The following is a 288,358-nucleotide window of genomic DNA, read 5'->3' as shown; positions in this document are numbered from 1 at the left end:
ATATTTAAAGAGAAAAAAAAAACTTAGAGTAAGACAAAATTGGCTAGGGTAGAGTATATATAATGTAAGAGCTTTAGAAATTTAAACACAAGAAAGGAAAGGTCACACAAATGGTTAGAAAATTCTCTGGGAAAGTAAAGAAAATTCAAATTTCTAAAATTGCTATTGATTCTACTTTCAGTTTTCACCCATACTTTTGCTGATGTAGGCATAATCTGCAAATAGGTTTTTTTTTTGTATATTTTTATAACTCATTGATATATTCAGCATCATAACATCTCTCCAGTGGCATCTTTTTTTATGTCAAGGGAAAAGTGCTATAAACGATATGACTGTGATCACTGACTGGCAGTAAAGCATTTGAAATTGCACATTTATACTGCTGAGAAGTGTCACCTGTTAACTTGGGCCTGACGCTGATTTTCTTGGGATGGTTTCTTGCAGCTTGTTCTACACTGTCTTTCAGTGTTACTCACATGACAAATAATTGCCCCAATTAAAAGGCACTTTTAGGCAATATCTTTTTTGTATAATAATTTTATGCTGATTGAAAAGCAGTTGGTTTTGCTCAGGTTGAATGATTTTATTTATATCTCAACTAAAAAGATTAATGCTTAAATAGCCCCTGGAATAGCTGTTTACATGCAGTTTCTAGATGACATTCTAAACAAAAAGTTGGAACTTTTGGTCCATCAGTAATGCTGCTAACCCTGTGGATGGGATATATGACATCGTGGAAAGCGCTGGATAGAACAACCCTCAAATCCTTTCACCAGCTTTTAAGTTTTATGTCTTGGATAAGTCAGGTAAGTGTGCTGAGCCTCAGTTTCGTCATGAGAAAAATTTGGTGATAAGCAACATTCCAAGGGAATTATTGTGTTGAGAAATGGTGGAATGCTTGGACTTAAATGCTTCAGGAACCACAGGGACTCACTAAGGAGTTGCTCTTATTATCAAACCAGGAAAATTCTATAAATGGCTTTATGACTCTGAAGCTCCCAAACGTCAACATTATGATGATTGGGGATATGACTGTCCCTCAGTATCTAGGGGATTGGTTCCTGGACACCTGTGGATACCAAAATCTGCGGATGCTAAAATCTGTTATAAATTACATAGTACAGTGGGCCCTGCCTATCTACGGGTTCTGTACCCACAGATACAGAGGTACAACTATAATTAAAAGAAGTTACAGGGACTGGGGGAAGAAAGGTAAGCAGTTAAATGGCTGGCAGAGCAGGAATAGATGTTTCCTTTAGCAGCTAGAGGAGATGCACATGCATCTGATACTGGGTCTGCTAGGACCTTGGCCATGGTCTTTCTGTATTTCTTTGGGAGGAAGAGGAGGTCAGCTCAACCAAGTGTCGTTCTGGTCCCTGACACTAATTGATCTTTGACAGATGCAAGAGACTGAAGAACTATACCTGGATTCTTAATTTTACTTGGCTTCCGTGTCATGCTTGACATTATGGGGGTATTTTCAGGAGTTAGCGACCCTGGCGGTGATCATTAGAATTGTGGAGTAGGAACAATTTTTCCTGAGAGTGAAAGTTTTGCTTAAAAGATTGAATGTTCAGTTTTTCAATACTAGGTGTCAATGTCCATGGGATTTCTCTTCTACCTGCATGTAGTCTGCAGCCCTTTCCTTCCTCGATAGCTGGTAAGGGCGTGTCTGCTGTGTATCCCTTCTTCAGATTGCAAGGAAATGTCCCATCTCTCTTTCTTGTATCTCAAAACCCTTCCCTTTCTTGATCAGGCCACCTAGAATAACCTCTTTACTGAGCTTAGACTCCTTTCAGAGCAGGAGATTTTAGATGCTTCTGCTCCCTGCTTGGCAAAATCTAAGTCAGGGAGTTGCAGTAGGCCTGGAAAGCTGCTTAGAACATGGGTGTTGGAGTGTGTGAGGAGTGTGTGTGTGTGTGGTGTGTATCATAGGCTGGTAAAGAAGAGACGAAATATAGATAGAATAGACTCAAATTAATATCTCAAATTATCATGCTACTACTGGGTGAACAGTTTTTAAATTAAAAAAAAAATTCACTGTGTCCCAATCTTGAATTTCAAGTAAATCACTGAGATGGATTAAAAATTGTATTTAAATTATATCATGATTCATTTTATTATCATTAATGAAGACATCTGTGGACCCCTTGGTCTTTTTATCTAAGATTACAGTATTTAGTGACAGAGGCCTGGTACCATTTAGACTTTTATTTATAAAGGAGGAAAATAAGTTTGGACTCTAGTATCCTTAAGCAAAGGGACGTTTCAGTGTTAACAAAAATCTTGTGAAAGTAATACTTTACAGGTATCAAACAGCAGGTATAAATAACTTCATTTACAACAGCAATCACATTTTCTCCAATAAAAGCACTTAAGAGGCAGCAGGTTATACCCATATAGGTGGTCTGGGTTTTGCACATTAGCTGAAAGTTTGGGTTGCTATGATTTCACAAGCCAAACAAAAGAGAACAGTGCCAATAGATGTGCTTCTTAGTGTTTAGACCATTCTGTTGCCACTGTATTCTGTACTTACCAGGGTCCTCTTTCATTTCATTTATTTATTTAAAAACATACTGTGATTTTCGCTCATGGGGATTCAATTGCCTGATTTCCAAAGAGCAGAGTAAGGACTGTGATTATAAACAAGACTGCAGGGTGGAATGGGCACGGGTTAGGTTATAAAAGAAGATCCCAGTATTTGGTCTCAGAAAAATTTTATGTTTCTAATTGAGGGGAAATAGAGTTGAGCTGATTGGAACAAACATTTGGCTACCAAGGTAGATGGAAATTAGTAAGAGTATATTCTTTGCCTTATCCTTGGTCTGTTTCAGAAGTCACAAGCTATGCGTTTCTAATCTGCCACCTTAGATCAGGCAATGCTTCTCATAAGATGTCTTGAATATTATCAGTGTCTTAGAGAACAGCACCATAACCAGCTAAGGGCAAGAGTACAAGCAAAACCATGTGGATACAGAGGTGTTGGGTGATCAACTGGCTGCAGAAAGCTGAAAAAAGGTGTTCAGAATGCAATCTGTTCCAGACTCTGTGTTCTTGGAGCATCGATTCAGCTCGGCTCAGCTTCCACATGGGCTGCAAGCAACACAGACCAGTCATTCCAAATGCTCAGCCTTTCATGCAGGCTGATACTACTGTGACAGCAAGAACTGATTTCTTAAGAACATCTGCCTCTGCAAGGTCCTCAGCCACCAGGTCAGGAAAAGCAGGCTGTTCGAATCTCGATCTCACTTTTCAGTTTTGTGGAATGAACCAGAAGTCAAAACATGAGAATTTGCAAAGTAGTAAATTAAGCTTCCACAATAATGTCTAGCAGAACCTAAAAACTAGACTATTACCTAGGCTGTATATGTGATCTCATCCCCTTGTCTCTGAATGTGTTTCTCACTCCTCTTTGCTAATGCATTCTTATGAAATTGCACACAAATTAGAAACCCAAACAAAAATGGGTAGTTCAATTATCCCAAAATAAAGCCAGGGTAATAGTCACCTAAGTCAAGAAACTACGATTTAATAACCCTAGAAGGCTCTCTTGTGCCCCAGTGCAGTTTGTTCTTTGTCTCTCCTGTCACCAAATAACCATTACCTGTTATTAATTGTGACTACTTTCTTTGTTTGCTTATCAATTAACCAGCTAAAAACAGATCCCTAGACACTAAAACTTGGTTTTACTTGTTTTTGAACTTTGGTTAAATAGAACCATACCGTATTTGTGGTGTTGTATGTAGCTCTTTGGTTCGTTTTGTTTGTGAAGTTAATCCATATCTCACTAAACACATTTCATTTCCATTGATTCAGTATTCCACTGTATGACTCTAACTGTTTAGGTATCTTTTGTTAATAGACATCTATATAGTTGATCATCTCCAGTTTGGAGCTAGTGTTGGAGTCCTCCAGAGAAACAAGCAATAGGATGTGTGTGTGTTTATACACATTCACACACACACACATATATACATGCACGTACACTTGTACACATGTGTGTATGTATGTATGTATATGAGATTTTAAGAAATTAGCCCACATGACTTTGGGGGCTCCTAAATCCAAAATCTGCAGGGCAGACCCGTAGACTGGAGATTACAGGGAAAACCTGACATTGCCGTCTCGAGTCTGAACGTGGTCTGGAGGCAAAATTACTTCCTTTTTGAAGATCTCAGTATGTTCCTTAAGACCTTCAACTGACAAGATGAAGGGTACCCATATTATGGAGGGTAATCTGCTCTACTCGGTCTACTGATTTAAATGTTAATCACACCCGAAATACCTTCACAGCAACATTTAGACTGGTGTATGACCAAAGATCTCATACTTGGCCTAACCAAGTTGATGTACAAAATAAATCATCACAGGACTATTAGGAAAAGTGCTGGTGTGTATATTATTGTATGTGTGCTTTGATAAACATAGTTACATTTCACCCCCATGTACCTGTCATGGAAAAAGCTTTCCCAAAGTTTAATGCCAGTAAATATCCATCCGGCACTGCATGAGAAGTCTTAATGCTCTGTATTCTCTAAACTGTCTGTTCACATCCCTTGGCTATTTTTATATTAGCTGTTATCTCTGATTTGTCTTCAAAAATTTTGGATACAAATCCTATATTAGTTTATGTGTTGCAAGTAAGTTTCCTACCATACTTTGGTTTGCACTTTAAGTTTTTTAATGATATCCTTTGATGAATAAAACTTCTTAATTTCAATATAGACTTATCTATCTGCTCTGTAATACTTAATGCCTTTTTTGTTCTCATTAAGAATTTGTAACAATGCTTATTATATGTTGTATTATATATTGTGTATCTTGAATCATATGTTGAATATTGCGTGTATATTTATATCTTCTAGGAACGTATCATTTTGACTTTCACATTTAGGTTAGCATCTACTTTCAACTGACTTTTTGTATAATGTGAAATAGCAGTCAGTTTTCATCTTTCCCCCTGTAGGTGTTCATTAATTCCAGAACCATTATTATAACATTGTTCTTTCATCAACTATATTATGGAATGCCATGTTATTCTTAAATCAAATATTCATGTATGCATTGGTCTGTGTTGGGTTTTTATCCCATTGGTGTATTTCTCTCTTCTTCCACCAATAACATGCTATTACTATGCTTAATAATACTTCTGTAGTTGAGTTTTGTTTCAAATGTTAGGTAGGAATTTCATTTTTCCATGTGGCTAACCAAGTCTACTGTATTAGTTAAATGGTCCAAAACTTACACAGTAATCTGAAATATCAACTTTGTAATACAAGTGTTTATACAGGACATGTATCTATTTATATATTCCATATTCCATTTCACTGGTCTCTGTTTTTATCAGTGGATACAGTGGAAATTACTGTAGTTTAATAAGAATAGAGATTTGATATATATTACTGCAAGAGTGTGACTGTATTCTAATTTGTTAGTGTTTATTCTTAGCTTTTTTACTTCCACACAGATTTTAGTATAATTTGTTACATAGCCCCTCAAAAAAAAAATCTTAAGATTTTGTTTATAATTACATTAAATCTGTAGATAACTTGGAGACACTTGATATCTTTCCAGTATTGTGTCATACTAATTAAAATGCTATTTTACCTATTCACTTAGGGGTTATTTTGTGTTCTTCCAGTGTATGATGTATTCTTTCAGTGTATGGAGTATATTACTTTTTATTTAGTCATTGTGTTTTTCAAATAATTTCTCCATCAATATCATATATAACTTATCAGATTTATTCTTAGTGACCTTATATAATTTTGTTTCTTTTATTTTACCTTGGTGGTGGTGTTTTCTCTGTGTTGCTAATACATGAAATGCAACTGATTATTGATATTAATATTTTATGCGATTATCTTATTAATCTCTTATTAATTTCTCAATTTGTAGTCATTTGGGAGATTTTTTTGTCATCTACAAAGTTTTATTTTTTTCCTTTCTAATCCTTTTAAAATTTATATTTGACTTTCAGTTTTCTCCTTTTTGTGTTGAGGTATAGTTGCAGTACAATATTATATAAATTTCAGTTGTACAGCATGATGATCCATAATTTTTAATGGTTATATTCCATTTATAATTATTATAAAATATTTGCTAGATTTCTTGTGCTGTGCAATATATCCTTGTGGCTTACTTGTTTATACCTACTAAGTGGTACATCTTAATCCCCGATCTCTGTCTCGCCCCTTCTCCCTTCCCTCTCCCACTGGTAACCACTAGTTTGTTCTTTATATCTGAGAGTCCGTTTCTTTTTTGTTATATTCACTGGTTTGCTTTATTTTTTAGATCCCACATATAAGTGATATTTCAAATGCTGAATTATAGATATCTTTTTGTAAATGTGATAAAACTGATTTTTTTCCTATTCAATCTGATGTTTGCTATCTTTACTGGCCAAATTTGTCCATTTGTATTTATTGATATTAGGCTTTTGAGCTTAGGTTTTTTTTTTTTTTTTCCTTTTTTGTGCTATATTTCTATTTTCCAAGGTCAAAAAGTGAAAAAAATAAACTTAGGTCATCCGTCAAAAATTTTATATGTCTTATCCACTAGGCAGAAATCACTGGGGATGGAAAAGTGATTGTAGTAACCTTCATAGTACTTGACCCTCTTTTCCACTCCGCTAGTAATGAATTCTGCACATGCTTATAATTAATAAATATTTATTGACTTTAATTATATTTGGACATTTAATCTTACTCCTTGTAGTCTCCTTCCTTTCAGGACTAACTAGACTTTTGTTTTTTTTTTTCTTGCTTCTCTTGCTGAAATCTGCATAGTTCTAGTTATCTCAAAATCATGTTGCTGCTAACAATTACCTGAAATAATTATCTTCAGTTTTAAGACCCTCTTCCTGCTGATGTTGGGTTTCTGCTTATCTCGCAATGTTTTTCTTTCCAGAGGATTTTGTTTTTCTTGTTGCTTTGGCTCTTTTAATTTCTTCCCTCCTCACATATTCTTCCTTTATTTCTTTACTATCAAAAACATTTCAGCTTTTTTTTAAGTGTATCCTTTACATAGAAAATATGAAAACACGAAAAAGGTAAAATAAAAGTAGTAAGATATTGATTAGGCAAGGTGATGAATGATTGGTTAAAGGTTTTTGGATCACATAAATATATATATAAATTTTGTCATAGCCCAGGAGCCATCTACAATAGCCATAAAGTCTATTCTAACAGTTACACCCTATGAAAATGTGTGCTTCTAAGTCAACATCTGCATATGTGGATTGGTGGATCATGAGAACTAGGGATATAGCAAAGCAAAATCACAAATAATGGATGAACAAAATCTCGTCACTTTGAGACTGGGTTGGGATCTTGGTACATTCGTCTATGTAAATCATGAAATTTTGAGATCTTTGCCCTCTTGTTTCACAGTTGGCACAACCTTAACTATCCTTTTAAGTTCAAAAGATAACTCACATATTAATGATGCTGGAAAGAGTCATAAAATAGATGAACTCAATAAATTTCTTGATCAGAGAATAAAATAATAATACTAACACCTAGAGCACTAACTATGTGCTAGGTACTATTCTAAGTATTTGTGTATAGTAATTTACTTAAACTTCACTACTACTCCAAAAGATATGTCTACTATATTTTGAAAGAGATTAACTAATTTTCTTGAGGTCACACAAGTACTTACTTATTTGAATCCATATACTTTGGCTTCAAAATCTAGTATCTTAACTGTTGTTACCCTCTGCTTTTTCACAGTAAGTAGTAGTGGAGGTTCTAAGGAGTCAGTTAAAGTTCTGTTGTGTTGTCCAAAGAGCATTTCTGATGCTCTCTAAGAAATAGAGAGAATAGCAGATACTCACCACTAACCGGCATGTGTGTGTTGTGTGTATTTTATAAGACATTGCAATCATTTGAATGTTGACGTAGTGTATTCTTCTTGATTTCCTTCTGCACCAGTTGCAATTATTTAAAACAGGATTTGGCCTCAATTTTTTTTCAAATGTAAGATTCTTGCTAAAATCCCAAACTGTGTGTGTTTACTGTTTGCCAACATTACTTTATGGAGTTAGAGCTGGATCTTGCCTCAGATCCACTGAGATAAATGTATCATGACATTGTCTATTCCATTATGATTAGTTTAACCATATGGAGCTTTTAATTTTGGGGGGATTTTGATATTGTCATATCCAAACACATTTTGAGACGTGCAATGTAACAGGGATGGTATGGTACCTAAGTAGTGATGAGTATACTATATGGAATAGAATATTGTTTAAGGGCAGACTGCAAAGCCATAGCTACCTGAATTCAAGTTCAAGCTCTCTTTCAGGCATGTGACCTTAAACAATTTATATATATTTTATGTACCTCTGTTTTCCCATTGAAAAAATGTAAATGGTAATACTATCGGTTTTAAATACATCTTAGTTGTTACAAGAATTAAGTGAATTAGCATGTATAAAACTAATCCTGTCTTTTATAGCATTAATGTGTCATATAAGTGATAACTTGTGTTAATAGTCAACCATTTTCTTTTTTTTAATTTTATTTTGAGTTATAGTCAGTTTACAATATTGTGTCAATTTCCAGTGTAGAGCACAATTTTTCAGTTTTACGTGAACATACGTATATTCATTGTCACATTCTTTCTCACCGTGCGCTACCACAAGATTTGTATATATTTCCCTGTGCTATACAGTATAATCTTGTTTATGTATTCTGTATATACCTGTCATTATCTACAGATTTCCAACTCCCAGTCTGTCCCTTCCCACCCCTCTCCCCCCAGCAACCACAAGTTTGTATTCTATGTCTATCAGTCTGTTTCTGTTTTGTATTTATGTTCATTTGTCTTTTTCTTTTCTTTCCTTCTTTTTTTTTTTTTTTTGTTTTTTAGATTCTACATATGAGCGATCTCATATGGTATTTTTCTTTCTCTTTCTGGTTACTTCACTTAGAATGACATTCTCCAGGGACATCCATGTTGCTGCAAATGGCATTAAGTTGTCATTTCTTACGGTGGAATAGTATTCCATTGTATCAATATACCACATCTTCTTTATCCAGTCATCTGTCAATGGACATTTAGGCTGTCTCCATGTCTTGGCTATTGTAAATAGTGCTACTGTAAACACTGGGGTGCAGGTGTCTTTTTGAAGTAGAGTTCCTTCTGGATATATGCCATTTTCTTGAGTTAGCTCTCATTGAAATATATGCATACACATGTATAAACTTTAATAATTACTGTAAAAAAAAGTCATTGTGCTGTAGAAGATATACATCTAATGAGGTCAGGGGCACAAGTGAAAGTTCAAAGATGTGACATTCAAGATAAGAATGATGGATGAATTTAGATAGCAATTTTTCCCAGTGGCAGGAATGTTGCTATCAATGGTCCTATGAAGAAGAAAGCATGGCCTCTTCAGAGAATGAGAAGAAGCCCAGTGCAGCTTGAATTTAAGACAAAAGCAGAGATGCTAAGAGATAATTCCTGAGAGTTAGAGATTGTGCAGAGCCATGTAGACCATGCTATAATTGTGGTCTTTATTTTAATAACAGGGCATATCCATGAAGCAGGTGGCTGAATTCATCATAGAGAGATTGTTTTGTCCAGTAGTTTCTGATACTATTTCCCAGTCATGTTTGGCCAATTCCCACACATCAAAGCTCTGCATTTCCCTAATGGCTTAAGGTTTCTTTTTCTTTGTTTTCTTTCTTTCTTTCTTTCTTTCTTTCTTTCTTTCTTTCTTTCTTTCTTTCTTTCTTTCTTTCTTTCTTTCTTTTTTTATTTTAACTCTGTTACAGCTTGAGTTATGCCACCTCACAAATTTTTGTTGAAGCTGTGACTACCACTGACTTAGAATGTGGTGGTATTTGTAAGATAGGGACTTTAAAGAGATAATTGGCACCATTATAACCTAATCATTAGGGTGGGCCCTAATCCAATCTAACTGCTGCTTTTACAAGGGTAAAAGAAAGAGATCAGGACATACAAAGAGACAAGGATATAAGTTCACAGAGGAAACGCTGTTTGTAAGCCAAAGAGAGAGGCCTCAGGAGAAACCAAACCTGTCAACATCTTCATCTTGGACTCCCAGCCCCCAGACCAGGAGAAAGCAAATCTCTGTTACTAACTCTCCTAGTCTGTGGCATTTTGTTATGGCACTAGTAGACTAATGCTCTCCCCTCCCCTTTTTCTTTCCTATTTTTAAAATTTAAGTCTACAGTCTTACAACTGGCGATTATCGTGACAAACCATTTGATATTGGAGAGATGATGAATTGCTATTTTGAGAACACTCTCACCTGCCATTTCCTGGAGCCTGTAGATGATAGTTAACATCAATTCAGTTAGGGGAACATTGACTGTGGGATCCTGTTTTGTGGCTCTTGTTCTGACAAAGTTCCTATTGAAGCCATGGGAGTTACAGCCTGACTAATGGTTGTACCATACACATCCCTGCAGTTGGTATACTGGGATGGTTCTAATAATTTCTAGCATAGCTCCTTCAATAATTAATGCTTCAGTTGTTTTAAACGTCTTAATACAAAAAAGCTTCCATACAGTGTCAGATTTTCACATTGTAAGACAAAATAGTTATTTTGCAGTAATTTACATGGAATTAATTCCATCCTAGAGTTCTAGTAAAAGTTAGAAGCCGTTTAAAAGCTGAGCTCTTGTGGTTATATGTCACCAGACTCCCTCTGTGGAACCATTTCCTTGTAAATCTTTGTAGTCCATTTATATTCTGTACACATTTGGTCTCTTGATGGCTTTGATGGTTCTTAATTGCATTTCTCATAGGCAGTCCCAGTGGTAGGTTTCTTTCAACTAACAACTAGTAGTGATATGCCATCATGCAAAAAGTAGTCTCAATTTAATTATTAGTAACAGTGATGTCTTTCTAGCTTCTTCCAAGAAAACATGAGAGCACATTACTTGATTAACAGACCATTCCAGTAGATGAAATATAGCTTTATTTCGTCAAGTTTGTTGTCTCCAAAGTTTTCAGTTCTTATTTATGTATTCCTAACCTCAGGTGCCCAGGGTTGAGTTAATCACACTCTTCAGTTCTTGGAGTTCTAATATTGATCTGCCAAAGAACCTCCATAATTTAATTATTTATTTTATTTATTCTTCCCATTTGTCACTCTCATCCTACTTCCCTCTTGGGCAATCTTCCAAATGTAATTTAAATTTTAAAAAATTTTTTTCCAGATTTATTGAGTTATAATTGACACAACTTTTATAAGTTTAATGTATATAGTGTAGCAATTTTGTATATGCATTCATTACAAAATGATTACCACAGTAAGATTAATTAACATATCTGTCATCTCACATAATGATAATTTTTTGTGTATGGTAAAGATTTAATCTATTCTCTTAGAAACTTTCAAATATACATTATAGTATTATTAACTATAGTTACCATGTTGTACATTACATCCCCAGAACTTATTCATGTAATAATTGGAAATTTGTATCTTTTAAGAATCTTCACCTATTCCCTTCACAAGCCCCTGTCCTTGGCAACTACCAGTCTGTTCTGTTTGTAGATTATTTGTTTGGGTTCTCATAAAGCATGTAAATTCTTTTGCAGGTGTACATTGCTATATATTCTATGTAGTCTGTTTTTCCTAAGCACTTTCTTAGGATAGTTTCTTTTTTTAAATGGATAAAATCATTTGTAAGTTCTCATTTGAAAGCAAAACCTCAGTGGTATCGTTACCGAGTCCAAACTCATTCTGCTTGCCGCATGACAGGCCAATAAGTCGGGAGATGAGGTATTGGGGCAAAGAGTAATGATTTTATTAGGAAAGCCAGCAGATCAAGAAAATGGCAGACTAATGTCCTGGAGAACCATCTTCCCAAGTCAGAATTCAGGCTCCTTTTATACCAAAAGGGAGGGGGTGTGATTAGCTGTTGTAAAGTTCTTGGTATCGAAATCCTTTGTGCTTGCATCTGTCCATGTAGGTCAGGTCATGACGTTCCTGTAAACCTTCAACAAGAGAAGTGTTATTCTCTGTTCTGCAACTTTTTATCTCTCTATGAATGGGAAAGTGTTACATCCTTAAAGGTCAGAGCCTTGAGAATGGGCTATCTTATATATTTCAGGCTCTAGGCAACATTCTTTTACAAAAGGTGCAGCACCATTATGACTAGGCACAGAAAACAGAGCACAGGGTTAAAGGTAAAGGAACAGATCTAATATGGAGTCAGATTTGTTCTTCCTATTACAATATATCATGCTCACTCCTTAACTATTCTTGACTTCCAAGTAAGCAAATAATGCTACATACGTATGAATGGGGATATAATTTTGTATGTCAGTAGCTCAGAAATGCACTATATTTGGAACACTAGGCCTCCAGAGTCGACTACAATATTCATTTAAAACATATTTCTGAGTAAGAGTGAAAACATGACTTGAAAAAGGCAAAGAATGACATAGGCCAACCAAAAGAACTAAAATTGCCTCCCTTTTAAAGTAGTTGAATGAACTTGGCAGTGGATATGTTTCTAGTGCAGAGTAGCATTAAGCATTAGCTAAGATGCAGGCCATGTCTTCACAGAAGATAGTAAGCAGCAAAAGGGCAGCCAAAGTAACCTGAGAGGAGGGGTCCGTGTCTGCAGAAAAAGGCAAAATGGGTATTAGGTTAATGGAAATTAATACCTGGCTCTTTCTACTATTCAGAAGATGCAAGGAAATGGGAAGCTAAATACAGAAGGAATAAACTCAAATCTTTTCAATCTGCCTAGAAAAAGAAAGCAATGTTCAATGGTGCAGGTGAGGTGACTTGGCTTTAGAGGTTATAATTGTCCATATCTATATTTGTATGAAATCTGTTCACAAATGATATGAGCATTGTATATCCACATATTTTTCCTGTTACTTAAAGTTATTAATTTAATGATAATGTTACAGAGTCCAAACTCGTTCTGCTTGCTGCAAGACATGGCAATAAATGGGGAGACGAGGTGCTGGGGCAAGGAATAGCGGCTTTATTTGGAAAGCCGGCAGACGGAGAGAATGGCAGACTAATGTCTTGGAGAACCATCCTCCTCAATTCAGAATACAGACTCCCTTTATTCAAAAATAAATAAATAAATAAGTAAAACCAGGGTGAGGGGGTGTGGTTGGTTGTTGCAAACTTCTTGGTGTAGGAAATCTTTGTTCCTGCAGCTGTCCATGTGGGCCAGCTCATGGTGCTCCTGCAAAACCTCCAACAAAACAAATGTTATTCTCTGTTCTGCAACTTGTTATCTTTACGTGAGGGCAGAGCGAGCAAAACTAAGCCAAGGAAACAGGGCACAGTGATCAAAGCCAAAGGAACAGATCCAATATACAGTCAGATTTGTTCTCCTCTGTTACAATAAGGGCATTGTCCTAATTTCAGATATCCCAAGAAGAGCTGGAAAGAAAGAGTGGAGAGAAAGACAAATTGCAATCAGTCTTTAATTAAATGGATTATCTGGAGGAATTAATGCATAAATGTCCACATGCTTGACATATTCATAGAAAATTTGGTGAATCTGTTTGTGTGGTTCAGTGTGTTTCACTAGAGCAGGAGCCGCCAACTACAGGGTATAGGTCAAATTTGGCCTGCTGCCTATTTTTGTAAATTAAATTTCATTGGAATGCAGCAACATTCACTTGTTTATATATAATCTACAGCTGCTTTTGTGATGTAATTGCAGGGGTTGACTAGTATTTCAAAATATTTAACACAATGGTAGGTATTTTTATAAATTTGTTACAATAAAAAGGAGAAGAGAATGAATGAAATAGGGCTGGAGGGATGAGGGTCTCCTGTGTCTGCTTTTGACATTTGTACTGGGTGTAAAGAACGCTAGACACATACGAACTTAGGCATCATGGAATAAGAAAGCTTTTTTCAGTCATTATCGCTGTAGTTCAGTTCTCACTGGGAAAGCTGTGCTTAGCAGTAAGAGCTGGATTTACTAAATTTAAACTAATAAAACCTACGTCCAGTGCCACTCTCACTAGACTGGCCATATCCATTGGGATATCCATGCATCATCCATGTTTAGCACCGGTGGCAGCATAACTCAAGGACTAAATGCTGATGCTCTGACAACATTGGGAATATAGGATGCAGAAGCCACAGTCACATTGAGTTTCAGAAGTGGTTTGTTTGTTTGTTTGTTTGTTTTTAGGAAAAGCCATTTTTTAAATCCAGAAACAATACTGGTATGTGGTTGTGTTCAAGGATATCCTTTATTGCTTATTAAAACCCTGTGATTTTCAGTAACAGGCAACAGCGTTCAGCCATAACTGGATGTCTAGTTGTGTTCATTTATGTAGTGCTAACTCCTGTGCTCCTAGACCACATAGAGTTCCAGGGATTAGTAAAATAAACGTATCCTAGTGAATCTCCTTTTTTCCACTTTGTTTCCTTGTGCCTTCTTATAAGGCCGCTTCAGAAACATAAAGTCTCCCCCACCAAAAAATTTTTAAAGCAAGTTGATAGTGCTGTGAAATGAACAATCAGTATCTCTATCATTTTCAAGTTATCAAGGTCTGTTAGTAATTCATTCCTTTTTTTTTCCTTCTTTAAATAATCTACCTAGATAGGAAAAAATGCATTAAAGCTTTTCTGAAGAAAAGTTTAAAAGTTCATAATGAAACCTGTGATGATGGTTTGGGACTTACTTTCTTTGCATATGTGTACTTGACCCTCATGGTTTATGGAGTCAGACAAGGCAAAGTCATTTTCTGGCAAAGGTTTGTGCTGTCTTAGGCAACATATTGAACTTTTCTAGGTCAGTTTTCCCATTTACGAAATGAGGATAATGTGAAGCATAAATGAGATCATATACGTGCAACATGAACATGATAAGGATGCTTTCAGAAGCAGGTGCTAGAGGACCACTGAGGAAAACTTCCTTTCTGATTTTTGAAATCCAGGGAAGATTTCTCAGAAATGGTGTTAGAATAAAGACAAAAACCAGAAAGAAAAACTAAGCAGTGTTCTCTTTTTAGGACTAATACTATAAATATACATAGATGAATAATCCAATTTAGAGACGAACACAAAATTGAGCACCTGTTAAAGAAGAAGGAGCCAGGCATTGTGCCTGGAGGAGCTAGAAGGGAAAAAAGCAGCTCAGAATTGACCATAAACTGTTGGAATAGCTGAAGCAGGATATGTATTGGAAACTCAGTGAGTCTGGGATGGGGAGACTATCCACAGTGTTAAGGACAGGTACAAAATGAATGTTTAGTGTGATTCTGTTTCCATAGCAAATTGTCTTTTTAACATTGTATTGTTCTATATTTAATTAGATTCTATTTTGAAAGCAAGCTTGCAAAGTGGAAAAATGTTGTCTATCTACTCTGGCCTACTTCCCCTGTACATGTGAGTGACAGCTTGTAGTAATTAGGGCGTTGACTATGCGAGGATTTTAACAGTGCTGTATCATTATACACATGAACTCAGAGTTCTCCTAGAGTCTTGTAATCCTTTCCCAACTCTGGGCTGCATCCACGGGGAGCCTTTCACCCCCTGCAGTAGCACATGTGAAGTGCAAATTCCGGATGAGCTTGAACAAAACAAAACTCAAACCTACGCCTTCACTTAGTGTGGTTTCTCCCTGCTGCCACCATGTGTGTGCCCTCCACATCCTGATCTTTTGTTGCTGTTGCTGTTTTGTGACATGTAAAAAGCTGTTGCAGAACTTACCATAAATTCAATGGATCTAATCATTGGAGAAAACTCTGAGCCATCTAGCTCAATATTTCAGCCGAAGAAAAGATTACCGAGTTCTGAAGGATGCAAGAAAAAATATTTCTTTCTACCCTGTGTGCCTGAAGTTAACGCTATTTCATTCCCTCCTACTTTGATTTAATCTAATTGTTAGATGTTTCTCGGATAATGTAAAAGTCCAGATCTGTTTCTCTGTAGGTATTACCTTACTCCTCATTCTGTTTTCTGAAGCTACATAGCTAGATATGGTTGAATTATTATTTCAAAGATGTCCTTCCTATGCAGACTTGAAAAATTCTAAGAAATCCTACCTTGATTCTGTCTCTAAATCTATTATTTTCCTAGCTAAAAATATAGGATTCCTCCTAACTTTCTTCTAACATCTGTTCCTAGTGCTTGTTTTTTGAGTGAATAAATATGACATGATTTACATTCTCTGTCATCCTCTTTCCTTCCTTCTGGATTCCATACAATATTTTTATGTTTCTCTTCAAATACCATGCCCAGAATAAAGCATTATGCCCTAGACTTTTACTGAGCATCTTAGAGCAGAGCAGAGTATCTACTTCCTTGTTCTAGAATTCACACTCCTATTATTGTGACCTTAGATTTCATTAAGTTTGACCAGCACATGATCTTGTTGCTGCATACTGAACGTAAATCCAGCGGCTCTTATATATCCTTCTCACAATCTCCTGTTTAGTCACATCTTTCTCATCTTGCCCGTGAGTAATCAGAGTACTGTAGACAGTAATTTTTCCTAATTTAGTATTTGAGAAATATTCTGAAGTTGATTAAAACATTATAGACATATTCACTACTGAATGTAAAATTATTATATGATTAATTCTGTTACCATTCCTGTCTAAAAGGTGTCCTACAAAAAGCATAGCACCCGAAAAAAGAAAACAAAACCTGTTTACTTATAGTAACTGAAAGGCCTGTGGTGCCTTTCTTTAGAGAGGATTAATGTCATGTCTGACCAAAGGGGCTATTGAGCTAGAAATATCACCCTTGAGTTAAAGAACATTTAGACTAATTTGTCTTTTGTTAACCTGAAATTCATGGTCAGTGGGGATTAATAGTGCATTTTGCAATTCATTCTGCTTAATTCTTACCTGGTCTAGTATCACCTGCTGAGCTAGGCTGGAGAGACCTAGAGAAAGCACTACATTAAGCAATCCTGCTGAGATATTCTTGTGTTTAGAAGTGTAATGCATTTCTGCAACACAGATCCACAGGTGTCTTGTGAATATTTATTGATCTGTGGTAAGTTGGTCACAGAGTGAAATAGATTTCTACCAATGTATTACAGACTTGAATTATTTTTTTAATCACATCTTTTATCATTAGAACCATAACCTGCCACCATGGTGCTTCTTAGTTAATGGCCTAATTTTTATGAGATCCTTTCAATAATTATCTTTTTTTTTCTCCCTGTGTTTTTTATTACCTCACATAAAATTATATGAGCTAAGATAAGATTACAGAATTGTGGATGGAACAATGAAAAAACACCCACCAATCTAGGACTTGTGATGGTGGATAAATTGGATTAGGAACCTAGTAAACAATGAAGGGTACTTGTGCTATGTTTTGATAGGGCAAAATTTTATTACTAGAAGTCCTATACTTTTTCTTTCTTTAATATATTAGTCAAGAAATTATACTCAACATTCCCTTTACTCTTACAATGTAGCAGAGTAAGTCTGCCATGATGCACACAATTTCCACCAAGGCATTAGTAGAAAGGATGAATTAAAGAACAAAAAACATATGAGTGGGTTTTTTGAGGCAACATCAGTATCTTCTTCACACGATGATGATAGGACAAACGGACAGGAGCTAGGTCTGGCTGAATTATTATTTCAAAAAACATGTGCAGTACCTTCATTTGAGAAGATCATACTAGCCTCCAGTCTCCCATCCTCCTCACATACTCTGGCCCTACTGATGTCCAAATTGGCCATGCTTCATATTTTGGTTAATTAACTGAATGTGAGCAGAAGTGATCTGTGACACTTTAAAGGAGCAGCTGTTGAAGCCATTCTGAGTCTCTGTTCTACCACAAGATTGGTGTGTTCCTAATAGTGATTGCTCCTTTAGCTCTGGTCCCAGAATAAAGAGGATGTGGAAGGAGACTTTGTTGACCCTGTGTTGAATATGAATGTAATCTTAAAATATCTAGTTTTAAAGATATCTAAAATCATAAACTACCATGAACTTTGCTATTTCAAATCATGTCAGTGAGCATGGCGCATCTCATTCTTGTCTGGAAGGTCTCAGGTATTTGGGTCACTTTGATATGGAGAAGCAGCAGTGATTTTCAGCCAACTTTAGAGTCTCAGATAGAAAGCTTTTGGATGCAAAATTCTATACTTTCCTAACTTATAGTTTCCAAGTAAATGGTACATTGAGTCTTGTTTCTCAGCCTAAGTCTAAACCTTTACACACAAGGGCTGCTTTGATTTGTTCCAAACAAAGCACTGCATTATTTAAACTTTACCTAAACTCTCCCCTTTTAAAAACCCTGCCATATCTTTATGTCCTCGTTTTATTTGGTAGGGTGCTTTATGGTTTCTTTGTGGGTATCCTCCCTTTTTGCAGTAAATTAATAACATTAACTTTTTGGGACTCCAGATTGGTTCTTGTTGGTCTTTGGCTGATGGGATTTATCAACAGTTTGGGACATGCTGGAAAATAGTATAAGTTCTGAAGGAGATGTGATTCTTGTGGAATGGAGTAGTCTAATGAGGAATCATGGGAAAGGAATTTGAGCTGGATGCTAGTGAGTATGTTGGATTTATGTAGGCAGACAGTTTAGAAGCAGTGTTCAAGTCAGATCTTCAGTGTAAATAAAGATACAATGGTAAAATGCTCTGTTCTTTAGCAAGGTCTATAAACTCTGCCTTCAGATTTTACCACTCTCATCACATCTCCTGCTTCCTCACTTACCCCAGCCCTGTCTGGATTAATACAGTAATTTTCTAACTTGGTTTCTTACTTCTACCTGTTTCCATCTATGGGGCATAAATCACTCGGCAACTAAAATTACCATCCAAATATAAACGGTCTTATTTCCCTCTTTTGTAAAAGTCTGCACTGACTTTTGCTATGCTTAAAATCCAGTCTTTCCATGGATGGCAGTGATACTGCTGCTTTTCTATGACCCGAGTTCCCTTTATGTTTCCTTTCTCCTTTCCCACCTTCATTCAAGTTACCTCAAAATGGTGAAACCATCACCATCATTGTCATCTGAAGTTCAAGTTTTACTATGATAGTATGAATGTTGTATAATGATGATACTGATAAATACACATTCTTGTTTGTGCACAATTGTGTTCCTTCTACAAACGATGGATTAGACTTTTACTGCAAAACCCATTGAAAACCCATACATTTGCATGTATTTTTACTGATGTGACCTAATTAAAAAATGAGTTGAATTTTATTAAAATCTATGTTCCAGGGCCTCATTCTATTAAAATACTCTTAGCAAACTGCCTTTCATGTCTCGCTGAGGAGTTTGTTTCTACAAGCTGATACACTGCACATTTTGACTCTTCTGGCGGCTTTCAAATCCATCTGTATATTTTCTTCCCTTGCTTGTTGGTAGCATGTCTTACTATCATAGGCAATGGTATACCACCTCCACTACCACACCAGGCTTCCACACACATTACTGTATATTTAAATGACTGGTCCATTATACAATGATTTTATGGACTGACTAGTCTCCTTAAAATTCATATACTGAATCCCTAACCTACAACGTGATGGTATCTGGAGGTGGGGTCTTTGGTATATAATTAGGTTTAGGTAGCATCCTGAGGGTAGGGCCCCCATGATGAGATTAGTACCCTTAGAAGAAAACGAGAGACCAGAGGATGCTCTCTCTTCCCACCACGTGAGGACATAGCAAGAAAGTGGCTTTCTGCAAGCCAGGAAGAGAGCCCTCACTGGGGAAATGAATTAGCCAAAACCTTGATCTTAGATTTCCCAGCCTCCAGAACTATGATAAATTCCTATTGTTTAAGTCCCCTAGTCTCTGATATTTTGTTGCAGTAGTCTGGACTAAGACAGATGATCATGTTTGTATCAGTGGATGTGACTAAGTACATCATGTAGAAGTTCAAACTTTCATTGTAGAACTTTATAGATTCCTGTTCTCATGGGCTCCATTCTGATACATTAAGATTTAGAAAGTTCAGGTCTAGCAGTATTTATATTTTTAATTGCATTTCTAAATTTCTGAGGTTTATTCTAAAAAATGTGCTTGTTCATTTCTCTACTTTAATGTTTTTATTATTCTGATTATTAAAATTAAGCAAACTCTAACCCTACAGCTTCATGTTTACTTTTATACAGATACAGAGAATGAAAGATTATTATCTGACCCTAATAGTGAAAATGATTTATAGAAAAACCTCACACTGGCTTTAATGGAATATCTAATTCTCTCCCTTCCCCCACAGTACCAGCACATACTCTTAAAATTTTTAACTACATGTTGTGGTATAGATAGTTGATTCTATTGTTTTAAAAAAAATTATATACAGTTTGGATATAGTAAACTTAGTTTTTCCTAGTTTCATTGCCATTATGTTTATCATTGTAAATATAGATTAAGGAGCAGCAAGGAATAGCAATAACATTGGTGGTATTCTGGGGGTAATATTTTCTCATATATATAATCAACTCATATGTATCTTTACCTGAGATTTGTCTAAAATAATTGGTAGTTGAAGTATAATGTACAACACTAAAAGGAAATGAAGTCATACTTACTCCCAGAATTTACTCAGTTTGCAGTTCTGACAGACTAACACAAAACATGTTCATGACTAGTGTGAAAAGTAAAAATCATTCACTAAAAATAGATTGATTTTCGACTCAACAATATAGATCCATTTAAAAGTTGTACTTAGGTGAGTCACAGAGTTCTTGACCCTGAATTCCTTCTGTTTTCTGAATAATGATTTCTCTCTTTGAAGTACTTTTATCCTTTATCATTACATCATTGGACACCAGGGCCAAATGAGAATATGGAATTTGCTTCAAATACACTCTTGAATTAAAAAGCAAATTCCTTTGTAGTAGTCTCTAAGATATGTGAAGGAGTTCAAGGGTTTTATAGTCATAGGTTTATACATTAAAAAAATTCAATAAAATTCATTTTTGGGCATATAATTCTGTGGGTTTTGACAAATTCATAAATTTGTGTATCCACCACCACAGTTAAGATAGAGAACAATTTTGGCACCCAAGGAATTCCCCGTTGCCTTTTTGTAATCAACCCTATCCAGTGTGCCCGGTTCCTGGCAACCACTAATCTATACTCTGTTCCTACAGTTTTGCCTTTTCGGGAATATTGTATAAATAAAATTATATCCATTATGTAGTCTTTCACTTAACAAAATGCATTTGGGATTCATCCATATACGGTTAGGTGAACCGATGCTTTGTTCCTGTCTTTCCTGAATAGCAGTCCATAGTATGACTGTTTACTTATGTTTATCAGTTGAAAGACATCAAAGTTTCCTTCAGGTTCATTATTTGTGCTGTAAACATCTGTGGGTTTTAGCAGACACAGAGGGATCAATTTCCCAGTGTTGGGTCAACCTTGAATTTTTGGGATAAATCCCACTCAATAGTGACATATGATCCTTTTTAGATATTGTTGGATTTGATATGCTATTTCTTGGTTGAGGAATTTTTACACTGATATTCCTGAGGGGGGTGTTGATGAAAGAAAACTTTTTATGGTATTTCTGTTAGACTGTTTCTAGAGTTCTTCATATCTTTGTGTACACCGTTCCTGCCAGGTCCCATATTCCCTCTGCCTATAATTCTTCCCTTACCACTTCAGCAATCTTAGAGTGCATGTTTGCTGGCCATGAATGAGCTGTGTGTCGGTCTGAAAAAAGAAGTGTGTTTTCTTTATTTAAATAACATATATTTTTAAGTTAGAAATTTCTGGACTTAGTTTAACTTTTTTGCTTTCAGCATGATAAAGACGTTACTCTATTACCTTTTGGTTTACTGGGCTACATGGTGCCTGTTGAAGGGTTTGTTGCAATGCTTACCTGTTCTGTGTATAAAGTGTGTGTGTGATGGGGAGAGAGAGAGTGTGTGTGTATGTGTGTGTGTGTTTTCTTTTTCCTTTCTGCCTTGAATATGGGATTACTAGGTAGTGGTGGTGGTTTTTTCTTGGTATTTATCTTGCTTGGTTGGTGTTTCTTTTTTGTTTATTTTTTAATTTTAATTTTCAAAAAAATTTTTAACATTTTTTTAATTGAGTGATAGTTATTTTACAATGTTGTATCAAATTCCAGTGTGGAGCACAATTTTTCAGTTCTACATGAACACGTGTATATCCATTGTCACTTTTTTTTTCGCTGTGAGCTACCATAAGATCTTGTATATATTTCCCTGGTGTTTCTTGAATCTACTACTTGTCTGTCATGAATTTTGGAAAATTCCAAGCCAGTAACTCTATAAATTGTCTGCCTTATTTTTCTCTTCCTTTGGGATTTAAATTATACATATATTATGTTAGAATATTTGCTGTTGTCCCACATCTTCTGAATGTTCTGTTCGTCCCCTACACCCCCTTTCTAGGGACCTATCCTCAAGTTCACTAATCCTTTTCTCATCTGTGTCCAGGCTACTGATGAAACCCTTGAATGTGTTCTTCATCTGTGACTGTGTTCCTGCCTTGCCCCCAGCATTTCATTTGATTTTTTCTTACAGTTTATATTTTATTGAAATTTCTCATGTATCTTGCATATTTTGCACTTTTTGGTCTGGAGTCTTAATCTATTTTATAGTTATTTTCAGTACTCTGTGATACAGTCCCAACATCTGTGCTCTATTGGAATCCAGTCCTGTTGATTTCTTTGTCTATTGGCCACATGATTTTTTCTTGCTTTTTGATTTATTTATTTTATTGTTAATAAAAGCAGGTCATATTATTCAGATCAATAGAGTAAGGTAAAGGTATTTATGTATACATATATACATAATGTATATATGTATCAAATCTTTGTATTTTATACTTTATGTATTGTATTTATCAATTATCCTTTAATAAACTTATGAAGAAAGAATGAGGTAAATAGTTTTTTATTCTTAGGTATGAGCATGCCTTTTCTTCTACTTGGCCTTTAGTTTCAAGATTTGGGCTAATCTAGTCCAAAATTGTGCTGGCTTAAAGGTTGATTGGTGCTAATGTTACAGCAGAGTGTTACAGCAACCTGGGTCCTGGCGAGAGACCAAGTGACACTCGGAGGGTTGCAGAACTCAGGTTTATTATGCCAGCGGGCCCAGAGGAGTTAACACTCCAAGCTCTGGACCTGGTCTGTAGGTTTATATAGGCTTTTATAGGTTACTAGTGAAGATTTTGCAACATTGTATGCAAATAAGGTGTTACAAATGGACCAATCAGGAGTCAGCTTTGGGAACCAATAGAATCTTAGGGGTAAGTTCTGCTTTCCTAGAAGCAAGCTGTTTTACAGAAGCACAGAAAGTGAGATAATACCGCAGGGCCAGGGAACCGGATGGCGCCAGCAGGAAAGTAGTGGCCCTGCCTGTGGATCCTGCTGGTCTTTATCATGGGGACTTTCCACCTCACTAAGATTAAACTCTCAGTGTGTCATAGACTTTAAATTTCTCTAGGACACCTTGTGCTTAGGATGGGAGCTGGTTTGTCAGAGGGTTTCACTCGGTGGCTGCTACATCCTCTGCTGTGTGTCTTCTCTTTGTGCTTTACCTTGGAGCTAGAATGTTCCTGTGTGCCGATTCTTCCAGCAGCATTCCTCCTTTAGTTGATGTTTGTTAGCCAGATGCTGGGGGCTTGAGGTGAAATGTTTTGTATTATTCAGATTAAGCATCCATTTCAGGTAAGCACTGTGACCTTACGTCTCTGGGATACAAGCTTCTCGGAGATCCTGCCCCTCTTCCAGATTTCTGGACCATCCGGTGTTCTTGGCCATCCTCTACATTTTCACAGTTTCCTTTTCCTACCTGCAGTGTGTTTTCATTAGTGCCTTCAGGGTGACAATGTTGTTAATGCCCTGCCCTTCAGAGTAAGCCTTTTGCTCCACAGAGGAGAAGGGGAAGAAGGGTCCAGATCCGGTTTTTTGTCTCTCCTGAGATGCCTGCTGTTTTCCTTACTTTGGTTGCAAAACAAAAACTTTATCAGTATTCTTGCCAGAGATTTTGTGAGTGCCCTCCAAGAGGAAAACCTTAAGGAATATGCACATTCTCCCTATATCTAGGGGAGTTCCCACCTATTAACTATTCTAGCTGAATTCTTTCCAGAGCCAGGATGTGTTTGCCTCAGATAAGCAAATGTAGCACCCCTGGTCTCTTCTGGGCTAAATTTACTGTGTGTCTAGCTTATTTTCATACTAAGGGTGGGAGTGATTATTGCAGTTTTGCTTTGCTTATTTTTGTTTACTGAAATGTATTATACCTCTACATTTGCATGTTTTAATTTTATATTTCTGTGCAATGTATATTCAAACAGATGTATGTTATCAATGCCATGTTTTCTCCAGGCTACACTAACTTAGAGACCAGGGTAATGGGAACTATACAAATGAAAACAAGACCATATTCTGACATTAGATCCCAGAAGGAAACCTGGGCCTCTCATTGCCTTGCAAGATCTCTCGTGTTGGCCTGGAAATGCTCATCAATTTCTCTCATACTCCATGAGATAAAATGACTCGTTGGGGGGCACAGGTGACCATGTCCTCCCATTGTGTTAAACTTTGTTATATATTAGGCAACACAACAGAGTAATTTGTTCTCAGTTTCCTGCATTGTGTTGAGTAGTAGCATTTGTGTTTGATTCTCCTTTTTTTAATTCAATGGTGGCCTGCGCTAGAAACTTAGGAAAAACAAACAACAAGATTAGGAACAGGGGGAGGGAGGAATGGAGACGGGTAGTGTGGATGAGAGTAGAAAATAATTTACGCTGTATTCACCTCCTCCTCTTTGCTGCCACTTTCTCCTCCACTGAACTCAAGCTTGTTGGCATTGCTCCCTGAAATGTGTTACCTAACTTTCATGGATTACTTGGGAGATGGAATAGATGGAGAACAGGAGCTGGTATCATGGGGTTAGTTATTATTTCCTCCAAATAGCTAAGTTTGAGATCTCAGGAGCAGTAATCAGCTTTGCTGTGTCACTGTCATCTATTCATTCATTCATTCCAAAATATTTATTAAACTTTCTATATGCCAGACATTCTGCCAGTTGCTAAGAATAAAGTGCTGAACTCAAACCTTTAAGTGTTTACAGTGGAGTTTAACAGTAGATGTTATTTGAGTTCTTACAAGTGCCAGGTCTCTTACCATTATTATCGTATTTCTTTTAATCCTCAGAACAGTCCTACGAGGTAGATTAATACCTTTACCTTACAGTTAAGAAAACTGAAGACATTAATGATTAAGTAAAACAGTCACATAGCTACTAGAGATAAAGGGAAGAAGCTTCAACTTTAGGCTGGACAGGGTGACCTGATTCTATTAGCTGAACTCTCAGTTGTGCAAATTTTGGTCCCTCTTACCCTTGAGTCTGAATTAGAAGCAGACATCTCTCTATTTGGGCCTTTACTTTAGGGAGGGACATATTTTTCACCTACATCTATATTTTACTAGTCACATCTGTTTATGTTTTACATGCCTATGTATTAATATATTAATTTAAATATAAGGTCAAGCCCATTCTTGCTGTGGTGATTAGACTAATATAATTAATATCAGGAAAGTGACAGCCCCTACCAAATATGGGAAAAAAAAGTACATATATTCACAACAAACTGAAATGTCAACATCCGTTTAAAAATGGCCAAAACAAACTTACCTACACTTGAGATAAAAATGTCAAACAAAACAAGAAAATGTATTTGGAAACTTCCTTGTGGTTGGTGTTGATGAGTTAGAACGGTAAAGAAATGCCATGGGTTGTTTTCCAATTTGACAGGACTTTTTAATAACGCTTTCTGGTAGACAACCAGCGGCCTTAAAGGTTTTTAATGCCCATGTGTGTTTTCCCTTGTGCCTCTTTTGCAAATAGACCATTTCCCATATTTGGGTCATAATGAATACTTTTGGACATATACTTGTATTACTGTCTTTTTATTTGTGAAGATCTTTTGAAGGGCAAAAAATGTGTTTAATAACTTACACATTCAGTCAGAGTTCAGTGAAATTACGTTAAAATTCCATGTGCATCATGTTAGTTTTACAAGCTCTTAAGTGTCAGGTACTAGGGGTAAAACAGGGTTAGATAAGTAGATGTAGTGTTTGGTAGTAGAACGGGTGTAGATTTGGGGGCCAAGTACACTTAATATAACTTAGAATATTACTTCTTCTCCATAGAGCAGTCCTTTGATCTTAAAAACATCAAGTGGCTTACACATAATATATGTGACCGAAAAAAAATGTACTAATGTACTTACGCCAAAAGTAGGGCAGGACAAATGACAGGCATCCAAATCAATGGAACTAAATTTGTAAACTAAAAATAGATTATAAATGTATGTGCTCATTTGTAAAATAGGGATGATAGTATCTGTTTTGCAGGATAATGGTCAAAATATTAACACTTCATAGCAGAAAGGCCAGAACCTGGTTCCAAGCAGATACTCATACACAGATGATATTGTTTAATGTTAATTATTATAAAATTAGTCCCTGGTTTCAATGTGCTTATAGGTTAGTGTAATTATTTTCAATTTATTTTTAATCGTAGCCTTCAGTAAGAAATCCTTTAACATTATTGTCTAGTATGTGACATAGCACGTGAGCTCCCCCCACCCCTCTTCTGAGTGCTTGAGAGAATTTGTTAGGGCAGTATTATCTTTACTATATGTGATGGTCTGTCCTATTCTACCTTACCCTACCCTGTCATATACGTTCTTATCCTAAGTCACTAATGGGGTACAACTCGCGGAAGACATGATTGAATCTGTCTTGAAGTGTTAAGGAGAGCTTTACAGAAAATACCTTCCGTCATAATTTGGGGGAAAGAGTTTGCAGGGTAAATAATCATTGGAGACAGGGGAATTCTATTTGGGGTGTAGAATGTATGGAACTTTGGATAATTCCAAGCTGTTTAGTGTATCTTGAACATTAAGTACATGTATATCCTACAACTAGTGGTACCATAAAAGATGGGATAATATAGATAGGAGACAGAATCATGAAAGGCAATATTAAGTAATCTTGTGCTTATCTTATAGTTATTGAAAGCTATTAAGCACTTTTAAGCAAGGGGATGAAATGGTCATATTTATATTTTAGAAGAGCCCTGTGTTGGTAGCAGAGAGGGTCACCATGCAAATGTTGAGAACAGAAGCTTTGAGGAGGCAATTAAATGAAGCTGTGGAAAGATTATGAGGACCTAGAGGAAGACGATAATGGCAAGGATGGAGAGAATGGATTCAGTCCATATTTAAGAAGTAATTAAGTTTTTTTATGAATTTGGGCAAAGGAAAGGGAGGAATGTAAAGTGCCCCTACCTTTTTATTCCATATGGAGCTAGATACGGATGGCATCTTTTGTTGGGAATGAGAAGTCTACGTAGGTCATTAAAATGGGAAACCAGATAGATGTATAAGGAATAGAAGGGAGAAAAAAGCAAAAGGTTATGTTGTTATATTTTTAGAAAGTGTGTGTTAGGAAAAACTGAATTTCTCTGTTTATTGGTTTACAAAGAAAATTCCTCTTTACTGTAATGAATTTACAGGTCTTTTGACAATAAGCATGGAAATTACCTAAAATACAAGGGAAACATTTAAGAGCTGGGCATCTGAGACTCTCCTTTGCATAAGAGCTAGAGAAGGTACTTGTCCCATTAATTATGTCTGCCTAGTCTTCGTTTATGTAATGACAGGAATTCAAAAATTAAAAAAAAAAACATAAAAAGAGCAAGAAGTTTTGGGGGGAGTCCCTTGGTCTTGATGTAATAAAGAGTGATTTGCACATAATGTATATAAATGAAAACAATGTATTTATCAGAGAAATGGGTTAGAACCAGAAATGAAGTGCATTCAAATATGTGGAACTGAATTTTTGTAAACCAAAACCAACAGATAGTCTTTCTCTTCCTTCTTTTCTATTCAGTTTGTTTTATTTCTGCAATTTCCCCCATCCTTATATCATTCTTGAGTCCTTTGTAATTTGCTAGGAGATATACCTGTTGCTATGTAATGCATTACCCCCAAATTTAATAACTTAAAACAGCTATTTTATTTTGCTCACAATTTTGAGATATTTTATGTGGTTGCAATATGTCCTTCATTGCGGTAAGATTCATGTAGCAGGTCACTTAGATTTCAACTTTAACACTTAAACTACAACTTCTACTTTTAATCAATAATAAAGATAATATTTTGACCCTCTTATTTCAATACTTTTGTTTCATTTCTAGTTGTACCTAGAAGCCACGTGGAGAAAGTAGTACTATTTACTGCATTAACAATAAGCCTTCACTTTCATGATCATCTAGCTAATCCTTTTTCCATTTCTTTCTTTGTTCTAATTTTCACTGATAAATTCTGGAGGGATTTTTAAAATTATTGCATGAGGATATCTTCAAGTTGCCATATACTCTTACTCAGAATGGTTGACGACACTAAGAAAGCAAATCCCCTTAGCCACCGTGTTGATATCTTAGGTTTCTGTCATCAAAAGCTGGTAATTTAAATACACATGTGAAACATGCATATTTGTTCATTATTTAACAATTATGTGAATTAAATGGCCCTATAATCAGAGGATGAGAGTTACAGAGCAAGGAGATGAATCCCATCCGACTTACAGTTCTTCAGATGAAGATAGTATGTAAATTGCATACATTTCTATTTCTCCTACTTTGTTTCTTCCCCACGTCCTGAGGACTTGCATGTCTGGTGCATGTTGGGGTGGACCAGGGCTTTCTAGGAGGAAGGGGTCTTCATGCCCTGGAGAAGGTTTTGAAGCAGGGTACGTCTTTGAACTTGGCTTTGAGGAATATAAAACTAAAGGATATTGGTATATTCAGTGTCAAAGACTTAGCTAACAGAAAAGGGGAAGTCTTATGTAAACACACATATTGCTTTTAATCAGTTTACTAGGATAAGAGGTAAGGTGATTGGAAAGAAAACCCTCACAGCCTAGAAGTTGAGTTATTTTTTCTTATTTGAAAGAGAGGCATCAGAATGATCTGTACGGAGTGGGAGCAATACTAGGTGATGCAAAGATGTCTGAGGAATAGTTGGAGGTTTTAATGAAGTCTTGCTCTCAGCTCTGTATTTAGAGCTCCTCCCGACTTTCTTAAAGTGAGGTTCACGGTGCAGATTTGTTTTGGGCTGTTTTCTTTTCTCCTTAATGTTGCTCTGAGGCAAGTTTATTATTATTATCATTTAGTCTGCCTCACTAACTGATTAGCAGAGGTGCTCTAAAAACAAATCTTTTGTGTTGCTCTTCCGAGGAGTGGCGAGGAGAGGAGAAGCTGGGGAAACGGTGATCCCTCGGAAGCAGTATGGCAGAGGAGGAGGAGGCTGATGTGAAGTAATAAGCCCTAGGTAAAAAGGTGAATGGTGACAGATTGAAAGAGGGAAGGGAATAAATGAACCGCAGGAGGACCACTGGAGGAGAGAAATATGCTCGGCAATGGAGAATTGATGGTCTGAGTGTAACCAAAAATAAAGTTCTGTGGCTTAACCAGAGTGTGTGCAGCAGAATTGCAAGATACGTGTGCACCTTTTAGCCAAGGAGTATTCATTCTTCTTTCTCTTCTTCATTTGTTACTAAATTTCTTCATGCAGGGATGTGCTGCTACATTTGGGAGCAAAGTTTGGATTATTTTGTGTTTGAGATAAAACTGAAGAGAAGGATAGCAACGAGCATATACTCTGAAATAAGGGGCTGATTTAGTTTAACCTTATGGTTCTGGGAAACAGTCTAAGAGTACTGGATTCTTGCCTTTATTACTGCTCTACCTGACTATATGAATATGGTCTGAATATATGTCTACGTCCACCACTAAAATGAACTCTTTGAACATAGGAGCAGTTCACATACTGTCTGTGTCTAGCATGGTCTCGGGCACAGCAAAATAAATGTGTAATTAAAACTGTGCCCCGTCTCCTGACCCACGTAAAGAATAAAGGATGCTCAGTGATGTTCATTGTAGTTTTGCTTTTATTTTACATGGACAGTATATATCCTGGGGAGAAAAAAAATGATTTCCTGTTGGCCTCTACCTTCTTCAGCATCAAAGAGCTCTAGATGGATATAACTTCCGTAGAAATTCAGCTCTACCTGGATCCCAAGCCAATCTTGATCAGGTTAAGAAAGACAGCAGCTACATCTGCATCACTTGGAAGCATCTAGGGTTATATGTGTGGCTCTAGCATTGATACGCTTCGAGTGAGATTGAATTCTGTGCTTACCAGGAGCAAAGGGAAAGAGGGCTCTTTTTTTAAAACCTTAGATTTTTAAAATATAATTTTTCTTCACATTTCTGGGAATTTTCTGGTGTGACATCTTTTGCTTTCCAGATCATATCAGTATTTGGATTTCCTGTTGTTAGTGTATTTTTTAATTATAGTTTGAGAGTACTTTTCTGCCACATTGCCTTAATTCAGAGTTCGTTTTTTGAAACTTGAAATACATGGTAGATACTATATACTGGGGAGGTTGGGGGTGGGAAGGGACTTAAATTCCTACACTTACATCCCTCAGAACTAAGATGTCTGCCAGACACCTGACTTCTAAGTTGTCCATTGGGGAACCAAAACTGAAGTAGAAATTATTAAAAACTCACAATGTCCTTTAATAATAGCTTGGAGCACTCAACCTCAGATCAGTCATTAGCAGCTAATTATAGTGTCATTTACTTGTTATGTATTCTGTTAGTCTGTGGGTGGTAAACTTGAGCACGGTTTGGGACAGGACTTGAGTTAAGAGGTGGAGTGACTGCTAGCTTATTCAACTTCAGTGACACTTGCAAATGCTTTCTTTATGGTGACCTCTAGTTTAAATTTATGTGGCTCACTTAAATGTCAAACAAGCTAAGTGGTGCATTTCATTAATGAAAAATTAATGAAAACTTTGGGCTGGCACGTACTGCTTGTTTACAATATATATAATTCATTAGGAAGACATCCGTCAAGTGAGGGCCTTGGCACGGGTCTGGTGGCATTGTAAGCAGGCTCTTTTCTCTTCCTTCCAGTTAATGAAAGTGCAAGACTGGGAAAAATTCACATAAAACAGATTTAATGAGTCTTTAGGGGAAGTTTTGCAGAATAGGGTACATGAGTCATAAATATCACATGTAAAATCTATTTGGCCCAAGTTATTTAGGATTGGAAATGGCTATAATTTCATTTTATAATAAAAAAAAATGCCTAAGTGTTTAGATCAGGAACTTTAGTCCAGGCAGAAGTCCCACATTCTTTCTAGATCCTTGTCATTGACTAGGCTCCATATTGAACAAATCACTTTAGGATTTTAGAGAGCTAATTTATATCCACTAAATGGAGGTGAAACTGGGAACTACATCCCTAGATATGGGTCATAATCACTTATTGTCTAAAAATCTATAAAAAGTGAATATCATTTACATACCCATTTTTGCATGTAAAACTCCCCTGACCCTGATAATCTGGTTATAAAAGAAAAAAATTTTTTTTAAAAATTCACTTCAGAGGAGTGCATTATTTCTGCATAAGCAGTGGTCATTTAGATAGTCAAGTAGCTGACAATATCATTGGTCTCTTCTGTTTCTGTTCTTCTCACCTTCTTGCTCAAATATTTCCTTACTTTCACTATATTGAAGAGTTTACAGATCTTCTATTTTCAAGGCATGATAATAGGTACTAGAGGAAAGGTGAATAATTGGTCATGGAGGGTCCATGACAAGTACGTTATGTGCCACTGTTTTTTCATCACATGCAAAATGGCTTGATTTACATAGGTGGGACTCCAAAACATATTTAATAAATGGAAAAAGAATGGTCCTTGTCCTGAAGTAGTTTTTTCTAGTGGAGTGATGGAATATTCAACTACAAGCATAATTTGTAGATTGATTACTGTGATGATTAATTTTATGGGTCAAATCGACCGACCTAAGGGAGGCTCAAGAGTCAGTTATGTCTGGGTGGGTCTGTGGGGACGTTTCTGGCAGAAGTTAGCATTGATGCAGTAGACTGAGTAAAGAGAACCACCCTCTCCACTGTGGGTGGGCATCACCCAATCCTTTGAGGGCCCAAAGACAACAAAAAGAGAGAAGGAGGGGCAGATTTCCTCTCTCTTCTTGAGCTGGGATATCCATCTTCTCCTGCCCCCCGACATCAAAGCTCCTGATTCCCTGGCCATTGGAGTCTGGGACTTTTACACCAGGGACCTCCCGGTTCTCAGGCCTTTGACCTTGGACCGGGAGTTACACCATCAGCTTCTTAGTGGCCTCCACACTTGGACTAAATTATACCACCAGCTTTTCTGGTTCTCCAGTTTGCAGATGGCAGATTGTAGGGTTCTCAGCTTTGATAACCATCTGAGCCAATTTCTATGATAAATTGAGCTCTGTGTGTGTGCACATATGTGTGTGCACACATATGAGTGTGTATGGGTACATACTATTTCTCTGGAGAACACTAATAGTTAGCAGATTATAAGTCACCCTAGCTATGTGACATATATATTTGAGAAGGTGGAACCATCTCTTCTGGCCTGGGTTATAGGAGAGAGTGGATTTTTAGTTGATCCTTGGAGAGTAAGCATGTTTCATAATTGTTCTTTATCTTTGTGGCACAAACTCTCTGCAGTGCTGGACACATGAAATGTTCACAAATATCTAAGGAAGAAAATATGAAAAGAAAGAAGAGGAGGGAAAAGCAGAAGAGGGGAGAATTTACCACACCCATATTAGAACTTTAATATTTATGTAGGCAAGTGTGATTGAGAAGTATGGTGACAATGAGAAAGAAGAAGAGATGGGAGGAGAAGTTGAAGGATGGAATACAATCTCTGAGGCTGGACTTCCAACATTTAATTCAGCCACTATCACTGACCACTGACAACCTTCTTAACCCTGGGCGGCGCATTTCAGACCACTTTGCCTCCATTTCCTCATTTTTAAAATGAAGATAATAAAAATACCTCCCTCATAGTGTTGCCAAGGGGATTAAACTAATGTCATTAAGTGCTAAGGACAATATTTGCCACATAGCAAGCACTATATTCAGGTTTATTCAACATGATTAATCAGGTAATTTTGGAGAGCTCAGGGACCCTGGGAGATAATGAAGCCCTTCAAAGTCTGGAGCAGAGATGAAAAATGATAATGGTGGGGATGATGGCAAGATGAAGTCGGCAGGAGCATCTACACGAGAAAGACTGATGGACAGAAATTATGGACAGGAAGGCAGTTGGTGAAAACCTTCAATATTTGGCGAATGAATGAATGTTTGGAGGCTCATGTTGTGGTTAAAAGAGTAACTACAGTTTTGCTGAAAATTTAAAGGGGAGAATGTTTGAATAAAACAGGGCAGAGTGATGAACCTGCATGAGGGGTAAGGTTTGCAGTTGAGAATATTCTATCTACCTTCACTGTCTCCCCTCGCACTGGGTGTTGTAAATAACGGGTTTACAGCTCAGCAGCAGCCTGCATTTCAGAATCCCTGAGCAGTGCAGAAGCTCTGCTTAGGGATGTGTCTGTTCTCAGATGTGGCTGCCTGTGGGGCCACTGATGCCTGGCTTCTGGCACTAGAAATGGTCATTTCATTACTGTGGGGTATGGCCTGGGCAGCAGGAGCTTTAAAACCTTTCCAGGTAATTCTCGTATGTAGCAAATTTAAGAACCATTGATAATGAAGTGATTTGCTCTGCATTCCTTTTTCTTTGCTTTCCTTCGCAATGTTTATACCACTGCTGAGCACTCTGTGTTGGTGAATTATCAAACCAGGTGGCATCCTGAATCCTCCTTTTTCCCTAGAATTCCAACATCCTTTTACCAATTAGGGACATTAAAAGTTGACAGTTGTCATTGTTTATTTTTCCTTTGTTTCAAAGTTTTCATATAATTTTGATATTTGCCTTACATAGGATGTGTATCCCTGGATTCCAGAGAGATACTTTTGAGTTAAACTGTATCTACAATAGCTAACTAGATCTGTCTAGGATATTTTCCATTGTTCAGTGGGTTTTGGGGGCTGACACGTTTATCAGATGAAAACCTTAAACAAAACTACTTCCACAGTTGGGGTCAAAAAATAACTTTTTAGTTTCACTTTTCTGTCTTTTTTGATAATTGCTCTGTTTCAAATGAATTCTTGCCTTATTTTGGTGTTAGGAGGAGAAGGACTTTTATAAGTGAATATCATGAGATGGTACAGTTTGGAAGAGAACAAATCCTTTACTAGAAGGTCAAAAACCTGTGGCCAGAGGGCTGCATTTCACACACAAACATGTCCTGTTTCCCCTCCTAACATAAGCCTGCACAGGGGTTTAGATTTGAATTAGTTGAAAACATTAAAAGTTAGAGTAGGTTTCTCCTTTATATCAAATCTTGAATTTCAAATTTTTGTAAGATGAAAATATTTGGTTATTCCCATAACATAACAATAATCGGGCAAGTATAGAGTGCCTCTTTAGATGTGGATTTATTTATATCTTTCTGCCAAATAAATTGTAAGCACTCAAGGATGAATCTTCTTTTTCTTTCCATCACTTCCTCTCATGCCTTGCAATGTGCTTGGCTAAAGAAACTGATTTTATGTAAATATATGTGTATATATACACACATACATACATACATATATTTATGGAAAAAGGTGGTACAGGTTAGATAAAATTATTACCTTTTAGCCTATTGGTATTTCACAGATGATGAAGGTATTATCTCCTGCACTGCCTCCTGCCTGTCTTATTTTCCCAGGAGTCTGCTGGGAGTTAACGCAGTCTAGATGAAGGATTCCAGAGTTACTTCCTTGCTCAGTTGAAATCAACTCACACTGCTGCTCAAGAAAAGGTCTCGGCTGTCGGAGCTGTATCAGTGCAAACTAAGGACATTAGAATGGCAACTGCCAACCTACACACTGTCATTCTCAGGAAGCCGATAGTCATCCACAGATCCCTTGAAACAGCAGGACCTCAGGATATCACCAGACGGGGCAATCCGTCATGCTCAGGCTGTAGAGGACAGGATGAAGTTTCTTTATATGAAGTGAGGGTGCCAGGTGCCACGTGTCCTCAAAAGGGAGGCCAAGGCCTGCCAATCATGACAATCACTGTAATGCAAAAATGTCAGATAGTCTTGTCTTTATGTATCAGAAATGCCAACCTTCTCTCAACGATGAGGTCAAAACTCTGTACTAGATTAAAAGCATTTGTGCTGGGAACTCCACACTTCGGAAAGGTCAGTGTCAGTGCCAGTCAAAATTCATGTACAGAATGAAAGTTAACTTCTGCCTAAACTGAAATGAAATAGCTTCTTTGCTTTTATTTCCTCACTAAATAATCCAACCCTTTATGACTTTGTCATCAAACTGCTGGCAAATACTCCCAGTGCTGTATGTAAACAAGGTACAGATGTAGTAGCATTTTGTCTAACCCAGGAATTCCCAGACTTGAGGGAAAGTGTACTTCAGATTCACATGGAGGCCTCATTAGAACACAGATTGCAGGTCCCATCCCCAGAATTCACTGAATCTGGGATGAGGTTTAAGAATTTGCATTTCAAATAAATCCCCCGGGTGATACAAATGCTGCTGATGGGACCATGTATATGGCATATATGGTCATCAGCAAGTAAAAACACTAATGTTAAAGTGTTAAGCTCCTCACATGTAAATAATAAGAATGTATCACAATTGTCGACTTTTATTTTTATTTCAACTATTTCATTTTTCTTAAAATGTTTGGCTGTTCTGTTGTCATTCTTTGAGTAAACAACATTACCATATTTCTTTATAGCCAGATGGTTTCTAGTATTAAGCTAATCGAATTTCTAGATGGTTAATCTCTCTCTCTCTCTCTCACATAACACACACACACACACACCCCTAATTATAATAAAGGAAATGCTATTAATGTTGACACTGGTGATATTAATGATGAAATAATGATAATAGTGATAAAAAAAATTCCTGGCCCAAATGACAAAAGCAAAATAGTGTGTTTGGTAGCCTGTGTACGTCAGGGGCTTTCAAAATGCAGCCTTCCTTACTTTCTTAACACCTGAACAGGCCTCTCTGCCGAAGCTGTCTTCCTGATGTCTGGCATGAATAAACAGACATCTCAAACTTAACAGTTATGCAAGTAATAAACTATTTCTTCTTCAAATTGGTCCTGCTCCAGTGTCCCCACAATCTCATTCTATGGTATCTTCAACTACCTTGTTTTAATTCCTGGAAAATTGGTGTAATTCTAGCCATTTCTATTTGGTACGGCTATTCCATCTTTTTGCTCTATTGGTTGCTTCAGTTTCTAAAGTATATCTAAAATCTGTCCACTTCTGTCTCCTTCAGCATCAATACTGAATAACTATCATCTTTCCCCATGACTATTATGTAAGCCATCTTAAAATTCCAATAATTTAAATTTTGTCTGTTAATCTATGTTTGCTTAAATTTTCCATTGCTGTTTTTATTATTAACCAGCTAACATGAATGTATTTTTATCATAAATGCTTTAAAGGAGTAAATGCTATGAAATATGGGAGTCCTTTATTCTCCATTTCTGACTGCCCTTTCTCCCCAAAAGTACTTCAGTTAAAAATATGTGTCTTTTATGTACAGAGACATGTATTAGATTGTATGGGGACTTACATTGTTAACATTTGTGTGTTCATCAATCCATTGTTTTGATTTTGTCTTATCTGCCTCATTCTTCTTAAATTTTATTTATTTATCAAAGACTTATGATATTATATAGTTTCAAGTGTAAAACATGGTGATTTCTATATTTTTATACATTACAAAGTGATCACCATAAGAAGTCTGGTTACCATCTTTCATCATACAAAGTTATAGTGTTATTGACTGTATTTCCTGTACTTTACATTACATCCCCGTGACTTATAACTGGAAGTTTATACCTCTTAATCACCTTCACTGCTTCAACGCATCCCCTCCAGCCCCTCTCCTCTGGCAACTGCTAGTTCGTTCTATATATCTACGAGTATCTTTCTTTTGTTGTTTGTTCATTTGCTTTGTGTTTTAGATTCCATGTATAAGTGAAATCGCATAGTACTCATCTTTCTGTATCTGACTTCACTTGGCATAATACCTTCTAGATCTATCTGTATTTTCACTGTATTCATTCATCTATTGACAGACACTTAGGTTGCTTCTGTATCTTGGCTATTGTAAATAAGGCTGCAGTGAACATTGAGGTACATGTATCTTTTGAAATTAGTGTTTTTGTTTTTCTTGGATAAATACTCAGAAGTGGAATTGCTGGATCATATAGTAGTTTTACTTTTAATTTGGAGGGAAACCTCCAAACGGTTTTCCATAGTGGCTCCACTACTTTACAATCCCACCAATAGTGCAGGAGGGTTCCCTTTTCTCCACGTCCTTGCCAACACTTGTTATTTCTTGTCTTTTTGGTGATAACCATTCTGACAGGTATGAAGTAGTATTTCATTGTTTTGATTTGCATTTCCTCTGTGATATATTGAAGAACTTTTCATGTGTCTGTTGGCCATCTGTATGTCATCTTTGGAAAGATGTCTACTCAAGTAATTTGCCCATTTTTAAATCAAATTGTTTTTTTTTTGGTGTTGTACAGGTTTTTTCTATGTTTTGAATATTAATCCCTTATTTGACATATCATTTACAAATATCTTCTCCCAGTCCAGTAGGTTACCTTTTTGTTTTGTGATGGTTTCTTTTACTGTACAAAAGCTTTTTAGTGTCATTTAGTCCTACTTATTTTTATTTTTGTTGCCCTTGTCTGAGGAGACAAATCCCTCCAAAATATTGCTAATACTAAAGTAAAAAACTGTACTACCTATATTTTCTTCTAGGAGCTTTATGGTTTCAGGTCTTACATTTAAGTCTTTAATTAATTTTGAGTTTATTTTTTTATATGGTATAAGAAAGTAATCTAGTTTTTTTCTTTTACTTTTCTTTCCTTTTTTTTTTTTTTTTTTTTTTTTTTTGCATGTAGCTATCCGTTTTTCCAAAATGACTTATTGGAGAGACTGTCTTTTCTGCATTGTATATTTTTGCCTCCTTTGTCAGAGAGTAATTAAACATATAAGCATGAGTTTATTTCTGGGCTCTCTCTTCTGTTCCATTGATCTCTGTGTATGTTTTTGTGCCCATGCCATACTGTTTTGATTATTATATCTTGGTCATAACATTTAAAATCACAGAGATTTGTTCTTCTTTTTTAAGATTGCTTTGGCTATTCGGGTCTTTTGTGGTTCCATACAAATTTTAGGACTATTTATTCTAGTCCTGTGTTTTCATTTTCAATTTTCTCCATATATTTTTTAATTTTCTTGTTTTTTTCAGTGATCGATTGGTTACTTAGTAGCGTGTTGTTTAGTCTCACTGTGTTTGTGGTTTATCCAGTTTTTCTCCTTGTAATTGGTTTCTAGTTTCATACTATTGTGGTTGGAAACAATACTTGATATTATTTCAATCTTCTTAAATTTGTTTTGTGACCCAACCTGATCTATCCTGGGGAATGTTCCAGTGTTCCACGTGTACCTGAAAATAATGTGATTTCTGCAGTTTGGGGATGGAATGTTCTGTATATATTTATTAAGATCATCTGGTTTAATGAATCTTTTAAGGCCAATGTTCTTTATTGATTTTATGTTTAAGTGATCTATCCATTGATGTATGTGGGATATTAAAGATCTCTACTATTATATTACTGTTGATTTCTCCCTTTATGTTAATATTTGCTTTATATATTTAGATGCTCCTATGTTGGGTGCATAAATATTTCTGAATGTTATATCCTTTTCTCGAATTGACCCCTTTAACATTATGTAATGCCCTTTTTGCCATTTGTCACAGTCATTGTTTTAAAGTCTGTTCTGTTGTAGTAGTATTGCTACCTCAGCTTTCTTTTCTTTTTCATCTGCATGGAATATCTTTCTCTGTCCCTTCAGTTACAGTCTGTGTAGATCTTTAGATCTGAAGTGAGTCTCTTGTAGGGAACCTATACAGGGGTCTTGAGTTTTTATCCAGTCAGCCGTCCCTTGTCTTTTTATTGGAGCATTTAGTTAATTGACATTTAAAGTGATTATTGATAGATGTGTACTTGTTGCCATTTTGTTCATTGTTTTCTGGTTGTTTTTACAGTTCTTCTCTGTTCTTTTCTTGGTCTCTCCCTTTGTGGTCTGATGCTTTCCTTTACTGTTGTGTTTGGGGTCCTTTAATTTTTGTGTATCTCTTGTACACTTTTTGTTGTGGTTACCATGAGGCTTATATTCATGGACCTACATACAGCAGTTTATTTAAGCTTACAGTCACTAAGTTCAAACACATTTTAAAAGCACTACATTTTTACTATCCTCCCCAACATTTTGTGTTTTTGATGGCAGAGCTTACATCTTTTTTATTTTGTTGTATCTCTTAACTTCTCAATGCAGTTAAAGTTGATTCTACTACTTTTATCTTTTAACCTTTATACTAGCTTTTTAAATGGCTAGTCCATAGCCTTTACCATACATTTGCCTTTACCAGTGAGTTTTTTTCTCTCACATATTTTCTTATTCCTATTTATGGCCTTTTCTTTTCCACTTAAAGAAGACCCTTTAACATTTTTTTGTAAGGCAAGTTTAGTGGTGATAAAGTCCTTTAGTTTTTGCTTCTCTGGGAAACTCTTTATTTTTCCAGCTCTGAAGGATAACCTTATTGGGTAGCATATTCTTGGTTATAATCTTTTTTTATTTCAGCATTTTAAATGCATCATGCCATTTTCTTCTGGCTTGCAAAGTTTCTGATGAAGAATCAGCTAATAGCCTTATGGGGGTAGCCTTGTATGGGACTAATTGTTTTTTTCTTGCTGCCTTTAAAATTCCCTTATCTTTAACTTTTGCCATTTTAATTATGATATAATTTGGTGTGGATCTCTTTGGGTTCATCTTGTTTGGGACTCTCTGTGCTTACTGGATCTAGGTATCTATTTCCTTCCCAGAGTCAGGGAAAATTTCAGCCATGATTTCTTCAAATGTATTTCCTATCTCTTTCTCTCTTCTCCTTCTGGGACCCCTGTAATGCAAATGTTAGTGCACTTGATGTTATCCCAGGGACCCCTTAAACTATCCTTATTTTTTAAAATTCTTTTTTTCCCTTTTGCTCTTCTGATTGTGTGATTACCAGTATTCTGTCTTCCAGTTCACCAGTCTGTTCTTCTGTTTCATCTAATCTGCTGTTGATTCCCTCCAGTGTACTTTGCATTTCACTTATCGCATTCTTCAGCTCAGATTGGCTCTTTGTTATATTTTCCAGCACTTTATTGAAATTCTCACTGTTCTTCCATTCTTCTCCCAAGTTCAGTAAGCATCTTTATGACCAATATTTTGAACTCTTTATTCAAGTGGATAAGTAACTTAAGGTTCTTTTCCCTAGAGTTTTATCTTGTTCTTTCATTTGGAACATATTTCTCTGTCTTCTTATTTTGTTTGACCTTGTGTGCTTGTTTGTATAAGTTAGAAGCTCTCTCTCCCTGTCTTGAAGTTATGGCTTTGGTAGGAGCATCCCTTGTGTAAACTCTACGTGGCAGGTAACTTTGGCAGGTTGAGTGGAGTTAGAGTGGGTGCAGGCTGGGGGATCTTGGGGTGTTCTGCTCTGGGGCTGCCCTACCTAGTCAGCTGGAGTCAGCATGGCCTGTGGGGTGGTCTCAGGGAATGCTGTTCTTAGGTCTGTCCTAATGGTACAACTGGGGCTAGAGCAGGCACAGGTCAGGGGATCCCAAGGCATGCTGCAGTGGGGCCACCTTGGGGGGATAGTCAGAGCTGGTGTGGGCCAGGGGACTGGGCATGCTGGGCTGGCCTTGGCAGGCCAGCTAGAGTGCTTAGACTATGTTCTTGCCTGTGCTAAGGTGGGGGATAAATGGGAAAAGTGGTGCTCTGTGACCCTGGAGAGAGTTCTAGCAGTTCCCTGCCCATTTGGCAGATGCTGTAAGGTTAGTAAATGGATTTTCTTCACTTATAGTCTAGGTGCCCTTTAAACTGCTGTTTTGTTTTTGTTGTTTTTTCTCTTGCTGTGCCCCAGGGCAGATGAGTCTTTGCACAGGTTCCTCAGGGACTTTTCTCCCTACTGCAGGTCACCACATCAGGGGTGGAATTCCTCTTGATACTGTATCTCTGTCTCCTACTCATTTCTGTGTGGTCCCTCTGCAGCTTGTTGTACAGAAGCTTTTCAATCAGACTTCAGTTCTTCAGGAAGAATTGCTGTATATTTTGGTGTTGATTTGGTATGTCCATGAGAGGAGATGAGTTCAGGATCTATTTCTGTTTTCATCTTGGCTTCAAAATTTAAATAGTTTTCTTTAATACAGATGCATTCTGCTTTATCTGACTACTCTTCTATTAGTAAATGTTTGCATTTTATTTTCTATTTTCACTCTCTTACAAATATCACAGTGTAAATATTTTTATATAAGTCTCTAGGAACATGAGCAAGCAATCTTTTTAAAAGTTTAGAATAAAATCAAAATTAGATAAAAAGTGGTTTTGTTGCAGTTGAGAATACAATCCATGGTCTTTAACATGGATGACAAAGCTCAAACATCTAGTGTCTACCTCCTTTCCAAACCTGAGGCAATCTCTCTCTGGCTCACTCTGTTCCAACTAGACTGGCTGTTCATTAATTCTGCAAATATTTCACAGTTATTTTTTTTTCCCGCATGTCGTTCCCACTCCCTGGAAAGCTCTTTCCAATTTTTTTCCTGTTAACTCCTATTTTACCGTTGTCTCATTTATTTGCTCAATCCTCAGAAATGTGAACTGTATTCCAGTGACCCAACTTCCCTTAATGAAACTAGGCCTGCTTATTATAAATAAGTCGGTGAGGTTAGGTATCTTTATGTATACTTACTGACTCTAGGATTTCTTCTCCTGAGTTGTGGTTCATATCATTATCCCACTAATCCATTTGTTTTCTCCCATTTTCTATAAATTCTAGACATTAAACCTTTATTGATTTTGAGTGTTGCAAATATCTTCTCTCTGCCTGATACCTGCTTGATAACTTTGTTTATGATTTTCTTTATTGGACTGATATCTTACATTTTCATGAAGCTTAATCTATTCATTGTCCCCTTAATAATTAGTGTTCATGTGTCTGTTTTAAGAAATATTTTCAGTCCTGAGGTCGCAATATATTCACCTAAATTTTCTTCTAGGAGTTTTTATTTATTTTTTTCTTTCACATTTATCACTCAGGTCTAATTGGTCATAACTTTTTTTTATATGATTGTGGTAGGAGTCTTAATTTTTTGTTCTATATATTGAGCTAATTTTTCCAACACTATTTATTAAATAACTCATTCTTTTCAAATTGTCGTATACTAAGTTCCCATTAAAATGCTCCCATTTTTATATTCTCTGCTATGTCTCTTTGTTCTGCTGATATATTATTGTTCCAGAACTAGTCTGTTTTAAATTCTAAGGATTTGTTATATGACTTAACATGTGACAGAGAAAGTCTTTCCTTTTTGCTCATCTCTATTAAACTTTGTTCTTCCATGAAAATCTTAGAATCATTTTTTTCTCCTCTAGCCTATAAATGTAATTTAATTAGAATTGGATTTAATTTTATTAAATAATTTGGAGAGAATTTATGTCTTTGCAATATTAACTCATTCCCATTATGGAGAGGGTATAGCTGACCACTTATTTAGTTTTTCTTTTATCTTCCTCATCACTTTGAAATTTTTCTCCTTATAGTCCAAAGAAATCTTTATTTGGTTAATTTCTAGAAATGTTAGTTACATAGGCGGACAGAGATAAAGATATTGTAAATGGTATTTATTGTCTTATTGCATTTTCAACTGTTAATTACTGGGGTGTGTAAAATCTTAAGTTTGTATATTGCTATATTTTCCTGTAGGCATGCTAAATTCTACTAGTTTTATTTTAATTTTTTTTCTCTTGATATTTTTGCAATGGCAGTGGCAAATATTTATGCCTGTCTTTGGTTTTTCTGCCTGTTTTGCTTGACTATAACGTTTAATTCTGTGATAAGCAGGAGAAAGAAGAGAAGATGCCCATATCTTTTTGCCACCTTAAAGGGGATGCTTCTAAAACTTCTCTCTTTACCTATCATACATGCTGCACGTTAAGATAGATAGGCTTTATAAGGGTAAGACAGTTTTTTATACCTGGATGTTGATGTTTATCAAGTATGTTTCCTTAGCGATTGAAATAATGGATTTAGCAATGTGCTGTGTATGCTGAAGGATGAGGCAAAATGTATAAATAATAGTTCATAGGAAGAGCTAGTTTTTACCGATTGTGTTTATAACATAGTCATATGTAGAATGAAGTACTCCATTAATCAGTAGTGTCTTTACACACAGTAATCTGTTCTTCTATACCAACTATGTAGTTTAGTCTGCACATATTCTAGTATGTAACTTAAGTTAGTTTTAAAAGTTCAATCTTTTGAATAAGGTAAATTTGAAGATTCTTATAGAATTAATGGAACGCTTGTGATTCCAGTCTTCTATACAAGTCTTGGTTCTTTATTTTTCCTCTTGCATCCAACTTTTCATCTCATCCTTTCCTTTAATCAGCATGACTTTTCTACCAGTTCCCACCTTTTGAAATCTTACCTGTCAGTTCAGTAAAGTTAATTCTCTCTTCTTCCAGAAGGGTTCTCTAATATACACAGAACAATAAAACCTCTCTATTCACTGTAATCTTGGATTAGTTCTTGCTCCTATAACATTTTCTACCTTGTACTGGTTTAACAAGCATATATTGGGTAATCATGTGTGTTAGGTACTGGGGATACAAAGATGAAAAGAAAATGTGTTTCTTCCCACAAGTAGGTCAGAGTCTAGGAAGAGAATGAGACATACTTACAAACAAAACGTAATGTGATAAGTTCAATTCCAGGAACTGATGAGGCAGAGAAGAAGGAATGAGCAGTTCTCTGTGGAGATAAGGACGACCTTCACAGAGAAAATGATACTCAAAGAGCAGAAGTGGGAAGTCATTTCAGACAGGAGTTGCTATGTTTAACAAGGCACTGAGGCATGAAATGGTGTGTTTTTTGCAAAACTATGAATAAGCTGATAATTTGATTTTAAATAGAGCAAATGTGAGAGTAGGGGATAGGCAGAGAGGATGGTGAATGTGAGAATGGACAGTAATGCTACTCCTAGTTTTCATGAACAAGATTAAACAGGCAGCACTGTGAATGATTTATTAAAGAGCTAGGGAGGGGGAGATAAAAGAGGTCATTACCAAAGATAAACCAAATGTGTTAATGATCGTCTTGAGTGAGGCTCTGGCATCTGAGAGGGAAAAGGGACACAATTAGTTGATATTTTGAGCATATAGCCAGGAAGACTTTCTTTCTGACTAATTAAAAGAGAAGTATAAGAAAATGGGAGTTTTCTTCCTTACATACAATTTAAGGTGAGACTTCTAGGCAGAAAGATCAGTTTTATTGAAGTTGTTCAAGTTTGGAGATACCAGAATAAGAGCTGTAGGTCTTAAAGAAATCATTTTATTTATATGTATATGTATGTATATAAATAAATAAATTTGTTATGTAGATGGTAGTTGGAGTCCTAGATGGATGTGCTTAAGACTCCCCAGAGTGAGCATGTGCAGTGAGAAGATCTCTTAGGCCAAATCCTAAATGATACTAAAGTTAATGTGAGAACTGAGGAGGTGAATTCACAGATGTGGTAGATGAGGATAGTCACAAATATAGGTGGATAATAATGGGGTTTAGTGTTGACATAAAATCTTTTTTTCTGGAGGATTTTGCACTCTCTTCTGTCGTAACTTTTCACCTAGAAAAGAACTTTCCGTTTTCTGTTCTGTCAGTTCCGTGACCCTCGTCTCCCAACGATTGTCTTCCAGCCTACCTTGGCCACTCATTACCACAGTCAGAACATGCCAATGCTTTTCAAATGTGGCTTATCATCAGAGGATTGTTAAATGAATTTCATGGAATATATATTGGTTATAACATGTAGAAAAGGAAAGGAAAGGGTATAAGAGGATTAGATTAAAAAGAAATCAGTGTAACAGATGAAATGGATATCATGAGACCCCTGGTAATGAGGCTCTCTTGTCCGTCCGTATGCCAAGCAAGAATGAGCTCATCCTTTTCTGAATTCTTGAAGCACCTTCTTTGCGTCTCCCAAAGGGCATTTATAAATTCTATAATCCTCCTGCTATAATAGAAACTCCTTGAGAGCAGGGATCTTCTCTGTCTGATACTCCATTGTATCCTCAGCAACTAGAATAGCACTTAATACTAATTGGGCACAAAACCTATCATTTTGACTAAATAAATAGTAAAGTAAAATGAATTAACAAATTCTTCTGTGTATGGAGGTGTTAATAGAATCCACCTCTCACCATAGATACATCCTAAAATCTGGTTGAAATTGATTCAGTCATTTATGTACTCAGTGAAGTTCTCCTATCAAAAAAATCCACTGGTTTGATAAAAATAGGAGAGTCAAGCTTTATGCTTTTTGCAGTCACTAAAGGCTTTACTCATAGCCATTGTATAATTTCTCACAGATTAGCTGGGATCATACTTGTTGAAATCAGAATGAATAAAGAATACATAATGTACTTTGCTTAATTAGAATACATTTTCTAAGATGGAATTACCCTCCTCATTTGTGTTCAAATAATTTTACTGTTTTCTATATTTCTTTTTTTTTTTTTTGTAGAATACCTTTTTTCCCTGACTATAATGGGAGTATTCTTCCTACTTTTAAAATCTGAGACCAGATGGTCTTGTTACATGAGCAATAACCTATAAAAATGGTGTTTACATGACCATATGAGCAGTTTTTTGATGATATAATCAAATCAAATTTATATAAATTGAACCGACACATGTATAATTACATATCCAGTTATTTTCTGCATGGAAGTTATACAGAAATGAGAGCACTACACATAAAGTGTAACATTGCATTTATACAACCAAGACACGTTTTAAAATGGTTTATTTTTCTTTTGTTACTTCACGAATATCTAAAGTCACTGTCAAGAACACCTCTTTACCTTATTGGATACATGCACATGTGTACACACACACACACACACACACACACACACACACAGTCTCTGAGGGATACTTGACCAGCTCTGTAGAGCAGTAGGTCTTGGGGGAAAACCACTAAGAAGAGAATAAAACCAAGTTTGGCTTCAGATTCAATGACGTGTAGGCATTTGTGGCCAAAAGTAGTGTAAATAAAATCATAATCCTGCTCTACCCTGATACCTTACCCCATCCACCCAAAGCGATTTTAATTCAGTCTTATTCAAAATCAAAAGAAGACCTATTATTCACAGTAGTGTCTTAGGAGAACTCCTGAGAGGAAATAACTTTGTTGTGAATATACAGTGTTTGAAAATCTTATGCTTGTTATTTACTTTTCTTAGAAGAAGTAATGAAAACAAAATGTTAGTATTTACACTTGAATCTATGCAGACTCTTTTTAAAAAATCAAGAACTTTTGTTTGGTGTTAATTAAACTTTAAGGAGTAATTACCTAAGATGCGAAACTGTGAAAACATTTTAATTCAATTTCCCGGAAACTCCACCTTTAGTTCTGAAGCAGATCATAACCAGAGATTATAAAGCTTACATTTTACAGGAAACTGAATTTTCAAGTAATCTATACAACGTTTGTTTTTTTAAATAAGAAATTGAGGTTGTCCAGGTTGCCTGTAAGTGAAATCATGATCCTATAATGATGAAGACACCACTACGTAAATCATGTAAATGAATGCATGTCCTCGTATTAACCTGCGGGTGTGGTGTGACAGCACATGGTATTTGCCCTTGATGGGGGTACTCTTGTTGAACAGAAAGCACCAAATTCTTGTATTTGAATATATTAGAAACACCTTTTATTTCAAGAAATTCACAAAGAATAAAGTCTAGGTCCAAATATAAAGCAGAACGTATTATTTCACAGAAGGAAAAACTAAAATGAAAGTCCATAGCTAAGCTTTTATTTAGTCTATTCATTTTAATTGCAGATTATCTCTTTTTTCCAATTTATATCTAGAATAAAAAAAAAAGATACAAGCATTAACACAGAGTCTACTTTTAATTAATTTTCTTTTCTGGTTCTTATTTTTTTCTTCCTTTTACATTTTTCTCTTTTGTTTTCTCCTGTGTCAATAATATACTGTATCAGTGAGAGAGATTTTTTTTTTGCTATAAGTATAAAAAAATGGACAATAATTATGCATGTTCTTAGGTATAGCCCCAAATCCTGGTTCTACATTTTTCTCTTGGAACCTAGGATGAAGTTGGATTTTCTGTCTTCATATTTGTAGATTTTGTTAGTGTGAAAGAGTTTAGAGAGGTGAGGTCAACGGTTGGCTAGACAAGAAATCATAGATTTGGGCGTATTTTGTATCATTATGATATTGCAGGGACTTGCGTTAAATTTCTTAGTCTCCAAAGCCCATTTCAGGGTACCTAAGAGTTTATTAATATCTGTGGAACTGACTACTAAATTCACAAAAGGCTGATGTGAATAAAGTAAATTGCTATATTGTTAATTACAACTGTAAGAGGGAGCCAAATATTCTCTTCCTAAAAGGAAATGGTCACTGGCTGCCAAAATTTCTTTAGGAGTATACTTGATGCATTGCAGAAAAAAGAGATAGTCGGATAATCTGAGCAGCAGCTTAGTTGGACAGCTTGATGTATCCATCTCCTGGGTAAGGGTATACTTGCCAAATCGATATAAATTTTGCTATCAGATCAGAATACCCTCTTCTAATAAAAGCTAAAGACACATTAATAATTTTTCATTTGTAGATTTTCATTTGTCTAGACTTCTTGGAAGCTACACTCATTCTGTCAACACAAACTTTCCTTAAACCAAGAACATACATTTGTTTAAGTTTTGGAATAACTACAGTCATATTTCAAGACTGCTTTCAGAGTCCATATTCTTGTGAAATCAGTTGGGCTTTGGCATTCCCACATCTCCTTTATGCCTCCCACCTCTAATTGTTTATAGCGCCTTTTATAGTTTTTCCAGATCCATCTGCACGGATTTACTTCTATAGTTGTTGATGTCACCACTACTCCTATTATAATTCCTGCTATCACAATTTCTACCAGCCAGTAACTACTGAGTATAGTCTGTCAGGTTTTATTTCATCTTCACAGCACTCTTAGAGGGCAAGTGTTATTATTGTTGTTGTTGTTGTTGTTACACCCATTTTAAAGATGAGCAAACTAAGATTTACAGACACCTGAGGCCAAATAGAAAGTGGTTCAGCTGAGATTTGAATTCAGATACATCTGCCTCAAATCTGGATTTTAATTCAGAGTGATTTTACTCTTATGATGTATTATTCTTTCACATTCATAGATTATGGTACAAAGCCATTTCTTAGTTTTTTTTTTTCAAGCAAAGCTAGAAAAAATTGAGTGTATTTAGAAAGTCACTTTGGAACTTAGATTTTTCTAGATAAAATATTGCAAAGTAGGTTGCTACTATAATTTACGGAGCTTTAAATTTCCCAGGGTACAGTGACCATGGTAAAATTGCTTGCCATGTTAGACTTGTCATAAATATTCTGTGAGAATATTTATAGAGTATGGTAAGTGTGCATGGAGCTCAGCAAAGCATAAAGCAGCACAGACAAGGTGCTTGCCCCAAAGAGTTTGTGATCTAATTTAGATGTAGACAGAATACTAGATTCCTATAAAATATCCAAGTTGGTTGATTGACTCATAACCTCCTCACTCATGGTGTCATAAATCAGATGGTAACACCATAAACATCTATTGAGCAGCTGGATAGGTTGGCAAAAACATGTTCTAGCCACAATGACAGCAGCAGGTGGCTTTATTTTGGAAAAAAAAAAAGATGGGAAATGGCCAAGAAGGCGGGGGGTGAGGGGGAAATGTAAAATATGACTGTCCACATTATGCTTACACAACACGACATGCTGGAAGAACAGCTATGGAAAGTCATGTTCAAAGGAGACTGTATTTCTTTCTGAACAATAAGGCAATTTCATTTCCACACAAAAGAAGCATCATTTTTAAACCCTTAAATTAAACAGAATTTTTACCAGTTACCCATTTTTCACTTATGTGCTAACAGTCAGAGTACTCAAGCCAAAGAAGGTAGAGGAATATAGGTGGCAGTTACTAAAATTGCAGTGACTCTTAGAGTTGCTAGAGAAGATGGTTTCCTGAAATGAAGCATCACTAGACTGTGTGTCCCTTGAGCCACTGTTTACTCTGGCTCACCACTACTCCAACATGCACACACATATATACCCAGAGTTAAAATGCAAAAAGCCCATCCAGTCCAGTTATTTGTTTGCTGAGATTGGGAGAAAAACACATGTATGTGGCTCAGCCCCTTCTAGGCCTCCTCTTCTGGACCAGTCTTCCTGCAAAGTCCGTGCATTTCTTTATCTCTGCTCCTGCCTTCAGTGTGTAGATGTCAGCTTCCACGCCAGTGGGAAGTGGGCGTGGGCTGGCCAACTATTCTGAGTAGCCAAGTTTGAATCAGTGAAAGAATCAGAATGTCTGATTGTGGCCAGATATTTAATTTGTATCTGCTAGTCCAGTTTTATAAAACTATCATTTTCCTCTCCATCTGTCTAATTTTGTTTTACTCTCAGTTGGAAGGAAAGAGAAATGGTGTGATTAAACACCAATACACATAACAAGTGTTTATTGATTAAATGAGCCAGGCACATTAGCTATAAAGGAAAAAAGAAAAGCTGACTAGTTTAAATATGAGTTTGTTGATATCATTCATATATATGTGTGTATATATACACATCTATAATTCATATATGTATTTGAAGATACATATACATTTTATTTTTCTCTTAGATTTTGTTTTAGATGGTGGGTCTCTTAAAGACAGGGTCTGTACTTTATTCATATTTATTTTTTTTTTATTGCATTATAGTCAGTTTACAATGTTGTGTCAATTTCCAGTGTAGAGGACAATTTTTCAGTTATACGTGATCATACATATATTCATTGTCACATTCTTTTTCGCTGTGAGCTACCACAAGATCTTGTATATATTTCCCTGTGCTATACAGTATAATCTTGTTTATCTATTCTACATATGCCTGTCAGTATCTACAAATTTTGAACTCCCAGTCTGTCCCTTCCCACCCCTCTCCCCCTTAGCAACCACAAGTTTGCATTCTATGTCTATAAGTCTGTTTCTGTTTTGTATTTATGTTCATTATTTATGTTCATAGGAATAGACTTACCAAATGACCCAGTAATCCTGCTCCTGGGCATATATACAGAAGGAACCCTACTTCAAAAAGACACCTGCACCCCAGTATTCATAGCAGCACTATTTAAAATAGCCGATACATGGAAACAGCCTAGATGTCCATCGACAGATGACTGGATAAAGAAGATGTGGTATATTTATACAATGGAATACTATTCAGCCATAAAAATGACAACATAATGCCATTTGCAGCAACATGGATGTCCCTGAAGAATGTCATTCTAAGTGAAGTAAGCCAGAAAGAGAAAGAAAAATACCATATGAGATCACTCATATGTGGAATCTAAAAAAAAAAAGAACATAAATATTCATCTTTATAACAACCAGTACTAAATAGTTCCAGGGATATAGTAGACATCAGCTATATTTGGTATTGAATAGACATCCATTTTTGGTTCTAAATTATACATCTAATCATATGTAGAATTTACAGAGATTTTTAAAAGTTGGCCTTGTATATTGTATATTAGAATTTATTCTATTAAATGTGATCACTATTTAGCCTTTTTGTTATGAAGGAGTGCTGTAGATCTTCACCCCAACAAACAATCACTTAATTGAAAAAAATTTTTTGGAATTTACTCTCAGAGCATATAGCAAATGGAAAAATATTTATTCCAGAAAATCAACTAAATCTTGATAAGAACAGGGAATTTCAGATATCACTGCTCCCCAATTCCCAGCTCTGTCTTACTGATACTATTCTGGGAGTTTTAATTAGATGCTGGATGCTCTAATAAGACAAGGACTCCTTGTCTCCCCCACCCTCAGCTTTCAGACTAGGGCTGCTTCATCTCAGGAGGGGAAGGGCACAAGTACTTCTTTGACCTCCAGCCTCATGGTGTGTGTGGAAGCTGTGTGCCAGACGGGCAGGGTAGAGATGTCTGGCATTACCTTCCTCTCCCTAGACCTAACTTGTAGAGTAAATGCCTCATTCCAGGCTGACAGGCTGAGAATACTGGGCCCCGATCACCCGCTGTGGCAGGTGCTGTGGGTAGAAGTTCCTTTCCAACAGGGGCAAGTCAAATAGAATAGGACACGTCCTCTCCCAGCACCCATTTGTAAAGCAGGGTGTCATTCCGGGAGGAGCGTGCACTGTCAGTGCCTCCAGCTCTTGTGCAGTGATGCAGAGGAGAGGCAGGTCAGAAAGGCAACTCTTAAAATGAAGAGTTCTTCAGCTCTGCCTAAGGAAACTGACTTTATTTAGAACAGGGGATGTAAAATTCCATGCCAATGGATGATTTTTTAAAAATGAAATTCTTGCTGGAGAGCAATTAGGAGAGTACACTGGTAGCTCCATCATACAAGTAGCAAAAAGTAAAGCAGCAGAGCAATCAGAAGCTTAACATAAAACCGGGGAAACAGAGAAGCAAGCAGAGTCCTTCTGGGATCATTGTGAACCCCACTGTGAGCCCTGGGGGGTGGGAATGCTGTGGCTATGTACTAGGCTGCACCCACCCAGGAGCAACCAGAGTAGGACGTGGGACAGACATGAAAATTATCTCATATTCATACAGCCACCAGCAGAGTGTCTCTTGTGTTGTGCTGCACTGAGAAGAGCACAGCTTCACGTCTATGACATTCCTGCTGGGGATGCCCAGCCTGACTCTGCTCAACAAGAAGGAACAATGGACAGACCTGGACTGGAGGTCACTTAGACTCTGAATCTGTCAAAGACACGAGTGTGTTGGCAAGTCTGAGGAACAGCTCCCTATTGAAGAAAGGAGACTGACCAGAATGGAAAAAAGGGATGATTGGCCAGACTGTTGAGATATTTGGCCAAATTTAAAGGAGTCTATGGATTGAATTATAATGTTGAAACAATGTCAACTTCCTGATTTGGAGGTTACATGGAAGTTATATGTAATGTTCTTTTTCTGAGGGAATCTGGAATATTTTGTGTGACGAGGCAAATGTAGTGAAATATTGATGAGGGGACCTGATTGTAAGCATATGGGAGTTCTTTGTACAGCTATTGCAAGATTTTATGTTTGAAATTATTTAAAAATGCATTACTTTTTTGAATGATGAAAAAAATTTCTAAAAGTTAGTTCTTGGTTCTTGATCCAAATATGAAAACTAAATTTAATTTAGTTTAAGGAACAAACAAAGGAACAAAGCAGATTACAGACTTTCTAGTTTGTTTTAGCTTCAAAGCATTATTTGTTTTAAAAAGTAAAAATCTCTGCTGAGGGAATCAAGAATCGATACCAAGAAATTTCTACTTCAAAACCTAATATTCTAAGAAACTCAGGACTTCTCAGATAGTGTTTAAAGTGATAAACAAAGATCCTTATATGGAACTCAGCATTGAAAACATTCTGTAAACAAAGTTTTGCATAGCATAACAAAAAATGATTTGTAAATATTTCCTGAATCTTGGCTTAAACTTTTCCTTACATTATTTTCTATAATGAATTTCTTTTTGAATTATTTCAAGTGATTTCTTTTTCATACTGATAAACTTCAAGTTCAATATTTGGTGAGAGCTCTTATTCTTAGTCCTGGAAACTAATTATTTTTGGTCTTGATTTATTTTTATTTTTATTTTTTTTATGATTCCTGTATCTTGTGAGTCCAGTAATGGGTGAATCCAGTGTTTTTAAGAAGAAGCAAATGTTTACTTCTCTAATATCAACTCAATATTAAAATTGGCATATGCCTTAACATTTAATTTTATATTGTTGTTCCTTAGCACAGAATTAGCTTCTATTGTGGCTTTGGAAGACCTTCTGCATGAAAAATCAATATAATATGAAAAGGCTAATATGCTGTAAATTATATTGTTATGACCTGGCCAGAAAAGATACTCCATGACTTCATTCAGTTTCTGTTTTGAAAACAAGTCAGATTGACACACTGCCAAAAGCAATGCCATGTTTATTTACAAAATCATAAACCAAGGAAAATTGCAAATTGACTCACTAGTACATGATTCAATTTTTAAAAGAGAAAAAAAAAGCCTTCACATACTTTTAACCCTCTCTTTAAAAATAAAATGCCAATCTATGTTTGTCATAAATTTAAGGTGGTCCTAGAGTTCAACCATAGTACACTGTGTGGATAGTAAAATATTGTAGAAAGAGTAAATATTCTAGATTTAGATAGACATTTGTTCCAATCCTGTATCTGTATGTTAGTATATTTGATCATGAACAGATAAAGCTTATGTAGTCTTCCTCCTTACAATTTCCCAAAGGAAATTGTGGAAGAATTAAATAAGGATAGGTTTATAAAACATTGAACATGGTACCTTGTAACTAACAGCCATTCAAAAATGTCCAATTTTCTTTCCCACATATTTATTTTGGGGTAGTTCTCTTAAAAGTTTGTTTCTTCTGATTTCTCAAGGTAGTTTTTAATGTTGAAATTATATAGGATTTTACAAAAATTGCTCTTTGATTCAGTTAACAGTTTGGTTTTGGAAATTTGCTTGTCATTTCCCGTTTCATCAGGTCAAGAGGACAAGTTTCTTTAAAAAAGGATGAAAGGAAAAAGGAGACATGGCAAATAAAAACCATGAGAATCATAGGTAATCAACTGAAGCTGAACTCTGTCCTCTAAACATACCCTGTAGTTGAAACATATGTGTTGGAAAATATTGAACAGCTTGATGTCAGTCAGTGTTCTTAGAGTTCATATGTGAGGAAGAGTTCACCTTGTTTTCAAGCAAATGTAAAACTATCTTGCAAAGCAATGTTCTCAGGTCTGAGTGGTCTGTGTAATATATAAAATTTTTGTTGTGATGTTTCTTGCAATCTTAGCTTTATCAAGTCCTGAAGTCTTGACCTGATGAAGATTCTCCTCCTGTCCTCTCCATCAGTCATCAGTTAAAATTATCTGCCAAGGAATCCAGAGGAATCAATAACTGGCCCGAGTAAGTTAAAGATAGAAATGAGCAATGCTGAGGCAGGCCACTAGGGAAGAGATGGGCGAGTTTCTACCTGGTTTTGCTCCTTCAGAGCCCCAGAAATTTGATTTTGTGTCCCCTCCAGTCCAAGCATCTATGTCTTTTAGTGTTTCTAGAATCAAGACATAAAAGAACATTAAATACAAGTTTAAAATGACTAAAGTTATACTTAAATAAAGATCTCATGCTATGAAAAGTTGTATCTAACAAAATCACGTACAGTACATTTTGATGTCACCTTTCTGCTTCTCCAAGTAAGGAACTATTGAATTTCCTTTTCCAGTATGACTTAAACATGAGTTTATCTATTCTGTATTTTTTTTTTCTGCTGCTGCCATCGAGAGCTTCTCCATCTAGGAAGGACTGACCTGCTAACTCAGTTGTTTGTTCTTTACTTGTCCATATTCTTCTACTTACCCAGTCTCTCAAGCTTTCAATACCAATATCATCTGTTTTTATTCCTAAGTCAGGCAAACAGTTGACAAGCATTCAACATGTCCCAATTTCATAGTCCATCTTATAGCATCGCCTGATGCATACAAGAACTTCATGGAAAAGGTGTTGTCCACCTGATTTACAAAGGTGCTAATGAGGCCAGGAAGGCTAATTGATCCATTCCGGATTCTAATTATATAAGTCAGTCTGAATTTCAACTCAGCAATCTGATCAGAAAGCATTGGATCATTTTACTATATTGTATCCTCAGCATGATTATATAAATGACCACCATTTGTTTATTGGTGGCTGACCATTTGCTAGAAATTATGCTCATTTTAGGGGAAATAAGGAGCGTACAGTGTAATAAAGTGTAATATGGAAATATGTCAGATTCTAATTTGGAGAAAGATTTTCCTAAATTAATACAATAGTTCTGAGTAATATCAAAAGAGCTTTTTATGCACCAAGTTCACAGAGATGAACAGAAGGAGGCAACAACATATGTGAGAATATGTAGGAAAGAGCGCAAGAAGCATGCAATTGCTTTATAATCATTTATGTGTTTTGCACACTAATCTGTGGCTCTTTTATCCTGTGCAACAGGCTCTTGGTATGTACTCAATAAGCATTTGTTGAATTAATTAATGATAAGTGAATCCCAGGGTCAAATGTCAGCTTGATTTTGCAGAAAGGCTAGCAATTATTAGCTAGGTCCAAAAGAGCAGAAAGAAAGTTCCAAATAGAGTAGAATGTGCAAGGGCAAACAGGGAGCTTATAAAGGGTTTTGCAAAGATGAGCTGCAGAGAACAACTTCTTCCTCCATTCAACAAGCATTTAGTCTGTGCTTACTGTGTGCCAGAGTGGTTAAAGGTGCCAGTGGTGAGCAATGCACACATTTCAGTGTGTCCAAATGACAGTATCCATGGGAAAATGGTAGGAGGTCACGTCTAAGATATAGGTGATGGCCTTTCGTCTTGAACACCAGGCTATTGAGAACAAACAGGAAGTGAACTCATGTTTAAGAAAGTAAGTTGTCAAAATTAAAATAAATTAGGGCTGATTTTTATCTCTTTAATTGAATTTTAATTGACACAGTATATTTTGCCATGAGAAAAGTAAGTATACTCATCAGTAAAAATTTAAACTGAGGAGCAAAATATTTGATGTTTGAAAGATAACGCTGCTGGGTGGGAGAGAGATATGCTTGGTGAGAACCTCGAGTTAGTTAGACTGATGAGGGCTGGGCATCACCCGGCTAAGAAATGAGGAGAAGCTGACAAAGGCAATTATTCTCTGGTAGTGCTACGGAAACGACAGGCCAGTCAAGAAACAAGCACCACTCGGAGGGTTGGAGTACTCAGATGTATTACGCCGGCGGGCTCAGAGGGGCTTCTGCTCCGAAGCTCTGAGCACCTCCAAGACGTGCACATGAGGTTTTATAGGGTAAAGTACAAGCTTGGGGTATTCGGCCAATAGGCATGGAACAGCTTTAGCAGCATTATCATCACAAAGGTGGAGGCAGGGAGTCAGCAAACCAACATTCCAAAGCCACATATGTATCTTTGAAAACCCAGCTGGCTAGCAAAAAACATGAACAGCAAACCAACACTAATTAACTTAGATTTACAAGTTAGTCCAGCAGAACTCAGATCAGTATTCCAGTACTTAGATTTGTGAGTTATCTTGTTAGCCCAGCCCAGCCTCTCCTTCACATTCCTAGACTTGTGAGTTATCTTGTTAGACCATCCCGGTTTTTCCTTCACAGTAGGAACAGTTCTGGAGAAGGTCCTGAGTCAGGATGGAAGTGATCATCAGACTGACTGGCGGTGGGAGGGTGATGTGGAGTCAAGGAGGGACACGAGTCAGGGATGAACCTAAGGTTTTCATTTTATGCAGCATTGGCAATGCAGAGCAAGGAGACAGCACCCAGTGGGAGCGCTCGTGAAAACACAAATACGGGCTGGAGTCGGGAGGAACAGCGTGAGACACTTTCGGATCTGGTGCTTTGAGTTGCATTTAGTAGGCAGTGGGAAATACAGGTGTGGAGCTTCTGAAAAAGGCTGATGCTGAAAATGTATAATTAGAAGATATCATAGTAGAAATTTTAGCTGAAGCCAGAAAGGCAGATGTGCCCACCCAGGGAGAAAGTGAAAAATAAGAAAAGTAATCAAAAGGGTAGAAAGCTAACCCTTCATGGGAGAGTGGAAAGAGACTGGGAACGAGCAGGCAGAGAAAAAGGTGCCATCCTCACAGGGGCCTCCCCTTAAGGCTTCTGATTACATTTGTTTACAGGGCTGGCAGAACAGTAATTAATGCTGATGAGCTGAGTTGCTTGCAGATCAGATTCTGTTGTGCCCTTGACACTGGGAATTACAAGGCTCCCCCTGAAGATCTGAAAACAAAAAGCAGCCTTTGTGGAATTTGAAAGCCAACTTTATGAATAAAGCACTCAAGTTAGTCTAAATGGAGCCTGGGGACGTGCTTCAACTCTTTTCAGAGAGAAAACTCTTCCTCTAGTTGCTGCTGAGCATCCACTTTCTTTTCCATAATCTTTCTTACAAAAAAATTAATCTTTGCAGATTACAGTAGTTTAAGTATTAGATCCTGGCAGCCTAACCAGGGGTCATGGGGCCAGGTTCTACAGGACCAGGAATGGCTAAGTAAAAGGGATTCCCTCCAAAGTGAGAAGAGAAGAAATTCTCTTTTATATGTTTGATCATTAACTAGAGAAGGGAAGGAGAATTTATGTGTTCCAGAAAGATGCGTTTTATCATTATCCTTTCTGTCTTTTGTTGACTTGAAACAAATAGACTGCCAGATATTTCTCCAGCAAAGACTGGTTTGTTCTCCAACAAAGATGAAATCAGCAGAGAATTGCAATTAGGGGTCTGCCCTGTATGCAAGTCACTGCACAGCAAGAAAAGAAGACCCTTTGATGGTGAAGCGGGTCTGGGGAAGGAAGGTGGAAGGGCTTTAGCAGACAAAGAGCTCATGGGTTTTCATTGGCTAAGTTGTTGCCAGGGTAGAAGAGGAGTTTTTCTTCTTCCATTTGGGCTGTGCTGTTGTTTCAGGGCGTGGGGAATTCCCTCTTCTGGTTTCCTGACTCTGTTTCATTGAAGTTTCTGTTGATTTTTTTTTATACTTTCCTGCCTTCCTGTTTGCATTACAATGATGCTGGTTGGGTTAGTTCAGAATAATGCACATTTCAGTAAGAAAATTATGTTTGTTTACTATTACATAAAGATATTTATTCCAAATACCTAAATTCCCATGAATTTATCTTTCTGTTTGAGAAGGCATTCTACATCTAGAGTAAAACTCCAAAGAATGCACAGATGAAAAAACTCAGTGGCCTCTCATAAATCTACAAGTTAATGTTGCCAATTAGGGTCAGACTAGCTGTACACAGGATGGGGCAGTAATTTATGAGTATAGATGTGTTTTCTTCTCCAACCTTCCCCAGGTCAGCAATTGTATCTAAGTCATCAAACACATCTAGAGGTCAGGTCAGCATACCTACAAATGACATGGCCTGATGCTGCATTAAATCAAGAGACAGCTCCACGTGGTGGTGGGTTGTAGTAAATCTGGAGCCAGAAGGCCCAGGTTTTACCATCTATTATTATGCACGTGGCCAAGTTACCCCATCTCTTTGTGTTTCATTTTTTGTTGTTGCTTTGTTTGGATTTTTAACTTGTAGAATAGCAATGGTGACAAGATTATAGTGTGGAGGGTCAGAAGATTATCTATTCTAGGGTTGTCATAAGGATTAAATTAGGTAATATTTAAATACATTAAATGATTTGTCTGTGGCCTAGTACCACGCAGGCATTCCTGCATTAGTGATATCACTATGTGTTCTGCAGCCTTCTGCATTTAACCTCTTGGTGTTTATATAAAATCCTTTAAAATAATTTAATCTTAAAGTATTCAAAGTTATTTAGTAGAAGGCGGAATTCTAATGGTATTCCATAGCACTTACCTTCTGTTTTCTTAAACTCATTTTGGCTATTCATCTGCATACTGTGTTTGGCCAGGCTGGGCACTTAATCTTCTATTTTCTCTTCCATAGTTTCTGACACTTTAAAAAAAAAAAAGGCTCTTTACAATTTTTAAATTTCTTTTATATTTATACAACTATAGTGTTAGTGTTTTAAGAATAAGCTATCTGGAGCTAGACCACATGGAATTCATTCTGGACTGCTTTGTTTTCTTTGACATTAAACAAATAATGTAAATCTCTGTGCCTCAGTTTGTCATCTCCTTGTATTTTATATAGTTATGAGGATTAAATTACTCTGTATAGACAAGGTGTTTAGAAAAATGCCTGGTACATATGGGTTTGTTATTAAGTTACAGGACTTTTGTCATTATGAGCGATGGGTCTACCATTTCACGAACACTTTGGGAAGGAACACAAAGTCACTGTCGTGCTACGTTTAAATTAATGTAATTAGTAGATGTAAAGATTTGAAATACTTTGAAATGTCTTTCTCTCCATTTAAAACCTAATTTGAGAAACATACCTGAATGATAATCTTGGGCTACACATTTGGGTCCAAAGCCCTAGGTCTTGGGGTCATTTTGAGAAATGAAGTATTGGTACATTGATTTTTAGAGAATTGATCTGATTAAAAAAAAAATCTTTGGACCAATTGTTTTTTCAAATTCCCTTATTAATCTCAGAGTATGCTCAGATCATTTGCAGAGCTGACAATTTGAGGTGGGTGAGCTCTAAGTTTTTCTGGTTGTTCTTTAATTGACAGATACATCTTGTGTTTATTTTCTGTTTCTGACTTTATTTTCCTAGAATCTCTACCATTTTGCTAAAGAAAAAAGTAAAGCAATAAAGATCAATGATGTTGAATTTATTAGCATTAAGTACAAGACAGGAAACATGGAAAAAATTAGGTAAAAATCTTCTCTAATTTCACTGACTTATCATTATTAATTATTCCTGTGATCTAATTATTTTGCTAAATTATGACTTCATTTGCTCCCTTAACTTTTTTGTTGTTTGATTATCATATATCTTTGTCTCTCTTTCGTCCTCTGCTCTTGGAGTAAAATAGTAATCAATTTTGAGGTCTTAGAGTACCATTCAACACTGTCTAGTGTAGCCATTTTGTTTTAAAACTTAGAAAACTAGTCCAAAGTGATTTTTTGACTAACTCAAAATCACACTTATTGCTAGTTATAGAACAAATAGTACCATTTAGATCTTCTCAGATCTCTTTTTCCTCTGGTCACCCATGTTCTCAAGTTCATTGTTTCTTAAATCTATTTTATTTTTATCATTTTTTGTTGTCTTCAATGCTTTATTGTTTATTTTTTATTGTTTTTCTATCAACCAATCTCTATGAAAAAAATGATACCAAATTCAAACTTAGATAGAAAATGCAATTATGGAAAATTGAACAAAAATAGTGAAAATATAGACATTTTTTCTGTTTTCATGTTCAAACTTGCATTCACCATTGACTTATTCCTAGAACTCGTAGGAGGAATGGCTTAAACCCATCATTGTCTCAAAACAAGAATTTTCTTTAGTTTGGAAATCCTGTGAATATGTCTATTGCTACTTTTATCCATGAAAGATCAATGTAGAAAGGTGAATATTCAAATGTTCATTCATCAGTAAGAATTTCAAGCCATGCATCTAGTAAAATTGTATGAATGTATTTTTTTAAGAATTGAAAAAGTGAACATAATAAGCCAGATGATAGAGTTCAAACAGATACACACACACAACACAGTGAGCTTTCTGGATATAGTAGTGTTAAATCACAGGTCTATCTTATTATCAGAAACCTTAATCTGAGTAAGATATTGAGTTACTTCAAATTGAATATAGAGAATACTTAGATGGTTTAGTAATTTTAGGAAATATATAATAAAATGATGTATGAATTAGTTTACCAGGATAGAATTGTGAGCTTTCAAATGATCAGTTTTTAGTTTAGGGAAAAAAAAGTCATATTTAATTCTGATTTAGATTTAACAAAAGGACAATTTTGGGGGGACTTACAATTCCCTATTCGTATCCCCAGTTCTGATAAAAGCACATGATGCAACTATTCTGAAAGCTGGGGGGTCCTTTTTTTCACCTAGCTTAGTATTTCCAGCAGCACATCTTTATTAGTATTCCCTTGATATAGTGATTTGCATAAAGGATACATATAATCTACATTTATTAACTAATTAACATCAAGGTAATTTTGAACCATTTGGCCTGGGAAATTTTGAAAGAAAGCTCTTTGGTTCTTCTGGATAGAGTTCTTCTGGGTCTTTAACTTGCTTTTTAATGTTAACCATTGTATTGATTTTGTGGGAAATACCAGGTTATAAAATCTTAGTTACATAGTGAAACATTTATGGTTACAATTCATAATTTCTCCATATGACATGGAAATTGTAACAAACCACACAACAGATCACAAATAAAGGCAAGTGTTCAAATTTCAATGATTTAGTCATTTATATATTCATATTTTCACACTTAAGGTATTTGAAGGATAGTGATACTAAATTTGTTTTCCCCTTATGTACCCAAGGCTCAACAATGCACAAAACATCTCTGACATTCTGTTCTATGAAATAACAGTAATTTTATAACCATTTCAATCGATTGGTTAACTATCAGACTCACAGAAGCTAAAGAGTACTGTATTCTCAGACTGAAAGAATCAGGAAAGAATTTTAAAGTATAATATAATACATTAGCAGCTCTTGAAAATGATCTCATAATAGCATTATTCTCCAGATTCTCTGGCCCTCACTGAATCTTAACATTTCTTAATTTCAATGCAGTCCATTTTAGTGTGTTTTTGTCATCTAATTTTTGTTTTCACATATGCTACACTTCTTTTCCTCAGATTATAAGATGCTTAGAAGTAGGATCAATGGCTTACATAGTAGTTTTTTCCATCCTTCACAGCACTTAGACTAGTGCATGACTGACCTATGAATTGCTTAATAACTTCTTGAAAATATACTGGTAGCTGGGTAAAAGTTACCTTAGGGATCATGTACTCATTACTCATAAAACATTTGAGTGTTTATTGTATTCAGCATAGCATTAAGGAATTGGGCTCTGGAATTACAGATCATGACTCTGTCATCCTTAGTTGCATGAACTCGTACAACTTTCTGAAGGTTTCTGTATTTCCATATCACATGCTCTAAAATGAGCATAATTTACCAGCAGGAAAGGTTCCATTATTCATGTAATATATGTAAGGTTCATAGAACAATGAATATGTCTTACATGATAAAATACAATAAACACTACTCTTCCATGACCATGATGGTGATAAAGGTGATAATGATGATTCAGGGACTGAGTTGTCCTTCTTTAAAGAAATTTACTGCCTAGAAGTGAGACCAAAGTGGAGTCAACAGCAGGTGACGCAGTGTCATAAGCTATGGTACAAGACTTTGCAGAATACAGTGGAAGCCTGGAAAATGGGTCCCTGTGGTTACCTAGGGAAATCAGTAAATGTCTCTCAGGTGAGGGCACATTAAAACAATTCTTTAAAAAAAAAAAAAAATTAGCACTCTGGGTGAACAGACTGTTAGTCCTTGTAAAGTTGGGTCTGAGCATTCAACCAGAAAGAACTGTTGATGCCAAGTATCCAAATTGGGGAGAACACAGGACATTCCGAGATCTAATAAATTTAGTATCACAGGAACACATTTTGAGAAAGGATGTTTTATGAAATAGAGTGAGGTAGGTGACTGACAAGATGATGATGCTAGTGAAAATAACAAAAGACAGTAAGTTATCATCTGTTAAGTTACTATTGTTAAGCGCTATGCTAAGTACTAGGTGTTCATAAATTGTTTTATTCAATCCTAACAATAATCCAATGAGCGAAGTACTTGATCTTCATCTTACAGAAGGGGAAGCTGCTTATTGGACTGAGTGATGTGTTCAAATTCACACAGCTTTGTGATAAATAGTGATAAATGCATGTTTGAACCCAAACAATTTGTTTGGGATACAAAACAAGGATTCTCAAATAGAATAAAAAGCCTGTGTTACTCACTGTTAAATTACATAGTAAAAGACTATGGGAGGATTATGATGTACTGTTTCCCTAACCTTTTTCAATACAAAAGGCTTTTCAATTTTTTTTTTTTAATATCTCAGAATTAATAATCCTTAGAACAGACTTTGGGAAATTGAAGTTTCAATGGAATACGCTACATACATTTCTGTATCAATAGGTCCAATCAGAGAATGGGAGCCACCCCATCTAGTTAAGCAGGGAATTTAATGTAAAAATTAGGTATAATATTAACTACTAACTGAGAGGGTAAAATAAGAACACTGAAATACCATGAAGATAACAATTGTGGGAAGCAGTACTACTCCCCTCCAAAAAAATTCTATGCTACATAGCTTTTAAGTAAAATGTTTTGCTGAAAAGTCTATTAAAATATCAAGTAAATGTTAGAAGTCATTATTTGGGATCTTGAATTTGAGTCTTTGCTTAGCCTCTTAGATTAGCATCACATTATGCAATTACAAATCTTGAATATGTAATCATACCAATAAAAATAATAATAAAATATAATTGATGAAACTTGGGGATTTCAGGGAGCTTGAAGGTAGAAAGAATACTTTGTCTCATTTTTCATAGCAGAGAATCATGAAATACTAAATATAAAACTTGAGTTTAAAAATATAATGTAGCAAGAAAAACTTGTAATTTTCTTAATCTATTTTTTTATAATCTGAAGTATTAATAGTCACCAATTAATATCTATTTTTCTCCAGAAATACTGAGTCCAATGGTTCCTTCAGTTTCTCTTTAAATTTTTTCTTTCACAAGTGAAATTAAATTTAATAATTTTATAATAGCTTGATAAGTGTAATCACAATATTATGCAGTGTTTCCAATCAATATTTTTACTTGCATTTTTTACATGGAAATGCATCTGGAATAATCTCCAGACATAAAAGTTTTAAGACATTTATACATTATTGTCATTGGCATGCTTTTTTCCTTTGTCTTTGAAGATTTTGCATTGCTTATATAACTTGTATGCTGAATGTGCATAATTTAATACTCAGGACATTTATTTAAAAGACTTTATTTCCAAGATGGAGATTGGATACCAAAAAAGTCATCTCTATCACCTACTTTGAGACTCCATTTGCTAGTGAGAGTGGGCTTTTTCTGTTTGTCCAACGCCCAGAAAGGGGATCAACCCCCAGACCAGAGGCAGGGAGGCGGTCATTAGGAGTCATTTTTATTCATTCTTCTTTTAACTCCAAACCTGAAACAAAGCCTTGCATTGTCAACAATGTCACCTCCCAGTTCTTCCTCAGGACTCTATCTCTGCATTTGAAGCCTTCCTCCCTGCTCTTGGGGGATTACTAATCCTGAGTCAGTGCCGAGCTCTCCCACTGAGGGCTGCATTCTGTAAGGAGTTCCCATCTAACACTGACATTAGACTTTATCTCCATCTATTGTTTGCAGGTTGCTTCGGTGCTAAGATAACTACACACTGGGGACAGCTGAATGTTGCAGTTGTGTTAGTGGGTAGTAAGCCCACCAAATGAGGAGCCAGTCCTTGCAGCTGGCTGTGAAAGAATTCACAGCAGAGACAAAGGGACAGAGTAAAAAGGTGCTTATTGCTCTAAAAAGGAAAGAAAGTGTTAGAGTGGGGAGCCATCAGCCGAGATGGCTGGTCAAGACAGCTCCAGCTATGGGTTGGGCAATATGGACTTTTATTGGAAGCTTCTGCCATCATATCCTCATTCCAGGAGGAGCTAATTGCCTTTTTTATTTTTTTTTCCATCCTTGTATGGGTTTTTCCAGTTTTCATGGCAGTCGTCAACTGTCATGGTGCTGGAGGGTGTGTCAGTTAGCATGCTAATAATACATAATAATGTGCGTATAATGAGGCTCAAGATCCACTGGAAGTCAAATGCTCTGCCATCTCGGGTCTTTGTGGCTGCCTCCTGAGACTTACTTAAGAGTAATTGGTTTCTATTTTGAGGGAGGGGCTGGGGTATGATCCTGGGGACAACAGCCGTGGTAACAAAAGGGAAAGTTGCTCTTTATCAGAATGCTGGTAATCTGGTGGACTCAGTGCCCCCCTAAAACCATCCCCAAGGATTCTGCTCAGCCATGAAAGCTTTTAAGGGGAAATGGGGACGCAGTCTTAGTTAATCACTGAGACAGGTGGTCAGAGTCATTGCCATCCCCCACTGCATGCAGACTTGCTGTGCAGGCTTGTCTTAACTATCCGCTGCTTGAGCCTGCTCTTTTATGACTCAGGAAGGCCTGGGAGACCAGCTTTTCTGTAAACAAAAGGAAGGGTTTGAGGGGGGGAGCCCATAGGGTCCTACTTGTTATTAATTGGAAATAGTACACACAGACTTCAACAAGAAGGGTGGCTTTTGTTTTCATACCTGTTCACATCTATGTTTTCCTCGGATGTGCCTGCCTCATTGTGGTAAAATGATTAGGCCCATGGTTTCCTAATACTCACCACAAAGAAAGATGTTAGTTCCAGGACTTCTGAGGTTTACTCTTTTCTTCCTATCCCCAGCCCATATCTAGAAATATCTGAGTTTTACAGAGACAGTGACATGATGATTAAAAACAAAACCAGCATGGGTGCTATCCATTGTTTCTCTCCTCTGAATCTCTGGGTCACAGTTACACTTGGGGGTAGTGCGTTACCTGCGAGGCACTAGGGCTTTGGGAGAGAGTAAGAAATTCTCCAATCAGGATTGAGTTCAGTAAACTTGCAGCAATTAAAATTTTTTGCAGCATTGTTGAGATTGCCAGATTGACTCAACATGACTTCAAAGGCTTTAAGGGGCAAAATGAGGATGGAACTGACTTAACCACACCTGACTCCTCCCAGAATTCTATTGAAGGATAGAAATGTCCTTTTTTCCCCTTTAAATAAAATGTCTCCCTTAGCTAAACTGAATTAGATGCTAAGGCTACAAGGGATAAATTACATGGACACAAACTTGCCCTCAAGACCCCAATCCAATGGGGCAGACAATCCGAAAATTAAAATCCAGGGAGATAAGAGCAACAATGAAAGTAGTTCAGAAGCATTGAGAAGAGCATCCTAACAAAGACTGGGGGTCAGGGATTCCTCCCTGGAGCGGTGACATCTCAGCTGAGTCTTAAAGCTTCTGTGGGAATGAGCCCGGTAAAGTCTAATGAAATTCTCAGTGAGAGGATTCATGTTACAAACTTCCCGGAAGAATTGTTGAGAATGAAAGTGCTACCTCTTTGTCATTTGGAGCTTTTCTCCTCCCTGAGGCAATTATAGGAGCAAATTTTCCTGCATAAAAAATGTATCAACAGGGGCTGGTTTGCAACTTGCCTGGACCCTCAGAAAACTGGCAGCCAAACCTACAGAAAGAACAGGGAAGGAGAGATAACCTGGCCCTGGGCTGTCAGAAGATGCCTGTTTGATCCTTGACCAAAAAAAAAAAAAAAAAAGAAAGAGAGAGTGCTTAAAGCAAGGTCCAGTATCAAAGCATCTTTCCCCTGGAGCCGTGGCGATGCCAAGTGAAGTTGCTGGATTATCAGTGCTGCGAATGAATGGTGTCAGCCATGACATTTTCTTGCTGGCAGAGACAGAACACCCCTGAGGAAAAGACACTGATCTTGGTTTTGTTTATTCAATTGGGGGCGATGTCTTGCCAGGTTTTGAGAAATGTGTTTAGAAAATGAAAGGGATGTGGTTATCGTGTGGCTTCTGCTTATTGTGATGTTGGTGGTACCCGTCTGAATTTCAGAGCGGGTCCCAAGTGGTGCGTATTTAAAACACAAACCATCAGGTAATAATCACCGTAGCCAATGCCTATTAAGATATGCCTAGCAATGCCCTTCAAACCTTCTTCATCCATTAGCCAGGCCACGGGACATCTGTATAAGATTTTTTAAAAGACACCCTGTTCCCTGTAGTAGCTGGTCATTGATGTATGAAATTCCTTTAAGTGAGATCAACTTTTAATTCTGCAAGCTGCAGCTGAGGCTCAGATTGCAAACAGCCCTATGGAGATAAAGCTTTTGATTTTAATACTTTGCTGTGAGTGAGCTTAATGAAATCTTATCTTCTAAGAGCAAACTTTTAAATGTGTATAGGGACTGGGGGTACTTATGTGTCTGTGTGCAAAGAAAGGAAGAAAAAGGAGAGAGGGGTAAAGAGATTGAGAAACACACCAAGTTGCCACAGTAGAAAGGTGAAAGGTGAAAGGTGAAGAGGTCAACTGGGATAAAAGACCAAGACCTAATTACGGCTCCAGGATTTTGGGGTAGGCAGGTGTCTGGTGCCATTCTGCATTTAAAATGAGGCAGTATTTAAAAATAATAAGCAAATACATATGAAAATATACCAAAAAAAAAAAACCACCCCACTTACCCTTGAAGTTTCTTGGAGAGAAAGAAAGATTTTGTAGACAGATGAAGCTGTTGGCAGTGCATAGATTCAGGGCCACCACCCCACCAACCTAGGAAGCCTATGGGGACAGTCTTGATGCTAAACTGGAGTCAGTGAAGTTTACAAAAAGGGTGAGGTGAGATCAGACAGGTCCTTCCAAGAGGAGATAACAAGACGGCAACAAATGCCAAGAAGGGACATCTGGCTCACTTAAAAACGAGACTTCCCTGAAGCCTGCCCTGACATCTTTAAGTGGGTGGGCTGCTGAAGCAGGGAGGTGTCAATGAAAATTCTGTCGGCACTAGACTCAGGCAAACCTGGATTTAAATCTAGGTGCTGCTACTTATTATTTGTGTGACCTTGAACCTATTTATCTTTGCAATAGAGGTAATACTGTCTAGGTCACAAGATTTGTTGTGACATGTGTGAAGCACTTAGCACAGAAAGAAATGAGTTTTATTATTTTGATGTCACCACCATCATTATCGTCATACAAAGCTCATTAGAAAATGTCCACGCACTTCCAGCAAGGTAGAAGCATTGCAAAAGTACTAACTGATTATTTTCTTTGAAAAAGTGAGTGTTGAAGCACTCCTCTCCTGGGAGGCAGCAGAATTGAAGGCTGTAAAACCTTGTACTTTTGAGTCAGATGGGCTGGTTCAAGTCCTGATACCATCACCCTAAATTACTTAACTTTTCTATGCCTTTTTTTTACATAAAAGTGTTTAATAATAGTACCTACCTCATAGAATTGTTGTAAAGATGAAGTGAGGTGATACTTTGATTCTTGTATCTGGCATAGAACAAGCGCAATAAAGCTTCATTATTAGTACTACTGGGCTCTATGTTCTGTTGCTTCTTAAGAGTCAACTGCAAAAGAATTAAAAGATAAAGGGTCTGATAGCAAGGACTCCTTAGTCAGGAAGATCCTGTCTTCATAGGTGGTTGCTCACCATCTCTAATCTTCAGTTTCCTGATCTGTAAAATGGACATAGTAACATTTGCTTTTGGGTCTGTGGGGTGAAGGAACGTGTCAGAGTGCAAAGAAGTGAGATAAGTAGGGGAAGGGAAGGCAACTGATGAGTGGAGAATTATCAACTAGGTGCCACGGTGGGCAGCTCAAGCTCAGTATCGCTGGAGGCATTCTGGGGGTCTGTGTAAAACGGACTCCAGAGCTGGGCGAGGGAGCTGGGATACGTGTACATGCACTCCTGAGAGCCTTAGTTTGAGGGCTGTTCCTGGAGTCATTATTTGTCTGCTCTTACAGCCTTTCAAGCAGGTGGCAAAGCTGGCTCCAGAGGCCTGAGAAAGCCCTCAGGCACTGAAAGGCAGGTGAGGGTGATTGGAAGCCCAGCACAGTGCAGGGATGCTAGCAGACAGCGAATGTCGGCAGGCACCATCGGCCACATATAGTTTCCATTCATCTGTTCCCCCAAGATGGCAAACACATAGGGGATAAATCTGATCATACAATTTATTAGCCTGTTTGCAAATTCATTACAAACATTTGTCCAATTTTAAAGGACATATCATTTGTAAACATTGATTTTTTTCTAGTGATCCACCAGTACAATGGTGTCTATTTTCCTCACATTAAAGGAAGTGAGAGACAGAAATTTCAGGGTGTTAATTTCACGATAGTTAAGTAAGGCAGTGGATTCCAGTGCGATATACACCTATGGTTCTAGGGGGAAAAAGACTTTAAATGACTTTTCTAATCACTTTATACAATAATTAGGACAGAAGAACTCTCCTCACAGCTGATCATGTATTTACTTTCTTTCTGTTTCTCAGTGAGTTTGAAGACTATTTTCCAAGTCTTTCCAAGAATTTTCCTGATTTCAACTCTTATTAAAGACCAACCCTGATCCTTTCCAAAGAGCCCACTGAATTCTGTCCATAAAGTAATGTTACCTGGCTTTTTTTTTTTTTAAAAGGAGGCATAGAAAACCTCTGTCAGTTGATTTTTGTATAGTCTCTCAGTGAAACTCAAATAAACTTGAGTCAGAATGTGAATTTATTACAGTTTTGAATACCACAGTACATAGTTAAAAATTGGAAAATTTCATTTAAAAAAGTTTAAGCTAAATGAAATACCTATATCCCTTTTCCAAACTCTTTTGTTTCTTGTTTTATTCATTCAGTCATACTTTATATATATATGTATATATATAAAACATGGTATTTCTCATATCTAAGAATATAAAATAGTTAATAAATAAAGCAAATGCTTTCCAGCAACTAAGTGATTTTTCTTATTTAGAAAGAAAATAGTAGCTGAAATGCCTAATCATATTAAAAATAATTCTTAAACTTTATTATACTTATATAATGAGTACCTACATAATATTGAACGGTGGTAGAATATGCCACCCCAAATACAGTGTTTTAACATAAGGCTTATTTTGAGCTGAAGATACTTGAAAAAGAGCAGATACAAAAAGAACACTCTGCCATGCCTGGGTAGGAAGAAAAGAAACTTTCTGTTCACCTGAGATAGAATAAAAGCTGATAAAATCTGTACAAACAGACCTTGTTAAAATAATTCTTATCTTCCTTTAGCCTCCCCATGCATTTTAGTTGCTTGTCCACAATTGCCACTTTGTTCAACCTACTAGATAGGCATTTAGGCTTTGCCGCTTCCTTTGGTCTCCATTTGCCTATGGGGTCTCCTGTGGACATGTAAAACTCTGTATGCTTTTCTCCTGCTAAGCTATCTTACCTCGATTTAATTTTCAGACCTTAAGTGAGCAAAAGGTATAATTTTGCCTTCACCTGCAATGTTCTGTATTCTCCATGGTTGAAAAATAAAATTGTTAATTGATGCAAACGGATTAAAAAGTGAAAACTTGGACTTAGTACGTATCTCTTAATTTTCAAGTCCATGAAAGCATAGTGCAAGCAATTTAGAATAGATTTACACTTGACAGTTCTTTCAATAATTATCAAAATTACATAAACATTATTTTATGGTGAACAACTCCTTTCACCCGTAGGATATGAGGTCTAGGATTACACAAAAGTATTTGTAGTGACAAATGAGACATAGAAATTGATAAATGGTTTCCTACTATGGATACTATTATATATACATATTTAAGTTATGCTAAAAGGTTCTGATTAAGAAAGTGCAAAGTGCACTCAGTATAAGAAGGTGAATTTTCTGTTATAGAACTATATTCAAGTATGTGGCTGTCTCATGATAATTGACCCTTAAAGGCACAGTCGTGTTAAGAAAATAAAGGTCTATTATGGCTCCTGGCAACATTTTCCACTTTCTTAATGGTGGCAGAGCAGTTGGGAGACGATACAAATGTTACATCTGCGCTCATGTTACTGTGCTTGGAGGGTCACGGATACTTAACCACACAGGATGGAGCAGAAGAGGTTCTGTTAGCAAACTAACCAGCTGTAAAAGAATTGAGATTAGAGGTGTATGAAAATCTAGTTGCAAATAAATGGTCAGATAATTCATATCTTTACTTCCCTTTTTCCTTTTTTAACAAGGTAAAATTTACATTAGGAAAGAGCATAAAGTGCAGTAATTTCAAGTGTTTGGTTCCGTGAATGTTTAAATACATATACACATATTTTACTAGATGCAAGCTCAAGAATATACAGTTATTTCCAGCACCTGAAAAGGATTCTGGCTCTCCTTTCCATATCAATATTCTTTAAAGGTATCACTATTCTAGCTTCTATTGCCGTAAGTTTGTTATGCCCCTTCTTGAAATTTATATACAGTTGATTCTTAAACAACTGGGGGGTTAGGGGCACTGAATCCCCTGACTTAGCTGAAAATCTACATGTAACGTTTGACTCCCCCAAAACTTAACTTATTACTGATAGCTTACTGTTGACTGGAATCATTACCGCTAAGGTAAACAGTTGATTAACACATATTTTGTATGTTATATGTATTATGCACTATACTCTTATAATATGTAAGCTAGAGGAAAGAAAATATTAAGAAAAATCATAAAGAAGGCAAAATACATTTACAGTAATGTATTTATCGATACTCTAAGTTTACCTTGTCTGTTTACAAGATAAATTATTTGTTAGTAGTACCTGTATCAAAATTGTCTTATATAATACAAAACAGTGTAGATGTTATGTGTATTACCAACACAATACATCAAAAATGGAAAGATAATGTGAGAGAAAAATTTATATTTATACACAGGTATAACAATTCATACATTGATAATGAAGAAGCAGAAATGTGATTGATTTATGGTAGCTTCATGTAATCGCTGTGATGGACTGAGAGTGGCCTAGACAATACACTAATGAATGAAATGGATCATTATAAAATGTCTATGGCATACAGCATTACAGTCATATTTATCATACAATATTGGAAACATTGTTACTTTAAAAAAATTTTACTATGATGATAGGCCGATACAAAATTTCTCCAAGTATCAGAGAGCTACATGGTTAATCTGTGAATTTTTTTTTAAATTATTGCAAACATCCAAACCTTTACCCAATATATTTGTTAAGAAAAATCAGCATATAAGTGGACCTATGCGATTCAAACCCTTATTGTTTAAGGGTCAACCGTACATTAAAATCATGTTATAAGGAATCTTGTGTGTCTGGCTTATTTCGTTCAACATAATGCCTATAAGATGCAGCTATTACATCTATGTTCTTTTATGTTACAGTAATTTATTTTTTTTTAACGATTGTATAATATAAAATTTATATGTGCTTTAATGAATTCTACTATTTATGATTTTTTTTTACTGTTTCATTTTGGGTTAAATAAAGCTTCTGTGAAAATTAATGTGTGTGTCTTTCTGTAAGCAAATGCATTTGTTTTTCTTGGGTATATATCTAGGATTGAAATCACTTTAGTAAATATTTCCAGTTTTCTACAGTCGTTTTGCTACCTGACACTGCCACTAGAAATAAAGCCAAGTTCTGTAACTTTGACAATACTTTGTATTGTTGGTCTTTTTACATTTTAGTCGTTCCGGTGGGTGTGACTAGTTAATGTGTATTTCCCTGATGAGTAATGAAACTGAACTTCTTCTTCCTATAATATTAAGTATTTGAATATGTTCTTTTTAAAGGGATTTTCAAGTGTTCTTTCCATTTTTATTAGATTTTTATCCTTTTCTATTGGTTGCTTAAATTCAAAATACTTGGGGATCATCTGGTTACCGTTCTTTTTATAAATTTCCAGCTCAGTTTAATTCCTATTTGGTCAGAACACTTATGCTATAAATACTTTGATAATGTTTGCTTTATTACCCAGCATATGATGAGTTTGATTAAATGGTTTATATGCACTTTACATGCACTTGGGAAGAGTGTATAGTCTGTAGTTATTGAGTATTTTAAAAAGCAATTAAAAAGCAATCACATTGAATTGGTTAATAGTTTTGTTCAAATCTTCTCTACCTGTAGTGATTTGTATCTGCTTTTATCATTTACTAAGGGAGGTTTATTAAAATATACAATTATGGTTGTGGATTTGCCTACTTCTCCTTTTCTGTCAAATTATATTTTTTTTTGTATTTTGGGAATTACTATTGGTATGAATTTATGAGTTTTTAATCTTCCTATTGAATTTGCTATTTTCCTAAAATGAGATGTCTCTCTTGGAGTCTGATATTAATAAAGCTGCAACAGCTTTCTTTTGATTAGTATGTTTCTATTGTTTAACTTTCTACCATGTCTTTGTGTTTATATAGAATCTTTTATAAAAAGTACAGTGGTAGATTTGATTCTTTTCTTTACCAATCTGACACTGTTTTCTTTTAGACTTTTTAGTCTATTTTTATTTAATATAGTGACAGATACTTGGTTTTAAGTCTACTATCATGCCATTTGTTTTCCTTTGTCTCATCTTGTCCTCATTTCTTTCATCCTTTTCTGCTTTGAAAAAAATATCAACTATTTATATGGTCTATTTTATATCTTTTTAAATTATACCATACCTTTTTAAGTACCTTCTCAGCTACCTTGGATACTATGATATGCATCCTGAATGTATTGCATTCTACCTTAAATTAGTGATTTACTATTCCTGGTATAATAAAATAATTTCTATTTACTAATCTTCTGCCCTTTGTGTTACTGTTATTATATATTTTTCTCTATTTATAATCCTCACAAGACATAGTTATTGTTTCTCTTTAAATATTCTGTGGTATTTTTGTAGTATGTCAACTTAGCGAAGTTGGATCTACATTTCCTAAGATTCTACTTCCTACAGAGCTTGGCCATGAGAACATTTTGTGCAATACTAAAGACAAACAGGAAGCAGCAGCCATTGCTGAGGTTGGCTAGGGAACCCAGATGTTGCTGGAGTGCGCACATTTTGTTGCTGGCCTCTTGGGTCATGTCACTGGCATTCAGAGTTGAAATACAGAAGTATTCACCTTAGGAGTTTATCATTAGTAACTGATTCACAATATAAAAGTGACTTAAAGAATTAATTTTTCACACATGTTGAAACACAATTCAGCAAATAAGCAATCACTTACAGGCTATATGTGTTCCCAATATGTCTTCAGGTCAGTGATAAACATTTCTAAAGAATGTGTGAGCTTACCATATGATCCAGCAGCCCCACTCCTGAGCATCTATCTGGAGGGAACTCTAATTCAAAAAGATACGTGCACTCCAATATTCATAGTGGCACTACTTACAGTAGCCAAGACATGGAAGCAACCTAAATGCCCATTGACAGATGACTGGATAAAGAAGTTGTGGTATATTTATACAATGGAATACTACTCAGTCATAAAAAAGAATAAAATCATTCCATTTGCAGCAACATGGATGGACCTAGAGTTCATCATTCTAAGTGAAGTAAGCCAGAAAGAAAAAGAAAAATCCTATATGATATCACTCATGTGTGGAATTTAAAAAAAAAGAAAAAAGAAGACACTAATGAATTCATCTACAATACAGAAACAGACTCACAGACATAGTAAACAATCTTATAGTTACCATGGAAAAGAGGGTGGGAAGGGATAAATTTGGGAGTTTGAGATTTGCAAATGTCAGCCACTATATATAAAAATAGACTAAAAAAACCCAAATTTCTTCTGTATAGCACATGGAACTATATTCAATATCTTGTAATAACCTTTAATGAAACAGAATATGAAAACAAATATATGTATGTATATGCATGACTAGGACATTGTGTTGTACACCAGAAATGGACACAAAACTGACTATACTTCAATTAAAAAAATAGCCCCCAAAAATGTATGAACTTATGTGTACACAAATGCAGGTAAAATTTGAATCTGGACACTCTATGGACTATATAGTAACTGATTTAGAAAAGTAAGGTAATATTTTCCATTACTGAAAACATCATTTCTGTTTGATGTATGTCCCCATGTAATTATGGGCTCTGTTGTATATAGTGTATGATATTCCAGATCTGTAGTCACGTGAAAGTTTCTATTCAGAAGAAATAATATGGGAATCTGTTACAACAAATCTAATACCTATTTTAGTAGAAAAATTATCATCTCTTCACTTTTATAATCATCAGATATACATTACTTGTTTATTGTTTGATTTCGTCCACTAGAATGTAGGCTTCCTGAGAATCTGATTACTGCTAGATACCCAGTGCTTAGAATAATGCCTCATGCATATTAATGTGTTTGATAGCCTCTTAAATTTGAAGGTGTTTAGTAGACTTTACTAATAAAAGTTATTCTGGGACCTAAGCTGATTGTGCAACTACCATTTCAAATTTGACAGTTGCTGTAATAAGTGAAAATAAGAATTCTGTAAGGGTCTTAATTGGCAATTAAGTGTCAGAACTAGTTGAATGGCTCCACTCAACCACAAGAAAGCCAGAGATAACAATTCTATAATTGTCCCAGAAAGGGAGCCAACTGGCAATAACTGGCAAACAGCACTAGTGACACCCCTACTGCATATACTCTTTGTGGCCTTAATATTTAATTTTATATCATACTAATTTTTTATTGTATTAAATATTTTCCATTACTATTTTCAAATGGGAGCATATCTTATATCTTCCATGGTGTATTTAACCAATCCCCTCTTTCTTTTGTTTCAAAATTTTGGCATTATAAGTTACTACATTGAAATAAATATCTGTGTATAAATCTCTACCCATGTTTAACATTTATCACTAATAACAAGTTAATTAGGAATTTCCCTGTGAAAGAAACATTAGGTCATTTTTTGATGATGGTTTTTGAGTTCTGTTATATTATCTACATACTTCCACCTTTAACTCGATTGATTCACTTCTGCCATAGCACTGTCCAGAAAGATGATAGATTAGTTTTGGATTTATCTATGACTCTTTGGAAGTGAATTCTATAAATGTGATTTTTAAAAAGTAACTGGCGTTTTAAACTCCAAGTATCACTAAAGATACTGCTAATCTGTAACTTTATCTTTTGAAAACGTGTTATTTATCTCCTTAAATGGAATATATTGGGCATATATTTATATCCTCTTAACTGCATGGATCATCATGAAAATTAACAATCTTTCATGTGGTGTGGTTAAAAAAACACCTTCTTTGGAAGTAGCTAGTACTGTGAGAGCACAGTATATCTAGTGGCCATGTAATCTTGGATAAAATTAGCCTTTTGGGAATCTCAAGTTTTTATTTTCTGTAAAATGGAGACAATAATACCTGCCACAAAGAGCTGATGTGTAGATTGGAAATGAAATCTATAAAATGCTTAAAATTTTGGCAGACTTGTTGTAGATGATAGCAAATAACATCTATGATGAGGGAGATGATGCTGCACTTGAAAACTTCAAGGCACAGGGTGTTTTTCACTGCAGTGAATGTTTCTATTTTTTGTGACTTTAGATGGCATATTAGCATGTGCATGTGTAAGTATATATGTTTGTATCCATACCTCTCATTCTCTCTCTTCTCTGCCTCCCCTCCCCTCCCCTTTCTCTCTAGATAGATAGATAAAGATTGGTAGAGAGAGATTCTCACACTTTTTCCCCCTCCTCCACATTTGCTCTTGGTAATAATCTCTCCTGGATGCCAGTGCACCACGGCACTCTCGTCTGGTCTAACGTATTAAATTTAATCAACTGGAAGTTCAAAAACCAGAGCCCCCTTAGCAGTATCGTGTTCAGAAAGAGAATAGAAAGACCTCAGATGATGACATGAGGATAAGCCCTCTGAGCTGTGGGGCTCTGGTGGTTTTGTTTTCCTGCACTCACTTTAGTTGTCAGGGGTCATGGTCATCCTTCTTATGCTACTGATGGAATTTTGAATAAGTAAGGTTGTGAGATAGCTAGATTCCAAATAAGTAATACTGAGCTGTAAATGTCATGCATCTAAGAATGTGTTCACTTTATTTGGGTATATATTTTTCAGCTCACGGAACACCAGGGTTCTACTAAAAGCCATTTATCTCTAACTTGTGTCAGCCCTTTAGACCAAAATGAATAAATTAAGTATAAGAATTGATGAATCAGGCATCTAAAGATTTAGAAGTGTTTCTGGAACGATCTAACTCTTCACTTACTGACTTATTGCCTCCTTAAAGTTTGAAGCCAGATAGTGAGCATTTTCAGTTAAAATGAATATTTAACTCAGTTTACCCGCGATCTTAAATTAAGACTAAAGTTAAACTCAATAGAAAGCAATGGAACAATAAGAGCAGTGGAAGGAGAGGAAATGACTGGGAATTCTCCTCCTCTGCTTTAGAGTTTGCAGCTTGAGGTCCTTCTTTAGAGCAGTGTTTAGCCAGGCCCTTAACCTGCATGACCAGGACAGGAAGCATAAACTATGAATGTCCCGGGACTGGGGGAACAGGGTCAGCTCTGCAGCATGTGGGATCCTGTGAAAGAGGAAAACGATGGGCCCTTTGCTCAAAATGACTAAAGATTTCAAAGAGTGACCGTAGAGCATGAAATTAAGCGTGGCTGTCCCTAGAGCTGGCCTGCAAGGAAGCACTTCCCTAGAGCGGCCCTGGGTGGAGGGTGACTTTATACCAGCATATGTGGCTGGCTCTTTCCTCCCTTAGCTGCTTTCTCCCAAGTTATATCTTGTGCAAAGCAAAGGGGAGGAGACTACCCTTTACTGACCTTTAACGAAGTGTGAGAAGCTTTCCTTCATTTACTTAATTCTCACAGTAACTCTTCTGGTTAGACGTTGTCATCACACTTTACATACGTGAACTAGAGTCAGAATATTTGCATAATTTGTCAAGATCCTCAGACTTTGTCCCTCTGGATCTTTGGTTTCTTCTACCACAGCTCCTTTTCCTATTCTGGCATCTGCTGAGCTGCTCTTTCGTTTATACATACATATATGCATAAATATATATATGTATATAAGATGCATATATATATGTATATATCTTAGCACATGTGCTCAACTGTTGGGGTGCAGGATGAGGTTTGAATAACACTGTAAAGTTCTTTCCAACTCTGGCCTTAGTTGATACTCAAAACACAGTATTGGCAACAAGTTAGCTCAGGATCTGTGTTGCTCTGATGCTTTTCTGAAACTAGGCCACATATCTAATTAATTAGCAATGATCTACTTTGTGATTCACACCTGAAGCCCATTAGCTGCCCAGGCCGTGTGTCTATCAAAATGAAGTAGCATCAACTCAGGGTTGTTTTTTTTTTTTAAAGACCCCTGGGATTTCTCATTGCATGTCTCTAAAAGCAACCATTACCAGGGGAAAAAAATTTTATCAAATACTCTTAAAGCTACCTCAATAAATAAAGAAAACAATATTCACTTTTGAAATTATCTAGTAGGCTTCATGAAGCAAAGTCATTTTCTCTCTGGATGGATATGGTTTATGTAATTCTAAAGAATGCCCCCTGCACTCCACTTCTAAAAGGACTAAGTAAAACAAACCTCATTATTATGAAAAATTTAAGTGCAAATTAAAATAATTTTAAATAGAGAAGGAATTGAAACTATTTGATCATTTTCTATTTCTGGCCCAGAAATATGCTGGAACCAATAAATTGCTTAAGTGATCTTAAAAAGTTGAAGGGCATACACTAAATTACTTGGTAAGAGAAAAAAAAAATCCTGGAATGGAGAATGTAAATTTCTACAAAACAAAATCAAAAATTCACTTTCACAAAAGTTTTATACCCCAATAAGCAGTCTTTTTAATTATCTAAGCTTTTTAACACCAAACAGGCATACCTTGTTTGACTATGGATTACTTTATTGCAGATTTTACAAATTGAGAGTTTGTGAGAACCCTGTGTGGGGCAAGGCTATTAGTGCCATTTTATAAGCAATGTTTGTTCACTTCATATCTCTCTGTCATGTTTTGGTAATGCTCACAATATGTCAAGCTTTTTCATTATGTTATAGTGTGATCAGTGATCTGATGTTATTACCGTGATTGTTTTGGGTCGCCACATTGTGCACCCATATAACGGCAGACTTAATAAATGTTCTGATTGCTCCCCTGACCGGCTCTCCCCTCATCTCTCTCCCTCTCCTCGGGCCTCCCTATTCCCTGAGACACAACAGTATTGGAATTAAGCCAATTAATAATCCTGCAATGGCCTTTAAGTGTTCAAGTGAAAGGAAGAGTCTCATATCTCTTACTTGAAATCAAAAGCTTGAAACCATTAAGCTTAGTGAGGAAGGCAGGTTAAAATACAAGGTAGGCCAAGAGCTAGGCTTCTCATGCCAAACAGCCAAGTATGAGTGCAAAGGAGAAGTTCTTAAAGAAAATCAGAAGAGCTACTCCATTGAACACACAAATGATAAGAAAACGAAAGAGTCTCATTGGTGATATGGAGAGAGTTTTAGTGGCCTTGATAAGAAGATCAAAACAGCCACAGTATTCTCTTCAGCCAAAGCCTAATCAGAGGAAGGCCTGACTGTCTTCATTGCTGTGAAGGCTGAGAGAGGTGAGGAAGCTGTAGAAATTTGAGGTGAGCAGAGGTTGGTTCATAAAGTTTAAGGAAAGAGCAGTCACCATATTAAAAAAGTGCAAGATGAAGCAGCAAGTGCTGATATAGAAGCTGTAGCAGGTTATCCAGAAGATCTAGCTAATTAATGAAGGTGGCCACACCGAACAACAGATTTGCAATGTAGATAAAGCAGCCTTCTAGTGGAAGAAGATGCTACCTAGGACTTGCATACCTGGAGAGGAGAAGTCAATACCTGGCTTCAAAACTTAAAAGGACAGGCTGACTCTCTTGATAGGAACTAACGCAGTTGGTGACTTTAAGTTGAAGCTAGTACTCATTTACCATTCTAAAAACCCTAGGGCCCTTAAGAATTATGCTCAGTCTGCTCTGCCTGTTCTGTATAGATGGAAAAACAAAGCCTGGGTGACGGCACATCTACTTATAAACATGGTTGATGGAATATTTTAAGCCCAGTGTTGAGACCTACTACTCAGGGGGGAAAAAAAGATTTCTTTCAAAATATTACTGCTCATTGACAAAGCACCTGGTCACCCAAGAGCTCTGATGAAGATTAGTGTTTTCATGCCTGCTAACACAACGTCCATTCTATGGCCTATGGATCAAGGAGAAATTTTGACTTTCAAGTCTAATTATTTAAGAAATACATTTTGTAAGACTATAGCTGCCATAGATTGTGATTTCTCTGATAGATCATGAAAAACCCCTAGAAAGGATTTGCCATTCTAGATGCCATTAAGAACATTTGTGATTCATATAAAGAAGTCAAAATAATCAACAGTAAGAGGGGTTTGGAAGAAGTTGATTCCAAACATCATGGATGACTTTGGAGGAGTTCAGGAGTTCAGTAGAGGAAGTCACTGCATATGTGTTAGAAATAGCAAGAGAACTAGAATTAGAAGTGGAGCCTGAGGATGTGACTGAATTGTTCCAATCTCATGATAAAACTTGAATTTTGAATGAGTTACTTTTTATGGGTGAGCAAAGAAAATGTTCCCTTCAGATGGACTGTACTAATGAAAATGCTGTGAAGATTGTTGAAATGAGAACAAAGGATTTAGAATCTTACATAAACTTAGTTGATAAAGTAGTGGCAGAGTATGAGACGATTGACTCCAATTTTGAAAGTTTTATTGGGGCCAAAATACTATTTAACAACATTGCATGCTACAGAGAAATCATTTGTGAGATGATTCACAAGATTGACAAGAGTCAATCAATGTGGGAAACTTCATTGTTGTCTTATTTTAAGAAATTGTCAGCTCACGGAGAAAAAAATGTGACAATGAATATATATACGTTCATGTATAGCTGAAAAATTGTGCTCTACACTGGAATTTGACACAACATTGTAAAATGATTATAACTCAATAAAAAATGTTAAAAAAAAAAAAAGAAAAGAAATTGTCACGGTCACCCCAACCTTCAGCAACCACCACCCCAACCAGCAACCACCATCCTGATCAGCAGCCATCCACATTGAGGCAAGACCCTCCACCAGCAAAAATATTACAAATCACTAATGGCTCAGATGATGGCTAGCATTTTTTTTAACAATGAAGTATTTTTATAATTAAGGTATGCACATTGTTTTTTAGACGTAATGCCATTGAACATTTAAAATACCACAATATAGTGTAAAAATAACTTAGGAAAACAAAGGTCCATGCGACTCACTTTACTGCAATATTCACCTTACTGAGGTGGTCTGGAACCAAACTTGCAGAATCTCTGAGGTATGCTTGTACATTTGGCCCTTGAACAACAGGAGCTTCAACTGCATGGGTCCATTTCTACAGAGACTTTTTTCAATAAGTATGTACTGTAGTACTGCATGATTCTTGGTTGGTTGAATCCATAGATGTGGAACCATGGATACAGATGCCTGATTGTACACTTACATGTGGATTTTTCAACTGCACAGGGATAATCCCCATGTTGTTCAGAGGTCAGCTGCATTTTGAAAGAGTATTTGATTGTAAAGTGGTTATATAGTTACACTTAAACCTAAGTTTTTCTTGCTCAGGAAACCATGAATAAGATTAACTATAATAAGTTTTGTCATTGGGTGTTTTTATGTGGTAGAAATAATCTGCTTTATTTATTCATCTTTGATAAAAATTATAAAGGCCTTTTAAGTCCAGTTTAATTTTCTTTATGCCTTTGGAGAAATCTTCTCAGTGACTTCTTGATGGCAAATTCTTTCAGAACTTGTGGAAAAAAGAATAGGAACCTGGGATAAACTTTCAGAAAAAAATATACTAGGAGATACTCACCCTGATTTTCATGAAAGAGTGCCTGTCTCTGAATGAGGCAAGTCATAAAGCTAAGAAGAAAGTTCATTCTTCTAGATGCGAATGGGTTGTTTTGAAAATTGGTATTGTCTTTCTGTTTGTTTTTAACTCTTGTCAACTTGATCTTCGTTTCAATTGTGAAGGAAGTAGAGGCAGAGATAATAACAACCTAAATACCAAGATATGAAGAGATTACTTATGAATAGGCCCTTACATTCCTTCCCTTACTCCACAAATATTTATTGAGAGCCTAATTTTACTAAGCTTTGGGATAGGAAATGGGCAAACAGCAATGAACAAGACAGAGAAAGTTTCCATTTCCCTGAATTTTATGTTTCAATAGAATGAAACAGAAAGTAAATAATTAAGTCTATAAGGTGATTTTATATAATGATACTTTCCATGAAGATAAACAGAGTGATGTGCTGGCGGGGGGACTCTGAATGTGTGTGTGTGTATGTGTATGTGTGAAAGCCTCTTTCAGAAGGTGATAATTGAGCTAAGGCTTGAAAGATGAGAATGAGATATGTACACAGATAGCTGAGGAAATCACCTGATTTCTTTGCTTTCTTGGCTAAGTAACTGCCTTGCACCTAAAGACCTTTAGAATCTCTACATTTCCTAAAAAATGTATGCTCCCTCAATGTTCTCATGGAACTATTCAAGTTTAAAATAAGCACGGAAATCTAACTTCGGGGAATCTTTTCCTTAAACCAAGGAAGCGGAGCCACTGCCTCACTGTGTGCTGCCCACAAGCAAAGGAATTCACATCAGCCGCCTTCATCTTAATTTGTAGTGGGAGACACAGGGCATGGGATGGTTCACTTTAATCTACTCTCTGCCATGGTTCTGTAGGGAAGCAAAATTTGCCATCCCAAAATGTGTCTCTTTGGCATGAGGAAGAAACAGGAGACTCGGGAAGTTTTTCTTTTCACCCTTCTCCCTTAACTGCCTAAAAGAATTTAGATAGAGGGCCTGTTCCAGCAGAGAGAGCTATCACCAGAGATATCTACAGTATAATGTCAACTAGGTGTGTAGACAGGGAGAAACCTGGCAAAGTCTGTTTGTTAAAATTCCTATCTGTGTCTCACTGTTTCTACATGGCCCAGCAAACACTTGTTTACCAACCATTTGTTCTTTTTCATATTCCTGTAAACTGCCTTCCTTCTCTTTGAAGTCCCAGACACCTGCCCCCGCCCCCGCCTTAGTCCAGAATGGCATGCCTCACTTTACCTGTCTTTGGAATCTCTCACATTCACCTTCCCTGTATGTATGTAGTTAAATTCGACTTTTTTTTTTCTGTTAGTCTGTCTCGTGTCAGTTCCATTCACAGATCAGCCGGAACCTTAAAGGGTGAAGAAAACTTTTTTTCTTCCCAATAGTTCCAAACCCTAACCATAACTCTGTTTAATCAAGTTTTTTTTTTTCCACATGAGCCTTGAGAGAAGGTCTAAAAGGAGAAACAGGCAAAGAAATCAATTAATTGATCAATCATCAATCCATAAGCACTTGTGCATGTAGAGTTCCTGCTCTGTGCCAGACACAGTACCTGAGCTTGAGAAGTGAAGTCTTGTGAGGCTTTCAAACCAGGAACATTGATAATCCCTGGAGGCAGCCATGAATCTTCATGGACCCCTGTCCATTTGAAAAGGAGAAGTGTATATAAGAACACAGAAAATATGGAATTAATTTAGTGCTTTGCAATTGGATGTTCCCCTTCTCCCCCAGAATCAGCTACTTTTTCTTGAATTTCAATTTCTTAGCATAGATCTTAATCAGTGATGCACTGGAGAGGGCTCCTACCAGCATCTTATTACTACATTTTCAGGATTTTTCTAAGGAGTTTGACATCACATTAATAGCTTGAAATTGGCCATGGTGGGATTTATTTACACCACAGCAACCTACAGATGGTACAAGTCAGACTTGTCGCACAGAGAGCTGGTTGTTCATCTTTTACCAGCACACCACGAGACTTTAAGCATCAGGAAGAATTTCTCCTTCCTCTTCTCTCATCACCAGTGATACTTACAAAGCATGAAGTAGCACAAACAAGTAACAGCTAGAGAGTAATTACTTCCTGGTGTCAGAGTTCATCTTGGACAGAGAAATGAGTTTGGGGAAGGGGCTGACACTTTCTGCTTTGCATTAAGCTACCAGTTTCTTTAAGAACTCCCAAGCTAAGACAGACCCCTGAGAGTTCTTCCAGGGTAACGGGCCCTGCTGGGCTGGCCTCTGGCTCTTTTCCCAGGCTGTTGGCTGCTGCTTCAAGCCCCGAGCCTCCACCAGCATCTGAGGGAACAGAGGCAGCAGAACAGGTGCTGAATGCAGGGCAGAAGCCCGTGGGGTGCAGCACTGTACCACGGGTGCTGCTTCCTCACCCTGGAACCATCCTCACTCATTTTCCTGTACCAGGTGTATTAGGCGAGTGCTTTGTGCCTTAGTTTGGTGAGGTTTCTCAAGAAAAAAATAACCTGGTGGCTTCTCTACCTTCATTCTTTAAGGAATTTTACCTAGATAGAGTCACATTTTAATCCCCCCCCCCCAGAGTTCTGTCCTAAATCGCGTCTTGTACCCTAGGGTTCCTCATCCTGTTTGCTATAATAATTCTAATGTTTAATATCAGGTCTATTAATATACTTCCCAGTCCAATAACTAACTTGTGTTTCCATTACATTTCTATCCTCTTCTAACATGGATTGTTTTGGAGTTCAGGGAAACAGATTGTGTTCCCAACGTTAACACTTTTCTACAATCTGACTTTGGGGAAAGAATTGAGTCCTGCTGTCTGTGGGATGGGTGTCAACATTTCTCTCCCATAGACCTCTTGAGGAAGTTGTGTAAATAAATGAGACCATGTGAGATGCTTTGTACTTATTAAGGAACGGAATGCATATGGGGAACAGCAGGAACGTATTTCTGAGAGTCATACAAAGCTCTTTCTCCTTTGTAGCTCCGTTTGTCCTCGGATATCCATCTTGCTGCCTCTCTCGACCACTCCTGTATTAAGACATTTGCTGCTGTTATATTGAGATTCTTGTTCTGCTACTTAGTGTTGCTTTTTGTATCGATCCTTTTGAATCTATTGCCTTTATTACAGTATTGCATTGAAATTATTATATATTAATGAAACATAATTCAGCCTTGAAATAATCATCTCCTTGGAATGAGACACCGCAGGTTCCTAACATCCCTCTCTCTGTGTCTCTCTCTGGCATCCTGCCCTCACCACCCTTCTCTCCCCACCCAATGTGCTTCTAAACAGATCTTGTTCAAGCTCACACAGACTAAGCTATGTGTGCTCTGTATTTCCCTGCTGTATTAGCTTCTGATACCATCTGCTTCATTGCTTCAGCAAGAGAAACATGGATTGAACTCTTTTTGACATGTTGCCAATTACATTAAAGAGGGAGGGGGAGAAAAAGAAAAGACTGAGGAACAAAATGAAACAAGCAACACCTGAGGACAGTGTTGATGCGCTTACACCCCCTTTCCTGTTTGTTGACAAGTTTAAATGGAAATCTCGAGCTGCATTTCTGAGTAAATGTCTGTCATTATTTTCTAGTCTTAACGTGGCCTGTTTAATTTCTCTTGACTCTTCTTATTTTGTCTGTGACTCCTCTACACCTTACTTCCTCAAGTTTTCCTAAGCACAGAAAATGAACGACTTCAACCACCACAGACTGCACTACGGTGGACCCAATCCCAGTTCATTTGGTTACAAGGATCCAACCCCACCAGCCTTCTAACTACCACCTCCCTCCTCCCAAGCTCTCCCTTCTTTTCAGTTAGGTGGCTAAACCATGAAGCCTTCTTTCGGCCTCCTTCTCTAAGATTTTCACTTCCCCAACTTGAAGGATTTATTAGGGTGATCAACCATCCACGTTGGCCAGAGGCTTTCCTGGACTTAGCACTGCAAGTCTCATGTCCTGGAAACTGCTCAGTCCTGGTCACACTGACAGCTGCTCATCCTACTTCTGATGTATTAACTGAGGAACGTGAAATAGATGTTACAGCACATTGTTCTGCATTTAGTCTTTTGATTGAACTGAATTCTCTATTCCTCCCAGGTGGAAGAACCACAGCGCATTAGCCAGATTCAGCCTGGGGCCTGATTTTGTACAGCCCATGACTTCAGAATGTTTTTTACATTATTAAAGAGTTTTTAAAAGTGAATATATGACAGAGACCACATGTGTCCTACAAAGCCAAAAAATTTCCTCTCTGGCCCTTCGCAAAAAAACTGCTAACAGATTAAAGACTTCTTCCTTTGTTGTGCAGCAACAGGGTTTGGGATGCTCAAACAAAGCCCATTTTGCTAATGAGATGCAAGAAGAATATAGTGATCTTTGATTACTGAAAGCAGATTCTAGAAATGACTCTCACTCATATCATTCCTTTGTATTATTAAAATTTTGCTTATTCTGTGGAGAAGGGAAAGCAGTGTATATGTAACATAGATGACCCCAAATTTTATTTAAAAGAAAAAAAATGTTGCTTTTAATTAAAGTTAGCAATCGTGACCAAAATGTAGTTTGTGTATAAGTGGTTAATTGTTTTCTAGTACATGTCGGTGGTCTTCCCATCTCTACTGTAAATGACTTAATTTAAGCCAGTAAACCTTTCCTGGTCCAGGGATAGCATGTGTCCTAAATTGGCTCAATCTGGTGGAAGGAAAGGAAATGGACATTAACAAAAAGTATTATACCTGTAACTTGGACTTGTGTGCAAGTTTTAAAATTTGATAGAGAAAAAAACTTTCAACTTACAAAATAGGCTATCCTTTTTCTTTCTCTCTTTCTCTCTCTTTTCCTTCCTTCCTTCCTAATATAATCTAGAAAAATATCAAATACTATAGTGTACACCTGAAACTAATATAAATCAACTAGATCTCAATAAAAAAATCTGAAGCTGATTATAATAGTCATGAACAAGTTCATCACATTTTGCACGTCTAAATGTTGTTCCAATCCATAAGCTTTGGAAAAGGCCTAGGAATTGCTTGATGTAGTCACCTAGTGATTGCCTGAATCTAATTATGTTAGTGCTCTGGTCTCCTGGTTGTAATTCCAGAGACCTTCCAGGATTTTCCCAATTAGCAATTTTCCTCCAAAGCTGGGCCTGGCCTTCACTGACAAGACTATCAACTAGCTGGTATACATCAGAGAAACCAGACTTAACAGGTTTGAATGACTGTATTAGGTTCCTCAGCAAATCTGTGAAGATACTCAGTTACTTAATTTGAGAAAATTTTTGACGATGGCTTGCTATTCACTTTTAGTCCACGGAATACAAGAAACCAAGGGTTTAGCCTCTGGATCCTTGGACATCTTAATTTTAAAGGAGGGGGGTAGTTCTGACAAGTTCAGAGGGAAAGAGATGGGGTGAGTTTCAGAGAAAAGGAGATCAGTAAGAGAATTAGTATGGGGGGCCTGAGGGTAGAGTGGGGGTGTGGATGGCAGAGAAGGGAGAGAGGAAGATGATGCCAGATGTGGAGCCAGGGACAAGCCAAGGAGGAAGAGCCTGAGGCTTCGGGAGATACTTAATTTTTCTTTGCTTGCTTGCCTCAGTTAATCTTACGATCTTGGTTTCCAGAGATGGAATCTTAGACTTCTGATTACATTCAGAAGCCTCAAAATACCAACCAAGATAGGCATTTCATTTAGTTCTGGAAATTTTAGAGCTCTTGTAGTCCAATTCAGTTTTAAGAAAATTAAGTTTGGGGATTTGAAAAGTTCCCCATAACGGCCACTGAGACCCTAAACTGCCTTTGGTCTGGTCCGTCCAGTTAGTTAGACATGTATCTGAGGAGGGACCATGGCTTTTAAACACAAAATTGGCTGAAGTTTCTGTAGCGGGCCCCTCAAAATATTTATATAACTGGAATCCCATTTCTCAGTGATTTTTTTCTCTAGAGTAAAAGAACAATTTTTAAACAGTTTAAACAGCTTACAGCTCAAGCAGCTTGCAAGCTAATCTGAGCCCATTCTAAGGAAACAGATTGGTCCCAGGGGAGCCAGGCCAAAGGCTTTCCAGCCAGTTTCCAGAGAATAACCCATTTCAAAGGAACAGGCCAAAGGCTAAAAAAACTGGCACCGTTTCAGTGAAGCGGCCTCTCATGGGAGGAATGGGCTGAGCCTGTTTTAAGCCAGCTTAGGTAGAAATAGTCTAATCTTAAAATCAGACCAACCTGCCAAATGAATACTCACATACAGAACCAGGCCTTTACCAGAAAGACAAAACCTTTGAAGTAGTTTTTGAATAAAGACTGGAGAGTTTTAAATGCAGAGAGGACATGATCTTGCATACAGGAGGAAGACACACCTTCCAACTCCAAGGTCAGTAAGAAGGCAGTGAGTGACCAGGGGCTCAATGATGGTTACTCCACCTGTTTGCTCACCAGCCATGGAGCCTTCAGGGTCTCCTCTGGTCCCCACCAAAATACTGACCTGAATTAAGTAGATTACCAGATACTTCTCCAGCGAAAATGGGTTTGAGATTAGTAGAGAATTGAAATTCAGGGTCTGCAACCATTATGAGCCACATGCAGGTCCCCACATGGCAAGGGAAGGAGAGCTCTTTATAGAGATGAAAAGGAAGGTGGGAAGGCTATAGTAAACAGAGCTCACGGGTGTTCGTTGGTTGAGTTGTTGCCGGGAAAGAAGAGGAGTCTTACTGTTGGGCTCTGCTGTTATCTCAGAGTGGGAGACACTCCCCTTCTGGTCTTGTTTCTGTTTATTAATTTTTTACAGTTTTATTCTGAGGCTAATAGCATTCTTTCTATTCTGAAGGGAGTGATTTCAAACAATAGACTCGTGAAGGTTGGTTTTATTGCTCTTTGAAATAAAGATAGCTTATCTTCATCCCCGTTAGAGTGTCTTTGGCTGACACTTATATACATGCATTGTTCTTCACAATGGTCAGTAGCCAGGCTACTCATGGGTAGGAGGGATTTCCTTTCCTTTTTCTTCATTTTGTCTAGCCTAAACTTTTTTTTAGAATTGAAAATGGTATAGGAACTTGATTTAATACAGAGACTGTTAACCAGTAGTCAGGTAATTTCTAGTGAATTTATAAATAGGCTTTAAGGAATGTCCCACATATGTACTCATTGAATATGTTCATTTTGCTGGAAACATATCCAAGCTTTGACATTCTCAAAGGGTGCCTTGCAAACAGTAATACAAAATGATTCTAACAATTCATTGTACAGATGGGTAAATTGAGGCACCGGTGGTTATGGGACTGATTATGATCACCTAACTAATTAGAAGTGCTATGTTAGGATCAAAATGACTGACTTTAAGCTTCCAGTTCAGGGTGCTTGTCACTTAGGGAGAATGCATGGGAGAGGGAGTGTGACTGGGAGGGGAAGAAATTCTCAGGCATATTCTTCTCCCAACTAAATGTGAGTCTCTATGTAGGGTAGGTTTTTCAGAAATGTAATTGATTTTCACATGTGGCTTGGGAAACCTGCCTTGTTCTTCCATATGCCCAACCCTGATACGTGACAGAGTTGGACCCATTATCATAGTGAATACATTAGCAGAAGATGTTATAGCTTTAAACATTTAAGTTTAAATCTACAAAATTTTAAATTTAACTTAAAAATTAACTATCATTTAAGTTGCCATCTGTAGATAATTTAAAACCTGTGCCAGTCTAATTAGCAATCAGGAATATGGTAATTGCTTTTGGCATATGAATGTGGAGAACTTCCCTGGAGTAAACTAATGCCAAGTTGTGCATTTCTGAGTCTTTTTTTGTTTTAAATTGACAGTGGGACAGTGTAGTATTAATAGTCTAATAATCATTACTTGGCATTCTGAGTCTTTAAAATTTTTTTTTAAGCAAAAGAATATTATCTGTTTTTCATCATCTTCATCTACGTATTTCCTTAAGTCTAGAGCAGAATTTCTTAAGTGGGCACTGCTTTTAACATTTTGAAATGTTGATATGAACTGTCCTATACATTATAGGATGCTTTGTTGTGGAGGACTGTCCTAAAATTGTAGGACATTTAGCAGCATCTCTTGCCAATACCGACTAGATACTAGAACCTTTCCCTCCCATAAAAGTGACATCAAGAATGTCTTTAGATATTGTTCTTAAATGAGAATACAGGTATAGAGCATTTATTCTATAGTCCATAATTTCTTGAACATAATAGAACATGTGATTAATGCTTCTGGGAAAACAGCTTTCTAAAGTTAACAGGAAAAAAAAAGAAGCTAGGCCTCATGCTTAGTTCATCTACAGACCCACTGTAGACATCAAGTTGTTCCAAGAAATAACATTTTTCTTTGGTATTATACATGCATCGTTTCCCATTTGAAGGACCAATAATTACAGTTTATTAATTTATTAACTTACTTTAATACTGTAAGTATTCAACTTTTTTATGGCTCATATTTCTTCCACTGTATTTTTACAACTAAAATTCCTTTCACAAAGTAAAAGTGTATGTATTTTAAAGACTAACAGAATAAGCGTGACTGTGAAGTATTGCACAAGTGCACAGGGTGAGTCTTTACTGAAGTGGGAGCTATCTGTGGTTGGGTTGATGCCCTCGGCTATTAGAAAGGGCACCTTATGGGTAGCAATGAGATGTTTACCTGGGTGAGGCCCCTGGCTGCTGCAAAGATTCTTTTCTATATGCCAGGTTGCTAGGAAACAGGAAGGAATGGGTCCTCAGGAGGAATAAATAAGTATTTTGTTGCATGGAGAGGCAATCTTGGGAAAGAGGCTCCATTTCTGCCACCCATCCCCCTCTTAAATGTATATATCTATTTCGCCTTCAGACCCTTGCCTTTCAAGCGCACTTTCACGAACATGTTTTGTAGGAAAGTACAGGATTGTTTTGCTTTCTTTATATTCATTACACAGATTACTCAGCAGATGTAAATCTATTTTTTTCCCCTCTTTTTCTCAGCATCACTTTTTGTGTTGGCCAGGCTATGGTGGTATCTCAAATTTTATTTTGAATTCAGCCTTGGTATTATGATACCTAATCTGACAGTGACTTCCCGAGTAGCAGTTCACAGCTGTTTGACTGTGAACCGCCGCCCCACCACCCCCGTGCTTTGGAAAGCGCCTTCATCTTTCTTCATGTCACCTTGTTTGAGGAGCAATGAAATGCAATTATCCTTCACAGTGATTTGTGAACTAGCAAATGGAGTTGACATCTGTTCAGCAAATTCTGAAGACAGTCCATTTTTATTTTATCCCCTAAGGAACTAAAGTCATCACAGATTTTGTCCTTTGGCCTTCCTTCCATCCCCTGTTATAGCCTTGTGATAGTCTAAGCAAGGTTAATTTAAAAAAAAAAAAAAAGACAGAAACAGAGAATAAGAAAGAAATGATGTTTCATTATACAGTGGAAGAGGCAGTGTTTGGCCCCAAGCATTTAATTGAGAGGTCAGAATAATTAAGCAACATAAATCAACTTTATGGAAATTTATTATTTATATTTATTGAACCCCTAGAATGTGTCAAGGGTTTTTCTAAGTACAGAGGGTAGGGATGTGAACAAATCATACAATTTCTGTATTCTCACGGACAACAAAGAACTAAATCAGTGTATAAGCAAGATAATTGCTGATAGGACAAATTGCTATGAAGAAAGCAAGAGAGGCTACCATGGTAAAGAGGGAAGCAAGCGCTGTTTCTTTAAGGGGATCAAGAAATGACATTTAAATTAATTTCTGAATTGAAGGGAGTCAACCCGCAAATGCTGGGGCAGGTGAAGGGAACCAGAATATATCACTCTAAAATATGCCACTTTGGCATAAGGATTGTTTTGAGCTGAACTCAACTGAGAAACAGTAGACAAGAGAGAACTCTGTTTTTCTTTTTCTGTCTAAAAGCAGAACATAAATTTCCTTTTGTAAAGGTGATATCAATTTTCATTTGTTAAGTGGAAGAGGAGAAAGACTGTTAATCATTGGAGAGCAATCTTAGACTTATCAGTGGAGTCAGCACCGATCATTTCTGCATGACAAACTTTACTAGACAACCCTAACCTACCATACATTTTCTAGTCACCTTTTTTATAATTTAGCTCCCCTGGAAGGCCAAACTCTCCCTTTCCCTTGTCTATTCACTTCTTCGCAGTTTATTGCCCTTTGCTAAAATAATATATATGCCTCTAATTTTAACCACTTCTTAAAGTTTTTACTCTTTGGTGTATTCTACATGCATGTAAATTTAAAGATTATCAATTAAATTTCTGTTCTTTTTCTTCTGTTAACCTGTTGTTTATCAGATTAACTCATAGTTTTCAGACGAAGAATTTAATAGGGTAGAGGGAGATTTTTTTCCTCCCCTACAGCAGGAGGATATTTCCCAGAAGAAATAGTGAGGGAAGGGTCTCTGAATCAAGAGCTACCCGGATCTGTTTAAAAAGAAAGAAGTACAGTAAAGGGGAGGAGGATTTGAAATATGGGAGTGGTCAGATTTAGGATGGCTTTTTAATATATGAAAAGACATTTGAGTATGTATATATGTACATACGTATTTATCTAAATATGAGAAGAAACTGTTGGGAGAGCTAAGTAGGAGAATAACACATTTTATTTTTTAAAACACGGCACTGGCTATTCTGAGAAGATTGGGTGATAGGAGATGAAGAGTGGGAGGAGGGAAAGGAGAATTCTGGGAAAATGACAACAGCCATTTACAAAACGACTCAAAACCTCAGAAGAGGTTTTTTCAGTCTCACAAGATATCAAAACAAAAGAAAACAGGAAATATGGACAATATTTAAAACAAAATGAGACTGCAAGAATCTCCAAATAGGAGGCGAGTAAAGGCAACTGTCGTGCACACTAGTGGCATGGAGAAAATGTTAGGTGGTGGTGATGTAGAAGGTAATGTATGTGAGTTAAAAATAAATATAGTGGTTAAAGGAGTCTAGAGGCCAAATGCTTCTTTAAATAAATTCTGTCTAATACGTTAAGAAAAATACTTGATTTATTCACCTTAACTCCCAGTGAGCTGTGGTTAGGAGAAACTGCCTTACTGAGGGGGGAGCCTTTGTAACCAGTGTTTTATTTAACAGTAAATTCTTTCTTTAAAGAGAAGTCTGGAAGCTTACATAGCATTTGCATTCACCTTTCATTCAATTTCAGCAATTTACTTAACCAACAGAGTGTACATCATAGGAATCCTTGGCAGTGTAAGCTAAGGAAAGCAATGTTTGACTGTTTTAATGTTCATTGTGTTAGACTTTTGGATGTTTGTCAAGGCTGAAATGTCATGGTTTAGATACTGATTCCTACAGTAAATGATCATAATCTGAATATCTTTTCAGATGATTTTTGTCCCTTTCCGCCCAGCATGAACTGGCCAGTTGTGTTTTGTTTTCTGAGGTTTTTTTTAACATGCAGATTAACTTTGTATACAAATTTTCTGTTACAAAGCCTGTAACATGAGTTTTCCTCCAAAATATTCTACTGCACAGTAAATACTTTCTGAGCTACTGGGGCAAAAATGGAATGAGCAAATTTAAGAGAGAAAATAATTAGAAAGATATAAAAAGAAATTCTGGATGCTCTCTTACTTAATAATAACTAGTCTGGGAGCTTTTGACTTATGTTGACAAACTTATGTTGCCATTTATATGCTTTTAACAGATGTTCCCAAGTGTCTTTCAGTGACACTCCCATCACTGCTGTCAAGGGGCAATGGGAGCTACTGGAATGGTGCTGTCTGCCTAAGGAAGCCTATGGCTTTGAGGTCTGGGTACCAATACCTTAGGGGTTGCTCCTGCTGGGAGCCATAGGCATTATTTTCACCGTAGGGCCCAACCTTCATCAAACTCTAAAAGCACTTGTTAGGGGCTTTCGATTTACCAATCTCTCTCATTTTATAAGGAGTAGCCCCTGCTGCCTTTCCTCCCATTAGAGTCATCCTTCTCAATCTCACGCCCTATCCTGGCACCTCCTCCATTGTAAACAGAAACCACTGCATTTCAAATATTCTGTCCACTTGTCATGTCATGGAGAACACCACATGTCCTGCCTTTGATTCAGAAAATGTGCCTACTCCATCTCTGAAATCTAGTCAATATGGATGAAGGGGAAAGTCTGTTCATATTGTATAGAGCCTTTCTTGTTAGTGCAGGAGACATTAGGTACATGAGAATTATTTCTGACATCCTCTGTTGGAACCTGGGTTGCTTTTTCCCACAGAAATTATAATGTTGTTTTTAGTTAAATAGGGTTATAAGGCTTCCCCGATAAATGAATTTCCTCTATGCTATTATTTTTAGGCGTGAATAGGTTTCAAAGCTTAAGCAATAACTTATCAAACACCATTTGGAAGATAGTCTAATCATTGGCCATAGACTGCTTATAAGAATCCTGAAATCCTTCCTGTGCCTCTTCCTTGTGTTGATAATATATTCGCCCATATCATATATATACTCTGACTTTATACAGGGTGGAAGTCCAAAAAAACATTATTTAGTTAAATATTCTCAAAGACTAACTTTGTAACCATGCCAGAGATACATAGGTGAGTCAAGATTTTATTCTGTCCTCAGAAAGCTCATTTTGTGGGGGAGAAACTCACATCCACAGACAATAATAAAATCAAAGGAAAGTACCTCAACCAAAATAATAGTTTGCTGTGGGAACACACTGAAAGAGGGATTGGCTCTGCCTGCTGGGGCTGGGGAAAGCTTCATAGAGGAACTCATCATTTAAACGAGGTGTCCAAGTATAAATGTGAGTCCGCTAGAAGGAAGAAGGTGGCAGGATATCGTGTGCATAAATGAAGAGAGCACATAGATCCTCCTTTTGGAATGCTGCGTATGATTCGGCTTCTTCTGCTCATCTCCCATATTTTAGTCCTTTACTACAGCCCAAAAACTGGAGTTTAAAATTTCCCAGTTCCTCTGCATGCTTCAAATAGCCAAAGACAGCACGACACTGTGTCATAAATTCTTGATGTCTCTGACTTGTCATTTTCTGGAGATAACCGTGAGCATAAAAGGCAATGGGATCCTAGTCTGCTTCTCCCCACTGTTCCCTACCAAAGCTTTCCAGGAATATATTCATATAGGAGCCAGAAAGGCTATGCTCACTGTTTTCTTTCAACTCTATGTTTCATCCGTTGTGAATTCTTCTCAGGCCTCAGCATGCACCGTGCTTTCTTTTTCCCAAGATTTTTCACACACTGTGCCTTCTGCCTTAAGCGTTTTCCATCACCATTTAACTTAGCTTATTTCTGCTTACCATTCAAAATGTAATTTTGGAAGTATTTCATTTGGGTAGCCTCCCCTGAATTTCCAAGCCTAGCAGACCATTGCTTATTAGATGTCTCTGCTTTGCGCATCCCTTAAACCTCGTAATTTTCCCTATCAAATAACTCTGCCTTATAATTGCTTGTTTAGTTCTCTCTACTTACCACGAGACTGTAAATTCCTTCAGAGTAAAGACTGTTTGCCTCCTTTATTATAAAATTCTCAGCATCTACCTTAATGCCCATATAAAATAACTGTCCACCAAATATTTGAATAAATTAATAGAATTGTGAATTGTGTAAAATAGTACTACCAATAATACCTTCAATTTATTCACCATTTGTTATTTCCCAATACTTTAAATATATCATTTTCATTTAATTTTCAATAAAACAATTTGTGAGAGCCGTTATTATCCATATTTTTAGATAAAGAAACAGACTTGGAGAGGGAACTTGTCAGAGATTTCGCTGTTTAAAAATGGGGACACTTTGGGGGTTCTATAAAGGTTTTATTTATTTTTCCCTACTGTGCTTTTGTTTATAAATCGTTTAGCCTAATACCATTGCACTGCATTGCTATACTCTGTAAGAACTCTTTATACAATCCATCTTTTTTCTAGAGATAGAAAAGTGCATTTGCCAAAAGTCAATAAACAGGTCTCTCAAGTGGTTGAAAGGTAGACATCGGAAGCTTTGAGAAACGTTTAACCTTAACATTCTTCCATCCTAATTGACAAGCCTACAGTCAGTTATTTGCTGAGATAAGAGAGATTTTCAGTGTATATATGCAGGTCATTGGTTTTAAGTTAGGTCCATTGTAATTTACTGGTGTCCTGACAGTTCTAGGTGATATAAAGAAGAAAGATCGGTTTTATTAGGTGATTTCCCCATCTTCGGTAGTGCTACTTTAATAGATAGTAATGGTTAACAACTTGATGACATTTCCCTGATTTTATTTTAGCATTTGGAAGGTGATGAATTCTAGGACTTACTAATGTTAGAATGAGCTCATCGCCCAGAATAGTAAGCCTGGGAGTTGCAAAAAGTCCATTTCCCCTAAACTTTAGCCCTGTGGCTTTAGCTCTGTGCCTCTCCAAGTACAACCTGACATTTGTGTCTGATTGGTTGAGAGCTCTTAGGAGCAATTAAGAGTACACTCGGATACCCATCCAAATGCTCTAATTTAATATATTTCAATAGAGACAGAAAGCCTGAGTGGTTTGCCAAGTCTGGAAAGAAGGCTTTTGATACCAGTTCACCTTTAGTGCCAACCTTATATGTAAGCAGCGTGGTGACCGCCTCTTTTGGTTAAATCTCAGGGGCACAGGCAAGTACCCTGTCCCTCAATAGCTCCTCCTGTTTATTTCCAAGTCCCAGAATTGAAACATGAAAAGCTTTTCATGTTATGATAAGAAAGGCGGTTGCAAATAGCAGTAGAAATATGACTTGGCTTATATGTATTATTTGACATATGTAATTGTAATAGATCTTTCCCTGGGTCTTTGATAAGATAAGAGTAAAGGAACATTAGCACCCTGGTCAGATGGAAGCAGGAACGGGAAAGCTGGTGCACTAAAGACAAGATGGCCACTGTATATTTTTTTCTAGGCACTACCCATGGCCACTCCCATTCATCTCTCACTGTCCTCTTCCCCTCCATCTTTGGTCTTGGCCTCATCTTTCTTCAAACTCTCTCTGCAGCTTTTATAATAGGGCTTGTTCTTCATTCAAAAGGGCTAAAAGGGTAGGCAGAATTCTAAGAATGACTCCCCCAGTGACCTTCCCCTTTGAGTATAGGTGAAACCTGTGAATGTGATGACATGCATTATCTTGCGATTATCCTGTTTTTATTATTGCACATGGTAAAAGTTTGAGCCTAAACTAACCATGAGCGTGCTTTACATGTAGAATTTCCTCCAGCTTGTGGCAGACAGAAGGTGAAGTCAGAGATTTAAAGCATAAGGGGGACATAATGTGTTGTTGTGGGCTTTGGAGATGGAGTGGGGACATGATAAAGATGCTTGGTAGGCTTTTGGAGCAGAGAGTGGCTCAAGGCTGACGTCCAGAAAGGAAATGGGGTTGTCATTCCTACAACCGCAAGCAACTAGATTCTGCCAACAGTTGAACAAACTTGTAAGTGAATTCTTCCCAAATCCTTCAGGTAAGAACCCAGTACAGTCAATACCTTAATTCAGCCTTGTGAGACCCTTATCAGAGAACTCATTTGAACTCACATGGACTACTGACTGACAGAACTGTGAGGTAACAAATGGATATTATTTTAAGCTGCCACAATTACCAGATTTATGGTAATTACTTATGCAACAATAGAAAACTAATTTAAGTGGCAATTATTTCCTAATCTGTAGAAATATTTGCCAATTTGTACTGCAGTTCACAAATCCAAGTTCTCAGCTGTTAAAAGGCATTATATTGTCTATAATTTTGTGGTTGATGAAGTTTTACTGTGCTCTGCTCAGTTTTGATTATAGATAACTTTTTTCTGTATTTAAAAAATTGTGTTTTTTTTTCAAAGAGCACTTCTGTATATATGTTTGTACCAATAGAGATGGTAAGCGTGGAAAAGTGTGCTGATATTGAAATTATTACCATGTATCATCATAACCGTCATCATCACCCTCTGATACTAGGTTTCCTCAACATGCAGTAGTTATGGGATCTTAGTGTTGAGGGACTTTAAAAACATAATGTCCATTGACAGATGACTGGGTAAAGAAGTTGTGGTATATTATACAATGGAATAGTACTCAGCCATAAAAAAGAATAAAATAATGCCATTTGTGGCAACATGGATGGACCTGGAGATTGTCATTCTAAGTGAAGTAAGCCAGAAAGAGAAAGGAAGATACCATATGATATCATTTATATGTGGAATCTAAAAAAAAAAAAAAAAAAGACAGACAAACTTATTAGGAAGACAGAAACAGACTCACAGGCATAGAAAACAAATTTATAGTTACCAGGGGGAAAGGGGATGGAAAGGGATAAATTGGGAGTTCAAGATTTGTAGATACTAACTACTATATATAAAATAGATAAACAATAAATTTATACTGTATATCATACACAGGGAACTATATTCAATATCTTATAATAACCTATAATGAAAAAGAATATGAAAATGAATATATTTATGTATATGTGTGCCTGAACATGTTTGCTTTACACTAGAAATTGACACAACATTGTAAACTGACTATACTTCAGTAAAAGAAATCCAGTGCTGTTCAGCCTGGGTAAAAAAAGAGAACCACCCTTACAATGGAACATCAGTATCTTTGTGAAGAATTAGGCAGGAGGGGAATTTTAAACCCCAATCCAGTTTTGAAATTTATATCTTCTCTTGGTAAATACCAAGTATCAGTCTTTATTTATTGAAATGAAAACAAATCCAGGAAGGTAAAATAACCTGAACAAAATTGTACCATAGTTATAGGGGTAGAGCCAATTTTAAAGGTCAGAGTTTCTTCTACATTATGCTATCTTATCTCTGGTCTTTTTCAGGCCTCCCAGATTATAAACTCAGGGTGTCATATTCTCAATTCTTCCATGGTAAAGGGAATTCCCTAGGATTGAATACATCTAAGAGTTACTTATAAAAGCTGTTGGTGTCAGCTTCACTCTTTATCTTCGTAAAGTCAAGAGGTTTTGGTTTATTTAGAAAAGATCCTACCTGTGCCTTTCGAAGCAGAGAAATCACTCCCTTCTTCCCTCCTCCCAAGGGTCACCAAAGACTTCTAACATTCTAATGCACATTTGTCTTTGAATGAAAAACATATTTAAAGACCATAGGAGAAATAAATTATGTTTATCTAATAACAACAACAACAACAAAATCAATGGAAAAAGTGTTAAGACCAGGGTTAATGAAATCACAGGTTGATGACCAAAGTATAATCAGGTGTTTCCTTGCATCTTGCCAGCTGAGGAATTAAGTCAAGAATATGTGCTACAGTACTTGAACTTCAAGGTGCTTCAGTATCATGTGGAAGGCTTGTTAAACTACAACTTACTGGACCACACACCTAGTTCCTGATTCAGTAGACTTGGGGCAAGGCCAAGAATTGCTGCCATTGCTCCTGAGGACACTGCTGATCTGGGAATCACACTTTGAGTATTACTGGGGCAGTGAAACTGCTCAGCTATTTCATAAGGACTAGCATGACTTCAGTAGGATTTAGAGCCTCTCAAGGCATGATGAGAAGTCAGGTTGTAAAGACAAACATCCCTAGGAAAAGGGCAATAGCTTACTTATTTTCAAAACATTCACTGAGGATTTTATGTGCCTAAAATCCCTTTCTGGCATCATAGATAAAGTTAGTAAGTCATTATCTCAATCAGAGAAAGAGGAATACAAACAAAAAATATAGTGTGGTAACTCTAAAGATAGAAATGAGCACCTTGTAGTCTAGAACGACAAAGTTGGGGTACCCAATATATCAAGGAAAGGCTCGCTCATGAGTTGATTATTTACTTGCGGTAAATTTGCTGATACTTAGAGACGTGTGTTAAGATGCTATGCCAAGCACAGTTCTTTGCCTTATTTTATATAACATTTATACACACAGGTGTGGATATGCACACATATGACTTTAGAGTTAAATGTTATTAACCTTAGATTGTTCTAGATTTTATCCCTGCTTACCTACTCAGGGACAAGGCTCAAAGGTCCTTTCAGTCATTGTTCTATTATCAGATTTTCTTTGTCTATTAGACTACTTCCATCAGCAGAGCTAACTTACTATGAATCCTCCCATCTGAGAAAAGAAACCTCTCTTTTGGCCAAATTTTCTTCTCTAGTGAAGACTCATGTCTCTCTTTTGCTCTATAGCAGTTCTTCAAAAATCTGTACTTATTTGCCAATTTCTCTTTTGAACTTTTGCTAAAGATGGAAGGCTACCATTGCACCTAAATTGTTCTTATCAGTCATCAGTGATTTCTATCTCTATTGTGCTATATACCCAACAGTCAGCTCATAGTCACTAGCACTTGTCATAGTAGATCTCACTGTCTTCTGTGATCTACTCTGAATATAGATTTACCTTGAAACACTTTCTTCACTTGGTTCCTGGGCTATCACAATCTCCTGAATGTGATAATCTCCTACCTCACTGAGTCCTCCCTCTAAGTCTCTTTGATAATTCTTCATCTTTATAACTTTTAAAATGTGAAATATACTTTACTAACAATTTTTAGAAAATTTGTGTTGCATAAAAATTATAAGTGTACAGATGAATGATTTTTAGAATATATATATACCTTATAACTATCACCCAACAGAGATGTGTTTCCTTCCCCTTGGGAAGTTCCCACGTGCTGCAGAAGTAACCACTGTCCTGACTTCTATAATTATAGATAGTCTTGCCTGTTTTTGACCTTCATATAAATGGAAAATATGGAATATAATCTGACTTCATTTGCTCAACATATGCCTTTTTAAAATTGAGTTGTAGTCAGTTTACTGTGTCAATTTCTGGTGTAGAGCACAATTTTTCAGTCATACACGAATATACATATATTCACTTTCACATTCTAACATATGCTTTTGAGGTCTATCCATGTTGGCGCCTGTAACAGTAGTCCATTCTTATGGTTTAGTATTCCATTGCAAGCTCATCCTTCTTTGCACATGGATAGGCATTGAATTGTTTCCTGCATTTGACTCTTGTCAATGAAGCAGCTCTGAGCATTCTTGGGGAAGCCTTTGTACGGACATATGCTTTTATTTCCATTGGGTAAATATGTAGGAATGGGCTTGCTGACTTACTGGGTAGCTATATATTTAACTTTATAAGAGGTTTACAGTTTTCCACAGTGGGTGTACCATTTAGACTCCCGTGCACAAGTACAAGAGTTATCATTTCTTGTCTTGAGGACTCTTCTGATATTCATATAGCCACAACAGCTTTCTTTTGCTTATTTCTTTTAATCCTCTCTGAAATTTAAAGTTTCTCTCTTATAAACAACATTTTATTTTTATTCTTTTATTTTCATCTAGTCTGATAATCTGTCTTTTAATTGGAGCACTTAAGCTATTTATATTTTAATGTAATTATTAATTTGGTTAGCTTTTTAAGCTTATCATCTTGCTATTTTTATGTGTCCCATCTGTTTGTTTCTCCTTTTATGTACATGTTTGAATTAATTGAGTATTAGGATTCCATTTTATCTTCTCTGCTGTTCTTTAGCTATGTCTTTGTTTTATTTTCATTTTTTGTGGTTGCTCCAGGGAATAGAATATGCATCCTTAACTCATCATGGTTTGCTTTAACATAATACAGTAAACTTTTACAAGCAAGAAAAGAGTCTTGCAATGGTATAATTCCATGTAACCCTAGTTTCTTTGTCCCTTTCTCTACTGTTGTTCTATGCTTTATTTTTACCTGTGTTATAATTTCTTCTCTTCTAAATGTTGGAGGGGCCTTTTAATCTATACTCATTCTCTTAGTGGCCTGATGCAGATTCATGGTTTTAAATATGCTGATGACAACCACGTTATGCGTGTATCCTTAAACTCTCCCATGAATTCCAGACTCATGTATTGGACCTAATACTGGACGTATTAATTTTGATTTCTAATCAGAATCCAAATATTTCCTCCTAAAATTACTGTTCTCACAATGTTCACCATTTCATTTAATTATAACTTCATTCTTAAAGTTGCTCAGAACCAAAACCTGTTGAACTTGACCATTCTTCTCTCATATCTACATCTGCTCCTTCGATAAATCTGGTCTGTTTGATTTTCCACATGTATCCAGAATGTGACTACTTTTCATCACTTCCACTATTACTCCCCTGACTCAGGTCACCATCACCACACTCCTGATTATTGCATTGTCCTTCAAATGGTCATCTTTCTTCTGCCTTACCCTCCTTCAGTTTAGCAGTCATAAAAATCCTTTTAAAGTTTAAGTTGGATCAAAGGCTTCCCATAGTCTCATCTCACTCAGTGTGACATCCAAAGTCCTCACTGTGATCTGTCAGGTCCTAAACGATCTGCTCCTGTTCCCTCTCTATCCTTGTGTTGCTGTCCTGTGTTACCCACTCTGCTCCTCCTGCACTAGCTTTCTCCCTCACGGCTTGTGCATTTCTTCTTCTCTATGCCTGAAATACTTTCCCCAAATTATTAGATACATAATTTACATGACCACCTCCTTCACAAGTGATTCAAGACCTTTACTGGAGTGTGTAAATCAAGACATTCTCTGATGCCCCTCCCTCATACCTCTAGCTGCCTGAATTGTGCTATTTTTTTTCATATCGCTTATCACTCTCTGACCTATTTCTATGTTTTACTTGTTTTGCTGATTGTTTATATCTTCCACTAAGATGAAAACTCCATGAGGGCGAGGATGTTTGTCTGTTTTGTTCACAGCTATAGATCAACAAATACCTTTTAGATGCATGAATTAATAAAAGTATGGATCTTCAACTTGCATATGAGTAAAACAGGCTTATAGAGGTTAAGTAATTTTCCAAAGGTCATAGCATCAGTAGGTGATAGAATCCAAACAAGCAAAATAACTAAATAAAGGACAGTTGCCTGTCCTTTTTAGTTGCGGCAGCGTGAATAACTCCAAGGAAATTAGACAGTGGGTTGTTCATGGGAGATTATAAGCAACATGGTTATGATGAAGTGTAGAGGTGGACAGAACACCTGCTAGGGAGCTTGATGTAGACATGGCAGAGGGTGTTAAGAAGCGGAGAAAAATGGTCCTAGTTGTACTGAAGAAAGGAGGTGATGAGTTACGTTTTGAACATACTGAGTAAGATGTAACTTTTATGAGTCTCTTTAGTAGTTCTGGTTTTGGACAGGGTAGAGAATATTTGAAGAAGGGACACATAGAGGTGTATATATCTATTGTGCAATTGACTCTGTACTTTAAAAACACAATAGGCATTTGTCTTTGTTGTAATCACCTTGATTATAAGAAGCTCAGACATCCCAAAATGTCCTTATTCTTAACTTGTCTGCCAATACACTTTTCAAGAATTTCCCCTGGACCATGAAACCTGAGCTGCAGTCATCTTGCAGATGCCTCAAGGCTACAACCCAGGAATCTTCCCATGATACCCATACCATGCTTCAGGTTCTCTAGGATCCTCTTACCATTGCACTAGTACAGTTCTAGGTATGGGACATATTTTGTTGACATGGATGACAATTAGGGTGTGCATCTATGCTGCTTGGTTTTACTCTAGTGTTGTCCTGGATATAGCGTGTAGAGTCCCTGATTCTCCCCAGCCTTGAGCTAACTGTATCATAAAAGTTTTTTTTCAATTTTTATCGCAGAGGCTGAAAGAAACTAGGAAAGTCCTTCGCCCTCTTTCTCAAATCTCCATTCACCTTCTAGCTACCTGTTATCCCTTCTACCACCCAAACTCTCCAGACTCTCCATACTTTTCCTTGCTACTTCTGAACTCTCAGTCTAAGTTTTCCATTTAAGCCTGTGCAACCAAAGCTCAACTATCCAGATACACAGAGAACACTGAACTGTATCTGAGTGTTTTTTAACTTGGCTATTAACATCATCCAGATACTTAACCATTTCCACTCCCCCTACTTCACACCCTGAATCTGGTCCTTGGATGCCATCTAAACATTAATAAGGAAAACATTGATTTGATACTAGACACAAGTAAAAAGAAAGAAAAAAATGAAAACTTTGCTCTTCTTTTGAATGAGATAGTCTCCTTTTACCAATTGACATTTAAAATTTCTTTGTAGCTTACAAAGAATTTTCACATACATAATTTTATTTTCTTTTCCAAGGAGTGACAGGTGAAGCAGATAAGGCAACGATCATCTGATTATCCCTGTTTTACAAATAAGGAATCTGAATCTCAAGGCGGTGAAGGAGCTCTGCCAGAGTCACTCAGCTAATAAGCACAGAGCTGAGAAAGAAACCAGATTTTCCAAACCTGTGAAGGATATATCTTTTCTTATATGGCTTGGTCTCAGTCTTGGAACATGTGGAAAGGAAATAATAAAAGGTCTCCGTTGCAGAAAAAGTGTCGTGTAACAGGGTTAAATTTGATTTTTTGCAGAGGAGAGACAACAGCGCCCGCGGGAGCTGCGTTCAGGGGCTCGGATGAGAATGCAGCGCATCCCCTTGCTCCTGTTACCATCAGTGGGCGGCCTTGGCTGCCTGTGCCTGTGGTTTGGGTGGGGTTTTTATGGCAACGTTCATTCCATACCACGTGTGTAACATTTTGTGCGACTGAGTCATTTACTTGTGGTCTGGGATTCAGCGCTGCACACTGTAGATTACACACCTAAACTCTCTGCGGCCATTCGGAGAAAACTTTAGCATAATGAAGACCCTTCAGTTCCCAGTAGTTTCACCCCTAGACATAATGTCAGTAGATTGAAGCCTCATTCTGGGCTGTTTCCCGTTGTTACCTAACAGGGGAGCCATTCATTTTCCAGGCAGGAGACATGAATCTTCTGACAATATTCTATTATGATGTTATCCTGAATAAGATAATTTGATTTGATAAATGCAGATGTAGAAGATTGGCAGTTACTACATTTTCTCCCTCTTAAAAGGATTTGAATTTTTAAAGGGAATTCAGTTTAGGTGAATAATGTCAGATTTTTCAATCCTTTTAGCAGGAATGGTAACCTTGCAACATTCTTGTCATCCTGAATCCCAGGAACTAGTCTTTATCCCTCACTTAAAGAAGCCTTCTAAAAGCTCATGTGCATCTATATAACACCTCTCCACCCCCTGCCTTCAAGTCAATGAATAGAGAAAATAGAATGAGTAAAACAGGATATGTGATATTATTTAGAGTGAAAAAAGTAGCCGTGTGATCAGCTGTAGGTTTCACTGCAGCCTTACTAGCCAGTACTAATATTATGAAGAAAGAAAGAAACATTTACTATGTATTCCCACATCTTGGGTTTTAGATACCACAATGAAAAGGTTTTAGCTTGGAGACTAGGATGGGGAATTGCTAATGAAATAGATATATTTATTAATTTGTCTCTGCACTTACCCCAGTGCTTGGCAAAAGTATGCATTCAATGTGTTTGTTGCAATAATTCCTCCATATTTTCAATGACTAAAAAGTAAACCTATATTAATAACTACCAAATGATAACATCATTTTTAAGAAGAGGACTTGGATTATTTTATTTTGTCCCCTCATTATGCAGATGAGAGAGCTGCGGCCCAGAGACATCACATGATTTCTTCAAAGTCATATGGCTTCTAGAAAACTAAGATGGGATTAGAATCCAAGTACTCAGGCTGGTGGTCTGAGTGGCCTTAAGCCATTGAGGTAGAAAGTCATCTCTTTATTAAATAATCAGTGACAGGTTATTAACATGGCATTTCTATAAATTCTTATGTTGGGATATGTTAGCTGTGTCTGCTACCTTCTTAGTTCTTCTGAGGATTGAAAGTCATCAAAGATTGTACTGTTATGTCAACCAAATCTACACTTCTGGATTTATCACCAATCCTACACTATTGTATAGCTTTTTTTTCCCCCCAAGGTACATGATATTTGAGAGAACAAAGAGTTTAATTCATGGTTCCCATCTTTCTTTTCCCACTCAATTTCTAAAATTGTTTTGTTTTATTATTTCAACTTCTGTCCTTAGAGGATTTCTCTATTTTTTCACTAATAATGTCAACACAATTGAATGCTATTTATTCTATTTCCTTAAGGAAAGAAATCAAATCTTAAAGATATAAATTCTAAGAAGGAGGGTACTGTTTTCTTACTAGAAGTGGGAATAGAGTGTAGGCAGCCATTCTTTGGAGGGTGACCTGGGAGAAGAAAAAGGATGCAACTGTGAGTCAGAGTTAAAAGCATTAGTGAAGAAAAATGTCCCATTCCCCTCTCCCAAACTAATGGCATAAATGTGTTTGTGATTATGGGGATGGCCATTGCTCATGTGGCTAATAGCTGTGATGTGTCTCCAGAATGATTCACTACCATTCCTACTCATGCCAGATTACTCCTTCTAAGTGTTAAGTCTTAGATACTCCAATTTCCTGAATGTATAAACGTAGTCAGTTCTATTTGGTATAATATTGGGGAAAGTCAGTATTACCTGCCAGTAAGCCATCATCTTATAATGTTGCAGAAATAGCAACCTTCCTCTCCATATTTTTAAATAAAATGCTCATCCTCCCCTCTTCACGACACCCAGAGGAACTGGAAAATGTGACAAGTCAAGAAATCAGCTGTAAAGGAAGACCTGCCTTTGGCTGATGTATTGAGCCAATTTGTGTTCTGACTCAAGAACAATATGGCCACAAGTGCCAGTGCATAAATTAGTCCTGAATGTAGGTGGAAACACTTTCTTGCAAGCTGACAGAGTATCACCTCAAAATATCTCTGATAGCTTATAAATAAAGAAGTCTACATTTCTGAGCCAGCACAGGCATTTAAGTGTGACAGAAAGAACAGGCATTTCAGAGTCGTACAGTCCAAATTGGGGTTAAAACCCTGGTCTGCTATTTTTTGTATGAACTCTCATAAGTCACTTAACTTCTCTGAACCTCAATTTTTCTCATCTGAAATCTTAGAAGTTGGAAAAAATTAGTTACCGTACAGTATAATTGAGAAAAATGGGTAATGTCATCCAATGCTAGTTCCTCCCCCACCCTGGCCATGTTGAGTGTTGTTTCACGCAGAAGCCAGATTCTGGTTTGGTAAGAATGGATATAAGAGAGATTTAAGGATTCTTTCAAAGATGATGCTCTTGTAAGTGCTATTTACCAAGTGTGTATTTTATGCTGTGCAATAAGCAAAATTCGTAAGTTATATTAACCCTTCACAAAGCCTTATCACACAGCATCCCTACTTTGCAGTAAAGAAGGTACAGGTCTGAGTGGACACAGTCTGACTCATTGTCAATTACTAAACAATTAAAAGACTTATTCTACAGATATTTATGGAGCCTACTATGCACGAGGCAATCTGCTCCCTGTTGGAACACACTGGTGAAGAATCCAGGAAATGTCAGAGCCATGACAGTCCTATGGAGAAGAGACTATAAAGAAGTGAACAAACTGTGATAAAGCCTATGGAAGAAACACAGCAGGCTGGTATGGAAGTGCATAACAAATGCAGTAACGTGGAAGAGAAAACTGGTAGAAGCTGGGGTGGGGCCCAGGCGCTGTAACCACTGTGCGTTCCCCCAGGAGGAGCAAATGAAGAAGCAGGTGGCAGCGTGCCTGTGACCTGCAGGGGGCTCTTCTTCAAGGAATCCAACCACTAAGGCAAGGAGTTTCCTGGAGGATTTTGAAGTCTCTGGATTTAATTAAAGATTGAAGGAAAGAGTCAGCTAGAGATAAATGAAAAAGAATAAGCACCTTTGTTAAGTCAAAGGTCAGAATGGCCCAGGACTGCCACAATGGCACCTGGCTGAAGAGGAAAAGAGGAAGGGATTTCAAATCTGAATTGGGCCCTACCTGGCTGGGATTCATTGAAAGATACCTTAAATGTCTGGGCCCCCAGACTTTTAGGCATCAGCAAAATGTCTTTTCAATATTATGTGAAAGATATGATCATCGAAGAGACATACAGTCTTACTGACCTGATTCACTTCTCCTTTGGTGCCACTAAATCCCATTCAGCTCACAACCGATGGTTTTCGAAGAGAGGGTGGATCATGACTATTTCCTTGCAAAGCACTTTTCACACAATACATGGGAGTTTGCCTGGTAGCTCTACACATTCTGATCTTAGAACCTGCCCTCTGTTCTTGGACCTTGTCATTTATCTTTTGTCTGGGCTGCTAATCTTAAGAAAAAGTCGTTGGCCTTTTTGCAGACATGCTGAGCTGCCAGCAGATGCTGCCCTCCTGCACGAAACTGAGCAGGGCTGTTGGTCCTGCAGCCTGAGCTGCCATCAGTTCCCAGCTAAGCCAGCCGTGGAGCGTGACAAACACTCACGGGCACTTGAGGTTTTAAAGCGCAAAGTGCGACCAGAGAGTCTTTCACAGTCTCAGCTATATTTGGACTTAAATGGCAGTCTCTTGCTGGGAAATATTTAGAGCGAATCTCCTTAGTTTGTTAGAGAGTAGCAGGAGGAACACCAGATTCCCAGGCAGGAGGAGGCTGAGACGAAATATGAATAAAACGAGCATGACCAGGCAGAAGAAAACTCCGCGTGCACATCGTGTCAGGTGGTTCAGAACCCAGATTCAGGGAACAGAGAGACCTGGTTCTCGCGGAGCTGAGCTGTATGTGACTTTGGGCGAGTTACTGCGTATTAAGTAACTTCATTTTTCCTACTCCTTTGGAGAGTGAAACAAAATAATGCATGAAAAATTGTTAACATAGTGACAGGTCAGTAGTAATTACTCAATAATTTCAGTTCGTTCACATTGCCCTTAATATTAATTATAATGATTACTGTTATTAAAGTGTCAAGTGACAAGAAAAATGATGGTTTGAGAGCATCGTGTGGATTATCCATTTGGTAAGATTTTTGAGTATGTGTTTAATTTTTTAAATAAAGCACTAGAATTGATCTGGGAAAATGTCTGTTTACTGTGCTGTCAGTTCTCCTCTGACTCCTTAAGCTCCTTCCTGAAGTTAGTTTTTTTTTTTTTTAGCAGTATTTAGTGATTTTAGATTTGTAAATAAAGTACAGAGAAGTCAAGACCTGCATTCTGACAATAAGTTTCTTGCTAACCCTGAATAAACTAAGTGGTTGTGGTCTCATCTCATTCTTCCACTGTCCAGCAGGGTGGAAAATTGACCTCTTGGTTCCTCAATTTACAAATATGTATTTCAGAAATAATGCCTGCCTGTCTCCAAGATTTGGAGATAGATTAAAAATGGCAATGGATAGGAAGTTTTGTTCGACAAATATAGTTTTAATTTAGCCTAAGAATGAGCTTAGTTTCTTTATCAAAAAAATAAATGGTTTACCTTCCTCAGGGAGAAAAACAAAATATCTACAAAGATGGTTAACTCAGGACATAACTGGCATATAAAAAGGAAATAAACATATTACTTTGCCAATAGATGCTTTTACTTGGTGATGAGATCCCTGAAAATTGCTATTCTGGCATCTGTGGATTTTGGTGTTCAAAGTATGGGTAAAAGCACACGGACTTGTGAGAGGGTATGATTCATGTAGAGAAGAAAGCAGCCTGAATGTCCTACTAAGAAAGAAACCAAAATAGGCAAATGTGTGTGAGATATTTTATACATATGTATATGTATATGTATATATATATATATATTTATATATGTGTATATCTATAAAAGATGTAATTATATATAAAATTTATACATATTATATATCTATGCATATATGCATAAATGTAGTTTTACCTTAGAAAAATTTAAAGGCTGGCTCTCTGGCAAATGGCAAATCCCTTTTCCCAAAAGTGGTATTTTGAGATGATATCCATTTACATTTGAGTGTGAGTGAGTCTCAGATTCTTTTAAAACAGTAGATTCAGTTGTGCACTGATTTGAAGAAAAAAAAAAAAGAAAAGACAAAGAAAGGAAAACATCCCGAAAGACCTGTCTTTGAAATATTGGGAACAAACGTTTTAACTTTGCCCAATATTAGAGATATACCAGGTAACAGAAAATGTAATTTTGAATCAAAGGGAAAATGCCAGTTAAAAGGTAGCCAAGACAAGCCAGGTATTCAGAAATGAATTACATTGTTTGGAGCCACACAATTTGTCTACATAGGTTTCCACACTAATGTTTGAAAAGAAAAACCATCATTTAAAACATAGCACCTCGTAAATGCAATTTAAAACAAAATCTATCTCAACGTTAAAGCAATATTAAGTTTAATGAAACTGATTTATACCTAAAATCAGTAAGTATCAGTGCCAAACTTATGTAAATGGTCACTCACACATAATTATCTGAGTTAGAAATACATGGAGAAAAAATCATAAGTGTGCGCAAACCCACAGAAATTCTTTCCCCGAGTGAAATGAAAATAAATCTCTATTCAAACACTTCTCAAGCTCTGAAGGTTCCATCTCCAGTATCTGTGGGGCAGTGATGGGTTGGGTGACTGTGGCACTTTTCACATCCCATGAATAATTATCTCTGTCCCGAGTGCTTGCCAGCATGACGCATCTTCATTTCATTAAGGGAAAGAAGGACAGGCTGGAATTGGCAGTGGCAGAATTCATTTATCACATTTTAATGGAGAAGCAGCTCAGGAAAGGCGGGCCTAATGAGATATTTCTAAAGAAATTAGCCAGTTTTTATTAAAGGGCCATATCCTCGCTGTCCATGGTAGTGATGGATAGCAGGACCACAGCACAGAGACAGAGCACACTCTTCCCTCTGCTTTGCTTTGGTTTTCTGAGGCACATGGTTATTTTGGGATGGTCTATCTTTCAACTGCTTGAATGAATCATAATGGCAAATTTATATCAATTTTTAACATGGAGTAAAAGGGACCTGGCTTGATTTTCTGGATTTAATTTATGGAGAGAAACATACCTGTAGACCCAGGCTTGTCCCAACACTAATATTGCTAAAACCACTCACGTCTCAAGCCTGAAAAATACAGATAGAAAGTTTTCTCTCACTTTTGTTATTTTCTTGTCATTGTATCAATACTCTTACTTTGGTGTATATGCAACTGAGATTATTCTGACCTAATCTCCTTCCAAAATTTCTGAAGATGACCTAAAAAAAAAAAAAGCACTTTTAATTGCATTTTGGTTCAAACTCAATTTCCCGAGGCATAATATACATAGTGCTTGTATCAGATGGTATCCTAATTTTGCATTCTCTATTTCCCCTTATTGTTGCTCCTATGTGACTAGCAATAGGAAATTCTCGAGTGCATCCTGTAAATGTGAATGACTCATTGATTGTGTGCCTGATTCACCACTGTTCAACTTGTGAAAGGAGTTTAATGCTGCAATGCTTATGCAGTAACTTACGTTAAAATGCTGTTAAAGGGCAGAAAGTTAGTACAAATTCCTTTCATGAAGACTTAGGTAATATGATTGATTGTGGTCTGTGCTAAAAAGGAAAGGGCCAGGCCTTCGCTGATTTGTTTACCTCCCAAAATGTTCACTGAGCTTCTACTTTAGGCGAGAGACTATGCTGGACAGTGGGAAGATATTAGAGAGTAGACGAAGATTCTGCCCCTGAAAAACTTATATTCTCATGAAGAGCACACACGACAAAAAAATGAAAAAAATGAGCTGTGTGTTGGCTAATGTACACTACAGACTTCATTGGGTTGTTTACATATTAGACACAGGAGTGCTTTAAAAATCAAACATTTATGTTGGTACAAAATATTGTTAGTATGGTCAATACTGAATCAGAAGTTTGACATTAGTAGATTTTTTTTTTAGTACATGAACTTGAGAAAAAAACTGAAAAAGTATATGAATTTAAATGTATATCTCAAAGTCAAAAAAGACCCAATTCAGCACTAGGAATAGTTTCAAAGGCAAAGAAAAAAAGAAAGAAATGGAAGAGGGAAGGAAGGAAGGAAGAAAGAAAGAAAGAGAAGGAAGGAAGGAAGGAAAGGAAAGGGAAGAAAAAAAGAAGGAAAAAAGTACTATTTAACATTAAGGAAAAAAAATTATAAATAAGATTCCTGGGGCAAGAAATCAGAGAGGCAGACAAATTGGCAAGAAAGAGCAGTGATCTTGGCACAAATGTGATGGATAGATTCAAATAAAAAGTGAACAACACAGCTAGGAAACAGAAGGTTATAATAAGCGAAGCTGGAAATGTGTTGGGTATGAACTAAATGTTTGGCTTTCTGCCTTATCAGGTTTCCATCTGTTGTCCAAACTTTGCAGATTCTCAATAAACCTTATGTCTTGACATGTTTTCCTGCAAAAGTATGTATTTTTCTTGGGTCACCATAGAGTCTGCAGGGGCAGTCCATTATGGTAGTTCCCAGTCATGGGTGACTTTTAAAATTTCTTATATATGAATGAAAAGAGTGCCTTGGTCATGCTGATCACATTTCCAGTGCTCCGTGGCCTCAAGTGATGGTAAGCTGCAGAGTAGACTGGGCAGAAATTTTAGGCAGTTTCTACCATTAGAGAAAGTCCTTTCAGACAGCACTGCTCTGGAGGACTGGGGGATGATTTAAAGTCTCTCTCACAGAGGGGAGCTTAGTGGACCTGTGAAATGAATAAACAAAGTGCATACTGCTCAAACATCGTCTTCTTGGAAACCAGACTGGGAGCAGGTCCTATGCAGCACACTCCTTTGGCCTGCTGTATTTCTCTATATCATGACAGAGTGTCGTTAGTAATGTTGTCAACATGTAATATCTTCCTCCCCCAAATAATTGCATAAACCTTGACAACAAGAAGTCTGTCTCCTCCTTCTTGTACTCTTCCCTGCCTCATAACATTATGAACTGCAAGGTTGTGTTTTCTAATGAGTAAATTTTAAAAAGTGACATAGGACGGAATGGCATATTCTTACTAAATCAAGTATCACTGCAGTTTTGCGTGCATCTGATTTTGTGTCACAGAAACCCCTTAGCCAGATCAGGGACTAGCAGGACATGCAGACGTGCAGGTTTCCCCTCTCCCAGGGCTCTAAGCCTGTCTATTTGGCAAGACCAAGGTCTTGCTGATGCATGGAGTGCCTCGGTGGAGGAGGTGGGCCTGGCTGGGACCTGTTGTGGTATCCTGAACCCTGATGAAGGATGACTAGCCACTGAGTAGAAGCTGAATGCATGTTTTACAGATGCTGTCTTTGGGAGACAAGTCTGAGGGAAGGAAGTGCATCCCCTGGTCCGTGCAGTGACCACTGGAGACAGTGCATCCTGCAGAATGACTAATTATTCACGAAAACACCATGTCACAACCTAGTGCTCCATCAGGCAGGAAAGTTTTCAGCCACACTCGCCAGGGTCCTCTGAGTTATGACGTGTTACTACATGTGGTCACAGGGAGGGAGGCACCGAGGCCCTGGCTGGGAGGTGTCAGTACAGCCGGGTTCTCAGGCACTGCTTTGAAGAAGGGTGTAAATATTCCTGTCTGTCAGGAAAACCTTAGAGGAGCGTGATATTCAGTGAAAGCCTGACAGAGAAAGAAACTGCAGTAGATGGGAAAGTGTGGTCCTGTGCTGGTGGCAGGGGCGTCGCCTGGGAATTTGTCAGAAACACAAATCCTCATGGCTTGGAGGGTGTGGCCCAGCAATGCGTGTTTGAACAAGTCCCCAGGTGATTTTGAGAAGCTCTGAAGTTTGAGGACCACTGGGTGGTTGGAGGACAGTGAAATGCTGCCACATCCCCGCCCACACAGGGCTTGGGGGTCAGAGCCCAGTGATGGTGGCTGGGTCCACTGCTCCTGTTCCCACCACACGCTGAAGGGCTCATTTCTTAGTGTATCCTTGAGGAGAGAACATTCATTCCCTGGCATCAGTTCCGAGTGACTAGATCCTCAAGCCTTTACAAGACTGATCCTGCAGAGGAAGAGCTTCAGAGGATGAGGTTTTCCCCATACAGAGGCACGGGGTTGCCAGGGCCCAAGCTGGTGCCGGGAGCATTGGGTCTGGATTTATACCAGCGTCTGGTACATTGAAGACTGAGGGACATTACCTTTCCTGTCTCCACAATAATCCTTTCCTTTCTGAGATAGAAGAGCTCCTATTTTTCAAGTCCATAAACCCAAATATCTTGCAATACTGTCACTCTGTTTCTGAAAATCTTCTCTTCACTACTGTCAGGGATTTCAAAATGGCACTCTGTCCCTGTCAACCCTATACAGGTAATAAGCTAGTCCTCCTAGAGTGAAAGAAGATGAAAAACCAAAATCAAACACACAAAATATTAAACATTAATTTACTCTTGGGTATAGAATTATTTTCTTGTAAAAAAAAAAAATTGAGCTCAAAGGACTCAGTCTTTTCCTCCATCTTATTCTGGTGTACTTGAAGATCTGGCTACCACTTCCTCGTGACTGTATCCAGAAAATAATCATTTAGAGCTTGCCTTGGTTATACATCTCAGTCAGATAGTTAATCCAGTCTATCATAAAGTCCCGATCCTAACAATTTTTCCCTTTATCTTCATAGTCGGTACTTAGTGGAGAAAGGAAACAGCTGGCTAGCATCTTATATGCCAGTGCCCCCAGGCATTGACTTACTTTTGGCAAGAGGGTTGTTTGAATCATTGGCTGTGGGAGAGGATTTAGGGATGGGTACTATAAAAAATGACGCCAGATCTCAATCAAAAAAAAAAAAAAAATTCCTGGGAAATTTGTGATCAGTTCCCTGCTGGCAAAATGATTATAATCTTTTGAGAATGAGAATCAAATGGAAAGGTGATCATGACCACATTCTCAAAGTGAGCTCCATCTGGACATAAGCAATTCCTTTGAGAAAAACAAGTATGATAAACTCCTTTGAGAGAACCTTCCCCAATATGGCAGTTTCATTCAGGCTAAAATAAAACATGATATCAAAATATTTTGATTTTCAAATCATGATAACTTCTTACTGTAATGCAAAGAACAGAAGATGATAGTTTAGTTTTTCTTTTGATATGACTATGATGTCATTACTATTCTTGGCTATAATCCAACAGACTGTTTTTTGAAATCGTTGTTGGGTATGGGAAAGTGTCATTGTTTCAAAGCTCCTAAACACAAGATCTTTATAACAGAATCTCTTAAATTATCTACACTTTCTTCTTTGTTACTGTATTAGTGTTCAAAGAAAATTAATGTTCAAAAGATAACCCCAGAGTTTATGAGATCTTTTAGTATCAAAGAAAGATTAAATTACCCTCATTGAACAGTATCTGGAAAAGAAGAAAGAGGGGATTAGCAAAGTTTTAAGAAATTTATAAAAAAAGGTGGAAGTAAAAACAAAGTGAGGCAGTGGGATCATCAAAGGTTGCTAAAATTATTAGGTAAAATATTAGAAAATAGGGTGGTCACAGAGTGTCAAAATATTATCCTATAGCTGACTTGACAGTCGCAGAAGGAAAAACATACCAGAGATATCTGGTAGTGGCCACCTTAACAATGTCATCAAAGTTAGTATCACTGATAACAGAGCAACCTGCTAGTCTATGCCCTCCAGTGTGATGTAACTCAAAGTTCACAGCATCTTCTATGAATTATTTTTTTTGCCAAAAGTGTTTAGCCTAAATCTCATCAAGCCATAAGACCTAATATTTATTGTATAAGAGATATGGGACATAGATGAACAAGTTAAATAACACAATTAAGTAATAATTAGGCAAATCCAGAATGTGGGTCATTCTGTAAGAAAACTAGCCTGATCTTTCCAAAGAATCCGTATCACCACACTATTGGAGGCTGAAAAATGGCACACCAAGATCTCCAGAAATTAATATTAAGAAATCTTAATCCGCAGATCCTTATCTGAAAAAAGGTACTTTGCAGCCATGTTAAGAATTTTAAAAAATTTTATATTGCATATATATATTTTATTGAAATATAGTCAGTTTACAATGTTGTGTCAATTTCTGGTATACAGCATAATGCTTCAGTCATACATGAACATACATATATTCATTTTCATATTCTTTTCACCATAAGTTCATATAAGATACTGAATATAGTTCCCTGTGCTATACAGTATGAACTTGTTTATCTATTTTATATATATTAGTTACTATCTGCTATCTCAAACTCCCAATTTATCCCTTCTCACCCCTTTCCCCCCAGTAAGCATAAGTATGTTTTCTATGTCTGTGAGTCTGTTTCTGTTTTGTAAATAACTTTGTGGGTTTTTATTTTTTTGAGATTCCACATATAAGTGATATTGTATGGTATTTTTTTTTCTCCTTCTGGCTTACTCCACTTAGAATGACAATCTTCAGATCCATCCACATTGCTGCAAATGGCCTTATTTATTCTTTTTTATGGCTGAGTAGTATTCCATTGTATAAATATACCACAGCTTCTTTATCCAGTCATCTTTTGATGGATATGTAGGTGGTTTCCATGTCTTGTCTATTGTAAATAGTGCTGCTATGAACATTGGGGTGTATGTATCTTTTCAAATTAGAGTTCCCTTCAGATACATGCCCAGGAGTGGGATTGCTGGATCATATGGTAAGTCTATTTTTAGTCTTTTGAGGAATCTCCATACTGTTTTCCATATTGGCTTCACCAAGCTACATTCCCACCAACAGTGTAGGAGGGTTCCCTTTTCTCCACACCCTTTTCAGCATTTATCATTTGTAAACTTTTTAATGATGGCCATTCTGACTAGTGTGAGGTGATATCTCATTGTAGTTTTGATTTGCATTTCTCTCATAATTAGCAATTTTGAGCATTTTGTCATGTGCCTATTGCCCATTTGTATGTCTTCATGGAGAACTGCTTTTTGGGTCTTCTGCCCATTTTTGGATTGGGTTGTTTGTTTTTTTTTAATTATTAAGTTGTATGAGCTGTTTATATATTCTGGACATTAAGCCCTTGTCAGTCTCATCTTTTACAAATATTTTCTCCCACTCTTTAGGTTGTATTTTGTTTTGCTTATCGTTTCCTTTGTTGTGCAAAAGCTTATAAGTTTAATTAGGTCCCAGTTATTTATTTTTGCTTTTATTTCTATTGACTGGGTAGACTACCCTAGGAGAACATTGCTGAGATTTATGTCAGAGAATATTTTGCCAATGTTTTCTTCTAAGTGGTTTATAGTGTCTTGTCTTAATGGTTAAGCCTTTAAGCCATTTTGAGTTTATTTTTGTATATGGTGTAAGGATCTTGAGATGGGGAGATAATCTTGGTTTACCTGAGTAGGCTGTAAATGTTTCACAAGTGCCTTGTAAGAGGGATGCAGAGGGAGATTTTACTGCAGTAGAGAGAAAGTGATGTGTCAAGAGGAGCAGAACTCAGAGGGATGTGGCCAGGAGCCAAGGAATGCTGGTAGTCTCTAGAAGTGAATGATGCAGTGGATGGATTATCACATGGACTCTCTTAAGAAACCAGTCCTGACAAATACTTTGGCTTTAATCCTTAAGACTCATTTTGTATTTCTGAACTCCAGAACAGTTAAGAGAATAAATCTGTGTTTTTTTTTTAAGCCACTAAGTTTGTGGTGACTTGTTACAGTGGCAACTGGAAATACAGAAGGAAAAACAATAAGATGCTGGGGTAGATGGGGTTACTGAGTCCAAACTTGTTCTTCTCACTGCACCACAGGCCAATAAATTGGGAGATGAGGTGCTAGGGCAAGGAATAATGACTTTATTTGGAAAGCCGGCAGATTGAGAAGATGGCAGATTAATGTTCTGGAGAACCATCTTCCCCAAGTCAGAATTCAGGCTCCTTTTACACTAAAGAGGGGGAAGGGATGTGGTTGATTGTTGCAAACTTCTTGGTGTTGGAATCCTTTGTTCTTGCAGCTGTCCATGTAGGCCAGGTCATGATGTTCTGGCAAACCTCCAGGAAGACAAATGTTATTTTCTTTCTGCTACTTTTTATCTTCATATGAATGGGAAAGTGTTATACTCTTAAAGGTCAGAGTCTTGAGAAAAGGCTCTTCTATATATTTCAGGCTATAGGCAAGATTCTTTTACAAAACCAGCATGACTAAGCACAGGAAACAGCACAGGGTCAAAGTTAAAGGAACAGATCTAATATGGAGTCAGATTTGTTCTTCCCTATTACAGGGGTACGCTTCAGGTTTAAGAGGGTAAAGAGATATTAACAAATAAATGCAGTTCCTAAATCCTGACTGCAATCCTAATTTATCAAAGGTAGCTGTAAAATACAATTTTTGAAATACTTGAGAATTTGAGTGTGAACTAGATATTAGATGACTATATAAAATTATTGCCATTATTTTCCTATCTTAAGAGATACATTCTGAAATATTTTTGATTAAACATCATGATTTCGGTATCTTACATTTAAATTTTTAAAAATCATGTAAAATATATGCAGAGAGAAAACAATTAAAAAACAAATAGGATATAATGTTAATGATTGTTGAACCTAAGTGATGGTGTGTGGATTCATTACACAATCTTCTGTTTTTAATGTATATTTGAAGCTTATTCTTAATTTAAAAAATCTTTAATAAAAATATATACAGTAAATTCTTAAAAAGTTAATTAGTTAAAAAATATTCATTAAACTGAAAGCCATTGTATTAGTCAGGGTATGCTAAGTCAAAACCTGTACATTTCAATAGCTGAACAAAAAGAAATTTCATTTCTGAATCACGCAACAGTCCAAAGTGGGCTTCTGGTCAGAAAGATGTCCTGGGCAGTTTACCTGAAAGTGGTATTACAGAGTCTTTGATACCTTCCACCTTATGTGCCTGCCATCCCCTAGGATCTTTTATAGCTGGTAGCAGGGTACCGGGGAGATCAAGGATTGAGCAGGAAGTTGTCCATGGTCTGCCCTGGAGGCGTGGCTCAGCACTTCATCCTGTATTCCATTAGCTGTAACTTAGCTCTATCACCAACCACATCCAACTGCACAGAAATTCAATTTTGTCATCCACTTGTATCTTCAGGGGAAAACATTCTTGTTTATATCTAGCAGTCACTTCCCCAATCCCTCTTTTTGTATGACAGTGTAGCACCATAATTTCCTCCAAGGATGTATGTTAGAAAAATCTGAAGTGCCCACAGCATTTTACTGACCACAAATCTAAAGTAAAATTATTGAGAGAAGCCATTAAAATAATCCTACTGGAAATTCCTATTAATATTTATCCCCTATTTGTTTCCTGAGAATGCAAATGTTATTGAATTAGGTTAATATCATTGCATTATTTTACATACACATGTATGTGCACATACACACTCGAATGTTGCCAACAAAATGAATATGCATTTTTGGATATTGCCATTTTTTTTCCTGAAATCATGCAAGTATCACCACATTTGACTAATGATCTGTAGAATGTTTAATAACCTCGCTCTGTTCTATGCTTCCCTTAGTCACGTATTCTTCCTGGCTTCTATTTTGCAGCTTGATCTATAACCCCAGGCATTCATTCCATCCTCATTCTTTCAAATATTTGTTAAGAATCTGCAGTTGAGGACTATGGTAGGAGCCCTGTGAGAATATTGGCATTTACATGTTCATTTAAAACTTTGGAGGGAATATGGGCTGTAAAATTATTGGGACAAATATGTGATAAATTTTCAGACGCTCTCATAGATATAAATGCAGAATGAAAATAAGAGTTGTCAATTCTACAGGTATGAATTGAGGTCAAGAAACTTGCTAGAGGCAGTAATGCTGAAGAGGAGTTTTAAAAAAGAATATGATGTTTTCTAGGCTAATCGATGAAGAAGTCATTGGGGCAAATTTTTACCTGGCATGAAGTGTCTTCTATAGAGTGGTGCTAGTAACCCCTCTTCTGGAAGGTTTTTCTACACATCATTTCTTTTGGTAACTTTCTAAGCACTATGTGTATTTAGTATTACTGCTTTACAGTGAGAGAAACTAAGACACAAAGAGGTTAAGGAAATTACTCAAGGGCAGGGAGCTATTAAATATCAGAGATGAAATTTGGATCTAATCCTTCTCTTTGCAAAAACTTTGCCCTTTGTACATTGAGGCAGCTCCAAAATATGCAAGTTTATAATGTGGATAAAAAGAATAGATTATAGGCTCATTTGTTTAATAAATGACGGAGGTAAAAAGTTGTAATTTTACATGAGTTGATTTATATTGTCTTGCAATTTATCTTGTAAACATAATCCATCATCGCAAGCTGCTTCTTTGCTTTAGTGTTCCAACTTTGCAAAGCTGCAGGAATAGACTAATAAACCGAACAGAAAATTATGAGGACGTGGTGAAGGGGATCCAATTTATTGTGTTAAAAGAAAACCTTGGTTCACACAACATTTCCTGTTTTTTATAAAAGTGAGACATACAGGGTAAACACTTAGCAGCAGTCTCTGACTTGTCTGAGCCCCTGAAATAGGTCTGAAGTTATCATAAACATGCGTGAACACACACACATATTTCTAATAAACCTTCCTGTGATCCTTCTCTCAGAAATGTACCATAACTCATTAAACAGCCATCATGTTGTGGGTCAAACTTCATACCTTTGTCGGAGCATCACTAAGCTCTACCAGAGTTTACCACCATTGATAGTTTTATGGTTTATTATGTGGCATTTATAAATAAAAATGTCTATTTAATAATGAGATTTTCTATTTTAATGACGTTTATGGCAACAACTTTGTCTCTGACATTTTAGAAATTACAGCCTTGCTATAGAAACTTGTCCTAAAGGATGGCATGTCCAGATGAGGGTAATGAACCATAGTTAAAAATTTCCATACTTGACCGGAGTCACTCTCAGGTACACTGAAGACCATGAGGGATTCGGCTTGGCTAAAATCCAGTCATTTTCCTCCATGAAACCTCCCTTCCATGGTATGTCTTTTTCTGCATCATTTATGAGCTTTGTAATTTGCTCTTTAGATTTAACCAAAATTTAAATGTACTAAAGAAGTGAAGTCAACACAAGCTATGTGCAAAGTTCTCTTGATTGCAGAGGAGAGTTGGGTGAATTTGACAAGCACTGACACTTGTTTTTACATAGGTGATCACACCCACAAGGGCTGTTGGCCCAATTTCCAACCCAAAATAATAAACCAGGGACTCTTCAAACCTCAGATATTCAACCAATGAAAGTGATAAAGCGAATCACAATTATTGTGATGAAGGTAGCTTTCAAAATTATAAAAATTATGAATGGAAATTTTAGGAAACAACTAATAAAATATACAACAAATGTAGTAACTGAGCTCCTTTTTAAAATAATGAACTTTCATATATTTGATAATGTACAATCATAAATAAAAGTTTTTGATGAGTTCATTCCTTCTACAGAATTTTTTATTTCCATCTAGACATATTCTTTTAAAAGGCATGGGAACTTCTGTAAGAGTCTTAAAACCAACTTTTCTTCTTTTTATTCCTGGTTTGTGATCAGAGAAAGTGTCAGCGAGGATGTAATGTGAATAGAAAACTACCCTTAGATGTAATAATAAATGGCCACAAGTACAAAGCTGATAAAAAAGAAAAACGTCATTAGCAACTTTTTGTATTAAAAATGTATAAATCATCAAATGAGAAAGTGCAGAATCTAGAGAAACAACTATTAGGTGTCAAAACAATAAGCCAAGGTATGTATCACATATTTCCATAAAATCCACTTAAGGAATTTGTCACACCATTTAGAGCTATTTATGTATTGACAGCTATAGAGAAACAAACATTCCTCTCTCTTGCTTAATCTGAATCTTCAAATTTGAGGCAAGCTTACGTTTTGCCTTATTCTTATTTTTTTCTTGAATTATTCCCACCAACAAAGAAGTAAATTGGGCAAAGGAGTAGAAAATCCACTGCTTTCAGGCTATGTGGATCTCAGTTTGAAATGAATTGTTGAGAACTCTGTTTTGTGCTCGAGGAAGTTTATTTTTCTCTACAACTGATTAGCGTACTTTTCCTTATTTATTTTTCAAGGGTTACATGTTCCCCCAAAGTTTTGAAGTCATACTTGTTAGAGACTGGACTAGCAATACATGATTCTAGGAGTCAAGGGGAAATTTATTTTTCTGCCATCTTGACTGTGGTGAGCTGTGATTTAACAAACAAAATTTTTATAAGATTATGAAAAGCATAGCAATGATAATTTCTTAATAAATAGTTCTTAAATCTGGACATCTTTGACCTAAAAATCAATGCAAAGAAATCCCTGTGTTCAGCTCTTTGCCTGCCTACATACATAGGGCATTTGGTCCGTTACTGGAAATACTGATACCTCAAAGTAACTTTTGCAGGGAAGGAGAATGTTTTCTTCCTTAAAAATCATTTATTTGAGCTGTAGTAGATTTTTTACTACAAACATGTAATGAAAATTTATAAGCTGAAAATTATGAAAATGCACTGTCCCCTTTTTTTTATATGGTTACTTTTATTGTTCTTTGTAATATTGTTGAAAAACCTTACCCTTTGGCCAGAAAAAAAAAGTCTGCAAATGAGAAGATTTCTATAGTTTTAAAGAATAGCCCAACCTGAGAACTACCTTTATATCTATCTACCCAGTAGCAGAATGGAAAAACGAATTGTGTGTTCTAGTCTCACAATAAAATACTATACAGCAATGAAAGAAAACACTAAAACTATATCCCACGATATAGATAGATTCTTACAGAAATAACGTTGAACAAAAGAAGCAAGATATAAATAAGATACATATTTGACTCCAGCTGTGTAAAGCACAATAACTAAACTGTGCCTTTCGAAGTCAGGGTTGTGGTTATTCTTAAGGAGTCATTTATAACGTTAAAGGGGAAGAACAAAGTGGGGTTCTGCAGTGCTGTTAATGTTGTTTCCTAACCTGGGTTTGGATTACTCAGATGTATCCAATGGGTGAAGGTGTGTCAGTTTGTACATTCGTGTTATATACACTTTTTTCTATATATGAGATTAAAAATGAACACAAATGTGTTGTTACTTCTCTCATAGAAGGTCAGCATCTGCTTTCATTCCTCTTGAATGGGCTAATCTTAGTGACTTATTCAATCAACAGAAGGCAGAATACATGACATTCTGAGACATTTCATGCTGAGTCACCAAAAGCCTTGCAGCTTTTACCCAGGGCTGTTGGAAAACAATTTGTGGGAGTCTGGACCATCCCATACATCTGATTACCCTGAGGCTGCCGTGCTGTGGGGGAACCCAAGTCACTTGGAAAAGCCGCGGGTTGTCTATTTTCCAGTCATCACCAGCAAGGCAAAAACTTCACTGTGTGAGTGAAGCTGTTTTAGATCCTCCAGACTAGACCATCTGTCTGCTGATTATTACTGAGTGGCTGAGTTGATGTCATGTAAAAAAAGAATCACTTAGATGATTGCTAAGCAAAAATCTGACCCTCAAAATCATGATACATGATAAAATAGCTGTTGGTTTAAGCCAAGTTATAAAGTAGGAGGTAGTTTGACACACAGCAGTAGATAACTAAAACATACATTATACTTTTGATTAAAAGTTTTTTTTTAATCTTGAGAAAGTGATTTACAATCTTTTGAAAATGTAAATTGCTCTTTGACTGACAGAAGTCTGCTGGTTTATAGGCTGCTAAAAAAGCTTTTAACTGAAAGTACATACAATCCATTGAAATTACTTTGGGACTAGGGTTTAGGTCTAGAGATTGTTTTTCTACAATATCACATTGTCACCAACTGCAGAAATAAGTTATTTGATCAATATTTTGAAAATAATTATAACTAAATTCAATACATGTCCAATCACTGATGGCAAATTTCACCACTGATAATTAAATTACATTTTAACAATGGAGTTTTTATATCATCATTTCAAGACCACAGACTTTGGATAATTTAGCAAGATTGATATGATTTTCATCTTTGACACTGTGATTTTTTTATTACCTTAAAAAGGTTACGCATCACCTTATTTGGTCAAAATTATTCTGTCTATTTGAAAATGTTGATACAATCAGCCCTTTTTGTTTCCTAAATTTTCATTTTGAAAAACAGCAAACCTTAGAATTCTTTTTTTAGAGTAATAGCTTTTGAATTTTTTCCTACTTGTAAGTAAAATAAATGTTTTGGTCTTATCATTAGATAAAACCTCAATGATTGTATTTTAAAAGTGATTAGCTAAGAATAAGAAATCTCAAATTTAGCATGCTATTAAAAGGAAAAAAAGGAAGTAGACTTATTACAAACTCTCTATGCAAGTAATAATAGAGTATAAATGACTTTGAAGAGTTATATTAATGCCTTTGTGGACTCAGAGATAGAACAGAAAGTGACCTTAAGGGAAGATACTGCCTGCTGGCCATCACTTGGCTATGTGGTCTACACGTCCTACACTTTGAGGAGAGCTGGAATTGGTGTACTTGCTGCAGCATGGCAACAGAATGAAACTCCAGATGCTCACAGATGGTAAGCCTACAAACGTAATTAAAACTCAACGCTTTATTATCCCAAAACAGGAAAATTAAGAACGCCTTGCCCAAAGAAAATGTTTATGTTTTCTCTGTCTCATCTCTAACCATCCAGAAAACTTTAAGGGTCATGGAAATGGGGGAAAAAAAAAAGTCTTGTTGCCAGATAAGGGAGTACATTAGAGTTACAGGCCATTAACCTAAACTTTACTTCAAATTCGAGTTCAACAAACAATTATAAATTGTGAACTATGTATGGAGCACTGTATTATAGATTTAATCAGGGTTTAATGAGAATATTATAAAAGGAATTAAGTACAAGCTTCCATCACCAAATATGTGTTGAGTACTTATACTCTGGACGTTATATATATATATATATACACACACACACACACACACACAGTATATACATACATATATACTATGAATATATATGAGTATAAATTTTTCTTGTAATTGTTTGGACAATTTTACTTTCTCTTCAAAGATACTGAAATGAGATTAACTGACCATTCTGTGTGTATTTATATGCACTTTAGACTCTTAGAATTTTTTTTTCTTTATATTGCAAACCTCTAGTTATATTTTTACATAGGCTTGTTCTTAGGTAGATAATTTTGAAATTTAAATATTATATTTATTGGTCAATGCAGTTTCTTGTTTCTCTGGGTGCTCCCTGTGGACCTGATTGTACTGTAGCCAGAAGAGTAGAAATATAGAAGGAATGGTCTCTCATAGGTTGACTTGGAAGCGTTCTATTGCCTGCTAGATCTTTCTTTAGTCTTCATGGAAGAAGCGTGACAATTTAAAACAATATTACCTCTCTTGAAAATAAATACTGTCTCTCCCTTTCAAGCTGCATTAACTTTCTTCATAGAAATATGAAAATATCTAAATTGTTTTCCTCTTGTTGACAAGTTATGTATTATCTGTTATCTGTAAATTTATCTTTCCTGAAAGCTAACATCCATATTTGTAGGTATCCAGAGGACCAGAATTCAAATTACCTTATACCAATTATTCAATACTTTAAAAAGTAAAATAGTTATTTATCTGAATATCCAGATTCTATGCTATCAAATTATTTTACTATATTTAAATCTACTGATTTTTTTAGATTAATTTTGAAGACAGTCACATATTTAAACTATCTTATCTGCTCTAATCATTCCTTTTGGTTTGTCTTTGACAACTTTCCTGCTTTTTTATGGTCAACTGTATTTTTTTTTCTAAGACAGTTATATTTTCTAAGCAAATAGTTTATTTTAGCGGTTTGTACATTTACATTTTTCATTTTGTTTCAGCTAGAGAATCTAATTCCTCATAATGATCATGATTTTTGTCTTCACTTTCCCCACATTTCTGTACTTAATTTAGTTTTCTTGCCTTACTTCAAATGCTCACAATTTGCAATGCTCATTGGTAGGCATATAGTCACCAGTGGAGTGATCACAGATAGACTTTAATGAGACTGTGTTTGGTAGATTTATTCATAAGAGTCCAAGATTGGAAATAATCAAAATACCCATCAAGGATAAAGTGGATTTTAAAAAATTGTAATATGTTCATATAATGAAAACTACACATCATTAAAAATGACAACAAGCTACTGATACATGCAATTGTGTAGATAAATCCCAAAAAAGTTACATCAAGAAAGCAGACACAAAGGATATTTTATAATTCCATTTATATGAAATTCAAGAATAGACAACATTAATTATTAGAGATAAAGGTTGGAATAGTGGTTCCCTGTAGGATGGAGGATATTATTTGGACTTAAAGGGATCTCTTGAGACCTTCTGTGATGCAAGAAGTGTTCAACAGTTTAATATTTTGATCTCAGGGTGAGGGGTAGTTATAATACAAATACATACTTACAGAAAATGTATTTAGCTGTGTAGTTAAAATTTATGAATTTTATTGTACCTATTTTATCTCAAAAAATGAGTGAAACTAATTACTACAGCAGAAGGATAATGCAGAGAAACTTTGTCTTTTAGCGAAGTTGGAGTAGTTTGTGGTAGATAAGTGATCCCAGTTGAAAAAAGGGAGAAAAACAAAACAGATAGGCTATGTAAAATTAGAAAAACGATTTGTTTGAGGGTATCAGTGAGCTTCCAAGGCAACTAGAACTCACGGAGCCAAGACCTGTGCATCGTATGGCCACTTTTGCCTTCGTGGTGGTTGCAGTTCATGAACACAAGAGGTAGAGAAATCCAGGCAGAAGGCCATGGAGAAGAGGTAGAAAAACTGGCAGAACTTTGAGGGATGACATAAGTCTGAGGAAATCAAAATAGAAATTCAGTACAGCCAAGGCAGCTAGGACTTAAAGTGTCAAGATGATGGTGGGTCGATCCTAAACAATTCGGTTTTCTCTTTATGGTATTTGCAGATTGTATTTTTCAAGGCAGGAAACTAAAGAGCTAAGCAGAAAGCCATTAACAAGTAGAGCAACTTATCTGCAGTCTTACAGAGGTTGTTGCTGGACCAGAGTTGGGTCCACTCACCCAACGTGCAGCAAAGCCAATCTACTAACACTGGGTTATGATGAAGGAAAGGAGGGTGTTTACTGTACAGCCAAGCAAGGAAAACAGGCAGCTCTTGTTCAAAGAACCCAAATTCCCCAATGGCTTTCAGGGAAAGGTTTTTAAAGACAATGTGAAGGAGAGGATTGTGGGGTTCATGATCAGCTTGTACCCAGTTCTCTGAGTGGTTGATGGTGAGGTAACAGGTGATGTTTTGGGAATCTCAGTCATCAGCTTTTTGAATCTAACCTGTTTCGGGTCTACCTGCTTGTAGTCAGCTTGCAGTTAACTTGTTCTTCCTGGTGGGGGTTTTGGTAGCTGCAAAACAACTCAGAGTTACAGCTCAGGATATTATCTGTAGCTCTGGAGGAGGAACAAAAGTCCTTGACTTTGTCTTATGGCTAAACTATTCTTATTTTGTCTGGCTTGACTGTTTTCCTTTGTTTCTATATTTTCTTACTTCTCTGATTAAATTTGCTCTTTGGAACTGAGGGAAGGCCTGGGAGGCTAAAACTTTTTTTTTTTTTTTTACAAACAAGAGAGGCGGGGGATATGGGAGGGCCTGTCCCTGGGAAGGCCCCATAGGGTCCTCTTTGGTTTCAAGCTGAAGAGACAGAATAATGGAATTCACAGACAAATAAAAGAAGACCTAGTTATCACCAGAGATGTTCATATAGGATGCATGGAGAGCTACTCCGTAGCAGTGCGAGCGTTTAAGACATTGGCAAGACTGAGTGTCTAAGTCAGTCCAATCACTGGTTCAGTATAGTTTCCTCCAAGCTACCTATCAGATGATAGAATGAACCTTCTCTAGATAAAGAATACATCTCCCAGAACTTCCACAATTTATCAGACATGATGGCTGATATTAAAAAATAATACCAAATATACCAAGAAAAACAACCAAAAGAAAGATAAAACATCTAGAGGAACTGACTCATGGAAGACCTATTATTAAAGTTATGGGACATAGATGTTAAAGTAACTAAGATTAGTAGGTTGAAGAAAACAGATTACAAGGTGCATTACACCAGAGTCCCGGAAAATATAAAAGAAAATAGAGGAAAATTCTTGAATGAAAAATGGAATAATTAATGTATCAATCATAGTTCATTTGCTGTGGTAAATGTACCATATTAAGGTAAAATGTTAGCAACAGAGGAAGCTGGATGTAGATATAGGGAATTCTGTGCACTATTTTTGAAACTTTTTGGTAAGTATAGAACTACGCTAAAATTAAGTTTATTTAAAGTGGAATAATTGAAATTATGAGCTTAAATGCTAATTAAGAACAGATTTTATAGAGAAAAAGAAAGGATTTATCAAAGAATGACATAAGCAGAAACTAGCTGGCTTGAAGAATGAAGAACAAATGAAAAGAAAAATTCAGAAGAAAATAAGATAACTATGCAAAAAAGTGATAAATCCTCACTTTTGTCACTGAAGCCCCAGGAAAAGAGAATAAAGAAAAAGGCATATAAACAATATTGGAAGGGATAATGGACAAGACTTCTTCAAAACTGAAGATATCAAACCACATATTTAAAAAGCTCTACAAAACAATCAGGATAAATATATAGAACATGACACCTGAGCATATCGATGTGTCACTCTTGGAAGGCAAACACAAGAAGAAAATCTTAAAAGCATCTAGAAAATCAATAAAACTGATAGTAACTTCTCAACAAAAATGAAGAAAAGAACATAACAAAATAACATCTTTAAAATGCTAAAAAAAATCTATCTTAAAATTCTATACTCGATGGAAGTATCCTTCAAAAGTGAAAGCAAAAAAAGGACATTTCCAAACAAAGACTGTGAGAAATCATCATGGGCACCTTCCCTCGGAACATTTGCATGAAGTTCTTCAGGGAGAAGGAGAATCATTCTATTTGGAAACATGGAAATGAAGAAGACTGGAATATTGATGATATTAAATAATAATATGAACACTGATGGTATAAAGTAATGAGAAGTATAATACAGGGCTTACCAACACATACATACATACCATCCATACATAAATATGGATATATATATATATATATATATATATATATATATATATATATATATATATATCTGTGTGTATGATTTTATGCAGCAATAATATAAAAATTTGGACTAGGTTTGGAGATAAATGGAGTTAAAGTGTTCTAAAATCCATGCCTTGTCCACCAAGGGGTAAGAAACTAATTTGAAGTACACTGAAATTATATACATATATGTGTGTGTGTATGTATGTATACATCTGTTTTCATTTACCTTTTAATGTATATATACACACATATAAATTTTCTTTCTCAATCCCTCTCTCTCTCCTGTCTCTCATTTAACTTTTTTTTTTACTCCTTTAGATTTAGCTCATTCACAGATAAGCTGTTTGGTTTGCGGTGGGTTATTGGTACAGCATTTGGAATATCTGTGAAGAATCCTCCTCTGTTCACAGTCAGGATCTTTTATTAATAAACATTTATCAGGCAACACTGACATGTTTTCCTATTGCTACTGATACTGTACCTGTTCTACGACCTAAAGAATTTAAGTCTGTGCTGATAATTTGGCACCTTTCAGCTGCATCACATTCACTTGAAAGGAGAACAAGAATAAACAAATAGAAAGCAAGTTATATAAAAAAAGTGATAGCTCCGAGTTTAAATAGAATGAAATATCATTATGACAACTGGTGTTTTGTCCCCTAACTTAACTTGTGACACATATTTCTACACATATTTAGATATTTTTGCTAATTGGTATGTTTGAAGCTTGCAGTAGGGTTGTGACCATGAGAAAATCTGTAAGGACATATAAAACAAAAGTAATAAGGTGGCGGTGACAGAGCAAAGGTATATCACCATTCTAAGAGGATAGAATGATAAATTATCTGCGGGGATGGTTCTAGGGGGCCCAGTTCTTCAAGTTACCTGCTTCCCCTCTAGCACAGAGCTCTCATTGCCTTACAATGGAACTCTGATCTTGAAGAGAAAATTGGAGTCAGGAGAATTGAGTCCATTCTTATGCCCTACCTTTGCAATAATTTTAAAGGACATATGTCTTTCAAATAATTCTGTTGGGTTTGATGGTGGTGACAAGAGGTCAGTAAATATACTTATGATAGAAGGAAGAGATAGAAACATATTAAAGGGAAAACCCCAGATCACAGCAATAAACTCCTCTCACAGAGCTGAACATGAAAAGAAACACCTTCAAAGGAGCTTAAATCAGCAACCTTTGGAAATGTGTAAAGTTTCAGTTTGTGTAGTTCTTTTTTCTTTTTTAATCTAAAAGAAAGGTCTTTGAAACCTTGTCAGAAATCATTTATTAGTTTGCAAGTTTCCACTTAGAATTCAGTGCAATTCAAGGAGAGATCTGGAGAGGCATGTTTATCTGGTGCTTTTGGCATCCCCTGTGCTTAGGGTGACTCATGATCTGTGAGAATCAATGAATCTTTATTAAATATGTTCACAGCTTGCTGCCTCCAATGCCTCTCCTAGCACCTTATGCATACTTGGACCGTGGAACTGACAACACTGACTTCCACTGCACTCTGAGTTCCTTAAGGGCAAAGATTATTTCTTCATTCGGCTCTGTACCTCTATAGCATATGGCAGAGTACTGGCTGCAAGTGGAAATTAATAAAAAGCTTCCTAAATGCATAAATGATTAAAGAGAACTGAAATTTTAGGCTAACGGTGGGATGTGGCATGTTGTCCCATCTCTTCTAATGTGTCAAGGAATACCTGATTTTCAACATAGAATTTCATAAATTTGTTTGTTTGGAAGGTTAAGATCCAGAAAAATGAGACAATGAGACTGGGAGTCAGACATAAGAGGCAATGTTAGGAGATAATAAGGTGTTTCAAGGTCAACATCTATTAACTCAGACATTTATTCCTAATGAATATGTGCCACCAAATATTCTGGTCTTGGAAATTAGCTTAGTGAAAGATATTTGCACAGTAGGGACAGAGTAATGAGGAAGGCAGTCATTGCAAAACATACCTTCTGGAGGTGGAAGATAAACCATGAACCTCTTGTCAGTGCACACACAGGCAAGGAAATGAGACGCTGATAAATGGCATGAAGAAGATTAAAGAGGTGAAGTGGCTGGCATGGGGGCATCTCATCTAGTGTGACCTGAGAAGTGCTCTCTGAAGAGGTGACATTTGATTGGACAAAGAAGCAGCCATGTGAAGATATGCAGAAAGAAATAGCAAAAACAGCAAATGGAAGAGTCTGATATTAGAAGAAGCTATATATGTTCAAGAGACAGGAAAAATATGCCACTGTGGATGAGTATGTTGAATGAGCGGTAGAGTGGGTAGAGATTAAGGTGAAGATCAGGATATATAATATGTTTTAGGCGATTTCACACACAGGGCTACTGTTTACTGGTACATACTTGAGGGTGTCAGTTGTTAAAAGTGTTGAAATTCTTTATTACTTGATGAATAGTCACTGACCAACACCCTCAAAATGCCTACTTTGATGACTCCATCCCATACCTAGGTCCCTGTGGTCTTCTTCATGAGTCAGCAACTAAAGGGTAAATGTGATCCATAGCAGGCAGCCTCTGGGGCCTTGCTCAGCACTCTCACCTGGGCATGGTCTGATCCTTAGTGTTCATGCTGTGCCCAGAGATAAATATTTTGAATATCACTTCTGATTTGGGCAACAGAGGGAGATCTATGTAGATTTTACTCAAAGAGCAATGGGAAGCTATTGGAGACTTTCACACAAAGCAGAACAATGACCTGATTTAAACTTTAAAAAGATTACCCTGGGTATTGTATGGAGGGTGTACAGCCAGTAGGAGAAACTGGAAACAGGAGCCCCAACAAGGGCAGATTATTTATAGATGAGAAGTGATGGTGGCTTAGATTGGACTTGAAGCAATAGAGATAACAGTCAGATTCAGGGTATAATTTAGAGATAGAGCTATTTATTTTATTTTAATGAATGTTTGGGATAGGGGATTGGAAAGGCAGAGGGGGATCAAGAATGATTCTTAATTTATTAATCTGAGCAACTGGGTGTGCAGTGATGCATTTTACTGCATGCAACACAGACAAATCCCGAGCCCCCAATATGGCGCCATTGCTTCGGAACATGAACTGGTCACCTAATAGCAAATTGATTATGTAAGCATATTCCAAGAGTGGGCAGAGTCTCAACCAGCACCATATCCAAGGGCTTATGATGTGTTTGATCTGCTAGCATGAGATCCTGTAAAATATCACATAACGCTAAGTAACTGACTTCACAGCAAAAACAGTTCATGAAATGACCCATAACCATGGTATCAGTTGGTCATATCACATACTATACTCCAAAGAAGCTGGAGCTCCAGACTGGAGCAAAACTTTTCAGAAATAGGATGCCATCCTCCAGGACACAGTGTGCACCTTGACTTAAGGAGATTTATATGCTACTTTTTCCCCAGTAGGAAGACTACACGGGCTCAAAATACTCAAATTCCCACTGACTGTCACTTCCAATGGCTCACTTGAGGAATATATGCTTCCTGCCCCCATATCTCTGGATTTTGTAGAGTTAGAGGTCCTGGTTCCCCATGGGGAATACATGCTAGAGGACATGGCAGAAGTGTCATTGAATTGTAACCTTGACTTCTAGCAGGGCATCTTGGGTTCCTTGTGTTCAGGGACTGTCAAGCAAGAAGAGGCATCATCGTCTTGGATTACTAAGCACTGATCATCAAAAAGATGATGTTGTTACACAATAAAGATAGGGATCTACTGAGGCTCCAAGCTATCCACTTGACTAACTCTTTTTATTGCCTTGAACAATTGTGGTAAATGGTCTTGTGCAGTAATCACAGCCGGTTATGGGCTGGATTCTGTCCCTCCCATATGTCAAAGCACTAACTTTTTATGTGACTTTAAGAAAGGGCCTGTGAGGAAGTGATAAAAATTCAAGTAAAGTCATGGTCTGTAATCGGATTCCATTGGAATCCTTCTAAGAGGATGAGACACCAGAGAGCTTGCTCTCTTTCCACATGCGCACAGAGAAGAGGCCAGGGAAGGCCACAGGGAGAAAGTGGTCGTCTACAAGCCAGGAAAAGAAGCCTTATCAGAAACCAGCTCTGAAAGAAACTTTATCTTAGAACTGTGAGAAAATAAACCTCTCTTGTTTCAGCTGCTCCCTCTGTGATACTCTGTTACAGCAGCCTACATCACCTTAGAATGACATGATGACTCAAAGAGAGAGTCTGGGGAGTATCACCAGGGAAGCCACTGCAGCAAGCGGACTTGCCCCCTGAGCAGCAGGTCTGGCTCACTCATCAGACCAGCTGTCACGGTGGTGGCTGTATCTTGTCTCACGAAGCTTTCTCCTCTAAGTTTCCTCTAGTTGAGAGGCCCACCAGATACCTGGAGGAACCACGCACCAGGCACGTGTGAAGAAGTGGCTTTGACCCACAAGAGGTGGCCTGCGGTCAGCATGGGGAGGCACTGCACAGCTCTTGCTGCCCCAGCTGCTAGGAGTCTGGCCAATAAACTGTCTTCAGTTGTCACCTTGTTAGGAATGGCCCCAACTGCAGAGAGAATTGCCAATAGCAAGGACACAGCCTTCTGGCAGAAGCCCATCTTTCATGTGTGTTGGAGGCAGAACTAAAAGGACCTGGCCAGTGTGGCTCAATGTGGGACACATGTGAAGGACCAAGTTGGGTCCTGAGCTTCCCGTGGGGGTTGGGTGAGGTCACTGGGTTTCAGTGAAGACTCCACTTCTCTCTCTACCCAGTCCTATTCCCCTCCTTCCTCCATAGTGATGATTTCAAGGTCACTTCCTAATGAACTTTCTGAGCAACAACCTGTCTTGGAGTCTGCCTCCTGGAGAATCCACGCTGTGACATGCTGTGAATGAAATCAGTGATACCAGTTGTCATTTAGTCCAGACACTGGAATTATTTTTTTAGGATTCCATAAGTAATGCTTCATAGAAAATAACCAGGTCAAACATTTTTTTCTTAAAACTCAGAATAAGGACATTTTATATTTCTATTTTAAGGTTAGTACTAGAATTTGTAATATGTTATCAAAGTTTACATCCAATGATAAAATGATATGTTTCTAACTATTAGATGAAAAAACAAAAATTCACTCAAGTGGAAAAACATTATTACAAAAACAGATTTATTTTTCAAAAGAATTTACTTTTGGGGTTTTAAGCAATCTAATATGAAATGTATAAAACTTACATTTTTCACTTTTGAATCAATCTATTATCTTAGTGTTTTATTTAAAAAGGTAACATATTAAAATAGAAAAAATAAGCCACATTTTCATGTAAATTCAAAAGTAGGATTCAGTTTATGTATGGGCCAAAGATCATATGCATTCCTTCATCTCAAATCTTTACTTAATTGTTTCTGAATAGTTGTAGCAAAACAGCCCATATGACGGTAAGTGCCTAATATATTTGTGAAGTGGCAGTTTTCCACATATGAGATGTGTCAGTTTTCTAGAGAACTTTCTTCATTCCTATGGTTGCTCCTATTTGCTACTTTAGAAATTTCTTTCTCAGTTTAAATCTACTGCGACATAGTTTTTCCATGCCAGGCAAAAACTAACTCTCAACACGTATTTGCATATGTAAAGTAGAACTCATGTTTGCACGTCATGCTTTTTACCTTTAGCTTGGTAGTCTCATGCAGATCCATTCATAAGCAAGTTCTCATGTACATTTATGGAAATCGCAGGTACACGAGTAGAGTCTGTTTTTCTTTCGAGTATCTATCTGGAAAGATTTACAAGATCCTTGGCAAAAGTTACTATGCAGAAACAGTCCGTACAAACAAAATAAGGCATGTGCCACAGCTTTGTTAAGCTTCAACACGTAAATAGAATTGTCCCCCTTGGGATTTGCCTTACGTATCGTTTGATTTTTCTTTTTCTCCGTAACTAAGAATTAAATTCTCAGCAAGTTTGAACTTGTTTGAATGGGTCAAGTAGATGCTGTAGGTTCTGAACTCATTTATTTGGTTTCATATTCAGAAGTGTGGTGGTGCTGAAAGAAAAAAGGTCAGAATATTAACAATCTGAACACAGATAGAAATAATTTGAGCTCAAAGGGCACAAAGAGTGCACCTAGTCTAGGTCTCTACCAGCCAAATACCTCTAAGTCCAGACTCATGACAGTATCCAGGTGCTGGAAAATAAAGTATGGCTGGGCACTGTAGCAAGCTGAAGAGAGTCCACCGTCTCTAAAGGCAATCCAATACAATAAAAAAAAAAAAGACAAAAAAGACTAATACTTCAGCAAGTCATAGTAGGCTGACATTGATGACCCCCACTAGTCTATCCAAACTCTTATTTTTTAACTGATGAGATTTTTTGTTAACTGATAAGATTCCTGAGCACAGTGATGGCAGACTATAATATTAAAAACAAATCTTTTCGTAAGGAACCGGAAGGGAATGGTCTAGTGATGGATTAAAGTCTCCTGACACCCAATTCGGAGCTGTTTCCCTCAGAGGTTAATATCTTTGAGGCTGAATGAAGTTTGCTCTCTTCAACTGGACATTCCCGAATTCCATTCAATATTTAACAATTATTTCCAAATGCAACTGTGATGTATTAGATTGTATTATATTTTACTACCATCCAAGCTCCTTAGAACTACAAGAAGCTATTCTTTCCTGGAGTATCCAGATTGTGAGGCAACTCTGATACATGATGTTAAAAAGAAATTCTGTTTATATATTTCCATTGGTGAAAAATAATTTCTGTTTGAGCAGTTCTGTTAATTTTCCCAGGTGGTGGTATTTTTAGTTTCTAAGTCAGGCATGTCGATGCACAAGGAAAAAAAGAGAAAGCAATTTACAACTCTGCAAAGAAATACAGCCTCTTCCACTTCATTTGTGTTTCATCTTGATTATCCACACATTTGTCATCCCCCTGTAATTTATTCATTATTTTTACCAGAGGAATATGAAGGGAAAAAAGAAGATAAGTGCACTTGTCAAAATGTGAAACAGATGCTCTAACAATGATTGGAGACAATTAATGTTCTCAGGAAGAAGCAACAGGCTGGGTTTGTGTTTAGCTTCAGATTTTTACAGCAAACAGACTTGGGGAAAATGCAAATGTGAAATAAAGGTTTTATTTCCCAAGCAAAGGAAAACAGTACTCTCTGACTACATTGTTGTGCATTTCTGTTATGATCTGACAGTTTAGATCCTTTCTGAAAAATCGTTAAGAACAATGAGAGCAAAATGCAAATTGAGCAGCTTTGAAGAGTGATTCAATGACTCTTTCTTCTGAATCACCAAATTGAAAATGTCCTGCGATTGAAATGGCTGTGGGATGGTGGGCTGACAAGTAGAATGAAGATGAATATGTGTCTGAGCACACTTTAATTCCAATTGGGCACAACAAAGTAAGTGTGCCTCCAATCAACTTCGCAATGTTTCCGTTTGTTCTTTCTTTTATTGAAGTGAAGAGATTTCAGTTCCACCACCTTCTGAACTCTGACAGTATTTCCCTTCCCCACATCTCGCCCCTACTCCACTGATCTTACTCTAGACCTTGTAATCAGTAGTCTCATTCCCTGACCCTTACCTCCTTTCCTCTGCCACTCACTCCAGTGGTTTGATTCTAACAGTTTTCTAACCACGTGGAACTCATTATTGCTGTAACCAATATCCAGTTATCCTCAGCTTTGGGATTCTTGGGAGGATCATACTACCCCCAAATCAGGACTGGACTCTCTTCAACTTTATGACCACAAATACCAATGTGTCCTCAACACTGACAACCAATCTGATGTATGAGGATAGGTCGGACTGTGGGGAGGATACATATAATGGCTCAACAGAAGTTTCCTTCTCATTGACCTAACAGTCTAAGGTGAGTCTCTGATCAGATCATGAGATGACTCTCCTCCGCTGGTCACTTAGGGGCAGATATTTCTTCCATCTTCTGGATTTGCCTTACCTGAGACTTAGTTATTGACTGCATCGAGCTGGCAGGAAGAGGGGGCATAGGGAGGGCTTCTCTGCTTCTTAGATGTCTTGTTTGAAAGTAGCAAATGCCCTTTCTGCTTATACACTGTTAGATAGAGCTCATTTTATGGCCATAGTCTGAAAAATGTAGTCTAGTTCTGCGATCAGGAAGAAAAGAAGAAAAGGAAAAGTATTTTGATGAAGAGCTAACAATCTCCACCACATACGTTAATAATTTCCTGAAATTGTATTTTTCTACTCTCAAAGAAAACTATTACTTCTCTCTCTTCAAATCATAAACGTCCTAAAATGACCTGGCTCCACTGAGAACATAGATACAGTCAGATGAGAATCGCCATTTTCTTCCCACCTTCTGAGCTGCCTATGAGCCCACAGACGTGATTTTTTTTTTCCTTCCCTTATAACAGAGTAAACATTCTTGCATGATCTAAAGGCATAGCCTCTTTTTGTTCCCTGGGTAGAATTTCCTCTGTTTTCTCAAGGACCTTACCTCTGCCATCATCTTTATTTCTAACTCCATCATCAAGTTCTTACTTTGGATTAATACCAGTAGTATGAAAACATGCCTAATATCACTCAGATTTACACAAGTAAGCAAAAAAATATTTTACCCCACATCCCTCTCCATCCATTGCCTCATTTCTCTACAACCCTTACTGGAAAATTGATGAAGTACTTGATAACATCGTTTCTACCCTTTATACCTCCCATCTTGATCACCCTTCAACCAAGATTTTATTCACATCACTCCAATAAAATAGTACCTAACAAAGTCACCAATGATCCACATCTTGTTCATGTCAGTGCCAGTTATGTGCCCTGAGCCTACCTCTAGTTAACATCAGACACACATCACCTTGCAACAAATGTAAGATGGTCTGAAGTAAGGAACACATCTCTCTGCTTTCTAAACTCATTGAACATCTGAGCAGTATTCAACTGAGTTTAATCTAAAGATATTTTACTAACTTATATTCTGATAGGTAAACTTTATGATTTCCTAAAGGACAACCAATATTTTTTGGTAGGAAATGGCCGACTCAATACTAATACAATAATAATTTACAGACTAGAGACACTTCCTTTTTTTTTTTTTTTCTAGGCACCTTGTAGGGTCATTTTGTGCATAATACCAGATGATTCGGTTGCTTCAATCAGGACATCATTCAAGCTAATGGGGTGCAACATTCTTCCGTCCAGAACCATAAATTAACATACATCAGACTCATCACTGAACCAGATGCTTCAGATATCATGAAGATGATTCACTGAGCTCAAGGAAACTATAACCTAAAGGAGAAAATAAACATACATTCAGTCCTACAAAAACTGAGAGAGAACTTCTTTTGAGACTGGTTCCATGTAAGTTATTGCAGACTGTACTTCTTAGAGGCAGCTGCAAGTACGTTTCTCATCTTACGTGGTCTTCTACACATGTGGTGTCTATTTCTCTCCCACCTTGACCACTCAGTGGTCCCTGTGACCTCTTTAACCAATAGAATATTGATGCTTTGCAAAGTCTGGTTGTAGCTCTACCTACTTTGGCAGTTCCTGTTTCTCCCTCTTGAAATGTCACTGGTACTGAAGTCCCATTCTGTTAGACACTAAAGCCAAATGAAGCAACCATGTGGAGACTCTTTGATCTGGGCCTCAGATGAGACTCCAGCCACTGTCCAGCATCCGTGGTCAGTTAGATGAGTGGTTCGTCCTGAATGCGCACCTTTCAGATGATTCCAGCAACAGCATCCAAGTGAACTGAATGAAGGCCCAAGTGGGAAAATGCACAGACGACCCCAGTCAACCCACAGAATCATGAGGAAAAATAATAGCTTGTTCATTTAGTTTGGTTGGTTTGTTATGCAGGAATAGATAACCCAAAGGTTAGGTGACAGCCATAAAGATCATTTAGGTACATTCTCTATCCCTGGGACCCCACAGTCTAACGTAGGACTTTGAGGAATTCCTTAAAATGTGAATACAAAATTATGGTGAATAATCCACAAGATGTATGATTATATGTAAAGAGTACAGGAAAGATTTGTTTAGAAAAGTGCCATTTGAGTTAGAATTTGAAATGGGTGTCAAATTTTTCTAATTGCTGTTTGATAAGATTTAAACCGTTGGAGAAATCTACCAAGAGGAAACAGCTTGAGAGAAGAAATCTATGGTGGTCAGAAGCTGAGTAATATTAACTCACGTTAATTAAATTGCTGTCAAGATTTGGGAACTTCACATAAGCTACTTCTTATTTTTATCAAAACCATCTAGCAAGAAAGGAATTAAATCAGGATTCAAATGCAGCACTTGAAACTTAAGCTACTTCCAGTATGCTAGCATGCCTCCAGGGAGGGATAGGAAGAAAAATGAGAAGAAAGATTTAAACAGAAGGTTGGGGCACAACCATAGAGAAAGTTGAAGGCCCTACAAGAGCTTGTCTTCAATCAAAGTAGCAAAATGGACCCACTAAAGATTTGTCAGCAGAGAAACTCATGTTCTCATTCCTACTTAAAATAGTCACATGATTTCCTTTTTTAACATTATTTTCTTATTTGATTGTGCAGATTTTTATTTAGATGCAGTGTTTGGTTTCTTATTGGAGTAACGGAATTGTTATCTCTTAGTTATATTTTGGCTTTCATCAAAAGTTGGGTTAAGAGACTTTAAATTTATTAAATGGGAGAACTGACTAGTACAATGTGGATTTAAGTTAATAAAATGTAGCCTCTTTTCTAAGTGTTCATTTATTAATATAAACAACTAAAACAATTAAGCATTATTAAATTTGGAGGGATGGGAAATTCAAAGATTTTCTGCATAACAGATTTAAATCTTTACACACATTTGGTTGATTTTAGAACATTAACAAGTCTAAGAGTTTCTATTTTATTCTTTTCACTTTTTAGATAGAAATATTTAAACTCAAAATTGTTAAGTTTCACACAAATTAGCAACAACAACGATGGAGAAAACAATCAACAAACTAGGAAACAAATGTGCAGTCCAAGTAATCTGACTTCCACCTGAGGGTCTTGCGATCTTTAAAGACATCTTGAAGGAGTCATCTATTTGTCTCTCCTTGAATAAATACCATGTTAGGAACATAAGCACATCTTTATTTGATTTTCAGAATGAATTTCTAGAAGTCTGACAAAAGGCTTATTTACAGTTATTTAAGATTACAGATATACAAGCTGGAAAAACTTTAGTAAATCTGCACTGGCTTAAGGCAACATCTTGGAAGTAAATTTAGGTATTTATTTAAAAGATTCTCTCATATAATCTTTTTTTTTTTCTCTCTCTCCCATTCTTTACTGTAGTAGTTTAGATTTATAAAACTCTATTTGCATTTTTTGTAAGAAGAATATTACTATATTACTGACTATGAAAGTAGGCATGACTATAATAGACAACATGGAAAATATGGAAGAGTATAAAAATCACATCTAACCTGTCCGCCTGGGTATGACAGCTTCAAACAGTTTTATTTAGCTCTTACTATTGTCAACCGATGTGTCATATTTCTTGTGTATCCAGAGTTGTATCTTGTTGATTATTATGTCTCCAAACACTATCACAGTTTCAAGTGTATTGTAGGAGCTCAAAAACATATTTTGGGTAGACAATAATGCAATTCATTCCCTTGTTTCTTTCTGAACATTTTTTATAGTAGGGATTGTTCTGTATTAATGAACTTATGCTCACCTAACATCTTTTGCTCAACATATTGATATCTCATATCATAGCATATATCATACAATTTCCTCATATGAACACATCAAATATTATCCAAATAATCCCCTCATTTTAGTCATTAAATGAGTTCTAACAGTTTGCGAATGTAAATCATTTAGTTTTCAAAAACCATAGATGGAGACTACTTTTTATCCACCCAAATCCATTACCCCCTTCCTTTATTTCCCTTGTAATGGAGTTGTAATCTGTTGCTTGATCATTCAGGGACTATGATTCCCAGCCGCTCCTTTGCAGCAAGGTGTATCCATGTAACAAAGTTCCCACCAACAAAATATGAGTCAGAGTGTCCTGTTCTTCTTTCAGAATAAGCCCAAATCCATGAGAGATAAGTAGCTCGGGCATCTAGATCTCCATAAGATGGAACATTCATCTCTGATGATTACAAACAAGAGAATTCTTTGTTCTTGAATCAACATTATTGTTGGGTCTCTCGTGAGAGAAGCTGAGTCATTTGTAGCAACTAATCCAGTCACACGCTCCATCACTAAACAAGTTTCAGCTTGCACTAGGGACTAGCTCACGTGTGGTAATCTTGGCTCATAAGTGTCCCTGTCTAAAGTAGGAAAGTATGTTTCCACGAATCACTTCTGTGTTGTTTCACCCAATAAAGACAACACATCAGAGGCTGATTTCCAGCTGGAAATCTACAGGGTGAGAATGTGACTGACCATCTGCTTTGATGAGTCAGACATCCTCAAACAATGGCTTGTAAATTTTAGTGTGTTTCAGAATCACGTGGGGGGCTGTTAAAGCACAGATTGCTAAGTCTACCTCCAAGGTCTCTGGTTCTGTAGATATGGAGTGGGTTCTGACAGCACGTATTTTCAACATGTTCTCAAGTGATGTTGATGTTCATGGTCTTATGATGCACTTTAAGAAACTATTCTTGAAGAACTAGAGCCTAATACCTTCAGAATGGAAAAAAAAAGGGGGGGGGAAATAAAATAACACCTTCCCAAGTTTTTTTCTGAGTAGGTTCTAAAAATTTATGAAAGTCAGTATTTTCTCCTTGCAACAATTATTATTCAAGCTATTTCACTTGTCTTTGTATCTCTAAATAGGTGGCAAATACTTAGAACACAGTCTCATCGCTGCCTCTCTTTCTTCCCTGAGGCAGCTCTAGTGAATGTGTGGAAGAACTAACATTGCTGAAACCCAACAATCTACATATCTGCTGGATCACTGGTCTGTGACAGAGAATGCCTTTTTTCCCTACTGGCGTGTTCCAGTCATCAGATGGTTAGCTTGCCACTGGTGCTTAACACTTTAAGTGATCCACTTGTCAAGTAGGGCTATTAATCTTCATGATTTAACGGAGAATTCTAGACATCAACAAATGGGAGAGACATCTGACCACTGAAACCCAAGCGTGATACTTTTCCCTCCTGCACTTTGGCCATTCCTTTGGCATACAGAACGGAACTCCCCAGGTCAGCGGGTGGGAAGCTATAACTTGGAGACCTAATTCGTGCCCTCAAGGCAATCATTTACCAGAGCAGAAGCCTTTCAGGTAAGATGTGAGATAGATTCTCTGATGTTTTATATTGCAAGACTACTTACAAAACCTTTTTGAATCTTGTCCCTTCCCCATTAAGGGGACTACAATGTCACTCCTACTGTCCTCTGGGTTTTTTCTTTCATTGTTCTGCCAAAGCAAGATATGGTGACAGAGTGTCTCATCTCAGTCATCAGTACCAGCCATCTCTCCAAGAACTCATAACACTTGTAACACTTATTAATAAGACAAAACATATATCAGTGCTTAGTTTTAGTCTGCTCTTTATTCTCTGCAGAAGACAGGCCATAAAGAGAGCAAATGATCATTGTTATATACCACATGCTTCGGAAGATAAAGAGATATTTACTTATAGCAATGTATCAAAACTCTTTGCACTTTCTGATTAAAGCTCACCTGTGTTAAGTGTGACATTGCTCAGAGAAATATTTGCCCTTTACAATATTATATGTAAGTATGTGTTCCATGCTCTAAGAGGGCCAGTGCGTAAAAAAGAAAACAGTATTGGTACCTGTGAAACTTTTGTTGGGCAAAAACCCTCAGAGACGTGAATCACAGGTTTCTAATTCAGACCTTTTAATTACATAAATGTTACTTTCTGAACCTTCATACTCTATTTTTAGTGTAATTCCACATTAAGTACTTGCCCTAAAATTGAGGCAAAGAAAGTCACAGCCATCCTGTATTTTGAGGTCTAAAGAGAGTTATCACAAGTCACTATTATGTCCAAGATTGAAAATCATCCCATCTTTGCTTTTAAAAAAATTCAAACAAGTTACAGTAGTAGTGACAGTTACTGGCATTTGACATAGTCCCTGGAGGCATCAAAAGACTGTCTGAGTACAGATGTCCTAAGGCATGGCAGCTGAATGAGGAATCCATGAGGCCAGCCTCAGTGGTCCAGGAAACCTGTGTCTAGATCGCTGGGTAACAACAAGTCTCAGTGGGGGAGGTTCTCCAACAAGATACCAACCGTTATCATGTACTCATAGCTAAAATATGTAACTCACAGGGGAAGGACTAATCATGTGTTATATATTTTGTGCCAATTACTGGAGTATATTGGGAGTTTAGGTCTGCTGGCATTTATATCATATCCTTCTTAAAGTTTGAATTGATTCACTATTAGAATGTTTCAAGACACCATCTTAATAAGAAAAATGACCTTCCTAATATTATGTCTTATTATGCAAGCCTTTAATGTTGTCCCATCACAAGTCACCTACAGCTCTGGAGTCATTTATTTGGTAAGTTTATTACCACTTACTAGCTCCCTGGCCTTGGACAAATAACTTAAATCCCCTGATTTAATTGTACCTTAAGTACATGGTTTTTGGAGGATAAGATGAGATGATGAAGGAACAGCACATGGCATAGTGCCTAATGCAAATTAAGCGCTGTAGAAATGTATCCATTATTATTAGAACATGGCTAGTCTTTTTACCTAAATGTATGTAAGGCTTTTTGAGGGAGACTGGAGAAAGTGCCACGGATGAATATGTCTTTCTCATTGAGCAGTCATTTACACAGTAACGTTGCTTTGGTTAGTGGAAACACCTCTGATGAACACGTGGACGCAACCGAAGACATAAAACTTCAGTTGATATCAGTTATGCGTCTCTTTAAGATAATTTTTTGTCATATAGTTTCTGATAGAAGAGCCAAGGAAAAAATGTTATTAAAGGCAGAGAAGGATCTTGAAACTATGTCTACCAGATGATTTGTACATAGTTAAGCAAACCCTTTTTACTTTAGCCATTTATCCAATACATAACCGTTGAACAACTGTTAAGGGCTAGCCAAACAGGCAAAACATCTAGGTAAAACCATACACATGACACTGTTAGTGCCTGTCCTCATGGCATTTGTTTTCTGTTTCAGAACTTTTCCAAGGTGCTGTCCCCAATTGAATATGATACACTCATTCTCATTAAAGCTGTGAATTGTTCATTTTTTTTTGTTATAATTGTCAGAGTCTTCACTTGGAACTTTTTATTTTTTTTTAAGGAAATTGAATGAATGCTCATGTTTATTTGATAAATGCTCATGTTTATTTGATAAATGCTCATTATTGGTTACTCTCTGCTACTAAGTGGTAGTAACAATTTCCTACTTTATTAGGTAGGTATTATTATTATCCCTATTTTACAGACGGGAAACTGAAACACAGAAAGATTAAGTAACTAGCTGAAAGTCACACAGCTAGTACATGGTAGGGCCAAGTTTCAAATCCAGAGAAACTGATTCAGATGTTTGGGATTTGAACCATTAAACATGTTCAGGCAATATTATACTTGATTCTAGTGTGAACTAAAATTGTTGATCTCAGAAAGGTGAAAATTTGTACAATGTCATTAGGGATCTCACCTTTGTTTCTAGACTCTTGTTTTGACTAAATGTACCATTACTCTGTAGTAAAAGTGTTACTGACTGATACTGTACCTACTTCTGCATTTTCTTTTTCTTATTTCCCCCAAAATGTCTATAGGAATATATGAGATTTGCTTGAACGTTAACATGGATGTCACTTTTAACATTATTTTTTACCTCTGCTTCTTATAATTGTTCCCAACTGTTCTTGTTTTGCCTTCTTTCTTGTAGCCCAAATGTAGTTTGTTTCATCTGCACTAAATGGAGAGGTAGCTTGATATGGTGGAATATTAATAGCTAATACAAATGAGAATTTTTTTAAGTTTGTACCAGCACTGGGTTAAGTGCCTGATCTGTATTATCCTATTTAATTCTCACAATAATTCACTAAGTTTGGATTTGCTTTTATCTACGTTTTATAGGTTATAAACCTGAGACTTTCAAAACACAAATAAGTACATCAAAATAGTCTATAACAGCTTTAGCATAAAGGATGGAGAATGCACTTGTTGGAATTTGAGTACAAGTTCATGAGATGTCGAAACCTAAACTGTTAACCAATGGTGGTACTTGAAAAACAATGACCTGGCTTTATGTCTGGGTCCTAATTAGGCAGTGTGTTCTTCAGTAACTTACTGAGAGTATCTTCCTTTCAATTTAGCTAACTTTAGTTTAAGATACAAAAAATTCCTTCACTGATTATGCATTTATTCACTGTACTACCCTATGCCGAAACCTGCACTATGAATAGATGGTACAAGGACGAACAGAACTCTTTCATTAATGACCTTAGAAGATAATGATAATACAGTATTTACATCATAGAGTTAAGTAAAGATTGAATAAATCAACAGATAAGCTCTTCAGAATAAAATCCATATTACAGTGATACACACACATACATGCATTATTAATATATTGGTAAAGGTGAAGGGAGGTAAAAATATGTGTGTGTGTGTGTGTGTGTGTGTGTGTGTGTGTGTGTGTGTGTGAGTCTCACATAGACAATTGTCTCTGTGTGTTTGCTTGCCAAGTACATAGTAGAAACCCATGCCAAGGAGAACATTATGAATGATACAGGTCAGTTTTGAAAATGCTTTTCTCCAAAGAATCTGCCATAAAGTCATACATCTACAAAGAAATGAGGCTTGACACTCCCCACCCACATTTCAAGAAGGATGTAATAAGGTAGGTGAAAATGTATGCCAGGCTGCACGCAGTTTATCTTTATAGATGGTCACATTTATAGCCTATGCAGGTAACTAGGATTCTTAATTAAAAGACTTTAAAATTTTTTGATAATTTTTGCAGTATTAATAAGGATTGATGAATGATTAAGTATGTATTTAGGTAGCAATAATGTGTTTGGAGACATGTTAGCAACTCAGGACCACTTACTAGACATTATAGCATCATTAACAAAGAACACTAAACATTTGACAAAATAAAGATCTCTGTATCATCTCTTCAGAGGCTTGAAATGATTATCCTAAGAAGCATTGCAGAGAAATCTAAATAATTTCCAGGAATGATGAATGAAATTAAAGGCATTCTTGGCAGACAAACATTAATATAAATATCACTTTCCTCAAGAAACATTTCACATAATTACAACATTTCTGTTAAATTTAGGTATTTTTGACCTGTATTTGCTAGCTTTAAATTGGTATTTCAAAACAGTTCTTAAAAATAATACTTTTTACATTACCATGAGGCAGGGCCACATAAGCATTGCCAAAAAAGAAAGAATTGTTAACATATGAAAGAAATAGCTGTTGCTTTGATTTAAAAAAAAAGAAAAACAAAATAGGTGAATTTTCCTCTGTGATCGGGCTTGTTTTGTTTTGTTTGGTAGCTGATTCTACTTCCTGTCATGTACATGGTTTTAACCTTTGGACTTCATTCCCTTTGAGTTCATTGTTTAATTACTGGGTATGGAATCCTCTGGGTCTCATCTTCAGCCTCTGCGGTTCCCTTCTCACTTGACCTCCCTAGCAGACTCAGAGCTCTGCTTTCTAACCCTGACCTTGAGTTGGAGGGATTAACAACAGAAGCCCAACTCCTGTGGGCTGAGCATCTCTTCAGTTATGCTACTAGTCTGATCCTGCCTATGGCCACCTCCTTTCTAATCCTTCTGATTCTGGGTCCTGTCCAGTTGAATTTGTTTCTATATTATTTTCTCTGCATCTGAGTCCCTGCTTTAAGTGGCATCAGGCAAGGCAAAGCTTCTCAAACTCTATTTTGATGGTGCCATTCAAGTTCCACTTACAGAGTTATTTACAAATTACACTATTTTAAAATTAAACGAACTTACATTATTTTTTACTAACTTTAAAAAAAAATCACATTGGTTTGAAAGAAAAACCTCTGCTATATGGGAAAGGAATATTTCTCACCTTAAGCAGAGTAACTTCATAATGAAATAAAATGAAGGCAAAAATTACAAAATCAATATCTCTCCAGATATTATTGCAAGTCTGAGAATTATTATCTGTTTGATAATAATGGAGACTAGCAAGAGGTGGAGTGATGTTCTGAACATAGTGACAGTAAACTTGAGTTCTCTTCTTTCCATAATCAGAATGACTGATAAAATAACCAAGATTGATGAAGGTCACAGATTGAGACAGCAATGTAGAAATTCCCTACCCTCAAATTCCTAACTCAATTTTTAAAATCAGCAATAAACATAAAATGTAATAACTACTAGCAACTAAATAAGTAAAGGAACAAGAGAATGCAATCAATTTCCCAAACAAATGTCCTGGGTAGGTGTGGGGAGGGGCAGAAGATTCTGGAACAGGTTGGAGAGGTGCAGAAGAGTTTATTTAGCTCCTTACCCTAACCCTGGTCCCAGAAGCTGCAGCGATGAGATGATTCTACTTACTTCCTGGTATGAATAGAAATGAAAAAAATAGATACTAAAAGAATTGTTCCATTTTAAGGGATAGGTGATTCCTAGATTATGACTATATATGATATATTTTGTATAGGGTGTTCTGGTTAGCTTTCAGCATCTCTTTTTTTTTTTGCAATGATACTTCATAAAACACAAAATATGAAAATTATTAAGGTCAGTTCTGGTCATAAGGAACGTTATGTACCGACCATTTCCATGATTAATTGAAAAGTCTTCATGCTACAAAATGCTTGCCTATGTACTCTCTGAAGTTCATTTTAATTTATATACCCTAAACTATGCTCAGTTTCAGTTACAAAATCCTATTATAAAAAGAGTTGCCAAAACTTTACGCAATTCAAAAGGAAGTCCTTCCAAGTTGAAATTTTACAAAGCACATCTTATAGGTGATGATATATTAAATGAAAGGTTACTTTAATAATAATTTTTTTGCCAGCACAGCTTCAATGCCATATAAACGTTTCCTATTCAATTACCTGCTCACATTTTTCATCTTCACTGATTTTGCAGTGATCAGAATATTTCTCTTAAACCCCACTACATTAATCCATCAAAGTGCTTTTTTCATTAGGTGATGAAGTTTCCCACCCTGAGTATTACCAGCGAGGATGATGATATTTCCTATTGTTCTGCCTCTAGACTGTTACTTGTGAGGATACTTTTATTCCTCTAACCTCCCATTATTCAAGAAGCACAATGGGTTTACTCCGTAGAGTGGGTAATGGAAACCACCTAGAATTAGACCCCTCAAATCCTTCAAAGGAAACTTTTCTGTCTATCTTCAGCCCCTTGCAGATTTACTTAAATAATCACCTTTCCATTGATTAATTACTCAAAGCATTTTGTAACTGGAATGTGCATTTAGTGCAGTCAAGCTCGAAATAAAAAAGTAATAAAACAGTCCACATGGTAGTAGGCATCAGAACATCAAGCAAAAAAAAAAAAAAAAAAAAAAAAAAAAATCAAAAGCTCCTCTAAGAAAGCTGATGGCTAGAAAGGATAAACAAAATCTCTTCAAAGACTAAACTCAACAAGACCGCCCCTCCTCACACCAGAATGTGAGCAAAGAACACTCATTTCTTTTGATTTAACTTTCATGTCATTGGTTTCTTCTTTTGTTTAGTTAGTTACCCTAATAGTTTGATGACAGAGTTCACTGGTTTACCGGGAACATCCCCAAGTGTCCATCAAAAGAAGGAATTATAAACAAGTGCAACAAAGTGTTTTCTGGATTGGTATTGAGAGCAATGACCTTTGTATTGAATTGACAGGAAAGAAGATATATGTGCTTCCAAAAATCTTTTTTTTTTTTTTTTTTTTTTTGCCTCCTACAACTCCTATAGTCACATCATTGACTCTACTGTCTCATTGCAAGTTTACATATCTTGACCTTGTGACTTACTGTGACAGCACTAACCCTAACCCTAACCCTAACCCTGAATAGTATTAGAAAAGGGACACTGAAAACTGAGCCTCGCCCATAGTAGGAGCTCATTAAATGCAGAAGGGCTTTACTATGTCTAATTTCAAAAGGTGTGGAGTGCCTTACAATTGCCACTTGGTAATACCACTTGTTTGACTGTTCTGGCCCTAAAAAATATCATTAAAATGTCAGAATATAGTACTTCAAGATTTATTACAATCCCTTCCCTAATACAGAGAATTTACATCATCTTACTCTGGACACACACATACATGAAGGAACTTCACCAATCTCATTCATCATTGGTTTCACAAGTGCTTAGAAGATTATCTGACATATTGAAGGGCTCAGTATCGGTCAAATTAATTAAAACATTTGTTATTCAGACTGTACACTTTGGTAAATTCGGCCTTGGGAACAAACCTCCCAGTAGTTTAGGGAAAAGAGGAACCGCTAAATTAATTACATAATATTCTCTATACCCAAAGCTATGTGATTTAATTGTTTTTAAAACAGCATTATTATAATTGTAAGGGTAGATCTTGAGAGCATAATGAATTATGGAGTTAGTAAGTTTAGTAAATTAGATTTGACCCAACTTTTAATTATCTACCTGGAGACAAATGACTACCAGGTAAAAAACTCTTTGCTTAAACAGCTTTTGAGTGACTTGATTTTTTTAGGTTATTGTTATTTTTGTTTTCCTCATTTTCACAGCCAGTTTCAGTCTCTGGAGAAAAATCTCAAAATTTACAGCAGAAATTTTATAGAAGGCTTAATATTACAAGGTTTATCATTCAGTTTGTGAGCTTTAAGAGTTGTGGACACTTTGAATTAGGTTTTTGCTAGAAAACCAACAGTGAAAAAATAAAATGAAATAATTTTTTTTAAAGAAAAAGTGACTTTTCTCCTACCAATAAAACTTCCAAAAGTCAATACATATGACTTTGTTTTCAAAAACAGACATTAAAAGTGGCAGATATAAGGCTGTTCAGGCAAAGACTGAAAACAGAAGATAAAAGAATTTGGCTGAAAAAGGAACGTTTCTCCAGCAGAATTTGCAGTGAAAGTGTCATAGGGCAGGTCCAGGGAACTAGTCCGTGCATCTAAGATTTGTGTGCAGGGGGGTTTATTGGGAGGATCTCAGGAAACTCTAAAGAAAGGACTAAAGAAAGCAGAATTGTGCAGGGAAAAGTTGAAGTGCAAAGCTGTTGAAAAAGAGGCCGCTGACAATCCCGGGGGAATTCTGGACCTGGCCCCGCCCTTCAAGGTCAAGGGGCCAGGCTCTTATACTGCCACAGGAAGAGGTCATGAGATTAGGACTGCCCTTGTCAGGGGGCATGAAGGGGGGTCTGACTGAAGATAAGATCTGAAGAGGGACCCAGGTCTAAGAGCCGTCAGCCCACATCACCACCAGCTAAAGGGAAAAACAAGTCTGTTTCAGCAGAGAATCTGGGCTGCACATCAGAGCATCCAGGATGGAGGGTACTAGGTTACTGAAAGTAATAATATTTACAAAAATCCTTCTTTTGATTTTATTTGTGAAGCTCTACTACACACAGGCACACACACACAAAATTTTTAAGTTGCCTCCTTAAAGAAAATAAAAAATAGAGAGAAAAGAAAAAGCAGAGCACAGTGAGAAAGAATTGCCTCAGTGTAAGCTCCTTGAGCTCTGCCTGTCTGGTTTACCACGTAAGTGTTTGAAAATAGCCTGACACAGACAGGTGTTCAAAACTTAGTGTTTAACATAATAAATGTATTAATTATTCCTATTTTTCAAAGGACCCAAAACACTGTTCCATTAAAACAACAGGCAGACACTGTTCTTTAGTTGCTGGCTTGGAATTTTTGTAGCCTCCTTTCTGTAATGAACTCCTTTTTTCCCCCATTAAAAACAACCCCAGCTGGCCCAGCAGCCTTCTCAGAAGGGAAAGGGAAGAACCATCTAAAGAGATGATGTGGGTTCTCTCCATGCTCACGTCAACTTCCCCAGCGCCCTGAGTCAGAGTATGGTTTCAAACTGGGACTCAGTCACTTAATAGCTCTGTGACCAAAAGCAAGTGTCTCAACCTCTCTCAGTCTTGGTTTCCCAATTGCAAAAGCGGAATGTTAGTGGAAACCTCCCAGGCTTGTGGTGAACTTTAATTAAAATCATTTCCAGAGCTAAAAGTATAGTATACTGAAGTGGGAAATTTCTTTTTACACAAAGCACCGAATCTAGAAGTCATAAAGGAAAACTTTGTGTGTGGTATCTTTTTTTTGTTTTTTAACTTTGCAGAGAGCTTCCAGGAAGTACTTGCAACATTTAACAGAAGGCTGATATTTTAAATACATCAAAGCATTCTTTGAAATACTGAGAACAAGGCCGAGAACCCAATTAAAAATTGAGAAAAGGACGTACAGATGTAGTTCTAAGAAAACAAAATACAAATAATATATAAACATATAGCAAATATTAACTATAAGGCAAAATTAAAAAATAAAAATTGAAATAATAATGTGATCTGAGTTTTTACTTTTCAAAAAGCAAAATCTAAAAACAGGAAAAAGAAATTACAGGATACACTGTGTCAGTGAAGGTCCAGCAGTTCATGGTTCACAGAAGGGTAAATTAGTGAGATCTTGTTGGAGAATAATTTGGAAATAGGTATTAAATTAAAAGTAAACATATGTTTTGACCCAGCAATTTAATCTCTAGGACTGTATATTACTGATAAATTTATACCTATATAAATATTTGTTGCATCATTATTTGTAGCAGAAAAATACCAAAAACAACCTGTATTTTCCTTAGGAAGGTGTCCATTTAATAACTATATGTACACATACATATATATAAGAGAGATTAGTGTTCTGAAAACAATATGAAAGTTATTGTATGTTTTGCTATGGAAAGACTTCAAGATAAACTGTTAAATAAAAAATAAAAGCAAGATATGGAAGACTGTAAAATACGCTTCCCGTTATGTAGATAATTATATAAGAATATGCATATTTGTAGATAAATTATATTGGAAAGAAAAAATAGACACTTATCTGCAAGTATTTGTCTCTGAAAGAGGAGGTCGGGGGCTTGGGATGAGAAAGAGAGACACTTCTTCATTGTATACACTTGATACAGCTTGACTTGCGATGTTTATACGTGTATTATTTTTAAATGTAAAATACAGTTACTTAAACTGAAAATTTCAGAGAGCACTTGCCAGTCTGTCTCATTTAATGCTGTATCACTGTTACTTGGCACTCAGCATAGCACAGAGTAAACATTCAATATTGTTGAATTCATCCACATTTAAAAATTACATAGAAAATTTAGGATTCCCACTATATACCTCTAGCCCAGTTTCTTCTCTTGAGTTCTAGAAATGTGTTTCAACTGTGCATTTGGAAGCTCTACCCAAAGGTCTCACAGCTCCCTCATACACAGCACATTCAACACTTGGGTCGACAGTCACCTCTCCTCCAATAGTATCTCCTCTTTGTCTTCTAAACTGTATCTCCCTTAATGGTATTAACATCCATTAAAAACACGTGCCAGGATGTGCTCCTTTTCATGGTATCACTAATGTGACTGACATTGATTCAGCTCACTTGAGCCGTTGTGAGAGGCTCTTTCCTCTCTTCTTTGCTGTGTAGGTTTAGACAGCCAGAGGGGGACTTCTGAAGGGCGGTTATCATTATATAACTACTGAGTTTACAACTCTTTCATGACCTTCCACGACCTGCAGGGTGAAGTCCAAATGCTGCCTGGGGGCCTGCGTGGTGTTCTGAGTTTGACGTGTTTGATGTCCTTTCCGACTGTGCAGCCTTACCTGTGGGCACTCCTACAAACATGGAACTACACTGATTCTACCTGTGACACGTTAATTCATGCCTCTATACCTTTCGACACTCTTCCCTCTGGCTAAATTACCCTCTCCCCATTTGTAGCCTAGAAAATACTCTTTCAACCCTAATGTACAGCAAAGGTGTCACATCTTTGGAGAAGCCATTAGGCACACCAGCTATTCTCATATTTCCAAATGGGCTTCTATTACTACTCTTAGAAAACAGTGAGGTAGCTCTGTGCATATCTGGTTTTTCCCTAGACTGCCATTTACAGGGTTGATGCGTAATAGTGCTGAGTGGAAAGAAAATAGGGAGTTCACTCTAGGTAAACGTCAGGTGGGCAGAATTGGAGCTGATGGTAAGAGCATGATTTACAGAAAGGAACTGAAATTTATTATCTACTATAGGCAAGTCATTGTGATTTTCCTAAAACCTTCCCAAGTTTTTCCTAGTAGTACCTTTATTATACTCTCCTAAAATTACCCATTTTGATGGAGCCATCTGTTTCCTGTCAGCACCCTGACGGATATGCAGTCTCATTCCAAATCGATGATCGTGAGTTCATATTCATAGTAATTACTAAACGGTGCTAAATTACTAATGTGTTTTCCCCAATAATTCTTGTTAAAAATAAAGTAATTGAGCGTGTACCCTCAGTTACTTTGTTTTGTATAAGAGATTTTGTAAGAACTAGTTTATAAGAATATTCACACCTCTCTGAGGACAATTTTGTGAAAAGCCGTCCCTCATGTTTGGCATATAGGCTAAACCTTACGGGGAAATTACTGCATCTTTCCCCTCACTTCTTGCAGTCCCTGCCCTTTGTCTGTTCTCATCCTCTTCTCCCGCCCTCAAGAAACCTACATCTTCATGCATCTATAAGCATAGAATTAGTTATTCATCAGTTTATTCATTTAAAACTATTTCCCCCATCAGGTTTATATTATTGGCTATAAGGACTGAGAATCTTTATCAGAATTCAGAATCCCTTTTGCATAAGTCCAATATCAAGAAAATTCAGAAAAGAGACAATTCATTCAAATTCAACATTTCTGTTAATGACAAAAACCTGCTAACATTCAATGAGAACTATTGATGCAGAAATGAGAAATTTTTCATTCACAATGATTACTAGTCAAATTACAATTATACAACCAACTTTAACCAAAGAGCTTTTATCGTTCCTGTCAAGTTGTAGGTGAGAATACCTGTTTGATTTTGTGATTTATTTAGTTGATGATGTTGAAATATAGAAAAATAATGCTAAAATGATGACATTTTACGTTAGTAAAAATAGAATAAAATGGGGAAACAATTTATTCTATGTAATAAAAAGAACTAATTAGATTTGTTTCTTCAGTGGAAGAAAATTAATATCAGTTGAGCACATACTAGAGATGGTTTAGTATTTTCACGTAGTATCTAATCTCTACAACAATTTTCTGAGAAAGTATTACTGTTTTCCTTTTATTGTTGAAGAAATGATGACTCAGAGATATTTTGAATCTTGGCAACCACAGTAAGCAGGTCAGTTCTTGAATCTCAGACTCTATATGTATTTGCTACAATAACCTTACTATCTGCTGTAACAACTCCCAAATCTTGATTTTTTTTCTTTTCTTAAAGAATGAAATATTTCTCTTTATCAACCTGTCTAGCTAGCTATCCTTATGTTTGCATGTATGCATAGAAAAGGGTCTGAAATAGTATTTACCTATTGTTGATAATGGATAGTTTAGATAGTAGGATTCAAGTGACTATAAAAATACTCTTCTTTATTCTGGTCAGTACTGATTCTTAAAAAAAAATGAATGTGTATTACTTTTACAATTGCTGTTCCAGAATCAGTAAAGAACATACTGCCTCTATAAGTATTTAGAACGTCCTATTTTATGTCAAACCATGGATGTATTTGTCTTGTTGTGTTTTTTTTCCATTTTATTGAGGTATAATTGACATATAACCATGTATTGTCCAAGGTGCACGGCACAATGATTTGATATATGTTTATACTGCAAAATGATTACTGCATTAAGTTGGATTAACATCCACCACTACACAGTTATAAATTATTTTTCTTGTGGTAAGAACTTTTAATTGATTAGCAACTTTCAAATATGTGATACAATATTGTTAACTGTTAGTCACCATGCTCGACATTACACCCCCCAGAATGTATTTATCTTATAACTAGAAATTTTTACCTTTTGACCGCCTTCACCCATTTTCCTCAACCTCACTGTCCACCTCTGGGAACCATCAATCTGCTTTCTGTATCTCTGAGTTTGTGTTTTTTTGGTTTTTTTAGATTTCATATATAAATGAGACCATACATTCTTTGTCTTTCTCTGTCTGACTTACTTTACTACCATAGTGCCCTCAGGGTCCATCCATACTGTCACAAATGGCAGGATTTACTTCCTTTATGGCTGAATAATATTCCATCATTATTCACTTTTTTTTGGTCATTCATCCATCAATGGGCAATTCAGTTGTTTCCGTATCTTTGCTGTTGTAAATAATGCTGCAATAAACACGAGGGTGCATATATCTTTTTGAATTAGTGTTTTTGTTTTCTTTGGATAAACACCCAGAAGTGGAATTACTGGTCATATGGTAAGTTTTTTTTTTGTTGTGGGTTTTTGTTTTGTTTTGTTTTGTTTTGTTTTGTTTTGTTTTTGAGGAAGCTCCGTACTTTTTTCCATAGTGGCTCCACCAATTTACAATCCCACGAGCAGTGCAGAAGGGTTCTCTTTTCTCATGTCTCCTCACCAATACTGGTAATTTCTTTTTTTTTTTTTTTTTAATAAGAATCAGTCTAACAGTGTGGGGTGATACCTCATTGGGGTTCATATTTGTATTTCCCTGATGATTAGTGATGTTGAGCACCCTTGTATGTACATCTTTGGCCATCTTCTTGGAAAAATGTCTATTTAGATCCTCCATTCATTTTTTTGTCAGGTTTTTTTGTTTTGTTTTGTTTTGTTTTGTTGCTATTGAGTTGGATGTGTTCTTTATATATTTTGGATTTTTACCCTTATCAGACATATAATTTGCAAAAATTTCTCCCATTCTGTAGGTTGCCTTATCATTTTGTTGATGGTTTCCTTTGTTGTGCAGATCTTTAGCTTGATGTAATTCCACTTGTTTATTTTTGCTTTTGTTGTCTTTGCTTTTGGTGTCAAATTCAAAAACTGATTGCCAAGACTGAGGTCAAGGAGTTCTTTTCCTATGTTTTCATTTAGGAGTTTTCTGGGTTCAGTTCTTAACATTCAAGACTTTTAATCCATTTTGGGTTGATTTTTGTGATGGTGTAAGGTGGTGGTGCAGCTTCATTCTTCTGCATATGGCTGTCCAGTCCTGGTAGTTTGACTACATTTTTTTTTTGTCTTGTTCATACTGTAAGTACAGTTGGGGTGAAAAGCAGGCTCCCATCCATTCTACGCCATCATGCAAGATCCCAAAATGTGCTGTATTTAACATGTGGCTACAGGGTTACCTTGGACATCAACATCAGTTGGCCTAAAGGGGTGAGAGAGAGAGAGAAGGACTGCATGAGTGGCTACATGGGCCAGGCTTCGCAGTGGTGCATGTCAAGCCCACACACATTCTCCTGGCTGGAATTCAGTCATCTGATGATATTTAAATAAAATAAGGCCTAAGGAGTGAGTCTAGTGAAATATCTGGTCGGTTAACCCCAGAATTGAATTGGTTTCTTCTTATAGCCTTACTTTTTCCAGAGGAACATAATAATGAATCAACCATTAAGAAACTACCCATTGTGCTTAATTTTCTAATCCTCAGAAATCAACAATATAATTCATTTTACAATTTTCTTATCTTAAACACATTTTTGGGAAGTGTTGCTTTACATCAGCTTGCTGTGGTCCATGGACAGAGAAATACTTATTTCAAAGTCCATTTCAATCAAAATGAAATGTGAAAAGACCATGTTCAAATCTCTGTATCTAACCTCTGAAAATCTGCTTTAAAGAATGAAAAATACAGTAGGCAAGTTGCAACAACCACATGGATATCAGTGATCACACCGTTGAATGTATGTACAAATTTTACTTAGGTTACTTCAGCCTACAGAAGCAGAAAATGTTTCATCATGAACAGAAATTCCACAACAGAGCATTCATCAGTTATATAATACAAGCCTTTTCAGAGCCGACTGAGCACATTGTTATTGACAACTGAAAGGTGACTTTTGAAGGACTGAAACTGAAGGTCGTTTTCGCCTTTCTCATTTTCTAAGATTTCACAAAAGCATAGAGAAGTTCTAGGCATTATTTTTTTTGCTATTATATATGTAGAAATTAAGTCAGAAAGCTAATGATTTCATCTGTTGTATGAATTTCACAGTCTTTAATATTAATAAAATTATGGCATCCTCTCATTATGTTTTTTTTTTCAATAACCAACAAGTAATACAGGACTTGACTGATTCTTGAATGGACATGAGTTTTTATAACTATTGAAAATAGATATTAGCAAACTGTTGTCCAAAGGCCAAAGATAGTCATCTACCTGTTTTTGTATGTCCCATGAGCTGAGTGGGTTTTGCATTTTTATTATTTAAAAACATTAAAATAAGAATATATCATGATGCATAAGAATTACATGAAGTTCAAGTTCCAGTGACCGTAAATAAAGCTTTATTGTAATACAGCTGCACTCATTCATTTATATATCATCTGTGACTGCTTTTGCTCAAGAATGACAGAGTTGAGAAGTTGTGTCAGACTGGCCCACAAAGTTGAAAATATTTACTATTTGATCCTTTCTGACAAAATAAAAATGGTTTGCTGACTTCTCATCTAAAGCAAAATGGAATCACTTAAAAGCTTAAAAAAAGCCACGTCATATTTTGTCCTAAAGCATGACATCTTAGCCTTTTTCATTCAGGAAAAATAAAGGTTCAGTAGGATACGTGGAAATACGTGCTGTAAGACCAGCAGAATGTGCATGGCTCTGTGTGCCCTGGATGACATGATTATGAACAAGCCTGCATTTTACAGAACCGTTCCTTCATGAGTCTCAACACCACCCACGTGGTAATTAGTTTCTCACGTCTTCAGCTTCTGAATGCCTGAGGAAAAGTAAGGAGAGAGAGGACATAAAAGAAAGTCCCAAAGATTGCATCTGAAATGATTTATAGAAATAACACCAACATCATTATTATCTAATAATATAATAAAGTGAACACATTTCAGGGGGTTATATTTTGTGTTTACTTAACAAAAAAGTACTGATTTGGTACAAAGGATGTTTGTTTTATAACAGCAACAATCTGAAACCTTTTCTTAAGAAAATGTGTAGTATATGACTTTTCTAACAGTGACACAGGAAGATAGTGACACAGGAAGATAGCTAAGCAAAATCAAATGAGATAACACAAATATATAGGCTTCTGAACAAACTGCAAATCTCATTACTTCTGTGGTTCTGTGATATGGCTTAAATATGCTCATCCATCATTGAAACCTATAGAACTTCCAGTGTTAATTTAGACTTGCTGACAGTTGTGTGGGAGGAATGGTGTCAAAAATACAGCCATATACTCTGCACCCCTTAGTGAAATGTCACTCACAGTTTCCAACACGAGCCTTTTATTGACTAAGATTTCATCTCTGAGGTGAAGATTGGCAGCCCAGAATGCCTGCTTGTTTTGGATTGGTTATTTGTTTGATGCAGAGTCAAATAAATGCCCAAGTCAATCAACAGTTTCCAAATGCCTTTGAATTTTCAGGGCATAAATAAAGCTTTGCCTTTGAAAGGACAGCAAATTTAACTTCATGTTACAGGACCCCTTCTGTGTCATTAGAGGCACCATTTTTCAAATGGTTCCTGGGTAGAAGATTAAAAAAAAAAAAAAAAAGGTGAAACCTGGCCAACATTCTGACATCTTTTTTCCTCAGGGATTCCAAACAAATTTGTTGCCATTAGTTCACAATGTGAATTGATGCCTCTGGATATTTTTAGGGAAGAAAAACTTTAAAACAAGTGAGATATTATATCCATCTAAAAAAGCTGCAGGCAAAGGGTGTTATGCTTTGTGACAAACTATGATGTAGCTTTTAAATACGTGACTCCCAATTTTCAGCTCCAATTCTTCTTGCTTTTTTGTTCTGGGAATTATAGGTAAATTGTCTCTAAAGAACATTGCTTATCATATTAGTACCCATGGTGAATGCAAACAAGTGAGTCATCTTATCTTTACATTTTAAACATGAACTATCTAAAACTGTACACGTAAAAGTGTAAAAATAAAGTTCTGAAAAACTTGGCTTACATTTTAGCTTGTTACTATCAAAAAGTAGATGTGAATACAGTGGCTACCCATTGGAAAATGTCTTTTGAATAATACATTAAAATTGATATATTCAGAAATAAAATACAACATTATTCAATAACATGATACTAATGAGTTTGTTATTTTCTCTAGTTTGTTTTAATGAAGCTGCACTCACAGGCTTTTTTTTTTTAACAATTGGTAAATGATTCACCTCTGAATTCCGAAAACCCAAATTTAAGTTCTCTCTCTGTTCCTCAGCCAGGCTGAGTGATGTTGTGATGGTGATGATAACTATGACAAGGAAACTCCCATTAATAAAAGCATCAAATAACCCATTATTGAAGACTTGCTACGTGCTTGACCCTGTTTTATGTAAATACTATTAATATCCTTAATATAAGTACTAGAATAACCCCATTTTACAGATGATGTAGATATTTAGAAAAGCTGCAGAGTATTGCTAAGATTATACCCTAGAAAATGGTATAAATCTAAAGAATGACACAATCTGGTTAATTCAACATCTTGCATAATAGTTATCAATATACACTTTTCATGGATTTTAATACTCAGATGTTTTAGACGTACTGTAAAAGCACTCAACACCATAATTAGATTTGTAATTATATACTTATTGATAGAAGATCCATAAGAAAGAACGTCTCATATTTTTGATGCTTACTGGTCATTAATATTTTGAATTTCCACAATGTAACCGAGTTTGGATGTTGGAACCAGAGGAGGTTATGAGTCTCAACTGCACCTCTGTTAGCTTTGGAACATTAATTAATCTCTCTGAATAAGTTTCTCCTCTTTCAAGTAAGCATAATGCAAATACCCACATCTCATTCTTGTAAGAATTTAAAAAGAAATGTAATTAGAATGACCTTTGTAAAGTGCAAAGTGCATATAGTTACAAATTATTGTCACAGACAAAAAAATACACATACGCTATATAATGGGATTGTAGTTTTCTTGTAGTAGGTTTCAAGCATGGTAATCATTTTGTGGTATATACATGTATCAAATCATCCCAGTGCTTAATTTAAATTTACATATGTTACATGTCAATAATATCTCAATAAAGCCAGAAAAAAAAAATAAAATTAACTGGGAGACATAAATTGACTGGTACATCCTGGGCCATATTGCCTCCACTGAGGGTAACCACAGTGGACACCCAACTTGTTGGCCAGGGGCACTAAGGATGCTGGGCCGACTAGCACTACAGCAACTTCAAAACACAGGCAAACTCAACATACCACTGGGAAACTAATTAATATGCGTGTATTCTAAAGGAATGTTAGACAAAAGCCAGAAAAAAAATTAACTCATGAAGCCTGGGATAATCAAATTTAATAATAAGTAAATAAGCACAATAAAAAATTCTCAGAAATTTTGTGAACAAATCTGCTTTGAAAAAATTCTTGGAAGCAGATTCAATTAAAAGAAATAAATTCAGGAGAATACTGCAAGATATATGGAATTAAGGACAATAAAAAACTTAAAGCTTATTGTTTAAAAAGTCAAGTATAAAATAAAAGAAAAAAAATCGCCATGAAAACATCCAAAACTAAGTCTGTAAGCAATATCAACACGAGCTTAAGTAGTGGGTGGAGAAAGGGATGCCATACTAAATTAAAGTACAAGTCTTATTAGGAACAACATAGTCATTGATTAATATAAAAAGTCAAGATGGTTTAATAAATGTGATTATGAGTCTTAAGTAAACAGCACTTAACAGAAGAAATAGAAAATATAATTTTTTACATTAGTAGAAAAAGAATATAAGCAAATGAAAGAAAGGAAAATTATAAAAAATAAAATACAAGAAATTGAACTCATAAAATAAGATGGCAAAGGATTTCTAATATGTCAGTAACCAGTAAATATAAAGTTCACATTAACTAATAAACATCAGAGAATATTAATTTGATTTATGGGTCTAGAAATTCTAGAACCTTTCTCTAATGAAGTGATATATCAAGCAGAAAAACAGAGCTAAACAGAGTCTAATATTAAATAAGTTACTAACCTGATAAAGGTTATACATCTATAAAGATTACTTAAAAATAATGCAAATAAACTATATGCTGGATAAATGGAAATGCATTCCATGTTCTTGAGTGAAACAGCTTATTAGCATCTTTCATTTTCTCCCAGGTTAATCCGTACATTTGATGAAATGTGGAAATAAATGAGCCAACCCAACGGAAACAAGGAAAGGGCACTTGTGCAGAGCTTGCTATACCAAGGGAGTCAGCCACGATCACTCGCATTTTCTCAGAGACTCAAAACATGAAACTCTGAGAATTTTTCTCTAGCAAGAGGGATCGTTACTTAGGTGGGAGTCAGAAAGGAGTGTAGTTCATGTAGTTGAGATTCAGTTATAAATGGTTTTGGATGCCATCATTATGGATCTAACTCTCACCAGAATAAAATGTAGGAAGTTATGTCAGGTTTTATGCAGAGTGACAGGATCTACTCTGCATTTTGAACAATAACCCTGGCAATAAACCTTTCTAGGCTGAGAATTAGAGCATAAATTTGGGCAGAGGGTCAAATAAGTACATTTCATCTCTGGAGCGAAATAGACTCCTATCATTCCTCCCCTCACCCCAAATACTCATTAACACATTCCTTTTCAAATTGTGTGTTTTGAAATCTACTCATGTCTTACGGACAGATTCCAAATTCTAAATATTTGCCAAACCACCCAACCTACCCAATATGAATATCACTTGTTTATTTGATATTTTTTATTGATTTTTTAAAAAAGTTCAATCAAGAATTAGGTTGTCTGCAACCTAATTAAGTTGACGGCAACCTGGACGTTCGTTGACAGATGGCAGGATGAGGAAGTTGTGGTATGTTTATCCAAAGGATACTACTCAGCTATGGAGGAGAATGGGATGATGATGTTCGTGGCAACATGGATGAACCTGGAGATTGTCACTCTGGCTGGAGTGAGCAGGAGGGAGGGAGAGGAGTGGCATGTGATGTCACTTGTGTGTGGAATCTAGAAAACAGACAAGCGAACTTCTTTGCAGGGCAGGGGCAGACTCCCAGACATAGAGGATGGGGCTTGTGTTTGCTGGTGGGGGAGGTGGGGAATGGGGGAAGTGGGAGGGAATGGATTGGGAGTTGGTGATTTGCAGATGCTAACTAATACGTGTAAAGTCAATGGTTGGCGAGTTCATGCTTCGAAGCACGGGGAGCTGTGTTCGGTATCTTAGGGTAACCTATGGTGAAGAGGAGTATGGGAACCAATATATGTATATTCACGTGGACTGGAGCATTGTGCTGTGCACCGGAGATTGGGTTGTGAACTGACTATACTTCAATAAAATATACACACACACACACACACACACACACACACACACACACAAAGAAAACGAATAGGTTCTTGTGTTTGTTTTACAAACCTATTTTACCTCGAGGATGGCAAGGAGAAAGTTAAAGTCCTATGGCTCTCTGGCAAATGGTTTTATTCCTCTTCTTCTAATTTCTGTGTTTTGCATTAAAAAATAAACAGAAGGAGAGGCAGGAAGAGGAAGAACGAAGAGATCAATGGCTCAAGATTTTGAAAGACTATCTTGAACCTGTGAAATCTGACAAAGTGTGTTGAAGTAGAAAAACTGAGATACATTATTTTTTATGCCGGTTAATTTTGTGGTATGTCTAAGCATCCTGGAAGTTTGTTGTTGTTGTTGTTGTTGTTGTTGTTGTTGTTGTTATATATAAGTTCGGCAAGATTTTTTCTTTTTTTAGTTTCTCTTTCTTTTTAGAAAGAATGTACAATATTTTTACTTCTGTGTCCTCCCCCACATTCACCTCTAGTTAGCTTATTATTCAGATTTAGGCTGTGATTTGTTTCCCCTAGTCTGCCACAGAATTTTTTAGAATAGTTTTGAATAAGAACGTCATCAATAAGAACAAATAAATACACACTTTACAGGCACTGTTCCAGGAACTTCTGGTGCTGTTTATTTCACCGTTTAATATATCAGTATTACTAGATTATAAAGATACCATATAGTAGACAGGTTATGGTACAAAATACTGATTATTTACTGCCACAATTACTGGGTGTTTTTATTAAAGTAAGTTTCTTTTGGAAATGTTGGGAAATTCTGAAGATATAAAACCATTATGAATAATTTATTCCTTCATCTCTGTCAACACCTTTTGCATAAATCATTCCTGTCTTGGTTTTATGTGTTCATATATCTTACAAAGTAAAATTTTATTTCACTTACCAATATCACAGATATTTTCTCATATTATTTTAAAAAAAACCCTTAAAAGCATACTTTTTATGGATACAAATTATTCTTTAATAATGGATGCTCTTGTTTGAAAAACTCTATAGCATAGAAGTTATGAACCTGAGCTTCTGCCTCAGCTTTAATCACTGCTTCACTATCATTAACCTGTGAACTTTAGCAAATTCATTAATTAACTTCTCACTCTCTAAGTTTCCACATACAAAAACTAGTAATAAAAACAATACTTACTCCGTAGGGTTGTTTTCCTAATTAGATGACTTCATATGTGTAGTGCGATTTAAACAATGCTTGGAATGTGATATATACTATATAAATACTAGATATCATTCTTATCATTTATTTTTAAAATCCCATATTGTGAGATAGTTGAATTGTTTCCATCTTTATGGACTTTTGAGTAATGATACACTTAACAGATTTGAATATAAATCTTTGTAAGAATATCACAGCCAAATGATTTGTGATTTTGATATATAATGTAAAATTGCCATCTAGAAAAGTTATAAAATTTATCTACCATCTGTCAACTTAGAAGAGACAGTTTGATAAGGATTAAGAGACCCCAGAATTAAGCAGAACGCATTTTATTGGTAGAATAAATAGATGTTTATTTGTTTTATTGGTAATTCATATTTTTAATTTTCAAAACTGCCTAGTTATATCTTTAATTTTTTTTTCTTTTAGACATATTTTTATGGCTTTAATGTTCTACAGATGATAATGGTTAACTTGTCTTATTTATTGTAAAATATCCAGTTTTGGCTTATATTTGAATATCATGAGTGGAAATTATCTGTCTCATTTATGTTTTTTGCTTGTGTATACTTCTTACTTTTAATATTCTTTTCCTGATTTACATACTTTCCTGGCATATTTGTGATTATCACCTCATTTTAGCGTCTCTGTGTCTTCTGCTTTAGACTACCTCTTGAAAGTACCATAAATTTAGACTTTGTTTCTGGTCCAGTCTGTCTTCTAATAGTAAAATTTAATCCATTCATATTTATTGCTTTAATTGGTACATTTGCTCTTGAATCAGCCATTTTTCCTTGTGTTAATGTTGTAGACCTCACTGTTTCTTCCTATCCTCTTAATTTTGATAACTATAAATAATGTCTTCCTTTTTTTTTTCCCTTTTTTTCTCTGTCAGAAATCATACCAGTTAGTATAATGGTTTTATTAGTTAAATTTATTTTTATGTAATTTCAAAGTCAATACTGAAACCTTATCAGATTTCTGGTTCAAAATAGTGTTTGGCTAAAAGCCTTTACTGGGGCTTCTTTAGTTTCTCACTAAAATACATATACAAACTGAAAACAATCCTTGCTAGACAAATGGATTCTAGAATATTTGAAGAATGCCCCCAATACCTATAAGTATGATCTGTCTGCCATGAATGTAACTTAGGAAACAGATTGCTAGAGAAAAAGGAAGCTGGAAACATTATGTATCTCCTTCCATTTCTGACTGAGCAGAAGCTCAGACTCTGAGCCACTGGGAAAATTAGATAGCTGCTTACTGAAAATAGAGGAAAATATGGTAGGTATAAGCAGAGAGAGTGTTGCTTTTCTAGAAGAGAAAGAGCAGATAAAAAAGAAATGATCATTTACAAAAAGAGAATAAAACAAAACAAAACAACTTTGGCCAACAGGACAGAGATATTGCAGGAACACAGAACAGCAGGAGTAGAGCTGTCACCCTTCTAGGCCCTGGGGTTTGATTACCAGAAATTAAAGGAGAGAATGTTGGATAAAGCATAGACAGGTACAGTTTTACGTTGTTCTTGACAAATGTTTACTGTGGGTGTAAATTATAATAGTAGTCAATACCGACAATTACTAAAAGCTATTCATTCTCACGTGCAAAACTGGCTTGAAAATGCCACATTCCCTATTTATCAAGGTGGAAATAGTAAATATTTTTATTACAACACATTTTAAGTTACTTGGCTTCTCAGCTAAGGAGTAAATGTGTTCACTTGAAAAAATATGTGTTATATTCGGGCTCCAAAGTGATGGAACCATAGAACAGATTAAAAGTGAACAAGTTAGCAAGGATCAGAGCTCTGAATTTGAGGCAATGTATACATTTTTATAGGTGCAAAAATATCTAGTTGCAGTGCTTTATTGAGCTGGCATTTCCAATCAATGTTGCATATACAGCACCAGTGTATGCCATTAAGGCCAGTCAGAGTTGTGTAGGATTATTAAATACTGTACAGTGGATATTTGTAGGGGGAAAGGAGGAGTAAGGAAACACCTCTCTTGAAATCTCTGAATTTCCAAACCTCAGCAAGTACGTATTTCTCATAGTTAATCCTCAGAGTCTTTCATTGGAGATAGTCAACCTCAGATCTTCCCATATTGATTTGCTAATTCCCATATTGAATCTTGCAGGGAAAAATGGATGATGGTGATTATGATGAAGATGGTAATAAAACCCACCATTTAACGAGACATATACGTGCCTAATTTTGTGATAAGTTATTTATACATACCGCTGAATTAGACTTTCCAACAATGCTATTCATGTCTCCAATTCACAGGTGAAGAAAATGCTTGTGAGAGAAAGTAATTCACAATGACATGGTTATAAAGAGTTATAATTGTGGATTAATACAACTAGTTGACTCCAAATACCAGGATCTCAACTTCTTAGCTACAGTGCCCTTGGGCATTACATCTTACAGCCAGTGTATATCATATTGCCAGTTGATGCCACCTATTTTTTATCTCTACGTTTTGGTTGCATTTCCAGAGAGGATAGGGCTATTGGCTAAAGTGTGCCTCCCCTAATTCCCCAGAAAGACATTTTAGTTAAAATGTCTCCAGTAAAATCTCCAGTCTATTGCTATTATGAGGTAGATCTTTCACCAGATAGGTTTCCTTTCATTGTCTTTTCCTAGAAAGTATCATTGCATTTCTCTTCTGTTTCACTGAATCAGTCTTTTTTTTTAATCCTTTAAGGAAGACAGAAATATTCCTAATGATAAACTATTAGGAAAAAATCTGTTTTCTATCAATGACATCTCATTTGTATTTAAGCTGCAAAATAGCTTATTTACTAGAGCACGAACCTGATTTGCCAATGCTTTTGTATTTCCCCACCTTCTTTCTGGCCTCCACACATGAGTTAAAAATAAACCTATTTAGAGTAAATTATTTGTATTTTAGTAGGAAAGTCTGAAAAATTGTTCTGCAGCTCAAGAGACTATTACTAGGAATGAGTATTTGGGGCCCCTAGAGGGATGGCAAAAGGGCCAATGTGGAGCAAAAGAATGATCCCTTCGCATAAGCAACCACCTACTGTTAAGCTGTGGATTACTGAACTGATTGAGAGAGGGGGAAAAAGCCAGTCAACGCTGGAGACTCGCTGACCTGGCACCGTGATTCAGCTGAGCTACTTTTGATTTAGGGCACAATGATTAAACTTTCTAAGCCTCAATTTCTTCACCCCTAAATAAAGGGTAATAATACATACAGGGTGTGGGAGAATTAGATGTAATGAATAAAAAGTACCTAGCACAGATCCTCTGATTTCAATGCACATCTTAGAATTAATCTTTTATTCCTTTTCTTATCCTTCTTCTTTTCTTTCTCCTCTTCTGTTTCTTCTGGGCCTTCTTATTCTTAATATTATTATATAAACTTTATAAATAAACAATGCCATGGTATTGACACAGGCCTGACTTCTCTGCAACACAGTGATCTACACTATCCATCCCTATATAGTGTAGTGACACAAACCAAATCATAACTGAACCAAAGATTTTATTTTGGTGATGTGGTATTGGAAGCAGGTTAGTTAATCATGGCATTGCCAAAGTTCAAGTTTCGCATCCATTCTACAACATTAGCTATAGCCATTATAGAGTTTGTCTTACGAGACTCAACAACTGACGTATACTCGTATTAAACCTTTATAGTTATAAACAGTAGCTAGGAATATAAAGATACATACTTGTTCATATATTACATACACACCTATATAAAACAACTGAATATGATGTATATATGTGTATCCCTTATCAATCATTCAAAGTAAACTATGATTACTTTAGAATGACATATGTATAAATTGAAACTTTTGTCATTTATTTATATATATATGATATTTTACTTGATAAATGGAACACATTTACAGTTGTTCTGACTTTTCTGTGAGCCATGTAAATTCAGTTTGCTATGAGCTCCTTCTATATAACCATATGAATTATTATATTCATTCTAGAAAATCCTACAGTTAACATATCTACAGATCCTTTTTTATATATTTGTCTTCAATTCTACTTTCTTTTAAGATTTATAACTCTATATACTTTCTACCAGTTTAAAGATTAGTAGAGAGAAGCCAAGAATAAATCTGTGCACAAACTTTGGTCTTATGTCAAATCTTGGCCATTATAAATAATATTATGGTCCCTTCTGGTCTTCCTGAAAACATCTCTGACAAAGACTTACAGGGTCTTGCACTTTTTACTGTAATCATAGTAAGTTCAGGATTTCAACTGTTTGTGGTGCCTTAGTTTGATCAGTGTCTTTGGGTTGAGCCAAGCTAACCAAACATACGAGATTACTAAGATAATAGAATTCTATTATATTAATAAATACATCAAAGCACCATAATATTTTACTGGCTGACCAATACACTGTCATTCCTCCGAAAAAAACTAATTAATTCACTAGTACATAATGAAATCATTGTTTGTTGAGCATCAGTTAGATCAAAGAATTAGTTAAATAACTTTGATGATTAAAATCCTAAAATCCTGATACATCTATCTCTACTCTTAAGCACTGAATTCTTTTCTTAGAGCTCCTATATTAAAAAAATATATCACAAACTGGGTAGCTTAAAACAAAAGGAATTTATTCTCTAACAGCTCTAGAGGACAGAAGTCTGAAATCAAAGTGTTGGCAAGGGCACACTCCCTCTGGAGGCTCTAGGGAGAATCCTTCCTGGTCTCTTCCAGCTTCTGATGGTTGCGAGCAATCCATGGCTTCCTTGGCGTGCGGCCACATCCCTGCCATCTCTACCTCTGTAGTCATATCACTTTTTCTGTGTTTCTGTCTTCTCTTCTTCTATCTCTCATAAGGACACTTATTATTGGATTTAAAGCCTACTTGAATAATTCAGGGTACTCTCATCTCAAGATTCTTAATTACATCTGCAAAGATCTTTTTTCCAATCAAAGTCACATTCACAGTTTTCAGGGACAAAACCATTATTTTTTCAGTCACCATTCAGCCCAGGACAGACACTATCTGCTTGAGAACTGTCGTGTCAATAGCTATTAGTCAGAGTGCTCTCTGCCTCTGCATTGAACGATATTGAGGATACATGGGCCATGGGCGTATTTTTTTAAACTTCCTCCTGATTTTAAGTAGAACCTCCCCCTTTTATGAGCTAATTTAATATAGTTTAGAGATTGACAGAAGACATAGTATAAAAGAAAGTGAGTGGTATGAGATGAGTTTCTAGAGGTAAATAGAGACTGGTTAATGCAGCATTTTGGAAGCTGTAGGAAAAACGTGACTTTTGTTCAAAGTGCAATGTAGCACTTAGAACTGGTGAAAGCTGTCTACATTTTTACCCACATTTAATTAGGGGTGTCTCCATACGTGTCTCCATACATGTCAATGTCTAGAGTCAAGAACATCATTTCCTCTCTACGTGCAATACTGGGACTTTCAATACCAAACAAACTGAGAACACCTTCCATGGAGACCAATGCAACATGGACAGAAGATACATTTACATTTTTGTCTCCATGCCCTGCAATTCAGTTTTTCCATTCACCTTGCTAAGGTGCTAGCTGATGTTGGTTAAAGGATGGATAAATGCTCCTTGTTACAGAGACAGAGTGAGGGAACTGTGTCAGCATTTCCAGTTTTGCTGTTGGTCTCCTTTTCCTCACGCATCCTACATTCTACATTGTAGATCCCAGAAGATACTGAAACACCCTCCTTCTCCCTTTAATTTCCACTCTTTTGTGCACTTTTTTGTTTTTGTTGTTTCCATTAAACCATCATTCCCTTTCATCCTTTGGTAGCCTTTTCCCAGACCATGCCATACCAGGACCAGGTCACCACACAATCCACTTTCCATCACTCAGTCAGCTTCTAGAATCCCATCCATTCCCCAGCTAGCCGATGATTAATTACAACACAGAGCAATGTCTCGTATCTGCACCACTCCTTCATTCCTCTGCCTAAATACCTAAATATTCACATTCTTGAACTTTCCTTTCACTCACCACTTCACAAAATATACTGATTTCAGTGTTCATGTATAGTGTTAAGAGTTTATTTTATGTTACTGGTTAATGTTTGCACAGTTGTCTGGACCGAGCCCTCCATCTTTCCACACAAATGAACAGACATTCCACATTATGTCAATGGGTTGTTTCTAATGACATGTGAACTCAGATGGAATGTGAAAATGAGCCTGCAGAAAGTTTGATCCACATGTTCCAAGAGAAGGAAGGTTTGTGCTCATACTCATAGTATTATCTGGCTATTAGCAGCATATGTTGATCAGCCCACTGTTAAGGTATCCAGAATTTTTAGGAAGTGGAAGACACAGCCTCTGACATTTGGGAGTTTATATAATAAAAGAGTGCACATCACCGGAAGTAAGAAACCATGTAGAGGAAACCGGAGAGATTTGGGCATCTCTGGGAGTCATAGTGCATGAATTACCTACTGCCAGATGGATCTGAAAAGTTTTAAGGTATCAAGTATGTGTGGTGAGTGGTCATCAGGTGGCAAGGAGGGAGGTTACTGAAACTTGGCTCCAATACTAATAACTGTATATCCCAAAGTTTCCTATTTTTCCTTTGTAAAATGAGAATACTGGTGTCTTCGCTTTCCAGGACCACTATGAATATTAAATAAATTTGTATTTGCAAAATATCCAGGATATAGAGTAGTTGCTTATATATTAATTCTCTGCCATCAACACCTCAACCAGGATGTAGAATTGATGTCAATAATGTAAATTCAGCATCATAAGATTTTTGTCTTGAAGAGGGCTATATCAAAGTGGCTGTAGAAGCCATAATTAAAAGAAAGACAAGCATCTAACAAAAAATTTGGGGAGGTACCCATGCATACGGAAATTTTACTAACTACTTTTTTTAATTAAAAAATTCATGTCATAAATAGAACAACATAACCAAGTGAATGTATTCAAATTTAACCTTGTGTTGTCTTCAGAAATAAATAATATTTCAGTTTTTATTATTTTTAAGGATGATGCCATTTAGATGGTTTTTCTTTATTTTTGTTAATTTTAAACAAGTAAGCCAGTGATTTATTGCATATACTATTCATCAAGTTACTCACAGATATCAGGAAAATATGTATCAACTTATTATTGTAATATTTCTACAAGCAATGCTGGTGGCTCGGCAATGTGAAATTAAATTTGTATTTTGGGGGCTATATGATCATATTTTTATGCATTTATTTTAGATTAAGCTTGCTGATTCTCCTCCTAATACTGAAATTATAAAGTCATGATACCTGAGACATATATTAACATCTTTTTCCTATATTAAAGAATAAAAGATTCTGGGGAATGGGGATATGAGATGCATGGAGGCAATGAGAGGTGTAAAAGAATATTATGTCTGTAAAGGAAAAAAAAAACAATCTGTAGGGTTTCTTTATGAATTAACTAAAAGAAATAAAAATGTATTTCTGTTGCACTTAGACTAAGATTAAGGCACAGTTATGGTACTGACGTGTTTCTCTTTTCATCAGCTCATTGGCAGCCTTTATTAAGATGTCAGAAAATTCTGCTGTTACACAAAATGAAATTCCTACTCTATCATCTGTAAAGTAGTCTCTGTTAGTGCTACAAGTTTCTAAACCAAATCCTGAAAGAATGAAATGATAGCCTTTGTGACCAGCAAGGCGTCTGTCACATAGTGGTAAGCACAGTGAGTTCGAGAACCGAAAAAATGCGTTCAAATCCCAGGTCTATCACTTAATCACTGCCATCTCAGGCAGTCATGTAGCTGTTTTAAGTGTCAGTTTCGTCAGCTCTAAAATTGGGATGATACATGAAAATGGTGTCTCAGAGGATCAAATGGCATGATAGTTCGGTGTCAGAACCCAGCTATTCATTCATTCAAAGGAAATCATTTTTTTCCTCCCTGCATCAAATCTAATCTAAACTTCAGACAAATGAGCTCAGCCTCAAATACTTACTTATCTAGCAATTGACTCACTTTACATAGACTTTCTGTGTGGTACTTTCAGTGTGAAATCAGCCATGGAAATTCTCTGGATATAATATTGGGACTTTACCACCATCCTTTCTAAGCTTGCAGTGATATTTATCTTGATCACTGCCTATTTTGAAGACAGCAAATCCTACGTTGTGCCAAACTGTGCGGTGGTCTTATAATTTTAAATTTCCATAATAGAGGGATATTATATCATGCATTTTTGATTAACATTAAGGAAATTGATATAATAAAAGCAGGGGTTAGTAATGGTTATCTTGGAATGGTTCAGCAGATAGGCTGTTGGGGGAAAGTACATTTCCAAATGGGAAATATCTTACATGTCTCTCACAGTATCTTAATATTAACCATCAGAGGGGCTTGGCTCTAAACGCATCTTTTCCTTTAGAATAAATATTGTTTTATGATGATGGTGTGTTACACCCCTTAGTTGTGTTAGAGTAGAAAATGCTTCAGAACCATTGATTTAAAAGGCATCATTTTTGTATTTTTTTAATAAAAAGTAACTATCACTTATTGTATGGCTTCTTAGAGCATACTTCTCCATTTCTTGCCTTTGATTTTGCAACAGGAATGTTTTTCACATTCCATTACAATCTCCCACTCACATGGATTCTGTCGTAAGTCATCACCAGACCTGCAGCAACTACAAAATCTGTTTCAACCACTCCACTCTTTAAATAGTTTCTCTTATTCCTCCAGCCCACTTACTGCCCACTTGGACTCTAAGCTCTTTGAGACTTTTAACTCATGAACTCTAAGACCTGTTCCATAGTGACTTTTCTCCCCAAGACATGTAAATGTATCTAATTTGAATTAAAAATAAACTGAAAATTTATTTAACCTTTCTCTCTTCTATCTCAAGAAGTTCTTGCTTGACAAATCTATGTTGCAACCACATATACTATCAGAACATTGCTGACAAAAAAAAAAAAAAAAAAAGAGAGAGAGAATACTCTAATGACTGGGTTAATTTCAAATTTATGACCACAAATCTCAAATGGATACTCGACATTGCCAGACAATCCTTCAGTATTTGCCTGGTGAATTCATTCTCTTATTCTTTTTTGTTTTATTTATTTATTTTTTTATTGAAATACAGTCAGTTTACAATGTTGTGCCAGTTCCTGGTGTAGAACATACTGTTTCAGTCATATATATATATATATATATATATACACACACACACACACACATATATATTTGTTTTCATATTATTTTTTCTTATTGGTTACTACAAGAAAGTAAATATAGTTCCCTGTGCTACACAGTATAAAGCTGTTTATCTATGTTATATATAGTAGTTAGTATATGCAAATCTGAAACTCCCAATTTATCCCTTCCCTCTTGGTAACTGTAAGTTTGTTTTCTATGTCTATAAGTCTATTTCTGTTTTGTAAATAGGTTCATTTGTGTCTTTTTCTGTTGTTGTTGTTAGATTCCACATGTGAGTGATATCATATCATATTTTTTCATCTCTTTCTGGCTTACTTCACTCAGAATGATAATCTCCAGTTCCATCCATGTTGCTGCAGATGGCGTTATCGTATTCTTTTTTATGGCTGAGTAGCATTCCATTGTATAAATGTACCACAACTTCTTTATCCAGTCATCTGTCAGTGGACATTTAGATTGATTTAGATTGTTTCCATGTCTTGGATATTGTAAATAGTGCTGCTATGAACACTGAGGTTCATGTATCTTTTCAAATTAGCATTTTCTCATTCTTTTAACTCTTTTTAACAATTTCTTTCTCTCTTCTCAAATCTCTCTCATTCTTTTCTAACCTGTTGTCATATCTTTGAGGTGATGGCACTGCAAAATCTTCTATTAAGAAAATCCAGTGATGTGCAGAGGAAAGGAAGAGCTAGGGAGAGAACCCTGGGGCTTGTACCGGGGCTTGTACCAGGGCTTTGGGATTAAGTTCTTCATTCACTAAGAAAGGAATTGGGAACACAAAGGATGTGGGGCAGGGAGTCTGGGGTAACTGATTGGAGGGAAGGTGAATTTCAATGATGCTCTTGATTTTAACCCCCACATCACTAATGAATTTGTGCTTAAATAAATAAGCCTGGGACCTGATTTAAAAAAAAAATCCATATGAGAACTTCCACAATTCACCAGCGTCATGAACCTCTACCACTGTTTGGGCTTCCTCCTTGCAGCAGTGATGTGTCCTTCCTGCTCTCTAAGTGGAATCCTCCACTGGTGCTGCAGTGTCTGTCATCTCCTTGCAAATTTTCAAAACTGTCATTCCTGAAATTTAAGTTCCTATATTTTTTACATCAGAAATTTCTCCCTCTCTGCTGGGTTATTCACACTGACCTTAAAACTCTTGTCAGGTGCATCCTTGTCAGAAAATCTTGACTACACTTTCCGGCAACCATCCACAGTCATTGCTTGCTTCCCATTCATAGGAAAACTCTCTCAGTGAGTTGTCTATTCTGGCTGTTTCTATTTTGTCTTCCCCCTTCTCTCTTAACACTCTCCAATTGGGCTTTTATCCCAATGCACTATGGGAAGTGATCAATGTCACTGGGAATAAAAGTTTGTGAAAACCAAATTCTCCCTCATTTTATCACACTCTCAGGAAAAGATTTACACTGTTGAACCCTCCTTAACTCCACTTCATGAAAGATGTTGTCCTCTAGCCTTCCATTCCTCTACCCGATCATGTTTTCCTCCTGCCTCGCTGAACACTCCTTCTAAGACTCTTCTTCAGGCTCTCATTTCTCTAAATTTTGCAGTGATCCTGATCTCTATTCTAAATCCTTTTCTCATCTTATGCCCTCTGTTTATGAAATTTTATCTAGTTCTGTGGTTTCAAAGACCAGTCTCTAGGTTGGTGAATCTCCAATTTAAATCTCTAACTCATACCCCTTCCTTACAGTCTGGACACATATGCAGTTATCTTCTCATTATCTCTCCTTAGAAACTAGTTTAAAATTTAATATGTTAAAACATGGTCCAAACATTTTATTCTCATCTGATACATGCACCACAAAGTTTTCCTTGCAAAATAAATGACATCATCCATTGCATCAGACCAAAAATATACAATTCATTCCTTATTCTTTCTTTATTTTTACTTCTCACACCATATCCAGTTGGCTCCACCTCCAAAAATATCTTAAATCTTGAGCCATCTTCCAAATAATAGGCATATGTTACCCACATACCAATCTAACTGGTTTCATTATCTCTATTTTTGCACCTGGTATTCCCCAACATACCAGAGTTCAGCGTCCATACATCAGCCATAATGATCTTTCTAATGGACAAATTTATAATGTAACTTCCCTGTTTCTAATGGGTTTGCATTATACCTAGGTTAAAATTTGAAAATTCAGAAATTTACCTTAGACAAAGAGCCTTTCAATGACCTGACTCTGCTATTTCTTACTCTCTGGCACATTGGTTGTCTTTTTATTTCTCAGCTTTTTCCTTTCTTCTTTTTCCTTTCCTTTCCTTTCCTTTCCTTTCCTTTCCTTTCCTTTCCTTTCCTTTCCTTTCCTTCCTTCCCCTCTTCCTTCCTTCCTTCCCTCCCTTTTGAGAGTGTCTTCATGATGAAAAATACAATAACTATCCATAATTTTACCACCAAGATTAACTGTTATCATCTATTATCTATATATTTTTACTTCAGTATTTCTTGAAAAATAACCACTTTATTGATTAGTAAAACATTCTCACTATAAAAACAATAAAATACAGAAAGAGGCAAATGTAAAAAAATTGCTTTAATTATGGAAATTATTATTATTAGATTATATTAACATTTTTCTAGATGTAATTTTATGTGTATATATAGTTAGAAGGACAAGTAGAAAAATTATTGGACAGACATACATTTAAATAAGACCATATTAGGCCACCTCTCTCTCTCTGTTTGGAGACGGCCCGCACTCTGTGGAGTGTGTACCTGCTTTTAATCCGAGCACCCAACCCCCACACCTCGTGACCTTTCTCTTGCCTTTCAATGTATCTCTTTGAATAAATCTACCTTTACTCAAAAAAAAGTAAAATAAAATGAACAAATAAATAAGACCATATTGTAAATACTACTTTAATAAAAACTTTTAGTTTAATTTTATTTGATTTTAATATAAGAAAAGATTCAGATTGCAGGAATTGTTGGAATTCAAATGAATGTTCTGATAGCAGGAAAATGTGGTGGCTCTTGGGACTTCTCTGCACCCTCCTTGTGATCTTTCCTCAGGGCAAGATCTGCAGGTCTCTGTTCTCTTAGCAGAAAGAAAACACTGATGTTTGATACAAAGACATTTCTCTGATAAAGGTACTTCTAGTTTTTTTAGTTGCATAGATATACCCTTCCCCTCTGACCTTATAAATACATAAAGCATTGCAGACATGGCCCTGTCTACTGGAATATTGCTCATCCTAAACTTTCAGATAAAGAGACTTGGGGAGATCACATACAGGCTACTAATTCTCTCAAGCAACTGCCCCCTCCCACCGTAAGCCCTCCTTTATACCTGCACTGCAAGGTGCTAACATCTAGGGTCATGACGTCTCCGTGGTTTCTTTAAAGGGTCACTGTGATGTAAATATCTCAAGTTCTGTCATGATTGAAGATAACTTCCTATTGCTTGTACTTTAAAGTTCTCTTAGTAGAATGCATTATTCTTGAAAAACAAATTCCTTTTCTCTTATTTCTGTAAATCTTGCTCTGGTTTCTTCTAACTTTAAATATTGCAATAGAAGAATTCAAAGATGGCCCAGATTTTCCTCCATAATAGTTTTTTTCCCGTCTGTTTTTTGGCTAGGATGCATAAATATTTCTTTGTCGTTGAAGCTCAATAGCTTAACTAGGATAACCTTGGTATTGGTGTTGAAGAATTTTACATCAAATTTCTAATGCCTGGTATGCTCTTTGGTATGATGAGCAAAACCTTCCTTCATGAAAAAAATAATCTAATATAGCTAATCTATCTTGTATTCCAGTTTTGTTTGCTTCTCTACTTCATGACACAAATTATTTTTATATTGAATCATTTTGGATGTTTTCCATTTTTAATAGTTGTATTCACATACTTTAATCTGCTTATAATTTTCATCTGCTGTCACTACTCTTAAGAGTTAACTATTAGTATATAGATTTTTTAGACCCATTTATTCCATTTCTTGATATTTCTAATTTATATATAACTATTATGTCATTTGCCTTCAATTTCCTTCTTAGTTCGAAATCTCCCTTTTCATCTAATTTTATTTTATCATTAAGTATAGTTTGAGCTCTTGTTTAATAAAATTTATATTTTTATTGGCTTGTTATAAAGCTTGAAATGATAAAGAGGATCTACATTCTGTTCTTTGTGCTGCTTTTGTGTGACCAGGGACATGGAGGCGTGAGCAGGAAAATTCAGTGGAAACAATACTGTCTCTTCTGAAAGATTTTTATTTTATTTTTTTATTTCTCTCCACCTGAAAATGATATATTATCATTTTTTTCTGGGCAGATTGTAAGGCTATGGATCATTTCTCCAACTCAATGTTTTACTGTTTGGTTTTCATTCAGTCTTATTAGCCAGGGGCATTATGAGAGTCCTCAGAGTTTTGTCAGCTCTTACAGGAGACTTCTGTGGAATCACTCCTTATTGTATGCATAGTGATGCGTTTGTATGCATTGTGATGTTCCTGGTCATCCCCTTCGAGTGCATTGCAGAAGGTTGTGCCCTTTTTCTCAGTTGGGTGCTGAAGGTGCTTTTTTTTGGTCCCCATTTTTGTAGGCATCAGGGGAGGGACATGATCCAAGGCATTTTCTGTCTTCCAGTTAATGGTGAAATCTGCCTGAACGGTGTGGTTTATTTCCCCAGTACAAATAAGTATCCATACCCTCTGCCACTTTGCAGGTTGACTGCCTCTATGTTAAAAGCATTATCTGTTTCCCCCACCCTAACCCCCTACCGCGTTGAATCATCTCAGAAAGTTTTGAGCACAAAGTGCTGAGAGAAAGAATGTGCCCTGAAGCTACCTTTCCTTACTAAGTTTCCTACTAGTTCCAGCTTAGACCCTTGGGCATCAAGAGAATGTCTGGGCTGGAGGAAAGCCTAGAAACCATTTAATTAAAAATATCCTTGAATAAAAGCCTCTACCGCAGCTTGGCATTATTAAATTCCTTTTCTAGACCTGTGTGGAGTTTTCATGGGACAGGAATGAAATATGAGGTCATAATTTAAGGTTTTCTATTGTCCATAGTTTATATAGACGATTTTATAGATAGAGGTTAGTTATCTTAGCCAAGACACCTTTACTTGCCTTGGCTTGGTGGACTAGTTCCATTTTTCTCTAGAGAAGACCACGGGCATGCATGCACGATCTGGATATATGGCTTGTGTGATAAATGGAAAGTCAAATATGGAAATGCTAACAGTTTCATAACCTATACCCATTTATTGACACATGGTGACTGCTTTAATGGATGAGCAGATTATGTGTGTTCATTATGGTCTATCTACAGGTTAATGAATACAGAATCATATTTACTCCATTGAACAGAATAAACAAATTCCTCTTAAAGGAGCATTTTGTGACCTATTATGGAAAATTCCTTAAAATGTGGATCCCTGGGCAAACAATTTTTGACTAGCCTGTGAAGTTTTTAGAGTGAAAAGTCTCAATATATACTATTAATATCTACAACTTCTCATTTATTGAATCCATCAACTAGTATATAAAGACTTGTAGAAGTATGTTTGATGAGACATTAGTGACAGTGTTCTGCTGATAATTATAAACACCATTCTGAAAATACTGCTTTGATCATGACCTTCAAAAATATAAGAGAACCTAGTAAGCAGTACCGTATTAAAAGGGTTATTCCTCTTGAAATAATTACATCATGTTTTTTCTGAGGCCTTTGCAAGTCTTGCTAACTCTTCCCTCTGCCCCCATCTTTCCCCAAATTCTAGACATTATCTTTTATCATATCTTTTTTATTTATAAATACCACATAAGTGCTTGACTTTTAAAATTGAGACAAGATAAACTCAGTATGTATTTTAATCAGACTCTTCTCATTCCGTGCTCAGTTAGGCTCTCTCTCTCTCTCTCTATTTATTAAGATCTAAGGCCAATTAACAAAACAAATTAATAGAAACTCCACCTCTTGTATCATTTAGTCCTTTGTTTTATGTTGGTAGGTTTTAAATCATTTTAGTAGCAAAATTATTATTCAGCGAGAACTAAAGACTATAAATGCTTCAAGTTTTATACCTGTTTCAGGTATGAAATTTATTGTTCCTTGTTGAAAAATATTTACATAATTAAAGTAAGTCAGAAAGTCCAAAAAGTTAATCTAAGTTTTCTTATTACCTACTCTGGTAGGGCACCAAATGCAATTGAATTGATGTGGTTTACAAGACAATGAATAATTACATTTTTTAAATTTATTTTTTGTGAGAAGTAATTGTAATTGTAGATCTTGAAAGCCCACAAAATAATTTAATTGCAGGGAGTTTTTCAGATTAGGTTTCTGTCAAGAAGTTTGGTAAAAGAATAGGACAAGGATTTGCTAAGCTTTGGGGACATTCCATCTAAATTCAAATATTGCTATTGTAATTTAACGGAAGTCATTTTTTTTAAATGAGATTTTAGAAATCATATTTAGGGCTGCCACCACTTAGTAAAATCTAATAATTATGTTCTTTTGCAATTCTAATGAATAATTCTTCCTTGAATTGGATTTATGGACCTTCCTAATGTCATGTTTTATCCTCAAGGAATATGGTTCAGTGAGACTCCATTTTCCCAGTTATTATTTGGTCTGTGATGTTCTGGGACCTACTTCTCCTTTCTTCTGATCTTTGGAGTGACGATGCATGCATATCTGCCCTACGTCCAATACATGGACAGCAGCAAAGAAAGACTCCAGGCATTTGTTTTGCCTTTATTTTTCAAGTTATTAATCAATTTTTTTTATAATAGAGAAGGCACTTTCCTGTGGAGTTTAGAAAAGGTTTGTATTCCTATGCTTAGTCTCCTTGTCCTATTTCTTTTCCTATCATAAAAAATAATACCCACACAAACTCTAACTCCATATTTTATCCATTCCCAGGTATTTTTGAGAAGTCCTTTTTGAGATTCAATTATAATAAACTAATGGAGAATCAAAAAAGTTCCAGACTCTGGAAGGTGCTCTGAAGCAGCTTTAATTTAATTATATGAATTATTTAAGAAGAACATGCTTTGATGTACAAATGCTGCTCCTGGAAATTTGTGTGTTAAATCTGGCAGCAGAAGCACAGAAACATCTTTGTAACTGCTAAATTTAAAAGGAAGGAAGGAAGAAGAAAAGAAAACAAAAAAACCTACACAAAATCAAACGTCATAACATTCCTTAAATTAAAATTTAAAGCTGTGCATTTCCATGAATAGACTGACTAAAACAAGCCAAAACATAATGCTGTTTTGGGCTTCAACAAGAAATAATATATAATTATAGTAACAATGACTCACATTTCTTTTGTTCCCTGTGGTTTGCAAAATCCTTTAAAGAAGATCTCATATTTGATGCTGGGAACAACTCTGTGAAATAGACATTATTAAATCCCAAGTTGATAAGTGAGGGAACTGAGACTGAGAAAGATCAAAGGATCTACATTCACAGCAGACTGATATCCTGATCTACTAAACAGCAAAACTCAGTGTTTCCAGAAACTCAAAATTACTGCTTAATTTATTGACAATTTGCATAAATACAAGTTAATACTCTAGTAATTGATGCCACTTTCTCTTGAGAATTTTTTATGCTTTTGTTTAATCATCCACTAAATTATCCTAGTCACTGTGGTAGGCAGCATGCTTACATGTCCCCTGTGATTCCTGCCCTCTGATGTGTAGTATGTATAAACTTCTTGAGTGAGGACAGAACCTGTGAATATGATAAGATGTCACTTTTATGATGATGTCATGTTGTATGGCAGGAGGAAGATTAGCCATACCTAATCAGGTACAGTGTAACCTGACCTAATCCGGTGGGCCCTTTAAAAGCAGAGAGCTTTCTCCGGCTAGTTGCAGAGGGAGAAATCAGAGAAACGCACTCCTGCTGGCCCGGAAGAAAGCAAACATCCATGTTGTGAACTGTCTGTAGGGCACATGTGGTAAGGAATTGTGGGCAGACTTTGGGAGCCAAGAGAAGCCTCTGATTGATGGCTAGCAGAGGAAAAAGAGACCTCCATCATTCAGGTGCATGGAGAAGAATTCCCACAACAAAGAAGCTTGGAAGAGGACTCCAAGCCTCACATTTTTGCAGGCTTATATTTTCGTTACAGCCTAGTGAGACCCAGAGTAGACAAAGCAGCGTACCCATACCCAGACTTCTTAGGCACAGAAACCTAAGCTGATCCACCTGACTTGCTTTACACTGCTGAGTTTGTGATAAATTTGTAAGGCAGCCATGGAAGAATAATCCGGTCCTCTTGCCTGATGACATTAGTATGCAGGTCAAGAGTAGCTTCATTTCCAAGTGACTGTAAGGTTCAATAGTGAGCTAAAAAAACAGAATTAAGAAAATATTAGACTGGATGGAGATTATGAGTTTTCTCCCTCAGTGTTACTGTCACAAGCCATCTTTTGAAGGACACATTTCCTGAAATTATACAAAAATTTCTAAGTATTAAAAAAAACAATTGTTTCACCATTGATACGGTGCATCACCTGCTCTTCCTGTTACAGATTCTCCATCGTGTTTTCCTCTTAATTCTTTCCTCTGGATTTTCCTGTTATTCTTGTTCTCTACAGTAAATATTGGTAATTGGATCGTTTACTTTCACAGTGTGTTAGGTTGAATGATCTCTTCCTGGTCCAGGCATACAAGTTGCTTTAGTTCTTTCTTACATGTGAGATGATCATTCAGTGTTTCCATACTGTGCCAACAAATCAGAACACGGGAGCACTGCAAGTCTTCTGTGGAGCTTTTGTCTGTAAGGAGAATGCTAACTTTCACTGTCTTCCTTTAAACTCGGTAAACTGTAGAATAGAATGCAGCTTGGTTTCACCTATTGAGCCAACTCTGCTTAATTAGAAATGGCAGCTTGACACTCTCTGGCAAGGAGGATTCTGATGCCAAAATTGGCCTCTGTGTGAAAGAATACAGTTATTGATTAATAATGTCTGCAATGGTTATGGCACAGGAAAACATTCACACCCACATAAATTACATGGATAACCCTAAAATAACTGTAACCATCCACTCATAAAATGAATTGAAATACAGATCATTTATATTAAGGATTTTGAGAAATAAAAATGTAATTGAGAGAGAAACTCTCATGTTTCAGCTTTTTGTTCTTTATTATCTAAATTTATCTGATTTATCAAATATCAATAGGTATTAGACAAATATAAACAGCCATTCAATTTTCTTATTATATATTATCCTAAGATTCATTCAGACATTTAGAAAATGGTAAATTCCAAAATCAATTTTTATGTTAAAATTGATCTATTATCTTAATCTGATAATTCTTTGAATCTTGTGATGAATTAATCAAATACTGAATAAAGTGTCCTCTTTATCCTTAAATACTTTATTTATATGGTGATATCTGGGAGCCTACATCCAAAAGTTGGTGCCTGGGGTATCAAAACATAATTATCATCCATGCACAGCTCTCTTCTCCACGTCTGTTCTGTGTGGTTAGAAATTGTACAGGAACATTGAAATGGCAGTATTTACTTTCCTACGTTATGGAATGGGACTAATTTCAAAGCTATTTACTTTCTCCCTATTCATAGAATGAGAGTGGGAGTTTGGCACTAATTTAGCAGGTATCTGGGCTGTGAAATTCCTCTAACAAATGAAAATGTTTCCCCGAGAAAATTAAACAAATGGGAATTAATTATGCCATAGTGCACAAAAGGCAGTTGATGAAACCTGAAGGCAGTTGACAGCCCCTGTAGGCATGAGAGGCCCATGTCCCACCACTTTCTAGTCCCCATTTTTCAGCATCGTTGGCATCAGATTAGCACTAGGGAGATATGGTTTGTGTTAGAGAGTCTGCTCTGATCCAAGATAATTTTGACCAAGAACAGCAAACTTAACTGAGGGCCTACATAGCAGAGAATGCTAACCCTTAAACTATAGACCTCAAGTCCTCTTCTTCTGGTCTTAATGACATCTTAAGAAGGTAAAAATAAAAATGCAACTGACCACGCCTGAACACAGAAATGGAAATCAGCCAAGCTATCAATGGTTTGGATCTACAATGTGGCGTTCTACTACAAGATTTCAGCCCAAATACGTCCATGGTCTTCATAGGCAGAGAGAGGGTCATATTACACAGACAACAGACAGCCTTGTGTATAAAGAGACGAACAGCTACCTACATACTATAATTTGACAGAGCATAGGAAGAACCTATTCTAGAAGGTATAAGCTTGACTATAGATCAGCCATTGCAGTCATTGGATAAAAAACACAATCTAAACTTTAATTTTTTTTTGCTTTTTCTTAATTTTATGTCTAAATAGAATTCTATCAACTGTAATTTTAGAAATATCCCCACAATTAATCTCTTGTCATTCTCTAAGCACTCAGCATCTCTGGCATGGCTTAGTTTTATAAACTTCCTAACTGATCTGTGTGTATTATTAACAATAGTTAGCATTTACTTAAGTATTTATAATTTGCCAGGCTCTGTGCTAAATCATCTACATGCATCACATCATGGAATCCTCAGAGCAACCCCATGAGTTAGGTAATATTTTTACCCCTATGTGGGATCCTGTGATTGCGTTAATAAACTGTAACAGACCCCAGCCACTTGTGACCTTTAAGGAAAAACAAATGTGCTTTGCTAGCAGGCAACTATGCATCTGCACTCCTGTCTCCTTGCCATAAAAAGCAGAGATAATGCCTTTCTTGCATTGTTGAGGTTCTAGCTTAGGGCTGCTTCTGCAATGGCAAAGCCATTGCGTGTCCCTTGCTATAAATGCCGGACACAGCTTGTTTTAAGCATAGGTCCATAGTTCAAGATTTCCTCTACTCGTGGCAAAGCGACGACCCATGCCCTCAGCTATAAACGCTGGGCAAGCTTCCTGCTGGTTAGACAGTCTGTAACCCCCAAGACAAGGAACTGGCTGGTCTCGTGGTCAGTCTTGTAATCAACTTCTTAGATCTGAAGAATGTACCTTGTTCCCCTCCCTCCATGACTGCCCTGAGGGTAAATTAAGCCTTTGTACTGTTTTTCCCTAAGCTCCTGCATTCCAAGACACAATTGTTTGTGATCCTTTCTTTGATTGTGCACAATAAATATGAGAGTGTTTGAGAGGCTTGAGGAGTTGGTCTCCGACTCCCTTTCGCTCTCTTGACTTTCCACAGAGTCTCGAGTCATTCATTCCGTCTCAGTGGGACTTCGGCTGGACAAAACCCACACCGCCATTTACAAATGAGGGGATGTGAAGGTCCCAGAGCCAAGTATGTAGTGGGAATGAGCTATGTAGCGGTCTCTTCCCCACTCCAGTTCATTTTCACTAAGGATCACTCAGAAGTCTATAGGGACAAGCAGGAAACAGAAGTGCGGCTGAAAGCAGACTCTAAATTGTGTTCGGTGGGCTCCACCATAATTACTGCCTGGTTACTTTGTCTTTTAAAATACAGCATTTCCCAAACAATTCCTTAAGGAATAAGGGCCTCTGGTTATCAATTTCTGGCATTTTTCTCCATGTAATAATCAGTGTCATGTTATTAAAACAAATTTAGCCATGTAGTCGTTCTGAAACCCTCACTGAGCTCTGCACTGTATTTGAGATTAAATATCTGGGTAGTTGTCCTGTACAAAAACCCTTCAGACTGCGATCTTAAATTATCTCATAGCTTCTGCTTACCTGGCAAGACAGACTGTGGTCCAACCACAATGAGCATTTGACTTTCCCTGATTAATTCTTTCCTTCACTACTACTGTGTCTCTCAAATTTCTGTTTCCGCTACCTAAAATGCTCTTTCTTTATTCCCACCCAGATGAAGCCTGTTCATCCTCTAAGATCCAAATCACACATCACTAGAATTTTATAACCATTTACAAATCACATTAAAAACACTGTGTACAGTTAATGCTAACTCAGCATGATGAGTGTTATTCTAGCAGTGTAGACACTTACTAGGCAAGTGTAGACCCTCTGGGTCTGAACCTGAAAGGAAGCATTGTTTAAAGCAGTTTTATCTAATGAGTTATATATAAATAAGTGCTTGAAAAGCAAATAATTATGTTTTCCAATTAACTTCATGTATTGTGTCTCAGTTTATCTATTTGGAAAAAGAACTTTGTTTCCCTGGAATTTCCAGAGGACAGTAGATTAATCTATCGTTAGAGCAATGAGAATCTTCATTCATACACCTCTTTGCTTTTCTGGCTTTGAGGACCCCTGTGTGCATATTTTTTTCTTAATTTCTATGTGCAAGTTGGGTTGAAAATGAAATGTTAAATATCTAAAAATGTGAGAAACAGCATAATTCTTGTTTTGTCTGCTATTTTCTAATCAGTTTGTTGAAACACTGCCATTACATTTTTCCCTCATAGATTTCGAATAAATTCCTGACCCTTTTTACATGACTTAGAAGGATCCTGCTGTACAAATATAGGCATCACTGTAATGTAAATCACAGTTTGTAGCATACATTTGAAAATCGTTTACTTCTGAAAAACTTGAAGCTTTGATTATATTAAGACATACCGACTTAGAAACAATTCATTTGTTGATCATGCATGCATATTGAAACGGATTTGGTAACAATAGAGGTCCAAAACAAAGTTTATATATCCACCAATATTTGCAAGGATACTTTGTTCCATTTTTCCTGACAGTTCTCCCCTCCCACCCTCCTTCTATCCTGTTCAGTGAGAGAATGTGAGGGCATAAGGATGAGAGGATGGAACAAAAGAGAGAGGAAAAAGATAACATAGTATGATGGATATTCATATATTCTGTCATCTGTGCATATATTTATCTATGTATCTTTATGAGCTGTCTTACTGAGCAGATATAATTCAAGAGGTTTAACCATAGAACTACCGTATTTTTTTCTCTCGTAGTCCTTTTAAATCTGCTTGGAGTGAACTACTTTTTCCTGTGCCCCATGGATACAATTACAGATGGTCCTATAACTAACTTTCTTTCTTTCCTTTTTCTTTCTTTCCTTTTTCTTTCTTTCTTTCTTTCTTTCTTTCTTTCTTTCTTTCTTTCTTTCTTTCTTTCTTTCTTTCTTTCTTTCTTTCTTTCTCTTCTTTCTCTTCTTTCTTTCTTTCTTTTCCTTCTTTCTTCTTTTTCCATTATTTTCTAACTTTTTCTTTGGAAGTAATTTCCATTTAAAAATGTTGGTGACACTTGACATATTACAAATATTTCTCAGGCCACTTAAGTAATTTTCTCTGAGTAATTTTGATTTAGTAATTTAAAATGACCAGTTTTACATAATTATGAACAGGTACACTTTGATTTAGTTTAAATGCCCTTCCCAAGCTCGGGCCTGACATACGTCGGAGCCTGCAAGCTTGAAGCTGAGTATTACGAGACTCTTCTCCCTACACCCAGCACCTCTGCTCCTTTAGCTCCATTTTATTAACTGTAGTTTCAGATTTTTCAGGCTTGGCTTAAGGGAGAGGACTGTCCTTATTTGTCTAAGTTACATGAGAGTCAATTTTGGTGCTCTCTGATCTTGGCAGGTATTTCAGATGTTTAATGTTGACCTTCCCCTGAGTATCTTCATGAATTTTTAAGAGAACCAATCATTTTTCTCCATACTATTTGATGCCTCTGGCTGGTAGCTGCTTGGCTAATAATGTAGGCAAGTCAGTTCTCATGAGTCATTTACTGCTGGGTCGGACCCAGGTACCCAGCAGTTCTTACAGCATCCTTCAGAAGCCCCTTCTCACAGCCCTTCTGAATAGGCTCCAAGACAGCGTTTCTTTGGGTTTCTCTCACAAATGGCCCTCATTGAATCCAAATAGGATTGACAGATAAAATACAGGACAATCTGTTAAATTTGAATTCCTGATAAGCCAGAATTAATTGTTTAAGTATGTCACAAATGTCTCATACAACACATTATATTAAACAGATATTCTTTGTCTATCTGAAACTCAAAGTTTAATAAATTTACTTGCTAAGTCTGACAACCCTCAGTCCAAGATAGACATTCACACAATCTTTGTCCTATCAGGCTTCAGCATAAACTTGAAACAAATATCTGATTGCTTTACGATCAGTACAACCAGCCTCTTTCTGCATTAGTCCTAGACAGGAGTCTGGTACCTCACAAACTATAAGGGACACAGTAAGATCTCTAAAGGGAATTCTGAAAGAATTTCTCTTTTTGACTTGAGGTCAAGAGAGAAAGAAGAGAAAAAAAAAAACTATCTCAGGACTCACAGTATATGGCAGTTTTCTCTAGAAATTCTAGTAACTTAAAAATTCAATCTTAAAAGTCTAATAATCCTACTCTAATCTTTACTCTTTGACCTTTATTTACTTTTTTTGTTTTGTTTTTGTTTTTTTTTTGTTTTGTTTTGTTTGTTTGTGTTAATTGAAGTATAGTCAGGTACAATGTGTCAGTTTCTGGTGTACAGCATAATATCCCAGTCATGCATGTATAAACATATGTTCATTTTCATATTCTTTTTTATTAAAGGTAATTACAAAATATTGAATATAGTTCCCTGTGCTATACAGAAGAAATTTGTTTTTTATCTATTTTTATATATAATGGTTAACCTTTGCAAATCTCAAAATCCCAAATTTATCCCTTCCCACCCCCTTTCCCTGGTAACTGTAAGATTGTTTACTATGTCTTCAAGTCTGTTTCTTTTGTATGTAAATGAGTTCATTAGTGCCCTCTTTTTGTCTTTTTCTTTTTCTATTTTTTTCAGATTCCATATATGAATAATATCATATGATATTTTTCTTTCTCTTTCTGGTTACTTTTGATGTGAGTGAGAGGTTAAGAGACACATAACTTGCCTTGGAACGTGTCCTTTGTAAATCTATCGTCATGATCTCTCTCCTAATTTTGAAATGTTGACCTGTGTCTTGGTACCTCAGATAAAACTTTTATTTTAACATCCTGTAACACACACAAACACACACACACATATACACTGCTCACAGTTTTACTTCTAGTTTGAAATATATATATATATGTGATTTAAATTTTGTATTCTATATTTGAATGATTTTCACAGTGATTTGCACATTGCTTTATTATTTTAAATTTAGTATAAAGTAAACATTAGTTTTAAAAATATAGTAATGATTAATTAATTTATGATGAAGTAAAGGAAAACAAGATTCAAAGTTTGAAAAATGTTCTTTTAAAACATTTAATGATAAAATGTCAGGTAATAAAACAACATAAAATCTTCACAGACCATATAATCCAGGAATGTTATGTATAACTTCTAAATGTTTCAAATGGTTATGTATCAATGGTAGGATAGTGGATTAGTTTTGTTTGTTTTCCTTATTTTTTTTTAGTAATTTAAAAATTATTATATATTGTTTTTATAATCATAAAAAAGCAAAATTATGAAGGGCATGATGTAGACTTAATTGAATCTCAGAATAACTTAGAATCTCCTAGAATTATAGCTATATATGACTGACAATTCTAGTTTGCCTTATTGAACTTAACATTCAACATACATTACTCTTCTAAGGGTAACATTACTCTTCTAAGAGTAATCTTGCAGTCACTTCTCCACAAAGTTTCTATAGAAAAAGATTGTGAAAAATTCTCAGTCTTAGAACAAATCTGTATAAGGGAGTTCATGTTTCTTAGTTTCTTTTTCCTTTCTCAAAATCAAGGAGTTTATTTATTTATTTATTTGATTCAAAAGTTAACCTTTTAAAATTTTAATCTCTAATACTTTCACTTTTTCACAAGTCAGACCTACATATCTTGCTGCTGAATTGGAGAAACCTTACTGTGGATGATGCAGTTAGCTGCTTTTAATGACAGTGGCAGTGATTAAAATGAGTTTAAATAGGTAGAGGGAGAAGTCAGGGGCCGATAGTAAAACATTGATCCAAGTGGTGGATCCAGAAAGTAAGATTTTAATAAATATGTAAATTCCACATCATAAATTATTGATCCTATTATCAAAAATGGTAAAAATGATTCTGAAAGGTCATTTATTTTGTCTATAAACCCTATTCTGAAATCTGGAAAAGATTATTCCAGTTTTGTTTAAAATATATCACTTGAATCTTCCAACACTTTCAGTTTGGAATTTTTCATATACACCCAAGCTAAATTATTTTACTTCAATTCAGTCCCCCATCATTGGTCATTCAATAGAAGACAAAGACAACAGTAATTACTCTCTATAACCCAGGTATGATAATCTTGAATGCATTTGACCTCTTTGCCATCCTAGGTAGACATTAAAACAAAACAGTTTCTTACAATCATAAAAAAACTATGAGATATAGTAAACAATCTTATGTTTACTGGGGAAAGGGGATGGGAAGGGATAAATTTGGGAGTTTGAGATTTACAAGTGTTAGCCACTAAATATTAAAATAGATTTTAAAAAAAGTTTCTGCTATATAGCACAGGGAACTATGTTCAATATCTTGAAATAACCTTTAATGAAAAAGAATATGAAAATGAATATATGTATGTATATGCATGACTGGGACATTATGCTGTACAGCAGAAATTGATACATTATAACTGACTGTACTTCAATTTTAAAAAAGTATGAATTTTATTGATGGTTTCAAAGGCAAGAGCCAGAGTAATATTTTCTGTATTTTCTGTAATTTTATTTGTAAGGAAAGGACTAGAAAGGTTGAGAAGTGCCCCAGTCAGAAGAAACTGGAGGTAGATTAGTAAAGCCTGGCTTATTGCTCACCACCTGGGCACCTGGGCTTGTGTTCCTGTCTTCTCTAAAATAGAGACAATAAGAATATCTCCTGATTTTACTGAGTTTCAAATCTAAAAATGTAGAGTAAAAGATTTCAGTAAATTATAAAGCACTACATAAAACGTTGTCCTTTTTTTCCTTCCAAAAAAAGAGCCCTGCAATTTCATGGTCACATATAGTAGGTGAAATCTCACAGGTATTCTTTAGTAATTGAAACTCTTTACTCAATATAATTTGAGGCATCATCAGCAATACCTGTCCACAATCAGAATAACTTTTCTGAAGCTACTTTAACATTCTCTCAGATTCAACCAGAAGATATCTATTTCTCCATTAACTATTCACTTGGGTCAACAGTTAAAGCCCTCTGTTTTCCAACGAAGGCAAATATGACTGGGAGTGGGCAGCTCCTAGGAGTGCTTACAACCTACTGAATTGAAGCCTGACAGAACTTTACTCCAGATTAAGTTTTGGAAATGGGTGATTCTGGGAATAGCATGAGGATCTTGGGTGTCTGGTGGTGGTAGGACAAAGGAAGACCATAAAATAAGGACAAGGGAGCAACATGATGTCTGGAAGGAATATTGATTTGGTGTCGCTGATTGGATGCATGAACTTGAGCAAGGCATTGAATCCCTCTGAATTTTAGATTTCTCATCTTTAAAATGGAGATAAGAACATACATTCCCCCCAAAAGTTGATCGTTAAATGAAATGAATTGTCTAAAGTGCTTACTAAAACTAAAATGTTTTCTATAACCTGGGACACAGTACATCATGCATTTTGATTCCCTTTCCCCCAGTAATGGTTATGGATTGTTTACTGAAGTTTAACCTCCTGTGGATGATTTTACTTGGAGCCCATCCAAAAGTTTTCAGTTATGTGAAAGTCACCTTATTTTGCCTCAAGTTCTCATAGTCAAAGTTTCCTATAACTAAGTTTCACATACTTTAATCTTTCATAAGTTGTAGCTATGATAAATTATATTGACATCACATGGATATTATTTGGAAGATAAAATTAGCATTTACAACATGGTTGAAGATTAGAGTTGACACCTTATGGACTCTGAAAGCTATTGTATCATAAAAGTCCAAAATAATATTTATCATCCCTCCAATGCAAAGTGATATCCTGTAGGGAAAAAAAAATTGTACATAAGAAAAGCACAGACTCCTTGTGTCTCATGGAAGATTAAAAACTTTCCTTCACTTCACTAGACATTGTTACTATAGGTCATATACTTTTGTCAAGTGTTGAAAACTTCGGGTAATTATCTGTGGCTCTTAACGGGTGTCATTTATTTTTCTTCACTTTTATTCTAAGTGAAGTTTATTTCATAGTTTCTCACTGACTCTGCTAGCTCCATTGGCATGTTTTCATTGTACATTTGGGGTCAAATAAGTTGTGAAGGAAAGTATTTGAATTAAAGTGGTGCAGTCTTCACATTTGATGGAGCAACCTCAAATGTCTAGATCTTTTTTTTTAACCTGAGTATTTGTTTATTGTGCACACTTGATTTGCTCAAGAAGATATTTAATAATTTATTTCCACAGCTAAGCACTTCATACATACATGATCTCTATGAGGGAGAATTTGTAATAACCGAAAATTACACAAAGTACTGCTTTCAGCTTGAAATTGCCAGTTATGAAAGGAGTCCTAGATGTCTTTCCGTATCAGGCAACTGGGCAGGAATGTACTTAGAATGTTCTATACAATCCTGAGCTTTAAAGAGAAATCTAAATAACTCAGTAAACCTAAATTAAAAATTCACCTCCATATTCAAATTTTATGTGCATATCTGTAACTAGACCTATACTTACATCCCACATCTGTATTTATATCTATGTTTGTATCTACATCTGTATTCGTATCTATATACATACACACATGCACAAAAAAATCTTCAATAGCTTAAATCACACAGTCCGAACTTACAGCTTCTGGAATTTAAGGACTTTTCCCATGTGATCTCAGCTTTCCCTTCTAATCATAGCGCTCTCTCCTCCTACCAGCAACTGCCTTCCGCCTGTGACAAGTGTGCTTGCTCACTGTTCTTCCGTTGTGAGCAATACATGAGGTAATGCCTGAGTAAAGTGCTTTCAAACCAATAGCACATTATAGAGCTTATGACTATTACGATTATTATTATGTATTACCTGTGATCTAGGTCAAGTCTGATTTCCTCCACAAAGCCTTTCCTCACCAGCTGAGGTCACCACGATCAATCTTTATTCTGACATTCCACTGGAGGTATGGTACCTCTTATTTGCCTTTTAATGACTCATGGCCCAAAAAAAGAGTGCAGGTTCAGCAAAAAGAGAGGCCAAATTCAAAAAGAGAGGTCATTTCTCTTTAAAACTCCCACAGTGTCTGGCACAAGGTCTCACATAGAGAAAGTGAATGCGGATTTGTTGATAACTCTGTGCAATTCCGAAATGCCAGTTAAGGTCTTTCAATAAACAAGTTAGTTATTTAAACAACTTAAATGTTCCACCCATCAATATAGTTAATTGTAGTCCTTTAAAAAATAAACTTTCAGGAAGCTTCTCATGGAAAACCAATGCACAAACATCAAAAACAAAATGCACCTGCTACTTGTGTGATGTGCTAAGCGTGCGTCAACATCTGTTCTTGTTCGTTACAAATGCTACTCAGTATCACACAGTTCATAGCCTCACAATTTTTTTTGCTCAACCCAAGCTGTTAAATGCCTGAATGTGGATTAAACTGATCAGGTAGCAAACTGGCTCACATGAAGAGTTTCCTAGTATTATTTTATTTTAAAAACTTTCCATCTTTTATGAGTAAGCATTTCTGAAAAAAAAATCAATCCAGGCCATTTTATTCTTGCTGTTTTGTTTTTCTTTTAATGAGGAACTTATGAAACCAGAAATTGTATTTCATATTCAAGTGTCCCTGAGGCCTTCTTCTCTGTAGTGTATCCCCCTCCTGTTGACTTTCCAATCCATTTCCTGCTGTCACCCCCTCCCATTGCCAAACCAATAAATAATCCTTTTAAAATGCAAATATTGATATTTAAAATAATGGAGTATCTTTTGTAAATAGAATTGTGAGATTTACAAGCAATGAAAACCCAGTCTTTGGAAATTGCTTCAATAATTCTCTGTGTTTTTTTTTTTTGTTTTTTTTTTTTTAAGCAGAGCTGCAAGGATAAAAGGAGATAGTCCTTTTGTTAACAAAAACACTTGTGGTTTTTTCACATATCTCTCTAGATAAAATTCAGTCCTAGTGTGGACAAGTACAGACTATGTTATATATATATATATATATATATATATGTACGTGTGTGTGTGTGTGTGTGTGTGAGTGTGTATATATATATATATATATTTTTTTTTTTTTTGGTTGATGGAGGTATTGGGGATTGAACCTAGGACCTCATGCCTGCTAAGCACCCACTGTACCACTGAGCTATAGCCCCCTCCCCACTAGACAACATCTTTCTAAGCAGAACATATGCTGCAGAATTATCACTAGATTGAAAACAAAGGCTTCAAACAATCTTTAAAATTTGCCAACTAATTTGAGATTTTTTTTATGGATAATTAAAATATAATATCATAACTTTATCACAACTTTTAAAATAATAAACGCCAATACAAATTCAAAGTTTTTGGGGGGAATTATTTCATCAGTTATTCATTATAAACTGTCTTTCATGTTCTTCATTTATCCTTTAAAACAAACAAACCTATTGGAAAAGTAGAGCTCAATACATCACTGTTTTCTGATATTTGTCTATCTTTAAGAAAGAACTTTCTACAGGGTACCAATTGTACCAAAACCCCCAATACAATCACAAATGTGCCAGACTAGTTTCCAGACAGAAAACAGTCTTACTTTCTTTGCTACTAATGCATTTCTTGTGGTTAATCTTCTTTTCATGATGTTGTCATCAGACATAGCACTGGGATCATAAATTTCACTTGACATTATTATGATGGATTGATTACTAAGACATTGTAAATGATGTAAACATCTCAATAGCATTAAGAAGCCAAACTCAAATGTTTATTGCAGAAGATGTGTGGTATGTCTAGACATAACAAAGCTATAAAGATCTGCAGAGAATAAAAATTAAGTTTACTCAAATTCTAATTGCAAAAATTATGCATTAAATTGGAACAAATAACAATACTTAAAACTGAATTAAAGTGACAATAGCAAAATCTTGAAGCTATTTGGTTATCATACATTTGAAATTGTTAATATAGAAGTGAAGGGTGAATCAGAGGATAAAAAGTTAGCTATTTAAATAATAACCCCCAAATGTATTACAATATTATTCATACTAGCAAAAATTTACCTGGTTTGTGTTCTGTTCTAGAATTTCCATTGAACAACAGTAGTAATTTTACTTCTATTTCTGGGTTTGGTGAAGCAGAATTGTCCTGAATCAATTTCTATGAAGCTTATTTTTAATTTCTTAGAAATGATCCTTTGCTTTAAATATTAGATTTTTTAATATAAATATACAGTGATTTATTCTTATGCAAACCAGAGGAGTTGTCCATGCATCACACTAATCTCAGTATAAAGTAATATCATTCATCAATTATACTATGTAGGGCAAAAATTAAATTTCCTGTTATTGAAATTCAATTGAAATTTAAATAAATGTAATAATAAACTACTATTACAGTAAAATCCCTTTCCCACACACCAACACTACGAAGATAAAAATCTTTGAAAAAGAAAAAACTAATTCAAAATCCAACAAATATTGGGCTACTTGAAATCAAATTCAATAAAGGATGAGCCCAGTCAGATAATTTGGACAGATGCTTGGAAAACGTTGAAATGGGATTGTATTCTCAAGATACCCCAGAAGAGGCAGCAGCCTTATCTTGTTTTGAAAATGTAATCAGCTGTTTAGCGTTCGACAGAAATTGCTTGGGAAACATAGTCTTGATCAAATACAACCTCAGACAATTGCATTAGGCAAATCAATCTTTTGGGACTTTGGGTATGTTTAGGTGTTAATGGTATGGTGGTTAACAGACAGACTTCTTGTTTTAAAGCCTGGTTCTGCCAGTTACTAGTTCTGTTTCCTTAAATAAGTAGTTTTATCTCTCTGCGCCTCAGTTTCCTCATAGGAAAAGCTGGAGTGTTAGGATCCTTGTGATGTTTAAATATGTTAATACACAGAAAGCACTTAGAGTTTTCATTTTACAGCTGTTCACTCTTGCAGGTGTGACTTTTTGCCGTAGCATCTGTAACACGTTCCTTTTATGCATTTCAAAGTCTCGGGATCAAACCAGAGTTCCTCAATTGAACCACAGAACACAGAAAATAATGTTTTTTAATCCATCATCCCACAGTTTCTCCTTCCAGTTTTGTCAGTTTTTGATGCATGTGATTAGAAGCTCTTTTAATATGCCAGATACAAAATTACAAATACTGTATGATTCTACTTACATGAGGTGCCTGGAGTAGTCAGATTCATAGTCAGAAAATGGAATGGTGGTTGCCATGTGTTGGGAGGGCAGTGGAGTTGGGCGTTACTGTTAATGGACACAGAGTTTCAGTTTGAGAAGATGAAAGTGTTCTGGAGATGGATGATGGTAATGGTTGTACAACAATGTGAATGTTCTAATGCCATTGAACTAGACATTTAAAAACCATTAGAATGGTAAATTGTATATTATATACAGTTTATTACTGTTGAGTGGTTCTCAACCAGTGGTGATTTTGTCCTGCAAGATGCTTTTGACAATGTCTGGCGACACTGCTGACTGTCACACCTGAGAAGTGTTACTGGTGTCTAACAGTAGAGGACAGGGTTGTGCTAAATACCCCACAATAAAGGGAACAGCCCCCAATAACAAGGAATTATCTGGGCCAGGATGTCAACAGTGACAAGGTTGAGAAACAGTGCTCCAAGGCTAGGTTTGTCCTGTTACAAAGCTGTGACATTTCCATGATCTGAATTGAATGCTCCCAATGTCCAATGGGGTCTCTCCAACTTGACTTGTTAGCATCTCTCCCAAGCTTAGGCCTTGGAATAGATCAGCTTTCTGCCCAGCCTGGTGTAGTTTTATCCTAAAATGACAAAATTTAGTATTCATCTAGAGAGTCAAGGCAACATCATAAAGATTTCTGGAGCTCTTTCTCAGCATTGTTTCATCCTTTGTGACTCTCTGCTCACAAATCCCAGATGCCACATCCACTTTTAGGTTTCTTTATGTTGGGTCTTATTTGAGTCTCCCCTGTCCTGTGCTGTGGGCTGGAAATTACCTTCCAACAAAAAGCTGAGGAGATCTTAGTGTTCACTTTTAATATTCTCCTCTAAAGGATCACATTCTTGTGCTATGTGTTGTCAGTGGTTGAAAATAGTCATTTAATGTATTTCTCCAGATTTCTAGTTAGTGACAGTGAGGCCACAAAGTTGTCTCAATTATTTCATCCTGGCTAGAATTTGAAGTACCTTATTTAGGTTTGAATTTCCACATTCAAAATGATTATGTTGAAAACCTGTTTGTGAATGTGTCCATTGGCCATTTACATGTACTATTTTATGAATTTCCTATTAAACTCTTCCCTATTTATCTGTTGGTTAGTCTCCCTTTTAAATATTGAGGCCCAGTATTTATGTTTATATTCTAAATGCAATTTCTCTGTCAACGATATATTGTACAAATAGATTCTCCCAGTCTGTGACTTACTGTCTAATTTTTTTAATGTTTCCTTTTGATGAAAAGATGTTCTTAGTTTTAATAAGCTTTCATTGATCTTTCAGTTTTTTTCTCTGTTAGCATTTCATGTTCTTTGCAAGGAGTCTTTGACAACCTGAGGTCATAAAAATATTTTCTTATGTTTTAGTCTAAAAGCTTTATTGTTTCACCTTGCACATTTATGTTTATAATCCACCTGAAATAGACTTTTATGTAAGATGTACAGTTAGGGTAGAAATTCAATTTCCCCAGCATTTTATGAAAAGAGTGTTCATTCTCCACTGCACATCAGTTTATCATATGTGAGTAGAACATGTCTGTAGAGTCTATTCTATTAAATTGTGCTCTTTGCTGTGTCTCTACTGCTTTAATTGACATCATTTAAAGTAAAAATTGTCTTGTATGTAAGTCTTCAAGGTTTATTCTTCTTCAAGATTGTTTTGCATATCTGAAACTTGCAGATTTCCACATAAATCTTACAATTGGCTAATTTCCACATGGGAAAAAAAGGCTGTAAATTTTTTAGAGTGCATTAATGCTATAGATCAGTGACTGGAGATTTGACTTCTTCACAATATTGAGTGTCCCATTACCTGAATGTGCTATATTTCTCCAATTATTTAGATATTTTAATGTTTTGATAGTGATTTGAACTATTCAGAGGACAGGTTTTACAATCTTTTATTAGATTTATTGGCAGATGTTTGGGATTTTTTGATGATGTTGTAAACTATATATTCCTTAAAATTTTCATTTCTATTTGTTTCTGAGTGGTATATAAAAATAAATTTGAGTTCTGTATATTTACACTGTAACTTTAAATCTCCCTATGATAACTTATTCAATCCCATAGTTTCTTCAGATTTTCTATATATCATGTTAAATAAAAATTGTAATATATTTTTTCCTCTTTTATAGTAATTAAACTTTTTTATTCCTCTCTCTTGTTGATTATAATAACTCACTGTTAAGTCAGATGATTATTAAAGTTTTGTGTAGATACTCTTTAGTAGGTTAAGGAAGTTCTTTTCTAATTATAGTATGTTAAGAGGTTTTCTTAATCTGTCATAGATGTTGAACTTTGTCAAATGCTTTTACTGCATTTTTTAAGATTGTCATCTTTTTTTTTTTTTTACAAGCATAGCAAAACACATTGGTTCATTTGTTTGGTTTTATAAATTAAGATATGATTTACATACAATAGATTCCATCCTTATTCAGCCACACTTTTGCAAATTTTGACAAATCAAATAGTTATGTAAACAGCACCACAGTCAAGATACTGTACATTTATAGAAAACCAAAAATTTTCTTCATGCCTCAGTAGAATCAACCTTTCTCTACATCCTCTGGCAAACACTGATCTTCTTACTGTCTGATTAATTTTGTCTTTACAGATGCCACGTAAAGGGTAGCATACAGAATGCAGCCTTTTGAGTCTGACTCCTTTCACTTAGCATGATGCACGTGAGATCATCGATGATGTCACATGTGCCGGTAATTGCAGTCCAGTAATATATTGCTTATTCTAATATTGAGGAATATGTGGGTTGTTACCTATTTCCATTAATAACCAATAAAGTGTCTATAAACATTCACATCATGTTTTTTTTGTGAACACACATCTTCATTTCACTGGAGTAAACAACGAGCAGTGGGATTCCTACACTTACAGACTGGGGACTGCTTACTTTAATGCAGCAAGGCAGTGTTTGGAACAGTGGCTAGCTTGTTCTCTTAGTAAGGCTCAGGCTCTAGGTTTTCAAAAAGAGCTTGTTTTCTCTAAAGCCTCTGACCCTTGATAAGTATGGAACACTGACTTTGTTTCAGGAAACTGTTAAAAGCTCAAATATTCCTTTGAGAGTCTTTGTTTTTAGGACTTTAGCTTTCCAACCTATGCTGCTCCAGAATGTGGCCAATGTACCAAGAGGGCAACCAGCTGTGTTCTTGAATCCACTTTCCAAGTCCATTCAAAGTTCTGCTGTTTCATTCTGAAAACTAGCAGAAGCCCTTAGTGGATTAATTTTCAGCTTTCTGCCCCTACCCATAATCAGAAAATGCTTTAAGGGGAAAAGTGGCTGCATATAATCAGATCACCTTTTTGAAATTCTTCCCTTTCTGGAATCTTGGCTCATCTTGGCTTGTTCTCAGTTCTCATTGTTATCTGTAACTTTCTGCTGTCCCCCAAAATATATTTTTGTATTCTAGGTAGTATTTTGTTTAATTTTGTTTTGTTCTGTTTTTATTGTGGTTGTTCTCAACAGGAGCGCTGGCCTGTCACTAGGCACTACATATCATCTATAAGATGCTTTCCCTCAATTTCAACAATTTTTTTCACCAGGAGATCAGAGGTTTTATTTGTCTTCCTTAACCCTTCCTCTGATTCCCAGATTATATACGGTGTCTCAAAGATAGTGGACTCTAATTGAATATCTGCTAAGTGAATGAATAACCAATATATCTCCAGCACAACAGAAAAATCCATTGGAATATAAGTCATCTTATTTTGAACGTGTCAATTTAACACTAGATAACTATATTTCATGTCACTATTGTGTCCTAACTTTTTTTTTTTTTTTTGGTAATTGTGGATTTAGATTCTTTACAATTTTGATTTTTTGTTATAGTAATAAAGAGATATTCTGGCACTATCCTAGCTCATCTTATTATTGATATTAAAAGAGAGAATACAAAAGAAAAATAAAGACTGCTATAAACATAGGTGTACTTTACTAGAGATTTTCTGAGATGTTTTTCAAAATGATTGGCGATATCTTTAAAAAATGTTTCAGTAAATATAAGTGAGAAGATAAAATCAGAATACCAGTGAGTAAGCTCTCTCACATCATATAATACACAAAGAGTTTTGTTGTTTCTGATTTCTATTAAAATATACTGATAGATTTTTTTTACATAAACTATTGTATCAGGTAACAAGAGAAAATTGCCTCCTGAAATGCTTTTATTTGAAGAGTATCAGTTAAATTGATTCCCCTGGAGGTGACTGAAATCAAGGGTAAAGACTGACTAGAAATATCATTCACTAAAAAAATAATAAAGATCTTCTTATGCAATGTTTATTACTAGGCCCTGACACAAATCCAAAGCACCGGTCCCTGGGGTAAGCAAGCACTTTTGAATTGGTTATATCACCTTTTATTTGACTGAGATTATAGCTACAGAACTAATAATTATCTTGAAACAGTGAATTTCCACTAGTGGAGAATACCTTAGTGGGCACAGGAATCATACCACAATAAGCCTTAAACTTAGGCTTCATTGTTAGGATTTGATTATTTCACATATTCTGAGCTGCTGGGAAGTATGTATTTGCATGCATATGAATGATGTCTATTTTTTTTTTTTTTACTAAGTCTTTACATAATGCCAAGGAGAGATCCTCAATCATCACTTTTATTTTCCTTCAGTGTGTTTATTCTCATCTTACTCTCACCGTTGACATCATTGGCTTGTTACTAAATCTAAGAGAGAAAAAAGTAAGGGAACTTTTTCTAGGTTTAGCAAGTCATAAAAAGTCATCAAAAATGAGCTCTCAGAACCAGATTGCAAGTTTTGTATTGCATTTCCCGGCTTGAGATAAGCGCTTTCATCTCTCAATCTGAAATATCCAAATGACCCTGGGCTGCTCATTTTAGAGTAAAGCGCTGATGGTACCACTGTCTCTCGCAGCACAAGTCCATTCCTCACTTTTGTGAAGCACCAGCCTTAAAGGAAACGATGTTATTATTTAAGGGCATTTCAAAAGGAAAGCTGACACTACCAAACAAACACATTTAATGAAGTGAGATCACTAGTCACTAAGGTGCTAATGAACTGTAAGATTAGCTGCAGCAACAAAATTTCTCCCATGTCCCCTCCTGCCAATAGCCAGGACTCCAGCTGGAGAGGTAAGAATGTAGAATCCATCCCGTGTTCAATACTCAGACCGCTGAGATAGTCCTCTTCCTCTGTAGCCTTTCGCTGTCATAACAGAGGCTGAATTCTGGGCCAACATGAGGATGAGGAGAAAGATATGCAAACTTGATTTTTTTTTCTCTTTTGTTTCACTATCACAGAGGAGGGTTCTTTGTAGTCTTTGAAATATATGGAGTTATATATTAGTAAAAAATGTGTTTTGTCAAATGTCTTTACTACTAGGATTCTGCTTAAAGATGTAACATTACTGATCATAGAAGTGCTGTGAAATTGTCTAGACCTATATTGGGCAAAACATTATAATTTTTTTTTAAATCCAGCACTGACTTGGATATTGCCAAAGAAACTGCACAGACCACGTCTTGTCTTAACACTGCACCCCACCCGCAAGCTCCCCACGCCCTTACCCTGCTACATGAATGCAGCCCTGCCTCAGGACTGGCTAAAGGATCTCTTCTCTGTTTCCATGCACTTTAAGCAAATAATTTGTTTCGTTGATGTATTGTTTGCCAATTGTCTGTTGCAGAGCATGGCAAGGACCAACAGACGCAATGCTTAGATGCACTACATGTGAACATCATGTGTGCATATAAAGAATGTAGGGAAGGAGGAAAAGGGAAAAAAGGAGACTGAGCAAGGAGGGAGGGAAGAAAGACAGGAAGACAGGACACACGGGTTTTCATGTGGTCTACTAATCAAAGAGATAGGCATTGTCTGTGGGTCGATCTGACACAGTAAGTGGCAGTTATGCATATATTTGAAAAAAATGTACCTTGTAGTCTGTTAAGTGTGGTTGTTTAAAGAATTGCCTCGTCATCAATTCAGCCGTAGCAGTTAGTATTGATCAGAAAACAGAGAGACTGACTGCACAGGGCCCCATCTATTCGCTCACCTGCTGTGTATAAGCGAGGTCCACTTAAAACTGAAACAGTTCAATCCATTACGATAAAAACAACAACAAAAAACTTTTGTGTGACAAATCACTCGCTAGAGCAGTTTCGCCATCTAGTCTGTATGGAATTTGTATTCCAATGCTCACGTGGTGAGTATGCTGTTACTCACTGACACTAGGAAAGTGATGCTTGTCATCTCCGTGCTTCCTCTTAACCTCCCTCTCAGGCCTGCCCCCCTGGAGCTGGGCTACACGAGCATCAGCACAAGGCTGCTTAAAATCATAACTTCAGTACAGTGTGATTAGGGAGGGAGAGAGGGAACGAGATCAACATATTCTTCCTGTGGGATCAGATGGGCTTTGCAAGATTTCAACAGTTCAGTTATTTTCAGCCTCCTGGAGGAAATCCGACAAAAGCACATTTTTCGTACAGTTTGCTTGCCTCCCACCCTTGGTTCTGCGAGCCTCTTGTCTCTATACTTCCTGCATCTGCTTTTATTATATCTCTAGCTGGTTGTGAATTCCAGCTTCTGGTCCAAAGGAAAATTGTGCTTCTGTGAATCATCCTACATTATATCCATAAGGGAAAAAAACCAAAGAAAGCCTGCCTGAAGTTGTAACTAGAGAGCAGGTAACAGGCAGCAAGGGAGAGATACTGTTTGTACCCAGGATCCAGGAATGCTTTTGCTTTTTCTTGACAATGTAAGCAAGGATGACAACTCTTTGCTTTTTCTCACTTACCTTTTTTTTCATAATAAAAATGTTTTATAAACACTCTTACACTACAGGTCCTTTCTAGAATATGACAGAGTACAAATACGTAAATAAAATTTGACAGGTCTGGAATTTACAAAGACCTTTATATTTAATCTTGCCAATGGACTCCACTTAAAAACAGAGTTTGTGAAAAAATAAATAAATAAACCAAAGTTCGTGAAATTCAGAGAGACTACATAATTTGTCCAATATCATCTTTGGCAGTTAAGAAACTGAGCAAAAGTTTTCTAGAAGTTAAAGACTTTTTGATGAACTGTCATAGTTTCAATAGCTTAGCTTCTTTCAGTCCTTGTGGAAAAGCCCTGTAGCGTTAGGAGGACATTAAGGCCACGCCATCAGACCACGTCTCCTCTGCTGGCTCTAGTTTCCATCAGCCCTGCCCCTTACACCAAGTTTTCCAAGCACAGCAAATTATCCTTTAGTAAAAATCTCATTCTGCTACGCCCAGCTAACTCTTGGGGAAGTTACTTAAGCATTCTGTGTCTCAGTGCCCTTGTTCATGGTATGAGGCTAGTAATAACACTTTTCTCACAGATCTGCTTGCAGGTTAAAGTTTTGATCTGTGGAAAACACTTGTCTTAGTGTTTCTTAGAGTCCAAAGTAACCTAGTTTTGTACTTCATGCATCTCATACCATAAATGACTAGATCCTGATGTATTTTTTCCACATTGTGGACTTCATAACTATTTTCTCTCCTGAATTTCCTCTGCCAGCTTTATCCCTTACTGGTTGGATTTCTGTCACTTTCTCTGATGTGCTTTTCTGGCCACATGGCTTCTCTTCATCTAAAGCATTTCCCACAGTCTTGTCAGTTTACTCTTTCTAACCTGCAAATCTGATTAATTCACTTGCTTGCTTAAAACCCTTCAATAGCACCCCATAGCTTCCAGCTTACCTAAGAATCTTCATGCTTAAATTTCTACTTTGCCCCCTAGTGTCATTGGACCAAATGTGCCTTTACTTTTGAGCTTGCAGAAAGTGCGGAACAATAGGGAGTGAATGGATGACCAAATGTTTGATTGCACATTGAGTCATGGTATAAGCAGATCCACTATGTAATGATGTCCTTTCTGACCTGGTGTCTAGAACAAAGACCCAGTCTACATCTTGGGCAAAATTAGAGGAGGAAGTTGCATTACTGGAATGTATTGGTTGCAGGATAATCAAATGTTTTTATCATCCTTTAAGGACTATTATGGTAAGTACATGCAAAAACTATAAAAAATGGACTCCAATCCACAGTTTATAGGCTTTTTTACATTTGTCTACACCCATGTTATCCACATTAAGATAAACAGGTTAAGCTCTCAAAAATATTTCCTCGTGCTCCTACCTCCCAGTCAAAAGCCAGCCACACTCCAGAGGTAACCCTGCTATGCAGATTTCTTCTAATATTAGTCAGTTTTGACTGTTTCAAGTATGTCCTCTTGTGTCTGGCTTCTTTTATGCCGCAGCATATCTATGAGATGTAGTCAGGATGTTTTGTGTGTCAGTAGTTCGTTCTTTTTCATTGTTGCTTAATATCCTATCCCATTGTGTAAATATACCACAATTTGTTTTTTTCCATCTCCTGTTGCTGGACATTTGTATGTGTCTTTTGGTGGGCATGGGTATTCTTTCTTTTATATATGTATATACCTAGGAGGCAAATTATCAGATCATAGGATCCGATAGCCTTTGGTATTTTTTTTTTTTTGCATGTTTCCTCTTTCCTCTCTTCCTACTTTATTTAACCATTGAACAGAACAGCCCTTCTTGACTCTTGCATCCATATTCCCACATTATATTATTTTTCCTGATCACTCCCCTTTTATATAATCTCAGTTTCTCTGTACCTAGACAGATAACCTTAAACAATTAGGAAATCTAATAATACAAGGAGAGATTCACATTTCCTAAGTTCAACAGCTGGAGGTTTTTTTTTTTTCCCTTCTACTCCATAAGAATATTTTGAAGTATTACAAATCACTGACGTATGCCACCAAAAACTGATCATTTGTTTGGAAATTTCTCAGTTTGGAATTTGATCTGTGTACTCACCCTTTTGATTTTTGACCCTTTTACTAAAGCACCTGGTTATGACTATAACTTACTTTAGTTTTCTAGATTGATTGGCTTAATTCTTTCATAGGTACGTGCTTCTTATATATATATATATATATATATTGTATGCATGACTATTTTTCCAAGCATTTATTTGCTTCTCAGTGCTTGTTCTTGGGGCATCAGATGAACACTTGCAATTTCATCTTAAAACACATTTCTTAGATTTCTAAGAGTCTTTCCTTTGGGTCAAGTTCCAAGCAGCTAGGCAAAATATTCAGACTTCTCAGTGACCTTCGCTTCCTTCATGGTTTCAAAATAACAGGATTTATGTCTTTGTGATTCTCCAATTTGCTGTGAGAAACTGCTTTAATGACTTCTACAATGAAGTCTCATGTTTCACTTGAGCTGTAACATTTCTGGAAAAAAACCATGAGAACTGAAGAATGCTTCAGCAGAATTTGAAATAAAAAGGAAAAAAAATCAGGGCTTTTAGTGTTAAGATGCCAAATAACAGTGTTTCTTTGTTCTTTCTGGGAAATGCAAGTGATAAATATCAGAGACAGAATGAAGCATATGATAAACAAGAACAAAGTCTGAAGCTGGAAAGTAATCTCTGATACTGCTGATAGTGGCAATAAAATCCCACCCACACTTACATGTAAGATGTGAACTCTTTACTAAAATATGTGGAATATTAGAAATCACTCAGAATTTAAGCTTTATTTAGATTTAATGAAACTTTTCGCACAGAACCAGAAATTATCTCATAAAAATAATTCATGCCCTCTGATTTCCCCATGACAAAATAAGATCATTCTTTCCTGGTTGTCAGTCTAGCAAGAGCTTTGTCCAATCTGACTTCTACAAGGGTCAAGCCAGTACTTAGGGCAAATATTTATCATGCTAAGGTTCTCAGGAGCTTCTACATGTCCTTTTTTTTTTTTTTTTTTTTTTCCCACTTTGTGTCTCCAACTAATCATAATTTTATTACCAAGAAGTGACAAAGTGTCTTCTAGACTTTTGAGGGAATTCTGAGAGATCGGGTAACTCAGGGACCACAGAATGTTTTTCACTTCAACGCAGCTTAGAGTTTAACATAGATCTGACAACTTCTTCCTTTAGCAAGGTGGTATTTACTTTTCCTGTGTTGCAGCAATTTGTCTCAGACAGCACAAACACCACTCGAGGCGTAACTCAGAGGGAGAGTGTCATCATTCCTGCATGTTTCGCCCATTCCCGGCTCCTTGTGAAGACAGGTTACCGTGGAAGTCAGGCAGACTGACAGCTCCTCTTTGGAATCTAATCTACTGAGTATGTTACCCTCAGTTAGTTTATATACAGTCTATGGTCCTTTGTTTCCTTATCCATGACACTAAATAGTGATGCCCTCATCTCCCAAAATTGTAGTGAGAAATAGATTAATTATGAATATGGAAACCCTGGCATCATAATATGTGCCATAATTCCAGCTTCCTTACACAAGGACTTTTCCATTTTAACTTGATTTCATATGCTTGAAAATTCTGATAGATGCAGGGCACATAATGTAACTTTGGAGGGAAAAATGCGACAGATGAAAAAAAAAAAAAGGCAAAGATTGGAGCCACATGAACTCAAATTGCTGGAGGCACTACCACCACTAAATTTTGAAATTTGACCAACCTCTTCAAACCTTAGTTTCTTCAACTATAGAACAGAGGTTATAAGTACCTGATGGAACAACCGCTGACAGGGTGGTTCCAAGGATCAAAAGACATAACACACAGACATGTTTCCGGTATAATACATATTGTAATGGCTTAAAACATATTTTTGTTTTATAAATGCATTTTTAATAAATATATATTAGTATAAATCTCTTCTAGAATAGGAATTAAAATAAATCTCCGGATATATGCATATATACTCTGGGTATATCATAAGGTTTTCCCATCACACTTAGAATGACATTAAACCCCTCTTCTGGACCAGTCCTGACTACCTCTGAGACCTCATCTCCTAGTGCCTCCTGTATTTACTCTACTTGAACAATCATGGCACACATGCCGGTCTTCAAACAAGCCGTGCTCGTTTCCAGCTGAGGTCTTCTGCACATGCTCTTCCTTCGCTGAAATGCTTTCCTCCCAGATATTTTCAAGGCTCATTTTCTCATTTCACGCACCCCTCCCAAATAGCTATCTACATTTTTCAAATAGCATCTCACTTGCCAAAACACTTTCTAGTATTTTACTGTGTTATATGTTTTGATACACATATTGAAATTTGATATTGAAACATGTATCTATGTATTTAATTATTTATTTTCTTTCTTTGTTAGATAAGAGCTGGGTCCTTACTGTTTTATTCCTCTGTATCACCAGCTGTAGATCAGTGCTTGATATAGTAATCAGTTATACACATATATAGAATGAAGGAATTAATCAATCAAGCAAATCATACTTAATATTTAAGTATAAGTACATGTAACATTCTTTCCTGCCCATTTTGCTAATATTTTACCTCTGAACACTGTCTACAAAGAAACACTATATTCAACAAATGTTATTTAGGATAGCCGCTTCTAAAGAAGATATCTGTAATGTTTACATCAGAGTTACAGGGAGTCCAAACTGTATTTCTTGTGTATTTACACAAGAGGGACTAGGAAGAGATAATCGTCCTGGTAATCAGTTTGGACAACATAAATGCATTTTATTTCAGTACTTCCATGGTCTCCTAATATGAGCGATGTTGTTGCTTTCTGATGGTGCCTATGGATTTCCATAGTATTTTTTTAATTTTCCACAAACTAGAAAAAAAAATTCTTTCCTTTTTCAAAAAACACAATGCCTCCTTTTTTCTTTAGTTTCTTTTAGTACAATCAGAGAAATATGTGGCACTGAAACGTATTCAGTATAAATGACTTCTGCCCTAATCAAGTGTCTAAGCGGTCTTTTACCATCTAGTCATCCAAAAAGTAGTTTATTGCCTTCTCTGCTCCTCTGCCATAAATGCTAAGCTTTAATTAGTTTGGTAATTCCTTAGATTTGAAGCCAGGATTTCTGCACAGTTTTTTTTTTTTAATATAGTCTAGTGAGTGAACGAATACTTTCCCACTTAATATGGGATATTGTCAGGGAAAAAAAATCTCTGTGGAACAAGGACAGCAAAAATGCAAACAGTCAAGTCTGAATTGAAGGCTCATGAAACAGCATTTTGGCAGGTTATTGAAGCATATGTTAAAAGAGTCATAGACATGTGGCTGCTTTCAGGAAAACTGCAGAGGCATTTTACATCTATGTATGAACACACTTACGAATGAAAACAAATGATAAAAATGCCGATACTTGTATAAGAAGGTGATGAGTGAATGTGGAATGATTTCATGGAGGAAGTGAGACTGGTCTTGAAGGATGGGTTAAATTTGCTTAAGATCCAGGTAACATCTACTAAATGCTTAGTCTGTAATGGGCATTTTTACATTTGTTTTTATCCATTATTAATTTAATCCCTATGACATGCATACAAGCCTATAAAATGAGTACTTCTCTTTTCCCCATTTCATACTTGAGGAAATTAGACACAGTCATAGTTTACTCTACTCCCAACAAATTAGATAACGACATTAAACATAAAGCTTGGGGTTAATCTTTGGACTATGTATTTCTAATTGGTCATAATTGCCTTAACATTGGATTTCAGAATATTTTAAATTCCAGATAACTCAGCTAGAAATGCCTATTAAATTTAATCAGTAGGACTGAGAAGGTCCAAGACATTATTATGGGAATTTTTGCTTTAAATATTTGGCTAGAACATTAATTCATTCCATAAACAGTTACCAAGTGGATTTTATATGCTAGGTTCTCTGATAGAAGAAACTTCATTGTGCATCAATTTTTCAAAATTTGATCAATTTGTCTTAAACATTGTTATTTTCCCTTAGTGTTTACTAATTGATGAATCTCAGGCTTTTTTTTTTTTTTTTTCCTTTTCTTTTTAAAAAATGTCCTGCCTCTTTTCTTTCTCTTGACACTATATAGGAAAACAAACAATTATCTTACAGTTGAAATACATTCACCTTGGGAAAAGCTACACTATAATGGCTCTTTTATATGATCATTTTAATGGTATGATTTCCTTTAGGAAGAAGCCATTTCTATTGCCACTAACATTTTTAAAAAGGCATTGACATGGTAAAATGGAATCTTGTTTTATTTTACACTCATGGTACAATTTTTATTTATGGAATTCTAATTGTTGTTTTCAACTATTTCTATAGAACATAGGGATTATTTAGACAAAATGTGAATCAAGCCATGGTCTGGGCATAGGGTGGAAAAAATGTTTGCATACTTTAGTAGCTTTTGGTAGAATTGATACAACTAGTATCCAAAGTTTTTAGAAATTTATATTTTAACAAATTCACCATCACTTGAAAACTCTTGATTGAACTTAATGCTAGATTAACGACAAGCAAATAATAAGTGCACTGTGGATTTTCTAACTTCTAACTTCTAATTATCAGGAAAAAAAGAAAACAAATTATGGACCACACATCAGTTTATGAATGAACAAAAGAAACAAACCAGCATACAAACAAAACATTCCCAGAGCAGAACTGTCCAATGGAAATACAATGTAAACTAAATAAATAACTTAAAATTTTCTAGTAGCCACATTAAAAAGTAAAACAAAAAAAGGTAAAATTAATTTTAATAACATTTTAATTAATACAAATTATTCAATATATTTTAACATGCAATCAATATTAAATTACTGAGATATTTTACATATTTTCATAGTAAGTCTTTGAAAATTTGATGTATATTTTACAATTATAGCACATCGCAATTCAAATTCCAAATTTTTATTGGAAACACTTCGGTTGTATTTAGATTTTTTAAATTGTAGTTTGAAAATTAGATTCACCAACTCATGTTGTTCTAAACACTTCTAAAAGTATTCCAGGAACTAAAATTTGCTCGAAAAAAATTTTTACTTTAATATCTGTATTCACACTGACAAAAATGGTTCATCTTTTTTAAAGGAATTGATTTAATTTTGAATCAACAGTGTATCAGTTTCACACTGTATCTGTCCAACACAAATAAATGTACAAACTCGTGTCAACTCAATAACATTAACATTGATTTAAAAAGTGTTGCACAAATTAAAAATTCTAAAATTATCAATATCACTAAAATTTTTCTTCTAGTTTTGCAGCCAATTTATATAACAATGTTAATTAAAATCTGTATATTATTAGAAAAATATGTAAATTATTGTCATTGGTTTTTATCTTGAAAAGTTTCAATATCAATATAAATTCATTTACCTGTTTGGTTAATTCTAAAAGTTATTTTTTTCCTTTTTTTAGAGCTTCAAATTTAGCTAACTCATATGTTACCTGAAATTGGTTGGAAAACATAACTAGCACTGCCATTTTTTGGTCATTATTATTGAATATTAGGAAAATATTCCTTTTGCTTCAAGAAAGATTTGAATTTGAGCAATTCAGTACAGATGGTCCCCAACCTAACATGTCTCGACATGATTTTTCAACTTTACAATGATGTGAAAGTGATACTGTGCATTTAGGAGAAACCATACTTCAGATTTAGAATCTTGATCTTTTCCCTAGCTAGTGATATACGGTGTATGATACTTCCTCCTGATGCTGGGCAGTGGCAGTGAGCCACACAGCTCCCAATCAGCCATGCAATAGAGAGACTAAATAATCAATACACTTACAACCATTCTGGACCCATACAACCATTCTGTTTTTCACTTTTGGTACAGTGTTCAATAAACTGTATGAGATATTCAACACTTTATTCTAAAATAGGTTTTGTATTAGATATTTTCCCCAGCCATTGGTTAACAAGCGTTCTGAGCACATTTAAGTTAGGCTAAGCTAAGCTATGATGTTCAGTGGGTTCAATGTATTAAATTCATTTTTGACTTTCAATATTTTCTATTTATCTATTTATGATGGGTTTATCTGGAAGTAACTCCATCATAAGTCAAAGAGGATCTGTAAATCTTTGTAAAACAATTCCATGTTTCACTGAATCAGTATTGTGACAGAACACAAGATCCTTAATTTATTTTCTTCCATTTCTTTCAATAGTTGGCATTCATAGCATTTTCACCTGTATACTTAACTGTTTAGCAACTATATCTATGGCAACTTTTCTTAGAATTTGTTTCAGAAAACAGAGAAAATATTTTCAGTATGCATCATGCTGTGAAGTAAAGCAATCAGATTTCAATGCACTGTGATAGAATCTATTTTTATATCTACCTGAATTTCCTCTCTAAAAGATATAAAAAAAAATCAAAAAATATCTTTGATTTATTAGTTCTAACAGATTTTTTGGGAATCTTTAGAATTTTGTACATATAAGAGCATATTATCTGCAAAAATAGGTAATTTTACTTCTTTGTTTTTAATTTGGATGTCTTTCATTTCTTTTTCTTATCTAATTGCTTGGCTAGAATTTCAAGTACAGTCAGCCCTCTGTATCCACAGCTTCCACATCCACAGATTCAACTAACCATTGATTAAAAATATTCAGAAAAAATTCCAAAAATTCCAAAAAGCAAAACTTGAATTTGCCACATACTGGCAACTATTTACATAGCATTCATATTTTATTTACAACTATTTACTTAACATTTACATGGTATTGGCTATTATAAATAATTTAGAAATTATTTAAAGTATACAGAAGAATGTGTGTAGGTTACATGCAAATACTATGCCATTTTATAAGAGACTTGAGCATCCCTGGTGGTAGTCCTGGAATAATCACCCTTGGGTACCAAGGGAAAACTGCACAATGTTGAATAAAAGTGGTTCAAGCAGGTATCTTTTCCTTGTTTCTCATCTTAGAGGAAAAGTTTCCAGTCTTTCACCATTGAGTATGTTTGTAGTGGGTTTTACATATATGGCTTTATTGTGTTGAAATAGTTTCCTTTTGTTCCTAGTTTGTTGAGTGATTTTATCATAAAAAATGTTGAATTTTGTCAAATGCTTTTTCTAAATCGAGGTGATCATGTGTGCGTGTGTGTGTGTGTGTGTGTGTGTGTGTTTGTGTGTGTGTGTTTATTTTACTTTATTCTGTTAATGTGGTACACTACATTAATCAATTTTTATATGTTGAAACATCCTTGCATTCCAGGAATAGATCCTATTGGGTCATGGTGTATAACTTTTTAATATGCTGTTGAGTTTGGTTTGCTATTGATTTGTTTAGGCTTTTCCATCAATGTTCATAAGGAATATTAGTCTGTAGTTTTCTTGTGATGTCTTTGTTGGGCTTCGGTATCAGGATAGTGAAGACCTCAAGGAATGAGTTAAGAAATGTTCTCTTCATTATTTTGGAAAAGTTCGAGAAAGACTGGTATTAATTCTTTTTTAACTATTTGGTAGAATTCACTAGTAAAGCCATCAGGCCCAAAGCTTTTCTTTGTTGGGAAACTTTTTATTACAGATTCAATGTCCATACTAGTTATAACTCTATTTAGATGTTCTATTTCTTTGTGATTTAGTCTTGGTAGATTTTGTGTTTCTAGGAATTTGTTCATTTCACCTAAGCTAACCAATTTCTTGGCAAATAATTATTCATAGTACTCTCATATAATCCTTTTCATTCTGCAGAATGAATACTAATATTCCCACTTTTATTTCTGACTTTAGTAACTGAAGTCTTATCTCTTTTATTCCTAGTCCATCTAGCTAAGGTTTGGCAATTTGTTGGTTTCAAAGAATCAACTTTTAATTTCATTGATCTGTTCTACTATTTTTTTCTGTTCTCTATTTGATTTACCTCTCTTTAATATTTATTTTCTCCCTACTGTCAGCACTGCTATTACTATGTCTCATAAATTTCTACATATTTTGTTCTTATTTTCATTCATCTCTAAGTATTTTCTAATTTCTCTTGTGATTTCTTCTTTGATCCATTGGTTAAAAATGTGTTGTTCAGTTTCCACAATTTCATGGTTTGTTGTTTTTTTTTTTTCCAGTTTTCCTTCTGTCATTGATATCTTACTTCATCTCATTGTGGTCAGGTACAATAAATTTTTAAAATATATTTTAAATATATTTTTAAAATATATTAAGACTTAATTTGTGTCTTAACATATGGTCTATCCTGGAAAGTGTCTTATGAACACTTGAAAAAAATATATATTTTGTTGTTGTTGGGTAAAGTGTTCCCTGTATGTCTGTTAGCTCTAGTTGATGTACAAAGTTGTTCAAGTCTTCTATTTCCTTATTTATCTTCAGTCTGGTTCTTCTATCCAGAAGAATGGAAATTTTAATTTTCCATAGATGGAGACCTTAATTCTTCACTCTCAATAAATAATTATAGTCCTCATCTATGTTTGTAGAGTTGTCTTTTTTTTCCTTCAATTCTATCATTTTTTGTTTCATATGTTTTGATGATCTGTTATTAGAAGTATCCCTTAATTATTTTTTCATACTTGAAAAATAATTTAAGTATGATTAAAAACTAGTATTTTAATTTAAAAGCCATTTGCAATTTACATAAATATAACTGTAACTCAGTCTCTGCATAAATTATTCGTAAAACACTTCACATTGTTATATCAATGTGTGAGAAAATGTGTAAGAAATCAATTATATTAATCCATTAACACTGACTAGATCCTTAAGGTGTTTATGTGCAAGACTATATATGACACAAGTGCCCTAATTCACACACACTACCACAGTGGTGCCCTTTGTGATGCAATGGTTAAAGTGAAATGTAAACTCATCATAATAATAAAGCTGTGTCTAACACACAACGTATTTTGAAATGTTTCAATTTTTAAATAAAATTCAAATCAAATTAAATTAAAAATTTAGTTCCTTGAGTATATAAACCACAGTTTGTGTTTGCAACAGACATATGTTTATTGGCTACCATACTGGACTGTGTAACTTTAGATCAATTAACATTAAGGGGTGCTTACATTTTTACATATGAAGTTGAAGTTGAGAAAACTTTTCAGTTGAAATTTTAGTCTTTAGGTCTTGGGGTGGTTCATGCAGAAGGAACATAATCACATCCTTGATGACTCTTGATGGCAAATCTACAATTGAAGTTGCTTTGCTTTGGAGGTTAAGATCAAAGGTTCTGAAAGTTTAGTGTGACTCTGAATCACAAGTTTGTCCTATCACAGGGCAAGGATTAAAAATATCGATTGTTTGGCAAGCACCCAATAAAGGACAGACATTGTTACAAGTATTATTATTGTCTGTGCTACTTCTGATTACCTTGATGAGACACTCATGAAATCATTTTAATGCAAAGTTTAATGTCTTGACTTAAAGCAAAGTATCATATAGATGCATTAGCACTATTCACTTGTATTTCACCACAAATCTGTATTTCTAATTTGGATAACTTCTCTTATTTTTCTATTCACTTCATATTTTTCTGATTTTTGTTGTTGTTGTTGTCAAGCACAAACCTTCTTAAGGTGCCTAATTAAACTAAGTGTTCATTCTGATTCTTTTGTGAATAATTGTTTTTGAAACAATTAACCTGGGAAGGCTAGACAAATGAAGTTTTGGATGGATAAACATAAACAGGAGGAGGCAAATGGAGTTTTAAAAAAAAGCTCTAAGTTTCTCTTTGGGAACTTTTTTACTGGAAAAGACAAATTCTGGGACTCGCATGATTAATAGATATAATTAGTTTACAAAGGCTGGAAATCAGGGTTATCTAATGGCCAGTTCACTCAATAGTGGAGTGCTGGACAGAATCAATACAATAACGATCACTCCTTCCTCAAGTGAGAGAGGCGTGAGGCGCAGTGAATGTGTGTAGATGTGCGGTGGTGAGGGCAGTGGTGAGCTGGGATGGGTCCAGAGCAGAACAAAGGCAGGCATCACTTGTAGGCCACCATCTGCTGAATTTCCAAGGATTTAAAATACTGGACAGAAGACATTGGGCTTATCTCCTTTGAGTCTAATTGCTGTAGAGGATAGTAAAAGGTTAACAAATTAAAGATAATGAAAGCACATGCCCCTTGGAAAATGGGAGAGAAAACTGAGCATTGACTTTCTATTGTTGCTAGGCCAATAGATAACCTCTGTAAATTTAAGAAGGGATATCTGTTAACTAAAATAATTCACCTTCGCTATCTCTAGCAAAGCTTCAAACCAATTTGTAATTTAGTACAATTACTACAAGAGGAAAGGAATTACAAAAAAATATGCTTTTATGAAATGTTAGATGTTTCTAGAATGAAGAAATACATGTATTACATTCTTTTCAACTCTTCTGGTGACGGGCAAATTACTTAAATTTCTTAGTCTTCAGTTTTCTTATTTATTTAGTATACTTCATGAGATTTATTAGACATGCTATATAAGTCATAAAGCAAAGAAAGGTGGAGAATAGAGCACAAAACTATTTGTTTTGGAATATATATTATTATAATGATTTTTAGATAAAATGGTTAATTCAAATATGGAATTATAGTGAATCATTGTAGAATACATTATATAAATATGTAGAGATAGATGAAAGATAGATAGATACAGGCACAGGGTAGTGTATAGTATATTATCACATACTTATTGGAGTGATACTATTTGGATTTATACTATTAAATATAATTAAGACAAAAGTGATTTCTCTAGGAAGATGAATATAGTGGCAGGATCATTAGCCATTCATCTGAAATCTTGATTTCTGCTTTTTATTTGTTGCTTTTTGAATGTAGGTGAGTAATTTGCCTTCAGTAAGTGTTTCTTCTCTGGAAAAGATAGTAGAACTAATAACCCTTTCTGGTCTTCCAAGAAGAGTTATTTAGAAGTTTAAATAGAAAGAGAGATGGAAAGTATTTTATGTCTATGTAAAACTTTCCAGTCTTCAAATATTGTTATTAATAGGAAAATATTACTAAGTGTGGGAGAGAGGGCAAAGTAGGTCACTATGATAAAGTAATTAACAAAGAAATTAAAGAAATTTAAAGGAAATGTACTATCTAGCTTGCAAGAATGGAGGGGTGATGCTTTCAATCTCCTTAGACCCTATCTGGTATAGCTCACAACAAATAGTGGACAGGAATCAAAGTGGTCCCAGACTTAAACACCAGTACTGCCGCTAATAGTCTAGGGGGTATAATACCTAGCTTATGGGGTTGTATTAATAGTAAAAGAAAATGTGTTTTTAAAACACTTAACGTAGTGGCCGATACATAACTCTTAATATTTCTAACTAATAAAAATTAATTATGGAGTAATCCCTCACACACATTAAAAAATAAATAAATCTAGGGATTCACCATGCTCTGGTCAATAAAAACGCAGCATTTCAGAGCTATGCAGATCATATGGCAATATCTGTCCCAGTGATTCAGTACAGCAATACAGTCAATGCAACTATAATAAATTACAACCAGATTCATCGTGCCTATGAAAGTAAATACAACAACCAGCAATAATGACAAATATGAATCACACTTTTGGAGTCCGCCTCTGAATTGAAATTGCTTGGCCAGGTATCACCTCATGAATTCTCTTACCCTCAAGATAAACAAACCAGTTTTATAATCTTAAGGACACTGAATTATATTTCAGAGAATAATCAGGACTACTGATAGAAAAGAACGTACTTGAAATCTCCCTGATTCCATAAGCCTTTACATTTCAATGCAAAGCCAAGGCCTTTTTAGAGGCTGAGTTCTATTTATGGCTTGATTTTTTAAAAAAATTTCTCCATTAAAAGAGAAAACATTGAAATGCCTCATAAAAGGACACTTGGACATCAAATGGCTCTCACATGAATGTATTTTGTAATACTTCAGTATGAATTAATTGCAGACATAGAGGTAAAAATTCCCTTGAAATACATATTCATTTTTTAAATGTAGAAGATAATATGCTTAGAACAAATTGCCTTTGGAGAAAGAAACTAGAAAATTCAAAGTATTTTCAAGCAGTGTCTTGCACCAAATCTAACAAAAAAACGGGAAACATTCTCCAGAAGCAAACTCCAATACTGTTGAGATTTGTCTCTTACTAATGTTCCTTTGGATTTCCTTTGGAGATTTTTTCCCCTGAGTTTTCTGGCAATAATGAAGAGGAAGAGGAGGCTAAGCAGGTGGAGGAGGGTGGTGATATCGGTAGTGACGATGATAATATGAACATAGCCCCGTTTTCACATGCATGAACCCATAGTAAGTCTTTTCACCTCATCAGTTTTAAAAAGTTTTGCAACTTTTCTCCACAAATAGATCACCTCTTTGTTGACTAATCTCACGCTGTTTTTTGAAAATACTCCATCTGCAGACTCATAATTAAAAGCTCCTTGTGTCTTATCTTAAATATATATTTTTATAGGAACAACTATTTTTAATATCTCATTTACTAAGAAGACGATGTCAACACTTCTCCGCCCTACATTATTTTTTTATTTCCAGATAAGCAACTGATTTGTATGCATTGTTCAACATTATCTCTGCATCTTGAGATGCAATATTACCAGATAGTCATGCCAAGAATTTGGGTGGCATGGGATAGGAAACACATGGGAAATAAAGCATTAAGACGATACAGGACCTATTGTGTTTCTCCATCTGTGGGAATATCACTCAGCTGAAAGCATAGTGTAGATTTTACTAGACTCATTATCAATGGATATTCTTTTTCTATACCCTTCTATCAAAATCTATTGTTTTCTTACCCTTCTCTCTTTTTTATTCTCCTCCCTCTTACGTAAAATTGCTGCTGGCTTTACAAGATTATCAGTTCCAGGAATAGATGCCTTTTAGCATTTCACCAGGAGATGAAACCTATATTAAAATGATCCGGGAAATAAAACATCAGCAGTCGGTATGGCATTTGCTGGGGAGGCTCATGAGCTGAAATCCCTTCAGAGTCAGAGTTTAGAGGAAAGCTGATCTGTACAGCTCTGAATAGGATTCCTGCCTCAGAAATTGATATCCACGCATGTAACGTAGGAAGTTATTTCACTTGATAACTCAGTGATGAGTAGCAGTGCAAGTGAAAATACCTAACCAAGTCCTGGAAGATGGTAGGTGCTCAGTAGATTGAATCAGTTCTTCCCAACACACTGAGCCTGGGAGGCAGTTTGCAGACACCTGACTGCTGTTCAGTTCGATAGCCAGAATGACCTCAGACATTCCTTTTTGCCCCAAAAGATGAGTAATATATTGGTTGGAAAGAGCCTAGAGATAAGTATTTTTCACTGTAAATAATTTGTACGTATAAATCTTGTCTTCTTTTTTTGACTAATGTACTCTATTTCACTTCACTGTTGTAGGCAAATTGCTCCTTCTGTTTGGAAGTGTTTTCCTTTATCCTTAGAGTTAAAAACTTGCCAGGACTCTTGAACTCCATAGTTCTCCTTCTGGAATGCCTATTCAAGATACTAGGTTTCCTAGATAGATCCAAGATATATCACCTTCCTCATGATTTTTATCTATTTACATTTAAGTTGACCACGTTTTCCTCTATCCATTCACTGAAGTGAAATCATGTTTTAAACTCTAGAAAGAGGTATGGAGTGAGGGAGGGAGAGGGCTATATTTGCACCTATAATATAAAATATAATCACCTTATTCGTTTTTCTTCTTAACTTATTGGAGTATAGCACACATAAATTGCATAATCTTACATGAACCACAAAATTAATTTTATGTACATATCCAAATTCCAGTTAATACACAGATTATCATATGGAACCCTCATCCCAGAAACCTCTTTGTGCCCACACAGTCAACACCTCCCTCCAAAATTCCCTTTCTGACTTCAGACACCAGTGAGTGGTTTTATTGCTTTTGAATTTCCTATAAAGGGATCATATAGAAGGTAGTCTTTTATGTCTGGTTTAGACTTATGTTTGCAAGATTCATCCATGTTGTTCTGTATAGTAATTTATCACTGCTGTGTATCATTCCATTGTATAAATAAGCCATATATCAATAAAACATCTATTCTACTGGTGATGAACAGCCACATTCCTTCAGGTTTTTGGCAAGCTGCTGTGAATATTTTGTACGTGTTTTGTGGAACTCACGTATACTTATTACTATTGGAATTCTGGAGTGAAATTACCGGACCATTGAAGATGGACATTTTCACCTTAGGAAGATACTTCCAAACAGTTTCCTATGGTTATTTACTGATTTTCATCTTGACTAGCAGTGTATAAAATTGACAACTTAACTACTAAATATTCTCATTATTTGTAATTCAGCTTTAATTTGTCTTTTCCAAAAGTTCTAGTTAATCCAATGCATTTTCTATCTTTTCTGAGTCATCTTTGCTTTTTCTGTTGAACCTCTCTAATGGATTTTTATCATTAGTTGTCCACATAGTAGGATGGGGGCATTTAATTTCAAGTTTCCTGAGCGGCAGCAATCCAAGGGGAAGTTGGAAAAGGAAGTGTTCTCTTAAGCAGGTCACATGACTCAGCAAAACTATCTGGAAAGTTCATGCCTACTTACTCCCATGCCTACTTATACTCTTGTCTTAGGGACACAGAAGACAGTCTATATCAAATTCGTTTTTGACTCAGGCAGACTGAGGAAACTTACGCAGGGACAGTGTCAACCTATCCCATGGGATCAACGCATAACTGCAGGCTAAATTCTTCCCATCACCAGGTGATATTTTCAAGTCCTCTTTATGAGGCTATAATTGTATAATCCAAGGACCACCCATTTCCAGAAGGGACAGAGCCACACACTACTCATTCCACTTAACTCTTGTAAAGCATCTGTGTCTCCTAGGGTAACATGTAATTGCAATTTTCAGCAAGCTGGTTATCCTGGCAAACTTGCTTCCTCTTTCTAACACATTTTCTGTTCTGTATTTCTTTCAAATAGCCTGAACATTTCATTGTTCTTTCTTCATTCAATGCTAAGGGGAAAAGTAATATGTCTTAAGTTTGTTAATTCATTTATGTTTGTTCCCATTGAAATGAATTGCTCTTTTCGGAGACAAATGATGAACTAGTGTGTTATTGAAAGAAGAGATATTCCATGGTGTACCTTGTACCAGTTTAACTTCCCATACAATGGGAAGCAGAAGCATTTATAAGACCAAGTATATTTGAACAGAGAAAGATGTCAGTTGTTAAGTACAAAAGATAATATTTGCTTGTTATCAGCCTAGGCTGTCTTGCTAGTGGCTGACTTTTTAATATTGTATTGGAAACAAAATATAGTCAAAAGTTGATCTCTGGAGCCACCTGAGGTTTTTACAGCTTTCTGAAACCTATCATAAAATGTAGACTTGCATATTTCCCTTGATGTATATTTTGTGGCTCAGTTTATGGATGGTTTGCAAATCATCATATATATGTGTAGAAATATGGATGAATTATAAGCACACATATTCCTTCTTCCACTATATAATTCTGAAAATAATTTAACCTAAACTCTTTACATGAGTTTGACATTATTTTTACTTATAATCATTTTTGGTCTAGAATATTAATTCAAGATGTTCTCTATCCTAGCCTTCTGCCAAGTATAAAAAATTCTAAATCATAAGCACATAAACTTGAAGCTATCCCAAATAATAATTTATTGATCCATGCTCAAAAAAAATCTATTTCAGAGCTCTGGAAATAGGAAATAAATATGTCAAACAATAGATTCTCAAAGGAGAATAAAAGTCTAGATGCCACTTAAACGTAACCACCATCTCATTTCTTGAATGTCCTCTCTAATCTCAATCAGAGGTTGAAAATTTCCAGAGTGCTTTTCAAAAATTCCCTGTGCTGAAGTAAAAGCCTTCAATAAATAGTTGTCCTGATTCTACTTGCACCTTCAGGATCAAACAGCACATATTTAAACTTTCAGTTACAATGGTACAAATATTGAAATATTGTAAGGGTCACTCTCCAGTGTTCTCTGTAACTTGCCTTCCTGGTTTAAACCCCTAGTTCCTTCACCTGCTCCTCATACGCTGGGTTTTGAATCCTGTCCCAGTTGCCATCACTATCTTCTCTACACATTCTTGTTGGTGGCAAAGATAAATATTGCCAGTGTAGTTCTGAACTGTTCACAAGAACAAAGTGCCTTCATTCTTGATACTAGACACTCAGTGAAGCAGTCCAAATTTGCCTTAACATTTTAAGCAAATAAAAAAATCTATATATAAAATATTGTTCACTTTTGTGAAGCTTATCATTGTAAATTCTAAGGCTTTTTTACATATAGTTATTGAGCCATGTTTCTGCCATTTTAAGTTGGGAAGTTTGATTGTGGCATGTTAAGGACAGCATAGCAGATGGCAGTAAAGGGTGGGCTGAAATAGGCTAAAAAAATACTATATTTAATACTGCTTATCTTTTATCCAGTCCTTTTTTTTACACTGTTAAGATTTTTTTTTGAATTCTGATAATTTATTCCAGTTTTTTGGCATTAAAAATTTTGGTCAGTATTTTAGCAGTACCCTTATCTAAATCTTTGAATTTTTTTCAAGAGAGCATAGTTTTAAATTGAGTCATATACAATTTGATCCACAGTCTATGCTCTTTCCATAAAACCCTTTATTCAATTATAAATCCATCCAGATGGAACTAGTTCTCCATCTTATCTGCATTGATAGCAGAATTTCTTAAGATGTTATACAGCTCTGAGGACGTCTCTTGGGTAATTTTTTAAATACATTATCTATGAGATAGTTGAAAACTGGTGATTTTAAAACACAGGATACTACTTCTGTCCTCAGGAAATTTACCATCTTAAGCGAGAAGTTAGAAGTCAGAAATGACTATTTAAATACACTTTTTTGAAGGAGGCTATGAAAGTTAGTTGACCCTGATTGAGGATTTCTGGGGAGGGAGTTGATTAAAAGAAAATGAGCAACATGTAGAATAAATTCCTTGAAGGTGTAGAATTTGGGGAAGAGAAAAAGAAAGGTATCCAAAGAGAAATTTTAAAGTCTTCTTTAAAAAAAAATGATTTAATCCAACTGCCATAATTCCTCTAAGTATTCAATCAAGAATTGGATAACCTTTCAATGATTTTGTTTCTTTGTTTTTGTTATGGCTTTTTTGATGTCACAGTGTGCTGAAGCTAGTCTCAAAATGAATGCCCTGTTGCACTTAAATGGAAATCTTTTCATGGCCATATTCCAGAATAAATTCCCTTTTACTTTGAGCTATCTATGCATCCATATCTTTATATCTCTTCCCAAATACCAATAATCCAATGAAGGAAGAAACTTACTTTGGCTTCCTAATCTAGACTTCATAGTTCCTAAGGACAGCTTCTGGGCTCTGGAAGTGTCAACACGAAGCTCAACAGTGGCAAGTAGGTTGTAAAGTTGATAAGTTCAGGCAGGGTTTTGTGATATTCTGGGTAAAATGTCTCAAAAGACTTTCTCTTTTGAAATGGCCAAGTCAGGGACTATCTTCATATATCTTTTCAGTGATGGCCAGGTCAGGGACTATCATCTTCATAAATCTTTTCAGTGAGCTAAACACTAATATAACCCATTCCTTCTTTTCCGGCTTGAGGGCATCTAATAATTACAGATATTAGTCCTTTTAACACTGAAAAGATTGCAAGGGAGAAGAGAAGTCACAATATTTTGGAACTTCATATTTCAACAAAATGATATTGTGTAGAATATCACATGTACAATGAATAGTGCAAAACTATTCACTGGAGCCTTTGAAACTACAATGTTTCAGCACTTATTTCATGTTCTAGGCATTCTTTTCGACATTTTGCCTCTCTCTATTCACTCTGTTCCTCAAAATAACCCTGTAAAGCAGCTATTATTTTCCCCATCTTATAGAAAAATTGAGGTTAATGGAGTTTATTAAATAAGATTTCTTGATTCAAGTCGTATAGCTATTAAGTATTAATTATTAATTATAGCCAAAATTTCTTGGTTTATTCTTAATTCCTAAATCTCTATTCTTTATGGAAGAAACAGGGACTTTTTTTCTGGAAGGTCTAGATTGTCCAAGAATAAATCATCTTGTATATTTCATGACCTCATCACTTCAGTTTGTGTTCCTTTTACACTTATGGGTCATTAAACAATCAAACAAACAAACAAAAAACCAACAAAAATGTTTTTGTATTGAGTATGAAATATTTCCAGAACAAATCGAATAGCAGAGACTATCAGTAAAATATAAGCTACTTGCTTCTCTTCACTGACTCTTTCATTCTTTCATGATTACTTGAGTGAATATTGCAAAAACGCAGAAGCAATGAGAGAGGATCTATGATTTAGGTGCAGTATCACAAATTCAAATCTCAGATATAAAATGAAGATTTACAACAGTGTCAGATTGCTAATAGAGACACTATGAGGTCATACTGGGGTTTTTTTTATTTTTAATGCAGGAAATATAGAGGTTTCAGAGAAAATAAGATTGACATTGATATCCAAAGCCCTCGTCTTGTGTCAATAGTTCAAATCAAAACTGCGCACGTTTAAAGGTCAATTACTGTTGGGTGATTTTACTTGGCAAATAAGCTGACTTCCAAAAGTCCATGTATTTCTCTCACATTTTTGACATTAATGGCTTTACAGAGGCCAAGGGTTGCATCAACCTTGGAGAATGGGCTTCTTTTCTACCACAGGTACTGTTCTTTATCAGTAGAACAACTGGAAAATGTTCTGCTTTATTTCTATATGCAAAGTCTAGAAGTAATGACAATCACTTTCTGAGGAGAAATAATGAAAGCAAAGCAGCAAAACGCCATTTTCAATTGTGATTGTCCTGAGGTTCTGTCTATTGTCTACTTCTATTCTCCATAAAGCTTACGGGGATATTTTCAAACTCTGTTTATTGTTCCCAAGATTAAGGTCTTCTACTACAGGAATGGTATACATTTCAACACCTTTCTTCCTATCTTATTTTTCTAAAAAAAAATAATAATCTGAATACATCCTCAAGTCATTTTATTGTTTGTTTTGTCTTTCTGTGACAATTATCATCTATAGCAATTTTAATTCTGCCATTGTTGTCCAGTATGTGGCTTCAGAAGTGGGGATTAGTTTTAGAGACTAGGAATGGAACTGTAGGACAGAATTTATCCTCAGCTGACAGCAGTTCTATGAAGGAAACTTGAAAGAGCCTCAGAAGTTGGTCTCAGCCCAGTTTTCCCACTTACGAGATAGTGCAGACTTTGCTTGATCCAAGATGTTCTATGTCAGGGTACAGCAAAGTGTGCTAAGGCCCATTTGTGAAGCTACATTATCCTAATTACACAGCTCTCAGGCCTTTACAAAAGAAACAATATTTGCAACTCAGTGTATCTTTGATCAGTTCTCTTTTTTTCTCTAAAACTAGTTATTTCTTGCCATCCAGTTATTATCATTTTTTTTCCTTCTAGCTACAGTTTTTTTTTTCCTAATTATATTCAACATTACGCTTTCACAAAAGTACTGTTTTTTAATACTTGGTATATTAAATTATTGTTCTTTAAAGTATTTTCCTTCTTTTAATTTGGAATATTCCTCTACCTTATTTAACATTCTATAAACAGTCATACAGAAAAAAAACCAGAAATGATGATTTAGAATGTTACTATGGGGTGAGTTATTCTATTTGAATAAAAGCGTGAAATTTAAATTGTTTGAGAAAGTTACAGGGTAAATTCAATGCTTAACAGTTGAAGGTTGTGAACTGGTGAAGATTTTACAACAAAATAAGTCTAGATGAAACAGAATGTACTTTCAGTAACTTGGGGAGGATATGTGAAGTTCAGAATATTGTTTCTGAGAGTTACCCAAGAAACAGGAGAAAAAAGCAAATGGAATATTCAACAAAGTAGCTTAAGCTGAGAATTAGGAAGAAAGTATAAAAGCTAATGCTTTTGTTATGTCTGATTCATCATAATGTTTACAAAGAAGGAGATACAAAATAGAAAGGGTGGACTTGACTGATTTTCAGCAGGAATCTAGGAGTAAAGACACAGATCAAAATCCCAGGTCAATCACTTATTCTTTGACCTGAAAGCTTTCTTATTAAGAGATGTTATGAGACAGATGCTATGGGTTTCTGTTGAATATTATTGTAATGCTTTAATGAAAGTCTCATAGAATTTGAACATATTCAACCAAGGAAGTCAGAGACATAATATACAAATTTACATACACATATAATAAATACATGTCAAATATATAATATATTTATTTATAGGGAGAGAAAAGAAAAAGTAGGAAGAAGAGAGTATAATAATCAAATCCCTGATGTCTTCTTTCAGTCGATAAATATGTGTAGTGTCGTAAACACTTGTGAAATGTTTTCTGCCTGTTAAAGATCTGTCACTTGAGGGGGGTTAAATTATCATGAGCTATGGTAAGTATTTTGGAAATATTTATACAAAAATGTTCCATCTCAACTGCACATTTATTACAAAAAAATGATAACTCATCTTAAAGTATTATTTTGACCTTCTTGACTCTACCTACCACTCTTGAAAAAGCAGCAGTGTAGACTTAAGGAACCCTGAGAAGTGGAGTTCTGTATCTTAGCTGAAAGCTTGCATTCTTGTCTGTGTAACTCAATTATTAATTTAGAGCCAAGTCTACAAAGGATTATGGTTAAAAAAATAAAGTGCAAAATCACTTCTTGGAGTTTGGTCAGAATTTCCAAATTTAATACAGTTCCTGTTTGTACTTCAATTAGTGGTAAGGTGTATCATCAGTTAGACCAGTCTTGCAGTTCAAGTGTGTTACTATTCTTAATTCTGCACCTTTCACCCAGAAATTGCTAGCACTTTGCAGAAAGGCAGGCCACTCATGCAATAAATCATAATTTGATGCACAATGAAAATACATCTAACTCCACATAAGCTGATGATCTTCAACTTTTCAAAATTCCTCAAGTGTAATATATCAGGTAATTTATTTATTTTTGTTTTACTTTTAATACTGATTATTTTAGCACAGAAAACTTTTGAAATGGAAGGTGTTTTTTTTTTCAGTTATTGTAGTTGTTGCGTGTGGGAGTTTACCCAAAGAATAATACCTGATACTTAAGAATCCACAATGATTTTCAAATATTTACTTTAGTAGACATGAAAAATACTCTTAGTTGCTATTGTTAACATGTTTACAGAGGAACACATTTATTTCAACACATTTGTAAAGTGAGAGTCATTCATACTTACCAAGAGGTTGAGTACTATATGAAAAACTGTATGAAAAAAAAATAGAGAATTGGTATCTGAAGGGGTTTAGAAAGTATGCAGACACATTCTTCTTTTATTGTTGCCTACATTGGGAAAACACACAAATTAATACATAAGAACACAATATGACAATATTTGTTTGAGATTTAAAAGAGGAATCCTACTATAAGAAGCCTAATGTAATCTGCTACTAGCTATAATTTTTTGAACAATAAATTTACCTTCTTTGTTCCCAATTAAAATTCACTTATTTAAAAGTATCTATTCCTCATATATAACTTATAATGTAGTCAGAAGGTTTTTAAACTCCATGAAATGGACAAATTCTAAGCTATCCTATGGACTTTAAGAAAAAACAAATATATGTATATTTACATCAGCACCTCTGAGGAACGTAATTAGCTGGAGTCCAGTGTTGTTATTCTTGGGTGAACATTTCTCTCTTGTCTTAGTTTCTTTCCTGTCTGATCCTGCCCACGAGTGACTTAGAGTATCTGTACTTTGCTAAAGGACCATGCTCATTTTCATGGGAACACCGTTAACAAAGCAGAGGCTATTTTTCTTGAAAAGATAAGTTGCTAACTGTGCACTATAGTAATGGAAACAATCTGAAATTTATCATTTTTTAATGTTTTCTTTTATAAATAAATCTAGCTTTGCATTTCTTAACTCACAAATCATGAGATTCAATCATAATAAAAGTGTAAAAGAAATTGGAATTATAAAAAATAAAAGAATTCTAGTGTACTATTTGAAATCAAACAAAAATTATTGAGTATCAAGAAACAAAAAGTCTACCATCAAAAATCTTTGCAAATGTCATCAGTTAAGACTCAGAAAAAAATCAGTATCTCTTCCCAGAAAACAGGACATACATCTCATGTCAAACTATCCAGGTATAATGCTAAAAGTCAACCTAATAAAATATATTGGGAGAGAACTAAGCTTATTAAAATAGCATTTCTACATACAACTGTACTTCAGAGAACAATTAATTATATCCAGGTATGATCTTTTTCACTCTGACAACAAAAACCTATGACGGAAAAGTATAAAGGGAAAATTAGCATCTTATTTTATGGAAGAACAGACTGCATGTAGAGTTCTTGATAAGCAAATGGGCTGTTTGTGTGTGTGCACTTGTGTGTGTCTGTGTATGTGATATGTTTAAATTTTCCATACAAACTTCTTTGTTTAAACTTCTTTAAGCTGACTGCTTAAAATGATCAAGCCAGACTTCTGATGATTTCTTATCTTAAATGTATTCTTTTGTTTTAATCATCAAAAGCATAGTGCTATCATAAATTAGTTGAGCTTTAAGTCTAATTTCAACAGAATGCAAATCTGAAAAAGACAATTTTAACATCAAATATTATAAAGCTAAAACCTTTCTTGGGGTATGTGTTGGGGCAGAGGGAGCAGGTGGGGTGAAGAGTTGGAATAAATCTGGTAATTTTCATCCAAAGGTAGAACTGCCCAGTGACCTTAATACTAAAAGAGGCCTCTGGGTGGAAGAAAGAATTAGAACTCATCTTTGCAATTTCATTTGACTGACATATTTGTCAGTGTTTTTTATGATCCAGCTGACCCACCTTGAAGGAAGGTCCAGCTGTATTTCCAGGATCTAATGAAGGGCTGTTATGCTGCACTACGGAAGTCTGGAGCAATCTTACATTTAATATTGTGGGTTAAACAGGATAGAAGCAAGTGTCGGATGAAACTGTGTTTTTTGTTTTGTCACCAAGGCTGATCTTATTACTTGCCTTTCAGCTGTTGGGAGAAAAACTTAAAGATAATTTTAAACTTTTCATAGTTTTCCTGTAACTTTGACCCTACAGGATGAGAAATGGCTGCAATATTGTTCAAGATTATTGGCATTTCACAATTTCTGCCAAAATAGCAAAGAGTCCAAATGTCTCTGCCTGTACTTGACGTGGATAAATCTGCAGGCTTTTATTCACAGGGGGAACAATTCCAAAGAAAGCTGTTCATATTTAATATTTCATGACTAATTAATTAGAGTAGGCCGTAGGTTACAGCTGATAGCTACAGTGATTGATAAACAAGTTCATTTTCTACTAAGGATCCAATAGGTTTTCTGCTGTGCAAATTGAAGATGGAGCAAAATAATTCTATCACATATATTTTTTTTAAATTTCTCTTGAGGTAGCTACTGCAATAGATAAAGCTCAAATCATGACCAACCCTTTGGCGAAAGGCAAAACTCCTTAGTAGAAATGCTATGTGGGCATTATTTGGCTATTTTTTCCCTTCTTTAATTTTCCATTTCAAAGAGTGTCCTTCCCTCCCAGAAAACTGTGTATCGATGTCTTCTCTACGCCAGTGGGTCTCCATCTAAGCTCGGGGGAAGTCATTTGATTTATTTTTCTTGAAATGGACTTGAAAAATCAGCTCAAATGGACTGAGATAAACTAGTCACCTGGATTAAGAGAGTGGGTGGAAGATGTTTAGATTTTTACCCTGGAGTCACTATGCTAGAAAAATTCGAAAGAGGATGATTACATTGTGCCTCCCTAACTTTTCCCTGCAGAATCTCTGTCCAATATGTATTCTCCATGAGCTTTGCCTGTAAGTTGGTTACTGCTCTCGCCAGTTAGTTCTGTAGGGTATTTCTCCTATTAGGGGGCCTTGGAGGCTCAGGTGTACTTGGTCAAAGTTTTCCAATAACAGAGGCCAACTAATTGGATTTCTTAGTCTTTAGGGTCTAGTTTTCCCTGTGGAAAAAGTGCTTCTTTTAAAGAATATAGTACTCAGACACACAAACATTTACTCAACTTACTGAAATTTATGGAAACAAACTGTGCTTAAATCTGGGTTTGTTAAAATACCACTTCCTTTCAGAATGAATGTGGAAAGTATTTCACATCCTTCTGAAGTCATGGAAAATAAAAAGGGTAAAAGGGGTTAATTTATATTTTTATAATTATGCATTTAATAAATCACAAGTTTGGTCTCTTTGCAAAATAAATATCATAGGTGCCTTTGAAAATATAACTCTATCTTGAATGAGTAAAGATCACAGGAAAATGATTTGTTGCCTTCATCCCTTTTTTATGCCTTTTTGAGTGGATTTCTTTTCAGATAATCATGAAATTAAATAAGCATATTCTTTTTGTATTTATTCAACAGTTATTTATAAAGAACTATATAGTAATAATAATAACAATAATACCAAAGTTTGTGAAACACTCACTGTCAGGTAGTATATTAAGGATTTTCTAAACATTGGTTTGTGGTATCTGCCAATTTCATTTTGGAGTAAATAATTATTCTATTAAACATGCTGAAGTTTAGACTAAGTCATACTGAACAGTGTATTCCACATTCACACAGCAAGGACGTGGCAGAGCCAAGATCTGAACTCAAGTCATTGGGACTTCAGATGCCATGATGCAGCTTTGTATGCCATGCCCAGTGTTAAGTGTGCTTCGGAAGAGGGAAAAAAATCATAGGAAATAATAAGTGAAATGGCAAAGAAAAATACATTGTGTTATGAAAGAAAATAGAAGCACCTAATTTAGATGTTCCTTAGTGTTAAGAAGACTACCCGGGCAGGAGACATTTACACCAAGAATCAAAGGATGCAGAGGATTAGCCAAAGGGCTAGTGGTGGTCCTAGGGAGATCAGAGCAGTTGTGTTAGAGCCCAAAAGGAAATGGATGTTTGTGTGCATGCCCGAGAGTCAAAATCTCATGTCAAAACCACACATTCCAGGAACTTCTAGTGATTTTAAGCCACCATGTGGGAGACTATGAGATAAATTCATTAAGGTATTTAAGCAAGTACTAAATGCTCAGCATTGTATGTAGCCTTGAGAAATGTACAAAATGGGATGTATTTCACGGGCATTACTAGCAAATATTGTTTAAATTACAACTTTATGAGTATCTTTTATGCTCCTCTGAGAGGACAAGTCATATAGCTGTTTCACAAATGTTAAGTCTAAGTTTATTTCTTGTTATGGAATTTGACTATGTGAATGAAAATAACTGCAACCATAACAGTAAACAAAGAATGCTGAAACCAAGTCATCAGCGGCTGCCGCCACCCCCCAGTGAGGACAGGCACGCAGCCCAGCCTCTGCAGCCACTCACAGTGGTGCACCCCAAGGGGACTCAGAATAAGAAAGGACAGGATACTGGCCCTAGACAGCTAGGTGCTTGTCAAAGGAATGAATTCAATGAGCCCAAATGTTTGCTTCCTCCCTTACCTAGAAAAGCACTAAATTCTTTAACTTGAGATGCCTGGTTTTCTTTAGATAACAAGTAATCTTTTATTGTTCCCACTACCTGGTCTTTGTTGTAAAGCTCCTATATATCCTAGCTCCTCCCCTACCTCTTCGGAGCAGTGCCTCAGGGCGATCTGAGAGGCTGTCATCCTGGCTCGAGTCCTCCCACCAAATAAAATATAACTCTCAACTTTTAGGCTGCGCATTTATTTCAGTCAACAACTATAATGACATATTCCTTTAAAAAAATAAAAGCATTTTTTTTGAGGCTTTACTTAGTGTACAAAGTTTTTGTTGGTGCTGTTTTTCTAATTGCCCTGTGAAGGAAAAGCTGGGCTGGTCTAACAAGATAACTCACAGGTCTAGGAATGTGAAGGAGAGGCTGGGCTGGGCTAACAAGTCTAAGTATTGGAATACTGATCTGAGTTCTGCTGGACTAACTTGTAAATCTAAGTTAATTAGTGTTGGTTTGCTGTTTATGTTTTTTGCTAGCCAGCTGGATTTTCAAAGATACGTATCTGGCTTTGGAATGTTGGTTTGCTGACTCCCTGCCTCCACCTTTGCGATGATAATGCTGCTAAAGCTGTTCCATGCCTATTGGCCGAATACCCCAAGCTTGTACTTTACCCTATAAAACCTCATGTGCACGTCTTGGAGGTGCTCAGAGCTTTGGAGCAGAAGCCCCTCTGAGCCCGCCGGCGTAATACATCTGAGTACTCCAACCCTCCGAGTGGTGCTTGTTTCTTGACTGGCCTGTCGTTTCCGTAACAGCCCTAGCCCTGTAATGGATGTGATTTGTTAGGATTTAAAATGAGGATTTGATTTTTAAATTTTTTACTGGATCTTGAATTTTAAAATACAAGCAGATATAAGAAGAAAAGAAAAAAGAGGTTTTTTTTCAATTAAAGATAGCTTCACTCTCCCCACCCCCAAGTAATAACAAAGACATGCGAAATAAGCATAATGGGAGCACACACACAGAGAAAAAAAAGAACTAAAGATACCTATCTAAATAAATACAAATAAAAAAGATGCAGAAGGAAAATATAGCAGGTCCAAAGTATGTCATACCTTAGAATTGCACATTATGAAACACCTCTGCCATTGGAGTCTTCAAATTGACATTAGTTTTTTTGTGTGAAATTATCCATAGTAATTTATTTTCCTTGCTGGTCCCAAGGAAGATATTCTTGCTTTGATCTATTTGATTATTTTGGAGGGTAGTAATTAGAGGAGAAAATGTGTCTTTTACAGTTTTGCCCTGTTTTTCTTTTGTTTTTAGTTCTTGCCTTGTACCAAGATTTATTTTTAGTTGTTTTTTTTTCCTATGGAAATGACTTGTTAGTCAATCAGGAATGAGTGAATCAGCTTACAGAACCGAGTATCTTTAGATCTAAATCAAATTGTATTTGACTTGAACTTTTAGATGAGAGATTTAGATTAACTGGAAAAGATTTTCTTCCCTCTCTTTATGAGATATTCTATTTTCACACTCTTGAGTTCCCAGTACGAATGAGTATTCATGCATCAAACTACAGTTTCATAAAAGAGTATTATTTTCCACGATAACTTCAGACCAAATTTGTTGTACATCTGAGTCCACTAATTAGCACTTAGTGTTTGAAATTTTTTAATACAAACTGACAAATGAGTGTTTGCATCTGCCCATCTACCCACAAGTATTTGAGACCCTTGTGGATAAGATCTATGCCCTTGTCCTTGAATCCCAATTCCGTAGTACACAATTTCCCAGGATGTTGCATGGAACAGACTTGACAATCAGTAAAAGTTACTGAACAGACCGAATATCATCATAGGTATGGCACATTATGTTTCTCAAACATGCTTCAAGAAGTAAGGTATTAGAAAAGCAGACAGTCTTCAAAATATTATGACAATGCATTTCATGTATTTCTTTTATTAGTCTTCTTCCTCTGTCATACATAAAAGCGTACAAAGTATAAGGTAAAAAGTTACCAATAATCCCTTTCCCCAGAGATAAACATAGATTTTGTAACCCATCTATCTATTTTCACCTTTAAAACCATGCCTTACAAATATATCATCTCATAATTTTTAAAAATTGTTAGCCATTGGCTGCTAATATTTAGATCAAATTAAATATCTATTTTTGCTTACTTCAGCCACAGATATATACTTAGCACTTACTCTGTACAAGGTGCCATGAGATGTGCTTTATGCATGCAGTTGATTTTTATATATTGACCTTGTGCTCTTGCTAAACTTGCCTATAAAGTTCTAGAACTTTTTTGTACTTTTTTTCAGATTGTTCTATGTTAACACCTGCATTGACTGCAAGTAGAGAGAGTGTGATTTCTTCCCTTTAAATCTGTTTGCTTTTACTTATTTATCTTGTCTTGTTGAACTGGCTAGGATTTCCCAGCGTAATGTGATTAACAGTGATGAGTATGGAGATCCTTGCCTTCTGCCAATCTTAAGGGAAAAAACGCTCTTTAACCATTTTATCTACTGTTATGTAAAGTTCCTTGTAGATAATCTTTACAAGCCTAAGGATGTTTTCTTCTGTTCCTAGTTTGCTAAGATTTTTAAAAAAATCATGAATGTGTATTGAATTTGGCAAATGATTTTTCTTTATCTATTGAGTTGGCCTTATATATTATCTTCTTTGGTTTGTTATGAATTGCATTGATTGACTTTTGAATGGTGAATCAGCCTTGGATTCCCAGTATACATTGAGTTTGGTGAAGATGTATTTTTTTAATAGATTGCTGGATTTATTGAGCATATTTGCTTCTCTCTTTATGATGGATATTGGTCTATACTTCTATTATTGTGTCTCTGGTTTTGATATCAGGGTAATACTGGCCTCATAAAATGAGTTGGGAAGAGTCCCATGATCTTCTATTCTGGAAGTGATTATGTAGACTTGGTATTATTTCTTTTTTAAACGATTCATATAATTGACCAATAAAATTATACTGACCTTGGATTTTCTTTGAAGTATGAATTCAACTTATTTAATAAATAAAAGATAATCCAAATTATCTTTCTTCTTGAGTGAATGTTGATAGTGTGTTTCTTTCAATAACTTGATTCATTTCATCTATGTTGTGTAACTTACGGGCAGAGAATTGCTCTTAGCCTTTTCATTATCTTTTTAATAGTTGTAGATTCTGTAGTGATTTTCCACTAGCAATCCTGATATTAGAAAATTGTATCTGGCTAAAGGTTAATCAATTTATTGCCATTTCATAACTTTAGCTATTGGTTTCAGAGATTTTTCTCTAGAGATTTTCTGTTTTCATTTATTTGCATTTTATCTTATTAATTCATTTTTGATTGCTTTGAATTTAATGTGTTTTTGTTTTTCAAGTTTCTAACAGTAGAAGCATAGCTTATTGACTTGAAACACTTATTCTTTTCTAATATAAACCTTTGATGCTATGAATTTTATTTAAGCACTTTTTTAACTACATCACATGAATTTTGATATGTTGTTCTTTTCTTTCTATTCAGTTCAAAATATTTTCTAGTTATCCTGAGAGTTTCTCTTTGTATTGATACGTTATTTAAAAGATTTTATTTAATTTACTTTTCAAGTGGTTGGAGATTTCTGTATGATCGTTCTGTTATTAATTTCTTGTGTAATTGTGTTATGGTTAAAGAACATACTTTGCATGACTTATATTCTATTAAATTTGTAAAGGCTTATTTTATGGACCAGATTATGAGCTGTCATAATCATGTACACTTTAAGTGAATATGTATTCTGCTGTTGTTGGTTAGAGTGTTCAATAAATATTTCAGGTCAAGTTGGAGAATAGTGTTGCTTAGATCTTCTATATTTAGCAAATTTTATGTTTTTCTGTTCTACCAATTATTGAAAAAAAGAGTATTCAAGGATTCATAAATAACTGTGGATTTGTCTTTTTCTCCTTCAAATTTTATAAATTTTGTCTCAACTATGTTAAAGCTTTATAGTTAGCTTCATACACATTTCATTTTGTTATGTTTTCTAGGTAAATCGATCTTTTATCATTATGTTATACCGCTCTTTTACCGCTCCTGAGTAATGTTTTTTCTTCTGAAGTCTACTTTGTCTGATATTAATATAGCCATACCAGCTTTTTAAAAACTTATGTTTATATGGTCTATATTTTATCCCTTTTCTTAAAATTGTTTATGAAATTTTGAATAAATATGTTTATTACAGACAGCATATAGTTTTATCTTCTTTTTAAAAATCCAGTCTAACAATCCCAATAATTGGCATATTTATCACATTTACCTTTTATGTAAGCTTAATAGTTTGGATATATATGCCAATTTATAATTTGGTCCTTGTTGTTTCCTTTTCTCTACTCTATTGTTTGATCCTCTTTTTCTTTTATACTGCATTCTTTTAGGTTATTTGAATATATTTTTAGTAATACATTTGTTAATGGAAATCATCAGTAAACAATCTATAATAGGAATAGAAAAGAGTTTAACTGAGCCAAACTGAGGAATACAGCCCAGGAGACACAGATTCAAGAAGCTCTTGAATTATGCTCCACCAAACTTCAAAATAGGGGGAGGCTTATAAAGGCAAAAACTGCAAAATTATATATGTCTTTTTGTCAAGAATTATGATGAAGCTGGCAAGAAGTCAGTGGGCTTATTAAGCAAGGATTTGTTGGGGTCTGAAGTTTTTATATGGTTACAGGGGATGCCCTGAGAACATAAGGTTACAGCTGGCAGCTGGCAGATACTGTTTTGAGAACAGCTGGTGGTATTCTTCAGTGTGTTACAGTTCAGCAAATTCAAGTTCTCAGTGATGCAGGAATGTGTCTAAAACCACATCCATAATGATTACCTGGCTCCGTTTTGGATGCCTGAGCCACAGTTACTCCATGTTGATTATGAAATGCAATCTTTTCTTTAATGGTTAAAGTAGATGTACATTGAATGTTTGATAGGCTACACACAGGCTTGTTTTAGTTAGCGTAAAGCTAAAGTTAGATAATGTGTAAGCCAGATTGACTTCCTCACATCTCCATATGTAAAAATTTCATCCATCACACTTTGTTTCTCTATCAACTTTTTAGGTTGATCTATTTGTATTATTTTAAGGAAGTTGCTCTAAGGATTGCTACGTACATAGCTAATCTTTCGCAGTTTATTTCGAGTTAAGATTTGACCATGTCAAGTAAAACATTTATGCTATAGTTGCATATTGTACCTGCATACGTTGAAAAGCCATCTAAAATAAAATGCTTTGCATTTTTTGTTATTTCAACAGTCATACAGATTTTAAACATCTTAAGAGGAGATAAATAATCTGTAATATTTACCGAGATATTTATCATTTGTCCTGAAGTTCCACATTTTCCTCGGATAAAAATTTTCTTCGGCCTGAAGAACCACTTTCAGTACATCTTTTAAAGCATGTTTGCTGGTGCTGTTTGTCTTAGATTTTCTTCACTTGAGAAAGTCTTTTTTTGTTTGTTTGCTTTCACTCCTGACAGGTATTTTCACCGGGTACAGAATTTGAAGTTGATTATTATGTTTTACCTTTTAAGTACTTAAAAAGATATTCTTCCACTGTCTTCTGGCCTCGAAGTTTTCTGATAAGAAATCTGCAGTTATGTAAATTTTTCTTCCCATACATAAAATACAAGCCTTCTCTGACTCTGTAAGATTTTTCTTTGTCTTTGACTTTCAGAATATTGATTATGGTAGGAATGGATGAATTTCCTTTGAACTCCTTCACTATGTATCTTTATGTTTATGTAAACTTACATGTTTGTAAAGTCATTATTTCCTCCAATCTTTTTCTGAACCATTTTTTAAAAAAATTTCTCTGGAACTTCATGACATGACTAGTAGACCATTTGATATTGTCCCACAAATCTCTTAGGCGCTATTTTTCTTTTTTAAACAATCTTATTTTTTCTCTTTCCTCTGTCTTCTGTCTTCTGCTATTGAGACCATTTTTGTGAGGATATTGTGTCTTTACCTCAAAGATTATAATTCTTTCTAATATTTTCAACTGGCTATATTTTAATAGTTTTTGTATCTCCCTTAAATTCCATCTTTTCATTTATTTCAAGAATGTCCATCTTTACCTCATGGAGCATGGCTATTACAGCTGTGATTGAGCCTTTGACTAACAGTTTCAACATCTGGGTCATCTCAGGATTGGCTTAGCATCTCTTCATTGTCTTCTTCTTTGAGAATGTCACATTTTTCTTTTTCTTTGTATATTTAACAATTTTAGGTTGTGCCTTAGATATGTTTAATTTTCTGTGTGAATCTCTAGGTCTTTTCACAATCCTTTGTGGAGTGCTGATTTTATTTTTACTTTAGTAGCCTATCAATCAAGTTGGGTTTAGGTAAACATTTCTGCCTTGTTTTTGTGGGTGGTCATTTCAATATTACTTTAATTTCCAAAGCCTTTGCTCTACCTCTTTGGGCCTTTACCCCTATACATATAGTTCAGGCATAAACCCAGGGCTTAAGTTGCTTTACACAAAATACTAGGAAACTCCTTGTCCTGGTCTGCAGGATTCAGTCCACAATCTCTGGCTTCCCTCAGAATTTCATTCCTAAGCATTGTTTCACAGTCCTCGTGACTGGGATTACCATCCGGACAAAGCAGTATAAAGAGAAAGAAAAGATAATGAGATCCCTACACGGGTTTTGGACCACCAGAGTTTTTTTTTTTTTTTTTTTTTTTTTTTTTTCAGTTGCTCTGCACAGGAAAATGTTTATGTTGCTGTGTTTTGTTTTCTGGATTTTACCTGTGTGTGGCGCAGCTGTTGCACCTGCAGATGCGGTCCTGCAACTGAGGGCACCCTCAGGGTAGGGCTGGGAGAGGAAGCAGATTTAAAATAAAATAAAATGAAACATAGTAAAATGAAATGGAATTGAAAGGAAAGACAAAGGAAAAAGAATAGAGAATGAAATAAAAGGAAAAGAAAAGCAAGTGCCCCAATATTCCCTTGCTTGCAGAAATTCCTATCCTCTGTCCTCTACCCAGAAATAGATGGGTGCTCTTATTGTCCAAGCCCCACAGTCCTACAGAGGAGCTGCTTATAGGGAAAATACGGACAAGAAAAGATATAATTTCACCTCTTAAAGACCATTTTTCAAGTTTGGCTTCCACCTCCATTCTGCCTGCTATAATTAACTTCTCAAAATCCAAGGTGATTGCTTTTTATATTTCCTTCAAAGGCTTTAGTTACAATCCATGGGAAAGAAGGGTTGCAGTGGGGCTATTCTGGCTTGGCTGCCACCAGAAGACGTCTCTAGAAAATTTTCATATAAATACTTCTTTTTCCCCCTTTGTATTAACAGGCTTACATCACTACATGTACATATATGTAGCTGACCCTTGAATAACACAGGTTTCAACTGAGAGGGTCCACTTTACACATTTTTTAAAATAAAGGTACACTCAGGCCTCCATATCCACAGGGTCTACATGGGGGGATTCAAACAACTGGGGGTTGTGCACTCTGCTTATAGTCCACGGTCGATTGAATCTGCACATGTGGAATAGGAGGATATGGAGTGCCAGCGATGGGCCTTGAGCATCCCTGGATTCTGGTACATGTGGGCGCTCCTAAAATCACTCCCCTGCAGATACTGAGCAATGCATGTATATTATATAAAACTTACGTGGGACATCAATAAACTCATTGATTTTTGTATGACTTGACCTTCACCATGTGTAATTAGTCAACGTGGTTGACTACTGTTAGACACTCACATTTGTTTATTTAAAATTTTTTTCATTGTCATTAAAAATGCTGTTATGAACATTGCTATATACACATATGTGATATGCAGTCTCCATTTTTGGTCACCATCCTGATTATGGGCCTAAGAGGCATTTCCAAAGTAAAGCAACTTGGGCAATTTTATGATTAGTTTTTTAAAATTATGATACTTGCTGCTATATTTCCCTCTAAAATAAAATCCTACCACTGGTGTGGGGAGCCCCTCCCTTTCCTAGTCTCAAAAAACACTGGGCAAAGTAACTTTAAAATAATTTTTAGTCTGATAACTGGAAAAGAATATTGTTTTTTTAGTTTGTGCTTCCTGGTATTAATGACATATTTTAAAACTATAACTAATAGCTTTTGACCTTTTTTGTGAGTTTCTTGCTCCACTGATATCATTCTATTTGATTTCTAGAAATCCTTTATGATTTATGACAATGTGTCTTAACATTTTGTCATTTTTTATTTATTTATGATTGTTTGTCTTTTAACTTTATTCATAGACTTTTTTGTCAAATAACTTTTGATAGAGTCAGTCAGTCTAGTGATGACTTCTTATGCTGTTTCTATCTTTGATGTCATCCTTGGAAAAAGCTTTTTATATCCTCATTACAATGTAAGATTCACATATAGGTTCTCCTGGTATTTATTGATTTTGGAATAGTATGTGAGACAAAGATGTAATTTTTATTTCTGTTTTATTCAAATATTTTGAAACACTTCCCTAATAAGCAGTCGGCATTTATTAGTATAGTCAGTCATTTGTCAAAGCATATATAAAAATATTTATTAGATAGCACCTGTTTTGAGTTGATAATATTCTAGCCAGAAGTTAAGAATTTATTCTAGGCAGCTTTATATTGGATTCAATGTTTAATTTTTTGTAACCCTTTTTGAAATATTGAAAATACCACCAAAAATTCTATTGGTACCTTGCAGAGTTCTTAGAGCCCTACTCTTTGGTCCTTTGGCTACACAAATTTGGGAAACACAGAACTAAACTAGTATCCCTTACTTTTGGAAAAGATAATCTGATTTCCTAAAAAGGGAAGTTAAAAGGCAGATCTCAATGGCTAACGACCCAGGTATTATGATATTTGAAGACCACACATCCATTTGAGATTTTTTTTTCAAAGCTCACTTAAAACAAAAAAAATCAAACCATAAATGCTCATAGACCAGCAATAAATTTTACGAGCATTTAATGCAAGAAAAAATTCAAACAATTGAATTATGACCACAGTTTTCTACATGAAATTAGAAAACTCTTTATGAAAATCACTGACTTACTTTCTCCTAAATGTTAACCAGTTGTGCTAAAGTGTTCTTTCACCTGTCTCCTGACTGGCCTGAGCAACAGGCACATGACACAGTGAGTCCAAACTTTACTTGAAGATAGAGTCAGGCAATAAGCAAGGACTCTGATTCGAACTTAGGGAAGTAAAGCAGCCTTAGTATTCATTATATGAGCATCAGTTTTAGTGTAATTTAGTTTCCCAGAAGCTCTGGGTAATTGGCTAAGCTTTGGCAGATCAGAGCAACAAGGCAAAAGGGAAGAGGGTACAGTGAATTGAACCATGGGTGGAAAATAACATTGGACGCTGGCAGACATAGTGCAATGGAGGTTTTAGCTGCTGAGTGCTGAAACATCCCTTTAAAAGTTGCAATTTGGATGACTTCATCCCATTATTGCAATAGGACAGATTATTAGACAGGTTTTCTTTTTATTGCTGGGCTGGTCTCACATGATGCTTGAGATTTTAATACTGTATTCACACTGCAGTAAATTCAGAGCAGGAGGAACATGAGTAAATATTAGTTCTGAGGATAACTGACCTAATCCTGGGTTATACTCGTATACAGCTTTACCTGGAATTCTCCTGAGTGATACTGCTAAGGGTGACTTATATACGGGAAGGAGAACAATTGAACATATGCTGCAGTGGAGCCTCAGGCTTGAATGAACTTACATCTGGACAGAGGCAAGATTGACGGAGGCAACTGAAGCTGCATAAAGTGCCCGTCTACACTGGGTCAGGATTGCTGGGAATTAGAGAATTCTAAAGCGGTCTGTGAAAGGCAAGAACAGGAAGCCCGAGTCAGAACAGTACGTTTTCTGCCCCAGTTCAGCATGGAGATACCAGAAACCAACCTTCTTGTTGCAGGTTTAGCAAATAAAAGTACAGGACACCCTAGATTTAAATTTCAGTTAAACAATGAACAAAGTTTTAGTACAACTATGTCCCAAATATTGCATGGGACATACTTACGTTAAAATGTTACTTATTGTTTATGTGAAGTTCAAAATTAACTATGAGTCCTGTATTATATCTAGCAACTCTATGCCTAACTTAACCCTACTTTTTTTTTTTTATTAATCTGTGATTATGGAGGTTAGTAATCTGGGGTGTTCTGGCAGGCATTGAATCCCTGAGATTTTTACACTTCTCTGGTGAAGGCTAGGTGGAGTAAAGCTGAATAAGATTCAATGCAGTTGCAGAACTTAAAACAGATTTCTCTAAACATTCAAATATAGCTCAGTCCTCCAATTTTGGAATGAATGTCTTATCAATATATCAATGAACCTGAATTAGCTACCTCTTCTGTAAATCACTGTGTTAATAGTGATGACAGAAAACACTATGCTAACATGTGTTTCTCCCTAGGTTATTTCATGAGTCTATTCAGCCATATAATACAACAGAAAGGTCATATCTACAAAAATGTGTACATTTTTGGAGAAATGAGGTAGTTGAAAATATTTGAAATGGTCTCATTTTGACCTCTAGATTAGAACATTTGAGATCTCAGGTAAATAATTTGTCCAGATAATAGTACTCTTGACTTTCCACAGTTTACATGAAACTTTTTCGAATTATTGCTGATTTTACTTTATTTTCGTGCATAGAAAGACATATATATATTAAGATCATATATATATATATATATATATATATATATATATATATATGATCATGTGTGAAATATTGCACATCCTGACAATGGGGCATCATTGAATATTCATTGATAAGCTAATGATTTTTGACAAGTACATGTAAGTTATGATAGAACTAGAGAGTAACTGGGATTTTAACCCAGTTTGGGCTCTTGGGTAAGGACTTTTTGAAAAATAATTCAAAGAAGGAAATAACATTGCTTTGGTGATAAGCTAGAGAGCGTGAAATGACATGAAGTTAAAGCTGTGGCCAACACACCTCCCTCTCAAACCTGCCTGGCAACACAGAGTGGGGAAACCATTAGTCCAGATGTGTGTCCTCCATCCTCCTGTTTCTGAACCACAGTTGTTACAGAGAGTGGAGAATGAGTTTATCCCGTTCCTAGGATGAGACACAGAGCTCTGTCTGCCACCCACTCTGACTTGCCTGATTGAAGGGACATGAATTCTCCCAGGTGGCTCTGTCTCTATTTATTGATGACAATATCACTTATCAGCTTTGCCTGTAATAAGCTGCCTTATTGACTCCTGCCTTGTCACTCCTCCAGCTAGCTCCTTGTCAGAGGCACCACTGCTTTGCATCAGTCTGCCTTTGCGTTATTGGCTTATCGATAGTTCCATCCATCTTCTTCAAGGAGGCTGACAGGCTGGCATTTGACTCTTCTGTCTTCCTGTGATTTTACAGCCTGTAGGATGGCTGCCTGAAGTCCCTGGAGTTTTGCCAGCAACGGCTCCCTACTCTACCTAGAGATGCTACAAAATCTCTATTGCAAATTATGGAATTGTTGACAAATCATCCGCATGTGTCAAGGTGCAGGAGGGGACTACTATGTGACCTCGTAACTGTGACAAAACAGCTTCAGACTGTTTTTCCAGGTGCTCCCTGTGAGAGCTTTCTGATTGTTGCACTGACAGAGCCCTGTTTTTCCCCAGGTATCCAGGCAGAGCCAAATAGCTGCAGGGGTATGAACTGATTCCCTTCGGCTTTGTACAACATCAAAACCAGCTCAGAGGAGCTCTGACAAGATTCTTTGGTACTGATGGAAAGAAAAAAAACCTATTCCTAATACCAAACTCATTGATTTTCAAAGACAGAATAATAACAACTTGATCTTATTTTTAAATTTAAGGTCAATGTTTATGCCTCTGGCATATGGGGAAATCATTTGACTTGTAAACTGGGTGTGTTTGATTTGGAACTATCCACAGAGTGATGGAGCGCGATGTAACAAGAGCTTTCGTGGGAAAAGAAAACAGGGATTTTGCGGTGAGAAAGCTTGCAGGGGTCCACACTGTTAGATATCATTAAAAATGCATTTTTATCTTAACCTTATTTGATCTTATTCATGAAAATCATCTAGGCAGCGTCTGTAGAAGATAAATTAAGGAGGGATATCAGATGCAACTAAAAGTCTAGTGGAAAAAAGTTTTCCTTTAACTGTAATTGATCTCTTTAGGAATTTGCAGAACCTCATGGATGAGCCTCACACCAAAGCTTTTAAAACATGCTCTTTTCTTTCGAAGAACTGCTAATGCCTCTTAGGGAAAAAAAAAAGGAAACTAAAGATAAACTGAGAACAAGAGCTTCCACTTATTACCTTGTGATGATGATTAGTGCATGATTATTCTACAATTTACTTCTTATTAAAATCCTTACTAAAATTTGCATAAAGACTAGTTTCTCACTACCAGATGAAGGAACTGAGGCATCTAACCATTTTCTTTATCTCCGAAGCCTAGTCTGGTAACTGCAGTGTGGCTTTATCTGCACCCTGCATAGACAGATTTTTACCTTTTTATTATGAAAGTTTTAAACAATAAAATCTAGATATTTAAGGCAGACCTGGTTATCCCTGGGAAGAATAAACACAAACTTCAAATTAATTTCATTTCTGAAAATGATAAGGAAATGAGGCCAATACAAGTAATTATGAGAAACTGATAAAATATCAATAGATACATTTTATTTTTCAATCTAAAAATAAAAACCATTCATTTACTTTCAAACCATTACTCCTTGTTTTTCCAAAAACAACTAGAGGCTCCCCACCCTCACTTACCATCTTTAGGAATCTGTCCGTTATGTGTTTGTTCCACACTGCTGATTTTTTGGAATATGATATTTAATATCCCATACTTACTCTTCTTTATTTCTGAAACAAGCACTTATAGCTAATTTGACAATTTGTTTTGCATTCTCTTCTAAAGAAGAGAAAATTTTTAATGACTTGCCCACAACAACACATTATATGTGAGGAACTGAAGGTCCACGGCAACTCAAACTCAACATTCTGTATTCAACCAGCCACTTAAAGCCAAGAATAGTAGTCTGATACCAGAAACAAAGTACAATGACATGATAATACATCTGTGTTTCCACAAAGTCTTGATAAACTATAACAAAAGGGGGGAAAATCCTTTCTCCACAAAGCTGGTAATAGAGATCACTGGAAAACAGAACTGAAAAGCCATGCACTGAGGGAAAAAAAAAAATGATGTGTGCAGATACTTAATCAAATGGTACTTCAGCTTTGACAACCCTGTGGACCCTCAGCCATCTGCACAAGAACCTCATTTCTCTCAGCTACTCTCCCTGGGTGGTCAGAGCAGTAGATGAGAACACAGCATTCCATTCCAGTTTGGTAGGTGTGCCATCACAAATTGCCACAAACTGAATAGTTTGAAGCATCAGAAATGTATTCCCTCACAATTCTGGAGGCTAGAAATCCAAAATCAAGGGGGTCAGGAAGTCCGTACGCTCTTTGAGTCACTGAGTAGAATCCTCTCTTGCCTCTTTCTAGCTTCTGGGAGTGGCCAGCAACCCTTGGCTTGCATCTGCATTTTTCTAATTCCTGCCTCTGTCATCCCAGGGTCTTCCCTCCATGCATGTCTATCTGTGTGTCTAAATCACCCTTTTTCCTAAGGACACTGGCCCTATTGGATTAGGGCCCACCTTAATGCCCTCATTTTAACTTGGCTGCCTCTACAAAGGCCCTATTTCCCTCACCAAAAATCACATTTTGAGGTACTGAGTGTTTGGTTTCCAACCTATCTTTTTTGGGGGGCGGGGGACACAATTCAACCATGATACATACAAAAAAGGACAGAGCAAGCATACTTCATGACACACTAAGAGGGTTAAAATGACGCTTTGGCTGGAGGAAGAGGTGGTGGAGCCTAGGGGATCAGGGCAGACCTACTTTTTGTACTTCTGCTTGAATTCGAAACTCCTTGTCAAAACAGTCATGATGCCTTCTTCCTACAAACTCTCTGCTGTCTCTCAGTGGGTCAGAGGATGTCCCTCAACGTGTTTTCAGAAAAGAGTCCATGTCATCCTCCCTGAAGTGCCTGCTGCATCGGCCCTTCTCCGTTGGTAAGAAAATCAGCAAGGCTCCGCTCCTTTCAGCATGGTCACAAAAGGTTTCGGGGTGGACAGTGGAGTGACATTTCAGAGAACCACTGGCCGCTAATACCCAATTGCTTCTCAGTTAAGGTAGCGGGATTCTCATTTATATTGCTGAGAAATAATCAGCCCTTGAAGTCAGAGATGCCTGGATCATTTAACATGAAGAAATAATGGAAAAAGAAGTGACCCTGCTTAATCTGAACCATGCTAAATAGACTGAGTCTGACCTCCAAAGAATGAAGGAGTGGCAAGGCCCCAGCGCTTTTTCAACTCTGGACATGATACGCATTTTTACAGCAAGGAGCATGGAGCGCCCAGGGGCCTGCACAATCTCCATCTGCCTTTCACATCAGGATCCAACAGACAAGGATCAAATTAAGAATAGACTGGAGACATTCTGTTGCCAGGAGAACATTCTCATTTACTAAAATTGAATAAAGCAGAAGATTGTTCATTAATAATATTGAATTACCATCTTATTTGGGGAAATGGCATCATTGAAAAAAGAAGTAACTCATTTCTTTTTTTGTTTGTTTATAGGTTCTTTTTTTTAGTTTTTAGAAACCATGTGTATACCCAGTATCTGAAGTAATGTTTGTTATAAATGAAACTAACACATATTTATTAAGTAGATGCTGTGTTTGAATTAATGTACTTGGCTCCAGAATATGGAGGCTGAAAGGCCTTGGTTCAAGGTTGTTTTCTATAATGTTTTACCTTTTTTTGTACTGTGCAATATTGATATTAAGCCATTCATCCCAGCTGATATAGACAACTGCTTTAAAGGTAAGGAGAAACAAATTTGGCCAAATGCTGCCTTTATTAAATAAAGTTTGTATGGGTAGATAATTCCTCCTGTTAACTGCAGTTCTATAAAAATAAATTAAACTACTCTACAGAAATACTGAGATATTGCAAGTAAAGGGACAATTTTTTAGATGTCATTCTTCCTTCCCAAATTGCCTATCATCTTGAAAGTATTTTCTGAATCTGAGAGGTATTTAATTTGAGTTTAAAAATATTTTTTCTGAGTCTTGGCAAACATTTATCATTTAATAAAATAACACCTTTACCGGGTATCATTTCTTCACTACATCTGCTGTTGGGTGATAAAAACATTTTAAATCAAGTCCCTCCTCTTAAGGTTAATTGGGGAAATAAAACAGAAACAAAGAGCCATAATATTGCATGCAGTCTTCTGTGTTAGGAAGCGCAACATAGATTCCAGGAAGTTGGAAGAAAGGATATTATGTCAATGACTAGGCAGAGTGTAGACTGTCCTCATTGACATTAAGAGAACCAGACGTGTGAGGCTCTGTTCCATCTTCCCTCGTCCCCCTCCCACTCCAACCTTCCAAGCCCTCTGAGTCAGTGGGAAGAAAACAAAGATATTTGTGGGCACATCTCTCTAGACACCAGTCTTCTTTCTTACCCAATCTGAACTCTCTACTTTGAAAAATACCAGTGAGTTGTTACAAGAATGATTCATTTTTATTTCTTTGATCAAATCTTATTCACATGTTTCTCTTAAAATATTCATATAAATTTCGGTTTCACTGTGGTTTTGATTCTGCCAAACCAAAAAATCCCAGCAACTGGTTATCTCCATTTCTCTCTTGTATGTTCCAAACCAATCTTAGAGAAGCAATAAACTCACTTAAGATGGCATGTAGATCGATCAAGCAGTTTGTTGTCTCACCTTTCTGTTGTGCAGTTGACATAAAGGACTCTTGGGAAATAGATACCAGATCTGGTTGACCATTTCATCTTTCCCGTAAAGCTACACAATGTAAATGCTAAGAAAACATCCATCTCAGAATTTTGCCAACGTGTTTCTCTAGTTCATCTGATGACATGATCTCTTTGAGATGTTTGAAGATGAGCAAAGCTCTTACCCGTGAGCCTTTCTCTTCTTTGCAATGACTGCCTTTCTTGTACCCTTCTTGTTACTTCCTTCGTTATTGACATTCTAAGAATTTGACAACCACAGAAACAGCCATGCTTGTCTGCCATCTTGTCTATTTGTTCTTCTTCCTACTGTGACTGCTTTTTTCTATTATCCTCCTTTCTCAGTTTCCTTTAGGGATTCTCATTATTGCCCATCTTCCATGGAATCTCTTTTCAAGGGTATTGTACCAGTCAGTGTCCTTGGCTGCAAATAGCAGAGGCCAATTCTATGAGGTTAAGAGAAAAAGAATATAGAAGAGAATGACAAAGATCTCTCAGGCGCTGAGGGAAGCCTGGAGACTCAGGATGTGGAAGTGGTAGGAATCCACAGTGGGTAAATGGTGAGTCCACAGCCTCACGACTCACAGGGAGAATCACACTGGGACACTGTTGTTACTGCTGCTGGACACCCATGACAGTCATCATCACGCAGCTGACTCTGAACGCTGGTTGCCTGGATCACCCCTGTTGCCTGCACTGAAATGAATTTTCTATTTCTCCTTTGGTCACTTACTCCAGGATCAAAATCATGAATACAAGCATCCAACTGGTGAAGTCATGCCCATCCCCTCACTGCCAGTTCAGTTTCTTGCAATGAGCTGTAATGGAAAAGAATCTGAAAAAAAAAAGAGTATGTTTTATATAACTAAATTGTCTTGTTGTACACGTGAAACTAAAATTGTAAATCAAATACACTTCAGTAAAAAATAAGAATTAAATAAACACTAATTTGCAAAGATACATGCACCCCAATGTTCATACCAGCATTATTTACAATTGCCAAGATGTGGAAGGAAACTAAGTATCCATCAACAGATGGATAGATAAAGAAGATGTGGCATATATATATATGTATATATATATATATATATATATATGTATATATATATTATATATATATATACATATATATATATATATGAATACTACTCAGCCAGAAAAAAAGAATGAAATGTTGCCATTTGCAGCAACATGGATGGACTTGGAGGACATTATACTAAGTGAAATAAGTCAGAGAAAGACAAACATTGTATGATATCACTTCTATGTGGAATCTAAAAAAAACACAACAAACTAGTGAATATTACAAAAAAGAAACAGACTCACAGATATAAAGAACAAACGTGTGGTTACCAGTGGGAAGAGAGAAGAGGGTGGATATAGGGGTAGGCGATTAGAAGGCACAAACTATTAGGTATAAAATAAGCTAAAAGGATATACTGTACAATGTGGAGAATATAGCCAATATTTTATAGTAACTATAAATGGAGTATAACCTTTAAAAATTGTAAATCACTGTATCATATCCCTATAATGTATATAATATTGTACATCAACTATACTTCAATAAAAAGATTCTGATAGTCTTACTGAAAAAGAAAAGAGTTAAGAAGATTGAGTGATGGACATTTATAGTTTTTAAAATAAGTGAGGTTCTGCCTTCCACCAAGATTTGTACAGTGGTTGATTCCCCAGAGGCAGAAGGACATCACATCCCAGGAAGCCAAAAAAAAGGGGGCAGATGTCAATTATTGGAAATATTCTATAACATGAGCTCATTATTCACAGTCCATTTAAACAATTATACCAATATTAACTACTACATATAAAACAGATAAACAACAAAGTTTCTTCTGTAGAGCACAGGGGACTATATTCAATATCTTGTAGTAACCTATAATGAAAAAGAATATGAAAATGATTATATGTATGTGTATGTATGACTGAAACATTATGCTGTACACCAGAAATTGACACAACATTGTAAACTGACTACCCTTCAATTAAAAAAAAAAAGTTTAAAGTTTTTTAATAAAAAACAGACTCTTACAGAAACAAATGACAACATGATGTTCTTGTGTATATCACAAGACATTTCACATCTTGCTTTGGGATCACAGAGGTAGGAGGGGAGGATCCTGCATATAGGAACGTGGGAACTTTATAGAGGAGATGTTATTTCTTTGAAGAACAATACTGGTGCCCCCTTAATAATGGCTATCATTATTAAGTTACTAACATACGTAAATTCCTCATGTATAGTGACGTTTTCAAACCTCCTATTGCCAATCAGAGACAGGTGTTACTGTGGCCATTCTGCAGATGATGATCAAAGAAACTTCTGCAATAGTAAATGGCCAAATCAGAATGTAAATTCAGGCTTTCATAGATATTCTTTGTCTTCTGACCACCACAGAGAACAAGAGAATGAAGAGAAGGCCAAGCCAACTTACTGTTCCTGATGGATAAAAGCAAGTGCTGTCAAATGGCCTGAAAATTTTGGAGAACTCTGAAAAGCCAGTAAAGTTATAATAACAAATATTTTATTGAGGATTATTATATGCGAGATGTGGATCCATGTCTTGCTAATTTAATACTCACGCCAACCCAATGAACTAAATGTTATTATTAGAATTCCAATTTTAAAATGCGGTCAAGTGACTCCCAAGCTTTCACAGTTACCGTGTGTTTCAACAATCTATTGCTATCAAACCAACCAAACTGAGACTCAGTGGCTTAAAAAAAAAGTTTGTTTGGATGTTTCTGTAGCATGACTGGGCTCAGCTGGAGTATTCTTTTGGCTCGAGTGGGCTGGAATGTTCAGATAACTCTGACATATCCAGCACCTTTGTAGTGATGGCCGGAATGTTGGACCTCCCCCTCCACAGAGTCTAAGGGCCACTTCACCACCCAGTGGTTGATGTCTCTACTTGGTCTCCTGAATAGGGTGACCAGATCTTTCACGTGGCACTTCAGGGCTCCCCAAACCACAAACAGAGGTGCCTAGTCAGGCTTTCTTTAGGCTTAGATCTAGCACTGGAATAGCTTCATTTCTACTGCATTCTCCTGAGCAAAGTGAGTGACAGGCCCAGTCCAGATTCAGTGTGCAAGGGGCCTACACAAGAGTATGAATTCAGGGAAGAAACGTGCACAGAGGCCACCTTTGGAGAACTAGTTACCACTGTATGTTGTGTAGTGAGGGTTGATAACTGGGTGCCTGACCTGGAGCTTACACATTTTAACACAAAGTCTGTGGAGGTCAGGAGTAGGGGAGGGCAGGAGAGTGGAGGGGAAGGACGGGGGACTGGCAGTACAGTCATATTCTGAGGACAGAAGGCTGCTGCCAAGCTAAGGGACATTTTCCCTTTCTGCTCACTCGCCCGCCAGCAATTCATGCTTAAACTCGTTCTTCATAATTGCATTATAGATTGGAAAAGAGGGGAAAATTCTTCAGCTTCTTGAAAATGGTCATCTGTCTCTCTTTAATGAGGAGTTCTGCTTCTTTCTGTAGTTCACATTAATGGAGAAATGTGCTGGGTTAGAGGCAGGAAAGGTAAATCCTTCACTGACTGATTTGTTAGGAAGCAGATCCTAAATGAACATACCCCTCAGCTTTCTGTCCCATCTTTCATTTTCTTCCCTTCATAATCTTTCATTCGAAAAATGGCAAAAATGTAACCATCATGCGTTTTCACAATATAAGTACGTTCCTCTACTGTTTATTGAAATGTCTATAGATGCCACATTGAGGAACACACAACTGACCGATCTCACTGGGGATGAAGAGAGATTGTGACCCATGACGTATGCTGGGGCAGGAGCAGGGGCGGTGGAGGGGTCTTGAGGGAATCAACGATTGGTGTGACTTCCATTAGAAAGAGCAACAATATAGAGAAGGAACAGGTACACAATTAAGTTCAGCTGCCATAAAGTTGAGAAAAGAATATGATGGCAATCAAGTTGGTGCCAAGGCTCTGCTAGGAATTTTCAGGTGTCTAAAAATTTTCCATCTGAATCTGCATTATTTTCAATTAGTGTCACCTGCTGATTCAATGATAAGACTTGCAATTCTTCAAGATCAAATTTTAAATTCTCACAAATGATAAAGGTATAATTTCTCCATTAACCAGCAACACTAATCCAAAATATTTTTCATGAATTTAATACCATTATCTTAGTTCATTTAAAAATAGCAAAATTTTTAATTTCTTAATGGGATGTATGTTTATTTTCCAATTTCTCCTTCTTAGAGGAAAAATAGTTCAAAAGTTCTTTTAAACATTATATTTGAAAGGGAGCAGATCAGTTATGTTCAGGAAAAAGAGAAAGTTCCAGAATTGAGGTCAAATCAAAAAATCTATATAGGAAATAAATGGAGTTACTTTGAAAGAAAAGGCCAACATAACATCTTTGTGAGTTTTCTGCTAATGAACAAAACATTTGGAAAAGTTATAGCATTTCCATCTATAAAGAAAGTCACTCTATACTTGCTAATTCTGTCAGTCTTTAACAATCAAGTCTATATTAATTCCTCTTATACCTTCAACTAAAAGAGGGACATTTCTGAATGGTCCTTTTTTTTTTCACTAGAAATGGTACACAAATTGCAATGGACTAAATATTTATTACCATCAGAGGGACATTTCTGAATGGTCCTTTTTTTTCACTAGAAATGGTACACAAATTGCAATGGACTAAATATTTATAACCCCCAAAATACATACGTTGAAATTTTTCACTGAAAAAATGTTCCTGGTTTCACAAAACCTGGAACTACACATGAGTATTAGGTATCTGTGGTCCTCATATTATTTAAAAAGTCCTCGGTAGGTCATTTTAAGCCTCCAAAAGAATTCACAATATATTCCAAAGTGCCAAAGTGAGGATTTATGAGGATTTACTTGTTTGAGCTAAATCACAGTCAATTTAAAACTTAGACTTAAGTAAGTTTTGTTTTAACATCTTGATTAGCAAAAATAGTATGGGCGGATACTATAATTTGGGGGAATATAAATTTTATATATTTAAGAATTCACTAAAAACTGTAGGAATGAGCCCTTGAACTCTCCATTTCTAAATTTTCTTTTTGTAACTTTAAAACTTATACACTGAACTTATTTAATGCAGCTGTACACCGTAGTCTTCCCATCCAAGTTTTCTTCCAAAGACAATTTTTGTCTTTTTTCAAAAATTATTCTTCTAAAGCTGTTGTGGAAATATTTTATCTTCTATAGTTTTCTATGCATATTTGTTCCTTTTAGCTTATGTAATTTTTATGCACATTCATTCCCTTTTATTCTCATTCTTTAAAAAAATTATACCATGCCACAAAGAAGGAAAAAAAAACCTAAATTAAGCATGTCCATCTAAAATAAAGATCTGACTGCCTAAATAGGAAGAACTTTGAAACACTGCTCAGGAAGGCATTCTTGAGGAAATTCTCAGGTACTTCTGTCACACCAGCTGTAGGCAATTGTGCTCAAGGAGAAAGTGAGGAAGTCTGGACTCTCACTAAGCAGTAACAAGGTGTCATTTAAAAACATCAAATTCTCAACCACACAAAGACCTTTCTGAAAGCGAAGGTCATCATTTGTCTAGAGATGTGACTTGACTTTGATTTTCAGGTTTTTTTTTTTCCACTCGAAAAGGAGCACTTCACTTGTTAAGCAGGACACTGCGGGACCGAACTTGATTTCCCAAGATCAGAAAATATTTATTGTCTCCTTGTCAACAATGTCTCATTCTTTGTCTTAGTTTGGAGAGAAAGAAAGAAAGAAACAAGAATCATGTGATGGTAACTAAAGGTGTGATATTTTTCTCTTTTCTATCATCAGCCTCACTGTAACAGTCCACGATAATGCTCCCTCCTATGTTTAATCTCTGTCACTGTAACTCTGGAATTATGCTGTCTGGCGTCTCCATCCCATACTATAAAGCAGTTCCCAAACGAAGGGTAATAACAGTAAATGTGGAAAAGTGTTCAAGGCAGATTTGACATACTGCTCCGTATATGTGTTGTTTAAGCGCACACACACACACAAACACTCCATACAAAATTTCACTTAGAATCACTCCCAGAGCACACTGGAATTATCATCCAGAATCCTAGTAAGAGCTGGGAAGATAGTGTTGGGTCTCACTTCCTGAAGGAGACCTGAGCATTGATATTGGCACTGAGAAATAAGCTTTATTTCTTTAAAATCTGGTTCAGTGACATACTCCTTCACTGGCATCCTTTTCATCTTCATGGCAGATTGGTGAAACTGTGTGTGGCTAAAATTCATTCTAACAAAGAGAGGAAAGAAGATCAGTCACATTTAATCTGGGAAAAACTCAAAGACGGAAGACCTTTTGTTTTCCAAAATTTAAGACTAGTTTACATCCAAGTGTTACGTTCAACTTTACTTCCCAGTAAAACGAGTCCATCGCCCTGACCCCGTGGATGCACTGATCCACCTCTTACTCCCTGTGGAAACTGACTATATTTTGTGACCTTAAAGGCCAGAGACCATCTAAAATCCACTATCCTTTCTGACCCAAACAAAATTTCCCTATGACTTATGTAAATACAATAAATATTTATTGGGGAAAGTTTCACCCTGGAGTTTTACAGCTTCTCATGTAAGATTTTATTAGCCTCATCATTTACATATTGCAATGAAGCAAGATGATTTCTCTAGGAAATTTGTTCCCAGTGAGAACCCAATTATTAAATACCATCATCACTGCTAATAATTAAATTTCATTACCGCCGTTTCAACCCTGTCACATCAGGCTCCCCAGACGGGTGACTATGTGAGAGGCTTTAGAAAAGAGCTTAGGAAACATTACAGTGTTAAAACAAATGGAACACCTGATCAGGACAGTGCCTGGGAGCCCGAAGACTGTGCTGAAGACCTCTTTGGACAGGTTTGCTGCATGACTTTGGTCTGCTCTTACTGCTTTTAACCAACGTTTGAGAAAGAAAACCCCTCCCCAATGAGGAATGAGGATGCTAGGAATCAAAGCAGATGGGAAGAAAGGGGACAAAGAAGAGGTCATTTGCAAAGAATGCACGATAGTCACTATTTTTAAACCAACTCAGTACTGGGCACTTTTTCTCGTATCTTTAAGACACTTATTAGGAGCTAAGTGCAGGTTTATAGCTAATAGATGATTTACCAGAAATCCCATTTAGTTAATAATTGTTGAAAATGTATTCAAAACCAGGCCACCCTGCTTCAAGATGCATGCAACTTTTTTTTTTTTTAAACTGCACTGTGCTGTCCTTTACTGGTGAGAGAAAAAAAAAATATATATATATATATATATATACATACATGAAGGAGATAAATGAGCAAGAATCTGTTTACTCAATGTTGGTAAATATTTGGCTGCAGTTAATTTTAACTCAGCTGCTTAAAGTGCACAGTAATTAGGCTGGTTGCCTTGAGAATCATCTTAAATGAGGATGCCTGGTCCAAGATTGCTATGATGCACAGAGGTAGTCAAACTTGTGCAGTTGGCAAGGATGACACTAGGTGAACAGGGAAAAGCAAAGTACAATTTTGCATGTTGAAGTCTTAGAAACAAAACTTGCCAGCCTCATGGTCAATGGAAATCTAATCCAGCCCAGGAGAGCCTTGGGTGCAAGCTCTGTCTTTGGATGCATAAGACCTCACATGATCTCACTAAGTTAGAAGTGCAGCAAGAATTTACAATTCTTGTGGATGCAGAATTTCAAAGGCCTCATTTCCTTTTGGATATTGTGCTTAGTCCTCACTGTTTTGCTTATCTGATTTGAAATTTCTAGATTCTGGTTTTCTTAATTTTTACAAAACTTGAGAAATTTTTGGCTCAGATTTTGGTACCAATTCTGGAAAATAAACCAGTGACAAGCCAAGAATGAGAAGGCTTTGGCAAATGGAAACGTTTTTCATGACCATGAACTTCAACTTCTCTACTCTTAGTCTAATTGGCTAAAATGGAAATAAAGATAGGGAGATGCAAATAGCTTCTTGGAAGGAAAGTCCAAAATAATAGTAGTGGAAGGAAGAAGCAGGCCAAAGAGCGAAGAGTGGAAAAGTAAGAAAAAAAAAAAAACTATTGAGATTTATGATTCACGATTTGATGATTTAAGCATCTTGAAAAACTGAAGTAGGGTTGGCATCTTAAACCACTACTCCATTTTTTGTTTTCATTAACCAATCTGATGGTCCATACAAAAATAAAGCATTTTAACTGATTTGTGTTTTTAATGCTAAGCCCTCAGGTCATCTTCTCAAAGTTAATTTTAAGAAGAAGAATGAGGAGGAGAAAAAGATGGAGAAGGAAGAAGGGGAAGAGTGCTTCAGACGAAAATACAGATTTTTACTCTATAACCTGTACTCCAAATTTCAAATGATTAGTTACTTAACAGGGAGCTCCAAATAGGGACTGATATGGATGGCTTCACACCTAAGATGAGGACGCACTTATCTCTGTCCTTCCTTTCTTTTGATCTCAAATAGTCTCCAGATTTGAAGCCATTCCTAAACATACACACTAACGCAAATGCTCACGAGTAATCCTCCATTTTTCTTCAGGTTGAATGATTCACACTGATGTTAGACATTATGTAGCATATAGGTTACCAGGCAAGTCTCTCAGCCATGAACTGCATGGTAGCCAGGGAAGGAGGATTCAACTCTAGAGAGAAAGTTGTCTTTATGCCAAGAGGAGGAGGAGAACCCCCACCACCGGATATGGCAGGTTCTTTAGACACTGAGCCAGGGAGGCACCCTCTTTATCCTCTTTATCCTCCAGGGTTTCCCTCCCTCTTAGTCTGTTTCTGAGTTTTGCTTCCCAACCTCTGCCATTACCTCTCTCAGATGGCTGTGTGGACTGCTGTCTGTTTCTAGGAAGGCTGAGGTTTCACCTTGGACAGTGATCCTTTTGCAAAGTTGGTATGCGCTTGTGTATCTCTTTACACAGAACATTTCTTCTGAAATCCCATAGGGCAAACTTTTTGTTGATGGTTCTCAGGATTGGAAAACACGTTTATGTACCAATGAGATCATAATTAGGCTCTGTTCTCTAGGCAGCATCTATTTTATAAGAGACTAATTGACCTTTTAAGGAGGTTTGTCCTCCTGATGGTACAGCACATAGTTTCCATTAATGTACTGGGGTTAAGTGATCATCAGGAGATAACAGACCCACAGGGAGAGAAGCTGAACTTAATTTACACATGTCAAAACAAAGGCTCCTAAAGAGTAACTCTAAAATTGACGTGCTGAGGCTCCTCAGAAATTTTTGTCAATGGCAGCAGGAAAGGGTGGTGAAGCTGCTCTTATTTGCACTCTACAAATTCCATCTGGAGTAGAGAAGGGCACATGTTTTCCTATAGAAAAACAGATATTCCATACAGTTAATGAAGCTTAAGTTTTGGGGTACTCATTTGCATGGATTCTTTCCTGGGCTGTATAAAACATTTTTAATTTATGATTTTGCATTCTTTACACAGTGGATCTCTGCTATGGTATAAATGTCTGAGTCCTCCCCAAAATTCATATGATGAAACCCTAACCTGCAAAGATAAATGTCTTAGGATGTGGAATTTGGGGGAAGACCTTAAGTCATGCGGGTAGAACCCTCATAAATGGGACTAGTGCCCTTATAAAAGAGTCCCCAGAGAGCTCCCTAGCCCTTCCACCATGTGAGGATGCAGAGAGAGTGTACAGGCTGTGAACCAGAAAGTGGCCGTTCAGCAGAAGGCAACCATTCTGGCACCTTGATCTTAGACTTCCCAGCCTCCAGAACTGTGGGAAATAAATTTCTATCGTTTTTAAGCTACTCAGTCCGTGGTATTTTGTTATATGAACCCAAACAGACTAAGATGATCTCCAAAGCTGTATAAGTTTCAAGTACAGTTAACAGATTTACCAAAAACAAACAAAATCAGGCAAACCGCCCAAATCCAGGATTCTCAGTTAAATTTGAATTTCAGACAATGAATATTTTTTGTACTACAAGTATATACCATTAAATGTTTAGGAAGCATTATATAGGGATAGTCTTTTATACTAAAGCATTTTCTACTGTTTATCTGACAATATTCAAAGCCCTGGGGAATCAGTAATGGATAAAACAAGCAAATTCTCTTTTCTGATGGAAACTTACAGATAGTAAGCCAATAAGTAAAATATATAGTGTGTCTGATGTTCATTTTATTTGTATTGATTGACATAAGCCAATAAGTATGTCCCTCTCAGTATAAGATAGCAGAAGGAGAAGGGGAAGGGGAATAATTTGGGAAGAAATATGGTGGCAACAGAAAAAGCAGAATTTTATTTTAATTATAGGTTTTATTTTTTAAAACAGTTTTAGATTTACAGAAAAACTGAGATGATATTACAGAGGATTTGCATATACCCCACACCTGTTTTCCCCTATTTCATGTACGTAACCATAGATGTTTCTATATGTAAACATATGTATCTACAATAAGCTAAATGATGTCTCCAACTCCAGTTTATTGTTGTATAGATTATGCTAGCCTCCTTCTTTGGCTTATCTGAAACCTGGCTCCCACGTAATTTATATATATATGTAGTTTTAGAATTGTTAACCGGTGCCCTCAGGGGATATAACTTTATCAGCTAGAGTACAGTGCTGTGTGCAGTTCCTTTTGCCTTTAGTCTTACAGACTTCACCCATTTACAAAGTTACTTAGGTCATCATGTCCCCTGATTCTGCCTCCAGGTAGATTGTTTCATACATTTGAAATATAATTAGAGTCTCTTATCCTATCTACATACTTTTCTGGATCCCCTGACCTAAATGATTATTGGGTTTTTTTTTTTTTTATAAATTTGCATGCATTAACAGTTTATGATTTGTGCTGTAAAGTTCTGTGAATTTTGGCAAATTCATAATGTTATGTATCCACCATCCTGGTCAAAGAGAGTAGTTTTGCTGCCCTAAAATATCCCCTGTGCTTCACCTATTCATGTCTATCCCTTCCCCTCAACCCTGGCAACCACAAATCATTTTACTGTCTCAATAGTTTTGTCTTTTCTGGAATGTAAAATAATTGGAATCATGTGGTTAGTAGCCCTTTTATTTACTTAGAAATATGCATTTAAATTTCCTCCATGCCTCATTGTAGCTGAATATAACTAATTCCTTTTCATCACTGAATACTATTCCATTACATGGATGTATCACAATTTATTTATTCATCGATTGAAGGATATCTTGGTTTCTTCCAGTTTTCTATGTTCGTAAATAAAGCTGCTGTAAACATTCACAAACGGGTTTTGTGTAAACATAATTTTCAACTGAATTGAGTAAATACCCAATGACACAATTGCTGGATCTTATGGTAAGATTATATTTAGGTTTATCAGAATCTGGCAAACCATTTTCCAAAGGGGCTGTATTATTTTGAATTCCTGCCAGCAATGTTTGAGAGTTCCTAATGCCCCACATCCTCTCCTGTATTTTTTTTCTTTTTTTTAAACTATTCTAGTAGGTTTATTGTGGTAACTCACTGTTGCTTTCATTTGTTATCCCCTGATGCCAAATGATATTGCACTTTTTAAATATGCTTAGAAAAGCAGAGTTTAAGAAGATATTTTGCAGAGAAGATTTGTATAAATAGTGGGAAAGCAAAGCACAATAAACTCTAGCCTCTGGAATTTCCCTCTAATGTCTGTGAAGGTTGAGAGGTAGGTGACAGATAAATCAATACAACAAAAAATTTTGCACATTTCAACCTATGCTGAAGCAACCCTCATAGATGGAAGAAAAGGGAGATTTAATTATGTTAGTATCAGGATGGATGGGTTAGCTAAAGCGATTAGGTAGTTTGGGAATGCTCACCCAAAGTTTTATTTGAGAGCTTAGGAAAGACTTTCTCTTAAAAGAGGACTCCACGTTATTGGTATTTCGGCTAGGGTTAAGGAACCTCAAAATAACAATAAGTACCTATGGAACACGTACGAGGTGCCAAGTGCTGTGATAAACCTTTTGCACGTATTGATATAATCAAAATGCTGAGATACGCTGGAAGGCACTCCCTATGATTATCCCCATTCCTTTTGACAAAAGCTAAGTCGCAGAACAGCTAAGTATCTCATCTAAACTCCATAGCAATGGATGGCAAAGCCTGGATAGGAAATCTTGCAGTTTGACTGCAGAACCTGGCTTCTTAATCACCTACCTCACACAGCTCATCCTATCACAAATCAAGAGGGAAAAATGAGAAAAATAATAAAAGGTGAGACTTTCTTGAAAATGGAATTATATTCATCTCTTGAAAGAAGATATTTTTGTCCACAGTAGGTTAACATTGTATAACAAGAACCCATTTTTTTGTGATTATAAAAATCTAGAACTTTAGATGTGGAAGAAAACTCAGAGATCCCCCTGAATTTTTTCACTTTATAAATTAGGACTTTTGAAGGGAAGGGTATAGCTCAGTGGTAGAGCACATGCTTAGCATGCAAGAGGTCCTGGGTTCAATCCCCAGCACCTCCATTAAAAATAAAGAAATAAAGAAACCTAAGTAGCCCCTACCGACACATAACTAAATGAGGACTTTTAAGCCAGAAGTAGTCATTGTCTTACACCGGAATTGAGAGGGTCTTGGGTTGAGAGTTGTAATAGATCTTCCCAGCTAGTGTCACCTCCAGGACATCATTATTTTTCCATAGAAGCATTATAAAAAATTGTAGATTAAAAATATTTTCCTTTTCTTCTTTTTTTTTTTTCTGGTTGACCTATCATCTTGTGGCCAGGCCTCAGACTGGAGGGTAGAATCTCGGACTCTGCTTGCATTTCTCATCTCTGTTACAGCAGGTAAATATAAACAAAGATGCCATCTGTGTGCCTGGCTGCTTAAGGGGTTACCTTTATGCTATTGCTCACTTCATTTAAAAAGAAATCATTCTCTTCCTTCTAAAGGAAGTCAAGTAAATCTAACTAGCAGGGAGTATTTCTGTTTTCTTTCCCTAGTGACAGAAGCAGCAATGCCACAGTAATTTGGTCTTGATTACTACAATATCAAAAGAAAACTCTTGTGCATCTGGTTGCTTTTTCTCTAAGAGATCAGGGGAAGGTGATAGCTAGCTGCAAGCTTTTAATTCCTTGGTTTGCATACTGATTTCAATATGAGACCAGAAAATGAAAGAGAGGTAACTGGAAATAATGCATGCAATTATTTTGTTATTAGGATTTTATTGGTGGAGTAAGGAGGGGGAAAGTAGCTAAGAAAACAAAGCTCAAGTTAATTCCAATGCAGAGCTTTCACAGCATTTGATAAGTCTTTCTGGGAAATAAGCAGCAGCAAGAGATGGTGAGCTGGGGGATCCTTTCAGTTTGTTTTGTAACTGAAGAAAGTATATTGGAACCTAATTAAAAGCATTAATAATGTAATTAATGCAATTTAGAATGTGTCTATCACCAGATATTAATTACCTTGTAGCCACTACAAGAGATAACCATGATATTCTTCGTGATTAGTGCGGTGTACATCCTCTGAATATGAATGCTGTTGAACCACAATAAATCGGTTACCAAACTAAATATTTTTCAAAAAAAAACAGGCATCTTCATTAATACTAACTAAAGGTAGTAGAACTAGGTGGAATCTGCCAATGAACATGTTTTCTTCCTGGTCAAAAATCAAATTCATGAAGAGTCTGAGGGAAAAACAACTAAATTCAGTAGAAAAATAGTATGATGCAAATAAAATTAACACCACAGGAGACAAACAGGTCCTTTAAAGGTAAAGAAAAAGCATGCACTTGTTAAGTTAATTAAACAAAGAGGCCATTAGCTTGAGGTGGTTCTAATGGCTTGGCACCAACATAAGCAAGCCGAAGCCTAACCCTGTAAATGCCTCAAGTTTTAAGAACTTGAAACCTAAGGACAGCCAATCACAGCCAATTAAGCTTTTCCAAATAAGACAACTGCTTAAGCCAATCAAAAAATTTCCCTGCTTTGGTTCTTCATCTTGATAGAAGTCTTTCCCTGTTGGTAGAATGTTCTAACCTCTTCCAGTTTGACGCTCCCCAATTGGAATAGGTTTTTTCTCAAGCTCTTAGCATTTTTAACATGCCTAGGTTTATCTTTTAACATCCTGAATTAGAAGAACAATTTTTTTGCCAAGTACTATCATTTACTCTCACCATCCTAAGATTTCATAATTCATAGGATTTCATTTTGACAGGAAATCCTCATAATCTGTGAATCAAAGGGTAAAATATCAAGCAAAATTTTTACGTTTTGGGGGTCTCTTCTCTTTAGCCTATCTTAGATTTTAAGTAAATAGTACAATATGAATTCTAGGGATTATTTTAATTTAAGATTTTTCTAGAAATAGTGCTATCCAGTGTGCTAAGCTCTTTCTATGTCCTGACATATGAAAGGTAGATGGTATCAGAATATATTTTACAGTTGATAAAGCTGTTGTTGTAGAAGTTAAGTCATAGACTCAGAGCAGTCGCTACAGAAAACTATAGATCTGGGATTTGAATTGCAGCCTCTCTAATGCCAAATGCCATGATACTTCCTCACCTCTGTTAAATGTTAACCAAATGTTTTGCCAATTTATAAAAGAAAATGCTTCAAGTTTCTATTTCAACTTATCATGAGATACTTTTATAGACCTAGAGTAATGGCTTTATAGGGACCACAGATCATTTTAAGGTGTTAGATTTTTACATAGTACAACTCTTGATTTAAAAAAAAATCCTGAAAAAATGTGATTTCTTCCCCCTAATGTCAAAGAACAAAATTATTGATGAGTCATGGTTCTCATGGGTTATGTCATGAACTATTTAACAGTCCTATCATGTTTGTTAGCCACACGTTCCCTCACTACTGGCCCCACAGTAGTATGCATTTAGGTTCTGGGTGGATGAATGTGGCTGGTGCCAAATGAGACGATATTTGTTACTTCTGGACTCCAATTCTGCTATGGTAGACTACCACCTCATCCCAATTCAGAAAGTAGTGTGGGGTTGCAGCTCATGTCCTGATACATTGTTACTATTCTTCAAGAAGGACCATCTTCTCCCTGGCTTCTTTTCTCCAAGGTTGTTCTATTAAAAGCAGAGGCTTAGTGTTCATTGGCTCATTTCCCATGACTCTAAGAGATCCAGAAATCTGTATGTTTAACTGTTTCCTTACTTAAAGCATTACTATTTAAGAATTAAACATTCATGGCTGACTTTCGTGATAGAACTGAATCCCAATCGAACATACACCTCAACAACAACAACAAAAAAAATAGAAATTAAAACAGTAAATAATGGAAAGAGGTATTCTCATAGCCATGCACTTTCTCAATTAAGCTCATTCAAAACAATGGCGTGTGTGTTGGCTTGGCCTCCTAGGAATTCAGTGTACATGATTGACTCACCTCTCTGTGGGTCTGAGCCACAGAGTGCCAAGAGCCATGAAAAAAAAAATCTCTATTAGGTGTATTGGAATGCTAATGGTATATAACAATACAAATCAATTTCTCATTCATCTGCAGGATTCAGCATGATGTTGTCTTATCTCAGCTGCGTACGGCTGGGCAGCTTTTCTTCACATAGCCCTTATCCTCCCTGTAGTCTAGCAGGCTAGTCCAGGCATGTCCATCTCTTGACCATGGCAGAAACACAAGAGTGAGTCCAATGGCACAAGAACTTTCTATAAAAGTACTTTTTCGAGTAACATTATGCCTGCTAGCATTCTATTGGCCAAAATAAGTCACATAATTGAGTTTATACACAGGGGCAAGGAAAAACACTCTACTACTTTAGCTGGAGATGATGCAAAGTCACATGGCAAAAGTCAGCTTTATAAGGAGGAGTAAAGAATAGAGGCCTTTAATGTAATCTGTATAGCAAGATACCAAACACATAAGCAGTCATAATGAACATAAAGAGTAAACAGTAATGTTAAAATATCTCTCCCAAATAATTTTTAAATCACTCTGTAATTACAAGGATTAGTTACCATCATATGCAGTTATTGTCAATTGTAACTGTGTTGAGGTTGCAAATTACTCAGGCAGGCACATACAGAAAATGTAGGTACTGTACATTAACTTTCCCTTCTGATTTTCTTATTTTCTCTACCTTTACCTTCTTCAACCCTCCCTTATAAATGTGATTTTGCCATGTTTACTTATGTGAAGCACTGCAAATCTCTCAAGAACCAGATGATAGAAATGAATTATCAATATGAAATTTTAGAACCAATGTCAAAGTAGAAAATAAAATTAGCATATTATCTGGTTATTCCACATTTTATGAATAATATTACTGAGATACAAAGAAGTAATATGTCTTACAAAGATTTAGATGAGAGAATTTGGAAGAAAAATCTCTTAGTGATTAATATCACTTCATATTTCAGTTTTATTAGCCAAGTTGAAGATAAAGAATTAAGTTTGCATCACCATTTTTTCTTATACTACATCGTACATGACTATTCACCTTTATTTAAATGTCTACAAAACTCATGAACTGAAAAATGTTGATTAGATTTTATTGCTTTTTATCAACAGAATTACATATTTTTTCCTGTAAAAAAAAATTCTAGCTTTAAGCTGCTAAAGACAAGAGGCTGATTTTCTCTGTTTAACTACATTTCTGGAATTATGGATAAGAATTTAGTCAAAATCCTTTGCCTATGTAATAGAAGTACTTTTGCCCATATACACTCCCAAAAACTACAACCAAGATAACCCAAAGTGAACTAATTCTAAGAATACAGATGTTTCCCTGGGACTATGACTGCCTCCCAAGGTCACTGAAATTGTGGTATTACAAAAACCTAGAACTATGAACCAAAATACATAGTGATTTCACCTGGCCAGGGGCACGGGGATTCTGAAAAAAACATGACATTCATAGGTAGCTCCACTTATTTGCCTCTTAGACAAACAAAAACAGTGGCTATTGACATAACAGTAAAAAGAATGATTCTAGGATTTTCCCTCATGACTCAAGACAAGCATTTACATTATTTAGACACTCAGTGTCTTTCCTGACTTATGATCGCCTTACAGTCTATGGAATATATTTAGTGTCCCCATGGAAGCAATTACACATGAAGCATCAACATATATTTATTTGGTAGACAATGTTTTCATAGGTCCCCGCAGTGTATTTTAACAGTGGTGGAGACTAAAATTTTGGTGTAATATGTTTTTATCTATCTTTTAGATCAAAGAAAATCCAGTACTTGTAAATTGTAGAAAGCAATTGAAGGTTTCATAAAGTTGTTGAAAGTGGTAAAGTCATAGAAATGAATTAAAAGTATTCGGATGTAGAAGTAGTAAGTAGACCTGGTTTTTGCTTTTCATCTTAGTTTTTTCTATGTGGTAAAATACACATAGGATAACATTTACCATCCTAACCATTTTTAAATGTACAATTCAGTGCTATTAAATACATTCACATCGTTATGTAATCATCACCACCATTCACCCCCAACTCTTTTCATCTTGTAAAACTGAAACTTAATACCCATTAAACAATAACTCCCCATTTCCACTCCCCCTCCCCCGCCAGCCTCTAGCAACCACCATCATATTTTCTGTCTTAAGATTTTGACTCCTCTACCCATATGATTAGTGGAATCATGCATTATTTGTCTTTTAATGACTGGCTTATTTTACTTAGCCCACTGTCCTAAATATACATTCATATTGTAGCATATTGAAGAATTTCGTTCCTTTTTAAGGCTCAATAATCCTCTGTTGTATTTATATACCATAGTTTGTTTATTCATTCATTTGTTGATGGACACGGGTTGCTTCCATATTTTAGCTATTGTGAATAATGCTACTATGAATATAAGAGTACAGATATCTCCTGGAGACCCTATGTTCAGTTCTTTTGGGCATATACCAGAAGTGGAATTCCTGAATCAGACGGTGATTCTATATAAATAATTTTAAGGGACTTCCATACTGTTTTCCACAGTAGCTGTATTATTTTACCATCCCATCCACCAATAGTACATAAGTTCTAATTTCTCCATATCTCCCAGGACATTTAGTATTTTCCCTTTTTTCCATATAAGTATCCTAATAAGTGTGAGGTGGTATCTTATTGCAGGTTTGACTTGCATTTCCCTACTGAATCCAGTTGTTTGTTGTTGTTGTTGTTGTTGTTGTTGTTGTTGTTGTTGAGTTTTAGGAGTGCTCTATATATTCTGAATACTAATCTCTTATCATGGGATTTGTAAACATTTTCTCTGATTTTGTAAACTGCCTTCTTACTCTGTGCATAGTGTCTTTTGGTGCAATTTTTTTTTTTTAATTTTTATGAAGGCAATTGGTCTATTTTTTCTTTTGTTATCTTGCCTTTGTTATCATATCCAAGAGATCATTACCAAATCCAATGTCATAAAGCTAATCTCTTATGCTTTCTTCTAAGAGTTTTATTGTTTTAGGTCTTACAAGGATTCTTGTTCCTTTTAAATTTTTGTATATGGCGTTAGATAAGTGCACAACCTCATTTTTCTGCATATGGATATCCCATTTTCCAGCATCATTTATTGAAAAGACTGTCCTTTCCCCACACCATAGTTTTGGCACTCTTATAAAAAATCAGTTGACTGTATATGTGAGGTTTATTTCTGGACTCTCTAGTCTAGTCTATTGATATATATGTCTACCTTTATTTCAACATCACATCATTTTGATTACTATAGATCGGTAGTATGTTTTACAATCAGAAATTGTGAGTACTCCAGTTTTGTTCTTCCTTTTCAGTACTGTTTTGGTTATTCAGGGTCCATTGAGATTTCATATGGATTTTAGCATGGATTTTACTATTTCTGCAAAAAATAGCATTGGGATTTTGATAGAGATTACACTGTAGATAATTGTGTGTAGTGCTTACATTTGAACAATATTAAGTCCTCCAATCCATGAACATGGGAAGTGTTTTTATTTATGTTTTTTTAAATTTCTTTCAGCAACATTTTATAGTTTTCATTGTACAAGTCCTTCATCTCCTTGATTAAGTTAATTTCTAAGCATATTATTCTTCTTGATGCTATCATAGGTGGAATTGTTTTTGTGATTTTCTTTTCAGATGGTTTATTGTGTATAGAAACACAACTGATTTTTGTGTGTTGACTTTGTAACCTACTACTTTGCTGAGTTTATTTATTAGTTCTAACAGTTTGTTTTATGTATGTGTGTGAAATTTTGAAGACTTTCTTCATAAAAGATTATATTATTCACAAACATGAATGATTTTGTTCCTTCCCTTGGAAGTTGTAAGCCTTCAGTAGATTTCAGAGTTACAAAATAGTTACGTCAGACAGATTCTGCCAGTGCAACTGTTGTCTAGGTAGGGAGACAAATTCTTAGTCCTTCTTATTCTGCCATGTTCCCAGAATCTTCCTAATTGACTTGGTTTTAATAATAAGTTCCCAAAACATTTAAAAATTTTAATATAGTCCTCCCAAATAGAAGTTGGCAGTTAAGCAGATTGATAGGTAATTCATGGCTAAAACAGTATTTATTATCCAAATATCCAGGCCATTAAGTTGAAATGCTTTAATTTTTATTTACTTGATGATAGAAGACTCTCTTAGATGTCCTTAGAATTCCATACACCCAGATTAAAATAATACACCTAAAGATGAAATTATCCCCAAATAATTAACATCTCTGTATTGAAGATGTCCACTTTCTCTTTTACAATTTAGGAATTTTTGATTATTAAAAAAAAAAAAGCAAGCACAGAGACAAATAGAGAGGCTACTTGGCTATTCATTGGCATGAAGGTCTTCTGTAAATGAGCTTCTCAAGGAAAAGTTGGATTTTTGATTGATAGGAGCTTCAGGCTGTATTTTGCCTGGAATATTTCTCCATTCCCAGATTTTCTTACTACCATAATAAATTCTATAGTTATCCCATGTGCCAAAGGAAGAGGTGTTACTACTTATGTAATGAATGTGCTATGATATACTCAAATTTGGACTAATAAGAAGCCAATAAAGAAATCACTGTTTGAAGGTACATTAAATATTTCAGGTTCGAGATAAATATTATTGCATGAAATTAAGGTAAACCATAGTAACTCACATGGTAATAGGAACTAATTTGCTACTTTCTAATATTAAAAATGCTTTATTCATAAAAGTTTAAACACATTAATAGTAACCAAACAATCCAGAAAACATCTTGTATATAAAATTTTTGACAAGTAGTTATTTACAAAATAGTTCCAACTAATGAAAACCAGGACATTGTAGTAATTCAGCTACTAAACTTGCATAAATTAGATATAACCTTAAAGTTCTTTCAGCAGTAAATATTCTTTATGAATAAAGAGAGCTGAATAAAGAACTTAAGTGTTTATATCCTTTGTTACAATAATTCAATTTCTAAGAATAAAATCCTGGAGGGATATTTAATTTTTTCAAAGATTTGTACACAGATAAATCAAAACTATTTACACCCATATAAGTGCTCATTTCTAGAGGAAACATTTAAGTAAATTGTAGCATATCCACACCATGAAATACTATGCAGCTATTAAAATGATGCTTATAATTTTTAAAGAGGCAGATACAAATCTATGATATAATTATAAATGAGAAAGAAAGCTACTCAGTTTTATGTGCATTATGATATTATAAAATGATATATAATACATCGAGAGAAGGAAATTAAAATGTCCATCTTTGACAGTGATGGTATTATCAACTATTACTATTTTTTTCCACACTTTCCTAATTTTTTCAATGATCTCATATAATACTATCATTAGTTTCTAAATATTAAATTTTTTAAAACTTTTATCATCGGACATCTGCTGAGTATAATGAACTGACTATGTGCTAAAAACTTACACTTAGCAACATTGTCTGTACCCATAACTTGGGATTTCTATTTTGTTCTAGGAAACGTGGTGACTCTGCATGATTAGCGGATACAAGGGATTATTTTATTTAATATTTACTCAACCTGCCTAGTCACAATTTTGGAACTCTTAATTTTTAGGAACTTAATTCATTCTGTACCTTAAAGAAAACTTTAAGAAGCGTCTTCTTTGCAAAAATAGGCCTCATAAGACCAAAGATTAACTATAATTCCTTGGCTGTCCAAGGAACCCCCAAATACTAATTATCAATGTAGGTTTCTTAGGTCACTAGCTTACTGTGAAAGTTCCTTTAGGTAGCACTTGTTCAGAACTCATAATGCACTAATATTTTAAAAGTGCTTTTTAAACAACAATTCATGTCTTCTGAGTTTATATTCCCCTAAGATTAGACAGCTGTAAAGTTGATTTTCTTATTTTTAATTGACTCTGTCTACTTTTTGGGAAGTGGTTGTGTTTTAGAGTTACTCCTTTTTCAGGTGTGTTAGCAATTATTAAGGAATAAATTGTATTGTTTTCATGACAGATTTGAACTTCTGTCTGAACCAAAACACAATTAAAAGCCACAGTCAGTCCCAAAGATGATCTAGGCCCTTTCCCCTTCTCCTAGAACTGGGTTATCACTGATTTCATGTGAAGAAAAGAAGGTGAGTTTTCTGAAATCCTTAGGACAGTACCAGTCTGCCAGATTCAAGCAACTCAAAAACCATTGTTACTAAATATTTTTCTTTTCTTTCTTTTTTTTTTTATGACCAAGACTAAAGCAACAATGAATGGTCTATAATGTTTTGCTGTGTAATTGGAGATGATGATGAGGTGGGATGGATTTAATAAAACTAAAGCTGGGAAAGTCTGTGTCTTAAGTGAGTGGAGAGAAAGGGCAGGTACCTATTAAGGAACCATTTTATGAGACCATCATTTCCATTGTTGTTACAGAATTTTCTGTAACTTATGTTCCTAATGTGACCCTAAGACTGCGTAGCTCTTGAGGCTCTCTCAGTCAGCACTCAGGGAGAAAGCTTCTGCTGAATGACCTTCTTCAGAATATTCTGTAGAATCGCTGAGTGCTTGAAGAATCGCCTACAGGCGAGGGGAATTTTATTAGATAGAACTTACTTATCTGGAATGAAAATAGTTCACCAGAGGCCAGCACCACCAATCGTAGAAAAAAGGATGGCAGAGTCAGAATTTGGAAGAAGTGTAATTTATCTAGATCCTTCTTCATGCTCCAGAGAGGGCAGTAATTAATTCAAGGATTGTGAACTAAATATTTATCCTAAGTGTAAAGTTGACCAGAGTTAGTTTTTTCCCCTGTGATTTTGGATCTAATGCCGTTTGTTTATTGACATTCAATAAACATTAATTATTAGTAATGATTCTATATCTTCACTGAAATATCATTCTACTCTGCAATTTTTTCAGTCAGTGTCTAATGTGAAACTTTTCTGTGACAACTAATTTTAGTGCTTTCTATACTTTCTGTAAGTGAAACACAATAAATTGAGAGAAGCTAATGGCTTTCTTAGACAGTATCTTTAATATACAAGATCATATCATGGCCATTATTTTCCCTGTGTTTAAATATTTACTATTAGTCTCCACTTTTAGTTCATCATTCTCTATATAGTTTATGAAATCAATGAGAATAAAATATCATTAAAATCTATTTGCTGCAAAAATTCCCCTGCACTAAAGTCAGAGCATAAAAGAAAATCTGTTATTTATATTTTATTAATAAAATTCAAGGAGGCCCTTTCTGTACATTTCAACTATGTAACAAACATTTAAATTCCGTTGTTCAACCATTATTTATTGCTGTGTGTGTATGACAAAAGACACTTTGAGTTTCAGACTAGACAAAATTGTACCTTCTTAAATTGTAAACCACCTGTCAACATATTTAGGTCTTCTCAGGCATCTCCCATGTCCCAGATTACCAACTCCAGCATTTTGCATTTCCTGTACTTCATGATATGATTGGAAAGCAAGGACATTGGCTGCAGTTATAATAAAATAATTGAGAACTATTTGAGTGTCTTGCAGATACTTCAAGGAGAATAAGAACTCATACAACTGTATTACATAAAAAAAAATGCTCCAATAATTTAAGTTTTAATACCTTCAAGAAATAATGCCATCCTAATTTTATCCTTAGCATATTAAGATAGGTTATTAATGTACTGGGCACATCTAGTAAGAAAGGATTCTACCTTTCTAGATCAATATTAGTAAATGGAGGTGCCACCATATCTTTAGTAGCTTTGAAAGCGTAGGTTAAGGTGACTTGCACTCACGCAAGGTTTTGAGGTCTGCAAGACTCTTAGAAAGCTTAATACTTATTTATATTCATTTATATAATTAGATTGACTAGGGTTGAAAAGTAACCAGACCAAGTTTAGTACCAGATAGAATCATGCAGTTTTGCAGCTACTACTGTAGTCCCTGCCTTAGAGAGCCATACTGCACATTAGCATACAAAGGTTGTTGGTGGTCCTGCAATGTATACAAGTGTTTAACTTTCTTAGCCAGAAAGTTCCTATTGTATTAACTCTTTTAGCATTTTATCATAACTGTGTTCTTCAGAAAACCATTTATAAAAGGTAACCTAAGCCAACCTCTTTTTCACAGATGAAGAAAACAGAAGAAATGATTGGCTAAATATCTTGCCCAAGATTACAGCCTGTTAGTGGTAGAAATCGATGTCAACTCAGATATCCAGACATAGACACATAGGCTCATTCATTACCTTGTTCAGCCTTCCCTCACCAGTCACTATTCTGTAAATGGAAATGATGTCACTTTTCCAAATACTTCAGCAATTATAAAATTATCTTCAGGTTGGGTTCATAGCTACAATCACTGAACGGATCTCCACCCTTCACTGATATTTTTTGGTACATTAGCAGCTACATTATGTTGAGTGAGATGGATTGTCCTCCATAACAAACAGCAATATAATGCTTTTCCACATAAAGCACACAGCTTGAAAATTCGTCTCAGTTCCCACATCTTAAATATGCATAAACAACTTCACCCATATCACCAGATGTCATGTCCAGCCTCTGAGTTTATTTTAAATTTCTGTTGTACCCATTTGCCCTGGCCTCTGCAAAGAATCAAACAAAATAGTCTCAGAATGTCTTTCCTTACAAAATCAATTAGAGTAGTGACATCATTTTTTGTCGACTTCCTGCTTATCTTATAACTCAGGCAGTTGAGCCAAAGCTCCTTTGCTTAAATAAGCCAAATGAAATAGAATGAAGTCATCCTTATTTCTCCATATCGAGTTGGTGTTAATCATTCAGGATTGAAACCACCCTCATTTCTGAGCAAGGGCTCATTTTAGGTGGAGCCATTCTTATATTCTCAAAATATTCATTTCATGTAATTCTATCAGTCTTGCGTGGAATGCTTACTGTATATCAGTCACTGTGCTTATGGAGATCAGGTGTACAGGTCCAGCTTTCCAAAAATTCATATTTTTGGATGGGAAATAGATAAAGAATTAAACAAACAACACATGATATCATAAGTGCTAAGTAACAGAAGTGTTTACAGGGAGCCAGGAGCGAGAGAAATTCTAGAGGACCCAGTGTCAGGTTTGTGACAAAGAATTGCATCACCGTTTCCCATTCTTTTTTTTTTTTTTTTCCTTTCAATTCTCTTTCTTTTTCTGTCTAAAAGAATTAGAGGAAAAGTTAATAACAAATATGTACTAGGCAGTCAAGGGGATGAGTGAGTGTGTATGTACGTGTGTGTGTATAAGTAAGCCGAAAAGTATTTGTTAGGAGCAAAAAACATAAATTTTTATGTCAAAATAATATCTGAATTCCAGGAAAGGTCATTGGTAACCACAGTCATTTATTAAACTGTGTATGAAAAGCAACCCCATATCCTGAGCTCCAGTCCTCGTTGGCGCCTCCACAGCTCCTCTTTGGCAATATTAGCCTTTTTCTTTTCTTGCCTAGAGTACACTCATCAGAAACTTTACTTAACTTTCCCACAGACAACATGAAATAGAGAGGGAATCTAAGCAAAGGCTCTAATCCTCTCTTACAGATTCGATAGACACTAACCAGCCATTCAAGTAACTGAGAACTTGTCTTCCACTGGATTACCTTGCTGCTAAAATTCAGACAGGACTCCAGACAAACGAAGCAAACTCTGACAAGTAAATGTATACCCTAGATCATTTTGTTCTGGTGAAGTCCCATGAGCCAGAATGACTTAGCAGCTTTTAAGCCGTGAGATTCCTAATATCATAGAGAGAGAGCATTCTGTTCAGCAGCTAATTCTCAGGGAAAATGAACAAATCTCAGCCTAAGCCATGTAAAAATTCAAAACAAACTGTAAACCTTATGGGAAAAGCCCTTATAATGAAATAGACCTAAGACAGGAATTTTTTTCCATTCTTCTTGGAGATACTGAATAACAGTAATTATAATAATATTAGCAAACTGGAAATTAGTGTAGTGATATGTGCTAAATATTAACAGCTTAACTGCTAACATTGAAACCACATACACTAACTATAACTTTGTTTACCAGGGATTGGTAGTAAACTTGTGTGTCTGTTCTGAAATCCTGTATTCTCCCTCCACCCTCCAATTTGTGATTAAAGCATCTGGCATTAAAATAAGCAAAAAACTAAAAACAGCCCAAGCTCACCATAATGACTTCCTTAGACCACCAACATGTGTTGCATTTCACTGGAGGCTGCATGATCTGGAGTTTCTGTGTTTCCTCCTATAGAGGATGAGGCATGCATGAGGATAAACAGCAAGGGGGAAATGAATTTCACTAACTCTGTTTCAACACAGAGAGGGGCAGTGCGTAATATCTGACAGCAACAAGCTTTACCATGGAATTTCAGCTTTTTCATCCCACACTGTATCCTTTCCTATATTCCCAAGTCTCCATAAAAATTTGGAAAATTTAAAACCATCATATCTCTCTCGTCATATCCCTAATATTTTCTGCCCCATGTTAATGATATTTCACTTGGATAACTAGGAGTATGCAATGGGTATTAGAGCTTTTACAGTGGACATCCAGAATATTTGTATCCAAATTTCCTGTTGATGCCTGAAATTTGAACCTAAAAGTAAAGTAAGGGTCAAGTTACTTTCAGTTTTAAAAACAAAACAATAGGAAAGCGAGTTAAGCAATAAAAAAAAAAAGTATTGTTACAGGACATTGGGATAAACAGGCACCCATCTGAAATGTGTATCACATTGTTCAAGATATACAGATTTTTTTAAAATCCAGCAATTCTATATCTAAGAATTTATTCTAGGAAAATAAAGCTATGAACAAAGTTATATGACTAAGGTAATTAAAGTGGTGTTATTAGTATTATCTTTGCCATTAATGTTAGAAAATACCATTAGTATATAGTCTGCATTAGAATTCCAGAGTTATAGTGTGCTCTGCTGGGCTCTGAGTTATTCTAAGAACCTGATGACACGCCTAGTTGCTTAGTACTAGTGCTCTTCTATTGCCTGTGCTGGATGTCTGCTGACGTGACTCCTGCTGTCACTACACTGAGGACCTTTATGTATTTTAATAGGGTTACTGTTGGGTGAATGGGTCAACAGGAGGTGCATTCCAGGATGAATGGTTGCCTATCCACAAGATTAACTCAGCCAAATAAAGGATTTATTTGCAGCCAAAGCCTCAAACAGTGTAATCACATCACCTCTATTCATCAGTATCAATGAAATCACAAGAAACCTAAGAATTATCTTTATCATCAGGGACATGCTTTTATATATATATATGTGTGTATGTGTGTGTGTGTATGTATATAGGTTTTCCCTCTCTCTATATAGGCTGTCTTCTGGGCATGGATATACTTGAGTCTAATGTTAGTGATGCAGGGGAAATTCGTGGATCTGTTGAGTCCACAAATAACTGATTTCATCACAGGGGTTGTTTTTCTTAATGATTTCCAGGTTTAAATATTTTCATTTCCTAAATGTGCCTGCCGTGGTAGCTTCTGTATTTGCTGCAAAGTATAAATTTCACTTGACTTCATCATATACTCAAAATCTCTGAATTGTTATTTCAAGTAACGAGGAGTAGACATGCAAACTCATGGCCCAAGATCACAGTAGCCCTAACTAAGTTGACCTAATTCTTTATATTCTCCACAGAGTCCAAAATTTGTATCTCTATTTAGAAAATCGTCTGTTGCCTGTTGTACACTACAAATAATACCAGTCCTCGAATATTACAGTCACATCACTTCAAATATTACAGTCACATCACTTCAAATAATGACCTCACCTTTCTACCAACTAATTTATTCAAATGGAACTTGGCACAACCTTAATAGATAAAGGTCAGGAATACATGACAGGGTATACTTATCAGTGATAAGATCAAGGGTTAAAAAGTTCAGTGAGCTGAATTATGAGGAGATGTTGTAAGGCAGAATGAGATTGAACATAAATTTTTAAAAAATTAATGAAACTTCAGTGAAAACCTGAAGAGAAAGTTAAATAGAGTCGGCAATGATGTGTTACTCTGTGTTTCAACAGTATGATTCTTAACCAAGAGAATATTAAATGTTCCAACTCAACATTAATTGACTTATTTGGATAATGCTACCATTCCACTTTGAAGTACATCCCCTTATAGCTGGGGCAAAGACCTGAACGAAGTAGATTACAAATAACATGACAATGGAGAAAAATAGACAAATTTAATATTATGGCCCATGAAATTTCATACAAAACCTAGGGAAATACAATTAAAGAAATGTATGAAAATTTAGAATTATCAGTTCCTGATCATTCACAGACAAAAAAATGGCCATGTGACTCAAGAAAAGATAGAATAAAACTGAAAACAGGATTCTGCTTATGAATTATTTCTAGCAATGCCTTGTGAATCTCATTAAGCTTTTTCTCTAAGGAAAGATGCTATAGCTTTTACATCATGGGATTTTTTTTCTCTATTCAATTTTGGTCATTACTAATCCAAGAAATCTGGAAAAGTTGTTAGATTCCAAGCTACTTTCATGAAAGACGAGCTTAACAATAGGAGATCTCAGATTGTTTAAGGACACATTTTCTTTTAGGTAAAGCAACATTTCACAGAACGCTATCATCAGACATTTGGCAATTCCCTTGCCTTCTAAATAAGAGCCTTGCTTAGCATATGTGGGAATTGAGAGATTGCACGTATTGGTTAAGCCAGAATTCAAGTAACCAACATGTGGAAGACATCAGAAAAAGTTATTCCAGTGATCTCACATTGGCAAATACGGAGCTATGACTGTTTCCAGAATAAACAGATCATTCTCCTTGACTGTGCACACCCATGTGTGAACACATGTAGACGCACAGGGAATTGAAGAAATGAAGTAAAGAGGGAAGAGCAGAGACTCAGGAAAGAAAGAAGCTGTGCCCCACTGGATGGCTATAATCATGCAAGGTAACCCACACCATTGCTCAAACGGTTGAGTCAGAAAGATGGGAAAATATTGGAGGAAAGGAGAGTGAGGAATCGGAGGAAGAATCCATTTTCCACTTCACCTGAATCCTTTCATATGCATAGCCAGCCACGCTAAAAATTTAAGAATTAGTTAAGTTTGGAATGACCTTTTTCCTAAGCTTCAACTTGGTAAAATATATGGCGGGGGTTGCAGGTGTGAGACAGCTAGGGATAAAATACATGGACTGCTCGGATAGCAACTCCACTGGATTGATATTTCCTGAAGGAATCTGGCTGCCTCCTTTCACTGGCAAGTTCCCGTATGAGTAATATTAATGTGAGAAGAAAGGTACTTGGTTGCTGAAAGTCCCTCACCAAAGCAAGCAGGAAATACCTTGGGTGTAGCCAGTCACTCTTCAATGACTCCTGAGAGTCAAGACAGAGGCTTGGCTTCATGCAAGTTATTTCTTTTTTAAAACATTACTTTTGATTTAGAAAGTCAGTTACTAATGTTACCAAGACTAAGAAAAGGAAGATATATACCAGCCTTGCCCCCATTTTCTTTTTAAAATATCCAAGTGATATTTTACTGATCTTTTGGGAAGGAAAAAAAGTTAAGACTGCAGTTGAAGATTCACCTGAATTGTGGAAAAGAACATAGTATTAAGTAAGAGAAAATCCCAGTCGCTTCACTATCCACCATCTACAGTCCCCACATGATGATTTATATTTCATTAAGTCAATACAGTCATAAGAGACACAGGACTTCATCTATAAAGCCCGAGTGATTAGATTATTATAAATTTTTCTAGCAGGAGTTTGGGCCAAATTGCTTGTTTGATCTCAGTTAAGTAATTCTTAAACAGGGCATAGTCTATCAGTGAATTCCATATTTTAAAAAGTGAAAATTCTAGTCACAAAGAAATTGAGTGTAGATGAGAGGAAGGAATATTTACTTTGTTTACTTCTTTTGAGTTTTATTATTTTCGTTATTCTTTTTTTCCATTAATGTTGCATGCAAATGTAATGTAGGAAATTTTAAGTGCAAATGAACTTGGCTCATCTGGTAAACTTCTGAAACAGGTGAATTAATTAATATTCCATTCAGTATGGCATAAGAAAACCCCCATATTATCGTAGCCTAGACAAGAGAGGGGTATGTTTATTGCCCACATCAGTGAAAGTAAGCCATCTATTACTGCACTGACAGTGAAGTCCCTGTGGATTTCAATTTGACAACTTCACAACCCATTAGGTAATGACTTCTATCCTCATGGTCCAAGATCATGGTCCTAAACAGCTAAACAAAGGTAGAGAAGAAGGCAGGAGAGAAGTGACAAAGGGCCAGCACCAGTAGTATCTAATAGATGATATAAGAAACCCATATTTATGTCCTATTGACAATTAGTCACATACCTAAGTCTTGCTTCAAGGAAGCATGTAACTTTGTTATCGTGGGTGTCTTTAATTTTATTACAAGAGAAAAAATGACATTGAGGAGCAACTGACTGTTATCAGTATATTCCACAATATTTTTAGTCTGGAAGCCTATGACAAGCAAGTCACATTTTTCTCCCCAAGGTCTAACAAAATCATGACCAGGACAAACAAGCCTCTGACACATTTATTAATATTCCATAAGAGAAATAAATAGGTGAATAGAATTTCCACTAGGACATTCTGAATCTTGATAAAGTAAACTTTTTAAAGAAACAATAGAATGCACTGTAATGGGACTTTTATCTAATTCCATTTTTTAAAATTCTCTTGGGAGTTTGTACAGATTTTGCACTGGGATACTTTAGTTATGTTTACTGAGTAAGCATAAAAGACGCTTAGTGTTTGTAGAATCCAAAACTCTAGCTGAAATTCCTATGAGATAAAGATTTTTATACATAACACATGTGAGATCTAGAGAGAAAATTAATCTAAATTGCATAGTTAAAACCTATTGATCTGAATGTGCAAAGTGAGGGTTTTTCTACTTTCATATTCTGATTTTTCACTGTGAACCTGAATGTGTTGATTGTCTAAATTCAGAATAACAAAAGGTAGTATGAGAGTGAATAAACCAAGAAATCAAAATATGGCTGTATTCTGTACCCCAAACTATTGTAAGCTTTTTATCATTAGTATTTCCCAAATGGCTCTTAAATAGTTAATAGCCAAAGAAATTTTTTTAAAAAAGCAGGGAAGACTGAAGTTTGTTTTCATTTCTCCTGATTTAAAAAAAAAAATCTTTTACTGAACATTTATATAAAAGTTTCTTCATGTGCAGAAAGAGACAATGTTCATGTTCATAATTTCAAATTCACTTCAGCTGAGAAGAGTGTTACAACATTCAGGAAAAATAAAATGGAAAACCATCTGCTTACCCATATGTGTGGAGTCAAAATGTCATGGGAAAGCTGGAGCTTGTAAGAAGAGTGGGTATTACATTAATCAATCTTCTTTACTCACTGTACAGTATTTTTGATGGTGCTGACTATTATTGCCTTAAACATTCTCTATTTTTTATTTGTTTTTTAAATCATAAGATAGTGGTCAATAAAAACAAACAAAACCAAATAATTCAGAGTGCCATTTTTCTCAGGCCAGAAACAAAAGTGGATCTTGGAAGTACAGGTCATGACAAAACGTGTTTTATTTCAAGTATTCAACTTGCAAAAGGTCATTCTCCTTATAGAAAGGATAGCACCTTTCTAATATACTTGTATCTTCGAGGGCAAAAGCTGTTGAAGCAGAAACATGAGTGGCTCTTTCTTCCTGCTGGTTATTTCTGTTTGGTCTTTTCAGAGGCTAGGTCCTTTCATTATCTGAGAGGAAGAAATTAAGTACATCTAAGACTTAAACACCTATCAAATTGTTCCAAAAGAGTTTTCTTAGGCTCTGGGATGCCTAAGATTAGGGTCCTCAAAGGAAATCAGACTAAGTTCAAATAAGAGCTCTTTTAATTCCGTATCCCTCCCTGATTGTTGGGAAGCAAATTAAATATCCTGAGATCATTCATATTTGGTGATAATTCAGCTGAGAGTCAGGCAAGATAAAAATCCCAGAGAGGGTTGATAGCCGAGGGCTTAAGACAACAACAGACTCCCAGCAGAGTAATTTCTTTAGTCTGAAAGCAGACCCAGATGATTTAGAACATTACCCACTACAGTCCACCCTTATGTCACTTAGATCTATTTGCATAAGTTCTGGGAGCAACTTCTCTAGAATGCTTGAGCCTCTTCTGGGGGCAAAATTTATGAGAAAGAAGGTTTGTGGAAAAAAAAATACAACCCTCACATATAAAGCTGGCCATAAGGTCACAACTAATTCTCAGTGTTTCCTCCTCTGTTACCATGTCTACATGCCCCTCAGCTTTGGTTCATCCCTTGGATAATCTGGGTAATTTACATAGTGGGGTGACACAGACCCTTGTTGACAAGGATCTGAGCCCTTGTCGTCATGTTCTTCGTAGGTTATGCCTGCTATTTTTATCCATTTACCATCAACAGTGATGAAGGGAATAACAAAAGACCAGCAACTGGCTCAGCTGAGAGCCAGAAACTTTCCTCCTTGACCCCAGTATGTAACAGAAGTCCTGCCTTGGCCTTATTCTAGTTTCTGTGTGGAGAGCTAATTACAGGCAGGGAAGGGTGAAAGCAGAAAAGCCGGTCAGATACTATTCAACTACAGAACAGCAAAGAGAATACTGGGCTTGGGCCCAGGTAGTGGTCATGAATACAGTGGAAGGCAGTCGAGTTCTGGATGCATTTGGAAGGTAGGGCTAACAAGATTTGTTGAGAGAGTACATGAGGTGTGAGATAAAGATTGCAGTCAAGAATGATTATTTTCTAAAATGTGCAGATCTTGAAGACTCCATTTTTTTGGCGAGGAGCTACTTTTATATATCAAAAGATTTATTTTAGAAACAAGGTTATTCTCTGTTCCTATAAAATGGGATTCCCACTTCAGCAACATGTTTCTGACAATGATACTAACCATTTTCTCTAGGAATACAAAAGTACAGTCTAGTTGGCTTAATACCAGTTCACCTTGTAAAGGGTCTATGAACTAAATGAGCTTAGCCAAATAAAATTTATAAAATCAAATAGAATAAGAATTTTCACAAGTGACTTCAGTTGACTCCTTCAACTTTATCTCTTAATTCTCCTTTGACTTGCTGATGCAGTAATAGAGAACAAATTGTAGTACCTGAAATTGCCACGCTCTCTCTCACTTCTATTCAAAACTCCCCACCCCTTTTAAGACTACACTGTGATGTAATCCTCCAGAAAACCTTTCCTCATACCCCTACGTCTGCTCTTCCCTGAAGTCACGCTGTTGTGTCTCGACATGTCTCATGGTATTTTTCTGATTGTGCTGTAGTAACTGAATTATCTTTCTAGATCTGCAAGTCCCTGAAAACAAAGAATCAATCTGACTCGTTATTGTATTCCCAGCACCTTGAACATTTTCTAGCATAAAGAAAGTAGCCAGTCGGTATTTGTAAAATATATAGGTGACTCCTATTTTATTTTAAAGAAGAGATTAGTACCTACCTACTCAAGAATGTATCAAACACAATTCTTAGAGGTCAAATCTAGAGCAAGTGTCTAAACTCTAAGGCTCAAAATAATCACCTAAATGATTCATTAAAAATAAAGATAAAAAAATATTTTAAAGACTCTTATTTTGCACGTTTGAATTGGGGCCAATGATGATTCTGATGTAGATTTCTTTAACAAACCAAACTTGTAGACACCCTGGCCTAGGGTTCTCAGAAAAAAAATGGAAAACAAAAAATTCTCTTATCCAACCACTTAAAGTAGTATAATTGGCAGTTGGAATTAAGAGGTGATCTGAATCTTGAATCCTTATTTTTATCACAGGAAGTCAAAATCTACTTACAACAAAAAGCCTTATAAGAAGTTAGATCTAGAATTGAATTGCATTATGAGTAATACATAAGAGATCAGCCAACCTCACAATCTAATACCTACAAATTTAATGAGCTTTATTCTGAAAAAGTTGATTTAGCTAAAATTTATTGAAAATTCTCATTGTTCATTATTTTTTAGCTGTCAAAGAGTTCATGATTATCTAAAGGATTTTAATTGCTAGGTATCTATTCATTATATTACAGTTGAGATTTTATTTATTGTTAATTGTACGTTATTTTTAAAATTAAATTTGTACAAATTTAAATTGTGTAAATTTTTTAAGTGACTTACCTTTTCAAACACTGAACGAGAACCTGTTTACATAGGAACCAAGTATATTTCCATCAATTCCTCTTTCTTTTGGTGAAGTATAAAAGTCAGCATTTTCAGGTAAATTTATGGCTTGGTTTCTGTTAAGTTTGAATTCCCTCCCTATTGCCTTTCAAAGAAAGAAAATAATAGTTTTTTTCTAGAGGAAAACATCCCTAAAATGGGGTGTTTTTCAAATCTGTCTTTGAGCAGGAGAAGCATAACCGTCCAGAGCAAAGTACCTTGAGACACACAAGTTTCTTCATTTCTTAGCAACATGAGACGATGCTGAGCTGGAATGTCTCTAGGGAAAAATGAAATGCCGTGTGTGTTAATATTTCTATTCCTTTTGTGTCAGTCAGTTCTAAGTAAATGGCCATGAGGCTTCAAGTTTTCTTTAGCACACAAAGTGCCACCTCTAAATGTAGTGTCTTTTTGGGAGTTAAAAAAAATACCCCCAGGAAATTTTTTCTCAAAAGGAAAGATCTCACATTCTACTTTGAATTATTTGAAGTACCTTGAATTGCCAATAAATTAAAATGAAACTGTAAGTATGTAGACAACTGGCTGGAACCACTCAGATATCAGTATCATCGTAATTCCTTTCCACGTTCATTTTATGTATCCTCCTGACATATACTAGCAGGTCCCAAGCATCTGTCCTTAGGCAAACCATCGTTTCTCATTGTGCTACCCTCATGCATTGCTGGAAGCCCCAAATAAGTAAATGGGAAATAGGAGTAGAATTAATGATGATCTCCAGGTCCCCATTTAATTACTCTATCAAGGCAGGCTTCAAATGACCTTCCTGCATCTACTTTCTCCCCAGTTTATTTCCTCCCAGAGGCACAGGCAGATTATTCTTTCCAAAACTTCACTTTGATCATGTCACTTCACGTTCAAGAATCCACATGACTATCCATTGTTTATAAACTAAAGGATATGCTGTATTCTTTCCTTTCTATGCCTTTAATCACACTATTTATTTATTTATTTGTTTATTTATTTATTTATTATTTATTTTTAATGGGAGAAAAGGAAGCAAATTTTATTTTGTTTTATTTTTTTCTTGATTTTTTTAAATTCAAGTATAGTCAGTTTACAATGTTGTGTCAATTTCTGGGTACAGCATGTTTCAGTCATACATATGCATACATATATTAGTTTTCATACTCTTTTTCATTATAGGTTACTACAAGATATTGGATATAGTTCCTTGTGCTATACAGAAGAAACTTGTTGTGTATCTATTTCATACATAGTAGTTAGTATCTGCTAATCTCAAACTCCCAATTTATCCCTTCCACCTCCTTTCCCCCCTGGTAATCATAAGTTTGTTTTCTATGTCTGTGAGTCTGTTTCTGTTTTGTAAATAAGTTCATCTGTGTCTTTTTTTTTTTAGAGTCCACATATGAGTGATATCATATGGTATTTTTCTTTCTCTTTCTGGCTTACTTAGAATGACAATCTCCAGGTCCATCTGTATTGCTGCAAATGGCGTTATTTTATTCATTTTTATGGCTGAGTAGTATTCTATTGTATAAATATACCACAACTTCTTTACCCAGTCATCTGTTGATGGCTTAAATGTCTTGGCTATTGTAAATAGTGCTGCTATGAACAGTGGGGTACATGAATCTTTTTAAGTTAGAGTTCCCTCTGGATGTACGCTCAGGAGTGGGATTGCTGGATCATATGGTAAGTCTATTTTTAGTTTTTTGAGGACTCTCCATACTGTTTTCCACAGTGGCTGCACCAAACTGCATTCCCACCAGCAGTGTAGGAGGGTTCCCCTTTCTCCACAGCCTCTCCAGCATTTGTCATTTATGGATTTTTGAATGATGGCCATTCTGACTGGTGTGAGGTGATACCTCATTGTAGTTTTGATTTGCATTTCTCTGATAATTAGTGACATTGAGCATTTTTTCATGTGCCTATTGGCCATTTGTATGTCATCAATGGAGAATTGCTTGTTTAGGTCTTCTGCCTATTTTTAATTGGGTTGTTTTTTGTTGTTGTTGTTATTGTTGTTATTAAGTTGTATGAGTTGCTTATATATTCTGGAAATTAAGGCCTTGTAAGTTGCATCATTTGCAAATATTTTCCCCCATTCCATAGGTTGTCTCTTTGTGGCATTCCATCTAAGTGCAACCACAGGAGAAAGCCTAGGTTAAGCCAGCCGAGGAACTACCCAGTATACCATGAAAATTGTGATAATACTAGTGTAATATTGTTCATACCACTTAGTATTTGTTTTTCAGTTTGTTATGGAGCAAAACAGCTGACACATAAAGTACATGCTAGATGTAATTTTAGGTGCCAGATATTCATTTCTAATAAAAAAAGATAGGCAAGGGCCTTGATTTCATGGATTTTAAAGCAGAGAATGACAAAAGTAAATACATGCACAAGAAAATACCATATACAAGCATATAAAGTAGTGACACATTTTGCATAGGGAATTAAAACAGGGTGATATAAAAGAGAGAGATTGGTAGTAAGGAAAGCCCATTTCAGGGTGACACAGGGACCCAGCCCTGTATCCAACCTATAAAAGGGTTTTGATTGATGGCAGAGTGGTTTAATTTTGTTTCTGTTGTTTTTGTTGTTCTATTTTTAATAAATGTGAAAGCTTTTAAGAGAAACATGCCCCCTTTTCATCACAAACTCCCTGGTCCTTAGTGTCTTATATTTTGGACTCTTCATATATTTCTTATCCATCTCACCCTGAGGGTGCCTTGTATCTTGCATTCTTTGGTTTGTCCAATTCTCCTCGCACAGGCCACAGTATTCCTTTCTCTCTGCTTCCAATAGCTCTGCTCATCCTTTACAATGCAGTTCAAATCTCATTTCTTTCAATAATGTCACCTTTCCACTTTCCCAAGCCTAATCTCCAAAGTGCATTCTCTCTTCAAAAGTATAAAATGGAGACCTCATCTCTCAGGAGACAGCACCATACTTATCCTAGTGGTTCTGGTAATGGTTCCAGATAATTCATATAAAATATCGAACATAGCTCCTGGCACAAGGCACAATTAAAATAAGTGATGGAAATTGTCATTACCATCATCACTTTCATCATTGTATTTAATCCCTTTTAATTAAAATATAATTGATTTAGTGTCTTTAAAGCATCAGTTATAGTACTAGTTCCTGGGGAGACAGAAATGAGACGAGTTATCTCTCTATTATGTTATTCATTGTGGGTTAATGATCATAATCAGTACAGCACATAGACCTGGGCTGCTTGGGCCCCACCATGAACCTAATGCTTTGGAGGACCCCCATCCAACCCTCTCCAATCCATGCTCTTTCCCAAAGGACCAGGAGTCCACAGGGCCAAGGAAACATGCCCGCCTAATACATCCCTTCTAGACCAGTGCTTCTCAAGCTATCTGTGGTGGAGAACCCATTTTTGTTCCATCTTTTCAAGTTCAATCTGTTGTGGACAAATATATCTGTAAAATATAACAAAAATGAATTACAAGGTAAATTAAATCTTAAAGCTGACGTCAAATGCAAACCCATTTTTCAATGATTAGACAGGAATTAAAGGACCTTGCCAAACTGCTAAAAATAAAAGTTTCTAAATTCTTACATCAATTTCTGCCCTTATTGTGTTGCAGACCAATAATAAATCTTTTCCAATCTGACAAAAGTCTGCAGAATACATTTTGAGTAACGTTGTAGTAAAAACTATGTTTGGAGTTCCTAGGACCCCAGAATTCCATTCCCAAATGAGCAATAAGAACAAATATTTGGGTTAAGTAACTCTGGTCGAAAGGCAAAAAGTGGAATGAATTTAGGAGTTATTACTGAGGTAGAAATGACAGGATATCAATTACGCCTATAATATTTATAATACCTTTGGCTCATCTCTAAGCTTTATTCTAATAACATAAATCCTTTTTTGTGCCTCTAAGACACATCAAGAGTTGGCATATATTTTTGCTCAGAGCAGCACTAGTATCTTCAAGAGCCTCGATGCAAACTTAGGGCTGTCTCATTTCTAAGCCTCTGCTCTTTATCTTGCACCAAACTCATCATTTCCCCATTTTAACTGTGTCTATTCCTTAGACCCACTCTTAGCTTCCTCTAGCCTGAAAGTAAGGGCTATATATTTAGTCCTTGGAACTCACAGCATTGTATACCAACCGCTGTTCTTTGCATACAGCCCTTAACATGAAGCTATGAAGCAACAAGGCTTTGAACGAGATCATGGTTCCTAACTTAGGCATGCCAGGAGGCTGTGATGTATTCACAGGGTCACCATGGGATATGTTAAATGTGCCAGGGAAACACAGAAACATCTTCTGGACACCTCAAGCACTATTGGCTCCAGTTTCTTCACAATTTCAAGATTGGATTACACTACTTTCCTTCTAGTGATACCTAACTTTGTGAAACATTTTTGAAGGTTGCTGAGATAAAAATTAAGCACCACAGGAAAGCGAATGTGGAGCAGAAATTAAGGTAGTAGTACTCCACTGAATTCTAAGCTTTGAGAGGCTATACAATGCCCAACAGGTGTACACATCTCATTAGTAGATAATTGAAGTTATGTAAGAATGAAATACAATTTTTTCTTTTGATTTATGTTTATTAATTCTTAAGTGGTACTAAGTTCAGAGGACATAAATACTTCGTAAAATTCTTAGACATAACTACTTAACCAGTGAAACTGTATGTTCCTTTTATTCTTGCCTAGAGCACCATAAAAAATTAGTTAAGTACTCAGGATACAAGAAACAAAAAACACTGGGGAGCTTCTCATATGAGGTTCACCTTATGCCCCCTTAAATCCTGCCTTCATTACTTAGTGATTGTGTGATCTTGGACAAGTTTAACTATCCCATTTTTCACCTTTATTTTTCATCAAATGTGGATAATTGTATCTACTGCCAAGATTTCCTATGAAAGATTAAGTGCAGTAGTACTTAGAACATTGTCTATATTCAGTAAGTGCTCCATAAATGTTAGCTATTATCATTGTTTCTGAGTTTACAACTCCAGTTCACATTCTTTCAGTGCACTAGGTATACTTTGTAAACCCAGTGTCTCTACTCATGCTTTGTGGTTTGAAAACAATTAAAGACAATTTTTGATTAAAAATAGTAAGATATATTACTACAGACTACAGTTACCCTCCTCCTTTTATAGGATGAGATATTAGATGAATGGATACACAGAACACATTTTTTTTTTGTTATTTTGCCACATTCTACTTTATTGGAAAAAGGGAGATTTAGCAAAATTGGCAGAAGTACTGCTAAGAACACAACTGAATGGAACTATATCATGAACAAAGCCACAAAAAGACAGTTTCTCTATTTATCAGAATCTCTCAGCTACATGGATGGTGATGTTTACAAGGAAGATTACAGATGCATATGTAGGTAGCTTTATGGAATCTACAGGCAGGATGCCATTTCTTTGAGAGCCTCTTTCTCCAGCCTCAGGGAAAAGCAACTGCCTGATTGAAATCATTTCCCAGGTGTGGAAGTGTAGGGGGAAGTGTAGGAAGAGCAGGTGGAAGTGTAGAAACTGAGCTGATATTCAAGCTTGCTGGCAGGTAGGAGAGGTCATAAGTCTGACCAGAGAGTACTCTCCAAGCCAGAGACCACAGAACTGAGCACAACACACATAGAAAGTGCTTCCTTAGAAACCATTGGAGGGGATAGATATTTCTTGGGAAAAATAAAGAATTATAAACTGGTAAGGACTCAGGGTAAAAAACAACGTAGCCAGTGAGGAATATAACAGATGGATCTAATCCACTCTTGGAAGTGGAAGGCAGTGGTAGCGGTCAGAAGTGAACTCCCTGAACAAGTAATATTTCAACTGAGATGAAAAGTATGAGTAGATTAGTTAGGCAAGAATGAGGTTTTCTAGGCATAGGAAATAGCATGTACAAAGGTCTGGATAACAAGAAGGAACATACCATATCCCAGGGTCAGTCTGGCTTGAAACAAGGGCGAGCAGAAGAGGTAAGAGATGATATGACGCTGGAGAAGGAGGAAGGAGTCAGTTTTTCAAGGGGTTAGTAGGCAATTTAAATATTGTAGATGTAATTTAAAGAGCAAAAGGGAGACCTTGAAGGTTTTCAAGTTACTTAGTACAAAACTAGGAAAAAACTCTTTAATTGGGGGCAACAGTGGATGCTGATTAAAGATTTAGCAACCCTGTAATTTGTAAGCCTTCATTGCCCCATTGTTCCTTTTCATATACCCTGATGATCTTAATTCATATTTCAGAGATGATGAAAGGAATTAGAAGAAACTTGCACAAGCTTCCATCATCACCTCTACAAAATTGCATGTGTCAATGTTTATGTCCTCTGCCTCATCTTTTGATACTATGGAGGGAAGGTCATTCCTCCAATTCAAGGCTGATTCCTCTGTCTGTTCAGTAGACTTCATTCCCACATCCCGCATCAGCTGTCAGCTCTTCCATTTATCAGCAAAACTTTGAAAGAAGTTAACTCTACTTACTATCCATCTCCACGTTTCTAATATCCATTTTCTCTCAAACTCACTACTATGATTTAATTCCCACTATTCTAGTCTAATAGCTATCAAGATCACCAATAGCCACACTGCAAAACCCTACAATGTTTGACATTAGTATTTGGCATAGTGGATCACTACTACTTTCCTGAAATTTTTTTTTTCTTGGTTTCTGTGATTCTACTTCCTTTTGTTTTCTTCTGTATATTATTGGCTGACCTTTCTGCCCTATTTTCCAAATCTTTAGAAATTAGAATGTCTTAAGGATCAGTTCTTAGATCTTTTCCATTTCCTTCCCTTTTTTTTCCTTTTCTTTCCTTCTCTGCCTAAATATAATTCCTTTGGTTGTCATCCACTGTCAAGGCTTCACATTCTTCCTATTTTTTTGGTTGTCTATCAGAAAATCGCTTCCCTCAATACTAAATCCATATGACCAGCTGCTTCTGTAAAATCTGCCTTTAATTGGTCACCTCTTTGCACCATAGACTATAAAACTGCCCCTCTCAGTTTCTCAGTAGATGGAAACTCTATTCTCCTAACTTCAGTCCAAATTCTCTTGGTATCTTTATTCCTCTGTGTCTCTCTCATTCACATCTAATCCATCAACAAATCCTTTCTGCTATGCCTTCAAAATGTGACCAGAACCAAATGACTTCTCAATTTCTGTGTAAGTAGCATCTTGTCTCAAGCCAGTTCTCATGTCTTTCTGGACCATTGCTGTAGTCTCCTACTGTTGTCCCTGTTTCTATTCTTGCCTTCCAACAACTGTTCTCCACATACAAGCCAGAATAATACATAGAAGAAAAAAAAAAAAAAAAGCATAACACTATGACATGCTTTTCCCAAAACCCTCAAATGACTTCCCATCTCACCTGACATGAAATCTAATGACATGACTCTGGTTTACAAGGTCTTATTTGGTCTAGCTCCTGCTTATCTCTCCAGCCACACTTCCTATCATTCTTGCTCTTTCTCACTTCACTGAAGCTGTACTGTGATCCTTGATGCTCTGTAAACATACCTCTGGCCTCCGCGTCTTTACACAGGTTGTTTTATTTTCCTGAATGTTCTTCCGTCACATATCTGCATTTATAATGGGTATTTTTCTTTTCAATTTTTGAGATTTTTTGTATTGATATTTCATGGAAGAAATTATATTTTAAAAGATGATTTGGAATACAATTATAAATTAGTTAAACACACAACACATTCATACACACATGTAGTAATATAATTAGAACTGAAATTATAAAATACTATCCTTTTTTCTATGTGAAATACTTGACATTTTCTTTCTGTATTATATTATTTTCTATTTTATTAAGAATACTGTTCTTGAGAGGGATCAAGATGGTAAAGTAGTAAGATTCTGAGCTTACCTCCTCCCATGGGCATAAAATTAAAATGGAAACACAACATTCCAAAATCTATGGGATGCAGCGAAAGCAGTTCTAAGAGAGAAAGTTATGGTGATACAGGCCTACTTCAGGGAAAAAAACTCAGATAAACAATCTAACTTTACACCTAAAGGAACTAGAAAAAGAAAAACAAACAAAACCCAAAGTTTGGTAGAAGGAAGGAAATAATAAAGATCAAAGCAGAAATAAATGAAATTGAAACTAAAAAGAAATAGAAAAGGTCAATAAAACTAAGAGATAGTTCTTTGAAAAGATAAACAAAATTTTTATATCTTTAGCCAGACTTACCAAAAAAAAAAAAAAAAAACAAACCCAAAAAACTGAGAGAGGGGCCAAATAAATAAAATCACAAATGAAAGATAAATTACACCCAACACCACAAAAATACAAAGTCTCGTAAGAGATTACTATGAACAAGTGAAAGCTAACAAGTTGGATAACCAAGAAGAAATGGATAAATCCCTAGAAACATATAATCTTCCAAAACTGAATCAGGAAGAAGTAGAAAATCTGAACAGACTCATTACTAGTATGTCATTGGATTAGTCATCAAAAAACTCCCTCCCAAAAAACCAAACGTCCAGGACCAGACAGCATCAGAAGTGAATTACAAACATTTAAAGAAGAGTTAATGCCTATCCTTCTCACATTATTCTAAACAACTGAAGAGGAAGGAACATTTCTGAACTCATTCTTTGAGGCCATCATCACCTTGAAACCCAAACCAGACAAATACACTACAAAGAAAATTACAGGCCAATATCTCTGATGAACACAGATGCACAAATCCTCAACAAAATATTACCAAACCAAATTCAATAATAGATCACACACCATGATCATTGGGATTTATTTCAGGGATGCAAGGATGGTTCAGTATGCACAGATCAGTCAATGTGAGACACCACATTAACAAAAAGAATAAAAATCATATTATCTCAATAGATGCAAAAAAAGCATTTGTCAAAATTCAATATCCATTTATGATAAAAACTCTCAATAAAATGAGTATAGAGGGAACATACCTAACATAATAAAGGCCACAAATTACAAACCCACAGCTGTCTTACTCAATGGTGAAAAGCTGAAAGCATTTCCTCTAAGATCGGGAATAAGAAAAGGATGCCCATTCTCACCACTTCTTATTCAACATAGTGCTGGAAGTCCTCGCCACAGCACTCAGATAGGCAAAAGAAATAAAAGGAATCCAAATAGGAAGGAAAGAATTAAAACTGTCACTATTGACAGATGACACGATACTATTTAGAGAAAACAATGCAGACTCTGCCAAAAAATTATTAGAATTAATAAATAAACTCAGTAAAGTTGTGGGATACAAAATAAACATACAGAAATGCATTACATTTTTATACACTAATAATGAGCTATCAGAAAGAGAAATTCTAAAAATGTCATTCACAATTACATCAGAAAAGCTAAAAGTACCTAACAGTAAATTTAACAAAGGAGATGAAAGATCTATACTCTAAAAACTGTAAGACAGGGATGCAAGAAATTGAAGACAACACAAAAAGTAAAAATAATAGATAACATGCTCATGGTTTGGAAAAATTAATACTGTTAAAATGTCCATACTACTCAATGCAATACATAGATTTAATGCAAAATCTACCAAAATACCAATGGCATTATTCACAGAACTAGACTAATATCCTAAAACTTGCAAGAAACCAAAAAGAACACTAAATACCCAAAACAATCTTAAGAAAAAAAAGAACAGAGCCAGACGTATTATGTTCCCTGATTTGAAACTATACTTCAAAGCTATAATAATCAAAACTGTATAGTACTGGCACAAAAACAGACTCATATGTCAATGAAAGAGGATAGAGAGCCCAGAAATAAACTCATGCTTATATGGCCAATTAACCTCTGACAAAGGAAGCAAAATAGATGCACTGGGGAAAAGACAGCCTCTTCAATAAACAGTGTTGGGAAAGTGGGAAAACTATGTGCAACAGAATGAAACTGGACCACCTTCTTACATTATATTCAAAAATAAGCCCAAAATAGATGAATGACTTACATGTAAGATCTAAAACATAAAACTCCTAGAAGAAAACATAGGCAGTATGCTCTTTTACTTAGCAATATTTCTTTCGGATATGTCTCCTCAGGCAAGGGAAGCAAACACAAGAATGAAAAATGGGACTTCAAAATAAAAAACGGTTTTTACATAACAAAAGAAACCATCAACAAAATGAAATGTCAATCTACTGAATAGGAGAAAATATTTTCAAATGATATACCCAATATGAGGTTAATATAAAAGAACTAGTACAACTAAGTATCAAAAAACAATCTGTTTGAAAAATGGGCAGAGAACCTGAATAGACAATTTTCCAAAGAAGATTTACAGATGGTCAACAGACACATGAAAAGATGTTCCACATTACTCACTATCAGGGAAATGCAAATCAAAACCACAATGAGATCTTACTTCACACCTGTCGGGATGGCTATTATTAAAATGATAACAAATAACAAGCGATGGCAAGGATGTGAAGGAAAGGAACCATTGTGAACTTTTGGTGGGATTGTAAATTATTGCAGTCACTATGGAGAACAGCATAGAGGTCCTCAACAAATTAAAAATAAAACTGTCACATGATTCAGCAATTCTTAGTATTTACCTGATGAAAACAAAAACACTAATTTGAAAGATATGTGTACTCCAATATTCATTGCAGCATTATTTACATAGCCTAAATATGGAAGCAATCTAAGTGTCCATTGATACATGAATAGACAAAGATGTGGTGTGTATATATATATATATATAAATATATATATATAAATATTACTCAGCTATTAAGAATAAAATCTTGCCACTTATGACAACATGGTTGGATCTAGAGGACATTGTGGTAAATGAAATAAATCAGAGGAAGACAAATAC

The sequence above is a fragment of the Camelus bactrianus genome, chromosome 6 (assembly GCF_048773025.1).
Source record: "Camelus bactrianus isolate YW-2024 breed Bactrian camel chromosome 6, ASM4877302v1, whole genome shotgun sequence".
NCBI lineage: Eukaryota > Metazoa > Chordata > Mammalia > Artiodactyla > Camelidae > Camelus > Camelus bactrianus.
This window is presented reverse-complemented; position numbering follows the sequence as displayed.